Source organism: Schistocerca serialis, chromosome 9, assembly GCF_023864345.2.
Source record: "Schistocerca serialis cubense isolate TAMUIC-IGC-003099 chromosome 9, iqSchSeri2.2, whole genome shotgun sequence".
In the NCBI taxonomy this organism is placed as follows: domain Eukaryota; kingdom Metazoa; phylum Arthropoda; class Insecta; order Orthoptera; family Acrididae; genus Schistocerca; species Schistocerca serialis.
In genome coordinates, this window is record NC_064646.1 from 40,592,006 (window position 1) to 40,860,610 (window position 268,605).

The 268,605-nt window shown below is 42.9% G+C and overlaps 1 protein-coding gene across 1 annotated transcript; it reads left to right on the plus strand.

Moving 5' to 3' along the window:
* Positions 1-24,996: 24,996 nt before the first annotated feature.
* On the plus strand, positions 24,997-238,878 carry LOC126418811 (T-related protein-like). Its single transcript, XM_050085752.1, has 8 exons — positions 24,997-25,166; positions 206,189-206,284; positions 210,953-211,121; positions 216,822-216,959; positions 219,909-220,041; positions 222,975-223,133; positions 230,798-231,075; positions 238,672-238,878. Exons 1-8 carry the CDS (start codon positions 24,997-24,999, stop codon positions 238,876-238,878), a joined length of 1,350 nt encoding a protein of 449 aa, XP_049941709.1.
* Positions 238,879-268,605: the final 29,727 nt, after the last annotated feature.

A 268,605-nucleotide genomic window follows, 5' to 3' on the forward strand; every position in this document is an offset into this window, starting at 1 on the left:
TAAGACAACAAGTGTCTGGCGCTGTTGTTAGATCGATTACTGCTGCTACAATGGAAGGTTATCAACATTTAAGTGAGTTTGAACGTGCTGTTATAGTAGACGCACGAGCGACGGGATACAGCATCTCCGCGGTAACAGTCAAGTGGGGATTTTTCCGTACGACCATTTTACTAGTGTACCGCGAATGTCAAGAATCGGGTAAAACACCAAATCACCAACTTCGCTGCGGCCGGAAAAAGAGTTTGTAAGAACGGGACCAACGACGACTGAAGAGAATGGTTCAGAATGACAGAAGTGCAACCCTTCCACAGATGACGCAGATTTCAGTGCTGGCCCATCAACAAGTGTCAGCGTGCAAACCATTCAAGGAAACATCATCGTTATGGCCTTCGGAGCCGAAGGCCCACTCGTGTACCCTCGATGACTGCACGACGCAAAGCTTTACGCCTCGCCTGGGCGCGTCAACACCGACATTGGACTGTTGGTGACTTGAAACATGTTGCCTGGTCTGACGAGTCTCGAGTTTCAAATTGTATCGAGCGGACGGACGTGTACGGGTATGGAGACAACCTCGTGAATCGACGGACCCTGCATGTCAGCAGGGGACTGTTCAAGATGGTGGAGGCTCTGTAATGGTGTGGGGCGTGTGCAGTTGGAGTGATATGGGACCCATGATACGTCCAGATACGACTCTGATGGGTGACACTGAAACATCCCCTTAGAAAAATTAAGAAGGACAATGGTGGTAAACCTCTTTCGTTATTTGATTTTCAAACAGCTGAGCAAAACTGAACGTACTCAGACATTTCTCTCTACTTATTCTGATCAGCAGTAAACTGAGACACAATTTTTTTTTAGTGCAACGCAATCTGACTCTCAATAATCCCTACAAAAAATGGCCCTGACTAACAATAACCTATACCTTTCATGAATCACTTACCTCACAAAAATCTTCTTTACTCAAACTACTGCAATACAGCGTGCACCAATACTGCCAGCTAAATAAAAGATTCTGACTACTGAAGGCACTAGGTACTGATAGGCATAGTTAGCAAATGAAAGATTTTGATAAAGAACAAACCATGTATTTACCTTAATAGTGTTCAAAAACCATAATATATATATATCAGTTCATGACATCCGGTCTTACAAATTTCGTCCAGATCGGCCGCTCACAAAACTCTGCCATCTGTCTCCCCACATCCACCATTGCTGGCGGCTCACCTCCAACCGCGCAACGGTATGCGCTGTTCACATCCACCTGCCGAACACTACAATAGCGAATATTCCAACAATGCCAACCAGCCACAGATTGCACACAGCACAGTCAGTGATTTTCATACAGAGCACTAGGTGGCGGTGGCGTTACCAATATAAGAACCTGAACAGCCTACTTACAACACGTACGTAAGCATTCTTCTGATCACCTGCTCCATTCATGTCCATTGTGCATTCCGAGGAACTTGGACATTTCCTGCAGGGCAATGCGACAACCCACACGCCCAGAATTGCTACAGACTGGCTGCAGGTACACTCTTCTGAGGTTAAACACTTCCACTGGCCACTAAACTCACCAGAAATGAACAATATTGAGCATATCTGCCAAGCCTTGCAACGTGCTGTTAAGAAGAGATGTCCACCCCCTTGAACTGTTACGGATTTATGGACAGCGCTGCGCACCCATGGTGCGAGTTGCTTCCAGCACTACTTCAGAAGTTACTCGAGCCCATGCCACCTCGTGTTTTTGGCACTTCTGCGTGCTCGCGGTCGCCCTACACGATATTAGGCAGGTGTAGCAGTTTCTTTGGCTCTTCAGTGTATATTTTCGATGAATTTCAGAGTTCTTTCGACTGGAATGTATTTTAAGTAAGTTTAAGCAGTTATAGTGCCATCCCTGCTTAGCCATTTTGCACTTCCTGTCGATCTCATTTTTGAGACATTTGTATTCCTTTTTGCCTGCTCATTTTCTGCATTTTTGTATTTTCTCCGTTTATTAATTAAATTCAGTATCTCTTCTGTTACCCAAGGATTTCTACTTGCCCTCGTCTTTTTACCTACTTGATCCTCTGCTGCCTTCACTATTTCATCCCTCAAAGCTACCCATTCTTTTTCTACCGTATTCCTTTCCCCCATTCTTGTTAATTGTTCCCTTATGTTCTCCCTGAAACGCCGTACAACCTCTGATTTTTTCAGTTTATCCAGGTCCCATCTCCTTAAATTCCCACCTTTTTGCAATTTCTTGAGTTTTAATCCACAGTTCATAAGCAATAGATTGTGGTTAGACGAATGGAAAAACTGGTAGAAGCCGACCTCGGGGAAGACCAGTTTGGATTCCGTAGAAATGTTGGAACACGTGAGGCAATACTGGCCCTGCGACTTATCTTAGGAGAAAGATTAAGGAAAGGCAAACCTACGTTTCTAGCATTTGTAGACATAGAGAAAGCTTTTGACAATGTTGACTGGAATACTCTCTTTCAAATTCTGAAGGCGGCGTGGGTAAAATACAGGGAGCGAAAGGCTATTTACAATTTGTACAGAAACCAGATGGCAGTTATAAGAGTCAAGGGACATGAAAGGGAAGAAGTGGGTGGGAAGGGAGTAAGACAGGGTTGTAGCCTCTCCCCGATGCTATTCAATCTGAATATTGAGCAAGCGGTAAAGGAAACAAAAGAAAAGTTCGGAGTAGGCATTAAAATCGATGAGAAGAAATAGAAACTTTGAGGTTCGCCGATGACGTTGTAATTTTGTCAGAGACAGCAAAGGACCTGAAGAGCAGTTCAACGGAATAGACAGTGTCTTGAAAGGAGGATATAAGATGAACATCAACAAAAGCAAAACGAGGAAATGAGACACTTAAAGTAGTAAATGAATTTTCCTATTTGGGGAGCAGAATAACTGATGATGGTCGAAGTAGAGAGGATATAAAATGTAGACTGGCGATGACAAGGAAAGCGTTTCTGAACAAGAGAAATTTGTTAACATCGAGTATAGATTTAAGTGTCAGGAAGTCGTTTCTGAAAGAAGGTATTTGTGTGGAGTGTAGCCATGTATGGAAGTGAAACATGGACGATTAATAGTTTAGACAAGAAGAGAATAGAAGCTTTCGAAATGTGGTGCTATAGAAGAATGCTGAAGATTAGATGGGTAGATTACATAACTAAGGAGGAGGTTTTGAATTGAATAGAATTGGGGAGAAGAGGAGTTTGTGGCACAACTTGAGTAGAAGAAGGGCTCAGTTGGTAGGACATGTTCTGAAGCATCAAGGGATCACGAATTTAGTATTGGAGGGCAGTGTGGAGGATAAAAATCGTAGAGGGAGACGAAGAGATGAATACACTAAGCAGATTCGGAAGGATGTAGGTTGCAGTAGGTACTGGGAGATGAAAAAGCTTGCACAGGACAGAGTAGCATGAAGAGCTGCATCAAACCAGTCTCTGGACTGAAGACCACAACAACAACATCTTTATCAGCTGCTAGAGCCTAAGCGTCGACAAGCCGTAGACTGCATCACTTTCTTCAACAAGTATTTGCATGTGACGTAATTTCTAATGCGGCTTGTAAGTTGTGAAAGGAAATGCGTCAGTAGTGAAAGAGAACGCCTGTGCACCTCCTTCAGCAGCGCCGGACGATTTCGCGACGGACGCATCAGCCGTTAGTGCGACCGGCGACTGTCCGCTCCGCTAGGCGGTCACCCGCTGGCTGCCCGCAGTGGAGCCGTCAGTCAGGGAGCGCAGGCGGTGCTAGCCCCGCGCCGTCCCCGGCTGTCACGGCAAACACTCTCTCCGGCCGCCCGCCGGCCGGACACAGCGCCGCAGCGGCCGACCCGTCACACCACTGACTCACTGTGCGGTCCGAGGCGCCGCCAGCTCCGCTGACACCCTGCCTGCGCCATGCGGATAAGATGCCTGTCATCTCGACTGCTAGTGATACGAGGCCGTTGGGATCCAGCACGGCGTTCCGTATTACCCTCCTGAACCCACCGATTCCATATTCTGCTAACAGTCATTGGATCTCGACCAACGGGAGCACCAATGTCGCGATACGATAAACCGCAATCGCGATAGGCTATATTCCGACCTTTATCAAAGTCGGAAACGTGATGGTACGCATTTCTCCTCCTTACACGAGGCATCACAACCAACGTTTCACCAGGCAACGCCGGTCAACTGCTGTTTGTGTTTGAGAAATCGGTTGGAAACTTTCCTCATGTCAGCACGTTGTAGGTTTCGCCACCGGCACCAACCTTGTGTGAATGCTCTGAAAAGCTAATAATTTGCATATCACAGCATCTTCTTCCTGTCGGTTAAATTTCGCGTTTGTACCACGTCATCTTCGTGGTGTAGCAATTTTAATGGCCAGTAGTGTAGATAGCCCTAAGAGCAGGAAGCAGTGAACCGTCACGAGACTGAGCGAGGATGTGTAAAGGGTCGGGTACCCAACGGAACATTTCCGGTCCACATACGTATCCTCTTGCCTGTTACTTAAAAATATATAGTGATTGCAGCAAAACTGAAACTGTCAATACTAAGTTCAGGTTTTATTCGAAAATTGTTGATCTGTAACGTGTAACAGAGAAATCTTAAGGTAAAAATAAAGCAAACATGCAGATTTATCATTTAGCGCTAGGAAACGCAATTACGTCAATCAAAACTAATCATACATCGCTTCAATTTTCGCCCAGTTCATATAAAACATATTTTGTTATTAATAAGCAGTTTTCTCCTTTATCAATAACAATGGGAATTTCTAGCCTTTCTGATTATGATGACGAACGTTCTAGTGGCTACAGAATAACAATATAATAATACATATTATATATAATGTTTTTGCATGTAAACTGTAGTTAGATCGAAATTAATTGCTGTAGTCACATAAAAGTGCAGGACTTATGCTAGCCGGCCGCGGTGGTCTAGCGGTTCTAGGCGCTCAGCCCGGAACTGCGGGACTGCTACGGTCGCAGGTTCGAATCCTGCCTCGGGCATGGATGTGTGTGTTGTCCTTAGGTTAGTTAAGGTTTAAGTAGTTCTAAGTTCTAGGGGACTGATGACCTCAGCAGTTAAGTCCCATAGTGCTCAGAGCCATTTGAACCATTTTTGAACTTATGCTAACCACTAATTTTTATTCCTTATGAAATTAATTTGTATTCTGTAAGGATATACAATACACAGTGGAATAACACTAAATGATGTACGGTTCGAATTATGTGAAAAAAACTGAAGAAACAAAGGGAGTCATTGGCACCCAGTTTGTTTCTTATACGTTGATTTATGTTTCTTTCCCTACAAATGGTACCAGTACTAACGTAAAGCTACCATTTACTACGTATTTATGTAGTTTTGGTAGAGTGCAATTCTAGCAGTCTCTCTCCAGAACGCCGGCCGTGGTGGCTGAGCGGTTCTAGGCGCTACAGTCTGGAACCGCGCGACCGTTACGGTCGCAGGTTCGAATCCTGCCTCGGGCATGGATGTGTGTGATGTCCTTAGGTTAGATAGGTTTAAGTAGTTCTAAGTTCTAGGGGACTGATGACCTCAGTAGTTAAGTCCCATAGTGCTCAGAGCCATTTGAACCATTTTTTGTACCGAGATCTGCGACGGTTTGTGTTTATTCTTCCTCATTGATTTACAGCCCATATTAGCTTTTCTACCTGTCAAGTTTTGATCAAAAGTGAGACAACACACCATGAAAAATCCCATATATGCCTCATTTATACCTAGTAGACTTCATGCTCTTTTTCCAAACTCAGCTCTGTCCTGAAACATATTGACGGCGATGCTAAAAAGCTTTCGAATTGAAGGTGTTTCCTGTGCCTATACGACGTGCATACGAGTGTGTGTGTCAACGGATGGGACACACGTTGAAAGTTACTACTAATACGAGTATAATTTCTTAACACCTTTATGTATTTTATTTCGAGGTAATAGCAGTCCTACTGCGTGGCTGGAATCCGCGCGGGCGTGTTTATTCGTTGTGAGGGAACCACTGCTGTTGTTAGGCTGTAAGGTGACGAGACTGATTGCAGTGGAAGTTCTTATCATGTCACAGTTAGACTGATGGTAGCGCTCCAACTGACGAGAAAGCCAACCGTGACAATAATTTTTGCTTTTTAACAACTTTTCTACTTAACTTACGAAACAGTTCTCATATTTTTGCAGCGTAAGCACTAATAAATTACCTGGAGAGATAAATGATCGTGAAATGAATGTAAATAGAAGCGAATGTCGGTGATTCAACGAGATAATCTACAATGTATTAATGAAGAAATACTTTTGAAATTGCGTATAAGTGGAGCTTACCCCGCTGAAAGCAAGACAGTGTAAACTCGGTATTGAATGCATTACAAGCATAGATGGAGTGGTTATAATTAAACTTTCGCTCCTTGTGCCAGTGTAGACAGAAAACTATTTACCACACGGGTACCCGCCGTTATAGGGATGATGTTTAGACTGCGGGATTTGCGTTGTTAGTAGTGTTAGTCTCGTGAATTGCCGTTAGGCGCCGGAGCTGGTACGGCGCACCAGGGCTGAAACAGAAGCATCGGTGTACGTTCAAATTGCAGGCAGTCAACATGAGCCCGGACAATGCGATCGGGGCTTGGCTCGTGAAGCTGTTTTGTCCAAACAACAGCAATACTGCTGCCGCTCTTCGCGAATATCGACGCATTAAAGGAATACGCAGAGGTCCTATTTCCGCACCGGGATTGAAGAACATGATTTGGAAGTTCGAATTAACTGTCGATTTTGGAATTGCTCCCGGGAGTGGCCGACGGCTAACTGCTCCACAAACTATCGAAGAAGTTAGTGTTTCCATTGCTGAGAATGCTGGACGCAGTGTGCGACCTTCAAGCAATGCACGAGCTGCGTCACCACAGCTGGACATTCCGTGGTTCCCCGTTGTTTCGAGCAGCAATAGAGCAGCCTCCAGTGCGGTTCCAGGCTGCCGTGCACGCAGATGGTCGTTACACTGAGCAACCTTTGCAACCTGGAACGTAAACATAGTCCACAGCTGAGAAATTTTACCCTGTCACCTGGGAAATTAAAATGTGCATCTTTCAATGGTTTGTTAGTTATTTCTGTTCCACATCTCCTTACAAATTTTTTCTACAGATTTTTTTGTCCTACGATCACTCGTTTGTCGTAGCGGAACTTCATATACAACCGTCCTGTGTTTCTGTTGCTGTCTACTCTTATTAAGATAGGCATTCCTTGATATATACAAATTTTTCGTGGAGACTAATAATTGCTAGATTCTTACAGTTAACTTGACTTTCCAATAAGGGAATATTTCTCATAGATGTAATTACTTTTCTGATAGTGTTAAAGATTTTGCCGTTTGTGGCCACATGTAACAACAATTGAGTAATTCGTTTCTTCGCCGGCCGGTGTGGCCGAGTGGTTCTAGGCGCTACAGTCTGGAACCGCGCGACCGCTACGATCGCAGGTTTGAATCCTGCCTCGGGCATGGATGTGTGTGGTGTCCTTAGATTAGTTAGGTTTAAGTAGTTCTAAGTTCTAGGGGACTGATGACCTTAGAAGTTAAGTCACCTAGTGCTCAGAGCCATCTGAACCAATTCGTTTCTTCTCTGTCGGGGAAACTTTTACTGTTTTCGACGCTTTATTATTACGTCTTCACTTACAGTTGTGGTGGTTATTTGCAATCTTAAGCAGGTCGCAGTGGCTGAGCGGTTCTAGGCGCTTCAGTCCGGAACCGTGCTGCTGCTACGGTCGCAGGTTCGAATCCTGCCTCGGGCATGGCTGTGTGTGATGTCCTTAGGTTACTTAGGTTTAAGCTTAGGGGACTGATGACCTCAGCTGTTAAGTCCCATAGTGGTTAGAGCCATTTGAACCATTTTGCAAAATTAAAAAATTAGGGTAGTGCGTTCCACGACAGTGTCCTATTTCCCACATGCATCAGCTGGGCTGGCTGGAAGTGTATCACGTTAGTGTTGAGGCCACGTCTTCTCCAGTGATCTGCGCATTTGGTGTTCTTGCAAGGAAACGACTTCCTTAAACTGTCGTGTAATGTTGTGTTTCACACCTCTTACGGTTCTTAGGAAATTTAAAAGACACAAACTTGGTGCTATATCTTTGTTGCTGCTGCTCTTTATTGCACTACATAGGCTCGGTTTTGTAAAAACCACGTTGCAAATAAACATAAACGACACTGTACGTCCTCGTACAACACGGTGTACAAAAGTGTAGCTTACTGTCCGCTCGGGGCGATGCTATCGCAGTATATAACAAAAATGAACAGGAGTGGGGATGCAGCGTGTGTTCGACGGTGGTGCCACAGAAGTTGAGAGGTGTCGCGAATCGCCTTGAGGTTTGTTCGCAAAACGCCAAGAACGCCCGTTCCGGAACTGCTGAATAAACACTCTACTCACCGCAGTGTATATTCCACGTAATGACCACGACGCCGAAATTGGTGATACTCTTGATAGTAATGACGCGCGCAGTGAATATTCCGTCCCGCGTACCGTGTTGAAAGGAATATGACAGCCTAAGGACGAGGGAGGGGAAAGGTGGGAGGGGGGAGGGGGGCATACTGTACAATAGACAGCGTGTGGATTTCCCCACGCAGTCTGTACATGCGAAACTCGGCGCCACACGTAGGTTAGTGAACGGCATCGCGAGCGGACGGCTGTGGTACGTTGAACCGCACCGGCGTCAGAACGTTGCCGGCCGTTGGAGTCGTCCATTAACACCCGCCCTTCTCGGCCAGAAAGCCAGCGCTGAACTGGAGCGCTGGAACGCTACCTGGAAGCTATGCTAACACGCGGCGCATCGCTGACCCAGGGGTTGCCCACGTGCCTGCGTGCTAGCGCTGCCTGCCGTAATGGTAGAATACCCTCCAACTGCCACACACATACACACACACACACACACACACACACACACACACACACACACACACACACACGGCCTAACACGAATTCCGGCGGCAGCCCGTACTTATGCAACGATGCCTGTAGCGTCATCTCAGCGACATTTCCGTCATTGACCATTACATGGGATTATTCATGAGTGGCAGGCAATTACACGCGTCGTGCCGCCCTAAGATCATTGCGCAAAAACTGAAGCACACCGACACCCGGGTTTGCTACAGACACAGATCTTCTGTGGGACGGATAACAGGTGCCTCACACTGTGCCACTGAAATGGTGTGGCAACTCGAAAGTACTCTAAAGTTGCAGTAGGCGTGACCATAAAATTCTTCTGAAAAAACGTCTGTATTCCACGCAGATTCACCGTGAAACTCTTTCGGAATAAGGACCAAATGCCAATCTCGCGTACGGCTGTAGTGAAACGATGCCAACAACTTTGTCGATGATGATGATGATGTTGTTCGGTTTGTGGGGCGCCCGGACAAATTCCCAACCTTTGCTCAGTCCAATCTCGCCACTTGTATGAATGATGATGAAAAGGTGAGGACAACACAAACACCCAGTCATCTCGAGGCAGGTGAAAATACCTGACCCCTCCGGGAATTGAACCTGGGACACCGTGCTCGGGAAACGAGAACACGACCGTGAGACCACCAGCTGTGGACAACTTTGTCGTGGGAGCACAGACGTGGCTGATGCATCGACATCGATCTCAGACGATAACATCCAGGAAGTCGACGAACTGAATCCCAGTAATTGTCCATTTTCCAATCGCGAGGTTTTCGAATGGATCCAAGGAGCGGATTTCTATGCTCGAGGAACTGATCGATCGGTACAACGTTGCGAGTGTTGTTTCCGGAGACTTGGTGACCATGTTTAAAAATAGCGTCGTGTATCTGTGTCACTTTGATCTGGACGATAGTAACTTGGCCTGGGAAAATAATGCGTTCCTTACACTGAGGTGACAAAAGTCGTGGGATACCTCCCAATATCCTGTCGTACCACCTCTTTCCTGGCATAGTGCAGCAACTCGACGTGGCATCAACCCAAAGTCGTTTCCGCTCAAAAGTCGTTGGCACTCCCCTGCATAAATGTTGTTATATGGTTCATATGACTCTGAGCACTATGGGACTTAATATCTGAGGTCATAAGTCCCCTAGAACTTAGAACTACGTAAACCTAACTTACCTAAGGACATCACACACATCCATGCCCGAGGCAGGATTCGAACCTGCGACCGTAGCGGTCGCACGGTTCCAGACTGAAGCGCCTAGAACCGCTCGTCCACACCGGCCGGCCATAAATGTTTTGTCATACTGCCTCCAATAGCCGTCCATGATTGCCAATGTGTTACCAGTGCAGGGTTTTGTGTACGGACTGACCTCTCGATTATGTCCGATAAATGTTAGATCGGATTCATGTCGGAGTAGTTGGGTAACCAAATCATTGGCTCGAATTGTTCGGAATTGAAACCACATATTGAAACCAATTGTAAACAATACTCGCCCAGTGACATGTAGTATTGTTGTTTCGGAACATGAACTTCATGAATAGTTGCAAATGGTCTCCAAGTAGCCGGGCAAAACCGTTCCCCGTCAGCGATTCGTTTAGTTGGACAAGAGGACGCAGTCCATTCCACCTAAACACAGCTCACATCATTATGGGGCAATCATCAACATGCACAGAGCTTTCTTGGCAACCTGAGTCCATGGCTGTGTGGGCTCAGCGCGACATTCGAGCCCTACCATCGGATTTTAAACTGAAATCGAGGCTCATCTGACCAGGCGACGGTTTTGCAGTTATCGGGTGTCCAACCGATATGGTCACGAGTCCAGGAGATGCGCTGCAGGCGATGTCGTGCTGTTAGCAAAGGCACTTGTTTAAACTCAGAAGAGTGTCCCTGCAGCCACTCTGCAACAATTCTGGACGTGTGGAGTGTCGCATTGTCCTGCTGGAATTTCCCAAGTCCCTCGGAATGCACAATGGACACGAACGGATGCAGATGATCAGACAAGGTGCTTGCGTACGTGTCACCCGTCAGGGTTGTATCTAGACGTATCACTCCAAATGCAGATCGTTACAGAGCTTCCACCAACTTGATCAGTCCCCAGCTTCCATACCCGTACACGTCCATCCACTCGATACAATTTGAAACGAGACTCGTCTTACCAGACAACGTGTTTCCAGTCATCAACAGTCCAATATCGGTGTTGACGGGCCCAGGCGAGACGTAAAGCTTTGTGTAGTGCAGTCATCAAGGGTACACGAGTTGGCTTTCGGTTCCAAAAGCCTATATAATGTTTCGTTGAATGGTCCGCACGCTGACACTTGTTGATGGCCCAGCATTGAAATCTGCAGCAATTTGCGGGAGGGTTGCACTTCTGCCACGTTGAGCGATTCTCTTCAGTCGTCGTTGGTCCCGTTCTTGCAAGATCTTTTTCCGGCCACTGTGATGTCGTTGATTTGATTTTTTACCGGATTCCTGCTATTCACGGTACATTCGTTTAATAGTCGTATGATACAATCCCCACTTCAACGCTACCTCGGAGACGCTGTGTCCCATCGCTCGTGCGCCGACTACAACACCACGTTCAGACTTACATATATCTTGATAACCTGCCACTGTAGCAGCAGTAACCGATCTAAGACACTTGCTAACTTATATAGGTGTTGCCGACCGCAGCGCCGTATTCTACGTGTTTACATATCTCTGTATTTGGCGCTTCAGCGTATTTACACCAAAGAGACAAAGTGTTAATGTTAATGCAAAATACTCACCTTTTTGTGAACTGTCACTCGTCGAAAACCAATGTTCGTTGTTAGCTTTTCGTTATGTATAACCGTTTAGGAAATACTAGTTGGTTACCTGGAGCCCATTTGCTTCATACCTAATGCTGTTAGGCCTATGTTTCACCAGTCTTCTTCTTATTATTTTTCTTCTTAGCGTCAATCTAGTCTAGTACGGGCTCTGCTGTATTCAGAATTTGGCAAACTTGTTTAACTTTGCTACCGGATGCCGACTGAAGCAAAGAAGCGTGTGCGCCAGCATTCTCCGAATCCTGTGACTTGCCTGCTGTGTCTGGTTTTATTTTATTTGTTTGTCTATCGTACTGTCTGACGCGGAAAGTGGGGACCAGCTCTGCGTTTGCATAAACGAGCGTGGGAAACCGCGTAAAAACCGCACACCGGCTCCGGACCGGCCACGGTCGTTAACGGGGGTAGGACGTGAAACGGGCCGACTTGGAGCAGGAGAGGTACCACAGGACATTTTAATTTGCACTGTCTATACTTTTACAAATAAATTCATAAAACTTTGTCAGCATGAACAGGAAGGATTCAGGATTCACACTCATAGAAGAGTAAGTTCAAAAACATAACAAAACAATTTTTTTTACATGTGAAATTTCGTCATTTTCTCACTTGGTAATGGCTGCATTTGTTGCTGTAGGTACACTTTTCTTCATGAGTAAGAGAGATTCTTCGATGAATTTTGCACAGCATACAAATCATACTTACAGGTGTATGAAACTCTAGAATTTCCCAAATCTGTTAAAAACTGTGGTAAAAATTGAGATAATTAACTATAAAATTCGAGTTTTCTCTGAACACGAAGTTTAAAACGTAACAGTCCATTCATTTCTGCATAGATTAAATAAATTCTAGAATTTCATACACCTGTAGGTATGGCTTGTAAGCTGTGCAAAATTCATCGAAGAATCTCTGTTACTTATGAAGAAAAGTGTACCTATAGCAACAAATGCAGCCAACAGTAAGTGGAAAAAATCATGAAATTTCACATTTAAAGAATATTATTTTTTCGTGTTTTTGAACTTCCACTGCTATGAGTGTGAATCCTGAATCCTTCCTGGTCCTGCTGACAAAGTTTTATGAATTTATTTGTAAAAGTACACACAGTGCAAATTAAAATGTCCTGTGGTGCCTCTCCTTCTCGAAGTCGGCCTGTTTGACGTCCTACCCCCCTTAATCCTCTGCGTGGGTTCGAGCCTGGTCTCACGCACATTTCTGCCCCGCATTCCAGCTCTTTGTGCTTTACGGTAAACGGCAACTGGGTGTCTTACCCGAGTAGTATATTTCTTTTCAGATAATAAGTCGTAATAAGGGTGTGTAAGCTACCGGCAGTTATCTCCTGATACTGCGCTGATTACAAGTTTTGGTTGAAATTATTCCAGAGGTGTGCCTACAGGTCACACGTGCACGAATAACGCCGCTAGTGGAATATTACACGCACAGTATTTATTCCTAGTTAAGTAGCAGTCATATGTGTACCACGTTTCCCTGAAATTTTTTTGAACATGTTTAAGAGTTGGGCTTCCTTACCACCACATTTCCACACACATCCCCACAAATAACTGTTTAGGTTTATTTAACTTAACTGCACGGCAGCTATGCCCCAGTACTGCGTCATATTAACCATGTTTGGCTGAAATTTCTCTAGGTGTTCAAAAGCTGGAAAACTCACACACACATTCGTTTTTATATAGGGTGTCGCATGAGGTAATGTCTGTGTACAAGGATGTGACAGGAACGGTCATTTTATGCAAAAATCTTCACATGGACATAATTATGCTCTTTTCCGAGTGGTACAATTAATGTACACTGTTATTGATTTTGTCTATTATTGAATGCAGCTTTCTATGTAATTTACCTGTATGTGAAATACTGAATATCCTTTTTTCTAAAAAGAAACCTCCTCGTGTAACATGTACTTGAGATATCGCATGAAAATTGCTGATCAAAACAGACTCCTGATTGGCCCTGTGTGGCGCATATGAACTGTAATCTTAGTGGAGTGCTGAATTTGAAAATGAATCTCATTAAATCCCAAAAGAAACTAATTGTGTAGTCAGTGAAGAATTGTAATGTGACTTGAAATATCCGAAAAATAAAATACTGCTCAACATGGTAGGAAAGAACTGTTTAAGATAACCTGCACTGTTCACTGTATATTAATCTGCTTACTTAGCACAACATCTGGAAGTTCTGACTACGTACAGGTTACTCACAACAAGGCAAAGTGAGATCTGCCCTGAAATAAGAGTAACTTACATCATACTGAGCAGATTGTTTTGTTTCTGGTGTACCGATGTTCTCGAAACCGAGTTGAATCGCCAAATGCAGCAGCTAAAGAAAAATAAACTACTCTAAATTTTTCCCTGCTTGTCAGAAGCAATCTGTGGTTGCGTGTGGCATAAGAACCAAGGCACTCACCACAAAATATTTTTAAATTTTACTGAGAACGGCAGAGGTCGGTTTTACTTTAAAGAAAATCGTTCTTGAAAAATGAAAGTCTGATTATTGATAGAAAATGCTGTACAACATAAGAAGACTCTAACATTTACGAAACTCCCCCGTTACAGAAATTACTGACTTTTCAACCTGAGTAACTTGAGATATAATGAAAACAAATGGATCAAATTAACACAGATGATGAATATTATACGTTTTCTAACAGAAAAAGATTTCCTTCAATTAACAGTCCTGGCAAACAAACATTTCATTCTTCAGATATTCCCCCAAAAAACTTCACATTCAGTACGATCAGTAAAATAGCACTACAAACAAGTTGTCATCTCCATAGTAAAGTATTCCAGATAGTTTCCGCCAGATTCCCAAATATCAGATCTCCGTCTCTAAAACTCGACTGCTAGCTACTACGCCTCTAACAAGAGTGCCCCAGCACTGCACAAATGACTGGTAAGCAAGCGCACCACAGATTATGTGAAACACAGAGTCACGGATCTTATCCACTACTCGTGCAGCGCGCTCATGCATCTTTGTCCCAGTGCAAGTAAAGGTTAATTATATACAGTGGCAGAAACATATAAAAACCGTAGAAGAGTTACACAGGTACAACACTACAACATGCGTTTTACATGTATCAATGGGAAAAAATCTTACATTGACACATTCATCTTCAAGTATTATCGTACACCTTACAATTACAGCTGTTGTACAGCTCACAAAAAACGTTCGAGTATCCCAGAGTCAACTTCAGCGGTGCATTTGTGCAGTCTTGCGAGAGCGTGTTGTGGTGTGAGAGCCTCCCTGGTGGTCTCTCCACCAACACGCGGCGACTTCCTGCACGTACCAGTGTACGCCGCACACGTGTAAGGCGAACATTTCGTACGGAAAACTTGTACCCATTTCACATACATCGTGTCCACAATCTTCACATTGGCGACAATGCCACACGATTTGAATTCTGTCACCTGTTAAATGACAATCTCATTTGCTTCCACGTATGTTGAATGTGTTCCATTCGGAGGAGAAAATATGTCCACATCAAGGATCGTCCGCAGCTCGTGGTCGTGCGGTAGCGTTCTCGCTTCCGGCGCCCGGGTTCCCGGGTTCGATTCCCGGCGGGGTCAGGTGTTTTCTCTGCCTCGTGATGACTGGGTGTTGTGTGATGTCCTTAGGTTAGTTAGGTTTAAGTAGTTCTAAGTTCTAGGGGACTGATGACCATAGATGTTAAGTCCCATAGTGCTCAGAGCGATATCAAGGATATTGCTCCAAATGATCGAGCGTGTCATATCCTTGAATGTGAAACATTTTTCGTGGTTCATGCTGTGTGTAAAATGATCAGGAACTACTACCAATCGTAATAGAACAAGTTAAGTGCGCGATAAATGCAACACAAAACGGAAAATCCGTAGGCACACATACGATGCCAGGCGATATACTACAGTGTTTCCTCCGACACAGAATGAAAGAAATATTGAGACTACACAACAAAACACTTCACAGTGGCAAAAGAACAAGACACTGATGATGATCCGAACATCACTGAAACAAGGAATCCAGAAAAGTGAGCACAGAACAATTACTCTCGTGTGACAAGCGTCCGCCCCGATAGCGGCGTGGTCAGCGCGACGGATTGCTGTCCTAATGGGCCCGGGTTCGATTCCCGGTTGGGTCGGAGATTTTCTCCGCTCAGTGATTGGGTGTTGTGTTGTCTTCATCGTCATTTCATCCCCATCCGGCGCGCAGGTCGCCCAATGTGGCTTCGAATGCAATAAGACCTGCACCAAGGCGGCCGGACCTGCCCCGTCAGGGGGCTCCCGGCCAATGACGCGAAAGTGTGGTTCAGGAATGCTGCAGTGCGGGAGATGTCATCAGGAGACTGGAGGGTGAGGTCGTGGACTTAGACGTGGGTGTGAATGGAGTCCCGGTAGGCATCCCATTTCCATATGACAAGTAGCCAAAATTATTTTAAAAATAATGAATGAAAGATGGAAAACATAAGGGAGGACGGAAAAGTTGGATAGACAGGGTGAAAAATAAGGAGGTGCCGAGAAGAGTCGTAGAGCAGAAGCACTTAATGGATGTAAGAAAAGTAGGAAAAGTAAAGGGATAGGACGTATATGAAGAAAGTAAGAAGGGTTTATAGAAGCCGTTTCAGAAGGATATGAGAAAGGAAAGAGAAGGCGATGGAGGACCAGATGTCAGACGCTCGACAATGTGCTTCATGGCAGCACACAAGAGTAGAGCGGGCCATCAGAAAAGGAGACGTAAAGGACCTGCTTAGGTAACAGGAAAAATGGAGATGATGATGATGAATTAAGCGTGTATCCCTTTTACGCTACAGTCTGTATAATATTCAATTGCGGGTTTCATTGACAGTAATCAGCTGCGTCATTAATTGCACCGTAAGTTGCCCGCTGCACGACCACTCCAGTTTTCTTTTCTTTTTTTTTTACTACCCTTTCCGACCGACCACCGATAGAGGCTTTCGCATCGCCGAATGTTTTCTTCCGCAGAAGACGCAGCACTTGGGAAGTTCACTGACACGTTCCCACACGAGGGAAGCGAAAATGGGATTCGTTAGAGCCGGTAACCTAGTTAGCGGGACCCAGAAGCGGCGGTTTTCCCCGTCTCGTTAAACGCAGAACAAACACCAACCGGAGGTACAATAACGTTGCGGGATTCCAGCGGTTGTTTATCACGGTCCCTAGTTATCGCCTGTAATGGCGAGACATACACGCACGAGCGAGTCTTCATTTGTTATTGTTACGATTTTGCAAAGCTGCGTAGTGTACTTATACTATATACGCCTGCATGCCACTCGAAGAGGCATAAAATTAAGTTTTTAGGAAGGGATATGATGGTTTAACATGCCTTCGACTATGAGGTCGATATAAATGAAGGACTGAAATTAGTCAACCGCATCACGTGAGACACGATGCACTCACGGAGTAACGCGCCAGCTAGGCCAGGTCTCGGCTGTCACCGTACGGCGCGACCTCCGTGGTCAAGTGCTCCCATTCTGTCACCGCTCAAAAAAACACTTTGAATGATAGTTCAGAAAAATGTTCAAATGTGTGTGAGATCTTATGGGACTTAACTGCTAAGTCCATCAGTCGCTTACACACTACTTAACCTAAAGTATCCTAAGGACAAAAAGACACACACCCATGTCCGACGGATGACTCGAACCTCCGCCGGGACCAGCCGCACAGTCCATCACTGCAGCGCCTTAGACCGCTCGGCTAATTCCACGCGGCTCTGAATGATAGTGTTTATCCTTCAATTCACCAGAGTTATTTACGACCGTCGACCAGAAACAAAGCCCTGAAATATTTTAAAGGTAGAAACAACGATAGCAAAAATGTGTTGTACACACAAAGAAGATGACAGGTACCTTACGTCCTTTTTCTTGGTATTAGCTTCCATTATTTTGAAAGAGTTATCTTATTGAGGAACTATTGTACATCAGTTTCGTTTCCATTGCCATGCGAACATCACATTATAGATGGTTCAAATGGCTTTGAGCACTATGGGACTTAACATCTGAGGTCATCAGTCCCCTAGACTTAGAACTACTTAAACCTAACTAACCTAAGGACATCACACACATCCATGCCCGAGGCAGGATTCGAACCTGCGACCGTAGCAGCAGCGCTGTTCCGGACTGAAGCGCCTAGAACCGCTCGGCCACAGCGGCTGGCTCACATTATATGTCTCAGGTGAATGGCGAGATAAATGTGTCCTGTTCGGCGCTATTGTCTGATGGTATTGCGTACAAGAAAGGACGGGAGGTAACGGTATGTTACATGTGTAAACTCAGGCACGCTTTCATAGAGTTGATAGTAGTTCTATTTACCTGTGTATCAGATTTACAAGAAAATCTATACGTGCCATTCTATAGAGGTCAATCAAAAAGTTTCCGTCCGAAGGCCGTAACTTGGCGCACCATTCCACCACAGTGGACAGACAAACTGCCCCACACGTGTTCTTCATTCTCCGTTGGACGTGTACCGGTCTTCATCCTTCGGCAACCGAGAAAAGAATGACAGCACGTCGCTCCTGTTTGGAACAACTTGGTAATAACATCGCCGTAGTTCATATTTCCGCGTTTACCTCACACTCGTCGGAACAACACGAACGCCAGACTAACACTCTGGCCCGCATGTCAGTGCTTATATATTCGCTTCAGTGTCACTCTACTTTGCTTATACGCTGCAAAAACGCCCTTTAAAAGATACGTTTTGATCGTCTGTTATATTACAGATTAAGAACAAAAACGTATTCCTTATATAAAGCCATTTGCATACTTACAGCCGGCCGCGGTGGCTAAGCGGTTCTAGGCGCTTCAGTCCGGAACCGCGCGACTGCTACGCTCGCAGGTTCGAAACCTGCCGCTGGCATGGAAGAGTGTGATGTCCTTAGGTTAGTTAGGTTTAAGTAGTTCTAAGTTCTAGGGGACTGATGACCACAGATGTTAGGTCCCATAGTGTTCAGAACCATTTGAACCCATAGTGCTCAGAGCCATTTGAACCATTTTGAACATACTTACAGGGTTACTCTCACTAGAATCTAGGACAATCCGCAGCTGTTTTGTAATCACATGGGACGCTACGTTGCTTCGCACAGCCGAGATTACGGTTGTTAAAAGAGGAGACGCAATATTTTCGCATCCAATATATTTTTATTAAAAAAAATCCGGAGAGGTGCTCTGTACGCTGATGTAGGCCTATTGTTCTCTGTATGCCTTTCAGTTTTCGCTCATTCATCTTCCGAAACGACAGAGGTAGTTGTGAATAAACACTGTGCAGTTCTGACGTTTACATAACGACGTGAGTAACTTGAAGAATTCACCTCCCACAACAAACAACACGCTACGGTGCCGACTTCGTCACCAGACGTACACTTTGCTTGTTCAAGCAGTACATTTCGTCAGATTTTTTATTTTTTATTTTTGGTCATCCGTATTCTGACTGGTTTCATACAAACCGCCAAGAATTCCTCTCCTGTGCCAACCTTTTCGTCTCACAATATCCTTGGAACCTTAGCCCTCAATTATTTGCTGGATGTATCCCAGTCTCCGTCTTCCTCTACAGTTTTTAACCATCTACAGCTCCCTCTAGAATTCCCTGATGCCTTGACAGATGTCCTGTCATCCTGTCCCTTTTTCTTGTCAGTGCTTTCCGTGTATGCCTGCCCTCTTCCATTCACTCATTCCCTACCTTTTATCAAATGGTTCAAATGATTCTGAGCACTATGGGACTTAACAGCTATGGTCATCAGTCCCACAGAACTTAGAACTACTTAAACCTAACTAACCTAAGGACAGCACACAACACCCAGTCATCACGAGGCAGAGAAAATCCCTAACCCCGCCGGGAATCGATCCCGGGACTACCTTTTATCACTCAACCTAATTTTCGACATACGCCTGTAGCACTACATCTCAAATGCTCCCCTTCTCTTGTGTTCCGGTTTTCCAACAGTCCTTGTCTCACTGCCGTATAATGCTGAGCTCAAAAAGTAAATTCTCAGAAACTTCTTCCTCAAACGAAGACCTATGTTTCAGACTAGTAGATTTCTCCTCGCCAGGAATGCCCTTTTTGCCAGTGTAGGTCTGCTTTTTATGTCTTCCTTGCTCCAACCGTCATTGGTTATTTTGCTTCCTAGGTAACAGAATTCCTTAACTTCATCTACTTCGTGGACATTAATCCTGATTTAAGTTTCTCGCTGTTCTCATTTCTGCTACTTCTCATTACTTTCATCTTTCCTCGATTTACTCTCAATCCATATTTTGTACTCATTACACTGTTCATTCCATTCAGCAGATCATGTAATTTTTCTTTACTTTCACTGAAGATAACAATGTCACCATCGACTCTAATAATTGATATCCTTTCACCTTGAATTTTAATTCCAATCCTGAACCTTTCTTGTGTTTCCGTAATTGCTTAGATTGAACAGCAGGGGCGAAAGACTACATCCCTGTCTTACACCCTTCTTAAATCGAGTACTTCATTCTTGGTTTCCCACTATTATTATTGCCTCTTGCTTTCTGTACATATTGCATGTCTTCCCCCATAGCTTACCCCTGTTTTTATCAGGATTCCGAACAATTTGCACCGTTTCACAATGTCGAACGCTATTTGCAGGTCGACAGATCCAACGAACGTGTCTTGATTTTTCTTCGATCTTGCTTCCATTATCAACCACCACGTCAGAACTGTATCTTTTGTGCCTTTACTTTTCCTACAGCAAAGTGATTGTCATGTAATACATCTTCAATTTTCTTTTCCACCCGTCTCCATATTATTCTTGGCAGGATTTTGAATGCACGAGCTGTTAAGCTGATTAAGCGATTATTCTCGCATTTGTTAGCTGTTGCAATCTCCGGAATTGTGTGGATGACGTTGATGGTATATCGGCATACATCCAGGTACATTCTGCACACGAACGTGAATTATCGTTTTGTTGCCACTTACCCCAATGACTTTAGAAATTCCGATGGAAAGTTATCTGTCCGTTCTGCCTTATTCGATTTTAAGTCATCCAGAGCTCTTTTACATTCTGATTCTATTTCTAGTCCTGTTTCTTCTTATATCACGTCATCCGACGGGTCTTGCCACTCATAGAGGGCTTCAATCTGCTCTTTGCATCCATCCGCTCTCTCCTTTGCATTTAATAGTGGAATTCCCTTTGTTCTCTTACTGTTACCGAACTTGCTTTTAATTTCGCGAAGGTTGTTTTGACTTTTCTACATGCTGAGTCAGTCCTCGCGACAACTATTTCATTTTCGATTTCTTCACGTTTTTCATTCAGCCACTTAGCCTTAGCTTCCCTGCACTTCCTGTTCATTTCATTCCTAAGTGATCTTTATTTCGGTTTTCTTGAATTACCTTCAATATATCCGTACTCTCTTCTTTCCTCAATCATCTGAAGTATTTCTTATGTTAGCCACGGTTTCCCCACGGCTGCTTTCCTTGTACCTACGTTTTTCTCGCCAACTATTGAGAGATATCAAATGGTTCAAATGACTCTGAGCACTCTGGGACTTAACATCTGTGGTCAGCATTCCTCTAGAACTTAGAACTACTTAAACCTAACTAACCTAAGGACATCACACACATTCATGCCCGAGGCAGGATTCGAACCTGCAACAGTACGAGGGGGTGCAGATCTCTTCTGAACAGCGCCTTGTAAGGCATGCCAGATATGCTCAATAACGTTCGTGTGTGGGGAGTTTGGTGGCGATCGAAAGTGTTTAAACTCAGAAGAGTGTTCCTAGAGCCACTTTTTAGCATCCTGGAAGTGTGGGGTGTCGCATTGTCCCTCTGGAATTGCCCAAGTCCGTCGGAATGTACAATGGACTTGAATGGATGCAGGTGATCAGACAGGGTGCTTACCTACGTGTCACCTGTCAGAGTCCTATCTACACGTATGAGGGGTCCCGCAACACTCCAGCTGCACACTCCGCACGGCATTACAGAGTCTTCACCAATCTGAACAGTCCCCTGCTGACATGCAGGATCCACGAATCCGTAAGGTTCTCTCCATACACTTGCACGTTGTTTCATTCGAGCAATTTGAAACGAGACTCGTCCGACCAGGCAACAAGTTTCCAGTCATCAATAGTCCAGTGTCGGTGTTGACAGACCCAGGCGTGACGTAAAGCTTTGTGTCATGCAGTCATCAAAGGCAGACAAGAAGGCCTTCGTCTCCGAAAGCCCAAATCCATGATGTTTCGTTGAATAGCTGGCAAGCTGCCACTTATTGACGGCCCAGCATTGAAATCTGTAGTAATTTGCGGAACGGTTGCAATTTTGTTACGTTGAACGATTCTCTTCAGTCGCCGGCCTAGTGACGTCGGAGATTTGATGTCTTATCGGATTCCTGATATTTACGGTACACTCGCGAAATGGTCGTACGTGTAAATCCCCACTTCATCGCTACCTCGGAGACGCTGTGTTCCATTGCTCGTGCACCAACTATAACACCACTTTCAAACTCCCATAAATCTTGATAACCTGCCATTGTAGCATCAGTGATCGATCTAACAGCTGCGCGAGACACTTGTTTTCTTACATAGGCGTTGCTGACCGCAGCGCCGTACTCTGGCTATTTACATATCTCTGTATACGCATGCCAGTACCAGTTTCTTTGGCGCTTCATGTATGTTACTAGAAAATTTCAAGCTCACCTCTTCATTTCTACATCTCCATCTACATACATAGCAATCCACCATACGGTGCGTGGCGGAGGGTACCTCGTACCACAACTAGCATCTTATCTCCCTGCTCCACTCCCAAACATAACGAGGGAAAAATGACTGTCTAGATGCCTGTGTACGAGCCCTAATGTCTCTTATCTTTGTGCTCTTTCCGCGGAATGTAAGCTGGCGGCAGTAAAATTGTACTGCATTCAGCCTCAAATGTTAGTTCTCTAAATTTCCTCAGTAGCGATTCACGAAAAGAATGCCTCCTTTCCTCGAGAGACTCCCACCCGAGTTCCTGAAGCATTTCCGTAACACTCGCGTGATGATAAAACCTACCAGTAACAAATCTAACAGCCCGCCTCTGAATTCCTTCTACGTCCTGCCTCAATCCGACCTGATGGGGATCCCAAACGCTCGAACAGTACCCAAGAATAGGTCGTATTAGTGTTTTATAAGCGGTCTCCTTTACAGATGAACCACACCTTCCCAAAATTCTACCAATGAACCGAAGACGACTATCCGCCTTCCCCACAACTGCCATTACATGCTTGTCGCACTTCATGTCGCTCTGTGCAATGTTACGCCCAAATACACTCCTGGAAATGGAAAAAAGAACACATTGACACCGGTGTGTCAGACCCACCATACTTGCTCCGGACACTGCGAGAGGGCTGTACAAGCAATGATCACACGCACGGCACAGCGGACACACCAGGAACCGCGGTGTTGGCCGTCGAATGGCGCTAGCTGCGCAGCATTTGTGCACCGCCGCCGTCAGTGTCAGCCAGTTTGCCGTGGCATACGGAGCTCCATCGCAGTCTTTAACACTGGTAGCATGCCGCGACAGCGTGGACGTGAACCGTATGTGCAGTTGACGGACTTTGAGCGAGGGCGTATAGTGGGCATGCGGGAGGCCGGGTGGACGTACCGCCGAATTGCTCAACACGTGGGGCGTGAGGTCTCCACAGTACATCGATGTTGTCGCCAGTGGTCGGCGGAAGGTGCACGTGCCCGTCGACCTGGGACCGGACCGCAGCGACGCACGGATGCACGCCAAGACCGTAGGATCCTACGCAGTGCCGTAGGGGACCGCACCGCCACTTCCCAGCCAATTAGGGACACTGTTGCTCCTGGGGTATCGGCGAGGACCATTCGCAACCGTCTCCATGAAGCTGGGCTACGGGCCCGCACACCGTTAGGCCGTCTTCCGCTCACGCCCCAACATCGTGCAGCCCGCCTCCAGTGGTGTCGCGACAGGCGTGAATGGAGGGACGAATGGAGACGTGTCGTCTTCAGCGATGAGAGTCGCTTCTGCCTTGGTGCCAATGATGGTCGTATGCGTGTTTGGCGCCGTGCAGGTGAGCGCCACAATCAGGACTGCATACGACCGAGGCACACAGGGCCAACACCCGGCATCATAGTGTGGGGAGCGATCTCCTACATTGGCCGTACACCACTGGTGATCGTCGAGGGGACACTGAATAGTGCACGGTACATCCAAACCGTCATCGAACCCATCGTTCTACCATTCCTAGACCGGCAAGGGAACTTGCTGTTCCAACAGGACAATGCACGTCCGCATGTATCCCGTGCCACCCAACGTGCTCTAGAAGGTGTAAGTCAACTACCCTGGCCAGCAAGATCTCCGGATCTGTCCCCCATTGAGCATGTTTGGGACTGGATGAAGCGTCGTCTCACGCGGTCTGCACGTCCAGCACGAACGCTGGTCCAACTGAGGCGCCAGGTGGAAATGGCATGGCAAGCCGTTCCACAGGACTACATCCAGCATCTCTACGATCGTCTCCATGGGAGAATAGCAGCCTGCATTGCTGCGAAAGGTGGATATACACTGTACTAGTGCCGACATTGTGCATGCTCTGTTGCCTGTGTCTATGTGCCTGTGGTTCTGTCAGTGTGATCATGTGATGTATCTGACCCCAGGAATGTGTCAATAAAGTTTCCCCTTCCTGGGACAATGAATTCACGGAGTTCTTATTTCAATTTCCAGGAGTGTATTTAATCGACGCAACTGTGTCAAACGTTACACTACTAATGGAGTATTCAAACATTACAGGATTCTTTTTCCTATTCATCTGCATTAATTTACATTTATCTATATTTAGAGTTAGCTGCCATTCTTTACACCAATCACAAATCCTGTCCAAGTCATCTTGTATCCTCCTACAGTCACTCAACGACGACACCTTCCCGTACACCACAGCATCATCAGCAACCAGCCGCACATTGCTATCCACCCTATCCAAAAGATCATTTATGTAGATAGAAATCAACGGCGGACCTACCACACTTCCCTGGGGCACTCCAGATGATACCCTCACCTCCCATGAACACTCACCGCCGAGGACAACGTACTGGGTTCTATTACTTAAGAAGTACTTCCGTATCTGTCTTCTTTGGCGATTTTTACATTATTTCCCGTACTATATCCCACTGCTTTGCCGACTTTTATATTATAACGCATACTGTAGTCGTGACAGTTGCTGGCTTCCCTCTAGCGTCATCCCGAGGGGTCCCCCGCTGACGCCTCCCCGTGCACAGTGCTCGGTTCGCCGGTGACCAGGCCGGCGTGCCTGTGGTTGGTTTCAGGTGCGAGCTGAGCAGCGTCCGTTCCCTCAGCAACATGGCGCAGTCGCACATCCTGTCCGCCGTGGAGCCCGAGCTGGCCGGCAGGGGCGTGGCCGGCAAGGGCGACCCCTCGGAGCGGGACCTAAGCATCACGCTGGACGACCGCGAGCTCTGGACCAAGTTCCAGTGCCTCACCAACGAGATGATCGTCACCAAGAACGGCAGGTAGGCGGCGCCAGCGGCCACGTAACTCTCACTGTCAAACTTCTAAATATATTACTTCATTAAACTGAAGTAACTGAGAAGGTGAAACTGGACCTTCTAAAACTGCTGAGTGAAACTGAACTTACTATCACTTTGCTTGTCTTTATCATTTCAACACTGCCCTTCCAACAACGCTACCACAACAAAGGTAAAATTTAATTATGATTGTAGTGTTGCTCACGCTGCTAAATATTGCATTTTCGGGCAACAATAAAGTTACGTTATGTGGCAGGCGTCGTTAGAGCACAGTTAATAAAGCCATTTCATGAAATAGTGGATGAACGAGGCACTCATCTTTTCGTGTTTCCCATGCTGGTCTCGTTGTGAACTCATGGCTCAATCGTCGAAAATCTAGGTAGTGATGATTCCAAGCTCGGATGCAAAGAGGCCTAGGTGTTATTCTGCGATATTCAAAAGTTTTATAGATATGTTTCATAAACCATTCTTGAACATGAAACTTTTTCAAGTTAAGACAATGCTGATGTAAAAAAGTAATCAGCACTCCGAATTTAAGTTACACTTCTTTTTTATTACTTTTGTTGCAATATCACATAACTCACAAAACATCAAATCACAATATAAAACATACTTGAAAATATCTTCCTCACTGTTAAAGTTCACATTTCATAAACTGACTACACTTTGCGTCTTTTCAACATGACGACCAAGACTTGATTCTAATGACCGCTTACGCGCCCAAAAATCAGAGTTACAAGTACGTCAAAGACCATAGTGACAAAAGAAAGAATTCACATAAGAATAATATCATTGCAATATAAACATATCGATGTATCAAAGTACCTCGACATTAATGAAATCAAATCTGAATGTTGTCACAGAAATATGTTAACTGTTCTACGGAAACACAGTAGAATATTGCTGGTATCGAGAGGTTGAGGTGAGGTGCCGTAATGGTTACGTAATTCAAGTACCATTGTAACCTACAGAATTTTCCCTGTCAAATACAGCTCAAACTTATTCTGTTCATTACTGGCCTACAATATACAAGGACAACGCAATCTGACTGCTCAAATAATTAACACAAAAGAATGGCCCCGAGTTAGCAGGAATCCTAACAATAACCTACACTTCTTCATACCAATCTTACCTCAAAGAGAATCTTCATAACTCGAACTACAGCAACTGCAGCAACTACAGCCAGCTAAATAAAAATATTCCAACTGCTGTAGGCTCTAACTACTAATAGGCATGTGGTTAGCAAAGGAAAGATTTTGTTCCAGAGCAAGCAATGTATTTAGTAGACTTAACCTTAATCACTTGACATCCAGTTCGAAAACTTATGTAATCGTCAATAGTTCCGTTACCCACATTTTACAATCCATGTTCAACCGATATTAAATCTCCACGACGGACACACTTCCAGACCGTCCGCTCGCGCTAACACTGCTTCTAACCTCCATCACTGCCAACTATTAACTTCTAACCTCCATCAATGCTGACTATTAACTTCCAACTGCCAGTCCTACCAGCCACAGAGTCTCTGATTGTCTGCGTTCTATAGTTTTGATTTGGGCGCGTATGACCTCACTGGTTTTTTGCGCCCTAAAACAAAAACAAACAGAGGGTCTAACAGACGGTGCACAGCGCTGTCAGAGATATTAATGCAGTCCAAAGCGCTGCCAACATACAATTATATAAACAGGGTAGTTCCAACTGGTGTCTGACTATCTCAGTGGTGTTTAAAAAATGAACAGTCGAGATCGCAACATTATTTATTTATTAACCGGTTTCGGCTTACCATCTTCAGTATTTTTTGGCCCTGAAAGGGTAGGAGCAGCAAAGTTACATACTGTACTATTACATATGGTCTTAAAATAAGATACACAAAAGCTGTAGTAAAAATTACAGACAGTATTATGGCATGTGGCGTCAGTGGACGAAAAATCCGAGGAGCCACCGGCACAACCCATAGGGGTAAACTCTATAACCTTTCTCTATTTTTAACGCCACATACAATAATACTGTCTGTAACTTTTACTACAGTTTTTCTCTATCTTATTAGAAGGTCATATGTAACAGAACAGTTTCTAACTTTGCTGTTCCTACACTTGCAGGGCCAAAAAACAAAAATCTGAAGATGCCTTGTAGATAAGCCGAAACCGGTTAATAAAGAAATATTATTCCGATCTCGACTATTCATTTTTTAAATGTAGGACAAGGTCGCTGCCCTCCGTGGACTATGTTGCCAAATTTACGATCTCACTGGTGACCCGTGTGGATGCGGTCCACCATCGCCAGCTGTCGATCTTAGGTCGAACACGTGTTTCGGATTTCATTGTGGCGCGGTTTTGTCTATCTCCTCTCACAAGTTACTGAAACTAGGCCAAAACTCATAATATATTAGCGCATTGTGCTTCAGTGGCTGAATAAAAACACTTGGAACCGTTGTTTATCAGGAAGTCTTTGAATCGACAATTCTTCCTAGCCAATGATTGCGCCAAATGTTTTCTGTCAATTACGTGACAGTAAGAGAAATTTTCTTTTTACCTAAGCTTTTACAAAGTTTATATATATATATATATATATATATATATATATATATATATATATGTATATGTATATATGTATATATATATATGTATATACACATATATGTGTGTGTGTGTGTGTATACTGAAATGATGACACGCCTTCAGAATGCCTGACCAAAAGGTGAAATATATCTCGTTTAGAAGGTAAAGGTTTGTAATTTCTGCCCGGCGGTCCTGACTTACATCTTTAGCCGTTTTCACAAACTAGTTAAGAAAAATGTCTGTTTGATTTCACAGGAAGTACGTGTAGGATATTGTCTCCTATCTGTAAAATTACGATTATGGTACTAACACTGGAAAAGGACTTATAGTTCGTCGGGAAAAAATAAAAACTTTGAGCTTCACCGATGAAATTGTAATTGCCTCTCAGAGACAAAAAAGGACTTAGAACAGCACTTAAGCGGATTGGATGGCGTCTTGAAAGCAGGATATAAAATGAATATCAACCAAATTAAAACAAGTGTAATCGATGTAGTCGAATTAAATGAGGCATTGTATAGGAATTCGATAAGAAAATCGGGCACCAAAAGTAGTGGACGGGTTTTGCTATTTAGGCAGCAGAGTAATTGATGATGGCCGAAGTAGAGACGACATAAAAAATAAGATCGCAAACCCAAGAATGCATTTCTAAAATAGGGGAACCTGTTAACATCAACACATATAACTCAAGTCTCCGCCGCGCCGCTGCTTTCTGTCTGTACGTGGACGGTAAACTCAGGAACTGCTGTAAGCACTTTGACACAGTTTTCACTAACAGACAGGTCTGATTCACAGGACGGTTTGTACACGTAACTGACTACCTTAGCGCCCGCTGATTCCCTCGCGTAGACTATATGGTCTGCACCGATTTTTTTTTCTTCCGTCAAATTTTTACGTTGTTCACAAATTGCGACATATTCCAGAGTTTTCACACTAAAGAAGGCGATAGAAGCACCATCTTTTCCGAATGTACTTCTGACCAAAAAGCGATGGTTGTAGCTGGAGTCAGAGGTCTTTGTCAGTCCCGCCTTTTGATTTCTTGTGGCGGCATTTCCACAGAAACGTTAGTTTAATGAATGAGATTTTCACTCAGCAGCGGAGTGTGAAAATCTCATTCTGGAAACATTCCCCAGACTGTGGCTAAGCCATGTCTCCGCAATATCCTTTCTTTCAGGAGTGCTGGTTCTGCATGGTTCGCAGGAGAGCTTCTGTAAAGTTTGGAAAGTAGGAGACGAGGTACTGGCAGAAGTAGAGCTGTGAGGACGGGGTGTGAGTCGTGCTTGGGTAGCTCAGTTGGTAGAGCACTTGCCCGCGAAAGGCAAAGGTCCGGAGTTCGAGTCTCGGTCCGGCACACAGTTTTAATCTGCCAGGAAGTTTCATACTAGTTTGATATTTTTATGAAAATTTTCCATCACCTATTTCACTCAACTAGGGGTTGAATTCCCAAAAACAATGAAACTTCTGTTTTTTTACCATTATTATTTTTAACCGAGAAGTAAAATATCGATTCTCACATTGGTAGCTTTAAAAATGCTTAAGTCGTACTTTAATAATGGTTTATTTTCGAAAAAGCTTCCACTTACTGTTCTACTTCCTTAAGGGTTGACTTTCCAAAAATGCTGAAGCACTTTTTTTCTGACTGGGAAACCAAATACCAATTTTCGTAATCCTAGCTTCAAAATTGCCTTAGTAGCGACGTATTTTCATAAAACATTTCATTTCTTAGTTCATCCCCATAAGGTTTAAATTTTGAAAAATGATGAAACACGTGTTTCTTAATTTATAACCGGGAAGCCAAATAACAATTTTCGTGTTCTAGCTTCAAATTGCCTTAATAGCGACATATTTTTAAAAAACCCTTCATCCCCTATTTCACCTTCTTAGCGGTGGATTTTCGAAAAATCCCTTCGTAATCGACGCCTACAGTATGAAATTCACACCCTCTCCACATTTCATGTTTCTATCCTTAGCGGTTTGGGCTGCGCGATGATGAGCTATTCAGTCAGTCAGTCAATCAGGACATTTTATTTTTTACCCCTGCGTCAGACAAGAAGTCCCCCCATACGTACTTAGTCCTCCCTTGCGAAACCAGGGTAGTTTGCTACTGAGCTATCAAGTCTTTTGTTAAGGTATTTCTCTGAAGTTTGGCATTGCATGGAAATCATGCGTGGCTGATAAGCAGCTCATATAAAAAGGGAGTACCAGCTTTTGAAATATGATGCTATAGAATAATTCTGAAGATTACATGGGTAGATTGGGAAATTAATAAGGACGCACTGAATTGAATTGAGGAGAAAAGAAATTTGTGGCATAACATGAATAAAAGAGGAGATTCTCTGCAGGTCCATCTTTTCACGTATGGTTGCGGAGCTTCAGCTTTTGAGTACAGATGTCAAATTAAACACCTTTCAGCCATCTAAATGTCCAAATTGTTATTTTATTTGGCTACACGTTTCGGTGATATATTACGCTGAAAAGGAGAGATTGGTTGATAGGGCGCTTTCTGAGACATGAAAGAATTGTCAGTTTATTAATTGAAGGAAGTGTGGAGAGGTAAAATTTATAGATGGAGAACAAAGTTTGCACACGGTAAGCACGTCCAAATGGGTACAGGTTGCAGTAGTAATTCGGAGATGAAGAGGCTTGCCACGGGATAGAGTAGCGTGGAGAGCTGCATCGAACCAGCCTTCAAATGAAGACCAGAACAACAACATGGTGCCAACTAAATACTCACCTCTGAAACGGTTAAGTTGCGAGTAGAAATTCGCTAACTACTGTAAAAAGTATGCTGTTTGGCTTTACAGTATTTAGACACACGTAAACGTCTCTATAGGACGCACTGAAACATCGATATACTTATCGTAGGACATTCAGTGCGTGAATATTCTATTATTGGGTGGATTGTGCCAGTGAGATCACAGAACACAGTCTAGTGAATAATAAGTAGACAGAAGTCATGAATTGTCCACATGAAATAAATGTACACAAATAGGATGCATACTAAGCAGTTGTTAGTTAAAGGAAGAATTGCAGCATTCTCGGAGTATTTAAACTGTAAAATTTATCTTAGCTGAACGTATAATTCTGTTAAGATTGCAACTATTTTTATCCTCATTTGTTCATTTCCCACCTTAGAGGTCAAACTTCTGATTTTTTTAAAGTTGAAACAAATTTTTTTATAAAAAATCAAACACATTTAACTTGGATCGCTTAAAGAGCTTCTTACGACACCAGTTACCGTGTAAACCATGCTCGCCAGTTTTTTTTTTTTTTTTTTTTTGCTCTGTGAGCAGGTTCTTATTGTTTCCAGTTACTACTTCAGGTTGTTTTATTTACCTCGATTAAGAAAGCGTTATTTTCTAAATCAGCCTCATGCAAACACAATTATTACAATTATTAATTAAGAAGATCGCCCACCATATGACTCTTCTTACACACTTGCATTGACTTTCCCTCCACGTGTCCCCGTTTAGTGGTTTTTAAAATTTGTCAGACTTCTCAGTACACAGTAAAAATTCTTTTTCTGCCGTCAGTTATCTCAAATGATAGCTTCCCTTCTGCCATTCGTCAGTACCCCTATGATTATCGCTGTTTTCTTTTATTCTCCTCCAATTCTCCAAAAGCTTCTTGTTCTCCTTCCTCATTGCCCGTATTTCCGCATCGCACAGTAGAAGTTTCAAGACAAAGTAATTCATCTGCCTTTCCTTTAATTCCATTTCCATATCGCTGCAGAAAATCTTCCTCTTCTTAAGAACTCTAAATTTTTCGCTGCAATTGTGTAAGCCGTACCTTCAATTGCTTTTCGTTCTACTTTCAACTTCTTTGAAATCTTACACAGGATCTAATTTCTCCCCAATTTAGCATTATTTTTAATCTTTCCCCTCCTGCTATTATCATTATTTTTGTTTTGTGTACTTTTTTCATATCTTAAAATCTCTTCAAATAATTTCGAACTCTCATAAATTTCTTGAAGCACTTGCCCATACCCAGCTAAAAGAAAGATACTATTTGCAGCTTTCAGATATCCTTTCCCGTTTCACACCCGTTTGTCCATCATCAGATAGATAATACTCAGTCATATATTCCAAGTAGATGTTCGGGAGTGTACATGCTAAAGAACAACCTTGAAGTACACGCATCCTCATTTCTATCCAGCTGGTGTCATTTCATTTCACTCTTATCGAAGACTTTTAACTGAACGCAGTATACCCTCGATTCTTCAAACAAGCGAGCTCCCATGTATGAAACAGCTTCAATCTTACGATTACGAACGAGTTGATGTGCTAAATGTTTGGCGTTAAACATGCAAGCGAGGAGAGGTTCAGAATAGGTTTGAAATTATGTCTAGAGTTTGTTGGAAGTCGCTAAGTGCTCTCATTATGAGGAACTGGATGACTTATAGTGTGGGTAATTTGCGCTCCATTTGAAGCAGAAGTTGCGTCGTGACCCAGATAGCTGGGATCGTGTCGTGATCAGGAGGCTGAGCACGGAGTGTGTGCGAGTGGTCCGGTATACGCTCAGTGATATCTGCAGTGACATTTGTTTATCGTGTTGAGTGTACACATATATGTGTGTGTTCAGAGCTGCGGCCGGCAGGCGGGCGTAACCGCGTGTGCCTCCAAGAAGTGCTGATGCCTTGTCGGCGAGATGAGACTCCTATAACCTGAGCCGAACGGTCCGCCATGTTTCCCCCAAAGTATAGGATATTCATACTTGTTTACATACGAGTCACGATGCGAGTGGAGATTTATAATTAAATGTATTGAAGAACTTGTCATGAATATAGTTGGTTGCTCAGCTGTGCACTGGACTAACTATTGCAAAAATGGTTTTCACGTGTTTAGATTTCCTACTAACCCTGAATGAAGAACGAGATGGACCGTAGACCTCGGGAGAGACAACTGGGAACCGCCCGACGCTCAGTAGTGTACTGTAAATACACATTAAAAAAAGTAGTTATAAACATGAAACCAATTGCATGTAATTGCGTTTCTTCCCAGTTCAAAACTGTACTTACGCAGTTCGTCTCAAAATATTTCGATTCCTGAGGTATTTTCGTAATTTGAGAAGTGGAGAAGAATATTTTTCGTATATTTATACGAGGATAAGTCAATTATTATCCGCTAAGTAGTTATAAAATTTTATTGTAATCAAATAGCAAACTTACTAGAACATCATTTTTCGACATAGTCTCCTTGCGTTTCAATGCACTTGGTCCATCGTTGTACAAGCTTCCTGATGCCCTCATTAAAGAAGGTTCTCGGCTGAGCTGCGAGCCAGGAATGCACCGCTTCTTTCACTGCTTCGTCCGAAGCAAATCGACGGCCCCTTAATGCTTGCCTGAGTGGTCCGAACAAGTGATAGTCTGAAGGGGCAAGATCAGGACTATATGGAGGATGATCCAGTACTTCCAATTTGCGTTTCAGCAGTGTGGGCAGCAGTATGCGGACGGGCATTGTCGTGCAACAACACAATAGCTTTTGACAGCAGTCCTCGGCGTTTGCTTCAAATTGCAGTATCTCACTGTAACGTACACTGTTTATGGTTGTACCCCTTTCCCCATAATGTTCCAGTACTGGACCTTGGACGTCCCAAACAACCGTAAGCATCAGTTTTCCTGCAGACAGTTGGGTCTTGAATTTTCCTTGCATGGCAAATTTGGATGTTTCCATTCCATAGTCTGCCGTTTACTCTCTGGCTCGTAATGATGGAGCCATGTTCATCACCAGTAATGATCCGGTCTAAGAAGTTGTCCCCTTCGTTACCATAGAGATGCAAATGTTTTTTTGCAGATGTCCAAGCGCGTTTGCTTATGCAACTGTGTGAGTTGTTTTGGGACCCATTTTGCACAATCTTTATGAAACCCAAGACTGTTGTGAATGATTTCGTAAGCAGAACCGTGACTAATTTGCAGACGAGGTGTCACTTCGTCAATAGTTAATCGTCTGTCCAAGAGAGTCATTTCACGTGAACGCTCAATTTCTTCATTTGTTGCGGTAAACGGTCGTCCGACTCCCTCATCGTGCATAACACTTGTGCTACCATCTCGGAATTTTTCAACCCATTCGTAGACACTCCGTTGTGGCAAAATACTGTTCCCGTACTGTACCGAAAGTCTTCGATGAATTTCGGCCCCTGATACGCCATCCGACCACAAAAGAACAAATCACTGGACGTTGCTCTTCTTTGGTGCAAATAGACAGCGGAGAAACCGCGATTAAAAGCACGGCAGCGATAACGAAACTAACCTAGCAGCTTGAAAATTGCAAAGATACGACAACAAATAAAGAAAGCATGCGTCATCAACGTAAAACGACAGTACTACCAAAATAAACAAAAATGTAACTAAACTGCGGATAATAATTGACTTACCCTCGTACGTCTTATCGTAGACCTACATACACAAACTGACTAATACTTAACCTCGTTTCCTATATAGGCATGGCATAACGAGTGATAATTCAGACATTTTTATAGCGGTCCGGTCATTTCGAGGCAACCTGCACAAGTAACGTAACCTTCAAAGAATTAAGTTTTTACCACAACTCAACAAGCTTCAAAACATATCATGACGTATATAAAATGAACATTCATTAAATGATGTATGAAACTACTAATAAAAATTCGCTTCACTTTAAGCTGAAACTATACTTTCCCTCACTTCTGTACAATAAATATGCGGCATTTCTTAAAGTACACCCTTTTGAATAAAAAAATAAACATCTCTTTTACAAGTGGCTATAATACAGGCAAAACCGACAAATAGCCACAGGTTGTCATAGCACCCGTATTTGCAGACACTGGTATCGATCATACAATGTAAACTTTCACGGCTGGTACTAACATCGCTTAAAACTTCCGGGCTGTTAGACCGTGGTCGATGTATAAAACTTCCTCCTAACGTTTCCTCTCCGGCTGCGGGAGACATCTTTAGAAGTAAAATGGCGGCCTGCAACTAGAACACAGGCGGCTTTGAGAGCAGCGCAGTCTGCCATATGACATCGGCTGCGATATTATCGCTGGTATTGCCAACATTCTCGATTGAAAGCAATCGATCGTCATTCTTACGTTACAATGTTGACATCCAAATTTTGCCTCATTTGACACCTTCCTCTTTTCTGTTAAAACTATTATGTTGTTTCTAGATCTCAATAGCCTCTCTATACACACGCGCGTGGTAATGCGATGTTTTAGACATGACACTCGTCTCAGTGAGTTTTGTCTCGCCATCACCCTCTTCGTAAAGATGTTCCGCTACGGCAGATTTATCCGTACGTCCTAGGAGGCAATTCTACACCTACATTTCCATGTATACTCTGCAAATCACATTTAAGTGCCTAGCAAAGGGTTCATCGAGCCACCTTCACAATTCTCTATTATTTCAATCTCGTATAGCGCGCGGAAAGAATGAATACCTATATCTATGCGTACGAGCTCTGATTTCTCTTATTTTATCGTGGTAATCGTTCCTCCCTATGTAGATTGGCGTCAACAAAATATTTTTGCATTCGGAGGAGAAAGTTGTGGATTGAAATTTCTCGAAAAGATTCCGCCGCAACGAAAAACTCCTTTGTTTTAATTATGCCCACCCCAAATTCTGTGTCATATCAGTGACACTCTTTCCCCTTTTTCGCGATAATACAAAACGTGCTGCCCTCCTTTGAACTTTTTCGATGTACTCCGTCACTCCTATCTGATAAGGATCCCACACTACACAACAGTATTCTAAAAGAGGACGGACAAGCGTCGTGTAGGCAGTCTCCTTAGCAGATCTGTTACAGTTTCTAAGTGTCCTGCCAATAAAACGCAGCCTTTCGTTAGCCTTCCCCACAACATTTTCTATGTGGTCTTTCCAATTTAAGTTGTTCGTAATTGTAATTCCTAGGTATTTAGTTGAATTTACGGCCTTTAACTTTGATTGATTTATCGTGTAATCGAAGTTTAACGGATTCCTTTTAGCACTCACGTGGATGACCTCACACTTTTCGTTATTTAGGGTCAACTGCCAATTTTGCACCATACATATATGTTTTCAAAATTTTTATGTTCAACAATGGTTCCTATTTCTTAACTCATCGCATTTAACATTTACAAACTATCAAGCAAGTTTAGAACCTACGTTTCTATAGCTGTCTAGTATTATATTTCAGTTTTTGTGTGCGGGCCGGAGTGGCCAAGTGGTTCTAGGCGCTTCAGTCTGGAACCGTGCGACCGCTACGGTCGCAGGTTCGAATCCTGCCTCGGGCATGGGTGTTTGTGATGTCCTTACGTTAGTTAGGTTTAAGTAGTTCTAAGTTCTAGGGGACTGATGACCTCAGAAGTTAAGTCCCATAGTGCTGAGAGCCATGTGAACCATTTGGACCAATTTTTGTGTTATATGGAAACGGTGCTCTAAATATGTGTATAAACGTTAGTTACTTTCGGATTCACTTAACACGTGCAATATCAAATATTGTATAATAAATACTGCAAAAAGTTGCGTGAATAGGTTAACCACCCACAAGGCAAACATTGCCGAATCGTTAGAGACGGAGAAAACGCGACAGACGGGTCAGCCTGTTGTGCAGGAGCTCTAAGCGAAACGTGACGTCACTCCGCAGTTCAGTTAGCCACGGGCGCGTGTCATGCTGGTAGCAGCACGGGGGCGAGAAGGCGTCGCCTGCCCAACGCGACGCACTACGGCGCGGGTTCTGCCTCAGCCCTCTCCAAGACAGCCCACTGCGCGCTCGGGTGGAGACTGCCGACTGTGGTCCAGGATGTCGGTTGTCGGTTGTCGTCAATACTAGACTCTGGTCGTCCACATGGATGAACCAAGACTGCAGCAGATGCACACTAGTTGACCAGGGGCACGTCTCGTCTGGCCTGCGTAGAGGTGACAGCTTGCAGGTCATCTGCGATGACGTATGGTGTAGGTGGATTTGCCGCACGTCAGTCATCTTATTCGCGGTATCCCAGCAGGCAACAACGGTAGACGAGGCCCGGGTTGGCTGCACCACTGTGCCGAAATCCGCCAGCAGGTAACAGGCAGGCCATCGTCAATCAGCTTGGCGTGGTTCGACTGAAACTCAATAGACTGTCATTGTCTATGGTTCTAGCGACACGGACAGAATGGCAGCACAACATGAATGTGCCTTATAGCTCCGAAAGCCGTGTTTTTTAAATGCCGGGGCCTATGCATGGTGCTCTGGATGTACCATGAGGACATTTGACCCCTCAGCGTTCCTTGTCGTGCTGTGGTTATTCAGTAACTATTTTGGGTCGCCGAGCTCAGATGTTTCTGCCTGGGTTGGACTTCGGAGCAGCGCCCTGGCAGTGTTACTTCAGACTCTCTTGTTCTGTAGCACTGCAACATTTGCGTTTCGGCCTTCCTCTCTCTGAGGCTGTGTGTCAGTACCTCATGCCCTGACATCTGTGGTATATGCCTTGTTGATATTCCGGTTGGCACATCGGCCCTAAACTAGCTTCTTCCGTTCCGAGCTCGCATGGTAGAAGCATTTTTAAAATATAGGAACATGTGCAATAAAATTATTATGCTGCGCAAGAGCTACTTTTTCATGCTTGTCAGTGTTTGTGACGTCATATCTCCTGACGTGCCACAGTACAGTGATAAAATTCTGCATCTAGATACAGTTGTACAGGGTAAATGAAAAAAGGTACACTTGGAGGTCGGCATGCTTTTCGTTATTCCAATTCAAGACAAAAGTGTCTGTGGCAAAACCTAGTCCCACCAGTATGTTTAATAGAAATGCGATTTAAAAAAACGTTGCGTGCAGCATGGTCAAGAAGATGCAGCACCAACTCTGCACTGCACCAGAGGTGGCCCACGAGCCCAGTGAGACGAGGCAATGCCGTGTAGAACAGGTATGCAGACTCACCGATGTTCGAGTCTCATCTACGCCTAAGTATTTTTTTTTTCAGTTAAAGCAGCAAATTGTATCCAACTGACACCGAAATGATGCGGAATCTTGTGTGTTTCTTCCTGTTAGCTTTGATTTGATCCATTATAAATGGTTCTGAGAGCCTGGGACTGTGAAAACAATAGATTTGTTTACAAATAACTCATCTGCTACCAGTCACGATTTTCTTTATTTTATTTTTCGCACGCCGCGTTTCGGGAAATGATTCCCATCTCCAAGTGCGTTTTTTGTGTTTGTTAAGCCTTTTTCTATGTGGTGATGTTGATATACTGCAGTAAAATCAACGAAATGAAGCAGAATCTCACACATCGACGTCACCACATAGAAATGGCACAACAACCATAAAAAACTCACTTGAAAATGGGAATCATTTCCCGAAACGAGTCGTGCGAAAAATAAAATTAAGAAAATCGTGACTGGTAGTAGATGAGTTATATACAAACAAACCTACTGTTAGCTTTATTTAAACATTAAGACATTGCATGAACTTCTTACAGACGTAAACTAAACGACCACTTTGATTCGTTCATGACACAAATGGAGCCAATAGAAAATAATATTGGATACAGTAACATCGTCTGTATCCAGTGAGGTGCAAAAAACACAATGGGTAAGCTACACTAGATCGCACGTAATGCTACGCACAGTAATCCCATTTTGTACGTTTGACATCCAGGCTTATCTTCACGGAGCCGGTACGAACAAGTACGAGGAACGTTCACTTTGGAGAAGATGTTCAAAGCGACCACCCTTGCATTTGCAAACACTTCGCCTCTCGCTGGATCACACTTTGCTGGTCGCTACGCAGCTCAACTGCATCCACCATTGCCGAAGCGGCATGCACGCGAGCTATTGGGTGGTGTACATCCACGGGCGAAATACTGTAAACTTGTTCCTTTAAGTGTCCTCACAAATAAAAATCTACTACGTTAATTTTCGAGGAACCAGGACACCAGTGCATTGGACCTTTACGACCAATCCATTTCCCTTGGAAACGCTACATTTAAATAGTTACGCACGTCCATTCCAAAGAGCTGAAACCATAGCTGTCCCGAACGCCAACTGGAACATTTTCTGATGCGTCAGGAAAAGTATTGCAGACGAACGTACGATACAGGTGTGTGCTCAACTTGTCGACAACAGGTAAGGGCCCAGAACTTCTCCCACGATTCCAGACTGAGGGTTTAAGCTAAAGCGTGCCTGAAAGCCACGTTGATGGGTGACAAGTGGATTGTAAGAAGAATGGCTGTTGTGGAGGGTGAAAATACCTTCACGAGTGAAGCTAGGTTCGTCAGTCCATATCACATTATTTATAAAGTGTTCTTTATCTTCCACTTGGTGCTAAAGCCATTCACAGAATTGTACTCGTCGAATACAGTCTTCAGGCTACTGGTGTCGGGTGAACGTGTAATGACATGGACGCAGCAGGTCTTCACCGTGTAACGGTTCAACTACCAGTCTTCGAGATATCTGGAACTGTCGTGCAATATCACGGGTACTTCGCCGAGGTGGTCGGTGAACGATTTTAAGAGTCGCATCGTCTGCTTGTGGAGTGCGTCAAGTCCTTGGACGACGTCTGTCCATCGTGGACGAAGATTACCTGTTTCCCGAAGCTGTTGCTCCAGGTGACTATAACACATTCTTATCGTGATGGCACCTTTGGTCGTACCGTGCAGCATACATACCGAGCTGTAGTAGCAGGAGCAGTGGCAGCTTGGTTACCGGATGCACCGAGCACGAAAAGCATATCGACATGTTCATCGTTTGTTTACTGCACCGAGAAGCCTCCTAACATGAACTTGACGACAAGTAATTGTTGTGTATTGCGCTATTAGTAGATGCATGCGTGCAGTTTAGTGGATCCCACTGTCATGTGATAGGCTATTGTCACGTGACAAAATGATGTCCTGCTTGTAAACGAACGAGGAGTAGGGAACGGGCATGTGAGAAGTGAAAAAGGTATCCGATTAAGATTAGAAGCATAGCTGCACGGTTTTGACGTCCTAGTAGTCCACTCAGTTATGACTGCTGGCACGGTAGTGCAGGCTGGTAGAACGGTCCTCTGTACATTCCGATGCGCTGTGCGATGTGACAGCCTCGTTTTCATACATGTGTTTTCAAAACGCAGGGGATTTGATTTTGCTAGGTAAACTTGAAGCGTCCCCTTATAAAACTTAATGAATTACTATGCAGATAAACCTCTTACATTATTTGATTTTCAAACAGCTGAGCAGAACTGAACGTACTCAGACATTTCGCTCTTTGCCTATTCTGATCAACACTAAACTGACACACAATATTTTTAGCGCAACGCAATCTGACTTTCAATAATCCCTACAAATAATGGCCCCGACTAACATTAACCTATACCTTTCACAAATCACTTACCTCACAAAAATCTTCGTTACTCGAACTACTGCAACACAGCGAGCGCCACTACTGCCAGCTAAATAAAGGATTCAAACTACTGAAGGCACTAACTACTGATAGGCATAGTTAGCAAATGAAAGATTTTGATAGAGAACAAACAATGTATTTACCTTAATAGTGTTCAAAAGTCATTATATGTATATCAGTTCATGACATCTAGTCTTACAAATTTACTGTCTCTGATGGACACACGTCCAGATCATCCGCTCTCAAAACTCCGCCATTCCACTCCCCACAACCACCACTGCTGGCGGCTCACCTCCAACTGCGCAACGCTACGCGCTGTTAACAGTCAACTGCTCAACACTACAATAGCGAATATTACTCCAACAATGCAAACCAACCACAGCCTTCACACAGCACAGTCAGTGATTTTCATGTAGAGCGCTACACGGCGTTACCAACATAAAAACCTAAACAGCCTTCTTATAAACTGTTCCCTTGAGTCTGGATGAGGAATTACATGCCGACCTTCCAAGTGCGGTATTTTCTCTTCGCCATGTATATGCGGATACCGCCGGCAAAATTTGTTGCGAACAGAGAAGAAGTAAGGAATTAAAACGTGATACCTTATGGAGCAGTTTTGACACACGGAACAACGAAGATGTAATGAGAGATACGCCTTTTCTTCCTTTTATCATTTTCTGCTAGTATCAGCGAGAAAGAAGTTTCGTAAAGGTTTGTAATTGTGTGTGAACTATGTTGGAAGTCGCTAATTGCTCTCATTCCGAAATACTGGGCGAAGAAAGTCAGGGCAGTTTGCTTGTGGCGAGTTTCACCGTCTGAAGACTTTGTGTGATACTTTGCGTGACTCTGTTAAACCTTTCACATTCGATTACAGCCCTTAATGAGTGGACTATGATAGCATTTTATTATTATTATTATTTCTCACGTATGGGCCCAATAGGAAAACGCGAGGTACATTCAGTATACGTCGCATTCAAAGGTTGGCCTTCAGTTCTGTGCAAACTTGTTTCATCCTTTCAGAATGAAGTCTCTTTCTTTCATCAGACCACGGTGTTCCAGTCAGTTTTCTAATTTACCTCTGACCAACTTTCCAATCAAATATCTTTTGTCTGAATCTCTTTTCGTCTGTAACGTCTGCCTCAGTTATACCGGCTGCTTTAAGATCCTCCTTAAACGCAGCGATCCATTTAACTGGCTCAGTGTTAGCCTTACTTCTGTTTTCGTACAGTTCTACTATTTGTTTTGTCAATCTAGTGGGTGCCATTCTTTTAACGTGCACATAAAATTTAAGTCTCCGTTTCCTCTTGTCACTATGCATGTCTGTGTATTCTTCTATTTGCTTATTACTTCTCAGAGTATAAGATCCCTTATCAGTAATTTTGGATCCTAATATTTTCCTAATAATCTTTCTTCCATTCTTTCGAATCTTTCGAATACCCATCTTTCTATTTAAAATGAAAGTTTCTGCTCCGTTAAGATAATCAGATTTCAAAAAATGGTTAAAATGGCTGTAAGCTCTATGGGACTTAACATCTGAGGTCTTAAAGGTAACTAACCTAAGGACATCACACAGATACATGCCCGAGGCAGGATTCTAATATTTTCCTAATAATCTTTCTTCCATTCTTTCCAATCTTTCGAATACCCATCTTTCTATTTAAAATGAAAGTTTCTGCTCCGTTAAGATAATCAGATTTCAAAAAATGGTTAAAATGGCTGTAAGCTCTATGGGACTTAACATCTGAGGTCTTAAAGGTAACCAACCTAAGGACATCACACAGATATATGCCCGAGGCAGGATTCGAACCTGCGACCGTAGCAGCCGCGTGGTTCCGGACTGAAACGCCTAGAACCGATCGATCACAGAGGCCGGCCATTCAGGTTTGGTTACACTGCTGTAATGCCTATGTTTACTGAATGTAGAACGTAATTTTGTATTATAAATATTTTGTGTTTCTCTGAATGCAGTTGCCATCTTTTGACAGCGAACTTAATTTGCAGTTTTTTCCAGACCGTTTTCTTGTATGATATACCCCAAGTACTTAAACTGAGAAATCCTTTTTATTTTTCCGCATTTCGTGTTCAAAAACTTTGGTGCTTGGTTGTTGCGTGTGACACATTCCGCTTTTTCGAATGATATTTGCAGACCTACTTTTTCCGCAACTTCTTTAAGAATTTCAATTTGACTTTCAGCTGTGGTAATATCCCTAGTTAAAACTGCCAGGTCATCTACAAAGACCAGGCAATCCACTGTAATATTGCTTCTACCCAACTTGGTTGATTGATCCACATTTTTGACTCGACTTTGCTCTCGCCATTCTGTAAATACCTTTTCCAAAACATAACTAAACAGTAATGGGGATAGTCCATCTCCCTGTCTAACACCAGTCTTTGTATCAAATGATTCAGAAATTTCTCCCATGAAATTAGAGGTAGTGTCGGTTAACGTTTCCTTAATCAGTGTTAGAGTTTTATTATCTAGTCCGTGTTGTTTTAAAATTTGGAAAAGAGATTCAACTGAGTCGCAGGGCTTTTTAAAAGCCACAAAAGTACGTACAGTATTGATGCCTAAGGATTAGTCTTAAATTAAAAATTTGTTACGGACAGGATGTGTTTAGTCTAAAGACTGACTGGTATTCACCAATTTTTAAAATTCGGTCAGTACTTATATGTAATGCTGAAAATCAAAATTTTGCGGCCCCAGGAAGCCGTTTGATAGATGACCTGCAGCTGGGACGATGTGTCGTGAGCCGGAATGGCCGTCCAGTAGCATCCACTAGAGATTACGCAGCCTCTGCCCTCTCGCTCTGGCTCGCTACACGCGGCGGACACTGAGAGGTTCGTTGTGGGACGTCAGAGCCTGCAGTACGCCGTGCCGCCATCAGTATGCACGCTCGCCTTGACGCTCGATAAACACGGCGGCCGTGTTTGCGGACAGCTGTCCAGGCGGTGACCGACTCGGCGCCGCAGGCAGCCAGCACCGAGTGCCGCGCCACATCACTCTCCACTCCCCGCTCTGCGGTGCCGACTTCACGTCGGGCGCGCAGTTACTACACTACTGGCCATTAAAATTGCTACACCACGAAGATGACGTACTACAGACGCGAAATTTAACCGACAGGGAGAAGATGCTGTGACATGCAAATGATTAGCTTTTCAGAGCATTTACACAAGGTTGGAGCCGGTGGCGACACCTACAACGTGCTGACATGAGGAAAGTTTCCAACCGATTTCTCATACACAAACAGCAGTTGACTGGCGTTGCCTGGTGAAACGTTGTTGTGATGCCTCGTGTAAGGAGGAGAAATGCGTACCATCACGTTTCCGACTTTGATAAAAGTCGGATTGTAGCCTATCGCGATTGTGGTTTATCGTATCGCGACATTGCTGCTCGCGTCGGTCGAGATCCAATGACTGTTAGCAGAATATGAAATCGGTGGGTTGGTTGGTTGGTTTGTGGGATTAAAGGGAGCAGACTGCTACGGTTATCGGTCCCGAATCGGTGGGCTCAGGAGGGTAATACGGAATGCCGTGTTGGATCCCAACGGCCTCGCATCACTAGCAGTCGAGATGACAGGCGTCTTATCCGCATGGCTGTAACGGATCGTGCAGCCACGTCTCGATCCCTGAGTCAACATATGGAGACGTTTGCGAGACAACAACCATCAGCACGAACAGTTCTACGACATTTGCAGCAGCATGGACTATCAGCTCGGAGACCGTGGCTGCGATTACTCTTGACGCTGCATCACAGACAGGAGCGCCTACGATGGTGTACTCGGCGACGAACCTGGGTGCACGAATGGCAAAACGTCATTTTTTCGGATGAATCCAGCTTCTGTTTACTGCACCATGATGGTCGCATCCGTGTTTGGCGAGATCGCGGTGAACGCACATTGGAAGCGTGTATTCGTCATCGCCATACTGGCGTATCACCCGGCGTGATGGTATGGTGTGCTATTGGTTACACGTCTCGGTCACCTCTTGTTCGCATTGACGGCACTTTGAACAGCTGACGTTACATTTCAGATGTGTTACGACCCGTGGCTCTCCCCTTCATTCGATCATTGCGAAACCCTACATTTCAGCAGGATAATGCACGACCGCATGTTGCAGGTCCTGTACGGGCCTTTCTGGATACACAAAATGTTCGACTGCTGCCCTGGCCGGCACATTCTCCAGATCTCTCACCAATTGAAAACGTCAGGTCAATGGTGGCCGAGCAACTGGCTCGTCGCAATACGCCAGTCACTGCTCTTGATGAACTGTGGTATCGTGCTGAAGCTGCATGGGCAACTGTACCTGTACAAGCCATCCAAGCTCTCTTTGACTCAATGCCCAGGCGTGTCGAGGTCGTTATGACAGCCAGAGGTGGTTGTTCTGGGTACTGATTTCTTAGGATCTATGCACCCAAATTGCGTGAAAATGTAATCACATGTCAGTTCTAGTATAATATATTTGTCCAATGAATACCGGTTTATCATGTGCATTTCTTCTTGGTGTAGCAATTTTAATGGCCAGTAGTGTACCTGGCAGGCATTGGGATCAGGGCCATCCGTCACTGCAGCTTACAGCTTAGGAATACTTTTGTTACTAACACGACGCAATTTCTAAACTAAGTACAGTTTCAAAATAAAATAATACTATTTTACATCAAAACGCGGACGTTACTCTACTTTTTAACATAATTTGTAACCGTATTACGTCTTTTGTCGTATCGCAAGACCAGGTTCCGAAATCTGTCTTCAATCAAATCTGTCTTATCCTGACGTTTAGACATGTTCGTCTTTTTCGTAGCGCTGACCGGCAAGGTGCTTCTTTATGTGCAACAAGAAATGCTACGTCTGCGCTGCCGGACGATGGTCGGATTCTTGCCAGCCATACGACGGGACGGGGTCTCGACTACAACGGGCCACAATGTAAACACATACGATGAAGAGCCAAAGAACCCGGTACACCTGCCTAATATCGAGCAGGGCCCACGTGAGCACGAAGAAGTGCCGCAACACGACGTGGCATGGACTCGAATAACGTCTGAAGTAGTGCTGGAATGAACTGTCACCAAGAATCATGCAGGGCTGTCCATGAATCCGTAACAGTATGAGGGGATGGACATCTCTTCCGAACAGCATGTTGCAAGGCGTCCCAGATACGCTCAATAACGTTCGTGAGTGGGGAGATTGGAGGCCAGTGGAAGTGTCTGAACTCAGAAGAGTGTTCCTGGAACCACTCTGTAGCAATTCTGGACGTGTGGGGTCTCGCATTGTCCTGCTGGAATTGCCCAAGTCCGTCGTAATGCACAGTGGGCATGAATGGATGCAGGTGATCAGATAGGATACCATGGACCTTGCCGTTGGTGGGGAGGCTTGCGTGCCTCAGCGATACAGATAGCCGTACCGTAGGTGCAACCACAACGGAGGGGTATCTGTTGAGAGGCCAGACAAACGTGTGGTTCCTGAAGAGGGGCAACAGCCTTTTCAGTAGTTGCAGGGGCAACAGTCTGGATGATTGACTGATCTGGCCTTGTAACACTAACCAAAAGGGCCTTGCTGTGCTGGTACTGCGAACGGCTGAAAGCAAGGGGAAACTACAGCTGTAATTTTTCCCGAAGGCATGCAGCTTTACTGTATGGTGAAATGATGATGGCGTCCTCTTGGGTAAAATATTCCGGAGGTAAAATAGTCCCCCATTCGGATCTCCGGGCGGGGACTACTCAGGAGGACGTCGTTATCAGGAGAAAGAAAACTGGCGTTCTACGGATCGGAGCGTGGAATGTCAGATCCCTTAATCGGGCAGGTAGGTTAGAAAATTTAAAAAGGGAAATGGATAGGTTAAAGTTAAATATAGTGGGAATTAGTGAAGTTAGGTGGCAGGGGGAACAAGACTTTTGGTCAGGTGAATACAGGGTTATAAATACGAAATCAAAATGGGGGAATGCAGGAGTAGGTTTAATAATGAATAAAAAAATAGGAGTGCGGGTAAGCTACTACAAACAGCATAGTGAACGCATTATTGTGGCCAAGACAGACACGAAGCCCACGCCTACCACAGTAGTACAAGTTTATATGCCAACTAGCTCTGCAGATGACAAAGAAATTGAAGAAATGTGTGATGAAATAAGAGAAATTATTCAGGTAGTGAAGGAAGACGAAAATTTAATAGTCATGGGTGACTGGAATTCGGTAGTAGGAAAAGGAAGAGAAGGAAACGTAGTAGGTGAATATGGACTGGGGGGGAAGAAATGAAAGAGGAAGCCGTCTGGTAGAATTTTGCACAGAGCACAACTTAATGATAGCTAACACTTGGTTCAAGAATCATAAAAGAAGGTTGTATACATGGAAGAAGCCTGGAGATACTGACAGGTTTCAGATAGATTATATAATGGTAAGACAGTGATTTAGGAACCAGGTTTTAAATTGTAAGACGTTTCCAGGGGCAGATGTGGACTCTGACCACAATCTATTGGTTATGAACTGTAGATTAAAACTGAAGAAACTGCAAAAAGGTGGGAATTTAAGGAGATGAGACCTGGATAAACTGAAAAAACCAGAGGTTGTACAGAGTTTCAAGGAGAGCATAAGGGAACAATTGACAGGTATGTGGGAAAGAAATACAGTAGAAGAAGAATGGGTAGCTTTGAGGGATGAAGTAGTGAAGGCAGCAGAGGCTCAAGTAGGTAAAAAGACAAGGGCTAGTAGAAATCCTTGGGTAACAGAAGAAATATTGAACTTAATTGATCAAAGGAGAAAATATAAAAATGCAATAAATGAAGCAGGCAAAAAGGAATACAAACGTCTCAAAAATGAGATCGACAGGAAGTGCAAAATGGCTAAGCAGGGATGGCTAGAGGACAAATGTAAGGATGTAGAGGCTTGTCTCACCAGGGGTAAGATAGATACTGCCTACAGGAAAATTAAAGAGACCTTTAGAGAAAAGAGAACCACTTGTATGAATATCAAGAGCGCAGATGGAAACCCAGTTCTAAGCAAAGAAGGGAAAGCAGAAAGGTGGAAGGAGTATATAGAGGGTCTATACAAGGGCGATGTACTTGAGGACAATATTATGGAAAATGAAGAGGATGTAGATGAAGATGAAATGGGAGATATGATACTGCGTGAAGAGTTTGACAGAGCACTGAGAGACCTGAGTCGAAACAAGGCCCCGGGAGTAGACAACATTCCATTAGAACTACTGACAGCCTTGGGAGAGCCAGTCCTGACAAAACTCTACCATCTGGTGAGCAAGATATATGAGACAGGCGAAATACCCTCAGACTTCAAGAAGAATATAATAATTCCAATCCCAAACAAAGCAGGTGTTGACAGATGTGAAAATTACCGAACAATCAGTTTAATAAGTCACGGCTGCAAAATACTAACACGAATTCTTTACAGACGAATGGAAAAACTAGTAGAAGCCGACCTCGGGGAAGATCAGTTTGGATTCCGTAGAAATATAGGAACACGTGAGGCAATATTGACCCTACGACTTATCTTAGAAGCTAGATTAAGGAAAGGCAAACGTACGTTTCTAGCATTAGTAGACTTAGAGAAAGCTTTTGACAATGTTGACTGGAATACTCTCTTTCAAATTCTAAAGGTGGCAGGGGTAAAATACAGGGATCGAAAAGCTATTTACAACTTGTACAGAAACCAGATGGCAGTAATAAGAGTCGAGGGACATGAAAGGGAAGCAGTGGTTGGGAAGGGAGTGAGACAGGGTTGTAGCCTGTCCCCGATGTTATTCAATCTGTATATTGAGCAAGCAGTGAAGAAAACAAAAGAAAAATTCGGAGTAGGTATTAAAATCCATAGAGAAGAAATAAAAACATTGAGGTTCGCCGATGACATTGTAATTCTGTCAGAGACAGCAAAGGACTTGGAAGAGCAGTTGAACGGAATGGACAGTGTCTTGAAAGGAGGATATAAGATGAACATCAACAAAAGTAAAACGAGGATAATGGAATGTAGTCGAATAAAGTCGGGTGATGCTGAGGGAATTAGATTAGGAAATGAGACACTTAAAGTAGTAAAGGAGTTTTGCTATTTGGGGAGCAAAATAACATGATGGTCGAAGTAGAGAGGATATAAAATGTAGACTGGCAATGGAAAGGAAAGCGTTTCTGAAGAATAGAAATTTGTTAACATCGAGTATAGATTTAAGTGTCAGGAAGTCGTTTCTGAAAGTATTTGTATGGAGTGTAGCCATGTATGGAAGTGAAACATGGACGATAAATAGTTTGGACAAGAAGAGAATAGAAGCTTTTGAAATGTGGTGCTACAGAAGAATGCTGAAGATTAGATGGGTAGATCACATAACTAATGAGGAGGTATTGAATAGGACTGGGGAGAAGAGAAATTTGTGGCACAACTTGACTAGTAGAAGGGATCGGTTGGTAGGACATGTTCTGAGGCACCAAGGGATCACCAATTTAGTATTGGAGGGCACCGTGGAGGGTAAAAATCGTAGAGGGAGACCAAGAGATGAATACACTAAGCAGATTCAGAAGGATTTAGGTTGCAGTAGTTACTGGGAGATGAAGCTGCATCAAACCAGTCTCAGGACTGAAGACCACAACAACAACGTACGTGTTACTTGTCAGAGTCGTATGTAGACCTGTCAGAGGTCCCATATCACTCCTACTGCACGCGGCCCAGGCGATTACAGTGCCCCCACCAGTTTCAATAGTCCCCTGCTGACATACAGGGTCCTCGGATTCGTGAGGTTGTCTCCATACCTGTCCACTTCCATCCGATCGATACAGTTTGAAACGATACTCGTCGCACCAGGCAACACTTCAACAGTGTAATGTCGGCCCAGGCGATGTGTAAAGCTTTGTGTCGTGCAGTCGTCAAGGGTACAGTAGTTGTCCTTCGGCTCCGAAAGCCCATATCGATGACGTTTCCTTGAATGGTTCGCACGCTGACACTTGTTAAAGGCCCAGCATTGAAATCTGCAGCAATTTTCGGAAGGGTTGCACTTCTGCACCCTGAGCGATTCTCTTCAGTCGTCGTTGGTTACTTTCTTGCAGGATCTTTTTCCGGCCGCAGCGATGTCGGAGATTTTATATTTTTCCGGATTCCTGATATTCACGGTACATTCGTTTAATAGTGGTACGGGGAAATCCCCACTTCATCGCTACCTCGGAGATGCTGTGACCCATCGCTCGTGCGCCGACTACAACACCACGTTCAGACTCACTTAAACCTTGATAAGCAGCCACTGTGGCAGCAGTAGCCAATCTATCAACTGCGTTAGACACTTGTCTTAGATAGGCGCTGCCGACCGAAGGGCCGTATTCTGCCTGTTTACATACCGGGTGATCAAAAAGTTAGTATAAATTTGAAAACTGAATAAATGACGGAATAATGTAGACAGAGAGGTACAAATTGACACACATGCTTGGAATGACATGGGGTTTTGTTAGAACCAAAAAAATACGAAAGTTCAAAAAATGTCCGATAGATGGCGCTTCATCTGATCAGAATAGCAATAATTAGCATAACAAAGTAAGACAAAGCAAAGATGATGTTCTTTACAGGAAATGCTCAATATATCCACAATCATTCCTCAACAATAGCTGTACTCGAGGAATAATGTTGTGAACAGCACTGTAAAGCATGTCCAGAGTTATGGTGAGGCAATGGCGTCGGATGTTGTCTTTCAGCATCCATAGAGATGTCGGTCGATCACGATATACTTGCGACTTCAGGTACCTCCACAGCCAATAATCGCACGGACTGAGGTCTGGGGACCTGGGAGGCCAAGCATGACGAAAGTGGATGGATGGATGGATATGGTGTTATGGGCGCTCAACAGTGTAGTCTTTAGCGCCCGACGAAAGTGGCGGCTGAGCACACGATGATCACCAAACGATGAGCGCAGGAGATCTTTCACGCGTCTAGCAATATGAGGTGGAGCGACACCCTGCAGTTTAGTTCTAATAAAACCCCATGTCATTCCAAGCATGCGTGTCAATTTTTACCTCTCTATCTACATTATTCCGTGGTTTATTAATTTCAAATTTATACTGACTTTTTGATCACCCGGTGTATCTATACTTGAATACGCGTGCCTATACCACTTTCTTTGGCGCTTCAGTATAATTGTCAAACGCACAGTAAAACATACTGCCTGCCAGACGCAAGACTCGAACGCTGAGTTCCACCTGCTAAAGTCGTGCACGTGGGCCGAGAGTGTGAAAACTTGACGTGCGATAGGATGACCAGCTGCGACAGACCGATAAGATGCACCCATGAGCGTGCGGCGAGGTACGTCACGTGGTGACGTCACACTTCAACATTTGTCACCCACTTGTGCGGTATTTCTCGACACTTGCGACCCCATGTGTCTCGTATTAAATTACTTGTCTCAACGTCGTCTACGTCACTCCAGAGGTTTTCAAACGTTAATAAGAACAGGCTGTGTAACGCTTGCAGCTGTAATGATATGTCAAAAATAAGTAAACAGAGATTGCCCGCCGAGCGCGACCGTGAGCGCTTGCTTGTGTTTACCTTCTCGCGGCGCGAGTTGTATTTGTTCCAAGTTCAGTCCGATTATGGCACACACATGGCGCCACGATACGATCAAAATTACTTTCCAATCAGATCACGCGCGTCCTCGAGCCTATGAAATAGAACAGTTCATACGCGACGATCTACGTTTAGATCCGGCGACTGTCGTCGGAATACATTTTTCTATAACGGCGAGCGTGGTCTATGTTAAAATGACCAGTGCAGAGGTCTGCGCGACAGTGGTTTCTAAATACTCGAACTCTCTCCGATTCAAACATTCTGACGGGCATATCAGTGCAGTGACGGTGGATCATGCTGGCATGGGCCTAAGGACTGTAAGAGTTTTTGAGCTCCCCTTCGAGGTCCCAGAGGAAGTTGTCAAGGACGCCTTCCCACCATATGGCAATGTTATCAGCCACGTTGCAGAAAAGTGGCAAACTTTCTCGACGTATAAGGTCTACAATGGTGTGCGCCAAATTAAACTTGAGCTCAAGAAACATGTGCCGTCCTATTTGAACATCGGTGGCTGTCGTGCAATCATCATGTACGACGGTCAACCGCGTACCTGTTCCGGATGTGGGCAGGAAGGCCATGTTCGATCGAGCTGCTTACAGCGTAGAGTTACGCAGATACCAGTGGGAGACTCCGTTTCCCCGACGGGGACGACAATCCTGCCCCTCACGTACGCTCAGACGACGATGCGCACCATAGTTGAGAACGAAACGGGCGATCAGACACATCCATCGACGCCAGAAGTACCACGGGAGGAAGAGGAAGGACCCTCGGTGCCAACCCATACGTCGCCCACTCCACAGCAACAACAGCAGCAACAGTCCCACGGACTCCAGACGCAACATAACGTTCAGAACGTGATGGACGTGGACGTGAACATTGTCCCGACCGCAGCTTTCCTAGCGGAAGGTGATACGACGCTGGATTGCCTCCCACATTCGGATACGGATGTCCACGTTCGAAAGCAACGTTCGCCCCGACGACGCAAGCGTTGTCGGCGGACCCCTTCTGACGATTGCCTCCTGCACACGGCCGGTCAAGAAGGTGACATCTCATCAGACGGCATGGATGCTGCGCCTGCTGAGGATCTAAGTGGTGTAGACGGTTCACTTGCCCATACTACGAGTGCCCAGTTACTTCTGGCACCACAGATGCAGCAGGTCGCGTCGATGGATGGCGCTCCGTCTACCTCTACCAAAGACGACGTACGTGAGAGGGATTTAGGTGCCGATCAGCTACACAGCATCGTGTTGCACCCACTGTGGTCGGACGATGTTGAGGAACTTCCTGGAGAGGGCACGGGTGACAGCGGAGGGGGCGGCATTGGGGATGCCACTACTAGCGTGAACGACTCATAATTTGTAACGGGTTTGGTGGGTCCGGCATCTCTTGCGGTTAGCTTTTATTGCCACGGCGTCTACCCTAGGTGAAGAGGCTAGGCAGCACACCTTTCGCCTTGCCACAATCAATATCAACGCGATAAGGGCCCACACAAACTGACAATGCTACAACGCATGCTTGATGCGGCGGACATCGACGTGGCCCTCTTACAGGAAGTATGTGTCGCTAGTTTCCATGACTTCTACGGATATACCGCCCACATCTCCCACGCCTCTTCTACCGATTGTGGTGTGGCTGTTCTGTTACGGGACGGTTTGGTGGCTACGGACGTACTGTACTTACCGAGTGCAAGAGCCATGGCAGTAACTGTCAACGGTGTACGACTCATCAATGTATATGCCCCTTCAGGATCAGGGAGACGGAGAGATCGGGCCCGCTTTTTTTCGGAAGATATTACGCGTCTATTTATGGGCCACATAGACGATATGGTGATCGGAGGAGATTTTAACTGTACCTTATCTCCATCTGATCAGCAGCCACATCACGTCCCGTGTGCGGTATTGGAAATGCTAGTGCGTGACCTCCACCTGATTGACACGTGGCGCCACATCCATGGCCCAGCTCCTGGTTACACCCATTATACAAGCCATTCATCAAGTCGGTTGGACAGGATTTACGTCACAAGCACCCTTTCGACGGCGACGAGAGGAGCAGAGCTCTGGCCCACTGCATTCACCGACCACACAGCCCATATTTGCACCATTGCCCTCCAACCTGCACATGTGTGGCACAGTAGGCCCCCTGGAAACTGAACGTTGCCCATCTGGACGAGCCGGCATGTAAAGGTGCTGTCGAACGCGTCCTTACGGCGTCGTGGTCGGTACCGATCGACCCTCAGTTGGTGGATTGAATGTGCGAAGCCTGCTCTTAGACGCACCTTCATGGCTTACGGCCGGGAAGCAGCGGCATGGAGGAGGAGCACGGAAAACTTTTATTACACCGTCCTACGGGAATGTCTTGCTATGGAGCCCTCACCTGACAGGCAGATCATAGTCAATCGCGCGAAAGCGCAGCTCGTCTCCTTAGCACGCCATCATTTACAAGGCGCTGTTATACGGTCGCGTGCTCCAGACATGATACAATCAGAAAGGCCATCTATGCACCACGTGCTCATAGAACGCAGGAGGCGCCGCAGGGCACTGGTAACCGACATGATAACCGACGACGGTCGACATGTGCTAGAACAAACAGATATAGCAGGAGCCTTCTATGGGCATTACGCTCAACTTTATTCAGCAGTGCTCCCTGATATGGCGACGGTAGACACCGTTTCAGCACATGTCCACGGTACAGTTCCACCAGACATGGTACCGACTTTACTGGGAGAAGTGACAGAAGAGGAAGTGCTCGACGCCATTGGTAAAGGTGCTCCCCATAAATCACCAGGAATCGATGGGTTACCATTAGAGTTCTATCGAGCCTTTACACAACTGTTGCTACCGTGTTTGATTGAAATTTGCCAGGAATTGATGTCCCCGGATATAACATTGCCTGCACCATTCTTGGAAGGTCTGATTGTCCCCATCCATAAGCCGAAGGGACGGAATCATGTCCGCGACTATCGTCCCTTAACGTTATTGAACAGCGACTTCAAGATCTTTTCGAGGCTGCTATCGGAACGTATTCGCGGCACACTATTGCACGTCTTGTCCGGCGATCAGACGTCCTTGGGGGGACCCAACAACATCAGAACTGCGTTATGTCGTTACCGAGATCTCATCTCCCTTGCACGGGTGAGACGTTTGCCGGCAGCCCTCGCGTCTATCGACTTTAGCCAGGCTTTTGACCGTGTGGGCCACACTTTCCTCACGGCAGTTCTACGGCGCATGGAATACCCCGACCCCTTTATCACAGTGTTGACACGCCTACTACATGGTGCAACTTCTCGAGTTCTTGTCAATGGAAGACTGACGGCACCCGTGCCGATCCGCCGATCAGTGCGACAGGGATGTCCATTATCAACATTGTTATTTGCATTGGCCTTAGAACCCTTGTTGTGTGGTCTCCGAGACAGGCTCACTGGGATACAGTTCGGCGGCTCCATCTATCGCTGCACCGCATATGCGGATGATTTGATGATCGTCATACGAGGCGCTGACGATATGGCCGCGGCTTTGGACTGGATTGCAACCTACGGTACAGCTTCTGGTAGCCAAATCAACGTTGACAAGTCCGTCGCCTTGAGCATCGGGATTGGGCTACCGCAGGAACACATTGCCCCCTTACGCTTCAGTGATACTGTACGCTGCTTGGGCTTAGATTTCATGAACGACATGCGACGCGCGACGACGCTCAATTATCGACGCCTTCTTAACCAAATTAGGGCCGGAATTGCAAATCAGCGCTTGCGATCCCTCAACATCGTTCAGCGGGCGTATTATGCCAATGTATACCTTGCGTCACGCATACCGCATGTCGCCCAAACGCTACCCATTCCGAAGCCCTTGGCTCGTAGCATTATGGCAGCGCTGGGATACTTCGTCACCACTGGTATGTTACTGAAGATCAGATACGTATCTCTTACCGTCCCCAAGGAAAAAGGTGGTCTCGGCCTAGTTAACGTCCATGATACGGCCATTGCCCTCTATGTTAGCTCACATTTAAGTCTGCTGCGCCGTTGTCCTACGAGCCTCACGAGTCTGCTTCTGACGGCGCTACGTCCTGCTTCACTAAGAGCGCCGGTGCCACTACAGGACATCCCAGCGCCCCTCTTTTACATAGGACATTTCTATTTAGAACAAAGTTATTGCAGTGTCGCGCTCACGACACCACAAATGGCCACAACTCGACGCCTATATCATGACATGCTGCAACGCCGCCCCCTAAATGTGGTCGAACTAAAATATCCTGACGTACGGTGGCGCGTGGTGTGGAAGACTGTACACGATGCCATGCTTGATTGCGATGTTGTTTCTCAGTGGTACGTCGTCGTGAATGGGAAGCTCGTGACGCAAGAACGTCTCTACAATATCCACATGACAGGATCTCCCAATTGTGTGGGTTGTAATACAGTAGATTCTGACGAGCACCGCCTCAGCTGTGGAGAGGCGGAACCGGTTTGGCACCTAGTGCGGCAGATGCTGGCTTATCTCTTGCGAGTTAGGCCGGAGCATATATCTGCACGCACGTTATTGTTTCCGGATGAGACTTTTTACCCCAAGACTCGAACCAACTCTGTCACCTGGATACGTGGACATGCCGTCCATTACCTCTGTCGTGACGGACACAAGGATTTCCTTGACTTCTGGCTCTATTTGCAAGAAAGACATCATGCTATTTCCGGGCATACCAGATATCGACAGTGCTTCGCAAACTACCTATGGAGTGCCTTTCACAGCCCGCTGTGTAGCTGGAATGTTCCAAGCAGTGGCAGATGAGGTCAGAACGAACTGCAAACGACCATGTATTGAACAATCTTATCAGTGGGCGCAGTCGCTGGGAAGCCTCACTACGACGTGGTAGCCTTCTTTTCATGCTATTTATGTCTCATATCTTCGATGGCGTCTTCATTCTGTTTTAGTTTTCCAGGCTTGGTTAACTGTGACTGTTCGCACATTGAAAAACAAAAAAAAAAAAAACAAAAAACGTGGGCAAGAGACCTGCTTTCAAATCCAAATAAATACACAAGAACAAAATAAGAACAAAATGAACAACAAATAAAATTTAATAAAGTATTATACCCTTTCCTTTCTTCTTTTATTTTATTTTTTTTATACAAAGTTCAGAGGCATATTTAATTTTTGTTCGTTGGCGGAACCTGAAGTGGCGGCGAACGGCCGTCCTAGTTAGCTTCAGGATGAAAGTGGCGGTGGCACTAGTTTTGTTTTTGTTTTTAGGCTAGATAGGTTTTTGGGGGTAGTTTGGGTGATAGGGGCCAACGCCTGAAGTGGAAGAGAAAAAAAAAAAAAAAAAAAAGCCGTGCGGTCTAACGCTCAACTTTGCGGGCAGGAAGGCGTGCCGGTCCCCGGCACGAATCCGCCCGGCGGATTTGTGTAGAGGTCCGGTGAGCCGGCCAGTCTGTGGATGGTATTTACGTGGATTTTCCATCTGCCTCGGCGAATGCGGGCTGATTCCCCTTATTCCGCCTCAGCTACACTATGTCAGCGATTGCTGCGGAAACGCTCTCTCCAGGTACGCGTACACCATAATTACTCTAGCACGGGAACTTTGGGGTTACACTGGCGTGAGACGTTCCCGAGGGGTCCACTGGGGGACGAACCGCACAACAACCCTGGGTTCGGTGTGGGCCGGCGGTGGGGTGAGTGGACTGCTGTAGCCTACTGTGGGGTTGTGAACCACTGCGGGCTACGGCGGGGACGAAGCCTCTCCGTCGTTTCTAGGTCTCCGGTTCAATACAATACAATACAAAACTGAGATTAGCCCACTCGTTAAGAACACGATAACTTAATCGTACGCTGTGTATAATGCATATGTGAAGTTATATCAACAGATACCAGTTACTTTTTGACGAACGACAACAATATTAAATTGTGTTATTATAAATTATACCTTAAATGCTAATCAATAACCTTATAATCTACAAAATTATAATTATATATTAATACCTTCAGCTGCTGACGGGCGTTGGTGTATATCAACGGCGACAGGTGAAAATGTGTGTCCCGAATGGGACTCGAATCCCGGACCTCCTGCTTACATGGCAGATGATCTATCCATCTGAGCCACCGAGGGTACAGAGCATAGTGCGACTGCAGGGACTATCTCGCGCACGCCTCCCGCGAGACCCACATTCTCACCTTATATGTCCACACACTACATTCGTAGTTGATATACATCAACGCCCGTCAGCAGCAGAAGGTATTAATGTATAATTCTAATTTCGTTATAGACAGCTGCAGGTCATCAATGGTGTCTGTTCTTTCGGACATCTCCGAAAGAAGAGTCACCATATCCATGTAAGTATATAATCTACACGTCGGGCAGTAGTCGTTTAAATTATGAACATTGACTAACGTGATACAAAGGCAATACATTCACATAAAATTCCTATTATGTTACTACACTCGCTCACTATAATCATGGACAGAATATCAATTTTACCATTAAGTAAACGTTGATACATTTTGTACACCGACAAACACCGGTATGAAAATATCAGAACTATGTTTTCAATCGAACCATAAGAGCATATACTACACAAAAATAAAGTCAATCCAAGATTCAATTGTAGTATGAAACTGAATGACATGCAGGTACCATTCAAACTATCGCTTGATCGAGGGATCACTACGTCCACATCTACATGGCTACTCTGCAAATCACACTTAAGGGCCTGCCAACAGGGTTCATCCAACCATCTTCACAATAATTCTCTATTGTTCCACTCTCGAATAGCTCTGATTTCCCTTATTCTATTTTGATAGTTTCTCTCTACATAGGTCGGCGGCAACAAAATATTTTCGCATTCGGAGGAGAAACTTGATGATTGAAATTTCGTGAAAAGATTCCGTCGCAACGATGAACGCCTTTCTTTTACTGCTGTCCACTCCAAATCCTGTATCATGTCCGTCACACTCTCTCCCCTATCTCTCGCTGTACTCCGTTAATCCCATCTGTTAAGGATCCCACGCCGCCCAGCAGTACTCCAAAAGTTGACGGAGAAATTGTTTAGATCTTCTGATGACTTACCTAGACGATAAACGGCAGCATCATCTGCAAACAATCTAAGAGGCCTGCTCAGATTATTTCCTAAATCTTTTATACAGGTAAGTAACAGCAGAGGGCCGATGACACTACCTTGGGGAACGCCAGAAATTACTTGTGTTTTACTTGATAACTTTCCGTCTGTTACTACGAGCTGTGACCCGTCCGACAGGGAATGAAATCGAAATGACATAAATCTCAGGCACCATTGACATAAAGGTCGAGCATTATTTTTTCTGAAGTATAAACAACAACTAAGCAACTTTCACGTTCAACAGCAGTAATATTTGCTTATTTTCGACATAGCCTCATAGCTGCAATTGTTATATACATAACATTTTTTGTGATGTCTACGGTCGTGCTTACTGACACACTGTTCACTAATGTTTTCTCTACACGTTTATGATTTACAATAGTATTGGAGACAGTTGGTGGGACGTTTGCCTTTATAGGATGTAATACTGTTATATTACGCTTTAGGTATTCCATTACTTGTACGAGGCGTGTTTTTTTTAAGTAAGTACCGTTTTGAAATTAAAAAAAAGACGTGCTAAGATATCTCAATAATTTTATTTTTATATGAAAGCCTGTACCTTAATGTACTTTTCTACATAATTAATTTCAGTCAATATTGAGGCACTTGTCATAACGTTGTACCAGTTTTTGAATACCCTCCTCATGGAAGTCTGCCGGCTGACTTGTTAATCACTGCATCACCACTGTTTTGACTTCGTCATCGTCTTGAAGACGCTGACCGCCTAGGTGTTTCTTGAAGTGCAGGAACAGATGGTAGTCACTGGGCGCAAGATCGGGGCTGTACGGAGGACGATCTAGAGTTTCCCATCGAAAAGATGTGATGAGATCTTCGGTCTAATTCGCCACATGCGGACGGGCTTTGTCTTGCAGCAAAGCGATGCCCTTGCTCAACTTCCATGGACTGTTGCTTTGACTCTGGTGTGACGTAGGCCACCCTTGTTTCATCGCCTGTAACAATTTTGCTTAAGAAATCATCACCGTCGTTGTGGTACCGCTCAAGCAAAGTCAATGCACTGTCTAAACGTTTGGTTTTGTGCACATCTGTCAACATTTTCGGTACCCAACGTGCGCACAATTTTCGGTAATTTAAGTGCTCGGTCACAATGCCATACAAAACAATACGAGAAACATTAGGAACAGGAGTAAATCGTAACGCGTCTGTTTTTTCTCACCTTATTCTCCACTTCCTGCACCAAACTTTCATTAACGACCGAAGGACGCCCACTCCGTTTTCATAACGCACATTTGTACGGCCATTTTTAAATGCTCTCAACCACTTTCTTACCATTCCATCACTCATAATGTTTTCTCCGTAAACTGCACAGATCTCACGATGAATATCGATCGCTTGTAGGCCTTTAGCACTAAGAAATCTTATAACAGCCCGTACGTCACAGTCGGCGGGACTCACCATTATCGGAGGCATCTTAAACACTCAGTACACAATGTAAACAAGGAAGAATCAGACTGTAATGGCGTCAGCGCGTAGATTAAGGTACAGGCTTTCGTGTAAAAATAAAATTATTGAGATATCTTAGCACGTTTTTTTATTTCAAAACGGTACTTACTTAAAAAACACGCCTCGTATGTCCTACTCTTTAAGTGGTAATTTCATCTTGTTTTCAGGAATACCCTGTCTCTTGACACTGTCGATACCACTGATACACTGTAAGACGATGTTTCTCTAAGCTATACGGATACTGTTTTCATATCTCTGATTACTCGTTGTGTATTCAGTATATTTGCACATAACCTGTGTCGAATATGACAGGACGTAGTTTGCATTGTATGCTTTGAAGTTCTATAAAAGCAAGTGTTCATTGACGTTCTCTGTTTATATGAGATCAGTCCTCACAATAATTTCTTTCATACACGGTTGTGAGTTATTGTGAGGCCAGTTTTATGCTATTTAGAGTCACAGTGCATTGCGTTTGGTTGTGTAACTTCGAGGACTTTCAAGTTGGTTGATTGATTAGTGTTGTTTAACGTCCCGTCGACAACGAGGTCATTAGAGACGGAATGCAAGCTCGGGTTAGGGAAAGATGGGGAAGGAAATCGGCCGTGCCCTTTCAAAGGAACCATCCCGGCATTCGCCTGAAACGATTTAGGGAAATCACGGAAAACCTAAATCAGGATGGCTGGAGACGGGATTGAACCGTCGTCCTCCCGAATGCGAGTCCAGTGTGCTAACCACTGCGCCACCTCGCTCGGTGGACTTTCAAGTCATCTAAAGGGAAATTGGAAATTTGTCGAAGTTCCTGTGGGACCAAACTGCTGAAGTGATCGGTCCCTAGGCTTACACGCTACTTAAACTAACTGAAACTAACGTACGCTAAGGACAACACACACACCCATGCCCGAGGGAGGTTCGAACCTCCGAAGGGGCGACCCGCGCGAACTGTGGCAAGGCGGCCAAGACCGTGCGGCTACCCCGCGCGGCTAAAGGGAAGTGAATTGTTTATCCATCTGATAAACTGGCTTTGTAAGTACTGTCACGTAATTACTTGACCTTTTTGTTACCCTATTTCCCTTATTTGCGTGTACACTGCATATTTCATTTTCGTTGATAGTCTTCCTACGACCGAAACAGGTAAAGAGCAAAGAATAATTCGAACAGCTGGTGGCAGAAATGCAGTTCCTCTGGTTCCTGATAGCTGTAGCAATTCGCTTCACTAAAATATTACTATAACCTGAATTATGAGGTTTGCTTAGCAAGTCGCTCATTAGATGAATTAGATTCGCTGCGTGGGGCAAGTAACAAAAAAGTACTTACAATCAGTGTACCAAATACCAAGCACCAAGTACCTTAACGAGACCTGCAGAACACGTATCTTAAGGCAACGTAATTGCAGGCTGCGGGTCCCCGTCATACTGAGCGCTCAGTCAGCGCTCATGTAGAGTTCCGTAGCCCTACTCGTGTTTCTCTACACTCTACAGCGAAGCACACTTTTGTTGGGAAAAAGTTTGTACTTCATCAGCCGGCCGCTTTGGCCGAGAGGTTCTAGGAGCTTCAGTCCGGAACCGCGCTGCTGCTACGGTCGCAGGTTCGAATCCTGCCTCGGGCATGGATGTGTGTGATGTACTTAGGTTAGTTAGGTTTAAGTAGTTCTAAGTCTAGGGGACTGATGACTTCAGATGTTTAGTCCCATACTGCTTAGAGCCATTTGAGCCTTTTTTTTTTTATCCAGAGCTGTTTCTGGATACCGATGTAGTAGACGTGAGGTGGGGCCACTAACCCCCGCAGTGCCCTCACGGCTTTTCCATTGTTGGCACCCGCCGCTCGCAGCTGACTGACGCTTTGTTCAACAATTGCGCTCCTGCAGTAGTGGGGCGCTAACTGCGGCTGCACACGCGTCTCGCGACACCAGCCGCTGGTGCAGCGACTCGCCTCCCTGCCTGTCAAACAAGACCACACCCGCTTACAGTACACACGACCACCTAAAACGGTTATACGCTTAGAGGCTTGTCTCAGCACCTACGCGCTTTTCTCTGTTCAACAAGTAATACACTACTGGGCATTAAAATTGCTACACCACGAAGATGACGTGCTACAGACGTGAAATTTATGATTAACTTTTCAGAGCATTCACACAAGGTTGGCGCCGGTGGCGACACCTACAACGTGATGACATGAGGAAAGTTTCCAACCGATTTCTCATACACAAGCAGCAGTTGACCGGCGTTGCCTGGTGAAACGTTGTTGTGATGCCTCGTGTAAGGAGGAGAAATGCGTACCATCGCGTTTCCGACTTTGATAAAGGTCGGATTGTATGTAGCCTATCGCGATTGCGGTTTATCGTATCGCGACATTGCTGCTCACGTTGGTCGAAATCCAATAACTGTTAGCAGAATATGGAATCGGTGGGTTCAGGAAGGTTATACGGAACGCCGTGCTGGATCCCAACGGCCTCGTATCCCTAGCATTCGAGATGACAGGCATCTTATCCGCATGGCTGTAACGGATCGTGCAGCCACGTCTCGATCCCTGAGTCAACAGATGGGGACGTTTGCAAGACAACAACCATCTGCACGAACAGTTCAACGACGTTTGCAGCAGCATGGCCTATCAGCTCGGAGACCGTGGCTGCGGTTACCCTTGACGCTGCATCACAGACAGGAGCGCCTGCAATGGTGTACTCAACGACGAACCTGGGTGCACGGATGGCAAAACGTCATTTTTTCGGATGAATCCAGCTTCTGTTTACAGCACCATGATGGTCGCGTCCGTGTTTGGCGAGATCGCTGTGAACGCACATTGGAAGCGTGTATTCGTCATCGCCATACTGGCCTATCACCCGGTGTTACGGTACGGGGTGCCATTGGTTACACGTCTCGGTTACCTCTTGTTCGCACTGACGGCTCTTTGAACAGTGGACGTTACATTTCAGATGTGTTACGACCTCTACCCTTCGTTCGATCCCTGCGAAACCCTACATTTGAGCAGGATAATGCACGACCGCATGTTGCAGCTCCTGTACGGGCCTTTCTGGATACAGAAAATGTTCGACTGCTGCCCTGGCCAGCACATTCTCCAGATCTTTCACCAAGTGAAAACGTCTGGTCAATGGTGGCCGAACAACTGGCTCGTCACAATACGCCAGTCACTGCTGTTGATGAACTGTGGTATCGTGTTGAAGCTGCATCGGCAGCTGTACCTGTACACGCCATCCAAGCTCTGTTTGACTCAATGCCCAGGCGTATCAAGGCCGTTATTACGGCCAGAGGTGGTTGTTCTGGGTACCGATTTCTCAGGATCTATGCACCCAAATTGCATGAAAATGTAATCACATGTCAGTTCTAGTATAATATATTCATCCAATGAATACCCGTTTATCATCTGCATTTCTTCTTGGTGTAGCAATTTTAATGGCCAGTAGTGTAATTTCCGTTGGATTTTCTCCTGGGATAGAGCGATTTTGATGTTGCGATTACACCTTAAATAACATTCTGACCTGATTATGCTGTGTAAGTCCGTGTTGTGTGTGTGTTTGAGAGAGAGAGAGAGAGAGAGAGAGAGAGAGAGAGAGAGAGAGAGAGAGTGAGTGAGTGAGTGAGAGAGAGAGAGAGAGACAGAAGAAGTCAGTTGCCGCTCCCCGAGCCTCTCCGAACTGTCTCCTGATTACTCGTACAGTGCCACAAGAGCAAATCTGTACCTTGCTGTCGCGGACCTCCGTCACGATCTGGTAGAACAGTTGCGTATTTGAGGGTGGAACGCCAACAAACTGCGTTTTGTTTCTCTGTTTGTTTATTAGATGGCGGTTTTGGGCATATTAGGCCGTCGTCAGGTAACAGCTGATTAACATTCACAGAAACGGTCCTAATAAATCAAACATTTGTTTTTAATAAACGAATGTTAACCACAACAAAACACAATCAGTTTTCTTTTGGCCCGTAAGAAAAGCTATATCAACAAATAGACTGGTGTCCAAAAGTTAAGGATGGATGGATGGATGGATGGAGAGGGTTGTATGACTGCACGACGGCAAGGTCTTCAGCAGCGCCCGCTGAGTAGCAGATTGAGACAGGTCTCAAGAAGAGACTCAGAACAATAAGATAAAACACAACTTAAAACACAGGTAAGAAGCGCGGAAAAATATGTCCCTACTCACACCGAAGCGTGTGACAAATCATGCCGCCAGCAGTAAAACATGGACAACACAGGAAGAAAGTAGTACGGGGAGCTAAAACGATGTAGCAGATGGAAGTGGCTGGCTGACCGCAAGGAAAAAAGGGAGGAGCCAGCCACTCCACAATACACTAAAACCTCAAGCCTAAAAGTTTAGGCCAGAGTCCAGAAACATCACAATACTTTAAAACCCCAGACACACACGTCTCATGGTTAGCTAGAACACGAGGCAGAACCCTATCAACTTGTATTTCTGCCCTTGCATCACGGTATAAAATGCAGTCTGTTAAAATGTGCCGGACAGAGATGTGCACACCACAAGCATCACAAAACGGGGGATCCTCCCGCCGTAATAAATAGCTATGTGGGAGAGGACAGTGCCCGGTCCGAAGACGCGTGAGGGTCACTTCTTCCCGCCTGAGCGACCGGCAGGAGGAACGCCACGGCCGAGTGGTTGACTTCACCAACCGCACTTTGTCGGCCGTCACCGCCAGCCATTCGTCCTCCCACAACTCCATGCTCTTCCTGTGGAGTGCAGCAATGACCGACTGCAAGGGGATAGGACACTGGACCATATCCTGGTCTCTGCAGGCCTCCTTGGCAGCCCGATCGGCCTGTTCATTGCCCCATATGCCGACATGACCAGGCACCCAGCAGAAGGACACCTCCTTACCCCGCCGTTGGAGCAAGTGCAGTTGGTCATATATCAGCTGGACCATCTCCTCAGTTGGGTACAGATTCAGCAGTGGTTGTAAGACGCTAAGAGAATCGGAGCAGAGGAGAAATCGATTGCCCCGAACACGATCCATCCGCTCCAGTGCCAAGTAACGTAGCTCGTTGAAACCAGAAAGTAACTGAGAGAAATACGCGATGAGACCAACACAAGTGGCGGTATTACTCAAAGGCAATTATTACAACTACATCAGCACGCTCCATGATGGTCTCCTGGACATTACAAAAGGTGGGACGTCGTTCTTAATAGGGTGTGTGACCACCACGGACTGTAATGCACGGTCTGCAACTGTTGGCCAGTGGTCAGCGCACTGTTCATCGGGGCTCAATTCGATGCGTGACTCATCAGTGAAGACAATTCTACACCAGTCATTGAGATTCTGAGGCGAAAAAGTGTCTGCAGACGCTCCGGGCAGCGGAGGGATAGCAAGGTGGCTGTCGCCCGTCGTACGACCCGACACCCAGGAGTGGTGGTCTGGGGTGCCACCTCTTTTCATGGCAGGACCCCTTTGGTGGTCATCCTTAGCACCCTTACACCACAGCGGTACGTCGACGATATTCTACTTTTCCCTTTTGTACCATTTCCTGGCAATCCATCCTGGGCTTACATTTCACCAAGGTAACGCCCGCACGCGATGAGTGTCTCCCCTGCTTGTCTTCGTGGTTTCCAAACCCTTCCTTGGCCAGCAAAGTCGCCAGATCTTTCACCAACTGAGAATGTTCGGAGCATTATGGCCAGGGCCATCCGACCAGAGCGGGATGCTGACGATCTAAAGCGCCAGTCGACAGGATTTGGCACGCTATCTCTTAAAAGTACACCCAACAACCGTATCAAACAATGTCAAGCCGAATGACTGCTTGCATAAAGACCAATTTTGTGAAGGTCTTTGTCTTGCATAAATCACGCAGTTTTTCTGAAGTTGTAATCATTTCTTTGTCAGTACATGTACGTCACATCTTCCGATTTCCGTCCCATTCAGATGATTCCTTCTTGGCGCGTCTCCCCCTCCCCCACCCCCACTCCCTCAGTCCATAGAGTGTAGTAGAAGAACATGGATTGGGGAAACGAAGTGAAAGGAGGAAGCCAACTGGTAGAATTTTGCACAGAAAAAAATTTAATCATATATTAAAAATGAAGAAATTCCTCCAGCTGTATTTAAGGTGTCGATTTTATTTTGACTAGTTTCAACGTTGTAACAAAGTCATCTTCGGGCCCTATAAAATATACAACACATACAACAATCAATGTGACATCAGTAATCTTTGAGTTATTATGTAAACAAATGTATTATAGACATATTACATAATGGACGACTTCAATAAAATTAATTACATTTTGGCCGTTTTCATTAAATGCAATCATTCTGGAAACAAACAATTTATGTTGTGTCAATAAGTAGAAATGAAATTATATATACATTATCGTTTTTATTACAGATCAATGTCAAGCAATAAATGAAAGTATATATATATATATATATATATATAACTTCGATGACAAGCCGTTACGCTTATGGATAATAAACAGTGCTAACGAGAATATGCATTGCTAATCAGACATATATAGGGTAAGGTCCATTGTTAAAGAACAGTAAAGGGAGGGAAAGGTAGGAATAGAGTTATGTTCGCATAACACTGCGTTGTCGTCATACTAAAGTGACAGTGAAGCAAGTTACTGAAACAACGTCAATCATAACGTCGCAAAATGAATAATAAGAAACCTGAAAACGAGTATGGAACCTAGTTAATGAAAGGTAGTCTTTTTAATATAAATTTATACCAGCTGACGTCCCACTGTCCTCCATTTCAACTATGGATGTACGAAAACTTAATCATGGCTAATGCTTTATTTTAGAATGCTGAAAGGGGTCTGTATACGTGAGAAAGACCTGGAGATACGGGTAGGTTTCCGATCGATTGCACTGCCTGAAAAAAAAAATAATAATAATAATAAGTACTGAGAAAGATATGAAACGAAATGAAACTTGCTGGATTGAGACAGGATGCCATGTTATTCGAGTGATTACAAAATCCAGTCACATTTTCATTTAAGTTGGCAGCATGAGCCCACCTGCCAGTGTGACGTCCCACTCTTGCTCGGAATTTTATATGCCCAGCATGTCAATAGAGGAGAATGTTTAAATTCCGTGTACGTATGAAAAGATCTACATTGGAACGCGTTTTAAGGGCTGGGTAGACAGACAGACAGTCAAGAAAGTGAGACTAGTAGGATTCCATTTTTACCGATTTAGGTGACGAAATCCTAACAACGAAAACAGCTACCACTGTTACTGAAGATGAGGGCCGCCCCTACTCTTTATTGGAAATGTTCTACTTGCAGTCGATACATCAGCATATTACTCGTAGCTATGCTTTCGATCCAAATCACGTTTACAGGAATGCAAATAAAATCAATATGTCTATACATGTGGTAATTCAGATCCAAGTATAAACGCCACCGCCTCTTATAAGTGCGAGCATTTCCACTGATAGCTAGCTTAAGAAACACTTCGGCTGATGAACGTTTTATGGCTGTGTCGAGTCTAATGGAGAATTGGAAACATTGTAGAATACGTTTGGCAGCTCTGTCGCCGTTTATTTCCTGGGGTGGTGCAGAACTATCCTACTAAATTTACTCGCTAATAACAGTATTTTCTTATTTCGATAAACATCCCGAATGATTGTCACATAAGCGGTGACATAAAGCTAGAAAATTCTTGTTTTTGAGTCCAGAAAGCTCTATGCAACAGAAACTGCAGATCATTTTGCCATTTTCATTGCGAAATTTGCGGCTTATTCAAGTCTGGGGTAATAATAGAGGGCTAGTTGACTGGGTTGTCTGCTGGCGTAGTTCAAAAATGGTTCAAATGGCTCTGAGCACTATGGGACTTAACTTCTGTGGTCATCAGTCCCCTAGAACTTAGAACTACTTAAACCTAACTAACCTAAGGGCATCACACACAGCCATGCCCGAGGCAGGATTCGAGCCTGCGACCGTCGCGGTCGCGCGGTTCCAGATTGCAGCGGCTAGAACCGCTCGGCCACTCCGGCCGGCGCTAGCGTAGTGAAAGGTGTTTGCTACTGGAAGGGAGGTCTGGTTTGTTTTCGGTTCTAATCTCGATGGAGGCAGATAGACTATCAGTAAAGCAATTTTAAAAAAATGGCTCTGAGCACTATGGGACTCAACTGCTGAGGTCATTAGTCCCCTAGAACTTAGAACTAGTTAAACCTAACTAACCTAAGGACATCACAAACATCCATCCCCGAGGCAGGATTCGAACCTGCGACCGTAGCGGTCTTGCGGTTCCAGACTGCAGCGCCTTTAACCGCACGGCCACTTCGGCCGGCAAAGCAATTTTAAGAAATTCTCGCACTCCCAATACCTTTTATTGCTACCTTTATTCTGCACCGGCGCCCTGTGGATGTAAATATGAGGATCTTGTAGAATTTCATACTTGTTACTGATTACTTTTTCCGCTTCTGCCAATAATTTAATTGACTTACGTGTGGCACTGAATGATTTTTCACTGCATTTCGTTATGAATCTTCACGCATTGCTAAATTTGCACTCTTTGATGGTAGGTCAGCAACAGTAATTCAGTATGACTGGTCTGAACGTTGACACAGACCGTTTTGCAGCCGAATACGCATAATATTTTGCTAATTCGTAGCGATCTGGGATACTTAGTCTTACTAAAACAGTTATGTTATCTCGATAAGCTGAAATTCAATTTTATTAGGACAGTTCATACTAATCAGCGTTTCTTCTTTAATTTATATTTACGTGTTGTGTTTAACACACTAATGAGCATTAATATAGTCATACACATGATTGGAAACAGTCTGAGAAAACTCGGATAGTTTGTCAATTTCGCCCCTGCGCATAGTACGTTGGTAGCACTTCGTCGCCTTGCCTGTTATCCTGTGTATCAGACGTTAAAGCTGTGCGGATCAGCATAACGAAAAGGCGAGGGGTCTCGCTCGTTTTGTCCACGACTGCACGTATTGTGTCGCTCCTCTACGTCCGATCCTCGAGACAGCAAGAGGCAGCGGAACGGGGATAGCGCCTCTGAAGATATCCAACGCAGCTCTGGGCGAAACGTCGGCAGCGAAAGAGTTTCATGGGCCACGACCGTACGAGCCGGAAGATTCACCGGCAGCTGAGACGGCCGGTCATGAAGGCTTCCCCCGCTGACCCGCAGACTCGGCAGCCGCCGGACAGGTGTTTCGGTGTCCGGCGCCCGCCGACAGTCCGCTTCCAGCGCCTCCGGACGTTTCGTTTCCGCGCACTGCGCCACTCCAGCGAGGCAGCAAATTTGTTCGGCCGCCGCGGCGCCGCGCCGGGTTCTGAATGGGCAGATGGACAAGGCCGCACCGCGGCGCTTTTTTTGGCGTCGTGCTGTGCTGAGCTGTGCTGTGCTGTGCTGAGCCGGGCCGGGCCGTCCTTCAGCTCTTCTGCAAGCAGTGACGCAGCCGCGGGTGCGTAATGAAGGCGCAGCGCCGACACACTCCAGTCCCACTCCAGGCACACGTTCCAGCCCGGTGCGCCACGCGTCCATCCGTTCGCACCTCGTGGCGGCTACTCCAGCTAGGCTAGCTTAATCAACGCCGCCCACTCTCGCGAACGCTTCTACGGTTAAAGCACTTCCTGTCTTCCCAGTACGCAGCAGTAAAAACGTGTTGGTTGCCAATACGCTAGCCGAGTTGCCTACCTGCAGAGCTCACTATTCCCGAAACTGAGGTTGCTGCATTTCTCATATTAGTAAAGCTTTTCACAATGTTGACTGGAATACTCTCTTCCAAATTCTGAAGGCGGCAGGGCTAAAATACAGGGAGCGAAAGGCTATTTACAATTTGTACAAAAACCAGATGGCAGTTATAAGAGTCGAGGAGTATGAAAGAGAAGGAGCTGTTGGAATAGGATTTTGAAAGGATTGTCGCCTATCTCCGATGTTATTCGATCTGTATATTGAGCAAGCAGTAAAGGAAACAACAGAAAAATTCGGAGTAGATATTAAAATCCATGGAGAAGAAATAAAAACTTTGAGGTTCGCCGATGACATTGTAATTCTGTCAGAGACAGCAAAGGACTCGGAAGAGCAGTTGAACGGAATGGACAGTGTCTTGAAAGGAGGGTATTAGATGAACATCAACAAAAGCAAAACGAGGATAATGGAATGTAGTCGGAATAATTCGTGCGGTGCTGAGGGAATTAGAATAGGAAATAAGACACTTGAAGCAGTAAAGGAGTTTTGCGATTTTGGGGAGCAAAATAACTGACGATGGTCGAAGTAGAGATGATATAAAACGTAGACTGGCAATGGCAAGGAAATCGTTTCTGAAGAAGAGAAATTTATTAACATCGAGTATTGATTTAAGTGTTAGGAAGTCGTTTCTGAAAGTATTTGTATGGAGTGTAGCCATGCATGTAAGTGAAACATGGACGATAAATAGTTTAGACAAGAAGAGAATAGAAGCTTTCGAAATGTGGTGCTGCAGAAGAATGCTGAAGATTAGATGGGTAGATGACATAACTAATGAGGAGGTATTGAATACAATTGCGGAGAAGAGGAGTTTGTGGCACAACTTCACTAGAAGAAGGGATCGGTTGGTAGGACATGTTCTGAGGCATCAAGGGATCACCAATTTGGTACTGGAGGGCAGCGTGGAGGGTAAAAATCGTAGAGGGAGACCAAGAGATGAGTACACTAAGCAGATTCAGAAGGATGTAGGTTGCAGTAGGCACTGGGAGATGAAGAAGCTTGCACAGGATAGAGTAGCATGGAGAGCTGCATCAAACCAGTCTCAGGACTGAAGATCAGAACAACAAACAACAGTGCATTTTTACGTATATTCTTGGAAGAATAACCTCATATTTAAGGTTTAAAAGGAAACAAACCGCCTTCGTACCAATAGTAGTTGCTTGCTAGCTGAAATGCGCCTACTTCACATTTATCTTTTGGATGTGAAAAAAATTTCAACTAAATCATCTCATCAGTATACCGTCCAACTTATTGAAAATATGTTGTCATAAACTACATTTGTTCTTTTGCTTTCCGGTGCAAAGGCGAATAAATGGTTCAAATGGCTCTGAGCACTATGGGACTTAACATCGGTGGTCATCTACATCTACATCTACATCTATACTCCGCGAGCCACCTTACGGTGTGTGGCGGAGGGTACTTATTGTACCACTATCTGATCCCCCCTTCCCTGTTCCATTCACGAATTGTGCGTGGGAAGAACGACTGCTTGTAAGTCTCCGTATTTGCTCTAATTTCTCGGATCTTTTCGTTGTGATCATTACGCGAGATATATGTGGGCGGTAGTAATATGTTGCCCATCTCTTCCCGGAATGTGCTCTCTCGTAATTTCGATAATAAACCTCTCCGTATTGCGTAACGCCTTTCTTGAAGTGTCCGCCACTGGAGCTTGTTCAGCATCTCCGTAACGCTCTCGCGCTGACTAAATGTCCCCATGACGAATCGCGCTGCTTTTCGCTGGATCATGTCTATCTCTTCTATTAATCCAACCTGGTAAGGGTCCCATACTGATGAGCAATACTCAAGAATCGGACGAACAAGCGTTTTGTAAGCTACTTCTTTCGTCGATGAGTCACATTTTCTTAGAATTCTTCCTATGAATCTCAACCTGGCGCCTGCTTTTCCCACTATTTGTTTTATGTGATCATTCCACTTCAAATCGCTCCGGATAGTAACTCCTAAGTATTTTACGGTCGTTACCGCTTCCAATGATTTACCACCTATGGCATAATCGTACTGGAATGGATTTCTGCCCCTATGTATGCGCATTATATTACATTTATCTACGTTTAGGGAAAGCTGCCAGCTGTCGCACCATGCATTAATCCTCTGCAGGTCCTCCTGGAGTACGTACGAGTCTTCTGATGTTGCTACTTTCTTGTAGACAACCGTGTCATCTGCAAATAGCCTCACGGAGCTACCGATGTTGTCAACTAAGTCATTTATGTATATTGTAAACAATAAAGGTCCTATCACGCTTCCCTGCGGTACTCCCGAAATTACCTCTACATCTGCAGATTTTGAACCGTTAAGAATGACATGTTGTGTTCTTTCTTCTAGGAAATCCTGAATCCAATCACAAACCTGGTCCGATATTCCGTAAGCTCGTATTTTTTTCACTAAACGTAAGTGCGGAACCGTATCAAATGCCTTCCTGAAGTCCAGGAATACGGCATCAATCTGCTCGCCAGTGTCTACGGCACTGTGAATTTCTTGGGCAAATAGGGCGAGCTGAGTTTAACATGATCTCTGTTTGCGGAATCCATGTTGGTTATGATGAAGGAGATTTGTATTATCTAAGAACGTCCCCTAGAACTTAGAACTACTTAAACCTAAGTAACCTAAGGACATCACACACAGCCATGCCCGAGGCAGGATTCGAACCTGCGACCGTAGTGGTCGCACGGTTCCAGACTGAAGCGCCTAGAACCGCTTGGCCACCAGCGTCCGGCAAAGGCGAATAAGTTTTGTCGTTGTCCAACACCTGGACACCCTAGGTACTATGAGAAAGAAAATGCCATTAAACTCACTCCCACAACACTGGAATGGTTGCCCTTACGAACGTTCAGCATGCTGGAGTAGCTTGGGTCAGCAACTACTGTTAATCGGTACAACGACAAACCAGTCCAAGTTGGAAAATTTTACTTTTTATTCATTAGATGACTAGTTTGTGCTTGTAAACGTTCATTGCACGTTTTTGACCTCTTCGGAAATGCCATTTTCGACTTTGTTATGATGATTTCAAAATGGGTCTCGGTTGAAACTACTCATCGAATGAATAAAAAACAAAAATTTGCTAACTGGCGTGGTTTTTCCTTCTACTGATGGTTACCCTTGTTTTTTATTTATAATCACAAGTGTACATTGGAACCTCTTGAAGCGGAATCATAAGTTAATTGAAATGAGTGGAATTCGTGGTATCAATAGTGACTAGCCTCTCTCTTTTCCGTTAAATTTTTCCACTTCCGTGGTGAAATTTGGAAGCTTTTTATCACGGACGTACCGATAAAATTAAGTGAATGCTGTTGGGAAGTTCACGCTTTCATATTGGTTCCTCATTGTATCAATAAAACTAACCGTTTTTTCTTCCCCTGCTATCAGATTCTGTGTTTGCTGGTTTGTTTATTGAACTACGTGATTTTTTATTTTTAAAACAGTTCGGAATTAGTGAAGTTCGGTGGCAAGAGGAACAAGACTTTTGGTCAGGCGAATACAGGATTATAAATACAAAATCAAATAGGGGTAATGCAGGAGTAGCTTTAATAATGAATAGGAAAAGTAAGCTACTACAAACAGCATAGTGAACGCATTGTTGTGGCCAAGATAGACACGAAGCCCACGCCTACTACAGTAGTGCAAGTTTATATGCCAACTAGCTCTGCAGATGATGAAGAAATTGAGGAAATGTATGATGAGATAAAAGAAATTATTCAGGTAGTGAAGGTAGACGAAAATTTAATAGTCATGGATGACTGGAATTCGACAGTGGGAAAAGGAAGAGAAAGAAACATAGAAGGTGAATACGGATTGGGGCTAAGAAATGAAAGAGGAAGCCGCCTGGTAGAATTTTGCACAGAGCATAACTTAATCATATCTAACACTTGGTTCAAGAATCATGAAAGGATGTTGTATACATGGAAGAACCCTGGAGATTCTAAAAGGTTTCAGATAGGTTATATAATGGTAAGACAGAGATTTAGGCACCAGATTTTAAATTGTAAGACATTTCCAGTGGCAGATGTGGACTCTGACCACAATCTATTGGCTATGAACTGTAGATTAAAACTGAAGAAACTGCAAAAAGGTGGGAATTTAAAGAGATGGGACCTGGATAAACTGAAAGAACCAAAGGTTGTACAGAGTTTCAGGGAGAGCATAATGGAACAATTGACAGGAATGGGGCAAAGAAATACAGTAGAAGAAGAATGGGTAGCTCTGAGGGATGAAGTAGTGAAGGCAGCAGAGGATCAAGTAGGTAAAAAGACGAGGGCTAGTAGAAATCCTTGGGTAACAGAAGAGATACTGAATTTACTTGATGAAAGGAGAAAATACAAAAATGCAGTAAGTGAAGCAGGCAAAAAGGAATACAAACGTCTCAATAATGAGATCGACAGGAAGTGCAAAATGACTAAACAGGGATGGCTAGAGGACAAATGTAAGGATGTAGAGGCTTATCTTAAGAGGGGTAAGATAGATACTGCCTACAGGAAAATTAAAGAGACCTTTGCAGAAAAGAGAACCACTTGTATGAATATCAAGAGCTCAGATGGAAACCCAGTTCTAAGCAAAGAAGGGAAAGCAGAAAGATGGAAGGAGTATATAGAGGGTCTATACAGGGGCGATGTTCTTGAGGACAACATTATGGAAATGGAAGAGGAGGTAGATGAAGATGAAATGGAAGATATGATACTGCGTGAAGAGTCTGACAGAGCACTGAAAGACCTGAGTCGAAACAAGGCCCGGGGAGTAGACAACATTCCATTAGAACTACTGTCAGCCTTGGGAGAGCCAGGCCTAACAAAACTCTACCAAGTGGTGAGTAAGATGTATGAGACAGGCGAAATTCCCTCAGACTTCAAGAAGAATGTAGTAATTCCAATCCCAAAGAAAGCAGTTGTTGACAGCTGTGAAAATTACACAACTATCAGTTTAATAAGTCACAGCTGCAAAATACTAACGCGAATTCTTTACAGACGAATGGAAAAACTGGTAGAAGCTGGCGTCGGGGAAGATCAGTTTGGATTCCGTAGAAATGTTGCAACACGTGAGGCGATACTGACCCTACGACTTATCTTAGAAGAAAGATTAAGAAAAGGCAAACCTACGTTTCTAGCATTTGTAGGCTTAGAGAAAGCTTTTGACAATGTTGACTGGAATATTCTCTTTCAAATTCTGAAGGTGGCAGGGGTAAGATACAGGGAGCGAAAGGCTGTTTACAATTTGTACAGAAACCAGATGGCAGTTATAAGAGTCGAGGGGCATGAAAGGGAAGCAGTGGTTGGGAAGGGAGTGAGACAGGGTTGTAGCCTCTCCCCGATGCTATTCAATCTGTATATTGAGCAAGCAGTAATGGAAACAAAAGAAAAATTCGGAGTAGGTATTAAAATCGATGGAGAAGAAATAAAAACTTTGAGGTTTGCCGATGACATTGTAATTCTGTCAGAGACAGCAAAGGACTTGGAAGAACAGTTGAACGGAGTGGACAGTATCTTGAAAGGAGGGTATAAGATGAACATGAAGAATAGCAAAACGTGGATAATGGAATGTAGTCTAATTAAGTCGGGTGATGCTGAGGGAATTAGATTAGAAAATGACACACTTAAAGTAGTAAAGGAGTTTTGCTATTTGGGGAGCAAAATAACTGATGATGGTCGAAGTAGAGATGATATAAAACTTAGACTGGCAATGGCAAGGAAAGCGTTTCTGAAGAAGAGAAATTTGTTAACATCCAGTATAGATTTAAGTGTCAGGAAGTCGTTTCTGAAAGTATTTGTATGGAGTGTAGCCATGTATGGAAGTGAAGCATGGACGATAAATAGTTTGGACAAGAAGAGAATAGAAGCTTTCGAAATGTGGTGCTACAGAAGAATGCTGAAGATTAGATGGGTAGATGACATAACTAATTAGGAGGTATTGAATAGAATTGGGGAGAAGAGGAGCTTGTGGCACAACTTGACTAGAAGAAGGGACCGGTTGGTAGGACATGTTCTGAGGCATCAAGGGATCACCAATTTGGTACTGGAGGGCAGCATGGAGGGTAAAAATCGTAGAGGGAGAACAAGAGATGAATATACTAAGCAGACTCAGAAGGATGTAGGCTGCAGTAGGTACTGGGAGATGAAGAAACTTGCACAGGATAGAGTAGCATGGAGAGCTGCATCAAACCAGTCTCAGGACTGAAGACCACATCAACAACAACAACAACAACAACAAAAACTGTTCGATTGGACAACCATTTTATGTAGTTTCTGTCTACAAGCGGGTACATTTTTTTGAATCACTTGTTCCTCTGCCTTTGCTGCAGTGTACAACTCACTAGCTAAGATTAGTTTACTGAAGTACCCGTCAATTTGATATACTTTGTTTTTAATTTGAATTTTAGAACATTCGAGAGTATTGTAGAACTAGAGTGAAGTGCGTGGCAGTATAGCTGGGCATTCTAGAGACACTCGGATCTTCGCTGTTCTTTTAATTTCACGGCAGATCCGATGTTGAAAAAAAAAAAAACTCTCATAGATCAACAGCTAGCACCACACGACCACTGTAGTGCACAAATAGAGAACCAAGGATAGCACCAAAGGAAAAAATCATTGACTGGCAGTGGGTGAACTTCACCCACAAACAGTTTACCTTTAGAACTGGTTTTGGGGTTATGAAGCCGTCATCACGTGACAACTGAGTAGCGGGCACAAGAGGGAGTACTGCAGAAGGTCTGGTTTCCTGTGCGCTTGCAACTCTTGCCAGTGCTGGACTGAACCCTTATGAAAGTCCACACAGCGGTAGTTTTGGTACCCACGATGGTAGCAAAATAGACTTGCTCGTGACTGCTGGTGGCTGGCTTACTGAAAGGGTTCGGAGTCGGACAGTTCTCGGTCACAGGAACACACAACGTAACACTACACATTAAAACAAATAGTACAAAATTACAGCCTAGAAAATATTAGAGGGAGTACAGATTACAGAGCACACAGACTCACACTTATTTTACAGTATGCACAGCAACAATCAGTACCAAAGACATGAGATGCAGAATAGAGAACTACACGCTGGACAGACGAATTAGCGAGACTAAAACAAGACATGAGGAGGAAACGAAAACTCTAGCAACAAGAGTGGATTCACAGACACAGACTCGGCTTGCTGCATATACACAAGCCAAAGACACTTTCAAACAAACACTAGTACAAACTAGGAAGCAAGATCGGGAACATTTCATGGCCACACACACACACACACACACACATGACTGAACTTTTGGGTGAAACCATACAAGGTACTGACAGACGAAATTAAGACCCCACATGTATTAGTTAGACCAAGGCACGATGACGCCACATTACAAGAGGTTTGAGGAATTCAGAAGATTTCTTGGTAAATAAACTACTTCCCGAAGATGTCATGAACACACACACCACAACACACAACACTGAGAGATGAAGTCCATGCGCCATACAACACAGCTACTGCGACCTGTCCTTTTGCTGATAAAGACGTCACAGTGGCGGTAAGATAGCAAAAGACTAAAAAAGCACCATGACTAGATGGTGTCCGATCAGAGGTAGTCAAAACATTACCGCCACAGATCACCCCATATTTAACAGAAGTACTAAATGACGCTCTAAGGCTGGGAAGGGTGCCTACAACCTGAGAAACCGCAAATGCAGCGGCCATACAAAAATTCACAGACAGGTATCCTTCCGACTCCATATCTTACAGACTAGTATGTCAAAAACACAAAGGCCGAGGTTCAAGAGAAGCTTCTATATAGCCAACTGCACGCCCTTAGAGCTCTCCATGACCTTAGTCCTCGCCAATTTGGCGTCAGACAACGAAAATCCATCGACGACTGAATTAATCAAGCACTCGAAACTGTTACAAATACACACAACAAATATGCAGTAGCAGTAATGACAGACATCGCAGATGCCTTCGACACCCTGTGGTGGCCACACTGTTTCCGAGATTACAGCAACTCGACGTACCCAGTTCCCTGTGTAATAGCCTGCTGGACTACTGCAGGGACAGAGTGGGCACCCGCGAAGTAATCAGGAGAATTACCAAGGGATGGCCACAGGGATCGATCTGTGTACCCATCTTCAGGGTCATCACTGTTGAAGCCTTCCTAGTACTCTCGGAAGGGGTCGATAAGAGTGATGGAGTTGTCGCTTACGCAGACGAAGTGCTGGTAATAGAACAGTAGAGTCCAGCTAGAAAGAAGGCACGTGGCAAAAAATGGTTCAAATGGCTCTGAGCACTATGGGACTTAACATCTGAGGTCATCAGTCCCCTAGAACTTAGAACTACTTAAACGTAACTAACCTAAGGACATCACACACATCCATGCCCGAGGCAGGATTCGAACCTGCGACCGTAGCGGTCGCGTGGTTCCAGACTGAAGCGCCTACAACCGCTCGGCCATACCGGCCGGCGGCACGTTAGATTAGATTAGTTTTTCGTTCCATAGATCCGTGTTGAGGAGATTCTCGTGGATGTGGAACATGTCACTTTTTTTTAAAAAAAAAAAAAGCTGAAATAACAGTACTAATAGTATGAATATATAAATACATCATTTGTTTCTATTAAAAAATTCGTCACTGGAGTAGAAGGAGTTGGCCACTAGTAACACTTTCAGGCTCCTTTTAAACTGATCTTTATTTGTAGCTAAATTTTTTATGTTTGCTGGCAAATTATTGAAGATGAGTGTTCCTGAGTAGTGGACCCCTTTTTGAACTAAAGTAAGTGCTTTTAAGTCCTTGTGCAGATCATTTTTGTTCCTGGTATTGTATGTATGAACTGAGCTGTTTGTTGGAAAAAGAGATATATTATTTCGGACAAATTTCATTAAGGAGTAAATACACTGAGAGGCAGCAGTTAGTATTCCCAGTTCTTTGAAGAGGTTTCTACAAGACGTCCGTGAATTTACTCCACAAATAATACGTATTACACGCTTCTGGACTCTGAAAACTTTTGTTTGACTTGAAGAGTTACCCCAAAATATTATACCATATGACATTATGGAATGAAAGTAGGCAAAATATGCAAGCTTTTTCACTTTTATGTCGCCTATGTCTGCTAACACTCGAATTGCAAATACAGACTTGTTAAGGCGTTTCTGCAGTTCTGTGGTGTGCTCCTCCCAACTGAATTTATTATCGAGTTGTAATCCCAGGAATTTAAGACTGTCAATCTGTTCTATCCGCTCTTCACACTACAGACAATCACACAGTGGTGCACATTAAACAAACTCCAAATAGAAGGCGACAAAAAACATATGTTCTACTGAAGGCCCTACTGCGACGAAATGCTTCAATAAACGTCGGAAACACCAACGTAAGGAGGATGGATGTGACACGCTATCTAGGAATACGCACAGGCGGAAAGCTAAGATTGTAGGAATACATCAGAATAACTACAGACAAGGCAGAAAAAAAATACTACACAAACTGGCAAGACTAACTCAAGATAATACAGACTACGCTTGTCAGTAATCAGAACACACCATGGTGCACTCTTCGAATCGATACTCAGTTTTGCAGCAAGTAAATGGGCTCATCGGCTAACCGTCGCCACTAACAGAATGGCGGTAAGGCGGCGGCAGAGAAGAATCCTTCTTAGACTATCGGGAGCTTTCGGCACCACTTCGGTCGAAGCACTATGCGTGTTGCTCGGAATCTACGCAACTGATATCATTATCACATATCGAGTTGCACAGTACTGGGAAGAGATGGCTAGACTAGACCGCGTTAGCTAGATAACAGGTGTGCCCTTAAACAACAAGGGCCAGCTAAAACTCGGGCGAGTGGAAATCTGGCAGAATAAGTGGGGCACAACTGATAAGGGACGGAGAGTCCACACATTCTTTGCTGACGTATCGGAACCGTCAAGAATAAAACATGCCGATCGTAGCCGCGGCACGGTTCGGTTCTTAACAGGACACTGACCTTATCCCACTCACCTGAACCGCGTGAGTCTGAGGCAGACACCTGTGTGTGTATGCGGGGAGATAGGATCCCCCGAACACACAGTCCTATTCTGCGGGATTTACAGACGCATCAGGGACACAATACAAGCACTTCACGTTTACACAGAGCGTTAACTGTACGATGCGCTACGGAAAGACACAGAATGGACACAACCGATTACACTAACAGACAAGATTTCGAAAGCGACACCACGAAGAATACTTACATACAGCAACGTACAGAAGACAAGACAATATACAGCAGGACAACGGGCTCCGTAGGGTGGATAACGACACGGAAGACGACAAGGAGAGCAATGCAACAGACGGTGCCGAAGGCAGCACACTTGATAACTAGACCGCTACTCGACTTAGACATTAATTTCAGCTGTAGGTATATTTAGTAGTAATATGTAATTCTAATCACGGACACTTGGTAGCGGACATTAGGCTAAGGTAGCTAGTAAGTGCCGGCGTACTGTCGCAAATTGCTTACGGCAACTGGCACTATGAACGTCTAAATAAGTATATAGACACAGCATATACGATAAAGGAATATAATATTAGGACCACCCTGCTTACTAATATGGAAGATGTGTGGGAGTTAATTGCTCGAAGCACATAGCAAGGTATTTACCCCCAGACATCTGAGTGGCGGGACTAACATCTCTGACGCTTTCCTATCGTTTTCCTCTTGAATTCAACAAAATTTTTGTGTTTCCATTTCCAGTTCATGTACTATATTTTGATTAAGTACAACGCTGCTAAACAAACAAACCAAGAAACAAGAAAAGGCAAAAATGAACAATAAGGCCGCCTCCACGTAGCGGAACATGGGCAACGGATTGATCGGATGTGGGGGCCGTGTGGAAGTGCTATTCAGATCCATTCGGGTCCCGTAGCTCGATCATAGGGGCCAACAAGGAACGACACACTGTAAGCGATCGGGTGGTGCTTCGGTAGAAATAAGCAGCGAGTGGCAAAAAAAGTCTCTCGGTGAATCCACAGTTAGCGTTAGACACTGCCCACAGGAAGCTACAGCGTGATGACGGAATTTCACTCGCCTTCCAGTCACGTTTTCTCTTCGCATGCACTCACGAAACAAACAAATTCACTTACTGTGACCAGTAATTCCAAAGCTAGCAACATACACGAAAACAGTGTTCTCGCAAATGTTTTCAATGTCGTGCGGAGAATGTATCATGTTTCTGTGAACTAGTGAAGAAATCGATGCAATTGACATATTTCGGTAACAGTCATAGAGGTATGTGACAAGAGAGTGACTGTGTGGTTCAGTACCATAGTATTACTGCATACGTCGCGGGTCAGATTTCTGACCGACTTTTTCTGGGATATCCACTCATACCGAAACTATCCTACAGCATTTATTTTTTGTTCTGTTTTGTTACTTAGTGTACGAGGTGTCGCGGATGTGTCGTCTTACTCATGATAAATGCTTATATTCGTTATCTGGTGAAAACTATGCGGACAGCCATATGCAACGCGGAACTGACCGCCAGATGTCAGGAGAAGTGGACCAGCCAGTGTAGAGGGAGGGGGGCCATGCAGTGACGTCAGCAGCAGCAGCATAATGGGTGGGTCGGGAGAGCCCGGCGCAGTGAGCTCAAAGAAGATAATCTGGAGGCAGCGCTGCGTGTTACGAAGTCGCGACCCCAGACATCTTTGGCCGCCATGTTGCTGAACGTATATCTGTTTCTCTCTATCCAACTTGACAGCTGTTCCGCAAGTAGACGAGTAAAATTTTATTTTGCCATTATTATGGGCACAAAACATCGCATGTTATCAGAATTTTGTACTTTTGACATTCCTGACTGCTCAGTCTGGCAATTATTTTTAACAGGAAGCATTAAATACCTACAGAAAATAAAGAACCTTAACCTACTGTTTAAAAATATCCTCTTCAAATTATCATCTGAAAAACTGTAAAGCAAAATTTCATTGAAGACACAGCAATTCTGTAATTTGATTGTAACTATTATTACACGTTTCGTTAAAAGTCTGACGACCTTCATTCGAAATAAAATGCACAATGTAGAGAGTGTGTGGGGCTAGTACAGACAGTTTTTATATTTCACGATTTATCTCGTAACAATTTGAGACAGATTTTTTAAGCTTTAATGTATTTCGATTAACCAATTTACATACTAAAAGAATTATTAAAGTGATTCTATGTTTCTTGAATAGTTTTATCTCCAAATGCAAAAATCTAAACAAATGCAATCTGTCTACATTTACCCCATTGTAAAGTGTTGTCATTAACTGAAATGGCAGTTTTCCCAAAACAAAAAGATTATTTAATTAAAATTATTTTGTGTCTATTTTCACCATCCCCATTCTCCCCCACCTAAACAAAAGTTTCGTAATGATAAAACTTCTGATGCTTTGATCTAGTTTTTGTGGAAAAAACTTAATAAATCGCTCACAAATGAATGATTATCAAACAATAGAAAGTACAAAACGCCGGCCGCGGTGGTTGAGCGGTTCTAGGCGCTTCAGTCTGGAACCGCGCGACTGCTACGGTCGCAGGTTCGAATCCCGCCTCGGGCATGGATATGTGTGATGTCCTTAGGTTAGTTAGGTTTAAGTAGTTCTAAGTTCTAGGGGACTGATGACCTCAGATGTTAAGTCCCATAGTGGTCAGAGCCATTTGAACCATTTGAACCAAAGCACAAAACAACAGGACGTATACGTACGGAGTTGCCAACCTAACAAAAATTGACCGTCACGACTTCCAAGGGTCCAAAGCACAGCAGTGGCAGTCGTGTGTCCTGTTTTTACTGAGATCACTGGCCCAGCGATTTCAGACATGGACTAGTCACTAGGCGTCACCTGAGTAACAGATCCACCAGTGACGTCACATGTCTTCTAAAGCTGCCCACGCCGATTGTTGGAGACGGGACTGCGAAGTGAAAACCGGAAGGAATACCAGAGCTAAACCAAGTCCTTCCAGACATCATATGTTGAGGGGCAGGATCAGTTGAGCATTGCGCTGGGGTCGTTGTAAAAACAATGCCGTGAAACCAGCAGAAGGAATCATTCGCGAATTCCAAAGTGCTACCAGCAATCCACCTAACGCAATTGTGGTGCGTAACACGTGGAAGAGAATGGCATAAAATGGTCGAGCATTCTGCAGCAAGTGCTAAGCGATACTAGGTGTGATGTAGAGAGCGACGTGCTGGCCAAGTGGATGTCTGGAAACGAGTGATTCTGTACCCGACGACAGTCCGTCGTAAGCCTTTGGATTCCGCGAATGCCTGGAAACGTTACCTACCATCGTGTGTATTGTGGCAGAGGTGGTGGTACGGTGTGGAGGGTGCTTTTCATAGTTACGGTGTGGTCCCTTTATTGAGCTCAATATAACGCTAAAGGAGGAGGTATGTTTGACAGCATTGTGCACTGCGTGCTGTAGTGGGAACGGTTCGATGATATTTCTGTATGAGCACAACTCCGCAGCCTGCCATAGAGCGGATTGTGTGAGGCGACGGTCTGCGGACAGTAACATCCCTAAAACGGACTGGCGTGCCCAGAGTCCCGACATGAACGCAAAGGAATACCTTTAGGACTAGTTACGACGTCCACTTCGTTCCAAACCCCAACGATTTCATCGTCTAAACCGTTGTCTACTGTTCAGGGGCTTCAGTGTCCAGGGCAGCTACATTCCATTCAGATGGTCCAAGAATGAGGTCTGGACTTGCTACGAAATGACTGAAATATTTTTTTTTTTTAGTACTCAACATTTTTATTACATATTTGGCTGCCACAATCCCAAAATCTTGAAATAGTTACATTAACAGCAAACAAGTGCATTGCAATGCCAGCGTAGTCCAAAACTTGACCACGTCACAGAGTAATTCTGTCCGCCACACTTGGCACCAACATACTACCAAAGACAGAAATGTGTCAGAGATAAATTTGAAAGATGGTAGGTTGATATTCAAAGCATCTGAGATATGGTGCTATAGACGAATGTTGAAAATTAGGTGGACTGATAAGGTAGGGAATGAAGAGGTTCAGCGGAGATTCAGAGAGGAAAGGAATATCTGATAGACACTGGCAAGGAGAAGGGTTAGAATGATAGGACGTCTGTTAAGACATGACGGATTGAGTTCCATGATACTAAAGAGAGCTGCAGAGGGCAAAAACTGTAGAGACAGACATTGGAATAAATCCACCAAATAACTGAGGACGTAGATTACAAGTGCTACTCGGAGATTGGCACAAGAGAGAAATTCGTGGTCGGCCACATCAAACCACTCAGAAGAGTGATGACTCAAAAAAAATTAATGATTGGTATTAACATGTAAACTGTGATAATTGTTTTTTGGTACATTAAAAAGTAGAAACTCACCTGTTATTGCGGAGTATGATTGTATTAATATTTACTGTTACCATTCTGAACAATGCTATTTTACGTGAACGCAAGTATCCTCGGATGACTAACCTTTTCGGGGTAGTCGTATTTATGTCTTCTGGCTGTATACAAACTGCTCAAATAAACTTCAAATAGGACAAAGCAGAGCAAATAACTGAAAATAATATGGATACAATGAGCTCCTCTGCAGAAACTGAGATACGCGCAGATTTATATAAAACGGTACCGTTAATTTCAGTTGACAAAACGGGTACTGATGACTGCAGTAAAGATTACGAGGCATCAACCTGGCTCGCTGTTGCCTCTTCAGGGAGCGGTTCTGGCGCTGCAGTCCGGAACCGCGGGACTGCTACGGTCGCAGGTTCGAATCCTGCCTCGGGCATGGGTGTGTGTGATGTCCTTGGGTTAGTTAGGTTTAAGTAGTTCTAAGTTCTAGGGGACTTATGACCTAAGATGTTGAGTCCCATAGTGCTCAGAGCCATTTGAACCATTTTTAGAACGGGCCGCCCTGCCTCCACAGACACCCACACACACCTAGAAGTGTCCCCAGCAGCAGAACTCAGCCGCCATAAAGGCGAGGGACGGACACACCCCGTATTAGTGTCCTCTAGCAGGTATGCGGATGCTTTTGATGACATCTGTACTACTACGTAAAGACAAGACGTTGTTTAAAGTTGTTTGCAAAAAGTCGAAACGTTCTTGACCGTTTTGCTTGAAATCTCTACACGGTACTCTAATCAGCATTTGGACAGACACAGGCTGTGTATTTTTGTAATATGTGTGATATATAAACATAAATAATTTGTAAATGGAGCACGTTGTTAACAAAAAACCCGAAAAGTTCATGACCGACTTACTTCGACGTTTTACATATTAAAAAAATACTCAAATGGTGTAGGCTACAAATTTTGTATACAATAATGTACAGGTTTTCTGCTAAAAACGACATCGAGAAAGAAAATAAATAACGGAAATGCCGTGATGCCGTGTGGCTAGGGCCTCCCGTCGGGTAGACCGTTCCCTTGGTGCAAATGTTTCGAGTTGACGCCACTTTGGCGACTAGCGTGTCGATGGGGATGAAATGATGATAAGGACTACACAACACCCAGTCCCTGAGCTGATAAAATCTCCGACCCAGCCTGGAATCGAACCCGAGCCGTTAGGCATGACATTCCCTCGCGCTGAACACTGAGCTACGAGGAGCGAAGGAGAAAGAAAAAGCTGTTCTGTGAAAATGTGCTCTTTCTTATTATGTCTTACAGTCAGACTTAAAGTACACTACTGGCCATTAAAATTGCTACACCACGAACATGACGTGCTAAAAAGACGCGAACTTTAACCGACAGGAAGAAGATGCTGCGATATGGAAATGATTAGCTCTTCAGAGCATTCACACAAGGTTGGCGCCGGCGGCGACACCTACAACGTGTTGACATGAGGAAAGTTTCCAACCGATTTCTCATACTCAAACAGCAGTTGACCGGCATTGCCTGCTGAAACGTTGTTGTGACGCCTCGTGTAAGGAGGAGAAATGCGTACCATCACGTTTCCGACTTTGATAAAGGTCGGATTGTAGCCTATCGCGATTGCGGTGTATCGTATCGCGACATTGCTGCTCGCGTTGATCGAGATCCAATGACTGTTAGCAGAATATGGAATCGGTGGGTTCAGGAGGGTAATACGGAACGCCGTGCTGGATCCCGACGGCCTCGTATCACTAGCAGTCGAGATAACAGGCATCTTATCCGCATGGATGTAACGGCTCGTGCAGCCACGTCTCGATCCCTGAGTCAACAGATGGGGACGTTTGCGAGACAACAACCATCTGCACGACAGTTCGACGACTTTTGCAGCAGCATGGACTATCAGCTCGGAGACCATGGCTGCGGTTACCCTTGACGCTGCATCACAGACAGGAGCACCTGCGATGGTATACTCGACGACGAACCTGGGTGCACGAATGACAAAACGTCATTTTTTCGGATGAATCCGTTCTGTTTATAGCATCATGATTGTCGCATCCGTGTTTGGCGACATCGCGATGAACGCACATTGGAAGCGTGTGTTCGTCATCGCCATACTGGCGTATCACCCGGCGTGATGGTATGGGGTGCCATCGGTTACACGTCTCGGTTATCTCTTGTTCGCATTGACGGCACTTTGAACAGTGGACGTTACATTTCAGATGTGTTACGACCCGTGGATCTACCCTTCATTCGATCCCTGCGAAAGCCTATATTTCAGCAGGGTAATGCACGACCGCATGTTGCAGGTCCTGTACGGGCCTTTTTGGATACAGAAAATGTTCGACTGCTGCCCTGGCCAGCACATTCTCCAGATATCTCACCAATTGAAACATCTGGTCAATGGTGGCCGAGAAACAGTCTCGTCACAATACGCCAGTCAGTACTCTTAATGACCTGTGGTATCGTGTTGAAGCTGTACCTGTACACGCCATCCAAGCTCTGTTTGACTCAATGCCCAGGCGTATCAAGGCCGTTATTACGGCCAGAGGTGGTTTTTCTGGGTACTGATTTCTCAGGATCTATGCACCCAAATCGCGTGAAAATGTAATCACATGTCAGTTGTAGTACAATATATTTGTCCAATGAATACCCGTTTATCATCTGTATTTCTTCTTGGTGTAGCAATTTTAATGGCCAGTAGTATAATCCGCAAACCCCACAAGGTGTGTGGCGGAGGGTACCTTGTACCACAAGTCAGGGGTCGTAACACATCTGAAATGTAACGTCCACTGTTCAAAGTGCCGTCAATGCGAACAACAGGTGACCGAGACGTGTAACCAATGGCACCCCGTGCCATCACGCCGGGTGATACGCCAGTATGACGATGACGAATATACGCTTCCAATGTGCGTTCACCGCGATGTCGCCAAACACGGATGCGACCATCATGATGCTGTACACAGAACCTGGAGTCATCCGAAAAAATGACGGTTTGACATTCGTGTACTCAGGTTCGGCGTTGAGTTCAACATCGCAGGCGCTCCTGTCTGTGATGCAGCGTCAAGGGTAACCGCAGCCATGGTCTCCGAGCTGATAGTCCATGCTGCTGCAAAAGTCGTCGAACTGTTCGTGCAGATGGTTGTTGTCTTGCAAACGTCCCCATCTGTTGGCTCGGGGATCGAGACGTGGCTGCACGAGCCGTTACAGCCATGCGGATAAGATGCCTGTCATCTCGACTGCTAGTGATACGTCGCCGTTGGGATCCAGCTCGGCGTTCCGTATTGCCCTGCTGAACCCACCGCCTCCATATTCTCCTAACAGTCATTGGATCTCGACCAACGCGAACAGCAATGTCGCGATACGATAGATCACAATCGCGATAGGCTACAATCCGACCTTTATCAAAGTCGGAAACGTGATGATACGCATTTCTCCTCCTTACACGAGGCGTCACAACAACGTTTCAGCAGGCAACGCCGGTCAACTGCTGTTTGTGTATGAGAAATAGGTTGGAAACTTTCCTCATGTCAGCATTTGTGTGAATGCTCTAGAAAAGCTAATCATTTGCACATCACACCATCTTCTTCCTGTCGGTTAAATTTCGCGTCTGTAGCACGTCATCTTCGTGGTGTAGCAATTTTAATATATATAGGGAAACATTCCACGTGGAAAAAATATCTAAAAACAAAGATGATGTAACTTACCAAACGAAAGCGTTGGTATGTTGATAGACACACAAATAAACACCAACTTGGGCCCAACTCTTTGCCTTTAGAAGTGTCTGCTTGTGTCTGTATATGTGCGGATGGATATGTGTGTGTGTGCGAGTGTATACCTGTTCTTTTTTCTCCCTAAGGTAAGTCTTTCCGCTCCCGGGACTGGAATGACTCCTTACCCTCTCCCTTAAAACCCACATCCTTTGGTCTTTCCCTCTCCTTCACTCTTTCCAGATGAAGCAACCGTGGGTTGCGAAAGCTTGAATTTTGCGTGTGTGTTTGTGTTTATTTGTGTGTCTATCAACATACCAACGCTTTCGTTTGGTAAGTTACATCATCTTCATATATATATATATATATATATATATATATATATATATATATATATATATATATATATATGAGACTTCATATGTTTTCCCTGTCGAGCTGATTTCTTGAGATTTAACTCGGAGTGTTATCTTACCGTCTGCTCTTTCAACGTAGGCTCTCTCAGTTTCACACAGCCTGTGAAGCAGAAAGCAATGTTGTATATTATTGGCCGTGCTGTTCCCCACGTCGCAAAACTCTGAACCTGCCTTTCACACTCGCCACTACTCGTCAAGGTAAAGTTCCGCGTGGTGACGTCAGCAGAGTCAGGCGGCCCACCGCCCACGTTCGCTTCCGCGCCGCGTGTGAGGACGCCTTCCGCCAGGTGTCGCCACGGTGCAGCGGCTGCTCTCGCGTCCCGTGTACGGTGCCGTGCAGTTCCAGCCGCCCGAGGTCCAGCGCGCGGCTGGAGCCTCCAGGCCTTGGACGAGCGCGCCTCACGCTCTGTTTGACGTCGGCGGCGCTGTTGCCGCTCCGCCGCTAACGGACGGCGACGTGCAGGACGGGGGACGCACCTCGCGTTTGCGAAGCCGAGGCCGCGACGTGCGCCTTTCCGGCGCGTCCTGCACTGCTGGTCTACGTCGCCGCCAGAAAGTGTCCTGTCCGGGACGAGTGGCTCTGCAGTGCACTGCGAAGCGCCCGGCAGAGGTTTCGTCGAATCACCTTTAAGTTACCTCTCACTCTTTCCACTCTCGAACGGCACGCAGGACAAACGGACTCTCAGATCCTTCCGAGCGAGCTCTGATTTCTCTTACTTTACTATGATGATCATTCCTCCCTACGTAAGTGGGCGCCAAGAAAATATTGTCATATATCGAAGACATAATGACCTGCACGTTGTCACGATTTAGACCAGGGATTCCCAAAGTGGTCGATATCGACCCCTTGGAGTCGATATCGGTTTCCTAGGGGTCGACATAAACGAAAACTGATTTTGAGGGTCGACGAGGTCTAAAAATCGACCCCTATTAAATTAACACAAGTTCTTTTTTAAAACTTTCAAGATAGGTAGGTACTGTATTGTTTATGTTGTGTTACGTGTACTAAGAATGATTAATATTTTTGTAGGAAATAGCATTATTGTAGTAATGTGAAGTATCAAGTTCGTACAAGATGAAAAACTCCGCAAGTCTGTGTGGACAAGTTTGTGCAAGATAATGAGTTCGAGCGTACGTCTTTCAGGCGCGTTTTGACTTGCTCTCTATTTGACGCTTATGCCATTTAACACGAACGAATTCATGATCAAGTCCAAAAATGTTCCTGATATTTTACTATTTAACGAGCTTGCACTTAGGTTGAAAGATCATTTGCGTTTTGAAATTCGTTGGAGCTTGAACGATAATAACTCATATAAGTACTCATTTATTTCACGACATTACAAAGTTATTACATAGCTAAATTAAGTGAAGTAAAATGACCATTATGAATAAGGGGGTTGATCTTAAAAGTAGGTAATTTGGCCATGGGGGTCTGAGGTAACAGTTCATTTTGGAAAAGGGGTCACTTGTCCAAAATAGTTTGGCGATCCCTGCTTTAGACTGTTGGGAGCCATCAAGGAAACTCGAAGGAAGGAAATCAGCGACACAATGCAGAGAGCAGGAAAAAGTGGTAACTTTTTGGTTACCAGGAAAAAATGGAAATGAGCGTACGGCATTGTGGGCCGGGAGTCCCCCATTCGGGGAAGTTCGGCCGCCGAGGGCAGGTACTTAGTGCATTCGACGCCACATTGGGCGACTTGCGCTTCGGAGATGGGGATGAAATGATGATGAGGACAACACAACACCCAGTCCCTCAGCGGAGAAAATCTCCTGCTCCAGCCGGGAATCGAACCCGGGCCCCTTGGCGTGGCATTCCGCCACGCTGACCACTCAGCTAACGAGGACGGACTGGTTACCAGGGATAAATCGTAACACAAGATCCCTGCGGATAGCAGACGCTCTGTCCCAGAGGAAAAGTTTTACTTCGGAGAGTTAAATGATAACTCCATTGTCGGCCTAGACGCTGTTGTGATGTGTCACTGTAGAACATGGCCACGAATAGGCACGTCTTAGCAGAGGCAGCAACCTGGATACTTGCACCTGAGAACTGCAACGTCAGTGGGTTTATGCAGGTTAGAGTGCTGCTACAGCAGTCCCCACCCACTTAAAAAATGGTTCAAATGGCTCTTAGCAGTATGGGACTTAACTTCTGAGGTCGTCAGTCCCCTAGAACGTAGAACTACTTAAACCTAACTAACGTAAGGACATCACACACATCCATGCCCGAGGCAGGATTCGAACCTGCGACGGCAGCGGTCACGCGGTTCCGGACTGTAGTACCTAGGACCGCACGGCCACCCCGACCGGCCACCCATTTAAGGGCGGAGGGCGGAGCCAAGAGACGTGAAACACTGTTGTTGCTGGCCGTAATAGGAGTGGCAGTGTCGTTTGGCTTTCAGTTGAACGGTGTTGATACCAAACTTGGAGTTTGCTAGTGTGAAATGCAGAAGCGTCCCTACCTAACGAGTAGGAGTAGGGGAGGAATCTAAATGTGGTTGGCCAGAGGCGCCCTTAAGGTGCAGAGCGACTCGCCATGTTGGTCGAAGCTTGCAAAGTGCCGGTGGATTGGTGTGCCGAGTGTAGGGGCCACGATTCTTTTTTTAAAAAAAAAAAAAAAAAAAAAAAAAAAAAAAAAAAAAAAAATGTGATCAGAGGGAGTTCTCAGCCAGACCGCTTGGGACGCCGACTCCGTGTCGCTCGTGGCCAGCGTCGGTAAGCTCCGACACGCCTGTTCTCCTCACTTGGAGTGCTGCTCTCAAGTTCCTACTTAACGTGGTGCTGCTAGGGTTCGCCACTTCTGTTAGCATTCGTCCCCGTGGCTTCAGACACTCACTTCTGTTGTCCAACCAACTGCCCCTTTGCTTTTTCTGATGTTTACAATTAGCGTTCAGTGCGTTAGTCCGATCGCAAATAACTAGTGTTAATCACATCTCTGAATTCCATGGGTATATTACTGCTAGCATCCTGTCGACTTCAAGAATCGATGCCTCTCGTAGGTGCCCTGTGGCAGTGTTTGGAGCTGATCCAAGTCATCACCCTGTCTTCACTGGAAACTGTCCCTCTGCATTTGCTCACCGCGCGGAAATTGCAGACTGACCTCAAACAAACCCCTGTCTTCCTTCTGTCGTCTGTCAGAACGCGACAATATTTTCACACTCTCAAGAGAATGTCGGTGATTGAAATTTCAGAGAGGTTCTGCCGCAGTGAGAAACGCCTTTGTTTTAAAGACTGCCACCCCAATTCCTGTATTACATCCTTGGCACTCTGTCACTCATTTCTCGATGATACAAGACGAGCTGTCCCTCTTTCAACTCTTTCGAGTCCTTCGTCAGTCCTATCTGATGCTGATCCCAAGCCAGACAACAATGCTTCAGAAGATGGCGGACTACCCTAGTATAACGACTCCCTCAGTTACATTTCGTAAGTGTCCGCCCCTGAATGGTCAGCGTGACGGATTATCAGTTCTCTGGGTCCGGGCTCGATTCCCGACTGGGTCGGGGAATTTTCTCCGCCCAGGTCGTACTGTCCTCATCATCATCCTATCATGCTCATCGACTGCAGGTCGCCGAAGTGGCGTCAAACTGAGAGACCAGCACCCGGCGAACGGTCTGCCCGACGGGGAGCCCTAGCCACACGATTAAATAAATTTCGTAAGTGTTCCCACAATAAATCGCAGCCTTTGGTTTGCTTTCCTTACAATATTACCTACGTAGTCGTTCCAATTTAAGTTACTCGTAACTGTAAGTATTTAGCTGATTTTGCAGCCTTTCGATTTGTGCGATTCATCGTGTAACTCGTATTGACGGGATGCCTTGTAGTATTCATGTGGATGACTTAACACTTTTCGTGATTTAGAGTCAATTGCCAGTTTTTGCGCCATACTGATATCTTCTCCAAATCATTGTAAAGTTGGTGTCAACCATCTGATGGCTTCCTAAGACGGTAGTGAAAGCGTCATCTCCAAACACTCTAAAATTGCCTCCTGAATCGATTATATAGATCAGGAATAACAGAGAGCCCATATCACTTTCTTGAGGAACGCCAGATATTACTTCTGTTTTACGCCATGACTTTCCGTCACTTATGAAGAACTGTGACCTTTCTGACAGGAAATCAGCAATCCAGTCACACAACTGAGGCGATACTCCATAGGCTTGTGACATAAAGTGCCAAAGGCCTTCTGGAAACCTAAAAATATGGAATCAATCTGACATCTTCTGTCGATAGCACTCCTTACCTCGTGAGAACAAAGGGCTAGTTCTGTTTGACAGGAACACTACTTATGAATCCGTATCGGCCATTTGTTTCCTTCGAGATAATGTTCCATCACAGAATATGTTCCAAAAACCTACTGCAAATCGATGTTAATGATATGGGCATATAATTCAGGGGCTTAGTCCTGTTTTCCTTCTTGGGTGTTGGTGTGACATGTGCAACTTTCCAGGCTTTGAGTGCTGATCTTCATACGAGCGAGCGATTGTATGTGGTTGCTAAGCATGGAGCTATCGTATCAGCATACTCTGAGAGGCACATGAATGGTATGCAATCTGGACCGGAAGCCTTTCTTAAATGTTTTAAGCTGCTTTGCTACATCGAGGATATCTAGTTCTAAACTACTCATCTTGGCAGTTGTTCTCGGTCCGAATCCAGCAATATTTACTTCGTTTTCTTTTGTGAATGAATATCTGAAAACGGTGTTTAGTAAGTCTGGGTCCCGCCACCCAGGTGTACGAGCTGTATACTTCCATTGTCCGCTACTGTTTCCATTACCACCTCGAGCGGAACAAACTTACGTAGGGAATTTTTCGTTTACTCGCAGGTACACGTCAGCAATCCTGGAACACAGCGAAATCCCCGCGCCAGAGTACGGTAGCACGCCGTCAACGAGACGAGGAGAAACAGCGTGCCCCATAGACAGAACGAAGTGTCGTGTGGTGATTCATTTCCTGCGTGTGGAGGAAAACGACGCTGCAACGAACCAACCGTAGATGTGCACGGAAACAGTACACCATCACACACTGAGCTGACAAAAGCCACGGGATGTCTCCTAATATCGTGCCGGCACTCCTTTTGCCCGACACAGTGCAGCAGTTCCACGTGGCATGGACTCAACAAGTGGATGCAAGCCCCTGCCTCTGTAACTGTCCACAGTTGCGAAGGTGTTGTCGATGCAGGATGTTGTGCACGAACTGACTTCTCCATTATTTAAAAAAATAAAAATTCATTGCCTGTTTGATAGGGGTTAAATTTCCAAAAATGCTAAGAAGTAGTTCTTTGTTCCTGACCAAGAACCCAAATACCAGTTTTAGTAGTTCTAGCTTCAAAACTGCGCTAATAGCTGCACGTTTTGCGAAAAACCTTTCATCCCATATTTCACCCTCTTACGGGTGGAATTTCGAGAAAACCCTCCTTAAACGACGCCTACAGTATAAGATCAACACTATCTCCAAATTTCCAAGTTTCTGTTCACAGTGGTTTGGGCTGCGTTATGAGTTTCGCACTGTCGCGTGATAAACAAAGTAAGAGCCTACGGAATATCAGACCAGCTGTGTGGCTGGATTGAAGAGTTTTTAGCAAACAGAACACAGCATGTTGTTCTCAATGGAGAGACGTCTACAGACGTTAAAGTAACCTCTGGCGTGCCACAGGGGAGTGGTATGGGACCATTCCTTTTCACAATATATATAAATGACCTAGTAGATAGTGTCGGAAGTTCCATGCTGCTTTTCGCGGATGATACTGTAGTACACATAGAAGTTGCAGCATTAGAAAATTGTAGCGAAATGCAGGAATATCTGCAGCGGATAGGCACTTGGTGCAGGGAGTGGCAACTGACCCTTAACATAAACAAATGTAATGTACTGCGAATACATAGAAAGAAGGATCCTTTATTGTATGATTATATGATAGCGGAGCAAACACTGGTGGCAGTTACTTCCGTAAAATATCTGGGAGTATGCGTGCGGAACGATTTGAAGTGGAATGATCATATAAAATTAATTGTTGGTAAGGCGGGTACCAGGTTGACATTCATTGGGAGAGTCCTAAGAAAATGTAGTCCATCAACAAAGGAGGTAGCTTACAAAACACTCGTTCGACCTATACTTGAGTATTGCTCATCAGTGTGGGATCTGTACCAGGTCGGCTTGACGGAGGAGGTAGAGAAGATCCAAAGAAGAGCGGCGCGTTTCGTCACAGGGTTATTTGGTAAGCGTGACACTGTTACGGAGATATTTAACAAACTCGAGTGGCAGACTCTGCAAGAAAGGCGCTCTCCATCGCGGTGTAGCTTGCTGTCCAGGTTTCGAGATGGTGCGTTTCTGGATGAGGTATTGAATATATTGCTTCCCCTACTTATACCTCCCGAGGAGATCACGAATGTAAAATTAGAGAGATTAGAGCGCGCACGGAGGCTTTCCAGCGGTCGTTCTTCCCGCGAACCATACGCGACTGTAACAGGAAAGGGAGGTAATGACAGTGGCACGTAAAGTGCCCTCCGCCACACACTGTTGGGTGGCTTGCGGAGTATAAATGTAGATGTAGATGTAGATGAGGAGACAGTCATTCTTTCACGACGTTTTCTTTTTTATGTGCAGAATACTCAATAATAACAGTTGAAGTTTTACGACACTTTTGTAATTTATTAGAAAACACCAGTCGCTGCGACTTCTGGCTCACAAAAAACACACAAGCACACAAATTTTTGAACCCGCAGCTGTACCTTTCATACACGTGAGTCCATTGCCAGCGATACGTCGTCCGTCTATATGAGGTAATCAAGATAAGACACATTACGTGTGAGTCACTCACCATACTGTTTCGTGTCTACCCTGATGAGCGCCTGTGTTACAGTCCCATTGATACCGATACCTTGAATACGCGCCTCACACCCACATTATTGCCCCACTCTGCACACTGCTAAGTTCGGTATTACACTATCATATTTCTTTGACAAAGAAATATGATCCAATATTCATCAAATTTCTTTGACAAAGATCTTTGACGTGGCGCTTAAAAGGGGTAATTACATTGTCGTCATATTTTTGTCAAATTTCAAGATGGTGGAAAACAACTTGTCCTTATACGCTGCAGCTGCTAGCACCACAGTGGCACTGTGTAAGAATTTGGAAGAAAAGCCGTGGAGAAAAAGGTAACATTCTTGGACGAATCCACAGGAAACTGGAAATTTGTGGTAAGTTCCTATGGGACCAAACTGCTCAGGTCATTGGCCCCTAGGCTTACACACTGCTTAAACTAGCCTACGCCAAGGACAGCACACACACCCATGCCCGAGGGAGGAGTCGAACCTCCGACGGGGTGATCCGCACGGGCCGTGGCGAGGCGCCCTATACCGCACGGCTACCCCGCGCGGCAAAGCCATAGGTATTAACTCGTGATAATAAAAGCTTTCAGCAAGTTACGACAGCTACATGTGGAGGACATCAAGTTTAATATATATATTACTTACGAATGGATCAGAGTGTATTTCAGTCTTTGCTCAGTAAAGTGCCTTCTCATATTACAAAACAGAATACTCTCTTGAGAAATGCTACAAGCGCAGAAGACGGGCAGACTGTGACACCGCGATTTCTTGATACATGAGAGAGCTACTCTACTTTACAACACAGCACTCGAATTTCACATTGCATATTAACCAAAATAATTCCGGAAACGTGTGAAGCTATTTACAAAGCACTGAAAATGGAGTACGTGAAAGTAAATAAATGTTTCGTACTCTAGATGGGCAATAAGAACTATTTTTATTTTTGAATAATCTAATTAACGGAATTAATGTTTCAACAATTACAAAATTAATTAAAAGTACGAAACAGATGAAGTGCTTTTTAACTTTTGGCATCCAGAGTCCAAAAATAGACAAAGTAGAATGGAGAGCTAAGAAAGAATTTTTTGCTTTATGGTGTGACCACATCCTCTATTCCGGTTTGTTGAAAAGCTGCCTTGATGTTTCCAGATGTAGAGGTGGACAGCTTGAAACGTCCCCTTTGAACAATTATATACACGACTGTGCTTAACCTGACACACAATATTTTGTTAGCGCAACGCAATCTGACTTTCAAAAATCTCTACAAAAGAATGGCCCTGACTAACATTAAACTATACCTTTCACAAATCACTTACCTCACAAAAATCTTCGCTGCTCAAGCTACTGCAATACAGCGAGCGCCACTACTGCCAGCTAAATAAAAGATTCAAACTATGGAAGGCACTAACTACTGATAGGGATAGTTAGCAAATGAAAGATATTAATAGAGAACGAACAATGTATTTACCTTGATATCATCACGTATAAATATAGCAGTTCATGACAAATTACAAATCTCCGCCATCTCTCTCCCCACATCCACCACTGCTGGCGGCTCACCTCCAACTGCGCAACGCTACGCGCTGTTAACATCCAGCTGCCCCTCTACAATGGCAGACAACAATGCAAAACTAACCACATACTGCACACAGCACAGCCAGTGATTTTCATATTGAGCGCTACGTAACGTTGCCAATAAGAAAACATAAACAGCCTACTTACATAGAGAAAACATAAACAGCCTACTTACAAGCTGTAACGTGATTGTGGACATGAAGTGGCCTGCAGCATATTCCACCTGCCCATCAACACACAATTAATAGCATGCAATGTGCCCCTTGCTCACCCCTCACCCCCCCTCCCCCTTACCGTAGTACGCTAGTCGAAGCAAATTCATGAAAAAAAAGACTCAAAGGAACACGCTAACTTTGAAGCCATGTTTAGAAACACACTACAGAGACGTCAAATAGCTGTAGCGACGCCAGCGCTCCAAGCGGTTACACTTCACATTGCAGGGAACAGAAGACGAACGACTTTTATGATCAAATCTACGGCGAGGTCCTTGGTTCAAATGGTTCAAATGGCTCTGAGCGCTATGGAGGTCATCAGTCCCCTAGAACTTAGAACTACTTAAGTCTAACTAACCCAAGGACATCACACATCCACGCCCGAAGCAGGATTCGAACCTGCGACCGTAGCGGTCACGCGGTTCCAGACTGAAGTGCCTAGAACCACTCGGCCACACCGGGCGAGCACTAGATTTGATCATATTTATTTGACGACAGGCGAGATTTGACAAAGTTCGTATTACACCATCAAATTCTCATGTCAACCTTGTGTTAAGGAAAGGGTTACTGCCTACTTCGTTATTAGGCCACATATTAGACTACCTGAAGTAATCTTTTTTTTTTTTTGTGGAATGGTTACATTCTGGTTGCAGACGTTATGTTGGCATTTCTCGTGAGTGTACTGCACTGACTTACGCTCAACGGGAGAAAATATGGTGAAAAAACAATAACTCTGATAAAGACGAAGCAAACGACAGAAAAGTTGATATCGCACCTGCAAACTTGCATCACTGCAGTGCCCTCTCGTCTTCAGAGCGTATCAAGCAATTGAATTTCTGAGAGTAAGCTGCTATTTGAAGCTAGCCACGTTACAGTCACCAGATTGTCACTACGTCTGAACGTGGGCTGCAAACAGCTTAGATACGTGACATTCCAATAATCACTAAAACAATTCAAATAAGGAATTAGAACCTACAAAATTAAGGAGGAATGGTATAAGTTTCCCAACATTTTTGTACTTGTTCTAGAATTGTAAGGACGATTAGCAATCAAGCCTTTGTCTTTCGTAAATCTAACCGGGAGCACAAGAGATCTGCTTCAGAACCAAACCTCATTGATCGACCAACCGTTGAAGTCATTCATGTAGCTGCAGTGTCCTTCAATAACAGGTGAATGCGAACTCGCCAGCAAATATCTCTGCCCCAAAGGAGCTTATCTAATCGAATGTCACAGACATGAGGCGCTAAACAACTGGTAAACTATCCCAGGAAAACCAAACAGGTAGACTTCTGCCTCCATTGGGACCACTGCGTCACTGCAACAGAAGCCAAGAAGTGAATAACACAGTACGCAACACTTCACCAAATTTACAGAAGCGGGAAAAATACGCGTGGTTCCAAAAAATGACATACCAATTTGTCGTCTACTTGTTTATAATTTTTGTGCTTGCTCTTCCCAAAAACTGTTAGAACTGTGATCAACAGCGGACTTTTTTTGCCAATATTATTTTCTTATGATGGCACATACATCTCTACAGCTTTGCATATAGGTGTCACTGGTTTTCTGCACATAACTCTGTAGTGCCCGTTGCCAGCAGGTTTTCAATTACATATATATTAAATGAGTAGGAAACAACTGTAGCACATTACTTATACCGGAAAACCAACGACTGCGCTCCTACTACAATAGTAACGTTTTAAACTGTTACTAGCATTGCACGCTCGAGGCCGAAAACACAAATGAAATGATATTGCCACCAGATTTCGAAACATATGTAAGTTATTTCCTTAAATTTCGTGAATACGGCAAATTCCTGCGATCGTGTCAGTCTCAACCGCAAAATGTTCGCATCGTTGATGGCTGTTTAGTTATAGTTTTCGACTGCGGTTATATTCTATTTAGCAGCCTTCATGCCTATTTGGCTGAATTCTTCGCAGGGCATAAAATCAATCTGTTATACTACGAAAGCAGCAATTTTCCTGGAATTTAATCTTATAAGAAAGTGGAAATTGGATAGTAAGCAGCTCACAAGGGGAAGGCCTCAGACATGGCCAACCGATTCGGCTCAGATTTGGTAGGTCGCTTGCGTACAAAATAAAACGAAGGACTTTAAGATATTTTGGGTCAACATCCCCACAATTTTGAGAAAAGCACCCCTAAGGGTTATGACGAGCAATCGACTCAAAATTGGAGGGATCAATAGATAATTGTCAACAGAGCATTTTTCATCATCAGGTGTGTTTTGTCCGCAAACGCAAACTTTTCCAGAAATCAAGGAAATAAACTTTTACAACTGGCGCTTCTGTACCCACATGGTAAACGCTTTTCGCCGACAGCGCCGATAGCGCTACGGCCAAGGTCACTGGCAGCCAATTGAAGAACCTGGGTTCGTATCTCGAAGAAACCTAGCGGATGTTATTCTTTTCGTTTGTATTTTTCCACATCTCAATTGATAGGAATAGGAGGGTTATTAAAGTAAGTAAATCAATAAGGATCACAGATAGCCAGCCGCGCGACGCTTGTTTACAGCGAGGCACGGGATAGAATGCACACGGGGAGAGTTATGTTGTCCCGGTTGCCTCTTCGTCATATCATAGTCGTGAACCTGGAAGAGTGAAGATGTCCAGCACGAGCCTTACAGAAGTCAATCGGAAAGAGTTGTACCTCGCGGATACATGTACTGGTTTTTCCATCGTTAATGCGCCGAATGAAATACGTTTTGTGAATGAATACAATGTTCTTCCGTAAGTACTATATGTAGTTTGTAGTAATTAGCTCGTCTGTTTATGCCTAGTAACTAGTTATTCTTTGCTGTGTCATATCTTTCAGGTGCATAATCTAAATAATGGAGGATGTACACCTTTGGACTAGCGCTGTAATACATAGCTGGGAGCCTGTCACAGACCATGGCAAGCGGAAAGTTATCGACGCTGTGTTTTGGTTTGTAAAAGTGTTAAAAGACAGATGCATTATCAATGCACTACCGGAAGCAGGCAGTTCTGTTTCTAGGCGTTCCAGACTGATAGGAGCGGCTATCGTCGAGCGATTTTAGAGCTGACGAACGAAATGACTTTTGTTGATACTGAAGTATTATACCATGAAGACGAAGCAAAAGGTGATTCTGTGAAAGATATCCTGACTAGTGAATCTCCACGTCACTGGCAATATGTGCTTCATCTGTTCCCGATGAGTATTGCGAATCGGTTACTGAACGGCTGAACTACGGCGCTATACCCCTTGAAGTAAAAGTAAAGGCGGTGGCGCTAGCCAGGAATCACCCAAATTGGAATTTACAAACACTGCAAAAGAATGGAGCAACAACAGCCCTGAAAAAGATGAAGGACTTGAAATTGTGGAAAAGTGATATCTTTAAAGGAGGGACAAGCTACGACAAATACCAGGCGATAAGTAAGTGGACATACGACCGATTTGTCGAATCTCGTTGTCGTAACGAGAATGTAACAACGAGAATACTTAGGAGGGGGCTGCAGGTGCAGCGCTTCAGTATACGGCCAACAAGGATTTTACGTATGCTGCATCATTATCTTGGTCAGGAAATTTCAAATCGGAGTATAAAATTCGGCAACGGCACGTCACTAAATACGCCTCTCATAAGGAGGTACAAAATATAGAAGATATACAGAAAGTGGCGGCTGTTTTCAGCACGCAAACGGCGTCACTTATGACCGGTTTTAATCGTGATTACGTGATCAACACCGATCAAACAGGATGCGAGTATGGTGAACATTCGACGCACGCTATCGCAGAAAGGAGAAAAACGAACCCTTGTCGCAGATGGTAGTAAAAACAAACTAACACATTCGTACACGGCGCAATATGCCATCACAGCCTCTGGAAAAGTGTTGCCTAAGGTTTTCCTGTGTTTACAAGAAAACGAATGTTACATTTGGTCCTCGGGTTATAGAAGAGGTCAATCGTTTAACCGACTCGTTGAACAATTTTTACATTACCTGCTCCAAATCCGAGAAACTGACGAATGCGATTTACAGAACATTTCTTGAGAATGTTTTAAAACCATACGATTTTTATAACAAATTTTGTCTATATTGGATTCCTGGAGTGGACAAACTAATACTACGATATATGACACAATGTTTATAGATGGCGAGGGTCAGGCGACGTGCACAGTAAAAGTAATACCACCAAACTGCACACCTGTGTGCCAGGCGTATGATGTTTATTTCTATCGCCAGTTTAAAATCTTTATTTCCAAGCTTCAGAATTGCAGTGTGCTTCTGGAAACGCAGCGGGAATTACACAACCGCACGGATGCAATAACTATTCACAGCATAATTCATAATCAACTTTCAGCACCGATTTTTCAGGCAGTGATATCGTATGTGTGGTACGCATCAAAATTAATTCCCGAGAAAGACATATTTTTAAATGTAAACCAAGTTTGTTTTCCACCGACTCTTCGGAAGGAACAATGTAGCTGTCTAAAGATTGCAGTTATTAGATGTTCTTGGTGCCGTAAGTATATTTGTTTCGAATGTTTATATGACAAGTACCATCCGTCTAGTTGTTCGAAGAAAAGTGAGGACACGTAACAGTGACTGGAAGAGCCATTGTAAGATGACCTGGAGTAACAGTTTAGTTGTTTACTATCCCAAGAAGTTTGAGAAAATTATTTGCCTACCTTATTATTATCATTCCTTATTCATTTACTTACGTCCTTTCCCTATCAATTGATATATGGAAAAATACAAACGAAAAGAAGAACATCCGCTAGGTTTCTTCAAGATTCGAACCCGGGTTCTCCGATTCCCAGCGAGTTACCTTGGCCGTTGCGCTATCGGTGCTGTCGGCAAAAAGCGTTTACCATGTGGGTACAGAAGCGGCGGTTGTAAAAGTTTCTTTCGTCGATTTCTGGAAAAGTATGCGTTTCCGGGCCCGTACCTGATGATGAAAAATGCTCTATTTACAATTATCTATCGATTCTGTCAATTTTGAGTCGATTGCTCGTCATAACCTTTAGAGGTGATTTTCTCAAAAATGCGGGGGTGTTGACCCAAAATATCTTAGATTCCTTCGTTTTAGGTTGTACACAAGCGACCTGTCAAATCTGAGCCGAATCGGTTGGCCGTGTCTGAGGCCTTCCCCTTGTCAGACAAGACGAGAACAGAAGCTTCTGAAATGTGCTGTTCCACGAGAATACTGAAAGTTAGCCGGGTAAACAGTGTCGTAACAGGCGAAAACGTGACTAAAACAGGGGTCGGCTGATAGTACACACTCTGAGACATCAAGGTATCACTAATGTAGTAATGGAGGTAAGTGTTGGGGGGGGGGGGGGGGGGAGGATAAAAATGATAGAGGGAGAGGAAGAGGTGAATACAGTAAGCAAGCAGGTTTGGATGGATGTAGGTTGCTGTGGTTATTCAGAGATGAAGAAGCTTGCACAGGACAGAGTAGCATAGAGAGCTACATCAAACAATACCTCGGATTGAAGACCACAATAACATTACAATAATCTTATACAACGTTAACCCACTCACCTTTCTTGGAGACCAAATGCCCTTTCCACGAGGTGTGCTCCAAACCAGCGTCCATGAGACTTTCTTTACCTTTTAATGCCTTCCCCCCGGGTCAGTGTCGGTGTCCGTTTGTTGTATGATATTCGAATGTTTCCCAGTACTAGGAGTGCCACCATTTTCGCTGTCAGCAGCTTTATTCCAGCGGAGAGCGCACAAAGTACTGTAGGGAAGCAGCCTACTCACGCTATAGTAAATTCACATCAGTTTCCATTGTGTGTCAGCCCGTCTGCTGTAACTAGCTCTGACGTCGTAAATGTTGCGCAATACCTTAAAAATCAAGCAAATTACCTAAAACTTTTCTAGCATGTCAGGAATAATACTAAATTAATGTGTGTTAAATATCAGTTCGGTAACTTCAGCCATTTTCGAAATTTGGACGTTTTTCTGAAAAAATCATTGGCGCAACAGAAAAGAGCTAGAGACTTCTAAATTTATATTTAGATTCATCTTTCATAATGATTTAATAAAAACAGTACTTTGGATTTCACATATTAAGATTTTTGTGGTTTTCATATCAAAACTGAAGGAAGCAAGATAGATTAAGTAGGTTAATAAATAAGGCTAGGATGTTTAGATTTAAATAGGTAGGAGGTCCGCTATGATTATGAAGATGTGTAAAGTTTCTTTTGAATACCTATAAAATTATAGCGATAGCGGATCTCAAAAGGGCCAGTTCAGAGCTCATCTACTGCGTACAGTGTAATTTAATTAATTCTCTCGCCCAGAATATTTAACTTAGACACGTCAAAATTTTATTATCAATACTTACCTGCATGCTGAATGCACGTTTAAATTAAGAGCTTCTTCGGCCATCAGCAAAAGAAGCTATAAATTATTATGTAACTTGAAGTGGTGCGTTACTAGCCCAGCGGCTAGTCGGGAGAGCCGAAAAGATCAGGCGTTCCCTTAGCCGTCCGCACCGCGGCTTTATATATAAGAACGCTGCGCGAGGAAGAAAGGCCCCAGTTCTCTCCAGATGCTGAATGACGCGCCATCTGTGTCGGGAGTCGCGTCGCATCAGTGTCACTGCTACAAACAGCCTCGGATGCCGTATAGTGTTAATTCTGGGTTGACTTTAATTATCGGTATTCAGTTTGCGTATTGTCGTATTTTCACGTGCCGTCGCAGGACAGACATTCTACCAAATATTTAGCGTGGCGTTTGATGAAATATTTTCATCAAATTATGGCGAGCATTCTTTTTAACATTTAATTCGGACATTTATAGTTGCATCAGCGCATTAGACTCTGAACTGCTCTGTTAGTTAGGTTGTAGGGATACTTGTGTTTTTTATCAGTGAATTTCAGAATATACTCAACTATTTTGGAAAACCGTTTTTGATTAGAAATCCCGGACAATCTCCTAATTCCTCAGAGCTATAAGCTGCAGCTATAATAACATTCTCAGATAAAGTGGGCACTAGGATCTCTAATTACTGGTTCCATGTTTTATTAAATCACTTTCTGGGTGCCAAAAAGTAAATAGAGAGCCAGTGTTGAGAACGGCGAAAGACAGCATTAACAACATTCTAAAAGCCAGAAACTGATTCAACATGCAAGCATTTATACAGCAATCAGCAGATTTCATTTATTTTCTACAAACTCATCCGCCGCCCCACATATGGTGCATCAGCCGGGAAATCAACTAAGTGAAAGTGATTCTTAACTATTCGGATTCGCGAGTGAAATGCGACACGCAACTGAGTATAGAACAGTGAATGTGTTACGTGTGCATGTGGACGACGCAGTTGGATTAACAACGCATCTGGATTGACGGAGCTGGCACTGAGTCTAGCGGTGCTGCCGGCATCGCGAGAAGCCAGTCTCGCCGCACCGCAGTCGTCCGCTGGAGCAGCCGACACAGCGCCTGCAATTGCGGGCCACGGAAACACACTACAGCCGTCGGAGAGCCGTCTGCAGTTCAACGTGCCACGTCGCATCAGGAATCCTGGTACGCCGAGCCGGCAACGCCATACGTCGTGCAGAAGGAACTAAGTTAAGTGAAAAGCTGTTAAAAGTTTTACTAACCTGCACTAAAAGACTGTCGGCGATGGAACCGCCAAAAGAAACTGAAGTTAAACTTATATCAGAACCCATGTCTGTTGAAGGAACTGTAAATCCAGACAACGGTTCAAGTGTAAATATGCATGAAAGTAGTAATGTTAAGGTGAAACATGAAGTATTGTCTCCTGACTGTAGTGTAAAATGGGGCAATGGTTCAATAATAGAGGCCCCTGTAGTAAAGCGGAAAGTAGAAATTGTAAATTTATTGGATGATAGTTTCTCTGATGTATTAAAAATAAAACAGTCATCAGAGATGGTAGAGTTTAAGAAGGAGAAGTTAGATATGACTAATCAATCAGAAGTTTCATTTAATTTTGATGATTCTGGTATTGGAGCTAGTTTTTTGTCACCTGAGTGTGATAAAAAGCCAGCCAGTGAGCAACCCAAAGATGCTGGGGCTGTTGATCTAAATGTTATATTACAAGCAATAGCTGCCAGTCAAACAAATTTTAATATGCGGTTTGAGGCAATGGACAATAAATTAGAATCCAATAATGCTGAGTTAAAGTCTGAAATAAGTGAACAGGTCAAAAGCAGTAATGCTGAATTAAAGTCTGAAATAACTAAGGTCAAAAGCAGTAATGCTGAAATGTCAGCCAGTAATGCTAGAATGAATGCTGAATTAAAATCTAATATAATTGAGGTAAATAACAGGATTGTGGCCAGTCAAACTAATTTTAATAAACGATTGGAGGTAATGGACGATACCTTCAAGGCTGGTTGCAATAAGTTGAAAGAGGTTCTAGACAGTTTGAATTGTAAAATTGATTACAATCATGAGGATATTAAGAAAAAGGTTGCTCAACAGTTTTCTGAAATGTATAAAACAGTTAAATCCGAAGTTGCTGAGGTTCGCAAAGACTTCCAAATGGAAGATGCGAAGCTGGAGCACAAGTTAACAGAAAAGATCGAGGCGGAATCTGAACTGTGCTCAGATAGATTTAAAGATGTTAATATTAAAGTCAACATATGTCAAGCAGAAGTAGAAGCAATCAAAACTGACACTACTCTTATTGTACAAAGAGTAGATAATGTTGAAATGAAAGTAGAAAATATCAGTACTAACATTGCTAACATTGAAAGTAAAGTAGCTTCAGTAACTTCTGGTAATGGTATTATACAACAAGTTGTAGCTGCAGACGCCGCTTTTATCGGGTGTCGGCAGTTCTTGCGGTTCGATCCAGATAAAAATATCCATCCGCTAGATTTCTGGAACGATTTTGAAGATGTGATTCCACCACCTTGGTCTGAACGAGAGAAAATCTCGTTTATTAGAAGCCATTTAGCAGGTGACGCCATGCGTTGGTCAGCTGATGTTATGTTGAAGTGTAAAACATTAGCGGAGTTTAAAACAGCTTTCATTAATGAGTATTGGTCTAGCAATAAGCAAAATGAAGTGTTGAGAGAATTTTGGAGTGGGAAACGCTTCAATGCAGGCAAGGAATCAATTAAAGAGTTTGCTAGATCATGGATTTCACGTTTGTCACATTTGGCGGAAAAGCTAAAACCAGAAATGATTATACTAGGTCTTGAAGCCAAACTGCCATGGTATTGGCAAACGAGAATTATATCAGCCCGTAGAGACAATCTTGATCGTTTCATTGAATATTTGGAACGTGTAGAACGTGTTGCTGCCAATGAGGAGCAAGCACGTAATAACCGAAATGCCAATAACGATAGTAGTAATTTTAGGAACGAGCAAAATGGCAATGTAAACATCAGAACAGTAGGTGTTCGCCATCCTAAGAGAGGTAGGAATTGGGGAAATAATTATCAGAACCAACAATGGCGTCCAAGGGATAATAATTTTGTTCCAAACAGAAATATGCAAGTAAACAACAGTACGCAAAGTAATGCTATGCCAGCTAACTATAATGAAAATAAAGGAAATAGCAGTAGGCCGAGGCAGGAAAACTAGTTCCCGTCTATGAGGACACTGGCGCTCACCAGGCGGTTACTTTTCCTAAGCCAGTAGTTAAGGGAATTGGTAAGACAGATCAGAATACTCAAACTGAACAGGTGGATGAAGTGTCGGTAGCATCTAAGGATACAACAGAAATATTAGATCACTCACAGTATTTGATAGATACCGTGTTAGAGACGCTTTCTAAGTGGGAAGAGAAAGAGAAGGCGCAGCAGTGTAACGATAGGGACGAGCTACAAAATACTGAATTGACAGGTGAAGAAGCAGAAGAAATTCATGCTTATATTTACGATGAGGATGATGTGCTCTTATCTAAAGTGCCTGTGCAGGATGTTGATAATGTACTAATAGATTTAGGACAGGAGATAAGTGAGAATGTAGAGGGTAGGCTGTTGAGGGTCGATGAACCCAGTAGCTGTGACCAGTTGTCACTTGAGAAGGAAACCGACGATAATGGTAAAAGTGGTTTGGCTGTAACTAGTGTTATGCCCGGTCTGGAGACGCAGAATCGCTCAGACTACAGTAATTTGGGTCATGTTCAGCAAACTAAATGTAATGAAGTCGTGCGGTGTTTCGATTTAAAATTAATAGACCGACTGGAAAAGGCAGCTGAAAATGTAATTCAGGAAACCCCTACACACTGTGACCTAAATGTAATGAAGACAGATGTCGATCACTTTAGTTGGAGACAAATCCAAAAGGAACTACTAGATGAATGTGAGGAACCACCTGTACAACCTAGAATAAGCCACCTTATAATAATAGTGAATATGTTGGGTATCAATGTACGTTGTCTCTTAGACAGTGGAAGTGAGGTGAGTGCAATATCTCAGTCCTTTTTTGATGCATTACCTGGTAAAGACAAGCTTACAGTCATGAGGGTATCAGGACTAAGAATAATTGGTGCTACTGGCAAGGTGTCAAAAACGGTAAAGGAAGAAGCTTTACTACCCTTTAACATTAATGGTAATTTAATTGATCATCCATGTTTAATTGTAAACAATCTCAGTATTGAGGTTTTAATTGGCATAGATTTCTTGTCAAAATATCAGAGTGTTGTTGACTTTGAAAGAAGCCAGTTAAAAATGGTCTTGCCAATAACCGGAGTAATTACAGTCCCTTTTAGTGATAAACATGTAGTAACCGATGATGAAACTTGGGAGCTGCCTATACGAGATCTGAAAAATAGGAGGTATTGAGACGAGGATGTTAATCTTGGTACAAGTAAGCTGAACACAGAAGAAGAAGAAGAAGCAATTATTTTAGACAAAATAGTAGCTAAATTGCAGGAAATCGATAGGATTTCAGCCAATCAGAAGGAAGAACTGAGACAGGTTCTAAAAAGGCATCATAAGGTATTTTCAGATCGACGTGGCGTGGTCAAAGGTTATGAATGAATGCTGTAGGGAGGAGGTTGTTCTGTAACCTCTACACAGTGTGGCAGCTGTGCAGTCCCAGCTGTGTGAGATCTTCTTTCCCTTTCAGGTCTCATTCATTCTTCCTCTTTCCTGTCCTCAAAAATTTCGACCTCTTCTTTCATACATTAAATTTTCCGGTATGGTTATCAATACAGCATTAAGCTAATGAATGCTGTAGGGAGGAGGTTGTTCTGTAACCTCTACACAGTGTGGCAGCTGTGCAGTCCCAGCTGTGTGAGATCTTCTTTCCCATTTCAGATCTCACTCACTCTTCATCTTTTCTATCCACCTAAAATTTCTAACTCTTCTTTACAGCATTAAACCAATGAATGCTGTAGGGAGGAGGTTGTTCTGTAACCTCTACACAGTGTGGCAGCTGTGCAGTCCCAGCTGTGTGAGATCTTCTTTCCCTTTCAGGTCTCACTCATTCTACCTCTTTCCTGTCCTCAAAAATTTCGACCTCTTCTTTCCAGACATGAAAATTTTCTGTCATGGCTATCAAGCCATGAGTTATGTAACCAATCTATCTACCGATTAGTGAAGAGAAATACCTAATGTGACAAACCTAATAGTGACAAACAATAGAGAAGTATGACATAATTAAGATACAAATGTATTTGAGTAACAATTATGTATAGTACCCTGGTAATATAGTAAGTACAAAGTGTTGTTTTATTGGAAATGGTCCACCAACAGTAATTTAAAAAGATATATGAATTCATGTACAAGCAGGATCTGAAGTGGTAGTGAAACCTAGTGTATGCTGTAGAGCTAACTAATTAATAATAAAAGAGATTGCTTAGTGTTATGAAAAATATGCAGATAAGTTGTAAGGATAAACTCACCTGGTGTAGCAAGGAAAGGCAGTGTAATAGAATTGAGCAGTGTTTGTGGTTGAGACGTGAAGGACACGTCCCTGAAGTATTTATAAGGTTGGAGCTGGCCATTATTTTAGTGTAGTGTGTGACAGGATACACCTACACGTATTGAGGTTATGAGTTGGAGGCGTGAATGCGACCATAGGTACCCTTATGTTAAATGAGACAGAGCAGCTCATGGTGTCCTATAGGTTTAAGGAATTTAGCATTACGCTCGTCCATAATTACTTGATGCACTTTAGTGGTAGGTCTGAGAGAGACTACCTGAGGTTTCAGCGTCCGATCGAGTGGAAATGGATTACCACGTGAGCAATCTAATCAGCTGCAATACACTATGAATATGAAATAAATGTGCTATCCTATGCTTTAAATATTAATACAGTGAGTGTTAAATAAGTAATACACTAGCAAAATAAATAAGTAACATAATGACAGACGTGAAACATTATTTTAGCTCAGCATAAATACACTTCAAAGTAAGTAAGTACATAATTGCAGATGTGGAACTGACACAGCAGTAGAGGACCAATAAGTGGATTTTGTAGTCAACTAAACGTAGTGTGTTTTGAACACTCATAACTGTACTATTACCAAAAGTTACTCACATGTACAAAGAAGCTGAGAAAACAACCACTAATCATACTCATACTATCTCTAAGAATAAAGTAATCAAAGATGAGTCAGTTAAGTGCTTAAAACACAAATGTATCAGGAATGTACCGAGCATTGGTTCAGTGTTCCGGACCAGAAATAATAAATTCAGATTAAATATGATTTATGATTGTATGCCTTAGGAGCATAAATTTTCTCTAGTACGTGACTAACGGCGTTTTGAGCCATTTGTTTATCGATTATGACAATTAAGTAACCGTAAGAGTAAAATTGAGAAAGGTTCTGTTAACTTTGTTCCAGCAACATACTGAAGGATAAAATGTATATATCCCCATTTCATTGTGACCCACCCTTAGATATTAAGTGAACAGAGTCTGAGGCACTCTTTTTGTTTGTTCTACAGGACAAACCAGATAATGGCAGCCTGGTAGCTGCGTGAAAGCGTGGAGTGACTTGGACACAACTCACAGTGACCCCTCCCCTTTCCCCCATGTAATTTAGAGAGAACATGAAGGACGCACACCATAGCAACTTCCCCTCCTCTACCCTTGTGAATGGAAGTGTAGGACGCCAGCCAAAGCGGCTACAACCACGTGTGTAAAAATTATTTGTGAACTTTTCTTTCAGGTTTAGAAAAGACTGCTAAGAGATAATCATCTGTTTATGTATCATGTTATTTTCTTTGAATTTGTGTATGTAAAAATGTATTTAATGGATCTAAGATTTTCATAATTTACAATTTGTATGTGTTTGTTTGTCTAAGGCAATATGTATGCCAAATTATTTCATTGACTTGGCTTAAAATTTTGAGTAATGACATTGTTTAAAAGGCAGTGAACATGCCTACAATTTAAATAATTAATGTAGGTAATCAGTTTTCTTTAATGTTTCTACAGGTTTATATTTCAATTTTGATTTTTCATAGGGAGTTAAGCTGTATTCTTGCTTCCCTTTTTGTAATTAAATTTTTTTTTCATTCATTAACATTCATAAACAAAAAAATTTAAGTAGAGGGTGATGTAGGGAAGCAGCCTACTCACGCTATAGTAAATACACATCAGTTTCCATTGTGTGTCAGCCCGTCTGCTGTAACTAGCTCTGACGTCATAAATGTTGCGCAATACCTTAAAAATCAAGCAAATTACCTAAAACTTTTCTAGCATGTCAGGAATAATACTAAATTAATGTGTGTTAAGTATCAGTTCGGTAACTTCAGCCATTTTCGAAATTTGGACGTTTTTCTGAAAAAATCATTGGCGCAACAGAAAAGAGCTAGAGACTTCTAAATTTATATTTAGATTCATCTTTCATAATGATTTAATAAAAACAGTACTTTGGATTTCACATATTAAGATTTTTGTGGAAATTCATGATTTTGTGGTTTTCATATCAAAACTGAAGGAAGCAAGATAGATTAAGTAGGTTAATAAATAAGGCTAGGATGTTTAGATTTAAATAGGTTGGAGGTCCGCTATGATTATGAAGATGTGTAAAGTTTCTTTTGAATACCTATAAAATTATAGCGATAGCGGATCTCAAAAGGGCCAGTTCAGAGCTCATCTACTGCGTACAGTGTAATTTAATTAATTCTCTCGCCCAGAATATTTAACTTAGACACGTCAAAATTTTATTATCAATACTTACCTGCGTGCTGAATGCACGTTTAAATTAAGAGCTTCTTCGGCCATCAGCAAAAGAAGCTATAAATTATTATGTAACTTGAAGTGGTGCGTTACTAGCCCAGCGGCTAGTCGGGAGAGCCGAAAAGATCAGGCGTTCCCTTAGCCGTCCGCACCGCGGCTTTATATATAAGAACGCTGCGCGAGGAAGAAAGGCCCCAGTTCTCTCCAGATGCTGAATGACGCGCCATCTGTGTCGGGAGTCGCGTCGCATCAGTGTCACTGCTACAAACAGCCTCGGATGCCGTATAGTGTTAATTCTGGGTTGACTTTAATTATCGGTATTCAGTTTGCGTATTGTCGTATTTTCACGTGCCGTCGCAGGACAGACATTCTACCAAATATTTAGCGTGGCGTTTGATGAAATATTTTCATCAAATTATGGCGAGCATTCTTTCTAACATTTAATTCGGACATTTATAGTTGCATCAGCGCATTAGACTCTGAACTGCTCTGTTAGTTAGGTTGTAGGGATACTTGTGTTTTTTATCAGTGAATTTCAGAATATACTCAACTATTTTGGAAAACCGTTTTTGATTAGAAATCCCGGACAATCTCCTAATTCCTCAGAGCTATAAGCTGCAGCTATAATAACATTCTCAGATAAAGTGGGCACTAGGATCTCTAATTACTGGTTCCATGTTTTATTAAATCACTTTCTGGGTGCCAAAAAGTAAATAGAGAGCCAGTGTTGAGAACGGCGAAAGACAGCATTAACAACATTCTAAAAGCCAGAAACTGATTCAACATGCAAGCATTTATCCAGCAAACATAATTAATTTTTTTTACAAACTTAACCGCCGCCCCACAGTACCTGAGACCGACAACTTAATGCGCTACACTCGGTCAGATGCCACGAGAATTACAACCGCCAGTGTAAAAGGATGTCTAACCACCGTAACTGTATGTATAAACCCAACATCCGACAAAATATGCCATCCGACATTAGTCACACGCGTAAATAATTTATCTGATGAATTGTGATGGGCAGTCATTAGAAAATTGGAAGTAGCGGGATGGTTGAATATCCGACCCTAAATGTTCATATGTTGTGGCAACGGTCTTTCACTATTCGTTCGGCACTCCGAAAATTCGCCAAAGTATGACCAGACTGTGATACGCACGCTAAGGAGTTGGTTTGGTTGGTTTTTTTTGGGGAAGGAGACCAGACAGCGTGGTCATCGGTCTCATCGGATTAGGGAAGGATGGGGAAGGAAGTTGGCCGTGCCCTTTCAGAGGAACCATCCCGGCATTTGCCTGGAGCGATTTAGGGAAATCACGGAAAACCTAAATTAGGATGGCCGGACGCGGGATTGAACCGTCGTCCTCCCGCTAAGGAGTGATGTGCGGTTTGTACACAGAAAAAAAACAACAGAAATGCGATCCCATTCCAATTAGTGTTTCCCCTTACTGCAGCCATCGGAAACAGAGCTCTTAGTAAAGCTGGTCTGTGTCACATGATTACTGCAGTCCGTTCGTTACTGGGGTACTAGCCGCAAGAACATACTGTGTGACACGGGCTGCCAGTGTTACAGGGGTAGAAGCCAGAACAACGTACTGACAAGGGAACCTCCCCATCGCACCCCCGTCAGATTTAGTTATAAGTTGGCACAGTGGATAGGCCTTGAAAAACTGAACACAGATCAATCGAGAAAACAGGAAGAAGTTGTGTGGAACTATGAAAAAAATAAGCGAAATATACAAACTGAGTAGTCCATGGGCAACATTGGCAACATCAAGGATAATGTGAGCTCAGAAGCGCCGTGGTCATGTGGTTAGCGTGAGCAGCTGCGGAACGAGAGGTCCTTCGTTCAAGTCTTCCCTCGGGTGAGAAGTTTAAATCTTTTTTCCAGACAATTATCAGAGTTCAGGCACTCACATATAATCAACTTCGCTCTCCAAAATTCCAGGACATGTTCAGATTTGCTTGGACATATGCAGGATTTGACGGTCTACACACAGAAAAATTTGAAAACGTTAAAAACATATGTTTTGACAGAGCACAGAGAAAACTGTGCGACTGTGAAACTGTTGCATTCATTTGTTGGAGTTTATGTGACACACTCTTATGTTTTCATCACTTTTTTGGGAGTGATTATCACATTCATAAGAAAACCTAAATCGGGCAAAGTAGAAGAACCTTTTTACCCATTCGCCAAGTGTGCAAGTTAGGTGGGTCGACAACATATTCCTGTCATGTGACGCACATGCCGTCACCAGTGTCGTATAGAATATATCAGACGTGTTTTCCTGCATCAAATGTTTTCGGTTCCCATTGGAGAGGCACGTCCTTTCGTCTACTAATCGCACGGTTTTGCGGTACGGTCGCAAAACACAGACACTAAACTTATTACAGTGGACAGAGACGTCAATGAACGAACGGACAGATCATAACTTTGCAAAAATAACGTAAGTAAACTTTTCACTTGAGGGAAGACTTGAACCAAGGACCTCTCGTTCTGCAGCTGCTAACGCTAACCACGGGACCACGGCGCTCCTGAGCTCACATTATCCTTGATGTTGCCTGTGTTGCCCATGGACTACTCAGTTAGTATACACTCCTGGAAATTGAAATAAGAACACCGTGAATTCATTGTCCCAGGAAGGGGAAACTTTATTGACACATTCCTGGGGTCAGATACATCACATGATCACACTAACAGAACCACAGGCACATAGACACAGGCAACAGAGCATGCACAATGTCGGCACTAGTACAGTGTATATCCACCTTTCGCAGCAATGCAGGCTGCTATTCTCCCATGGAGACGATCGTAGAGATGCTGGATGTAGTCCTGTGGAACGGCTTGCCATGCCATTTCCACCTGGCGCCTCAGTTGGACCAGCGTTCGTGCTGGACGTGCAGACCGCGTGAGACGACGCTTCATCCAGTCCCAAACATGCTCAATGGGGGACAGATCCGGAGATCTTACTGGCCAGGGTAGTTGACTTACACCTTCTAGAGCACGTTGGGTGGCACGGGATACATGCGGACGTGCATTGTCCTGTTGGAACAGCAAGTTCCCTTGCCGGTCTAGGAATGGTAGAACGATGGGTTCGATGACGGTTTGGACGTACCGTGCACTATTCAGTGTCCCCTCGACGATCACCAGTGGTGTACGGCCAGTGTAGGAGATCGCTCCCCACACCATGATGCCGGGTGTTGGCCCTGTGTGCCTCGGTCGTATGCAGTCCTGATTGTGGCGCTCACTTGCACGGCGCCAAACACGCATACGACCATCATTGGCACCAAGGCAGAAGCGACTCTCATAGCTGAAGACGACACGTCTCCATTCGTCCCTCCATTCACGCCTGTCACGACACCACTGGAGGCGGGCTGCACGATGTTGGGGCGTGAGCGGAAGACGGCCTAACGGTGTGCGGGACCGTAGCCCAGCTTCATGGAGACGGTTGCGAATGGTCCTCGCCGATACCCCAGGAGCAACAGTGTCCCTAATTTGCTGGGAAGTGGCGGTGCGGTCCCCTACGGCACTGCGTAGGATCCTACGGTCTTGGCGTGCATCCGTGCGTCGCTGCGGTCCGGTCCCAGGTCGACGGGCACGTGCACCTTCCGCCGACCACTGGTGACAACATCGATGTACTGTGGAGACCTCACGCCCCACGTGTTGAGCAATTCGGCGGTACGTCCACCCGGCCTCCCGCATGCCCACTATACGCCCTCGCTCAAAGTCCGTCAACTGCACATACGGTTCACGTCCACGCTGTCGCGGCATGCTACCAGTGTTAAAGACTGCGATGGAGCTCCGTACGCCACGGCAAACTGGCTGACACTGACGGCGGCGGTGCACAAATGCTGCGCAGCTAGCGCCATTCGACGGCCAACACCGCGGTTCCTGGTGTGTCCGCTGTGCCGTGCGTGTGATCATTGCTTGTACAGCCCTCTCGCAGTGTCCGGAGCAAGTATGGTGGGTCTGACACACCGATGTCAATGTGTTCTTTTTTCCATTTCCAGGAGTGTATTTTGCTTATTTTTTTCATAGTTCCACACAACATCTTCCTGTTTTCTCGATTGATCTGTGTTCAGTTTTTCAATGCCTATCCACTGTGCCAAATTATAACTAAATCTGACGGGGGTGCCATGGGGAGGTTCCCTTGTGAGTGTATCCTGGGCTGCCAGTGTTACAAAGGTAGCAGCCACAACAAAGTAGTGTGTATCTTTGGCTGCCAAGTAGTCGACTCACGAATGAGTCTTGACTGAACTAAAAAAGTAATAAAAAGTATGTTATCGTTTGACAAGGAACCTAGACCCCTTTAGCACTCGTCTGCGGAAGTGACACCTTGGAAATGTAGGGTCTATCATCCCGTAAATGACGAGATTGTTACATACGAAGCATTAACAGAAATAGGATGAGGTTTGAAGTGGAATTCTGCCGTCTCCTTTATGAAGGAACCATCCTATCATTCACCTTAATTTATTCAAGCAACTCGTTGTAGAGCCTAACTACGCAAGTCCACCGAGTGACAACATTGACAATTACAAAGATCGTTGCTCCTGTCCAACACCTGACATCATCACAAATACGAACAATGAACAGTACATCTCTTCTCTCTCGAATGAACATCTTCGTAACCGAAAAACTTCAACACCACCTTTAACTGTCCGAATCCCAGACAGAACGCTGGTGTATCTTGGAGGAAATGTAGTTCACAGTCACCGCATACCAATGCCGCACTCAGAGTGACTTCCCAAAGAATGGTAGTTACGTCAGTAGCACAAAAAGTAAAGCACTCAGAAGGGAAGGGGGAAACATAATTAAACTTCATAGGCTGAGAGGGTAGTCATGATATTTCGATGATTAAAATATTTAGTTAAACCCCCCCCCCCCCCCCCCCCCCCCCCGCCCCTGAGGCAGCCTGGCCCACGGCTCTTGTGACTGGTCCTCGATGTTCAGAATGCTGGCGCTGGGACAGAGCTGACGTTTGAACCGGTGCGACACGTGCTCTATCGGAGATAGATCTGGCTATCGTGTTGGCCGAGGGAGTACCTCAACATCACGCAGATGATTCGTAGAGACAAGTACCACGTATGGATGAGTACTGTCCTATCGAAAAGTGGCACCATTGTACAGTTCCGCACAGTCGCCTGATAAACAAAGTAAGAACCTACGGAATATCAGACCATCTGTGTGGTTGGATTGAAGAGTTTTTAGCAAACAGAACACAGCATGTTCTTCTCAATGGAGAGACCTCTACAGACGTTAAAGTAACCTCTGGGGTGCCACAGGGGAGTGTTATGGGACCATTGCTTTTCACAATATACAGGGTGAGTCACCTAACATTACCGCTGGATATATTTCGTAAACCACATCAAATACTGACGAATCGATTCCACAGACCGAACGTGAGGAGAGGGGCTAGTGTAATTGGTTAATATAAACCATAAAAAAATGCACGGAAGTATGTTTTTTAACACAAAACTACGTTTTTTAAAATGGAACCCCGTTTGTTTTGTTAGCACATCTGAACATATAAACAAATACGTAATCAGTGCCGTTTGTTGCATTATAAAATGTTAATCACATCCGGAGATACTGTAACCTAAAGTTGGCGCTTGAGTACCACTCCTCCGCTGTTCGATCGTGTGCATCGGAGGGCACCGAATTACGTAAGGATCCAAAGGGAACGGTGATGGACCTTAGGTACAGAAGAGACTGGAACAGCACATTACGTCCACATGCTAACACCTTTTTATTGGTCTTTTTCACTGACGCACATGTACATTACCAGAAGGGGTGAGGTACACGTACACACGTGGTTTCCGTTTTCAATTACGGAGTGGAATAGAGTGTGTTCCGACATGTCAGGCCAATAGATGTTCAATGTGGTGGCCATCATTTGCTGCACTCAATTGCAATCTCTGGCGTAATGAATGTCGTACACGTCGCAGTACATATGGTGTAATGTCGCCGCAGGCTGCCACAATACATTGTTTCATATGCTCTGGGGTTGTAGGTACAACACGGTACACATTCTCCGTTAACGTACCCCACAGAAAGAAGTCCAGAGGTGTAAGATCAGGAGAACGGGCTGGCCAATTTATGCGTCCTCCACGTCCTATGAAACGCCCGTCGAACATCCTGTCAAGGGTCAGCCTAATGTTAATTGCGGAATGTGCAGGTGCACCATCATGCTGGTACCACACACGTCGACGCGTTTCCAGTGGGACATTTTCGAGCAACGTTGGCAGATCATTCTGTAGAAACGCGATGTATGATGCAGCTGTTTGGGCCCCTACAATGAAGTGAGGACCAATGAGGTGGTCGCCAGTGATTCCGCACCATACATTTACAGTCCATGGTCGCTGTCGCTCTACCTGTCTGAGCCAGCGAGGATTGTCCACGGACCAGTAATGCATGTTCCGTAGATTCACTGCCCCGTGGTTTGTGAAACCCGCTTCATCGGTAAACAGGTAGAACTGCAACGCATTCTCTGTTAATGCCCATTGACAGAATAGCACTCGATGACTAAAGTCATCACAATGTTATTGCTGATGTAGCGACACATGAAACGGGTGAAAGCGGTGACGATGCAGTATGCGCATGAAACTACTTTGACTCAGTCCGCCGGCTCTCGCAATGTCCCGTGTACTCATGTGTGGGTTCATGGCAACAGCAGCTAACACACCAACTGCACCCGCTTCTCCTGTGGCGGGCCTGTTACGGACCCGTTTCCGTGCTACGACCATACCTGTTGCATACAGTTGGCGGTAGATGTTTTGCAATGTGCGGCACGTTGGATGCTCTCTGTCCGGGTACCGTTCTGCATACACCCTGCAGGCTTCAGCTGCATTTCGTCGACACTCGCCATAGATGAGTATCACCACCGCCTTTTCAGAGTTAGAATACACCATGGTCACAGTTCCTACAACATTACACTATCAGAGACGTCTGGTAACACGGTGTACTACAGTTGGTCTGCGTGCGGAGACGAATGCAGAATAACAATAGCAGCAAGCGCTACATGCGGACATTGGGACAGCTAGAACAAACCACAACAGTACACTACAGCCACACTCGTAAACACGGTCGTCATCGTAAACATGTCCTTGCAGATGCTGCTCGCCGAACTTGGCCCGTGTTTGTTACAACACGCAACTGAACGTCGGAGGTTTCAAGCGTCAACTTTAGGTTACAATATCTCCGGATGTAATTAACATTTTGCAATGCAACAAACGGCACTAATTACGTATTTGCTTATATGTTCAGATGTGCTAACAAAACTAACGTGGTTCCATTTAAGAAAATGTAGGTTTGTGTTCAAAAACATACTTCCGTGTATTTTTGTATGTTTTGTATTAAACAATTACACTAGCCCCTCTCCTCACGTTCGATCTGTGGAATCGGTTCGTCAGTATTTGATGTGGTATACGAAATATATCCAGCGGTAACGTTACATGACTCACCCTGTATATAAATGACCTAGTAGATAGTGTTGGAAGCTCCACGAGGCTTTTCGCGGATGATGCTGTAGTGTACAGATATGTTGCAGCATTAGAAAATTGCAGCGTAATGCAGGAAGATCTGCAGCGGATAGGCACTTGGTGCAGGGAGTGGCAACTGACCCTTAACATAGACAAATATAATGTTGTTGTTGTTGTGGTCTTCAGTCCTGAGACTGGTTTGATGCAGCTCTCCATGCTACTCTATCCTGTGCAAGCTTCTTCATCTCCCAGTACCTACTGCAACCTACATCCTTCTGAATCTGCTTAGTGTATTCATCTCTTGGTCTCCCCCTACGATTTTTACCCTCCACACAGCCCTCCAATACTAAATTGGTGATCCCTTGATGCCTCAGAACATGTCCTACCAACCGATCCCTTCTTCTGGTCAAGTTGTGCAACAGACTCCTCTTCTCCCCAATCCTATTCAATACTTCCTCATTAGTTATGTGATCTACCCATCTAATCTTCAGCATTCTTCTGTAGCACAACATTTCGAAAGCTTCTATTCTCTTCTTGTCCAAACTATTTACCGTCCATGTTTCACATCCATACATGGCTACACTCTATACAAATACTTTCAGAAATGACTTCCTGACACTTAAATCTATATTCGATGTTAACAAATTTCTCTTCTTCAGAAACGCTTTCCTTGCCATTGCCAGTCTACATTTTATATCCTCTCTACTTCGACCATCATCAGTTATTTTGCTCCCCAAATAGCAAAACTCCTTTACTACTTTAAGTGTCTCATTTCCTAATCTATTACCCTCAACATCACCTGACTTAATTCGACTACATTCCATTATCCTCGTTTTGCTTTTGTTGATGTTCATCTTATACCCTCCCTTCAAGACACCATCCATTCCGTTCAACTGCTCTTCCAAGTCCTTTGCTGTCTCTGACAGAATTACAATGTCATCGGCAAACCTCAAAGTTTTTATTTCTTCTCCATGGATTTTAATACCTCCTCTGAACTTTTCTTTTGTTTCCTTTACTGCTTGGTCAATATACAGACTGAATAACATCGGGGAGAGGCTACAACCCTGTCTTACTCCCTTCCCAACCACTGCTTCCCTTTCATGTCCCTCGACTCTTATAACTGCCATCTGGTTTCTGTACAAATTGTAAATAGCCTTTCGCTCCCTGTATTTTACCCCTGCCACCTTTAGAATTTGAAAGAGAGTATTCCAGTCAACTTTGTCAAAAGCTTTCTCTAAGTCTACAAATGCTAGAAACGTAGGTTTGCCTTTCCTTAATCTTTCTTCTAAGATAAGTCGTAAGGTCAGTATTGCCTCACGTGTTCCAGTATTTCTACGGAATCCAAACTGATCTTCCCCGAGGTCGGCTTCTACTAGTTTTTCCATTCGTCTGTAAAGAATTCGTGTTAGTATTTTGCAGCTGTGGCTTATTAAACTGATTGTTCGGTAATTTTCACATCTGCCAACACCTGCTTTCTTTGGGATTGGAATTATTATATTCTTCTTGAAGTCTGAGGGTATTTCGCCTGTTTCATACATCTTGCTCAGCAGATGGTAGAGTTTTGTCAGGACTGGCTCTCCCAAGGCCGTCAGTAGTTCCAATGGAATGTTGTCTACTCCGGGGGCCTTGTTTCGACTCAGGTCTTTCTGTGCTCTGTCAAACTCTTCACGCAGTATCGTATCTCCCATTTCATCTTCATCTACATCCTCTTCCATTTCCATAATATTATCCTCAAGTACATCGCTCTTGTATAGACCCTCTATATACTCCTTCAACCTTTCTGCTTTCCCTTCTTTGCTTAGAACTGGGTTTCCATCTGAGCTCTTGATGTTGATACAAGTGGTTCTCTTACCTCCAAAGGTCTCTTTAATTTTCCTGTAGGCAGTATCTATCTTACCCCTAGTGAAATAAGCCTCTACATCCTTACATTTGTCCTCTAGCCATCCCTGCTTAGCCATTTTGCACTTCCTGTCGATCTCATTTTTGAGACGTTTGTATTCCTTTTTGCCTGCTTCATTTACTGCATTTTTATATTTTCTCCTTTCATCAATTAAATTCAATATTTCTTCTGTTACCCAAGGATTTCTACTAGCCCTCGTCTTTTTGCCTACTTGATCGTCTGCTGCCTTCACTACTTCGTCCCTCAAAGCTACCCATTCTTCTTCTACTGTATTTCTTTCCCCCATTCCTGTCAATTGTTCCCTTATGCTCTCCCTGAAACTCTGTACAACCTCTGGTTCTTTCAGTTTATCCAGGTCCCATCTCCTTAAATTCCCACCTTTTTGCAGTTTCTTCAGTTTTAATCTACAGGTCATAACCAATAGATTGTGGTCAGAGTCCATATTTGCCCCTGGAAATGTCTTACAATTTAAAACCTGGTTCCTAAATCTCTGTCTTACCATTATATAATATATCTATTACCTTTTAGTATCTCCAGGGTTCTTCCATGTATACAACCTTCTATCATGATTCTTAAACCAAGTGTCAGCTATGATTAAGTTGTGCTCTGTGCAAAATTCTACCAGGTGGCTTCCTCTTTCATTTCTTAGTCCCAATCCATATTCACCTACTACGTTTCCTTCTCTCCCTTTTCCTACACTCGAATTGCAGTCACCCATGACTATTAAATTTTCGTCTCCCTGCACTATCTGAATAATTTCTTTTATATAATGGATCATTCTTTCTATATATTCGCAATACAAAATGTAATGTATTGCGAATATATAGAAAGAAGGATCCTTTACTGTATGATTATATGATAGCGGAACAAACGCTGGTAGCAGTTACTTCTGTAAAATATCTGGTAGTATTCGTACGGAACGATTTGAAGTGGAATGATCATATAAAATTAATTGTCGATAAGGTGGGTCCCAGGTTGAGATTCATTGGGAGAGACCTTAGAAAATGTAGTCCATCAACAAAGGAGGTGGCTTACAAAACACTCGTTCGACCTATACTTGAGTATTGCTCATCAGTGTGGGATCCGTACCAGGTCGGGTTGACAGAGGGTATAGAGAAGGTTCAAAGAAGAGCGGCGCGTTTCGTCACAGGGTTATTTGGTAAGCGTGATAGCGTTACGGAGATGTTTAGCAAACTCAAGTGGCAGACTATGCAAGAGAGGCGCTCTGCATCACGGTGTAGCTTGCTGTCCAGGTTTCGAGAGGGTGCGTTTCTGGATGAGGTATCGAATATATTGCTTCCCCCTACTTATACCTCCCGAGGAGATCACGAATGTAAAATTAGAGAGATTCGTGCTCGTACGGAGGCTTTCCGGCAGTCGTTCTTCCCGCGAACCATACGCGACTAGAACAGGAAAGGGAGGTAATGAGAGTGGCACGTAAAGTGCCCTCCGCCACACACCGTTTTGTGGCTTGCGGAGTATAAATGTAGATGCAGATGTAGAAATCCACTCCATTCTGGCGGTTACGGCGCTCACTAATGTAGCAGCATTTCACATTTGCAGTGACTTACCTCGCCCTTACATTAATCCATGATCTTACAATGTTACCTATACAAATTTAGCCCCAAAGTTTCATTAATCAACGTTAATTATTTTCTGCTGCTGCGATCTTTTGTCCGTCAGCGTACATACCCTCTCCTTTCTGATAACAACACGGGAACCAAACAACTCTAATCCACTCTGGTGCACGTTTCATCTGTCACACAGTACTGCAAGTCTTATTAACTTGAATGCCCGCCGATATGGTGTAAGTGTACGAATTTTCATTAACGTCCGACCATCTCTTGTAGCTGCTTCATTTTGTTAGGCAGTTAACCTAAAAAAAAAAAAAGTGGTGAACAGTCGATGTACAGTCGATGTGCTATCGAATTTCGTAAATCACCTGACGTGCAATTACTGCGAATGAGTCTCCTTAATGTTAGATTTGATTAAATTAGATTAATACTAGTTCCATGGATCATGAATTCGATATTTCGTAATGATGTGGAACGAGTCAAATTTTCCAATACATGATATAATTAAGTTAATTTAACAATATAATTAAGTTAATTTAACAATATAATTAAGTTAATATAACAACTTTTTATTTTTTTTAATTTTTTATTTTTTTATTATAATTTTTTCTTTTTTTCTTAATTTATATCTAAAAATTCCTCTATGGAGTAATGGAGTAGAAGGAGTTGTCATTCAGAAATTCTTTTAATTTCTTCTTAATTACTTGTCGGTTATCTGTCAGACTTTTGACACTATTTGGTAAGTGACCAAAGACTTTAGGGGCACTATAATTCACCCCTTTCTGTGCCAAAGTTAGACTTAATCTTGAATAGTGAAGATCATCCTTCCTCCTAGTATTGTAGTTATGCACACTGCTATTACTTTTGAATTGGGTTTGGTTGTTAATAACAAATTTCGTAAGAGAGTATATATACTGAGAAGCTACTGTGAATATCCCTAGATCCTTAAATAAATGTCTGCAGGATGATCTTGGGTGGACTCCAGCTATTATTCTGATTACACGCTTTTGTGCAGTAAATACTTTATTCCTCAGTGATGAATTACCCCAAAATATGATGCCATATGCAAGCAATGAGTGAAAATAGGCGTAGTAAGCTAATTTACTAAGATGTTTATCACCAAAATATGCAATGACCCTTATTGCATAAGTAGCTGAACTCAAACGTTTCAACAGATCATCAATGTGTTTCTTCCAATTTAATCTCTCTTCAATGGACACACCTAAAAATTTTGAATATTCTACCTTAGCTATATGCTTCTGATTACGGTCTATATTTATTAATGGCATCATACCATTTACTGTACAGAACTGTATGTACTGTGTCTTATCAAAATTCAGTGAGAGTCCGTTTACAAGGAACCACTTAGTAATTTTCCGAAAGACAGTATTGACAATTTCATCAGTTAATTCTTGTTTGTCAGGTGTGATTACTATACTTGTATCATCAGCAAAGAGATCTAACTTTGCCTCTTCATGAATATAGAATGGCAAGTCATTAATATATATTAAGAACAACAAAGGCCCCAAAACCGACCCTTGTGGAACCCCATTCTTGATAGTTCCCCAGTTTGAGGAATGTGCTGATCTTTGCATATTATGAGAACTGCTTATTTCAACTTTCTGCACTCTTCCAGTTAGGTACAAATTAAACCATTTGTGCACTGTCCCACTCATGCCACAATACTTGAGCTTGTCTAGCAGAATTTCATGATTTACACAATCAAAAGCCTTTGAGAGATCACAAAAAATCCCAATGGGTGGTGTTCGGTTATTCAGATCATTCAAAATTTGATTGGTGAAAGCATATATGGCATTTTCTGTTGAAAAACCATTCTGGAAACCAAACTGACATTTTGTTAGTATTTCATTTTTACAGATATGTGAAGCTACTCTTGAATACATTACTTTCTCAAAAATTTTGGATAAAGCTGTTAGAAGGGAGATTGGACGGTAATTGTTGACTTCAGATCTATCCCCTTTTTCATGCAAAGGTATAACAATAGCATATTACAGTCTATCAGGGAAAACGCCCTGTTCCAGAGAGCTATTACACAGGTGGCTGAGAATCTCACTTATCTGTTGAGAACAAGCTTTTAGTATTTTGCTGGAAATGCCATCAATTCCATGTGAGTTTTTGCTTTTAAGTAAGTTTATTATTTTCCTAATTTCAGAGGGAGAAGTGGGTGAGATTTCAATTGTATCAAATTGCATAGGTATGACCTCTTCCATTAACAGCCTAGCATCTTCTAATGAACACCTAGATCCTACTATATCCACAACATTCAGAAAATGATTATTAAAAATATTTTCAACTTCTGACTTTTTGTTCGTAAAGTTTTCATTCAATTTGATGGTAATGTGAAGAAAACTTTCACTGAGTCTTCAGAGACTTTATTCGCCCCCTCTTGTAGGACCACACATAACACCAAGTTTGTTAGTATTGATTATCGCCGCACTTAGTGACTGATGCGTAGCGCCGAGTATTAGCACCAATTAGATTCGCCCTCGTCACACCGTGATTCACGCTCCGTGTTCTCTCTAAGATCACCCGCGTGCTGCACGTCGCTTTATGTAATGCACTTTCCACACGCGTAGGGTCGATTGCTGAGTAAACCATACAACTTCACGTAACTTGTCGAACGTGCAGAAACGTCAAGAGTAGAAAACATCACCCGGTCTAAAGAACGTACGAAACTACGGGTCCAGGCAAAATAATTCGCGGCACGCTAGCTGTTGGCTTTCGTCTCAAAATCTTCGGGCGGCGCTTGTTTAACGATTTTTTTTTTCTGGAATTTTGCCAGCACGAGTCGCTGGCGTTGTCAAAGATTCACCCTCCATCAGACAAACGTCGACCAACGATCTTTTGGCGAAAGCCAATAGGTACTACGACAAGTGGCTACGAAAATTATAAGCAGGACTAGATAACGCGCTGCAGATCAACATGGCGGGGAACATTGCGCATGTCTACCTGAGACCATGACTGTCAAAGATAAAAGACCAACGCAGTTATATCGTAAATCAAATAACTTATAGAATGGTTTAAAATCTTATACATAAAGCCTCAGCACCAGGTTATGATTAAAATGTAACAAACTATGCATGGAATTATAGAAGTTCGAACACACTACCGCGCCTTACACTATTAGAATATATCGGCCCTTTCCCAACGAATGCTGCATAACGCACCCATCGTTATTAATGAAAGATGACATAGGACATAAAACAGTGAAACTGTAGTATGTAAACGCCATAATGCAATAATCTCGGTTAACTTGTTCACATATAGTCGAGTAGGTGTTTTTATCAGTTGATGTAGATATACTTCTAATAGCAGACACGCACTGAATAAAGAATATTATCAAGATTAATTTTTTTCTTATTACTAAGAAAAACGCGTGAGGCTGTTTTAGTTTTATTTCTAGACCATGCCCTCTTAGACAGATTATAGATTCAGGTATATCTTCTGAAGAAGGCTCAATTATTTGGGCTGAAACCTAGGTAAAGGTTGGTTTCATTATCGCAATCGAGGCTGATAATTTCTTATATATTAGATTATCTCGATTGCTGAGTGTGCTGCAAAGTTGAAATACAAAAAATAATTTATGTTTGAAATATGCGAAACTGAAAAGTCAATCTAGAACAGGATAATTAACGTCAGTACAGAGTCTGACCGTCTTTAAAGTAATACAGCGAAGCGCACTGTCTTAGTATATCGGTGGCGTATCACCTCCAAAGCAAGCGGTTCTCATTATTCTTGCGCGTCTGTAAAGCAGAGGAGATTAAGCAGCGGCAAGCTTACTGAAGGCAGTGCTGTAGCATGGGAAGTCCACTGCAGAAAAGAGGAAACGCTGAACAAATCCTTACAGAGGAGGCCAAAGCTAACTCAGGACCATAGCAGTCACTGTAGAACGCCTCGCTCCCTCTCGCAAGGTGAGCAGACAATTAAAGAGTACAAAAGGAAAACAATCAGTTCCAGAATTTATGTAAATCACATCCGCTTCAATCCAGGCAACCGTCCGTACTCAGTGAAAAGCCTAAATGTTCTCTCCTCGAATCAGAGAGACTGCTACGCGAGAACAAGTCTCAGAATGGAAACGGAACTGATGACGTCGTGTAGCTGCCACATTCAAATGGTTCGCGCTGTCTGGACATTACACCAATGAGAACAGGTCTATTACATGCTGATTGGTTAACTCCGGTGAGTGCAATGGAGGACATAACAAGGCGTAGAGACACAGTGTGATATTGCACAAAATTCGGAACAAACGTCATCAGAAATATTAATGTACAAGAGAAACCCCAAAAATCGTAAAAGCACATGTAATTACTGTAGCAGGAAAAGACATCAGACGTAAGTTGTGTGTAGTTGTTGCCAGTTATAGAATCCATAACAACTGAAAATTCAAGGACAAAAATTTTTACATGTAAAGAGTGTAACACTACTTGCTAAAACGATAAATTGTTACTAATTACACTTAATGAGTTCGTCACTTGGATACGGAGTGGTACTGAAAGTATTGTTGTTGTTGTTGTGGTCTTCAGTCCTGAGACCGGTTTGATGCAGCTCTCCATGCTACTCTATCCTGTGCAAGCTTCTTCATCTCCCAGCACCTAATGCAACCTACATCCTTCTGAATCTGCTTAGTGTATTCATCTCTTGGTCTCCCTCTACAATTTTTACCCTCCACGCTGCCCTCCAATACTAAATTGGTGATCCCTTGATGCCTCAGAACATGTCCTACCAACCGGTCCCTTCTTCCAGTAAAGTTGTGGCACAAACTCTTCTTCTCCCCAATCCTATTCAATATCTTCTCATTAGTCATGTGATCTACCCATCTAATCTTCAGCATTCTTCCGTAGCACCACATTTCGAAAGCTTCTATTCTCTTCTTGCCCAAACTATTTATTGTCTATGTTTCACTTCCGTACATGACTACAATCCATACAAATACTTTCAGAAACGACTTCCTGGCACTTAAATCTATACTCGATGTTAACAAATTTCTCTTCTTCGGAAACGCTTTCCTTGCCATTGCCAGTCTACATTTTATATCCTCTCCACTTCGAACGTCATCAGTTATTTTGCTCCCTAAATAGCAAAACTCCTTTACTACTTTAAGTGTCTCATTTCCTAATCCAATTCCCTCAGCATCACCCGACTTAATTAGACTACATTACATTATCCTCGTTTTGCTTTTGTTGATGTTCATCTTATATCTTCCTTTCAAGATACTATCCATTCCGTTCAACTGCTCTTCCACGTCCTTTGCTGTCTCTGACAGAATTACAATGTCATCGGCGAACCTCAAACTTTTTGTTTCTTCTCCATGAATTTTAATACCTACTCCGAACTTTTCTTTTGTTTCCTTTACTGGTTGCTCAATATACAGTTAATTTCAGTTAATAATCTGTTTTTCTTGGCAAAAACTTTGTAACGCCAAGATCACACAAATATTTCCTTATTTACAAAAACCAGTTTCGACAGACTTTGCTGCCACCTTCAGTTCTTCAAAAATTGTTCATTTTGAGGTGGATCTTCGCCACCTACTCGACAACTTGCCGTGAGGTGACCCTCAAAATGGATACATTTTATAACGTAAATATTTGAAGAACTGAAGGTGACAGCAAAGTCTGCCGAAACTGGTTGTTTGTTAATAAAGAAATATTTGTGCTATCTTGGCTTTAGAAAGTTTTTATCTAATCCTCCAAGGATTACCATTAATATTTCCGCTATACTTTCGCATGGGTTACCTCTTCCTGCTACCTCCCTAGCTGCGGGGCATTCTTTGAACCTCTGTTGCCATGACTACTTCGTAAGGATTCCAAATTCTGTAACAGTATTCTAGAACTGCGCAGACTAGCTTCTTGCATTTGATGTCTTTTACGTATATAGTTCGTTTCCCCAGAACCCTTCCGACGAAACCGAGTTGTTCCACCCGCCTTACGTAATGCTAATGTAACTAGATCGTGTCACATCCTATCAGTTCTTACTTAGAATTAATCCAAGATGGTCGTCACAAATGTTGTAACCAGACACTATCGAGTTCTTCCTCTTTATTATAGCCATTATCTGGCATTTATGCGGATTCAAAGTGAGCTGCAATTTATTACATTAGATACATGCATACATCATACATACATACACGTTCTGAAGGAGAATGCCTTATCGACGCAACCACTCTCCTCTGTCACTGGCTGATCGCTTCAGTTCCACGTAGTTGTCACGTCCTATCCTCTTGTCGATGCTTTGCAGATACTTCTTCCTAGGCCGCCCCCTTCTTTTCTTTCCCAGCATTTCCCTTCAAGAACATTAAGGGTGAAGGTGTTGTGACTGATGGCATGTCCAATAAATCCTATTTTTCTCTTTCCCATTTCCTTCAATAATCTTCTCTCCTTCTTGATTTCCCTCAATACTTCCAGATTGGTTTTTCGTTCCGTCCAGCTCTTTCTTGTCATATACCGCCATATCGACATTTCAGCAGTTTCGATTCCTTTTCAGTTTACCCACAGTCCAACTTCACGTCCATACTGTCGTGCACTCCATTTTTTTTTTTTTTGTCATCAGTCTACTGACTGGTTTGATGCGGCCCGCCACGAATTCCTTTCCTGTGCTAACCTCTTCATCTCAGAGTAGCACTTGCAACCTACGTCCTCAATTATTTGCTTGACGTATTCCAATCTCTGTCTTCCTCTACAGTTTTTACCCTCTACAGCTCCCTCTAGTACCATGGAAGTCATTCCCTCATGTCTTAGCAGATGTCCTATCATCCTGTCCCTTCTCCTTATCAGTGTTTTCCACATATTCCTTTCCTCTCCGATTCTGCGTAGAACCTCCTCATTCCTTACCTTATCAGTCCACCTAATTTTCAACATTCGTCTATAGCACCACATCTCAAATGCTTCGATTCTTTTCTGTTCCGGTTTTCCCACAGTCCATGTTTCACTACCATACAATGCTGTACTCCAGACATACATTCTCAGAAATTTCTTCCTCAAATTAAGGCCGGTATTTGATATTAGTAGACTTCTCTTGGCCAGAAATGCCTTTTTTACCATAGCGAGTCTGCTTTTGATGTCCTCCTTGCTCCGTCCGTCATTGGTTATTTTACTGCCTAGGTAGCAGAATTCCTTAACTTCATTGACTTCGTGACCATCAATCCTGATGTTAAGTTTCTCGCTGTTCTCATTTCTACTACTTCTCATTACCTTCATCTTTCTCTGATTTACTCTCAAACCATACTGTGTACTCATTAGACTGTTTATTCCGTTCAGCAGATCATTTAATTCTTCTTCACTTTCACTCAGGATAGCAATGTCATCAGCGAATCGTATCATTGATATCCTTTCACCTTGTATTTTAATTCCACTCCTGAACCTTTCTTTTATTTCCATCATTGCTTCCTCGATGTACAGATTGAAGAGTAGGGGCGAAAGGCTGCAGCCTTGTCTTACACGCTTCTTAATACGAGCACTTCGTTCTTGATCGTCCATTCTTATTATTCCCTCTTGGTTGTTGTACATATTGTATATGACCCGTCTCTCCCTATAGCTTACCCCTACTTTTTTCAGAATCTCGAACAGCTTGCACCATTTTATGTTGTCGAACGCTTTTTCCAGGTCAACAAATCCTATGAAAATGTCTTGATTTTTCTTTAGCCTTGCTTCCATTATTAGCCGTAACGTCAGAATTGCCTCTCTCGTCCCTTTACTTTTCCTAAAGCCAAACTGATCGTCACCTAGCGCATTCTCAATTTTCTTTTCCATTCTTCTGTATATTATTCTTGTAAGCAGCTTCGATGCATGAGCTGTTAAGCTGATTGTGCGATAATTCTCGCACTTGTCAGCTCTTGCCGTCTTCAGAATTGTGTGGATGATTCTTTTCCGAAAGTCAGATGGTATATCGCCAGACTCATATATTCTACACACCAACGTGAATAGTCGTTTTGTTGCCACTTCCCCCAATGATTTTAGAAATTCTGATGGAATGTTATCTATCCCTTCTGCCTTATTTGACCGTAAGTCCTCCAAAGCTCTTTTAAATTCCGATTCTAATACTGGATCCCCTATCTCTTCTAAATCGACTCCTGTTTCTTCTTCTATCACATCAGATAAATCTTCACCCTCATAGAGGCTTTCAATTTATTCTTTCCACCTATCTGCTCTCTCCTCTGCATTTAACAGTGGAATTCCCGTTGCACTCTTAATGTTACCACTCCGTACAAGTCATTTTGCAGAAGATTTTCCGATGTGTACAGACCGTCCCAAGAGGAATGCCAGTGTTCAGCTGTACGACAGCAACGATCAGTCGAAGCAGAAATGTCTAGTAACTATGGGCTCTAACATGCATACCGTAAGTCCTATGGGCACTTCGTCATCTTCACTGTTGTGGACAACAACTCTTCTACAGAACAAGTGCTCATAGATCTGAATGTATGCGTTTTGGAGCCCACATTTGCTTGACAATGTTTTCTCGTTTTGGTCCATAGCACCTCTTCCCAAAATACGGAGAGGAAAGAACTTGCAGTAGAAGAGATTTGTTTCACATATCGATGACGAAGTACTCGTAGATCTTACGGTAGGCATTTTAGTTCCCGAGTTTTCTTCGACAGATCGTTCTGTTGTACCCCTGAGTACTGACCATTCCTCCTGACACATCATTTATATTCGTATGTCTCAGGGTTAAAGAGTTTTGCTTAGTCGTAAACATCTCTTTTGCCAATGCAATCCTTCTCTTCACTTCTATTAAACATCTGTTGCCCTCTGTGATTATACTGCTGCGATATGTTTCATTCGATTAATTCTGACGTCACAAATGTTTATATTGGTTTTAACTTCTGCCATATTTTTCCACCCAACCATTACTTTTGTTTCCCGTCTGTTAACTTTTAATTTCCACAGTCTAAGAGTATCTGATAAGACTTGCAACATTCTTTTCATCTCTATTTCGGGGTCTGCAACTATCAACGAATACTGTGATACTGCTCCTGATCGTCCCCGCTGCATCTCAAGAGGCGATCAAAACGTTTCCGTCTGAGTGCGCTGCTGTAAGCGTGTGTGTAACCCAGCGGCACTCCTTACGGAAGTTGGAAGGGGTCAGCGTGACCTTCGCACGGAAAGCGTTTAATCGCTCCTTATATATTGTAAACAGTGGACGACCCGTCACTCTTCCATGGAACAGAGCCGATGTTATTATCGTTTCTGTGGAACATTTGCCCTCCAGTATAGTGTACCGGCTTCCACTAGTCAAATATCCTTCGAACAAACCACAAGGTATCTACAGATCACTCCGTGACGTTTCCTATTCGCACCTTCCTACTTCCTGCAGTTATGGAAGTTTAGCAGAATAATAAGAATAAAGTACTATGCATCTGACAAGGAAATCTGTTACATCCATTCTCTCAAAAGCTGGTACCGAACAGAAATATCGTTTCTCAAATCCGCCATTGTACCATGCAACATCAATATTTCTCTCCGCAAAAATAAGTCTTCTGTAATAGCATTACGAAGAGCTGTAGCGAAAATTTAGAACTTACATCGTTAGATCTTATACCTTCCCGTTGCCAAACTACATTGGTGTCCAAAATTAAAGCAACAAACGAAAATTTTGCAGGATTGCGTTTATTTTACTACAAAACAGTGCAAACAGGTGATAGTAAAGTAGAAACAATGTAAAGAACTCAGAAGCCGAACAACTGCAATATGCGTAGCGTAGAGAAAAAAGTTCTTCGTTTTTTCCACCTTAACGGATCTGCACACACATTTCGACAACTGGTTAATGTGTTCAGCCTGGGGTGTGACCACCTCTGGCACCAATACAGGCCTGACAACGAAGGGGATGACGTCATCAGCCTCATGTTGTGACACTAACGCCTGTTCTTCCTACACAGCTGATCGCAAGTCTTGGAGAGTGGTTGGTGGGTGCTGACATGATGAAACCTATCCGCCTAGCGCATCCCAGACACGCTCCATGGAATCGGAGAGCGAGCGGGCAGTATCTCCCGTTTGCAAGAAAGCACCAGCCACCCGCGCTCTATGAGGATGAGCATTACCGTCCGTCAGTACGAAGGCTGGAGCCACAGCACCTCGCAACAACCACACATGAGGTCCGAGGATCTCGTAGCGATGCCTGACAGCAGGTGTGCTGGCGGTAGTAGAATCGTTCTGCGGTGAGCTACTAACTCCGCTTGCTAAATTTTCTCAACAGTGTGTAATGTTGATGTATTAATTTGTTCTGAAAGCGGTGCTGATATTCAAGACAATAAAAGCGGGTTAAAAGCTGTGAGCTATCTGGGGAAGTTAACCTTGCATTACTGCGCAACTGTTTCACCAGGTATCCAGTCTAGCTTACCGAATTACCAACCAGACTAACATTAATTATAATCTTTTAATAGTCTTCTTACGACAACCGATGATATATATATATATATATATATATATATATATATATATATATATAAAGAGAATTTAAATAAAAAGAAATAAATCAGTCTATATTTGGACATTTATTTTAACATTGATCATTGTTCCGTTAAAATTTCAGCATATCAAACTTGATTCATAACTAAACTGGTGCCTTATTTAGGATTGCGAAAATGTGAGTTTGTAATCTTACGGAACACATCAAATATGGAGCCAAGATTGGGAGACTGCATACAACACTGCATTCATAAAATAACACACGAAGAACGTTGAAACATATGCAAGAGGAAATTAACCACAACCAACCGATTCAATTTTCACCCAAAGAAGTTAGTGCGAAGCGCAATCCTGTCCGTCATGAAATTACCACACACTGGTATACTAAATTCATACTAACTCTCTGTGAAAGCTTCCTGAAAAGAACAGCTGAGGGCTAGTTTGATGATTACACCACATACTTCACGTGCTCAACTTGGTTTACACAAAGAGTGTAACTCCACAATAATTTTGATAATTAAAATAAATAACATCTAAACGCAAATTACGAAAGAAAACCTCGAACTGGTTACTATCGTCTTACTATTAACCTGATGGATCAAACAATTGTATAAGCACGTGGTACTGGTCTCACAAAGTACACCCCACGTGGGTTGAACATAAAGAAAAGTTGCTATATTGAAAAATATTATCAAGACGAGACGTTATAATCTCACGCACATTCGCATTTATGATTGATGATCTTAGTTAGAGTTACAGATCATCCACATGTGGTTCCACTTTACTCCCAAAGTAGTGACAAAGCAACTACTGGAAGATATTCTGAACTTCACACTCGAATTACATTGCGTTGCAATTTAAGATAACATTAGATATTTTAGATCTAAGCCCGAAATAAAGGTGATTAAAATTTCAGTTAGGCTGAACTTCTTCACAGATACAAACCGGAAGTGACCAGAGAGGCAGCTTTCTATACCAACATGACAAGGGACGGACAGGACCATACTAAGAATAGAAACCTCTTTGCTTTTAGAAAGCGTAGCTACCTGTTCCGACGTTTGTATTACTGTTCTCTAGCAGATAGGCTTGTCTGCTACTATCAAGCATGCAACTAGAAATACATTTGCTCATTCATCCTTTCACACAGAAGGGAAGGGGGATGACAGTATCTTATCATATACAGTATATAACAGAAAGTGGATGTTGGTTCCGTATGAGACTGTGTGACATGAATTACATATAAACTGTGTTTTAAAGTGTAGCAGTGTGACAGATCGTTCTTGATTATGTGTAAAAGTAACACGTTCCGTTGCTCAGTCTCTTCCCAGATAGAGTCAGAAACACCACAGTAAATTTAGAAGTGGAATGCATGCCGTAAATGACAACAGATTTAAGAAATTAACATGAAAGGAATCCAACAGAGACCTTTCAAGTGTTCCTCGAACAGAACGTCTACTTCCCTGCATGCATTCCCATTTGAATTCCCAGAGCACCTCTATAACACTTACGTCATGTTCAAACCTACCGGTATCAAATCTAGGAGCGAGCCTCTGAATTGCTTCGATGCTTTCCTTCAATCCCACCTGGTACGTATCCCAAACACCCGAGCAGTACTGAAGAGGTCGCACTAGCGCCTTATATGCGCTATCTTTAACAGATGAATCACATTTTCCAGAAATTCTCCCAATGAAACGAAACCGAGCATCGCCTTCCCTGCCACAGTCCTCACATGTTTGCTCCAATTCACGTCGCTCAGCAACTTTAAGAACAGATATTTACACGACTTGACTGTACCCGCCAGGTTAGCTGAGAGCGCTAATGCGCTGCTTCCTGGCCCCAGATCGAATCCGCCCCAGATCGCGCCGGCCCCAGATCGAATCCGCCCGGTCGGTCGGTGTACTGGCCAGCCTGGATGTGGTTTTTAGGCGGTTTTCCACGTCCCGCTGGGTGAATACCGGGCTGGTCCCCACGTTCCGCCTCAGTTACACGACTCGCAGACATCTGAACACGCTCGCACTATTCCATGAATTACACTCGACGCACGCAGCAGGGGTACACTAATTCCGTCCCGTGGGGGTAGGGAGTGGCGGCAGGAAGGGCACCTGGCCACCCCTTTCCACTAACCTTGCCAAATCCGTTCCTAACAATGCCGACCGTGTGTAAGCGCGGGACATGGCACCAGTGAAAGAAAGAAAGAATGTTTTACACGACTTTACTGTGTCAATCAGGACACTAGTAATAGTGTATCCAAACATTACAGGTTTGATCTTCCTACTTATCCCCATTAACTTACATCTTTCTAGGTGCCATTCAGCACACTAACTAGAAATTTTCTGCAAGCCATTTCGTATCTTCCTACAGTCACTTAATTTCGACACCTTACCGTCCATCACGACAGCATCAGCAAACAACCGCAAATTGCTGCGCACCCTGTCCGCCAAATCATTGATGTACATAGAGAATAAAAGTAGTCCTATCATACTTCTCTGGGGCACTCTTGGAGATACCCTCGTCTCTGATGAACACCCGCCGTCGATGACAATATATTGGGTTTTACTCGATTACTTAAGAAGTCTTCCAGCCACTCACATATCTGAAAACTTGCTCCATATGCTCGTACTTTCCTTAACAGCCTGCATTGAGGCGCCATGCCAGATGCTTTCCGGAAGTCTAGGAATATGGAATCTGGTTGTTGCACTTCATCCATATGAGGAAAGGGCAAACTGAGTATTTTCGCAAGAGCAATGCTTTCTAAAACCATGGTAATTCCTGCACCTAAGATCCTCGGCCTCAATAAAATTTGTTATATTCGAATATGTTCAAGGTTCTGCAGCAAACCGATGTTGGGGATACTGGTCTGCAATTTTACGGGTCCATCCTCTCGCCCTTTTTATACACAGGAGTGACCAGCACTTTTTTCCAGTTGCTTGGGAGTTTGCGCTGGACGAGGTATCCGCGATAGCTAGGTAAGGGGCCAGCGCAGTAGAATACATTTTGTAAAATCTAACTGAAATTCCATCTGGACCTGCTGACTTACTTGTTTTCAATTGTTTCAGTTTTTCCTCTACGCCAGGGATTTTTCTTACTATGTTGTCCATATGACGGTATGTTCGTACGATTCTGCTGCGTGAACGCTTTCTTAAACGCGAAATTTAGAACTTAGGCTTTCGTTTTGCTATCTCTAACTCCCACACCAGACTGGTCGACGAGTGACCCTTTGCATCTACATCTACATTTATACTCCGCAAGCCACCCAACGGTGTGTGGCGGAGGACACTTAAGTGCCACTGCATTACCTCCCTTTCCTGTTCCAGTCGCGTATGGTTCGCGGAAAGAACGACTGCCGGAAAGCCTCCGTGCGCGCTCGAATCTCTCTAATTTTACATTCTTGATCTCCTCGGGAGGTATAAGTAGGGGGAAGCAATATATTCGATACCTCATCCAGAAACGCACCCTCTCGACACCTGCACAGCAAGCTACACCGCGATCCAGAGCTCCTCTCCTGCAGAGTCTGCCACTTGAGTTTGCTAAACATCTCCGTAACGCTATCACGCTTACCAAATAACCCTGTGACGAAACACGCCGATCTTCTTTGGATATTCTCTATCTCCTCCGTCAACCCGATCTGGTACGAATCCCACAGCGATGAGCAATACTCAAGTATAGGTCGAACGAGTGTTTTGTAAGCCACCTCTTTTGTTGATGGACTACATTTTCTAAGGACTCTCCCAATGAATCTCAACCTGGTACCCGCCTTACCAGCAATTAATTTTATATGATCATTCCACTTCAAATCTTTCCGCACGCATACTCCCAGATATTTTACAGAAGTAACTGCTACCTGTCTTTGTTCCGCTATCATATAATCATACAATAAAGGATCCTTCTTTCTATATATTCGCAATACATTACATTTGTCTATGTTAAGGGTCAGTTACCACTCCCTGCACCAAGTGCCTATCCGCTGCAGATCTTCCTGCATTTCGCTGCAATTTTCTAATGCTGCAACTTCTCTGTATACTACAGCATCATCCGCGAAAAGCTGCATGGAACTTCCGACACTATCTACTTGGTCATTTATAGATATTGTGAAAAGCAATGGTCCCATAACACTCCCCTGTGGCACGCCAGATGTTACTTTAACGTCTGTAGACGTCTCTCCATTGAGAACAACATGCTGTGTTCTGCTTGCTAAATACTCTTCAATCCAGCCACACAGCTGGTCTGATATTCCGTAGGCTCTTACTTTGTTTATCAGGCGACAGTGCGGAACCGTGTCGAACGCCTTCCGGAAGTCAAGGAAATTGGCATCTACCTGGAGCCTGTATCTAATATTTTCTGGGTCTCATGAAGAAATAAAGCGAGTTGGGTCTCACACGATCACTGTTTCCACAATCCATGTTGATTCCTACAGAGTAGATTCTGGGTTTCCAGAAATGACATGATGCGCGAGCAAAAAACATGTTCTAAAATTCTACAACAGATCGATGTCAGAGATATAGTTTTGCGCATCTGCTCGACGACCCTTCTTGAAAACTCGAACTACCTGTGCTCTTTTCCAGTCATTTGGAACCTTCCGTTCCTCTAGAGACTTGCGGTACACGGCTGTTAGAAGGGGGGCAAGTTGCAATTTTTAGAGCCGCTAAGCGATTTTTCCTAGGATCAGAATTTTCTCGGGTTCTCGATCAGATATTTTGTTAATGTATGGTAGTGGTATCTGCTGTATACTTCGCGCATAGATCTTGACACAGACGCACAAATCTCTACTAACATTTGCCTGTCGACATTTGTGCGTCATCTTTTGAATCGAGATTGCAACAGCCTTTGTTCCCTCGGGATTTTGTGAATCTCATGATTAAGCCACGGTGGGTTTGGTGTCGGCTGTATCGTACGCTGTGGGTTAGGAGATGATAAATGGATGATAAATTGAGGACAATATCATGGAAATGAAAGAGGATGTAGATGAAAATGAAATGGTAGATACAATACTGCGTGAAGAGTTTGACAGAGCACTGAAAGACCTGAGTCGAAACAAGGCCCCAGGAGTAGACAACATTCCATTAGAACCACTGACGGCATTGAGAGAGCCAGTCATGACAAAACTCTACCATCTGGTGAGCAAGATGTATGAGACAGGCGAAATACCCTCAGACTTCAAGAAGAATATAATAATTCCAATCTCAAAGAAAGCAGGTGTTGGTAGATGTGAAAATTACCGAACTATTAGTTTAATAAGTCACAGCTGCAAAATACTAACGCGAATTCTTTACAGACGAATGGAAAAACTGATAGAAGCCGACCTCGGGGAAGATGAGCTTGGATTCCGTAGAAATGTTGGAACTCGTGAGGCAATACTGACCCTACGCCTTATCTTAGAAGAATGATTAAGGAAAGTCAAACCTACATTTCTAGCATTTGTAGACTTAGAGAAAGCTTTTGACGATGTTGACTGGAATACTCTCTTTCAAATTCTAAAGGTGGCAGGGGTCAAATACAGGGAGCGAAAGGCTATTTACAATTTGTACAAAAACCAGATGGCAGTTATAAGAGTCGAGGGACATGAAAGGGAAGGAGTGGTTGGGAATGGATTGAGACAGGGTTGTAGCCTATCCCCGATGTTATTCAATCTGTATATTGAGCAAGCAGTAAAGGAAATAAAAGAAAAATTCAGAGAAGGTATTAAAATCCATGGAGAAGAAATAAAAACTTTGAGGTTCGCCGATGACATTGTAATACTCTCAGAGGCAGCAAAGGACTTTGAAGAGCAGTTGAACGCAGTGGACAGTGTCTTGAAGGGAGGATATAAGATGAACATCAACAAAAGCAAAACGAGGATAATGGAATGTAGTCGAATTAAGTCGGGTGACGCTGAGAGAATTAGATTAGGAAATAAAGACACTGAAAGTAGTAAAGGAGTTTTGCTATTTGGGGAGCAAAATGACTGATGATCGTCGAAGTAGAGAGGATATAAAATGTAGACTGGCAACGGCAAGGAAAGCGTTTCTAAAGAAGAGGAATTTGTTAACATCGAGTATTGATATAAGTGTCAGAAAGTCGTTTCTGAAAGTATTTGTATGGAGTGTAGCCATGTATGGAAGTGAAACGTGGACGATAAATAGTTTGGACAAGAAGAGAATAGAAGCTTTCGAAATGTGGTATGGTAGTGGTATCTGCTGTATACTTCGCGCATAGATCTTGACACAGACGCACAAATCTCTACTAACATTTGCCTGTCGACATTTGTGCGTCATCTTTTGAATCGAGATTGCAACAGCCTTTGTTCCCTCGGGATTTTGTGAATCTCATGATTAAGCCACGGTGGGTTTGGTGTCGGCTGTATCGTTCGCTGTGGGTTAGGAGATGATAAATGGATGATAAATTGAGGACAATATTATGGAAATGAAAGAGGATGTAGATGAAAATGAAATGGTAGATACAATACTGCGTGAAGAGTTTGACAGAGCACTGAAAGACCTGAGTCGAAACAAGGCCCCAGGAGTAGACAAGACAGAAGAATGCTGAAGATTAGATGGGTAGATCACATAACTAATGACGAGGTATTGAACTGAATTGGGGAGAAGTGGAGTTTGTGGCACAACTTGACAAGAAGAAGGGACCGGTTGTTAGGGCATGTTCTGAGGCATCAAGGGATCACCAATTTAGCATTGGAGGGCAGCGTGGAGGGTAAAGATCGTAGAGGGAGACCAAGAGGTGAATACACTAAGCAGATTCAGAAGGATGTAGGTTGCAGTAAGTACTGGGAGATGAAGAAGCTTGCACAGGATAGAGTAGCATGGTAAAGCTGCATCAAACCAGTGTCAGGAGTGAAGACCACAACAACAACAAATGGGTTACAAATTGGGCTTCGACTGGTCCTAAAAGTTATTTTTGTTAGAAAAATGATGGAAAAAAAGAAATGAAGATAAAGGGCTTCACTTTAAGCTATGAAAACCTTCAAAAGTTGAACGGTGAATCTGTGATAAAATAGACAGTGAAGTGAAAGGAAAGGTACAATTGGGATACAGTCAGATGTTAGTGCTAAAAATGTAGTAAATAGAGGAGTTAAGCAAGAGGCGGCGCGCACTAGACCCCCCGTCAGTGCCTGCAGCCACAGCCACGGCAGGCGTCGAGCAAAGAGCGCCGGCTGAGGCAGGTCTGTGGCGTGGCGGCCCGGCGGAAACCACTCCTCACACACGGAGTAAGGCCGGCGCGCGTCGCCGCACAGCCAGCCGGGCTTCCCAGAAGCACCGCGCACGACATTCGACGCTGCGCCGTCTCGTGGCGAGAGTCGCCGGGCACAATTCTCTGAAAGGTAAAGTGGGCTGTTCGGCGTACGTCTTGGCTAACGTGGGTACAACGTCAAGACAAAATAAGCTTTGCTTCTTTGATTCCAAGGACCAGCTGTCCAAGTCTGGAACAAGGTTACGGTTTAACCACTCGCGTGCGACATGTGCTCACGAGGTTTTAATTAACATCTCGAAGAAATAAAGCTACCTGATTCGAATTTCCGCTGGTTTGCAACTACATGCCTGCAACCCTCCTACTGCCTTAGTACCCCCGGCCACACATGTGGACCTTCGTTCACTATTTTTGTCCTCCACAAATGTGCGTATTTTTCCGCTTGTAAACCAATGGTCCATGAGCGCGGACCTTCTAGTTCTCAGTTTTAAAGCCAGGGCAGAGCACCTTGCAAGAAACGATTCGTGTCCCAGTTCACAGCCGATTAGCCTACTGCCACAAATCGACAAGGTATGTCTTCTTCTCAGGTCTTCAACGAGCAGGTTGTTTAGCAGGATTTCGCCATTCCTTTCTGTCTCCGGCCTCGCTTTTGAGAGTGGTATAGAGTGTGCAGCTGGTATCCTCCACCATCTGGTTGATGCGTTCTGTTCTCGGTCTGCCTCTTGTATTTTTCCCTTCTGCTGTGCCTTGGATAATACTTTTAATGACACCGCCGTGTCTCAGCAGGTAGCCGACCCACGTGTCCCTTCTTTGTTCGGTTTGCTTCAGGAGACAATACGGCTTCTCTTCCTCCACTCTGCGGAGCGCCTCTTCTTTCTGCCCAGGAAATCTTGAGCATAATGCGGCAGCACCACATCTCGAAGTCCGTTGCTTTATGTTTTTCCGCTTCTCCGAGTGTCCATGTTTCACTTCCGTACAGCAGCACACTTCAAACAGACATGTTTGTGAGGTATTCTCTGAGATTTCTGCCTATGCTGCTGGATGTGAAAAGAACCCGTCTCTTGTTAAAAGCAGCTCTTGCCTGATGGATTCTGCTTACAGTATCCTTCCTTGAGCTTCCATCTGATGTAATTTTACTATCTACATAGGCAAAGAATTTGACAGTCTCCAGTAGTTCATTATTACACGAGCATCAGGCAACTGTGTTTCGTCTGCTCAACACTAACTAATAACCGATTTTCTGAAGGTCCTCGCAGGTGAACCTCAGGACACAATCCATATTCACTTATTTCATTTCGGTCTTCGATAATGGAATACTGAAATAACGGTTATTTCCACCCTCTAAAAATTTGCATTAAATATTAACTCCTGAGTGATGAGCAGTCAGAAGCTCTTCGACAGCTGTGAAGAATACTGTGAATTCTCGTTTTTGACTGAAGATTGTTCTGCTGAGATTAATGAAACTGGTTGGTAAACAGTAAGAATGTTAAGATGTCGCGTCATAGGAGAAGACGACGTCGTTGTACAGTGATATCCCGTGACACTGAAGAGTAGAAACTGTGAATAAAAAACCAGGAAGGGCTGTGCTGCAACCAATTTCAGAAGTTATATGTTGCAATGTCGTTCAACTACCAAAATTTATGGAGGCAAGGAATGCCTTAAAAGCGCAGCAAACCTGGCTGCAGTTCCAAGATAAGAGACGTGCATCAAATGTGGAATGTCTTTGTGTGTTGTGAAAAGTAATTGAATAGAAGTTTGTGATAAAACGTACCGCAAAGTTTTATTTACTTGCAGTAGCTATTTATTACTTGCCAGAAATTACTCTATGATTAATGTTTTCTCGCATTTACTAAGTTGTTTTAGAGCATCAACAAAAATCTGTATTGGAAATCATATACTTGCTAAACATACAGAATACGGCGCTGCGGTCGGCAACGCCTATACAAGACAACAAGTGTCTGGTGCAGTTGTTAAATCGGTTACTGCTAGTACAATGGCAGGTTATCAAAATTTAGGCGCGTTTGAACGTGGTGTTATATTCGGCGCACGAGGGATGCGCCACAGCATCTCCGAGGTAGCAATGACGTGGTGATTTTCCAGTAGGACCATTTCACGAGTGTAACGTGAATATCAGAAATCCGTTAAAACATCAAATGTCCAACATCGCTGCGGCCGGAAAAAGAACTTCCAAGAATGGGACCAACAACGACTGAACAGAATCGTTCAACATGACAGAAGTGCAATCCTTCCGCAAATTGCTGCAGATTTCAATGCTGGGTCATCAACAAGTGTCAGTGTGCGAACCATTCAACGAAACGTCATTGATATCGGCTTTTGGAACCGAAGGCCCACTCGTGTACCCTTGATGACTGAACGACACAAAGCTTTACGCCTCGCCGGTGTGCGTCATTGAACCTTTGATGACTGGAAACATCTTGCCAGGTCGGATGAGTCTCGTTTCAAATTGTATTGACTAAATTGTATCGAGCGGATGGACGTGTACAGGTATGGAGTCAACCTCATGAATCCGCGGACCCTGCATGTCAGCAAGGGACTGCTCATGCTGGTGGAGACTCTGTAACCCTGACGGGCGTGTGCAGTTGATTGATATGGGACCCCTGTTACATCCAAATACGAGTCTCACAGGTGACACATACGTAAGCATCCTGTCTGATCACCTGCATTCATTCATGTCGATTGTGCATTCCAAAGGACTTGGGCAATTCCAGCAGCACAATGGAACAACCTACACTTCGAGAACTGCTACAGAGTGGCTCCAGGAACAGTCTTCCGAGTTTAAACACTTTAGCTGGCCTCCAAACTCCCCAGACACGAACATTATTGAGCATATCTGGGATGCATTACAACGCGCCGTTTAGAAGAGATCTCCACCGTCTCGTACTCTTACGGATTTATGGACAGTCCTCCAGGATTGATGGTGTGAATTCCCTCCAGCACTACTTCAGATTTTAATCGAGTCCACACCGCGTCGTGTTGCTGCACTTCTGCGTGCTGACTGGGGCCTACACGATATCATGCAGGTGTACCAGTTTCTTTGGCTCTTCAGTATATATCGATGAATAAAATGTTCTTTGTGAATAAAGGTGAAAGACGATCAAAGCGAACACTAATACTTTTCGTCATAAGTGAGACATGAGGTCCACATGCGCTGGGGTGACAAAAGTCATGGCATGGGATACCTCCTAATATAGCGTCGGACCTCCTCTTGCCGCCGGCCAGGGTGGCCGAGCGGTTCTGGGCGCTACAGTCTGGAACCGCGTGACCGCTACGGTCGCAGGTTCGAATCCTGCCTCTGGCATGGGTGTCTGTGATGTCCTTAGGTTAGTTAGGTTTAAGTAGTTCTAAGCTCTAGGGGACTGATGACCTCAGAAGTTAGGTCCCATAGTGGTCAGAGCCATTTGAGCCTCCTCTTGCCCCGCGTAGAGCAGTCGTTGGAAGCCCCTGCAGAAATATTGGTCCATGGTGCCTCTGTAGGCCTAGTGTTGCCAGTGCATCATTTTGTCCACGAACTGATCTCTCGATTATGTCCCATAAATTGGATGGGGTTGACGTCGAGCGATCTGGGTGACCAAGTCATTCACTCGAACTGTCGGGAGTGGTCTTCAAACTAGTCGCGAGTAACTGTCGCCCGGTGACATGGCGCATTGTCATCGACAAAAATTCCTTCGTTGTTTGCCCATATGAAGTCAATGAATGGCTATAAATGGTCTCCAAGTAGCCGAACATTACTATTTCCAGTCAATGATCGGTTCAGTTGGACAAGAAAACCCAATTCGTTGCATGTAAACAGAGCCCACACCATCATGGAGCGACTACCAGCTTGCACAGTGCCTTCTTGACAGCTTGGGCCCTTGGCTTCTTGGGGTCTACGCCACACTCGAACCCTACCACCAGCTCTTTCCAAATGAAATCTGGACCAGGCTGCGGTTTTCCAGTCCTCTAGGGTCCATCCGATACGGTGACGAGCCCAGGAGAGACGCTGCAGGTGATGTCGTGCTGCTAGCAAACGCACTCGCGTCGGATGTCTGCTGCCATAGACCACTAACGCCATATTTCGCAGCACTGTCCTAACGGATACGTTCGTCGTACGTCAGCTATTGATATCCGCGGATATTTCACGCAGTGTTACTTGTCTGTTAGGACTGACAACTCTCTGAAAACGCCGCTGCTCTCGGTCGTTAAGTGAAGGCCGTCAGCCGCTACGTTGTCCATGATGAGAGGTAATGCCTGAAATTTGGTATTTTCGGCACACTCGTGACACTGTGGATTTCGGAAGACTGAATTTCCCTAACGATTTGCGAAGTGGAATGTTCCACGCATCTAGCTCCAACTACCAGTCCACGTTCGAAGCCTGTTAATTCGCGTGGTGCACGCACAATCACGTAGGAAACCTTTTCACATGAACCTTGTGTACGTGACACTGCCGCCATCTGTATACGTTCATGCCGCTGTCCCATGATTTTTGTCACCTCAGCGTATGTGGACGTCCATTTACGCCTTAGTGAAACATTAAAAAAAATCATTTGCGTTTAGTGTCATGCTTCTTTATTAGTTTCCTGGAAAATAAGGAAATAAAATTTTTGCGATTTTTTTATTTTTTATTTTTTATTTTTTTTTATTTTTTATTTATTTATTTATTTTTTGTCAGGAGTGAAGAGGCTATACACTCAGATCAGTGCGCCGCACTAAGGTAGCACGCCGCTAGAGGAACCGAAACGAGACGGTGTAGATCGTTAGCAAAGTAAAGCATCGTGCTGTAATTCATTTTCTGCAAAGAGAAACAGCGCTGCAGCAAATCGTGTAGAGCTGCTGGAACTGTAAGGCAATAACGCAGCGTCGCATTGCAAAGTGTTTAGGTGACAGGGAAGCTTGCGGTGTAGTCAGTCGAATCTCGATGACGGAGAACGAAGTGGCAGGCCTTGTGTCCTGTGTCGTAACAGAAGTGCATGACCTAATGCTTCAATACAAGTGTTCCACGATCGAGACGTTAGGAGGAAAAGTAAAAAATCAGTTACGGATCAGTTTTCAACATGTGGCACACTATTTTAAATCTGACAAAGTTCTGCGCCCGCTGAGTTCCACTAAGCGAGGCAGCTGTGTCGAGTCAACCAATATTACTTTTGTGTCTGGGTGTATCATCGGACAACGTAATGCTGACTGCTTTTTGGGACTGTCACGGTGCACTGCTGACAGATTATGCCCGTAAGAGACCGTCCGTCACACGAGCGGACTAGCAGAAACTGCTGACGAAATTACGAGAGGCTGTCAAGACGAAGCGTCGCGGTAAGCCATCCAGGGTGACTGTGCTCCACGATAACGCCCCAGGCCATTCTGCAGCCGCACTTGCTGCTTCTCCCCTTCCCCAATCTGACGTGTCACACAGTAACTTTCTCCTTCCTGAACAGTCTATATGTACGTTTCTATAAGCAACGTCTGTGTCAGATCATCCACCGGTGAAAAAATGTGTCGCATTAAAGGGCCAGCATGTAGAGAAGAGCTAACACCAGCACCTAGTTTAATACTCGTAGCATGATTTTTTCGACGTGGTAGTTAAAAGTTTATCAATACGCTTCGCACAGCGGCGTCATTAGAGGTACCAATTCGCTTGCCGAGGAACCGAGAAATCCTACCAAACACAGACAATACTCATAGTTCGCTATGAAACTTAATTTTCAAACGGGCAAACTCCTTAGCACCCGCAGCACCCTCCACATTCCTAAGCCATACATTATCAGAACGATACGATATTGCAGTGTGAGTTGTTAAGAAGAATGATGCACTGTTCCTTCGGACATGCACGCATCCCCGAAGGAGCACTGCATTGTCTTCTCTTAACAACGCAGACACTGCAATATCGTATTTATCCGCAGATACTAGACAGCGACTTTAACTCCACTACTGGCCATTAAAATTGCTACTCCACGAAGATGACGTGCTACAAACGCGAAATTTAACCGACAGGGAGAAGATGCTGTGATGTGCAAAAGATTAGCTCTTCAGAGCATTCACACAAGGTTGGCGCCGATGGCGACATCTACGACGTGCTGACATGATGAAAGTTTCCAACCGATTTCTTATACACAAACAGCAGTTGACCGGCGTTGCCTGGTGAAACGTTGTTGTGATGCTTCGTGTAAGGAGGAGAAATGCGTACCATCACGCTTCCGACTTTGATAAAGGTCGGATTGTAGCCTATCGCGATTGCGGTTTCTCGTATCGCGACATTGCTGCTCGTGTTGGTCGAGGACCAATGACTGTTAGCAGAATATAGAATCGTCGGGTTCAGAAGGGTAATACGGAAAGGCGTGCTGGAAGCCAACGGCCTCGTATCGCAGTCGAGATGACAGGCATCTTATCCACATGGCTGTAACAGATCGTGCAGCCACGTCTCGATCCCTTAGTCAACAGATGGGGACGTTTGCAAGACGATAACCATCTGCACGAACAGTTCTATGACGTTTGCAGCAGCATGGACTACCGGCTCGGAGACCGTGGCTGCAGTTAACCTTGACGCTGCATCACAGACAGGAGCGCCTGCGATGGTATACTCAACGACGAACCTGGGTACACGAATGGCAAAACGTCGTTTTTTCGGATAAATCCAGGTTCTGTTTACAGCATCATGATGGTCGCATCCGTGTTTGGCGACATCGCGGTGAACGCACATTGGAAGCGTGTATTCGTCATCGCCATACTGGCATATCACCTGGCGTGATAGTATAGGGTGCCATTGATTACACGTCTCGGTCACCTCTTGTTCGCATTTACGGCACTTTGTATAGTGGACGTTACATTTCAGATGTGTTACGACCCGTGGCTCTATCCTTCATTCGATGCCTGCGAAACCCTACATTTCAGAAGGATAATGGACGACCGCATGTTGCAGGTCCTGTACGGGCCTTTCTGGGTATAGAACGACTGCTGCCCTGGCCAGCACATTCTCTAGAACTCACACCAATTGAAAACGTCTGGTCAATGGTGGCCAAGCAACTGGCTCGTCACAATACGCCAGTCACTACTCTTGATGAACTGTGGTATCGTGTTGAAACTGCTTGGGCAGCTGTACCTGTACACGCCATCCGAGCTCTGTTTGACTCAATGCCCAGGCGTATCGAGGCCGTTATTACGGCCAGAGGTGGTTGTTCTGGGTACTGATTTCTAAGGATCTATGCACCCAAATTGCGTGAAAATGTAATCACATGTCAGTTCTAGTAAAATATATTTGTCCAATGAATACCCGTTTACCATCTGCATTTCTTCTTGATGTAGCAATTTTAATGGCCAGTAGTGTTAAATGTCCTCCCCTGTACGGGAATTACGAAGTCCGTGTACGAGTACAGGTTGCGACGCGGGAACGACGACACATGGAAGTTTGTGTCTGGCCGTGAGTCGTGCACGGATAGCGGAAGCGGTTTAGGCGACTGCTCGCGTAAAGAGCGAAATCCGGGTTCGAGACCCGATGCGCCACAAATTTTCATTTTCGTCATTCCCTTGTATTGCTGATAGTTGTTAGTATTCGCAACTGCGAATACATTTCATGTACTCTCAGAACACCTTCAGCTATGGGTCACTTCTTTACCAACAGTACCCTCAGTTACCACTGTAATCACCTACTCTGACGTGCTCTCTACTGCAGTAGTGTAGTATTTCGAAACTACTACACAAGTATGTTGGTCCAAGTCAAGAACACTTATTTAGTATAACTCGCAAAATACCTTGTCATGAATTCTGGTAACAAGAATTCAATACAGAAAATATCTTAGTGCATGATAAGTTAACGCTTCCAGTAGTAAATATCCTGCAGTGGCTAAGTCAATATCTCTGATGCAGCACTATGCCTGTCGTGGTTCCAATAACAAGGCTGTTTATTAATATGATATATACCAGTAAGGTGTCTCCAAATAGTCTACCGAAATTGCTGGTAACATCGTAACTGCAGTACTTGGGCCGCAGTCCGTAACACCACGTAGATTGCTACATTGGATCCGCGAAATTCACTATCACACTTGGAGATAACGAGTTCGTCGCCCGTTCGCTCTCCTGACTGGATGATATCATAGTAGTGTCTGGCGGGCGTCCGTGCTCGATGTCGCAAAGTACTCCATCCTCTGTTAAGTGTCCCCTGTGAACAGCCGCTAGGGCTTCCGCTACTCACCGCCTCACCTGTAGGGCATGCAACACAGAACACTAAGGTGCTGCGAGGGATGTCTGTCTGGCAGGGGTGGCCACCACATACATGTTGGTGGAGGTGTTATCGTAGATGTGTAAATCCTCGAGCACACTGCTGGTGTGTTAGTCTCCAAGCAAGCGACCAAAATATAGCGATAGATATGCAGATTTCTAATCTGTTTCGTTTAATATCGTCGCTGACAGAAGCGACGGTCTTCTGTCGGTCTTCCCGGACTTTCCAGTACGCCAGCAGTCTGCAGATAGCCACATACATTATACGAAGGTTCGTTAATAGTGGCAACTATTTATTTACAGTTCGTACAAAATAGATACGTGTTTCAAAATTTTACTGACCTAAAAGTAGCCACCAGAATTGTGTATAGCCCGTTGCCAGCGATGTGGAAGTCGTAGGATACTCTTAGCAGTGCCAGTTGTCTTGACAGTTCGAGCAGTGCGGTCTATTGCCCGACGAATTTGTAGCAGTTCTGAAGCGAATGCCGTGAAGTGTTTCCTCCAGTTTAGAAATCGTCTTGAACTCACGAGGGCTTACGACAGGGGAGTGCAGTAGGTGGTATAGCACTTAGCAGCCCCATCAGTGAAACAAATCAGTAACAGCTTGCACTGTATGTGCTTGAGCATTGTGCTGCAAAATGATGGCCAGGTCCTGCAGAAAGTGTCATCACTTCTGCCTCTATACTGTTCATTTTTGGAACACAACCTACGACACAAGCTTAGAGACAGAAGTGATGATAAATTTCTGCAGGGCCTGACCATCATTTTGCAGGACAATGCTCAAGCACGTACAGTGCAAGGTGTTACTGATTTGTTTGACTTATGGGCTGCTAAGTGCTATACCGCCTACTGCACACCGGTGACTTAAGCCCTCATGAGTTCTACTCGATTTCTAAACTGAAGGAAACACTTCACGGAATTCGCTTCAGAACTACTACAAATTCGTCGGGCAATAGACCGCACCACTAGAAACGTCAACACAACTGGCACTGCTAAGAGTATCCTACGACTTCCACACCGCGGGCAACACCCTATAAACAATGCTGGTGACTACTCTGAAGGTCAGTAAAACTCCGAAACACGTATCTATTTTGTACGAGCCGTAAATAAATAGTTGCCACTATTAAAGTTCCAACCCTCGTACACGGAAGCGCCAAAGAAACTGCTGTAGGTATGCTCCTATTTAAATACAGAGGTATGTAAACAGGCAGAAAACGGCGCTGCGGTCGGCAACGCCTATACAAGACAACAAGGGTCTGGCGCAGTTCTTAGATCGGTTACTACTGCTGCAAAGGCAAGTTATCAAAATTTGAATGAGTTTGAACGTGGAGTTGTAGTCGGCGCACGAGAGGTGGGACACAGCATCTCGGAGATAGCGACGAAGTGGAGATTTTCCCGTTCGGCCATTTCACGACTGAACTGTGAATATCAGGAATCCGGTAAAACATCAGGTCTCCGACATCACTGCGGCCGGAAAAAGATCCTGCAAGAACAGGCACAACGGCAACTGAAGAGAATCGTTCAACGTGACAGAAGTGCAACCCGTTCGCAAATTGCTGCAGATTTCAATGCTGGACCATCAACAGTGTCAGCGTGCTAACAACTCAAGACACATCATCGATATGGGCTTTCGGAGCGGAAGGCTCACTGATGTACCCTTGATGACTGCACGACGCAAAGCTTGAAGCCGCGCCTGGGCCCATCAACACCGACATTGGACTGTTGATGACTGGAAATATGCTGCCTGGTCGGACGAGTCTCGTTTAAAATTGTATCGAGCGGATGGACGTGTACGGCTATGGAGACAACGTCATGAATCCACGGACTCTGCATGTCAGCAGGGAACTGTTCAGGCTGGTGGAGGCTCTGTAATGGTGCGGGGCGTGTGCAGCTGGAGTGTTGTAGGACCCCAGATGCGTCTAGATACGTCTATGAAAAGTGACACCTACGTAAGCATCCTGTCTGATCACCTGCATCCATTCGTGTCCATTGTGCATTCCGACGGACTTGGGCAATTCCAGCAGGACAATGCGACACCTCACACGTCCAGAATTGCTACAGAGTGGCTCCAGAAACAGTCTTCCGAGTTTAAACACTTCCGCTGGCCACCAGACTCCGCAGACATGAACATTATTGAGTATATCTTCGATGCCTTGCAACGTGCTGTTCAGAACAGATCTCCACTCCGTCATACTCTTACGGATTTATGGACAGCCCTGCAGGGGTCATGGCATTAATCCCCTCCAGCGCTACTTCAGACATTATTGGAGTCCTCGCCACGTCGTGTTGCAGCACTTCTGCGTGATCGCGGGAGCGCTACACGATATTTGGCAGGTGTACCAGTTTCTGTGGCTCTTCTGTGTTTGTTGTGAGGAACAGCCGGCAATCTGAAAACCAGATCCTGTTTGTTGCCTCGCATGACAAGCGCAGAAAACGAATAATGAAAAACATCCACTAGCGTATGGTACGCGCGTTTACTGCGAGCGAAAGTAAACACTGGTTTAAAGAAGCCGACTCCTGTTCCTCTCTGTGCAGCGTGTAAGGTGCCTGTTTGGCTCTTCCACGCGGCGCGTTAACATTGCCAGGCGGTGTGGCTGTTTTACATCCAACATTCAACAGTATACACACATCCGTATCATTAGAACCTTATTGACACGAACTTCAAGAAAACATATGCTTTCACAGTTCGTACCAAACCCTTTTAACACCTTCTTTGTCCCCTCTAGTTAAGAAATAATTCACGGAATAGTGCGTGACATTACAATAAGGTTGCATGTAACTGAATGTTCAGCCAGGGTCTGGATATGCAGAAATGGCTCCCATAGTAGGTTATACTTTTGATTTGGACAATAGATACCTCGGAAGACATTTGATTTTGCTGGAGTTATGATACGGCGCTGATACAACGAAGAGTTTGCAAATCTTTGTACGTTGCTCAAACAATATTTGCAACTCCCGCCCTAATATCGTTGCTTACGAAAAATGAAAATTTGTATTGATAACAAAATTAAATACCCAGGGGAGCTGCATGAAATTCTCTAGCAGTTTCCTTCCCTTCTTTTAGTACTGCATTTCCATTCGATACTACATTCCTAGAATTCTCTAACTAAGCTGCTGAGCTCTATCTCAAACAATCATTTTGAAATTTTTTATCGTATTTTTCAACCTATGATCACATAAATGATGTCATAACAGGTTTCAGTTCTTTAGTAAGTCATCATCAGATAGTCTGTTTAAAAAGATACGAAATTTGTTACATGAACAAATCAATTACCATAACAAATGTTATGTCAGTTAATTTCCTCCTCTATTGCGACGTCTCTTCTCCCTGTTGTTTTGCCTTTTTCACATTTTGGGATTCTTTTTTTTTTTGCCTCGTACTAGAATAATTGTAAATTATCAGTGTCTCTTGTTACTGACCTGTTCAGAGCACACTTGCCGACACTGGTGACCGCTTTTCCACGGATCACATCTGTAGCGTCACGTCGTTTAACACGCTTCTAATGAACATCTGAAGGACGGATCACCTTGAAGAGTGTCACATGCCCCCGCTTCATCAGACGCTTTGGAGAGGTTTGGAGTTTAATCCAGGGCGTTAGCCGCGAAGACTGGTCGTCAGGGACTCTGCGCCTCCTCCGTTCCTCCGTAAAGGCAAAGGGAAAGCCGCCGAGAGGGCGGTCACCCACCAAACCACTAGCCACGCCCAAGGTTGCTTAACTCGGGTGATCTGACGGAAAGCCGAGAACCCAGTGCGACGAGCCCGTTGAAGACCAGCAGCAGTAGCTACGTAATTTTACTAGTTTTCAATTTGAGAAGGCAACATCTAGCAATCAGTTTTATACTGGGAATGTATTTTAAAGGTACCAACTTAATGCTTTTACTTAGTGAACTGTAGCCTTCAGTTCTAATAATCACATACGCCTCACATGGCATGTTCAATTGTAATGGTTCAAATGGCTCTGAGCACTATGGGACTCAACTGCTGAGGTTATTAGTCCCCTAGAACTTACAACTAGTTAAACCTAACTAACCTAAGGACATCACAAACATCCATGCCCGAGGCAGGATTCGAACCTGCGACCGTAGCGGTCTTGCGGTTCCAGACTGCAGCGCCTTTAACCGCACGGCCACTTCGGCCGGCTGTTCAATTGTAGTTTGACACATACTTATAACGTATTCAAATGCGAAAGTTAGTTTGATTTTGTAATTTAGCTTCTTAGTATTTTAAAGTGGTTCAAATGGCTCTGAGCACTATGGGATTTAACTTCTGGGGTCATCAGTCCCCTAGAACTTAGAACTACTTAAACCTAACTAACCTAAGGACATCACACACATCCATGCCCGAGGCAGGATTCGAACCTGCGACCGGAGAGGTCGCGCGGTTCCAGACTGTAGCGCCTAGAACCGCTCGGCCATCCCGGCCGGCTTTGGTATTTTACTATCCGTCTTTTTCTTTCTTTTTAAACACATGATCTGAGTAGGCTTGGTGGGAAATGAAAAGTCGTTATATACCATTTGTGCGAAGCGAGACTGTAATAAACCTGGAACATGGTACTGTCTTTCTTACAATCCGCAACTGGCGTTACGCAATGCTCTTACCGTGTGACAACATGAGAAAGGACAGAGCCACGGGCAGGAGTAAGGGGGGGGGGGGGGTTAAGCGGGGAAGGGAGATTCATGGGTGGCTAGTTCAGTGGGTAAGAGCACTCGCTTGTGAGTGGCAAATGTTCAAGCCCCAGTCCAGCACAATGTCTTGATCTGCCGGGAGGTTTCAAATCAGTGCACGCTGCCCTGAAGGGGGAAAATCTTTATAGACAAACCTGAGCAGCGTATGGGTGCCCACAGTGGGTGTTCAAGACGTGGAGCTCTCCCGATGCAGTGAACGTGGCGTGATGTGTCAGCCCTGGTTTACAGGCCTACGAGACTGCAGTCTTTGTTTACGATCTGACGAGCACATTCGCTCAACTCTAGCGAAACGGCCTTGTGCCGTGTGATGGAAGCAGCGTACACGATTTTCATGCGCAGAAAGGCAAATGTGAACTGTCGACAGATTTACAGGTTGTATCGAGCCAAGCAAGCACTCAAAAGACATCCGACGCACCTTTATCTGACAGTCCGCAGTCGTCGTCTCGTCCACCTTACTTAAACTTCAAAATAACTTGGACTACCATTCGATGAAAATTTGAGCTGAAATGCTCACCTGCTAACCATCGAAAAGAAAGCCCACATTAGAGCAAAACTACTAACCGGTCGATCATCGCGATTATATCTTGCGACCGCCATGAGTTCATCGTCCGCATCCTTACCTATGCCAATGTATCGTGGACTTCCGCCCGTCTGAAGTTGTATCGCTCCCTAGAACGACATGATCCCTGCATCGTCTCCCCTATGCGGTTACCTTCTCCCTCTCGAATCTTGTACCACCTCGTAGATTTCTCGCAGCACATCGGAGACGTAAAACACCTTCGCATCCCCCGACACCTCCCACGGGAGTCCTACCACACTGTACTCTCTCCCATCCTTGGCAATCCCGTCATGTTGCCGCTGCCTTTATCGCCACGTCCCACCTTCTCTTCACCTCCAAACTCTTCACGTTCTCTCTCAACACAATTTCAATTTCCATACTCTTCCAGACCATGAACGTACGCATCCTATCTGTCCATAGTTCCAAGCCATAAAATACCCTAAAATTGAAACAAATGAACCCTCGGTCACTATTATTTTTAGTCTTATTGACCAGGTTTCAACACTTCTAAGAGTGCCTTCATCAGAATCAAAGTAATTAAAATGGCCTGTAACGTAATTACAAATTTTTAGGAAAAGACATTTTTACATAAAAAGTGTAAGTACTGACTAACAATAAAAGACAGAGGCAGTACTTACATGTCACATATAAAATAATTAACAGGCCAATAGGGCTTTAGGCACAAAATATGTAAAAAGGAATAATTGAAGGCGAGCCACTATGGGCTGCTTGTACCTGTACAATCACAGGTTGCGAGTCTGTAATAGGGCTACAAGAAGCTGCATGTTCCTTCTGCGATATTGCGGAAAGACTTGGCAGGAATGTAGCCCCTATACATGACTGCTCATCGCAACGGTCACGAGAATGTACAGTGGCAAGACGACCGGGCTCTGGGGCCCTATTCTGTATCGTTCATACCGATCGGTACAGTAGGTTAGCGTCGGTAGTGACATTATTTTCGGTTCTTTTTCCCAAGTACCCATTCAGTAAGCTTCTGAGACCTCTTATCGATCGGTACTCCTACCGATTTTTCGACAACTGTCCCGAGAGGTCTCGGATTTCGCCATGGCCCTCTCGTTCGGTTCGGTGTGTTTATTTACACCTAGAATTTGTTATTTTAAACATATTGAGCGGTTTCAGCTTCAGATTTAGTGATTGTGTTACTGAAGAGTCACCAGGATACGTCTGGGTGGAAAGTGAGTTCATAATAGACTATTTTCCTTTGTTAGAAATATGGTCTGTATTGTTGGTACTGTGAGTGATTATAACATCAAAAAACAGTTTTGATCAATATTCTTACAAAATACCTGTTATTTTTACCTGATTAAGGGTTTAAAAAATCATTAAATTTCAAAGGTCGGATCTCCTTGCGTATATCACACGAGCGTTAGCTAAAATTACTAGTGACCTCGAGTGCTTTCTTCCGCGAATGGTTTACTTATTAACTATCAAAACGGGTTTAAAACCTTTAAGTAACAAAGCAAAGGAATTTTGGAAGCCTGACAGAGGAAACCTTCCAAAATTTCATCCATTTATGGCTTACGCCCGCATCATTCGGCAACGAAGTCAGCTTGCCTCTCTCTCGAGTGGAATTATGTGGAGTAAAGCCCTGCAGATACTGATGTGTCGAAGGTCGTAGGTTCGGATGCCGCTGCGTACGAGAGAATTTTTTTCCTCTTCGTGTTTCTAACATATTCTGAGACTTCGTCAATCGTCAAAGTTGAGCATTTTTCGGAAATATTCGTTGTTATTTACACGTAAGAAAACAATGATTCAAATGGCTCTAAGCACTATGGGACATAACATCTGATATCATCAGTCCCCTAGACTTAGAACTACTTAAACCTAACTAACCTAAGGACATCGCACACATCCATGCCCGAGGCAGGATTCGAACCTGCGACCGTAGCAGCTGCGTGCTTCCGGACTGAAGCGCCTAGAACCGCTCGGCCACCGCGGCCACACGTAAGAGCGCGCTTTCTCAGTAACGAGTATCTTCGATTTCGTGACTTCCATATGTTTAAGGACTGAAAGAGGAAATTGCTGTACTTGAAACAACTGACAGCGACATTTATATTTTTCTTGTCACAAATAATTCAACATTTTTTCCGAATACGTAGCGATTACCGAGAGTGTGGCCAGACAGGAATTACTGCGTCTTTTTACTCTAGCTTGTCACAAGTATTTATCTGTTGTCGAATCCTTAACAACAGTAGACAGAAACGAAAGATTTCCGCCACAATATTTTTAGACTGTACCACCACATTGAAACATTTTGATTCATCAGATTCATGTTATAAACTATAACAAACTTTTATAGTTGCACTCGACACACGCTCTCGAAAAGGCGTTTTCTTAAATTTTGTTTTTATGAACCAAATCGTTGGTGTATCGTAAACGGAAGTAGGCTGCTTCATCATTTGGATCTCTAGGAGCGAGCTACAACCACGTTCTATGCATCATCTTATTCTTTGACTCTCTCTTAAACAATTTCTCGGGTTCGAGAAAGTGCGTTCCGTCTATGCAACTAATTGAAGGCAGTTTGTTTATTTCCATACACATTTCGCTTTTTTTTTTTTATTTGTGAAGCATCTTCACGAATAAAAGAAGCGAAACGCGTATGGCAACAAACAAACAGCCTTCAATTAGATGCATAGATGAAACGTCCCTCCATGGATTTTGAAGCAACTAAGAAACGACGGAAAACAGAAAAAACGAATTTTTTTGGTGATTCTATAGATGTACGAGGGCAACGAGTTGTTCACGTGATGTTCATTGGACTGTTGCCTGTAAACACGCGCCACGTCAGTGCTCTTGGAAGCGAGCTGGGGCGGTGACGTGGCTCTGTTGTTGTTCCCGCGTAGTGATTTGCGAAGATGGAAAAAAAAATCGAGATTCGAGCAGTGATTAAGTACTTCGTAAAGAAAAGTATGAAAGCAAAGGACATTCATGCCGATTTCTATAATACACTGGGGGACTCTGCTCCTTCATATTCAACTGTTGCCAAGTGGACAAATGAATTTAAATTTGGTCGGGAGAGCTTAGATGATGATCCGCGCAGTGGTCGGGCAAGATGTGTCACTACTCCAGAAACCATTGCAAAAGTGCGCAAAATGTTCATGGAGGATCGCCGATTGAAAGCGCATAAAACTGCTCACGCTTTTCAGGTGTCATATGAAGGCGTATATAACATTATAACTGCAGAATTAGAAATGAAAAAATTATCTACAAGATGGGTTCCGCGACTTTTACGCGCGCCCGCACACATATGCTGTCGCCATCCTTTTCACCTGACTTCCATCTCTTCCCAAAACTGAAAATTTTTCTTGGTGGACTAAGTAAGATGCACTTCAAACGAAGAATTGATAGCTGGAGTTGATAACTATTTTGCAGGCCTGAGGGAAACCCATTTTCGAGATGGGATCAAGGCACTGGAACATCGTTGGACCAAATTCATTAATCTACAAGGAATCTACATTGAAAAATAAAAAAAGTTTAAATGAAGTAAGCACTTTTTTTCTATTCCGTTCCGAGAACTTTTCAAATTACCCTCGTATTTGTACAATGTGGTACTATGCTCCATTCCTAACTCATATTCCGAAACGTAAAGTCCAAAATAGGACGTCGATGTGAATGAGAATAAAATGACACAATGTGACATTTATGACAGTTTCCAGAACACAGTCAATATTCCATCGTTATCATGCATTCATGGAAGCACATGGGCAGCGAAATTTGAACAGCATTACGTACTCTAACCACACTTTTCGGTACTGTGAAGAATACCGTGCCTGTATCGGCTGTTAGCCGGTCCGAGTTCGTGCTGCTGTGGTGCTGCTGTGCGCATGCGCGAATGTGAGGCAGATTGCTTTTGATTGGTTGGCGCGAGGAGAACTGACAACAGCGTTTCGGTTCGCTAGGACCTTTCGGCATCGCTTCCGAAACGCTTACAGAATAATGTTGGGACTCTCCTTCGAAAACAAGACCGTTTGGTGCGCTCGCGTACCGAACCGATCGGCAAAATGGCGGAAAGATACAGAATAGTACCACTGGACAACCACATGCCACTACCGACAGGCAACACCATCGTGTTCAGTTATTGGCTGTGGGGCATCGTACTGCATCTGCAGCAGCGCTTTGAGCAGCAGTTGGCACCACGCTGACTCAGTGAACTGGTTTTTTTTTTTTTTTTTGTCATCAGTCTGGTTTGATGCGGCCCGCCACGAATTCCTTTCCTGTGCTAACCTCTTCATCTCAGAGAAGCACTTGCAACCTACATCCTCAATTATTTGCTTGACGTATTCCAATCTCTGTCTTCCTCTACAGTTTTTGCCCTCTACAGCTCCCTCTAGTACCATGGAAGTCATTCCCTCATGTCTTAGCAGATGTCCTATCATCCTGTCCCTTCTCCTTATCAGTGTTTTCCACATATTCCTTTCCTCTCCGATTCTGCGTAGAACCTCCTCATTCCTTACCTTATCAGTCCACCTGATTTTCAACATTTGTCTATAGCACCACATCTCAAATGCTTCGATTCTCTTCTGTTCCGGTTTTCCCACAGTCCATGTTTCACTACCATACAATACTGTACTCCAGACGTACATCCTCAGAAATTTCTTCCTCAAATTAAGGCCGGTAATTGATATTAGTAGACTTCTCTTGGCCAGAAATGCCTTTTTTGCCATAGCGAGTCTGCTTTTGATGTCCTCCTTGCTCCGTCCGTCATTGGTTATTTTACTGCCTAGGTAGCAGAATTCCTTAACTTCATTGAGTTCGTGACCATCAATCCTGATGTTAAGTTTCTCGCTGTTCTCATTTCTACTACTTCTCATTACCTTCGTCTTTCTCCGATTTACTCTCAAACCATACTGTGTACTCATTAGACTGTTCATTCCGTTCAGCAGATCATTTAATTCTTCTTCACTTTCACTCAGGATAGCAATGTCATCAGCGAATCGTATCATTGATACCCTTTCACCTTGTATTTTAATTCCACTCCTGAACCTTTCTTTTATTCCCATCATTGCTTCCTCGATGTACAGATTGAAGAGTAGGGGCGAAAGGCTACAGCCTTGTCTTACACCCTTCTTAATACGAGCATTTCGTTCTTGATCGTCCATTCTTATTATTCCCTCTTGGTTGTTGTACATATTGTATATGACCCGTCTCTCCCTATAGCTTACCCCTACTTTTTTCAGAATCTCGAACAGCTTGGACCATTTTATATTGTCGAACGCTTTTTCCAGGTCGACAAATCCTATGAAAGTGTCTTGATTTTTCTTTAGCCTTGCTTCCATTATTAGCCGTAACGTCAGAATTGCCTCTCTCGTCCCTTTACGTTTCCTAAAGCCAAACTGATCGTCACCTAGCGCATTCTCAATTTTCTTTTCCATTCTTCTGTATATTATTCTTGTAAGCAGCTTCGATGCATGAGCTGTTAAGCTGATTGTGCGATAATTCTCGCACTTGTCAGCTCTTGCCGTCTTCGGAATTGTGTGGATGATGCTTTTCCGAAAGTCAGATGGTATGTCGCCGGACTCATATATTCTACACACCAGCGTGAACAGTCGATTTGTTGCGACTTCCCCCAACGATTTTAGAAATTCTGATGGAATGTTATCTATCCCTTCTGCCTTATTTGACCGTAAGTCCTCCAAAGCTCTTTTAAATTCCGCTTCTAATACTGGATCCCCTATCTCTTTTAAATCGACTCCTGTTTCTTCTTCTATCACATCAGACGAATCTTCACCCTCATAGAGGCTTTCAATGTATTCTTTCCACCTATCTGCTCCCTCCTCTGCATTTAACAGTGGAATTCCCGTTGCACTCTTAATGTTACCACCGTTGCTTTTAATGTCACCAAAGGTTGTTTTGACTTTCCTGTATGCTGAGTCTGTCCTTCCGACAGTAATATCTTTTTCGATGTTACGGATCGGTTACTTCAAGGACAATCCTGTCGTGTGCATTCCGCCGACCCTAAACCTCCGCCATTTGCGACTTCAGTGGTCACTGGAGGGCAGGATGGAGGTCTGTTGGGTTTTCAGGTGAAAGCTGGTTTTGCCTCACTGCCAGTGATGTCAGAGTGTTGGGAAGGAGACCTGTCTACATGCTATACACACTAAATATACACCTGCTGTTATGGTCTGGGCTGCTATTTCGTATGACGGCAGGAACACTCTTGGTTGTTACCCCACGCATCCTGGCAGCAAATGTGCCCTCACTCTTGTAATTCGACCTGTTGTGCTGCCATTCCTGAACAGCATTCCAGTGGGTATTTTCCAACAGGATAACGCTCACCCACATACCGCTGTTGTAACCCAACATGCTCTACAGGGTGTCGACATGTTGCCTTGGCCTTATCCGATCACAAGACCTGTCTCCAGTCGAGCACCATTGGGAAGTCGCCAGACGACAACTCCCACGTCATCCACAAACGGCATTAACTGTCCCTGTGTTGAACACCCAGGTGCAAGAGGCATAGAAAGCCATCCCACAAACCGACATCCGGCACCTTTACAACACAATTCATGCACGTCTGCATGCTTACATTCAACATTCTGGCCGTTACACCAGTTATTTGTGTACCAGCATTTAACATTTGCAGTTGATTATCTCGCGCTTACGTTAGCCTGTGATCTTGCAATATTAAACTGTTAAATATGTTACCTAGACAAATGTAGTCCCGAAATTTCATTACGCTACATTAATCTTTTTTTTGTGTGCGAATTTTTCCGTCGGTATATTAAATGTTCTGGTTTTATTGTTTTGATTATAACAAATCATATTTTAGAAACCTGAATTGCAGAACAGTATTCTGTAAAAAATGATTTCTCAGTGTTAAGTTTTGTCACAAGTTACCAAAAATGAAAACGTAATTCTTATGGCTCTGCGGAGAGGGACTCACACCTAGTAAGTACGTGGCAGGTGACCACGGCGCTCCGAGCTGAGTCCTGGCACTGCTTCCACTTACTTATGCCAGGCTCCTCACTTTTGTCTTTCCTATCTGGCCATCCTCGGCCAGCTCTTGTTCTTCTCCGACCCTGACGCTATTAGGTTTCGAGGGCTAGGGGTCTTCCATTTTCCAACCTATACTTCTCATGCAGCGTCTGACCCGGAGAGGGCCGCTGCGAAAGGCGTCTGTATCCCATGTTAGGGGCGGCCTCCAGAACTGCGGAAGGCAACGGAATACCACCGCAGATTGTCTTCCCTGCATAATGCAGTCTCCATTTTATGCACAAAAATGGCTTCATGTTAAATCAGTATCAGGAGGTAAAATAGTCCCCCATTCGGATCTACAGGGGGGACAACTTGAAAGGAGGCAAAAAATCAAAACGAGAATTAGTACCTGGAATGTTAGAGCTCTGCTTCAAGCAAGAAAACTAGAAGACCTTAAAAGAGAATCATATGGACCTCGTAGGAGTTTCTGAGATAAGATGGAATGGTTGTGGAGAGCTACAGTCAGATGAATATGTATTGTACTACTCAGTTGGAGAAGTAAAAGGAATGAATGGAGTAGGAATGATTAAGACAAAGCAATTGGCTAAATGTGTGGAATATCTGGACTATGCAAATGAGCAGGTTATTGGTGTAAAGCTGAAAAGAGCACAAAAAGATTTACTGATTGTCCAGGTGTATATGCCAACTTCAGCACGTGATGACCAAACTGTAGAGGAAACGCACAATGTGATAGAGAGAATAATGGACCAAAATAAAAAATGCTACAAAATAGTAGTGGGAAACTGGAAAGCCATTGTGGGAAAAGGGAAAGAGAAACACAGTAGGCAGTCATGGTCTTGGAAAGAGAAATGATAGAGGTGAATGGCTAATTGACTTCTGCAGGGAAAGGCAGCTGATAGCGGCAAACACATGGTCCAAGAACCACAAGAGGAGGCTCTACACTTGGAAATCACCAGCGGATAAATACAGAAACTAAAACGATTTTATGCTGGTAGAAGAAAGATACAGGAATGGAATCAAGAAGGTGCACACATTACCAGGTGCAGATATTGATAGGGACCACAACTCACTTATGGCAGAAATAGAAATAAGAATGAAAAAACTGAAGTAGGCGACCATGGTGATGAAGTAGGATCTAGAGAAGATAAGATCCAACAAAGAACAGAAGTGCTGTCTCGGGAGTTTCTCAACACATTACGAGACAAATGCCAATGAGTACTGGAATATGCTGAAAGAAGGAATCATTAAAGCAGGACAGCAAAATATAGGATATGTAAAAGAGAAAAGGGCAAATAAACCATGGGTCACACAAGAAATGATTTCCAAGATGGAGGAGAGAAGAAAATTTAAAAACAGGAACACTGAAGGTGCAAGAAAGATGTACCGAAGGTTAAATAATGAACTGCGAAGAGAGACAGAGCAGGCTAGGAAAAATGGCTAAAAGAGGAATGCGATGCAACTGAAGACCTGGACAGGAAGGGAAGATACGACTTACAGAGTAAAGACTATGACATGGGATCAAAACAGAGCAGGAAGTGCTACTGTGGAAATTTTGAGTAAGGACGAAGAGGTACTGTACAAAAGTCGTGAAGATGTCCTCCAGAGATGGGAAAAATGTCTAAAAGAGCTATATGACACAGATGTTGAATCACTCACCAGTGTAAGTGATGACGAGAAAGGACCAACCATCATAATGGAAGAAGTAAAGTCTGCCATAGCGGCAATGAAAAATGACAAAGCAGTAGGTACACATACGATACCGGCAGAAATATTAAAATGGTTGAACCAAGGTCGAATAAGAGAAACATTGAGGTTATGTAATAAAATACACTCCTGGAAATGGAAAAAAGAACACATTGACACCGGTGTGTCAGACCCACCATACTTGCTCCGGACACTGCGAGAGGGCTGTACAAGCAATGATCACACGCACGGCACAGCGGACACACCAGGAACCGCGGTGTTGGCGTCGAATGGCGCTAGCTGCGCAGCATTTGTGCACCGCCGCCGTCAGTGTCAGCCAGTTTGCCGTGGCATACGGAGCTCCATCGCAGTCTTTAACACTGGTAGCATGCCGCGACAGCGTGGACGTGAACCGTATGTGCAGTTGACGGACTTTGAGCGAGGGCGTATAGTGGGCATGCGGGAGGCCGGGTGGACGTACCGCCGAATTGCTCAACACGTGGGGCGTGAGGTCTCCACAGTACATCGATGTTGTCGCCAGTGGTCGGCGGAAGGTGCACGTGCCCGTCGACCTGGGACCGGACCGCAGCGACGCACGGATGCACGCCAAGACCGTACGATCCTACGCAGAGCCGTAGGGGACCGCACCGCCACTTCCCAGCAAATTAGGGACACTGTTGCTCCTGGGGTATCGGCGAGGACCATTCGCAACCGTCTCCATGAAGCTGGGCTACGGTCCCGCACACCGTTAGGCCGTCTTCCGCTCACGCGCCAACATCGTGCAGCCCGCCTCCAGTGGTGTCGCGACAGGCGTGAATGGAGGGACGAATGGAGACGTGTCGTCTTCAGAGATGAGAGTCGCTTCTGCCTTGGTGCCAATGATGGTCGTATGCGTGTTTGGCGCCGTGCAGGTGAGCGCCACAATCAGGACTGCATACGACCGAGGCACACAGGGCCAACACCCAGCATCATGGTGTGGGGAGCGATCTCCTACACTGGCCGTACACCACTGGTGATCGTCGAGGGGACACTGAATAGTGCACGGTACATCCAAACCGTCATCGAACCCATCGTTCTACCATTCCTAGACCGGCAAGGGAACTTGCTGTTCCAACAGGACAATGCCCGTCCGCATGTATCTCGTGCCACCCAACGTGCTCTAGAAGGTGTAAGTCAACTACCCTGGCCAGCAAGATCTCCGGATCTGTCCCCCATTGAGCATGTTTGGGACTGGATGAAGCGTCGTCTCACGCGGTCTGCACGTCCAACACGAACGCTGGTCCAACTGAGGCGCCAGGTGGAAATGGCAAGGCAAGCCGTTCCACAGGACTACATCCAGCATCTCTACGATCGTCTCCATGGGAGAATAGCAGCCTGCATTGCTGCGAAAGGTGGATACACACTGTACTAGTGCCGACATTGTGCATGCTCTGTTGCCTGTGTCTATGTGCCTGTGGTTCTGTCAGTGTGATCATGTGATGTATCTGACCCCAGGAATGTGTCAATAAAGTTTCCCCTTCCTGGGACAATGAATTCACGGTGTTCTTATTTCAATTTCCAGGAGTGTATATGACAGTGGTGAATGGCCTGAGGACTTTCTGAAAACAGTAATGACTGCATCACCGACAAAACAAGGAACCAAGAAATGCAGCGAGCACAGGAAAATCAGCCTCATTTCACATGCAGCCAAAGTGATGTTAATGATAATTAATAAGAGATGTGAAAAAGTAATGGAGGAGAATCTTGGTGAAGAGCAGTTTGGCTTCAAACGGAATACGGGGACCAGAGGTGCAATAGGGCTCTTACGAATCTTGGGAGAAAGGTTTATTTAAAAAGGAAGAGAACTCTATATGAGCTTCATCGATCTGGAAAAGGCGTTTGACAATGTGGCTTGGGACAAGCTGACGTTTATAATGAGGGAAAAAGAGTGGACTTATAAGCTCATTATATCTTAATCAAAAAGCCTCAGTTAAAGTGAGAGGAGAAAGTGCAAACTGGATCGGACTAGGAAACGCAGTAAGACAAGGATGCCATCTATCACCTACTCTTTTCAACCTCTACTTGGAAAATATGATTGACCAATGCTCATTAAATGACAAAGGAGTAGAAATTGGAGGAAGAAGAGTAGGGTGTTTGAAGTTTGCTGATGACATGGTCCTTCTAGCCACAGGGGAAAAAGAATTACAAGATTTAGTGGACACCATTGAAGCTAACGGAAAAAATTATAGAATGAAAATTAACACAAAGAAAACAAAAGTATTGGCACTAGGAGGAAAGAGAGAAATAAAAATTATGCTGAATGGAGAAATATTAGAACAGGTGCAAAATTTTAAGTATCTTGGAAGCAGGATTGACACCGACTGGAAGGGAAGCACAGAAATTAAAACAAGGATAGCAATGGAAAAAAGAGGCATTTCGTAAGAAAAGGAGAATTTTCTGCAGCAATCTGGACAGAGAACTGAGGGAAAGACTCACAACATGGTTTGTATGGCGCTGAAACATGGACTTGAGGAAGAAAGACAGAGAAAGGACGGAGGCTTTTGAGATGGAGGAAGGAAAGAATAAGTTGGATGGACAGAGTAAAAAATGAAGAGGTACTGAGAAGAGTGGGAGAGAAAAGACAGTTACTAGATGTAATAAAAAGAAGAAAAAGAAATTGGATTGGGCATATATTAAGAAAGAATGAAAGACTGATAAAAACAGCTTTAGAAGGTTACGTAGAAGGGAAATGGAAGCGAGGAAGGAAGAGATTTCAGATATTGGATGACGTGATGGACGGTGCAACATACAGCAGCCTTAACAAGGATCGCAGAAAATGGAGAAGCAAAGGACCTGTTAATGTAGCAGACAACTGATGATGATGATGATGATGATGATGGGGAGGGGTTGGGGGGGGGAGGGAGGTGGGAGAGCGTTATGGTTGAAGAGGTGCGTTGCGGTGCATAAGACTTCAGAACTGAAGCAGTGCTGCGCTCTGCACGTTTCCTCCGCCTCAGAGATGTGGTCCGGCCGACTACCTGATCAGCAAGGCGGCGGCCCGCGCAGCACTGTTCAAATATTTGGTGTTACTCAGAGACTGCGCTTCAGTTTGCCGTCGGAGCAACTTTCCCAAACACGACACGGCTACACCGGCGTCAGGCAAATTTCTTAAACACACAAACGTCCGCCACGTTCTTCCTCAATGAATGGCGACTGGCGACACGTCTTGCAAACTAAGATGTAGCGCGGCCAGAACAAACGTTGTGTAACAGCGCTGCGTCTCGTCCCCAGGAGGAAAAACACAGTCGCCTCTTTTTCGGCAAGTTTTACCTCTGCCTGCCGCGTGACGTTCGCTTCACACTGTGCCTTAAAACGATCAGGGTCACTCTCGAGCCGTATGATCATCTAGTGCGATGAACACGCAGCGCACATAGACATCTTTATCCAGGATAACAATAAAACTAAATGACAGACAATTCAAAAGTTTCAAGTACACTACTGGCCATTAAAATTGCTACACCAAGAAGAAATGTAGATGGTAAACGGGTATTCATTGGACAAATATATTATACTAGAACTAACATGTGATTACATTTTCACGCAATTTGGGTGCATAGATCCTGAGAAATCAGTGCCCAGAACAACCACCTCTGGACGTAATAACGGCCTTGATACGCCTGGGCATTGAGTCAAACATAGCTTGGATGGCGTGTACAGGTACAGCTGCCCATGCAGCTTCAACACGTTACCACAGTTCATCAAGAGTAGTGACTGGCGTATTGTGACGAGCCAGTTGCTCGGCCACCATCGACCAGACGTTTTCAGTTGGTGAGAGATCTGGGGAATGTGCAGATCAGGGCAGCAGTCGAACATTCTCTGTATCCAGAAAGGCCCGTACAGGACCTGCAACATGCGGTCGCGCATTATCCTACTGAAATGTACGGTTTCGCAGGGATCGAATGAAGGGTAGAGCAACGGGTCGTAACACATCTGCTCAAAGTGCCGTCAATGCGAACTATAGGTGACCGAGGCGTGTAACCAATGGCACCCCGTACCATCACGCCGGCTCATACGCCAGTATGGCGATGACGAATACACGCTTCCAATGTGCGTTCACCGCGATGTCGCCAAACACGGATGCGACCATCATGATGCTGTAAACAGAACCTGCATTCATCTGAAAAAATGACGTTTTGTCATTCGTGCACCCAGGTTCGTCGTTGAGTACACCATCGCACACGCTCCTGTCTGTGATGCAGCGTCAAGGGTAACCGCAGCCATGGTCTCCGAGATGATAGTCCATGCTGCTGCAAACTTCGTCGAACTGTTCGTGCAGATGGTTGTTGTCTTGTAAACGTCCCCATCCGTTGACTCAGGGATCGAGACGTGGCTGCACGATCCGTTACAGCCATGCGGATAAGATGCCTGCCATCCCGACTGCTAGTCGTAAGAGGCCGTTGGGATCCAGCACGGCATTCCGTATTACCCTCCTGAACCCATCGATTCCATATTCTGCTAACAGGCATTGGATCTCTACCGACGCGAGCAGCAATGTCGCGATACGACAAACGGCAATCGCGATAGGCTGCAATCCGACCTTTATCAAAGTCGGGAACGTGATGGTACGCATTTCTCCTCCTTACACGGGGTATCACAATAGCGTTTCACCAGGCAACGCCGGTCAACTGCTGTTTGTGTATGAGAAATCGGTTGGAAACTTTCCTCATGTCAGCACGTTGTAGGTGTCGCCACCGGCGCCAACCTTGTGTGAATGCTCTCAAAAGGTAATCATTTCCATGTCACAGCATCTTCTTACTGCCGGTTAAATATCGAGTCTGTAGCACGTCATCTTCGTGATGCAGCAATTTTAATGGCCAGTAGTGTAGTTTTACCAACCACTTTCTACATTTAGCAGCAAAAATAGCATTAAATGATTCAGTTGAAGAAGCAAGAGAATGTATTGAAACTGTCGTCCCACAAAACTTTAAGCAACTAAAGGTACCACCAACATCCTTAACTGAAATTAATACAGTTATAAAAATTCTAAGAAACACAAGCTCATGTTGTGCTGATGGAATTTAAAACAGAATGACGAAAATTATGTATGCAGTGCATCACTCGCGCTGAGAATTTTTCCAGCCAGATTAAAGTATGCAATTGTTAAATCATTTCATAAGAAAGGTCACGAGACCAAAAATTATCTTCAGTGCCCTTATTGACATTTCTTTCCAAAACATTCGAAGAAGTAATGTACTCAAGAGTAGTCGTACACTTAAGTGAAAAAATTTATTTAGCATATCACAGCTTGGATTTCAGATGGGTTGCTCGACCGAGAATGCTATTTATGCATTCACTCATCAATTAATACAAGCCTGAAATAATAAAATATTGCCATTTTGTATTTGTTTTTATCTTTCCAATTGCACAGATCATGTTACTCTCAGATTAGAAAACAAAAGTTTTATGGAACTGATGGCTTTGTGCACTGCTGTTTTGAATCACGTTTATGAAAGAGCATGCATTTGGTTGTGCTGAATAATTCAAGCAACATCGGAAGGGTAGAAACTTTTAGTGACTAGGGAGAAATCATGAGAGAGTCCCACAATGTTCAGCTGACGGTCCACTCTCATTTCTTATGTGAGAGACCTTCTACTTAACATTCAACAAGCAGAATTCGTAGTTCTTGCAGGAGAGACTAGTGTCGTAATAAATCCTATTAGAAAGAAAGCAACAGAAGACATGGTAAATAGTATTTTCTGAGGAATTATAACATGGTTCTCAGAAAACAGACTCTCCCTAAATTTTGAAAAAATAAACCACATTCACTTCTGTTTAACATACAGAGTCAAGCCAACAATTGATGTAGCACTGAGCAGGAGTCAGTAAATATGGTAGAATTCTCCAAATTTTTGGCTGTACATATTGATGAAAATTTGAACTGTAAGAGGCACCTTACTGAGCTGGTCAAACAATTAAGTTCATCTCTTTTACTCTTCGTATAACAGCTATTCTTGCAAACAAAGGAATTCAAAAATGGCTCTGAGCACTATAGGACTTAACTTCTGAGGTCATCAGTCCCCTAGAACTTAGAACTACTTAAACCTAACTAACCTATGGACATCATACACAGCCATGCCCGAGGCAGGATTCGAACCTGCGACCTAGCTGCCGCGTGGCTCCAGACTGAAGCGCCTAGATCCGCTCTACCATAGCGGCCGGCCGGTGCGTGACTCTTGCACAAAAAAACGAAATCATTGTACTGCCGCATCCTCTGTACTCTCCAGACCTGGTCCCTGCGGACATTTTTTTTTTTTTTTTCAAAAGTTGAAAACCCCGTTCAAAGGACGAAGATTTGCAATGATAAAGGAGTTAAAAGAAAATTCGCAGACGGCGCTTCGCACGATCCAGCGAGAGGCGTACCAAGACTGCTTCCGGCAGAGCAAACAGCGTTGGGAGCGGTGTATCAATTGCGGAGGAGAGTATTTCGGAGGAGGCCATGCACAATAAGTAAAAGGTAAGCGTAGAAAAAATTTGTAGACAAAATAACGGAATTTAGTAAATAGTCCTCGTACAGCCTATGCGATGCTCCTGACTACGCTGAAGTTACGAGTGGAAACCCCATAAAAATCCATCCAGTAGTTTTGGAGATTAACGTCTTCAGAGATAAACAGGCAGAGATGACTGTTTTACCGGGTGATCAAAAAGTCTGTATAAATTTCAAAATTTAATAAACCACGAAATAATGTAGATAGAGAGGTAAAAATTGACACACATGCTTGGAATGACATGGGGTTTTATTAGAAATGTCCGCCAGATGGCGCTGGACATCAAAATGTCAGTGACTGCGCATCACAATCGTGTATAAAAGGAGCTGTTTTCAGACAGAGAATCAGATGCGCCAGCAGTCGCAGCATGTTGACGTTACCTGAAAAGGCGCTTTTAGTGAAGCTGTATTATCAGAATGGGGAATGTGCTAGCGATCCCATCGCCATAGGAAGGGGATTCGAACGGGTAAACGTTCGTTGACAAATGCAGCTGTGACGAGAATGATTTCGAAGTTCGAAGCCACGGGTTGTTTAGACGATAGACCCCGTAGTTGCCGACCGAGCACGAGGCGTAATGCTGCTGAGACAGTTCACGAATAAATGAAGACTGTATCGGGTCGTCTATGCACGGGAAAGTCAGCGTTCGTGCAGTCGCACGTCGCACCGGCATTCCATACACTACTGTTTGGTTGGCATTTAGGCGTACCATCCGATGCTATCCGTACAAAATCCATCGGAATCATGAACTATTACCTGGCAATTTAGTGAGGCGGAGGGCATTTGCGGTGTGGGCGTTTCAAAAGATGGCAGAAGATGACGATTGGTTGAGTAACGTGTTGTGGACCGACGAAGCTCATTTCACGCTCCGAGGGTCTGTCAACGCCCACGACTGCAGAATTTGGGCTACCGAAAATCCTAGAACTGTCGTGGAAACTCCATTGCACGACGAGAAAGTCACGGTATTGGTTGGATTTACCACATCTACCGTTATCGGGCCTTTTTTCTTTGAGGAAGTGCGTGATTCTGGTTTTTTAACCGCTACCGTGACGGGTGAGAGGTACGCCGATATGTTACAGAATCGCATCATCGCCAGCCTGGCTGATAAACACCTGCTGGAACGTACGATGTTTATGGAGGATGGCGCTCCATCCCATATTGCTAGACGCGTAAAAGATCTCTTGCGCGCGTCGTTTGGTGATGATCGTGTGCTCAGCCGCCACTTTCGTCATGCTTGGCCTCCCAGGTCCCCAGACCTCAGTCCGTGTGAAACGTTGTTGTGAAGCCCCGTGTAAGGAGGAGGAATGCGTACCATCACGTTTCCGACTTTGATAAAGGTCGGATTGTAGCCTATCGCGATTGCGGTTTATGGTATCGCGACATTGCTGCTCGCGTTGGTCGAGATGTAATGACTGTCAGCAGAATATGGAATCGGTGGGTTCAGGAGGGTAATTTATTTATTTATTGTTCCGTGGGACCAAATTAAGGAGAAGTCTCCATGGTCATGGAACAAGTCAATACATGAAATTATAACACGATATTAGAAACAGATGAAATGAAATATAAAAAACATATTCAGGTGACAAGTAAGTTTAAATAAAGAAAATCAACAATGTAACACTGGAATTTGCTTAATTTTTTAGATCTTCCAGGAGCTCCTCGACAGAATAGGAGTGAGCCATGAGGAAACTCTTCAGTTTAGACTTAAAAGAGTTTGGGCTACTGCTAAGATTTTTGAGTTCTTGTGGTAGCTTATTGAAAATGGATGCAGCAGAATACTGCACTCCTTTCTACACAAGAGTCAAGGAAGTGCATTCCACATGCAGATTGGATTTCTGCCTAGTATTAATTGAGTGAAAGCTGCTAACTCTTGGGAATAGGCTAATATTGCAAACAACAAACGACATTAAAGAAAATGTATACTGTGAGGGCAATGTCAGAATTCCCAGACTATTGAATAGGGGTCGACAAGACGTTCTCGATCTTACACCACATATAGCTCGAACAGCCCGTTTTTGAGCCAAAAATACCCTTTTTGAATCAGAAGACTTACCACAAAAAATAATACCATACGACATAAGCGTATGAAAATATGCGAAGTAGACTACTTTTCGTGTTGAAGTGTCACTTATTTCAGATACTGTTCTACTGGTAAATAAAGCAGCATTTAGTTTCTGAACAAGATCCTGAAAATGGGCTTTCCACAACAGCTTACTATCTATCCGAACGCCTAGGAACTTGAACTGTTCCGTCTCGCTTATAATATGCCCATTCTGTCCGATCAAAATATCGGTTCTTGTTGAATTGTGAGTCAGAAACTGTAAAAACTGAGTTTTACTGTGATTTAACATCAAATTATTTTCCACAAGCCACGAACTTTTTTCATGAACTACATTATTTGATGCTGTTTCAATATTACACACAAGATCCTTCACTACCAAGCTGGTGTCATCAGCAAACATAAATATTTTTGAATCACCTGTAATACTAGAAGACATATCATTTATATAAATAAGAAACAGCAGTGGCCCCAGCACCGACCCTTGGGGAACGCCCCACTTAACAGTGCCCCATTGGGACTGAACATCACTACCACTCTCAATATTGCGGAGAATACGAAACGCCGTGCTGGATCCCAACGGCCTCGTATCACTAGCAGTCGAGATGACAGGCATCTTATCTGCATGGCTGTAACGGATCGTGCAGCCACGTCCCGATCCTTGAGTCAACAGATGGGGACGTTTGCAAGACAACAACCATCTGCACGAACAGTTCGACGACGTCTGCAGCAGCATGGACTATCAACTCCGAGATCGTGGCTGCGGTTACCCTTGACGTTGCATCACAGACAGGAGCGTCTGCGATGGTGTACTCAACGACGAACCTAGGTACACGAATGGCAAAACGTCATTTTTTCGGATGAATCCAGGTTCTGTTTAAAGCATCATGATGGTCGGATTGTATTCATCATCGCCATACTGGCGTATCACCCGGCGTGATGGTATGGGATGCCATAGCTCCATGACTGTTCCCTAACGTCCATATCAAATGCCTTCACATAATCAACGAAGGCGTTGAGCATCCACAACCCCGTTGGATTTATTTACAGGAGGAAAATCCAGTAAATAAGTTCCATTTGTAAGAGGGTCGTGCAATAAGTAATGAAACACATTTTTTTCTGAAAGAGAGTTGGCTTTATTCAGGTACCCAATGCACCGTATTATTCCCCACCCTTCTGGCTACAAACTCGTTTCTCAACGTAATCTGCGTTCTGTACCACGGCCCTATGCCGCGTTGCTAGATGGTACCAGGCTACTGGGCGGCCTCGGAACCAACGTGTTGCTGCGTCAATAACCTCCCCACCATCCACGTACTGCTTCTCGCGGAGTGTATCCTTTATTGAACCAAACAGAGGGAAGTCGGAAGGTGCGAGATCCGGGATGTAGGGTGGATGAGGAAGAACAGTCCAGTGGAATTTCGTGAGCTCCTCTTGGGAGTTGTGTGAAGCCTTGCGTTGTCATCGAGAAGGTGAAGTTCGTTTGCATCACCTCTGTTGAGAGTGTCCGCTCGTTCCAACAATGAAGGAGTCACAGCTGTGAGTGACCGGCCGGCGCGCAGGATATCGGAAATGCTTGAGCGACCTTGCTACGACGATGATACGCCTCGCCCAGCGACTCAGTGTGCTTTTGTTCACTGCCAGCTCTCCGTAGGCACTGTGCAAGCGCCTATGAATATCTGCGTTGCTCTGTTTCTCCGCCAAAAGAAACTCAAACACAGCTCTATACTGGAACCTACCTCCGTTACGGATGACATTTTGAAAGTTTATGTACGGGGTGTTCAAAAAGTCTCTCCGCAGTGCCGTATGATTGTTAGCCGCGCGTGCCGTACGATTGTTCGCCTGCCTGGGTTACTTCCCTTCAAGTGGACTCTCCCAACATTCCACTGTTTCGTTTATCTCAGCCAGCGTCAGTAGTATCGTTGGTGTGTGTCGTTACGTGTTGACGTGAACGGTTTAGTTCCTTTGTTCGTTTGTTTCATTTTTCTCAGTGTTAAAATGCTAACCATTGAAGAATGTGTGTTTTTAGTCGAACAAGTGTTCAAAGCTGGCAGTAAATACACAGTTTCAGTTCGTCAAACACTTAATTCACTTTTCCCGGAGACAACACCCTCACAGCGCGATACTGTTCGAGATTTGACTAACAAATTTCGAAGTACGGGTTCAGCGACAGATGCACCGAAAAGTGGTCGTCCTAGCGTATTGTCTGAGAATGAACTACTCGATTTTTCCGACAAAATGTCCACGAGTCCGAACAACTCAGTAAGAAAACTTGCCCAGGAAATCGATGTCAGTGTTAGAACGGCCCACACAGATGTAAAAAAAAAAAGAACTGTTCCCATACAAAGTGACAGTCGTGCAAGAACTGAAAAATATTGATCATGGCAAGAAACCGCATTATTGTCAATGGTTCAAAAATTTCGTTCAGCAAAATGGAAGGGATATTCTTAATGAAACGTTTTCCACTCATTAGGCGTGGTTTCATTTATCCGGGTACATGAAGTCGCAAAATTCTTATATGTGTAGTACTGCAAATGCATTGTGTATTCATGAGGAACCACTTCATTCTGTGAAAATAGGAGTTTGGGTTGCAATTTCTAGACATCGGATTGTGGGTCCCATAGTTTTCAACGAAACAATAAACGCACAACGATACTGCAGTGACTTTCATTTCGGTACATTCACTGCGGCATACGGCACGCGCGGCTAAAAATCTCACGGCACTGCGGAGAGACTTTTTGAACACCCCGTGTAACACTAGCACGTATCGGAACTTCATGAAACTACAGGGGCTGAAGCGGGAATATTCCACAATGTCCCCACAACAATTTCTGCATTTTTTCAACCGAAATTGGCAGAGAAAATAAATATATTGCACTACTTATTGAAGGCCCCTAGTACTGTTTCCTCGACGGCGCTACGGTTGCAGTTCTGTTGATGAGCGTTAGTTGTTTCGAATCAGGTAGAAGGATACACCCTCATCAGTTCAAAAATGGCTCTGAGCACTATGGGACTCAACTGCTGTGGTCATCAGTCCCCTAGAACTTAGAACTACTTAAACCTAACTAACCTAAGGACATCACACACATCCATGCCCGAGGCAGGATTCGAACCTGCGACCGTAGCAGTCGCACGGTTCCGGACTGCGCGCCTAGAACCGCGAGATCACCGCGGCCGGCCCATCATCAGTTCTCTGCGTGTTGTCCACACTATGTAGTGCTTGTTTCGAACGACGAAGTTGATGGAAAATCTCGCCGCCTGAGAGATTAGATCTGTAATTCGTTTTGTGAATGCGAAGAACTCTAATCCAATGAACATACACTCCTGGAAATGGAAAAAAGAACACATTGACACCGGTGTGTCAGACCCACCATACTTGCTCCGGACACTGCGAGAGGGCTGTACAAGCAATGATCACACGCACGGCACAGCGGACACACCAGGAACAGCGGTGTTGGCCGTCGAATGGCGCTAGCTGCGCAGCATTTGTGCACCGCCGCCGTCAGTGTCAGCCAGTTTGCCGTGGCATACGGAGCTCCATCGCAGTCTTTAACACTGGTAGCATGCCGCGACAGCGTGGACGTGAACCGTATGTGCAGTTGACGGACTTTGAGCGAGGGCGTATAGTGGGCATGCGGGAGGCCGGGTGGACGTACCGCCGAATTGCTCAACACGTGGGGCGTGAGGTCTCCACAGTACATCGATGTTGTCGCCAGTGGTCGGCGGAAGGTGCACGTGCCCGTCGACCTGGGACCGGACCGCAGCGACGCACGGATGCACGCCAAGACTGTAGGATCCTACGCAGTGCCGTAGGGGACCGCACCGCCACTTCCCAGCAAATTAGGGACACTGTTGCTCCTGGGGTATCGGCGAGTACCATTCGCAACCGTCTCCATGAAGCTGGGCTACGGTCCCGCACACCGTTAGGCCGTCTTCCGCTCACGCCCCAACATCGTGCAGCCCGCCTCCAGTGGTGTCGCGACAGGCGTGAATGGAGGGACGAATGGAGACGTGTCGTCTTCAGCGATGACAGTCGCTTCCGCCTTGGTGCCAATGATGGTCGTATGCGTGTTTGGCGCCGTGCCGGTGAGCGCCACAATCAGGACTGCATACGACCGAGGCACACAGGGCCAACACCCGGCATCATGGTGTGGGGAGCGATCTCCTACACTGGCCGTACACCACTGGTGATCGTCGAGGGGACACTGAATAGTGCACGGTACATCCAAACCGTCATCGAACCCATCGTTCTACCATTCCTAGACCGGCAAGGGAACGTGCTGTTCCAACAGGACAATGCACGTCCGCATGTATCCCGTGCCACCCAACGTGCTCTAGAAGGTGTAAGTCAACTACCCTGGCCAGCAAGATCTCCGGATCTGTCCCCCATTGAGCATGTTTGGGACTGGATGAAGCGTCGTCTCACGCGGTCTGCACGTCCAGCACGAACGCTGGTCCAACTGAGGCGCCAGGTGGAAATGGCATGGCAAGCCGTTCCACAGGACTACATCCAGCATCTCTACGATCGTCTCCATGGGAGAATAGCAGCCTGCATTGCTGCAAAAGGTGGATATACACTGTACTAGTGCCGACATTGTGCATGCTCTGTTGCCTGTGTCTATGTGCCTGTGGTTCTGTCAGTGTGATCATGTGATGTATCTGACCCCAGGAATGTGTCAATAAAGTTTCCCCTTCCTGGGACAATGAATTCACGGTGTTCTTATTTCAATTTCCAGGAGTGTAGATTGCCAGATTTGTCAAGTTTACGATAAAAATGCTAGTGGTTCGACAGTTCAATGTCTAGTAGCAGTAGTTGTAGTAGTACTAGTTCTGAGTGAATTATAAACTAATTATGTGTTTTCTAGCCGGCCGGGGTGGCCGAGAGGTTCTAGGCGCTACAGTCTGGAACCGCGCTGCTGCTACGGTCGCAGGTTCGAATCCTGCCTCGGCCATGGATGTGTGTGATGTCCTTAGGTTAGTTAGTTTTAAGTAGTTCTAAGTTCTAGGGGACTGATGACCTCAGAAGTTAAGTCCCATAGTGCTCAGAGCCATTTGAACCATTTGAACCTTAACCCATGTCGCGTGGTGTCTCAGACCGCTCGAAAACACGTTTTGCTGTCGGTTGCGTTACCGACATCTTTGTTTGTTGTTGACACGTATTACTGACAGATGTTGGGGCCTCCTAGACCACGTCTCGTGATCTACGTACCTGTTTTCTTCATCACAGTAGCGTATAGCACAAAATGTGTTCGCGGGAACTTGTCGGTTGTAACTTTCCCCAGTTTGATGAAATTACTAGCCGGTGGATGGAGGAGTGTGCCAGTGGCGTGCATCGAGACATAGAAGGAAAAACGACGATTTTACGAGAGCCAGTGATCACAGTTCTGCTATGGAACAAGAGCACCATTCAGAGGAAGAACTCCAGGAGACTGAGACGGGGATCCGTCTGTTTCTCCAACTTAAAGTGTTCGTTAAAATTAAACGTGTTGTGAGTGGTGATAAGGAAAATGTTGATCCCAGCAATGAATGTCAATTTTGGAGACTTACTTTTTATACCTACCGACTGGAATTTATATGTGCAAGTTCAAAGCCTAGAATTTAGTTTTATATCAAAATTTACTTGCTACATACATAGTATAATTTTTAAGAATGTAAAATTTAGCTTTCTAAATGTTCATTTTTGTGTATTATTTAAATGACCACACAAAAGTATGTTTTTCGTGTGATAAACAGTAAACTGCTGCGGACTTTATTTAGTGCAATAAAATAAAGAAGGGGCATTTAAACAACACTTAAATAACTTTGTAATAAATGATACACAACATAAATTAACGGAATGGACAGTGTGTTGAAAGAAGGATATAAGATGAACATCAACAAAAGCAAAACGAGGGTAATGGAAAGTTGTCGAATGAAGTCGGGTGATGCTGAGAGAATTAGATTAGGAAATGAGGTACTTAAAGTAGTAAAGGAGTTTTGCTATTTGGGGACCAAAACAAATAATGATGGTCGAAGTAGCGAGGATATAAAATGTAGACTGGCAATGGCAAGGAAAGCGTTTCTGAAGAAGAGAAATTTGTTAACATCGAGTATTGATTTAAGTGTCAGGAAGTCGTTTCTGAAAGTATTTGTATGGAGTGTAGCCATGTATGGAAGTGAAACATGGACGATAAATAGTTTGGACAAGAAGACAATAGAAGCTTTCGAAATGTGGTGCTACAAAATAATGCTGAAGATTAGATGGGTAGATCACATAACTAATGAGGAGGTATTCAATAGAATTGGCGAGAAGAGGAGTTTGTGGCACAACTTGACTAGAAGAAGGGATCGGTTGGTAGGACATGTTCTGAGGCATCAAGGTATCACCAATTTAGTATTGGAGGGTAGCGTGGAGGGTAAAAATCGTAGGGGGAGACCAAAAGATGAATACACTAAGCAGATTCAGAAGGATGTAGGCTGCAGAAAGTACTGGGAGATGAAGAAGCTTGCACAGGATAGAGTAGCATGGAGAGCTGCATCAAACCAGTCTCAGGACTGAAGACCACAACAACAACAACAATATAAATTAAAAATTTCAAATGATTTGCGCCTTAAGTCTCGATTTAAACATAGGCCACCCAGAGATCACACCTCGAAGTGTACGTTACAGAAGAGTCACTTCGTGAGTTAAAGGTAAATCGGACGGTAGCGTTAGAAGCTGTATGAAACCAGTTTGCTACGAGAAACTAGTGCCCCACTAGAGACTTTCCTTCCCTGGTCCCGGGGACCCGCATCCCAGTGCCCACATGCAATGTGCAGATGCTTGCCAAGAAGACGCGCGTAGCTGGTTCGGGAAGGCGGGGCCCGCTCTGCCGCTTCCAGACACGGACAGACAGCCAGCGCCTCCGTGGGCCGGGCGTGGTCGCCCGCCCGCTCGCTTTATCCTCTATTTTCGTCGCTTTTTTTCCCACGCGGGTCTGGTCTAACGAGGCCGCTGTGAGGCGAGAAGCGTCCTAACTGACCGCTAACCGCGACGTGGTAACCCCTCAAATTGTCAGAGTCCACCGCGGTCAGATGTGAACCAATCACCGCGTTAGAGGCCGCCTCTTAAAAGGCGCCGGCGATCGCACGGCGTTTGTCTGAGGCGAGGTGCCGGCCACACGGCCGATCGTCACCTGGGAGGTACGCAAACACAGCGACACGCCACGCAGAGGTGGACATCGCGAGCGTTTTGTAACAGCTATTAAATTACAGTAAAATATTTCTAAGGTGACAGGAGGAAAGAACTTTTTTGAATGGTTAATAACATCTACTCTTTAACTTTACTCTTGGTGTATCAATCATCTTCACCACAAACTTTTTGTCCAGAGGCAAAATAAAAAATGAAAAAAGCAAATGTAAGTAAGCTAGCAGGCAGACATTAACCACTATGATTGCCTTTCATGTAACTTTGTTCGTTACGATTTAAAAAAAACACTGTATATGTGTTTATTGGGCAATCCATTTCCTCTCCACAAAATGTCTTCGAAAACGTTATCACAGAGCACCATTCACGCGTGCACGGCGTTATTAACGACTTGACACAAAACTGGCTTTCTCTCTCCTGTACCAGGACACAGTGCAGGTAACCCGGCAACGTAACTCGTGCACTTGTTAGAAGGACGACGAAAACTCACACCGGCCATTTCGTGAACCTCCCTCAGTTGAAAACAAAAGAAAAATAACGATGATGCAGTTTTTAGTCAATGATTGCCTCCTCTGTACACAACATATCGTTTAAAACTAGTGCAGGCACTGTAATACATTTACGCGTATTGTAAACAACAAAACATTATTGCAGTGACTGTTCTGCTGACCTACGTTCTCCGTAGATGATTAGCATTTCTACCTTCTGTTCCTCGCTGTACATTGTACCCACGCAAACCTTCAACTGAGGATGAGTGATAAGTGTCCATTTTCCTTGAGTACTGGAAAACAGAAGTATGGGATCACTTTTCTGAAACCCCTTAATTGCCTTCGATTGCGAAGAAGTAGTCTGAAATTTGGCCCAAAAGTACCCACAGCCTCTTTCTAAAATGGCGCAAAAGCGTGGCGCCCTGTGAATTCGACCCCATTCTGCGCAACGCTCCAGAGTGCAAGGTGACGACACATCCGAAAAAAAAGGCCAGAGCTCTGTAGTTAATGTGACGTGTAAAGTGGGTTAATGACGTCACACTGGCACCAAATTGCACCACAATTCTGCCCAACGCCACCGTGGACGTGTTACACGATGGGGAGGTCATCAGACATCCACATTTCTGCCCATCTTTTGACATCTCCGCAATGGGGGTCACAACCGCGACACCCACCATCGAAATCAAGTGGTTTTCTTACAGGCGGCCGAGAGAAACATTTCAGACACATGGCCGTTCAGAACTGACACGAGAAGTCCTCAATGTGTGGCGTAAAAGGCGTCAATGAAACCACCCCTTTTGTTGGGGTGTTGATTCTTACAGATTTCGTGGTCGAAAACGACACTTTGCAGTGTCATGAGCAAGAGGACGACGTTCTTGGCAACGTTTGGCGTTGCTGAAACACCTGGGTGTTTCAACCCCTCTCTAAGGACATTTTGAACCCGCATTTCTATTGAACGTATTGCACCACTTTTGAATGCAGCGCGACCACAACTTCTGAACTCATGTACAGATTGGAACCAACAGGGACCGTTCAAAATCATTCGACGCAGTTTGAACGCCATCCAAAGAAGCTTATACTTATGGTTTTTGAGCGCGACAGTTTCAGGCCCTCCTGTGTCGTAATTACTGATGGACAAATGTGTGGATAAAATGGTAAAGACTGCCTCTAAGACCCCCAGTTGGGCAGGACCGTCGGTGGGACCCGCCGACATTTACTGACAATTTCAAAAATGTGCCTATACAGAGAACGCCTGTGAAGTAGGCCTGAGCACCTGCAGGTAGGCAACTGGCGTCGCAGGTGTGTCAAGCGGTTGCCTATCCGAAGGTGGCTAGGGCTACTTTGCAGGATTTCTCTGTATAGGCATATTATTAAAATCGTCAATAAATGTCGGTGGATGCCACTGTGGGTATTGGTAAACTGGGGTGCGGGTGGGGGGGGGGTGGGGTGGGTGGGGGGGGGTCCTTCAAAAGAGTCCTCGCCGTTTTATTCACCCTTATGTCAATGCTGAACTCTGTGTGATGTATGGATGGGAAAAACTGGTGTGGAAAAAAGAGAGAAGCAAAAAAAGCAGATAAGGTCGAAAACCGTTTCTTTCAGCGTTTTGGCGATAACTGCCATCCTTACCATGACTACGCCACAGGGGGCGCTCAAAAGGCATAAGCACACTCAGCTGCTTCAGATCATGATCAGATTTCGTCGAATGATTCTGAACGGTCCCTATTGGATGTAACCTATGCACAAGAGCAAAAGTTATGGTTGCGCTGCACTCCAAAGGGGTGCGATCATTTTCAACAGAGATGCAGCCCCAAACGTCCTTAGTGGGGGCTTAAACATCCGCTTGTGCCAGCAGCGTCAAACATTGTCAAGAACGTACTCTCGTTGCTCATCGCATTCCGAGGATTTTCGACCGCAAAACACTCCAAGAGAAGGAGTGCTTTCATTGATTGCCACCTCCTGAGGCCCTTTCGTGTCGTCTTTGAACAGCGGTGTGTCTGAATTCTTCTACTCGGCCACCCACAAGAAAACCGTGTCATTCCAACGATAGGTGTCCGGTTATGGCCTCCACGGCAGAGGTGTCGACAGAATGGGAGGAATGCTGGTTAGAGGGGATGTGACGACGTTCCCATTTTGTGACACGTCCACGGTGGTGTTGGACAGAACTGTGGTACAGTTTGGTGCCAATGTGACATCATCAGCCCACTTTGCACGTCACACGAACTTCTGAGCTGTGGCCATTTTTTGTTTTTTCCCACACGTGTCGACACCCCTCGCGTCGGCGAGTCCGAGAGCTGAGTTCCATAGCGCCACGCTTTTGGACCGTTACAGAGGGAGGTTGTACGCACCTTTGAGACAAATTTTAAGCTTCTGCGTCAAAATGGAAGACAATTACGGGGTTTCGAAAAACTGGTCCTTTAATTCTGTCCTGCAGCGTACTTCCGTGTGTGTACTTTCAGCGCCAGCAAGTGGATGAAATACATTACTCCAGGTAACTCTACTGTGTGCCAGTACAGGACACCAGAGTCCTACTTCCTTAATAACGTCATATTCCCGTGAACAGTACAGGCCTTGAAAGGCTTAAGCGGATTGTCTATAAAGAGTGAAGTATGCTATTTAAAAAAGACGTAGTGTTGTTCGTATCTTCGTAACGAACAAAGTTGCAAGCTAGGCTGTCATGTTGTTTATTGCTGTCCAGGTAGCTAAGCATCTACTTGATGGTAAATGTGTATGGCAAGAATGGCTAGGAAATCCCGAAGGGTAGGTTAATCCACTTAATTAGAAAGGTTCTTCCTGTCTTTCGCGCCCGCAGTCACCTTTCCTTCGCCAAGTACGAAGTGTGTCTTGAAGTGTAGCTGTTAAGGGTGGGTTACTGTAATGGGTGTGCGGTTAGTGTAGTGTTGTGTTCGTATTGGAGACGATGAGAGAAGAGAAAGGGTGAAACCCTCTGCCGGCACACAGCCTGCTCCTCTCGAAGAGCACCGAGGGGGCCCATCGAGATTAACGTCCCCTTCCAATGGACGGATCACCATCAACGGTGTTTGTGCACGCCGCCACTTCGTAATGCAATGGGGAGAGGTTTGGAACTGAGTGCAGGACGTCGGTGCAAAGACTAGTTATCTGGGATATCACGCCACCACACCTCCTGTCCACTCTATCGCAAAGGCAGAGGGAATATTGTCAACAGCACGCGCGTACGTGGACAGTTACTTATCCAAGTAGTGGTCACACCAGACGCTTCGATGAGCTGACGGGGACCAGTGTATCCGCCTCGGCACATCTACATCTACATCTACATTTATACTCCGCAAGCCACCCAACGGTGTGTGGCGGAGGGCACTTTACGTGCCACTCTCATTACCTCCCTTTCCTGTTCCAGTCGCTTATGGTTCGCGGGAAGAACGACTGCCGGAAAGCCTCCGTGCGCGCTCGAATCTCTCTAATTTTACATTCGTGATCTCCTCGGGAGGTATAAGTAGGGGGAATCAATATATTCGATACCTCATCCAGAAACACACCCTCTCGAAACCTGGACAGCAAGCTACACCGCGATGCAGAGCGCCTCTCTTGCAGAGTCTGCCACTTGAGTTTGCTAAACATCTCCGTAACGCTATCACGCTTACCAAATAACCCTGTGACGAAACGCGCCGCTCTTCTTTGAATCTTCCCTATCTCCTCTGTCAACCCGACCTGGTACGGATCCCACACTGACGAGCAATACTCAAGTATAGGTCGAACGAGTATTTTGTAAGCCACCTCCTTTGTTGACGGACTAAATTTTCTAAGGACTCTCCCAATGAATATCAACCTGGTACCCGCCTTACCAACAATTAATTTTATATGATGATTCCACTTCAAATCGTTCCTCGGGCATACTCCCAGATATTTTACAAAAGTAACTGCTACCAGTGTTGGTTCCGCTATCGTATAATCGTGCAATTAAGGATCCTTCTTTCTATGTATTCGCAATACATTACTTTTGTCTATGTTAAGGATCAGTTGGCACTCCCTGCACCAAGTGCCTATTGTGGTCGAGCGACACCCACGCCTCCCTCTTCCCAGATTATCGTTGCTGCACGGAATGATTGTTAAGGCACCGACGGCTTCAGATTTCGTCTTCTCGAAGTTTTGCTTTTGCAGTACATTCCGCAATCTTTTCGTTATGAGTCATCTCTTTCGGTTTCCCGATGTAGTTTTGCTCATTGCTCTCGACTTCTCTTAACCCCGAGCCGCCACTAGCCGAAAATTCCGCACTGCAATCTGTCAATCTGCAGAACTCGATGAGGGCATTGCGGTTGCTCCTGAGCTGATGAAACGGCCGAATTTGTAGTTGTTTTCAGATCTCTCCCACAACAACAGCCTCCCAGAAGCTTGGATTACAGGAGTACGCCACTACTCCCACGGACGTTACCATTTGCTTGATTTTTTTTTTAATTTTACTTTGTGACCTCGCTGTCACATGTCACTATGTGATGTGTATCTTTTTATTTGCTGATTTCTGATTATATTCGAGGTCGGCGCAAGGCTGCCTAGCTGTGGAGGAAGCTTTCAGTTTGGCTGGGTGGAAAGCGGACGGGCAGAGTGACTGCAGAGCGGTGGCGGCGTCACCGCGAGAAGCTCTGGTGGGAGGGGAGGAGGGTGAAGCGTCTGTAGTAAGGCCCCGGCCGTCCATTTCGGCCAAAGACGCGATTTTCTCGTCTGAAAGCAGTAGCCGACTAGCCCCCAGAGAACTACCACACTGCTATACTGAACTCAGTTGAGTACGATATGGCGCCGCTAGCCCACCGCGGGAAAACTCGTTGCCTTTCCCCCCAGACTCTGGTTATCCAGACACGTGGATCTGGTCCGAGACCTCGCTCTGGCGCCATGTACCTGGCTAGGAGGAGTCAATACTAACCTTCCCCATAATAAAATGCATTCAGTCAGCCAAGAATGGCAAATCTGTGCAGTGTTCCCCTACATTCTGGAGAAGAAAGCGAAATTCTCGCTGACCACTTTGGTGAAACCTGGAGATCCCCCCCACAAGACTGAATTTTTCGAGAGGTAGGGAGCTAGGAAGAGAGGAGGAATCCGTTTCGCGACCTGCTGTGCAGGGGGCGCCTGAAACCCTGTCACAACATCTCATCGCCAACAGCCATTCTCGGCCGCCATCTCAGCCATTTTGCATTCTTTGCTGACTTGTGCGTTGGTGCGCATGTTCACTGACTTCTAAGTAAATTTTGCATTTCACTGTTAGCGCTGTCCGTTCTCTGAGCAACTCACAATTCGCAAGATTTCCGACGCAACTTAGGTCGCTCGAATACTTGTCTTATTTCGCGAGTCTTGCGCTCGATTACTTTGCATTTGCGAGCGGTGCGGATTAAGAAAGTTTTCTGCTCTCCCCAAGCAGTCTTCCAGTTAGGTTCGACATGTGCTCCAATGTGTTGTTGGTTCATTCAGATGCAATTAAGCTTCTAGTGAGCCACTGTGTCCCAACGATATTCAGACAAACGATCATTCCCACCATTCTAATTGAGTAGTAGTGATTTCCTTTGGTTCATGTACAACTTTGTCCACAATAAACCAGCATACTTCAGTGCATTCTTGCTTTTCATTTATGAACGCTGTTGTTCTACAACCTATCCCAACCAGTCGACTCGTAAATAATAAATATAGTTAGTTACTTGCGGGTCTAATTTGTTCTCTCGCTGCGACAGTATTTGCGTTGCAATACAGGTGCACACGCTTCGGAGAGTTTGATTAATGTATGACGAGCACCCCACTCGCTCCTGCAGCACTCCGGAGTTGAAGTTGTCAGGTAAGCAGCCGCAAGTTCCGTGCACCAGCACGATTTCGACATCACGTCTCATTGGTACGATAACTATTGCACACCGTAAAAGTTAGACAAAAAGTTATTTAGGGTGGTGAAGGTAAATCCGACAACCTGCACACGTAAGGATGATAAGCCAACTGTGGGTAGCATATACACTCCTGGAAATTGAAATAAGAACACCGTGAATTCATTGTCCCAGGAACGGGAAACTTTGACACATTCCTGGGGACAGATACATCACATGATCACACTGACAGAACCACATAGACACAGGCAACAGAGCATGCACAATGTCGGCACTAGTACAGTGTATATCCACCTTTCGCAGCAATGCAGGCTGCTATTCTCCCATGGAGACGATCGTAGAGATGCTGGATGTAGTCCTGTGGACGGCTTGTCATGCCATTTCCACCTGGCGCCTCAGTTGGACCAGCGTTCGTGCTGGACGTGCAGACCGCGTGAGACGACGCTTCATCCAGTCCCAAACATGCTCCATGGGGGACAGATCCGGAGATCTTGCTGGCCAGGGTAGTTGACTTACACCTTCTAGAGCACGTTGGGTGGCACGGGATACATGCGGACGTGCATTGTCCTGTTGGAACAGCAAGTTCCCTTGCCGGTCTAGGAATGGTAGAACGATGGGTTCGATGACGGTTTGGATGTACCGTGCACTATTCAGTGTCCCCTCGACGATTACCAGTGGTGTACGGCCAGTGTAGGAGATCGCTCCCCACACCATGATGCCGGGTGTTGGCCCTGTGTGCCTCGGTCGTATGCAGTCCTGATTGTGGCGCTCACCTGCACGGCGCCAAACACGCATACGACCATCATTGGCACCAAGACAGAAGCGACTCTCATCGCTGAAGACGACACGTCTCCATTCGTCCCTCCATTCACGCCTGTCGCGACACCACTGGAGGCGGGCTGCACGATGTTGGGGCGTGAGCGGAAGACGGCCTAACGGTGTGCGGGACCGTAGCCCAGCTTCATGGAGACGGTTGCGAATGGTCCTCGCCGATACCCCAGGAGCAACAGTGTCCCTAATTTGCTGGGAAGTGGCGGTGCGGTCCCCTACGGCACTGCGTAGGATCCTACGGTCTTGACGTGCATCCGTGCGTCGCTGCGGTCCGGTCCCAGGTCGACGGGCACGTGCACCTTCCGCCGACCACTGGCGACAACATCGATGTACTGTGGAGACCTCACGCCCCACGTGTTGAGCAATTCGGCGGTACGTCCACCCGGCCTCCCGCATGCCCACTATACGCCCTCGCTCAAAGTCCGTCAACTGCACATACGGTTCACGTCCACGCTGTCGCGGCATGCTACCAGTGTTAAAGACTGCGATGGAGCTCCGTATGCCACGGCAAACTGGCTGACACTGACGGCGGCGGTGCACAAATGCGGCGCAGCTAGCGCCATTCGACGGCCAACACCGCGGTTCCTGGTGTGTCCGCTGTGCCGTGCGTGTGATCATTGCTTGTACAGCCCTCTCGCAGTGTCAGGAGCAAGTATGGTGGGTCTGACACACCGGTGTCAATGTGTTCTTTTTTCCATTTCCAGGAGTGTAATATCCTTGCCAACATAATCCGAAGGCGAGATAGCAGAATCAATTATGACTGATGCTCAGATTGGTTCCCGGAAAGGTAGACCGTGCACAAACTGATACACTGCGGTACAGCTAATAGAACGTAATTCCCCAATTTACAATGCTTCTATTGATTACGGAACAGCACTGGATACAGTAAACGGAGTAAATATATTCTCAGATTCTATGAAAAAAAAGTAGATACATGTGTCACATATGGAAGTTTGGTTTAGTCTCGGGAGCGTGCTCGGATAGGTTAAGTGGCAAAGCGACCAGTAATGATAAGCGAGAAATTCCTGTTCGTATCACAGTCCTGCACAAATTTTAGTATGTCGCTTTACACAGTACGTCTATACCTATTACAATCAAGTTGAATTTCTGGCGGCTGGTCCCGGCGGAGGCTCGAGTCCTCCCTCGGGGATGGGTGTGTGCGTTTGTCCTTAGGATAATTTAGGTTAACTAGTGTGTAAGCTTAGGGACTGATGACCTTAACAGTTAAGTCCCATTAGATTTCACACACATTTGAACATTTTTTTCCTTTCTGGAATAAAGTTTGATCTGACAGTGCACCCCACCAAAATCAGTCACAAGGAGTCACATCGGACGGATATGGAGGCCAATCCATACCTGCGCCAGTATATTTGCAACAGTCTAGCGCAATGGCTCCGTCTCCGAAGTAGCCTATTCATCACGAATGAGAAACACATGTCGGGTGCGCTGTCGTTTGGCCTCATCTTGGATGAACCACTCGCTGCCTGATCATTCCTCCAATACTAGCTGTGTGGTGACAAGTTGCTCCAAAACTGCAAAGTAACGTTCACCAGTCAACGTTTCTAGCATGAAAAAAGGGTCAATACTGTGCTGGCGTACGCCTTTGCCGGCACACCGGTCGACACTAGGAAACAATGTGTAGCAGGCGCTGAACTAGGCGCCGCCTATGACAAGAGAAGACCGAGACACGCCCCCAGGGTACGCGCAGATACCCCCCCCCCCCCGCCCCCCACCGCCCCCCCCTCCTGGGTAGGCCGCCGCCGACCGAGCTGTCTCAATCTCTCTGTCTCAGTACCTCAGTACGTCGCATCGGGACTCAGTTCGCATTGCATTTCAATATGTCGCACTGTGATATAGTCTTCCACAGTGATGGTCGTCACCTAGCACCTCAGCTAGCTGTGAGCGAACGTTACTCATTGTATATAGTTGTCATACGGACACAGAACTTCACATTGGACATAATTGAATTTAAGTACTCAATTGTTTCCTGCAATAAAGTGTATCTTAACCACTTGTGCATTCTGTGTTGTAGTGAGAGGAAACCGGCCACCCACCTATTATACCATTCTCTTCTCATCCAGACAGGAACCACAAATCATTACAGGAGCACACAGCCACAACAAATCACCCCTCTGCTGCATCCACAGTCCAAACGGTAACTTTCGGAGAATACAATCAGTTCGCTTCACACAAATTAGGATTTTCGGAACCCTAAAATGGCCGTTTTGTTTATTTTTGCGATCCCATTCAATGGGAATGTGCCACATCGCTGAACCAGAAGCAGTCAACACCAAATCCTCCATTATGAGTCACTGTGAGCAGCTGGTTGGCAAAGTCAACCATATGTCTCAGAGCACGGCTTTGAACTTTGAAAGGAAACGTTTTTAGGCTCTCTCTCGCTATTTTCTGTACGCCGGAACGCTTCAAACCAATCTCTGCTGCAATGCTTCGGATGGGTCTTGTTGGACTGTGCTGAAAAGCCGGCCGGTCTGGCCAAGCGGTTCTAGGCGCTACAGTCTGGAACCGCGCGACCACTACGGTCGCAGGTTCGAATCCTGGCTCGGGCATGGATATGTGTCATGTCCTTAGGTTAGTTAGGTTTAAGTAGTTCTAAGTTCTAGGGGACTGATGACCTCAAAAGTTACGTCCCATAGTGCTCAGAGCCATTTGAGCCTCCTCTTGCTCGGCGTAGAGCAGTCGTTTGTAAATGCGAACAACTCTACTCCAATGAACATAGATTGCCAGATTTGTGAAGTTTACGATAAAAATGCTAGTGGTTCGACAGTTCAATGTCTAGTAGCAGTAGTTGTAGTACTACTAGTTCTGAGTGAATTATAAACTAATTGTTTGTTTTGTAGCCGGCTGGGGTGGCCGAGCGGTTCTAGGCGCTACAGTCTGGAACCGCGCGACCGCTACGCTCGCAGGTTCGAAGCCTGCCTCGGCCATGGATGTGTGTGATGTCCTTAGGTTAGTTCGGTTTAAGTAGTTCTAAGTTCTAGGGAACTGATGACCTCAGAAGTTAAGTCCCATAGTGCTCAGAGCCATTTGAACCATTTTTTGTGCTGAAAAATTCCAGAAACCGTGACGACATTTTCAGGAGTAGCTATAGTTCGCCTGGGACCAACATTCCGAGCTAGATCATCAGTTACGCTGCCTAGCCGTTGGAATTTGGCAAAGGACAGGCGAACGGTTTTCGCACCGGGTCCTTTTGGAAGATCAAATCGTGTTTTTAAAAGTACGCGTTGTTGCCGTAGGACTGTGTTCTAACCTGTGGTCTTAAAGTAGCAGAAAAAACACATTGATCAACAGAACACATGATTCCAACCTCTTCCTGTGGTGCGCTAACCTGCTTTCACGTTTTTGATGCTGATAGCTCTGAGTTGCAGCTCACTTTTTACAGGCACTACGTATTGTTCATTACAGCGCCATCAGTTAGCAGCTTTTTGAATTATGAAGTTCTGTATAACTTTTGTATGAAATTCGTACAGATTTCACAATAAACACACCATTTGTTGCACTCGTCTATCGATCTTAGTTTTCGACATATTTAATTTTGAAATCAGGGGCGTCTTCGGAGGACCCCTCGTACGTTGACACACAAGTTTAAGAATCGCTATGCCCCTAAAGACATTTCTGTAAGACGTTCCTTCATCACCTTAACAAATTATTCCGAATTTAATCTTCTACTGGATAAATATTTTGATTTTATCCACGCAGCCACAGGAGATTACGGCACTGGATGGTGGCACAACGCTAGCAGTTCTAGTGGCGCGGCGCGGCAAGACCAGAGCAGCGCTGGCGAAACAAAGCGGTGCTGGCCAGTGCGCGAGATGGCGGTGGCGGCGCTGAGCGAATCAAACAGCAGAGAAGCGACCAGGGCGTTCGGGTGACTCCGTCTGCGGTCGGCAGCATTCGGGTGCCGCTATTACATGCAGCAGTACTGTTGCGAGCGCTTGTTTCCTTTGTTGTACTCTCGAGAAAATGGCATCAGCGGAAGCCCCGGCAGCAACTCTTTCGACTCTGTGTCCTTTACGGTGCCAACGAAACAACTACTATCACATCTGATTCATTTTGGACAAGTTATGTGTTGAGGAGGCAGCAGAATTACAGGCTATTACATACGGAATGCATTTCATTAATCTCTTATTTCTTTCCTTGTCATAAAGTGAGACGCAATAATAAAGTTGATGAAAGACTGATGAGACACAAATGAAAATCGTGTTTGAAGGTCTGAGGAGAAGTTTTCAAAACAGTCTCATTTGGACAGCTTCATTTGAAGGTCCGTTAAAGTTTCGTCCTGTCTGATAAATGCCTGGCATAGATCGCTGTATGTCGCTCATCGATACACAGGGATCCTGTAGGTCAATGACAGGTTTGTGGAGAAAATGTACATTTCACAATATCGTCAGCAAATTCTGGTGAAGTTTCCGTTGGCTTCCAAAATAAGCTCCACTTAGCACTCATTATTCCAAAAGCACATTCTATTAATCACCGTAGTCTGCAAAATGTTTATTGAAATATTCATTCCATACATTGAAAAACCAGTAACTCTAAATTTGATAAAATGCCTCAAGTATGAATATGCCTTACCTCCAATGAGTACAAAACGCAACACAACTGATGTCTTCGTTAGTGGAGACTCTGGCAGTATAGCTCCCCTTGGTGCATCAAGTGAAATACAGTAGGAGAATGTCTTTGCTTCCCATATTCCCCAATATCGATTATAATGGATTTCCCCTGAGGAACTGCAACTGCGTGCAGTACAATTGAATAAAATTTTTTATAAGTATAAAACATTGTACCAAAATTTGCTGCGCATTTTAGACGAACGTGTTTTCTATCAACATTACCGATTGCAGCAAGAAAATTCTGTATGTCATATAAATCATTTACAGTATTTACAAAAAGACACAAGCATGTGGAGTGGCTGGAGGCAATCCCACAATGCTTTGGTTGTCAACTCCACAGTACTTAAAACGATTGTGAATCCTATTGTGAACGTCACAGCCATGTTTCGAAAACTTTCTTCTGGTTTATAGGAATCTGTACAAATCTCGTTTCAACAGCTATCGATGGCCCTTAAACATGGGGTTATTTCATCAGAAAAATCTGTTGTTGCTTGAATACCGGTTAGCTATTGAAAACAATTAAGTGTATTCGAAAAAAGTGATTCTTTAGTTCTGTTACGCAGCGTGTCCTAGAATCCTTTCGCTAAATGTTAATATATTACACCAATTTTACAGTTCAAAAATAATAAATAACCCACCGAAGATAGCCCAAAAAGGCCTGAAATATGTCTGGGTGAAACAAAACAGGAAAAAGGTGTCTTACATAAGGCAGAATACGTCGTTCCATATTGGATGTTAGGTTTGTAAATTCTACATCTACATCTACATTTATACTCCGCAAGCCACCCAAAGGTGTGTGGCGGAGGGCATTTTACGTGCCACTGTCATTACATCCCTTTCCTGTTCCAGTCGCGTATTGTTCGCGGGAAGAACGACTGTCTGAAAGCCTCCGTGCGCGCTCTAATCTCTCTAATTTTACATACGTGATCTCCACGGGAGGTATAAGTAGGGGGAAGCAATATATTCGATACCTCATCCAGAAACGCACCCTCTCGAAACCTGGCGAGCAATCTACACCGCGATGCAGAGCGCCTCTCTTGCAGAGTCTGCCACCTGAGTTTATTAAACATCTCCGTAACGCTATCACGGTTACCAAATAACCCTGTAACGAAACGCGCCGCTCTTCTTTGGATCTTCTCTATCTCCTCCGTCAAACCGATCTGGTACGGATCCCACACTGATGAGCAATACTCAAGTATAGGTCGAACGAGAGTTTTGTAAGCCACCTCCTTTGTTGATGGACTACATTTTCTAAGCACTCTCCCAATGAATCTCAACCTGGTACCCGCCTTACCAACAATTAATTTTATATGATCATACCACTTCAAATCGTTCCGCACGCATACTCCCAGATATTTTACAGAAGTAACTGCTACCAGTGTTTGTTCCGCTATCATATAATCATACAATAAAGGATCCTTCTTTCTATGTATTCGCAATACATTACATTTGTCTATGTTAAGGGACAGTTGCCACTGCTTGCACCAAGTGCCTATCCGCTGCAGGTCTTCCTGCATTTCGCTACAATTTTCTAATGCTGCAACTTCTCTGTATACTACAGCATCATCCGCGAAAAGGCGCATGGAACTTCCGACACTATCTACTAGGTCATTTATATATATTGTGGCCGGCCGGAGTGGCCAAGCGGTTCTAGTCGCTACAGTCTGGCACCGCGCGACCGCTACTGTCGCAGGTTCGAATCCTGCCTCGGGCATGGATGTGTGTGATGTCCTTAGGTTAGTTAGGTTTAAGTAGTTCTAAGTTCTAGGGGACTGATGACCTCAGCAGTTAAGTCCCATAGTGCTCAGAGCCATATATATTGTGAAAAGCAATGGTCCCATAACACTCCCCTGTGGCACGCCAGAGGTTACTTTAACGTCTGTAGACGTCTCTCCATTGATAACAACATGCTGTGTTCTGTTTGCTAAAAACTCTTCAATCCAGCCACACAGCTGGTCTGATATTCCGTAGGCTCTTACTTTGTTTATCAGGCGACAGTGCGGAACTGTATCGAACGCCTTCAGGAAGTCAAGAAAAATAGCATCTACCTGGGAGCCTGTATCTAATATTTTCTGGGTCTCATGAACAAATAAAGCGAGTTGGGTCTCACACGATCGCTGTTTCCGGAATCCATGTTGATTCCTACGTAGTAGATTCTGGGTTTCCAGAAACGACATGATACTTGAGCAAAAAACATGTTCTAAAATTCTACAACAGATCGACGTCAGAGATATAGGTCTCGACGACCCTTCTTGAAGACTGGGACTACCTGTGCTCTTTTCCAATCATTTGGAACCGTCCGTTCCTCTAGAGACTTGCGGTACACGGCTGTTAGAAGGGGGGCAAGTTCTTTCGCGTACTCTGTGTGGAATCGAATTGGTATCCCGTCAGGTCCAGTGGACTTTCCTCTATTGAGTGATTCCAGTTGCTTTTCTATTCCTTGAACACTTATTTCGATGTCAGCCATTTTTTCGTTTGTGCGAGGATTTAGAGAAGGAATTGCAGTGCGGTCTTCCTCTGTGAAACAGCTTTGGAAAAAGGTGTTTAGTATTTCAGCTTTACGCGTGTCATCCTCTGTTTCATTGCCATCATCATCCCGTAGTGTCTGGATATGCTGTTTCGAGCCACTTACTGATTTAACGTAAGACCAGAACTTCCTAGGATTTTCTGTCAAGTCGGTACATAGAATTTTACTTTCGAATTCACTGAACGCTTCACGCATAGCATTCATCACAAGACGCAGTGACTGTTAAAGAACACTTCCTCGACTTTCTGAATATCACTTCAACAGCAGGAGGAAGTTTGACTGAAATGTTTTTGACGAATCTAGATCAACTAGGAGTCGATATTCATGATTGCTGAGACCAGAGTTACGATAATGGCGCAAATATGAAAGTTTATCTAAGTGGAGCTCAGGTCAGAATCCTAAAGCGCGCTCCAAGAGCATTTCATAAGGCACGTGGAAGGCACAGTCTTACTCTTACGTTATCAGATGCGGCAAAACCTACAGCAAAGCACTCACGTTTTTTTTTTTTTTTTTGTGTAATTCATAGAATATACGTTGTTTTCAGTGCATCCACTCGGAGACGGAAAATCTTATTAACATGGTACCAACATTAATATTGAAGAAGTTTCCAGATACTTGATGGGAAAGTAGGCTGGAGAGTGGCAAAGCTATAAGGTACCAGCCAAGGGAAATCGGAGATGACCTTCTTGAGTTGAGCAACAGCACTGTTGAGTCGAAAACCGAGAGCGCGGCACACGCGCTTGCTGTGAACGAATTAGAAAGCTTCGATTTGTTGTTGGCATCGTCATGTGGTATGACCTTCTCTTTGCCATTAACGCAGCAAACATGGACGTGAAAGTGGCAACTAAATCCCTCGAAAGTCTAGTTCAGTTGATTGAAAATATCCATGAAGGTTTTATTAATGCACAGATAACAGCAAAAGAGACAGCTAGTTACTTAGTAACATGTTCCATGGATCATTTTCCACGACAGATTGTAATGATGTGGAACGAGGCATTATACATTCACATCGCAAATTAATTTCTACATATGTTACATTCTGAACATTTCTATTTTTTTTATGCAAAAAGAAAAAAAATAGGTGTGAGTTAGTAATATCCACCCACCACCTTTTAGACATTACTACAATAGAAATTCTAGGAGTTGTCAAGGAGAAATTTTCTCAGTTTGTTATCAAATTTTACTTCGCTGTCAGACATTTTACGAGTATATCACTGGGTAAGTGATCAAAACTTTTGTTGCAGCACTGTGCACCCATTCTTGTGCTGAAGATAACCTTAATGTAGAGTAATGAATATCATTTTTCCTTCAGGTACTGTAATTATATACCTCATTGTTCCTCTTGAACTGTAGTGGGTTATTTACAACGAACTTCATGAGGGAATAAATATACTGTGAAGCAGTAGTCAGAATTCCCAATAGATTTCTACAAGATGTTAAAAATTAATTAGTCCAGGACATTATCCTACATGGTATTGTTGAATGACAATATGCAAAATATGCAACTTACTGATTTGCACTCCCCAATATTTGCAATGATTCTAAGTACAAATGTGGCTGAACTAAGTTGTTTTAGGAGTTCCAAATGTGTTTTTTCCCATTTAAATTGTCGTCAATATGGACCCCTAACAATTTTGAAGTTTCCACCCTAGTTATTATAGCGGAAACTTCAAAATTCTTAGGGGTCCAACTGATGAGCTGCAAGTTTACAAATTGAACCAAAATTTGGAGAAAGGAGAATTGGCAAGAAGGCGAAGCAATTTGATTATGAAGGTGACAATATGGTTTGCAGAGCGCAGCCTTCAGAGGAGAAATACAAAACCGATTTTTTCTACCCTCTCGTTGACACAGTGTTAAAAAGTTTGAAAGAAAGGTTCGGCCAATTAGGTAATTATTCCGAAAAGTACGGATTTTTGTTTTCTCCAGAAAGTTTAAAATACGTACAGGACGAAGGACTGAAAATACTATGTAAAAACCTTGAGAAAGATATAAGTGTAAACATGATTGGTGAATGATCGAAAGATATTGTTACATCAGACCTTCTGACAGAAATTAAAGTGTTCAGAGAAATGGTTTCCAAGGGTGTGAAAACACCTATGTTAGTATTGAAATGCCTGAATGACATAAGAAACCTCATGACGGCGACTGTCGCCTCCGCTGAAAGGAGTTATTCACGTTTAAAGCTCGTCAACACTTACCGTATTTCAGAGGCAGCATCTCGCAAGAACGGATGTGTTCTCTTGCTCTCAGCGGAACAAGACATGGTTTCAAAATTGAATTTTGAAGATATTATTGATGAATTTGCTCGTCAAAAAGCAAGGAAAAGATATTCCTGTAAAGTGTGTCGAGCGGAAAACCCTCAGCATTTATAACTAGGGCCCGGATTTTAATTGCCTAAAAATAGTGAAATATGCAAGCATTTATGACCTAAAACTTACATAAATATGACCTTAAAAATAAAATATGACTTAATAGAAGTTTACATAAAGCATTCTTGTTTGTTTATTTAATTTTTTATTCACCATAAAGTAACACAAAATTCACTTCTCAAAATATTGTAAGTTTAGTTCTTTCTTTCTGTAGGGTTTGTGGCTGATTTGCACCTATTTTTTGAATGTCTGAATGTTTTATTTTCTAAACACAAAGTACAGAGAAAAGGTCATCTATCGAAACAGTAAAACAATGTTTTCATTTCTACATAGTATTTAAAGCGTTTCACATTATTTAATACCGTATGTCAATCTTCAGTATCTGCAAAGTTGCACTGGATCACAAGGTGCATTTTCAGGTTTTCCATGATCAAAAATCTACGGTTGTCGCTGAGGATAGTTTTGCACCTGGAAAAGCTCCTCTCCACTTCACAAGACGCCACTGGAGCGTTTTTGGAAGGAGCCAGGTCACTGGAGTTCAGCTTTGTTTCAGTATCTTCAAATGTTGCAGCATTCCCTGAAAGATTGTCACTAATTTTGCACAGTGTAGAATATCCAGGATTCCATTCGAGAACACTTTGCAATTTGGTTTTCACTTTGTCAGCCACATGACCACGAGCTCGACCCAACTCACTCTACACATGATGCATAATACTCAAGGCCTCACATAGCTGAGTGCCAACAGCTTCCAGTCGTTTGATGGCTTTTGATATCACTGAAAAATTGCCGTTTATGTGTGATAAGTTTCGAGACAATGTATCTGTAAAAACTTCTTTCACAATATTGATAGCACTTGATTCATCGCTATCAAGCCCACAGAAGATTGTCTTTATTTGGGTGTAGTTGGAGCATTAAGCCAAGAACCCCATCGTTTAAGAACAGGTGTATGTGGGAGGGGCGTTCAAGGTGCTTGTTCCTTGAATTTTTGGACCTGTAGCGGAGCCTTCATATAGATTTTCTTGTCACAGAAAATTAATTTGTCCACGTCAGGGTAATTTGATCGCACCTCTTCGGCAACTCTGTGCAACACATGTGCAAGGCAAGTGGCGTAAACCATACTGGAGTAGAGAATCTAAAGCCCTTTGGCTGCTTTAGCCATATATGAAGCACCATCTATTACAAGCACAAAACGTTGTCTCTTTTCACACCATCTGGCCACAGTAGCTTCAGAGAGTTGTCAAACAATATAGCAATCGTCGAATTGTTTGCTCTATCAAGAGCTTCACACGTTAGTAGGAACATATCTCCAGGGCCATAAACTTTTAGAACAACAACAACAACATTTGCAATATATCGCCCGCTAATATCCGTAGTTTCATCTATCGACATCTAGATCTTTTTATCAGCAATAGTAAATCGCATTTTGTTGAGCACATCATTGTAGCATATGGATAAATAGTTCTTTCTCAGTGTAGATTCATCTGGAACTGGATGTGTTGTGTGCTTCTCCAAGAACCGTCTGAAGCGTGGATTCTTGAGCTTTTCCAATGCGATGTTGTAGGACACCATCAACTCACACAAATCCTTGCAGAATGATTGCACGGTTGACGATTGACCTGTCTGTTCAAATAACAGCGTTTGCCTGCTGTTATTTTCAGCACTTCGTTTCACACAGCTGCTGTGTTTAGCGGTATTACAGTGTTGTTGCACATTAAAGCGCTTTTATGCACTACCTTTAACTTCACACAGCTTACAAAACAATATTTTCCCATCAGTACTAAAGAACTTCTCTCCAAAGTCTCGAACATATCCTGGCAACTTCACGCTGTCGGAGCACTTTGCTTTAGGCATGTTGAACCCAAGGCAGAGGCTGTATTCAAACTAGTTACTGGGAACACCTGTGCGACTGCGATGATTATTACGGCAGCAGCCGCCTTTGTTGGCTCTGAGAGAGCATTGTCGACTTTGGGCAACAATGTTTTATCTTCGCGGAACGACTGTTGTGCTACACCGATTTTCTGCTACAGTACTGAGAAATAAACCGATGTACTAATTTATCTGTTTATCTTTAATAATAGCACGTTAAATAGTGTCTCGTGAGCAACATATTCATTTTCTTATTCGTGTGTCCTGTAAGATACAAGAAAAACGGTATATGCATTTTTGACAAAAGTTGACAGAAATATGACCTATTATATTAAAAGTTAGCCGCAATATGACAAATTTGTTGAAATATGACTTTGTATGCACAATCAAAATACATTTTTCGACACTAAAATGCCTAGATTTGTGTATTCTTTTAAGATTCACCCTATAGTTCAGAAAAAAATATGACTTGTCATTAAAATACGGGCCTTATTTATAACCTAGAACTCATTTAATTTTTTGTAAATAAAGAGCACAGTCAAGTGATGAAACCGTTTAAGTGTATATCCTGCACAACACTTGTGAACCTTATTTGATTTTGAATTTCATTAAATCGGAAGGATTCTCATAGCTAAGCTAGTTTTTATTATTAACATTTTAGTAATGGCCGCTATCGACAGGGGATCTCAGGTTGATTCCGTATTTCTGGATTTCCGGAAAGCTTTTAACACCGTTCCTCACAAGCGACTTCTAATCAAGCTGCGGGCCTATGGGGTATCGTCTCAGTTGTGTGACTGGATTCGTGATTTCCTGTCAGGTAGGTCGCAGTTCGTAGTAATAGACGGCAAATCATCGAGTAAAACTGAAGTCATATTAGGTGTTCTCCAGGGAAGCGTCCTGGGACCTCTGCCGTTCCTGATCTATATAAATGACCTGGGTGACAATCTGAGCAGTTCTCTTTGGTTGTTCGCAGATGATGCTGTTTATTTACTGTCTAGTAAGGTCATCCGAAGACCAGTATCAGTTGCAAAGCGATTTAGAAATGATTGCTATATGGTGTGGCAGGTGGCAGTTGAAGCTAAATAACGAAAAGTGTGAGGTGATCCACACGAGTTCCAAAAGAAATCGTTGGAATTCGATTACTCGATAAATAGTACAATTCTCAAGGCTGTCAATTCAACTAAGTATCTGGGTGTTAATATCACGAACAACTTTAGTTGGAAAGACCACATCGATAATATTGTGGGGAAGGCGAGCCAAAGGTTGCGTTTCATTGGCAGGACACGTAGAAGATGCAACAAGTCCACTAAAGAGACAGCTTACACTACACACGTTCGTCCTCTCGAAACCTGGCGAGCAAGCTACACCGCGATGCAGAGCGCCTCTCTTGCAGAGTCTGCCACTTGAGTGTATTAAACATCTCCGTAACGCTATCACGGTTACCAAATAACCCTGTGACGAAACGCGCCGCTCTTCTTTGGATCTTCTCTATCTCCTCCGTCAGACCGATCTGGTACGGATCCCACACTGATGAGCAATACTCAAGTATAGGTCGAACGAGTGTTTTGTAAGCCACCTCCTTTGTTGATGGACTACATTTTCTAAGCACTCTCCCAATGAATCTCAACCTGGTACCCGCCTTACCAACAATTAATTTTATATGATCATTCCACTTCAAATCGTTCTGCACGCATACTCCCAGATATTTTACAGAGGTAACTGCTACCAGTGTTTGTTCCGCTATCATATAATCATACAATAAAGGATCCTTCTTTCTATGTATTCGCAATACATTACATTTGTCTATGTTAAGGGTCAGTTGCCACTCCCTGCACCAAGTGCCTATCTGCTGCAGATCTTCCTGCATTTCGCTACAATTTTCTAATGCTGCAACTTCTCTGTATACTACAGCATCATCCGCGAAAAGCCGCATGGAACTTCCGACTTAAACATTAGTGTCATGCAATATTTTGTGTAATGTAATATCTTGTAAAGACATCTTTTATTAACCTGACACGTTCCACATCATTACGAAGTGTCGTATTCATGATCTATGGAACAAGTATTAATCTAATCTAAACAGGCGTCAAGTTATCCACATTTCGCAGCAATGCAGGCTGCTATTCTCCCATGGAGACGATCGTAGAGATGCTGGATGTAGTCCTGTGGAACGGCTTGCCATGCCATTTCCACCTGGCGCCTCAGTTGGACCAGCGTTCGTGCTGGACGTGCAGACCGTGTGAGACGACGCTTCATCCAGTCCCAAACATGCTCAATGGGGGACAGATCCGGAGATCTTGCTGGCCAAGGTAGTTGACTTACACCTTCTAGAGCACGTTGGGTGGCACGGGATACATGCGGACGTGCATTGTCCTGTTGGAACAGCACGTTCCCTTGCCGGTCTAGGAATGGTAGAACGATGGGTTCGATGATGGTTTGGATGTACCGTGCACTATTCAGTGTCCCCTCGGCGATCACCAGTGGTGTACGGCCAGTGTAGGAGATCGCTCCCCACACCATGATGCCGGGTGTTGGCCCTGTGTGCCTCGGTCGTATGCAGTCCTGATTGTGGCACTCACCTGCACGGCGCCAAACACGCATACGACCATCATTGGCACCAAGGCAGAAGCGACTCTCATCGCTGAAGACGACACGTCTCCATTCATCCCTCCATTCACGCCTGTCGCGACACCACTGGAGGCGGGCTGCACGATGTTGGGGCGTGAGCGGAAGACGGCCTAACGGTGTGCGGGACCGTAGCCCAGCTTCATGGAGACGGTTGCGAATGGTCCTCGCCGATACCCCAGGAGCAACAGTGTCCCTAATTTGCTGGGAAGTGGCGGTGCGGTCCCCTACGGAACTGCGTAGGATCCTACGGTCTTGGCGTGCATCCGTGCGTCGCTGCGGTCCGGTCCCAGGTCGACGGGCACGTGCACCTTCCGCCGACCACTGGCGACAACATCGATGTACTGTGGAGACCTCACACCCCACGTGTTGAGCAATTCGGCGGTACGTCCACCAGGCCTCCCGCATGCCCACTATACGCCCTCGCTCAAAGTCCGTCAACTGCACATACGGTTCATGTCCACACTGTCGTGGCATGCTACCAGTGTTAAAGACTGCGATGGAGCTCCGTATGCCACGGCAAACTGGCTGACACTGACGGCGGCGGTGCACAAATGCTGCGCAGCTAGCGCCATTCGACGGCCAACACCGCGGTTCCTGGTGTGTCCGTTGTGCCGTGCATGTGATCATTGCTTGTACAGCCCTCTCGCAGTGTCCGGAGCAAGTATGGTGGGTCTGACACACCGGTGTCAATGTGTTCTTTTTTCCATTTCCAGGAGTGTATTTACGAAATTTCAGTCACCAACTTTCTCTTCCGAATGCGAAAATATTTTGTTGAGCCCAACCTACATAGGCAGGAATGATCATCAAAATAAAATAAGTGAAATGAGAGCTCGAACAGAAAGGTTTAGATGTTCGTTTTTTCCGCGCGGTGTTCGGGAGCGGAATGGTAGAGAGATAGTATGGTTGTGGTTCGATGAACCCTCTGCTAAGCACTTAAATGTGAATTGCAGAGTAGTCATGTAGATGTAGATGTAGATGTAGATGTAGTTGCCATGCCTGTTAAGATTCCTTCTCCGTTACTTATTTTCCGTTATCACACCAGTAGGTCTGCCGTAGTAACAGTCTTCTGAAGTTTTGGTAGTGCGTCAATGACGAAACTTGGAATTCTTTTGAACGCTACAAAGGTGTACATCCTGTGTCGGAGGAGAGGTGGGGAGAGGGGGAGTGCGGGAAAGCCCCGCGCCAGCTACGTTAGCCGACCCTGAACATCCGAGTATGCTCCGCTTACGTGTTTTGTTACGGCGTCACGTGCCTGCAACGCCACCTGCCGGCATCCAGCGTCGCGGTGAGCAGGGGTCACACTGTTTTGGCTTCTCAGTGTACGCTATTAACCCATTACCGCCGGAATTAACTTTTTCGTGATTTTTTTTTAATTGCGTTATTATGTTTGTAAAAGGTATAAATTAGACAACAGATTTGTTTCGACGAAAGTCATTACCGCCATTAGCGAGATATTTGATGTTGCCATATGGCAACGCTAGGCGCTTTCACTACCTAAATTTATATGGGTTACAACTTCAACTAAAATAAGTAGGTTATAGAAATTTCTTATTACATATACAAGTTTTGTGCCAATTTATTATTCAGTCTTCACCATTCAAATGATACTTTATAACACAGTACAATTAATAATCAAAAATCAAACCCTGAACTCAGCATTATTTTACATGAAATGGAATAAAACAGTCAATACACAATCCCACATTACACTTTGAACACATTGTTCTCACAATAGATTTACAGTGCTTGTGTTCACATCTTTCTTCTTCTTTCCTTCTGTGTGCTGGACGAGGTGGTCAGTCTTATCAAACCTAATTGAATCTGATATGCGGCTGTCGGAACATGCTCTTGATGCAGATGGTCTTCCGGCTCCTTTTGGTAAAGCTTGGTGTCTTTTCAAGTACACTCTTGCTACTTCTTTCTTGAAATAAAGCTGAGAAATAGTTTGGTTTCTTGCTTTATTATACAAAATCCAACTGTTTTGTATGGCGACATCTAACATCCATGTAAAGAGACACCAGTACCATTTCTCGCTTCTTATTGCAATGCAATAGCATGCTAGATTCTGATCCATCTGATCAGTACCTCCCACATATATATATTATATTTGGCTACCACTTTTGGTCTGAGAAATCATTATATTTCGCTTTTTTAGTTCCGAGAATCTCTTGACTTGGGCAACTTCTTGTGCACCACATGAAGAAGAGCCCTTTGTGACAACTTAGTTGTCCAGCCACCGCACATAAAATAATCCATCGTTCTTCTCTCTTCGGATCTGGGGGCTCAACAAACACATCACCTTCAATATCGTCATTATAAAGAATCTCCAGCGCCTCAGCAAGCGAGAAACCTCCTCTAAAACAAAAATGAGAAAATTCGTCCTTTTACTGAGTACAAGCGCCTAGCGTTGCCATATGGCAACACCGACGTTCAGACGGGCTAAATGAACGTAATTTATTTCACAGCAAGCAGTAACCTCCAAAGAATATATATTTGAGTATTTAAAGCACAACCATACTAAAAAACCAAATTATATGTCGTAAGTTACCGTGTAAAACATGCTTACTCGAACTTATACTCCATTTTTCTTCGTAATTCAGCAAACAATGACTTCCAACACAGCTTACGCCGCAGAATTTAAATGTATTGTTATAACCTGTTGCATTGTAGTGATGTTTACAGTCTTGCGTAACGGTATACAGTCCTGCCAACACTCTCTCTTCGTTGATGTCGTGGAATCAACGATTTAAAAAAAAGTGTTACAAACGTTGCCATATGGCAACACACGGCGCTAATGGGTTAAGGCGAGGCTGGCCGATGATCCCTCAGTGCAGAAGCACGCCACTCTCGAACTCTTAAAGGAATCGGCGAAACGCCACGACTAATGACGATATTGGGCAAGGGGCACTACTTCAGCAGTGTGTGTATAATTTGAGAATTTTGGTCTGATGGGAGGCGCGCTAGGCTAGTCCGCACAGTTGCAATGACCACTGTGTCCGGATGGCGCAGTGGTCGGAGCATCTTCCTAGTAAGCAGGAGACATGGGTTCGAATCCCGCTTTTCAAGTCTCCCCATTTATATAAATCAGTGTCCACTAGCAGCTGAATGTCATTAATTCCTTTTGTCTTGACACTTATTTGTGTTTGTAGTGAACAGCCAATCTCAGCACCGGACGCCGGTCGCCTGCAAATCTCTAACGGGATCCCCTCCCTGTAGACAGCTACACCGCCTGCGAACGCCATACAACCTGTGGAACAGTATATACAGTTCTGTACAGTAAATGGCACAACTCCAGTGGTAAATATAGACTTTGAACAGAAGTATGTAGCTAAGGTAGAATTTTCGAAAATTTTAGGTGTGTCCATTGATGAGAGGTTAAATTGGAAGCAACACATTGATGGTCTGCTGAAACGTCTCAGTTCAGCTACGTATGCTATTAGGGTTATTGCAAATTTTGGTGATAAGAATCTCAGCAAATTAGCTTACTATACCTGCTTTCATTCACTGCTTTCGTATGGCATCATATTCTGGGGTAATTCATCGTTGAGTAGAAAAGTATCCATTGCTCAAAAACGTGAAATCAGAATAATTGCTGGAGCCCATCCACGGTCATCCTGCAGACATCTATTTAAGGATCTAGGGATCATCACAGTAACCTCACAGTATATACAGGGTGAGTCACCTAACGTTACCTCTGGATATATTTCGTAAACCACATCAAATACTGATGAACCGATTCCATGGACCGAACGTGAGGAGAGCGGCTACTGTAATTGTTTAATACAAACCATACAAAAATGCACGGAAGTATGTTTTTTAACACAAACCTACGTTTTTTTTTAATGGAACCACGTTAGTTTTGTTAGCACATCTGAACATATAAACAAGTACGTAATCAGTGCCGTTTGTTGCATTGTAAAATGTTAATTACATCCGGAGATATTGTAACCTAAAATTGACGCTTGAAACCTCCGAAGTTCAGTTGCATGTTGTAACAAACACGGGCCACGGTCGGCGAGCAGCATCTGCAGGGACATGTTTACGATGACGACCGTGTTTACGAGTGTGGCTGTAGTGCACTGTTGTGGTTTGGTCTAGCTGTCGCAGTGTCCGCATGTAGCGCTTGCTGCTATTGTTATTCTGCATTCGTCTCCGCACGCAGACCAACTGTAGTACACCGTGTTACCAGACGTCTGTGATAGTGTAGTGTTGTAAGAACTGTGACCATGGTGTATTCTAACTCTGAAAAGGCGGAGATGATACTCATCTATGGCGAGTGTCGACGAAATGCAGCTGAAGCCTGCAGGTTGTATGCAGAACGGTACCCGGACAGAGAGCATCCAACGTGCCGCACATTGCAAAACATCTACCGCCAACTGTATGCAACAGGTATGGTCGTAGCACGCAAACGGGTCCGTAACAGGCCCGTCACAGGAGAAGCGGGTGCAGTTGGTGTGTTAGCTGCTGTTGCCATGAACCCACACATGAGTACACGGGACATTGCGAGAGCCGGTGGACTGAGTCAAAGTAGTGTCATGCGCATACTGCATCGTCACCGCTTTCACCCGTTTCATGTGTCGCTACATCAGCTATTACATGGTGATGACTTTAATCATCGAGTGCAATTCTGTCAATGGGCATTAACAGAGAATGCGTTGCAGTTCTACCTGTTTACCGATGAATCGGATTTCACAAACCTCGGGGCAGTGAATCTACGGAACATGCATTACTGATCCGTGGACAATCCTCGCTGGCTCAGACAGGTAGAGCGACAGCGACCGTGGACTGTAAATGTATGGTGCGGAATCATTGGCGACCACCTCAATGGTCCTCACTTCATTGCAGGGGCCCAAACAGCTGCAACATACATCGCGTTTCTACAGAATGATCTGCCAACGTTGCTCGAAGATGTCCCACTGGAAACGCGTCGACGTATGTGCTATCAGCATGATGGTGCACCTGCACATTCCGTAATTAACACTAGGCTGACCCTTGACAGGATGTTCGACGGGCGTTTCATAGGACGTGGAAGACGCATAAATTGGACAGCCCGTTCTCCTGATCTTACACCTCTGGACTTCTTTCTGTGTGGTACGTTAACGGAGAATTTGTACCGTGATGTGCCTACAACCCCAGAGGATATGAAACAACGTATTGTGGCAGCCTGCGGCGACATTACACCATATCTACTGCGGCGTGTACGACATTCATTACGCCAGAGATTGAAATTGTGTGCAGCAAATGATGGCCACCACATTGAACATCTATTGGCCTGACATTTCGGGACACACCTATTCCACTCCGTAATTGAAAACGGAAACCACGTGTGTACGTGTACCTCGGTAATGTACATGTGCGTCCTACGTAATTCGGTGCTCTCCGATACACACGATCGAGCAGGAGTGGTACTCAAGCGTCAACTTTAGGTTACAATATCTCCGAATGTAATTAACATTTTACAATGCAACAAACGGCACTGATTACGTATTTGTTTATATATTCAGATGTGCTAACAAAACTAACGGGGTTTCATTTAAAAAAATGTAGGTTTGTGTTAAAAAACATACTTCCGTGCATTTTTTTATGGTTTGTATTAACCAATTACACTAGCCCCTCTCCTCACGTTCGGTCTGTGGAATCGATTTGTCAGTATTTGATGTGGTTTACGAAATATATCCAGCGGTAATGTTAGGTGACTCACCCTGTATATTCACTTATGAAATTTTTTGTTAATAATCCAACCCAGTTCAAAAGTAATAGCAGTGTGTATAGCTATAACACCAGGAGAAAGGTTGATCTTCACTATACAGGGTTAAATCTGACTTTGGCACAGAAAGGGGTAAATTATGCTGCCACAAAAGTCTTTGGTCACCTACCAAACAGCATCAAAAGCCTGACAGATAGCCAACTAACATTTAAAAATAAATTAAAAGAATTTCTAGATGACAACTCCTTCGACTCATTGGCTGAATTTTTAGTTATAAATTAAGGGCAAAAAAAAAAAAAATTAAACATTAGTGTCATGCAATGTTTTGTGTAATGTAATATCTTGTACAGACATCTTTTATTAAACAGACACGTTCCACATCATTACGAAGTGTCGTATTGATGATCTATGGAACAAGTATTAATCTAATCTAAACAGGCGTCAAGTTATCCGCCAGCTGTTCTTCTGTCCCTACACGCATACACAAAATGTGGTAACTAGCGCCCCTTTGCCTTTACCCTCAGGTTTGGAAGCCGCTTCCTTTGCTTGTGATGTTTTCCAATCGAGAATGACTTTTGAAGTGAAATAAATCAGAAATTGTTTATTCTCCGACTGTGGTTTTTTTTTTTTCCTTTTTTCTCTCGACATTGAAGTGGCAAAACAGCCATTCGACAAATATTGCCTCACTATGTCTTCTCAGCTCATATTTATTCTTAAGTGCTACCATTTGATGACCGTGCCAGTCTAATTTTCTTTTTTTCTACACACTGTTCTACAGCCTTAGACCAGCGTTGTCTGTAAGAGCATGTATACATCGTTTGTGAAGGCTCTCGTCTTACGCCTGTGGTCACGTTTTGACTTTAGGAATTACGCCCTCATCATCTTCAAAGTGCATCCTGTGTACACAATCTTCAAGTGTCCCAAACAGATGGAAGCCCGAGGTGCCAGGTCTGGGCTGTTGGGTGGATGAGGCAGTGATGCCCAACCCAATTTAGCAAAGTGTTCCAGGATTCTGAGACTTATGTGTGGGTGTGCATTGTCATGAGCCACGTTTCTTCTGGATTCTTGTCACACTGAACACCTCAGAAATGGATCCTGAGTGTGTCACAATCGTTATATATGACTCTCAATTAATGGTTGTAGATCGGTAATAACACACTTTTGCAGTCGAATTAACATTTATTTAGACACTGAACAAGGCGAATACAATATGGCTGCACGAACACAGCGTGCAGAGTGTCCTAGCCAGAAGTAGAGTCAAAGGTCATCAGGTCCAAAGACATGGCGCTTCACGCCAGAGGCACCACAACTCTTTTAGCACACATTCACGAGAATGACACAATCACTATCCCAAAAAACTGTCATCATGAGCTGCCTCCAATTTTTTCGTTTCTGGTGATTGCCTTTTCGTTTCCAGCTCTGAGTGATGCACCCAGGTTTCGTCACCTGTAACAAAATGACAGAGAAGTTTCTCCATTGTCCTCAAACTGCTCCAACATCCAGATGAAATGGTGTTCTTTAAATCTTGTGGTCTGTAGTGAGCATTCTTTGAACCCATTTTGAATACATATTTCAATCCCCAGAAGTCTCAATTGTTGCACACACACACACACACACACACACACACACACACACCTTACACCCAATTGTTGAATTGTGATTTATGAGTCTATTGTTGAATTATGATGCACCAATCTGCATGAATAATGGCATCTGCGTAATTCACCATATTGAGAGCAATGGCAGGTGTAATACACTGGTACAGGGCAGCAGGAGCTGAACCACTATGAACTACGTCACTCGCTACCACTTTGAATACCAGACACAAAAACTTTTAGCTCACACAGTTAAATGAAAACTTTTTATTCAACTCAGTATTTGTTTATAGTGCAAATGATGAATACACAAATATTCTCATCTCCTTCACATTTACTTAGTACTCTGACATGGGCATTTGCAGAGAGGTTGGGGGGGGGGGGGGGGGGGACCAGCTTGCGAAAATTAACATATAAATGAGTTGATCAGTTTTGAAATGTGTCATGCTACAAGACATGTAAAGCTAAAGCTACAGTTGGCTGAATGAGAGGTTTAGTGAAATCACTTCTAGATGTGAGTGAGGATTGTGTAATGACTGGAAAACTTTGTACTCCAGACTCCAGAAGGAGCAGTGGGGGCCAAACAAGTGCCTCCTCTTGCCCTCCTCCCCCATTTTGTGGATGTCTATGAACTCTAACTACTTTTCTAACTGCTTACAGTTCAATAACACCCAACTATAACTGGCTTGCATTCGATTACCATACATTTTAGCACCTGTTGCAGTTCAGTAATTCACCTCGACAATGTTCTTCTTAATACAGATTTCATACCACTTAACAAGCACTTGTTTAATATATACATGACATGTAAAGCTCCGGAAGGATGTAAAGGATTTAGGAGTAAACTCACCGAATAGCAGAGGCATTGAGTCATCAGTAGGCATACAAACAAGACTGAAAACTTCACTGGCTTTTGGACAAATCTGTTTTCAGCCTAGAGTTCACACAAAGATGGTACAATGCTGCTTTACAGTGTGTGTGTATGTGTGTGTGTGTGTGTGTGTGTGTGTGTGTGTGTGTGTGTGTGTGTGTGTGTGTGTGCGTGTGTGTGAGATAGACATGTTCAGTCCCACAGTAGGGAGATCATGTTGATATTTTGTCTGTACAGTTTATGAGAATCATTTCAATCACCGTATACTGAATCGCCTAACGATTCAGGGAGAGCCATCCCATAGCCAAAATCTCTGTACTACAGATACTATAAAGGAGAAACATTCACTTCCATCTAAGTGCATTTATATTTCCGTGGTTTATATAGTAAGTGATATTTGCAGTGCACTGGAATCAAGCATTATAATTAGCTTTTTTAAAAAATTACATTTGAGTCATGATTTGAGTAAGCTAGCAACAAAATAACCATCACCAGTGAACAGAAATTTTTGGATTTTTTCCAGGAGGATGTTCCCTGTGGTGAAGGTAACTGCTTCTGGTCTAGATCCTGCAGCCATGTACACGGTACTGCTAGAATTTGTGCAGATAGATCCCCACAGGTAAGAAATAACAGACATTCATCAGGATATTCACATTGTTTCCACATTTTACCTTCTCAGTACAGTTGCTGTACATTGATCATTAGAACCTGACTGTCATCTCATCTTTGGCTCAGACATTCTGCATGTTATATTGCATGTAGATTTATGCAATTAATAATTTGACAGTGTCAAGTAATCATCAGAAAAGACTAGAATAAATTACACAAACTAATTAAAGATTTATATTTATGGCTAATAAAAAATTATCAATGATAAAAAATCAATGGAAGCATTTTATAAAGTATTATTTAACTATAAGGTAATCTGTGACCTTGATACAGTCATCTTGCTATTCTCAAAGTCCATTGTTTGTTGATTTTGATTCCTGAGGGTCATTTGATATGTGAATTGACAAGTGACCATATCCATATTTACTGATGCCTAAAGAATGCTAAAATATTGCTCCCGCTATGTGATTAGGCGTTTTAATGTAATGCACAAAACGTATCACAAACCCAAGTCTCTGAAATTCCCTTATTGCTGCAGCTGTGGGTGCTGATAATATACACTGATTTACCATAATTATCAATCTGATGTTTTATTAAGACACATGATAATGCGGTTCAGAACATAGGAAACACTTGGCTTCAGTGGCACCAACATTTACACTATAGTGGTAATGGCACCAAAATACTTGTCATCAATCCACACCCCCTGGTCCTCATTCTGGTGCTTATTGTAGTCAGTTGATCCTAAATTCCTGATGATCCCCTGCAGAAGAATGCTCATTTCACGGCTTGCGCAGCAAATCCTGTCACCATTTGGAAACAGACAGTGCTATATACTCTGATAAAACGTGATTTTGATAGAGTCAAAACAGTGATACACATAAAATTGACACCTTCCTTCCTCAAGGTCACAGAAGCGGTGACTCAGGAATGGAAGGACTCATGGGAAGAGTGAAGACTGGATGAAAGCTTGTTGCCATCTCCATTAAACTTGGTTGATTTTTAATCACAGTGAATCAATAAGTGTCTGCACTTATCAGCTTTAAGCTGCCAATAAGACTTAGAATGTTTGCATCCGTTGGATGACATTGTTCTCTTCAGTTGCACCAGGTTTCAGCATTGTCACACTGAGTCACTCTCCATTTTCACCCATGAATAACAGTATTCTACAATCCATTTTTTGTGGTCTGAACATGTGCCATATGCTGAACTCTGTAGACGACTTTCAGCTCAGAACAGGGATAATTGTTCACTATATGAAGTGTTTACCAGTGGATTGAACAGTTCCAAAGTCACCAAAGAAGTGTGAAGGACATTCACCCACATCCATTGCTGATGCCAACATTGCACAAGCCCAAGACCTGAGTCTGAAAAACCGAGAAGTGATTACTGATAAAATGGCAAACTAAGTGTACACTAATCATCATTCTACATATGACATCATCCATAACAGGCTCAATTTTTTAAAGTCTGTGCATGACTCCCAGAACAACTCAATGAAGAGCACAAGCACAGCTGTGTGAGGGTCCATCAGCAACTACTGGACCACTGAAATGTTTTGGAAATGAATCATCAGTGAAAATTAAACATTAGTTCATCACTTTGAACCAGGGGCCAGAGGCCAAAGTATGTAATGGAAATGTATCACATTGTGACTTTATCATGTTTACTGGTGCTTCTGTGCTCCAATGTACTTAAGACCGTGTGTAACACTGCCTTCTCTTTGGCTGGTTGAATGTACAGTATGTTAACACTGGATTGACAGTTAGTTACAACAGGCCCTATTGGTCAGTTCCAATTTGAATTCTTGCCTTGCTCAGTTACTTCTTTCCGAAGTGCAAGTGCTTCACTGAAAGAGCAAGGTTTCTGCTATCTTTAGCTATGTAATTATTTCCAACAGTGGCTTTGCTTTAGGTACTGTATGTTCTTCCATAAACTCACACAGTTATAATTCATAGCTACATTACAGTAACTCTTAATCTGGGCTTTCCTAAATCAACCAGTCTCTTTCATGTATTTACTACTTCTTTGACATTCTTGGAGTGGTCTTCTTGCATATTCTATGGCAGACCCTCAAAATCACTTTCAGCTGGTGGCAGCATGGAGTAGTGTGCTCAATCACCTAGTGGAGACGCCCACTCACTGCTTGCCTGCACCCACAGACTGTGCCTTAATGAGTTTGAAAAAAACAACAAGGTTTGTTGTCACACAACCTTCTTTTTCTTTTAGCATGACAATTTGCATCCATATAGTGCCATCCACACTGTTCAAACTGTTCAGAATATGCACGTATAGGTGTTGTATGATGCACAGTCATTATCTGAGGTCCTCAGATTTCCATTTATTTGATCCACTCAGACATGGTTTGAGAGGCCATTGATGTATCTTCAGTGAATAGTTGAAGAAAGTGATGCATACTTGGCTTGCTGCTCCACTGAAAAACTTTTTGTGAGGATATCAGAAAGCTTGTGCAGTTATGGAGCAAGTGCATTGAAAAGCACAGTGCTACGGTGAAAAAACATGTCACTGGAAATGTGCTACTGTTCTTGTAATAGAAATATGTTGTGCAGATACAATTTGGTTTATCTTTATCTAAGTTTGATTAGATGAGCAGTAATAGAAGCAGACTGTGGTCCATCAAGTTATCCACTTACTTTTACACATGTGTTCTGTAGTCATTGCATTACACTAAATATGAACAACATATAACATCACAAATATGTTCATCACTGCAGGTCTACCTCATCAGAAACTTGTAATTAGTTCATATGCTACTATCTGATGCTGGCTACACATAGTAACTCTGGTGGAACAATTCTGTGTCATTTCTTACAACATTTGATTATAACTTATATACGCTTGCACACAGATCATTTACAAATGTATGACAGACCATGTACTTCTGCTCAAAAAGTATGTCGCGGTGTGGAAAATATCATGAAGAATAAATAATTCCCCATTTAGCATTTTCTGTGACTATGCCAGTACCATTAATTTGCAGATCATAACATTTTGATGTACTAAATATACTTTTGTGACATTTAATAGAATTATTTCTCCATAGCAGAAAATAGTATCTTAATTTAAGAGATTGCAACACAGGTACTGAATAAATAGACAACTGGAAACAAGTCACAGTTCTGAGTTTCCATTACAGAAAGAGGCATGTTATCCTTCTTCTCATTTATCATATGGTGACGATGTACTGTAATTTGCTAGGAGGGCATATTACAACAAACATTCATCCAAATTTGCCTATACAAATGGATTTTCTGTTAAGTCATGTGCTCTGTGAATTTCACATTGTTGTCATTCAAATCAACCAAATGTGATCAAAAGTATCCGGACACTACCAAAAACATACATTTTTCATATTAGGTGCATTGTGGTGCCACCTACTGCCACGTATTCTGTATCAGTGACCTCAGTAGTCATTAGACATTGTGAGAGAGCAGAATGGGGCACTCTGTGGAACTTACAGACGTCGAACATGGTCAGGTGATTGGATGACACTTGTGTCATACATCTGTACGTGAGATTTCCACACTCCTAAACATTCCTAGGTCCACTGTTTCTGATATGATAGTGAAGTGGAAACGTGAAGGGACACCTACAGCACAAAATCATACAGGCCGACCTCATCTGTTGACTAACAGAGACTGCCGACAGTTGAAGAGGGTCGTAGCGTGTAATAGGCAGACAATCGCACAGGAATTCCAAACTGCATCAGGATCCACTGCAAGTAATATGACAGTTAGGTGGGAGGTGATAAAACAGGTCGAGCAGCTGCTCATAAGCCACACATCACGCCGGTAAATGCCAAATGGCGCCTCACTTGGTGTAAGGAGTGTAAACATTGGGCATTTGAACATTAGAAAAACATTGTGTGGAGTGTGGCAATCTGATGGGGGAGTGTGGGTATGGCAAATGCCCAATGAACATCATCTGCCAGCGTGTGTAGTGCCAACAGTAAAATTTGGAGGCGGTGGTGTTATGGTGTGGTCGTGGTTTTCATGGAGAGGGTTTGCACCCCTTGTTTTTTTGCATGGCACTATCACAGCACAGGCCTAGATTGATGTTTTAAGCACCTTCTTGTTTCCCACTGTTGAAGAGCAATTTGGGACTGGCAATCACATCTTTCAACATAATAGAACACCTGTTCATAATGCATGGCTTGTGGCAGAGTGGTTACATGACAATAACATCCCTGTAATGGACTGGCCTGCACAGAGTCCTGACCTGAATCCTATAGAACACCTTTGGGATGTTTTGGAACACCAGCTCCGTGCCAGGCCTCACTGACTGACATCAATAGCTCTCCTCAGTGCAGTACTCCATGAAGAATGGGCTACCATTCCCCAAGAAACCTTCCAGCTCCTGACTGAACGTATGCCTGCGAGAGTGGAAGCTGTCACCAAGTCTAAGGGTGAGCCAACACCATACTGAATTCCAGCATTACCAATGGAGGGCATCAGGAACTTGAAAGTCATTTTCAGCCAGGTGTCCGGATACTTTTGATCACATAGTGTGTGTCAGGTACACTGTTAAAATCTAATTTCTGCAGATGCAAACTTTTAATATAAAAATTTGCTTACACATCACTGCAAGACTGATAACTACAGAAGGAAATTAAACCAGTGTTCATGAGTAAGTACTCACAGAGTCTCAACTGTTTCAGATGGAAGTATGTGAATGGTGAATGGGTACCAGGGGGGAAGGCAGAGGTGCCACCTCCAAATCCCATATACATTCACCCAGAATCACCCAACTTTGGTGCTCACTGGATGAAAGAGCCCATTTCATTTGCAAAGGTTAAGCTCACAAACAAGACAGATGGAAATGGACAGGTAAGGGATGGTTTGTGTGAAGTCATCTAGTAACACTGATGAGTTGCATGAGTAATTTTTTTTTTTCTTTTTTGATGGTAGAAATGTAATGAACTAATTCAAATATTCATAAATGACATTTCATTTCTTGCTGCTCTGCTCATTTCTTCGTGTAATTGGTTATCTTTCCCAATCATTATAGTGGCATATTTGTATTACAGTGATATATTTATTTGTATTACTGTTATTAACAATAAAATAAATATATCACTGTATTTGCATTTCTACTTCTGACATGATGTTAACCATTTATGTGGTTTTCTTATCGTTACTAGTATTCTTACTTAAAATGTTAGGATCTTACACATACTAGATATACAGGGTGAGTCACCTAACGTTACTGCTGGATATATTTCGTAAACCACATCAAATACTGACGAACCGATTCCACAGACCAAACGTGAGGAGAGGGGCTAGTGTAATTGTTTAATACAAACCATACAAAAATGCACGGAAGTATGTTTTTTAACACAAACCTACGTTTTTTTAAATGGAACCATGTTAGTTTTGTTAGCACATCTGAACATATAAACAAATACATAATCAGTGCCGTTTGTTGCATTGTAAAATGTTAATTACATCCAGAGATATTGTAACCTAAAGTTGACGCTTGAAACCTCCGACATTCAGTTGTGTGTTGTAACAAACACAGGCCACGGTTGGCGAGCAGCATCTGCAGGGACATGTTTACGATGATGTTTGGTCTAGCTGTCGCAGTGTCCGCATGTAGCGCTTGCTGCTATTGTTATTCTGCATTCGTCTCCGCATGCAGACCAACTGTAGTACACTGTGTTACCAGACGTCTGTGATAGTGTAGTGTTGTAGGACCTGTGACCATGGTGTATTCGAACTCTGAAAAGGCGGAGATGATACTCATCTATGGCGAGTGTCGACGAATTGCAGCTGAAGCCTGCAGTGTGTATGCAGAACGGTACCCGGACAGAGAGCATCCAACGTGCCGCACATTGCAAAACATCTACCGCCAACAGTATGCAACAGGTATGGTCGTAGCACGCAAACGGGTCCGTAACAGGCCCGTCACAGGAGAAGCGAGTGCAGTTGGTGTGTTAGCTGCTGTTGCCATGAACCCACACATGAGTACACGGGACATTGCGAGAGCCGGTGGACTGAGTCAAAGTAGTGTCATGCGCATACTGCATCGTCACCACTTTCACCCGTTTCATGTGTCGCTACATCAGCAATTACATGGTGATGACTTTAATCATCGAGTGCAATTCTGTCAGTGGGCATTAACAGAGAATGCGTTGCAGTTCTACCTGTTTACCGATGAAGCGGGTTTCACAAACCATGGGGCAGTGAATCTACGGAACATGCATTACTGGTCCGTGGACAATCCTCGCTGGCTCAGACAGGTAGAGCGACAGCGACCGTCGACCGTAAATGTATGGTGCGGAATCATTGGTGGCCACCTCATTGGTCGTCACTTCATTGCAGGGGCCCAAACAGCTGCAACATATATCGCGTTACTACAGAATGATCTGCCAACGTTGCTCGAAAATGTCCCACTGGAAATGCGTCAATGTATGTGGTATCAGCATGATGGTGCACCTGCACATTCCGCAATTAACACTAGGCTGACCCTTGACAGGATGTTCGATGGGCATTTCATAGGACGTGGAGGACGCATGAATTGGCCAGCCCATTCTCCTGCTCTTACACCTCTGGACTTCTTTCTGTGGGGTACGTTAAAGGAGAATGTGTACCGTGATGTGCCTACAACCCCAGAGGATATGAGACAACGTATTGTGGCAGCCTGCGGCGACATTACACCAGATGTACTGCAGCGTGTACGACATTCATTACACCAGAGATTGCAATTGTGTGCAGCAAATGATGGCCACCACATTGAACATCTATTGGCCTGACATGTCGGGACACACTCTATTCCACTCCGTAATTGAAAACGGAAACCACATGTGTACGTGTACCTCACCCCTCATGGTAATGTACATCTGCCACAGTGAAAAAGACCAATAAAAAGGTGTTAGCATGTGGACGTAATGTGCTGTTCCAGTCTCTTCTGTACCTAAGGTCCATCACCATTCCCTTTGGATCCCTACGTAATTCGGTGCTCTCCGATACACATAATCGAACAGCGGAGGAGTGGTACTCAAGCGTCAACTTTAGGTTACAATATCTCCGGATGTAATTAACATTTTACAATGCAACAAACGGCACTGATTACATATTTGTTTATATGTTCAGATATGCTAACAAAACTAATGGGGTTCCATTTAAAAAAACATAGGTTTGTGTTAAAAAACATACTTCCGTGCATTTTTTATGGTCTGTATTAACCAATTACACTAGCCCCTCTCCTCACATTCGGTCTGTGGTATCGATTCGTCAGTATTTGATGTGGTTTACGAAAATATATCCAGCGGTAATGTTAGGTGACTCACCCTGTACAGCGATTATGTAACCTTACTGTATTTGGAAATTGCAACTGGAGTTTATTATTGTTTAGCTTAACTGTCTCATCATGAATATGTCCATCTTCATCCTTACTGTAGATACTAAAGTTTCCTAAAATTACCCACTCTTTCCATTCTTACTAAATGTTGTGAGCTACCATATTAAAAAAAAATCTATGTACCACTACCAAGATTGTATGACACTGTCTCGAAATCCATTTAAAACTATTTAGTGATTTCTCTTAATCATTTTTGACATTGAAATTTTGGATATTTTTGTGATCTGCCATAAACTCTTTTCTCTATCACATACTGGCAGTGGTGATAAGGATGAACTTATCACCTAATCATGTAAGAAACTACATTACAGTGATGTGGAAGGTAATCCATGTGTGGTAAGATGAATGAGTGAAAAATATAGAGTTACAGAATGTTGCAAAGCAGTAGTCCCATATGAACAATGTTCTGTTCACATGTTTTACACTGTTAAATAATCTGTTCAGTATGTGGCAAGCATATTAGATGGAAAGGGGGAAGGGCAACTGGACTGAACCACCCTCGACCTGTCAAAGGTAGTTAACTGAGTTCATCATGGATTCTTGGTGCAGAAATCACATGATGTTGAAACTGAGCAAAGAGAGGTGCTTCTGGTAGAGACAGTTCTGCAATGTAGATCCCAGAGCACAAGGATAGGTAAATAAATCTCAGAGAAAATTGAAATATTCAGGAATACCAGAGGAAATGCCGATTATTGTTTACAATACACATAACTGACAAAGGTACTGGTGACCATTCTGATATCACTGTAGACAGTTTCCAAACAACATCACAGTTTACAGCAGAATAAGATGATTGTGCAGGTAACAGACTATTGGTTGGTTTCTGCTACAGGAAATACGGGGAAGTACGAGTATAGTTTATGGAGGGGAAAACTCACTGAGTCACCTAATTTCAAGTATTTATATGTAAAATTTGATTGCAATATATACGAGATCTCCATGTGATAATTTGTAGATGAGTAACATACATTGGTCAGCCAGAACATTATGACCACTAACTTGCTACAGATATAAATCCAGCCAGATGGCAGCAGTGTCACCTGGTGAGGAACAGCTGCTAGTCAGACACATGTGTGGTGCATACAGTATTCAGTACCAGTATCAGTGAGCATGATGTCAGCATGTAAAATGAGGAGGACACACAGTCTATCTGAGCCTGACCGAGGGCAGACTATGATGGACTGGAGGCTCAGCATGAGCATTTCAGAAGCTGCATGACTTGTCAGACTTCTAAGGAGTGCTGTGGTGAGTGTCTTCAACATGTGGCAAGACCAAGCTGGAACAACATCCAGATGTTGTGGGGTTGGGCGACCATCCCTCATTACAGATGTCTGGCGTTGTAGGCTGGGCATACTGGTAAAACAGGATAGTTGGTGTAATGTGGCAGAACTAACATCAGACTTTGATTCTGGGTAGATATGTATGTGTGTGAAAACAGTGCAACGAACACTCCTAATGACGGGGCTCTACATCCAAGACCCGATGCATGTGCCAATGTTAACACCACAACATCAGAAACAATGACTGAAATGGGCATGTGACCACTGACACAGGATGTTATCGCAGTGACAGAGTGTTGGACAGTCTGATAAATCCTGATAACTTCTTCAGCATGCCAATGAGAGGGCGTGAATCTGTCGTCTTCCAGGGGAAAACCTGCTGGACACCTGTACTGCGGGATGGAGACAGGCTGATGGCCTCTCCATTATGCTCTTCAGAACATTCGTGTCAGCATCCATGGATGTAGTGGAGCTCATGCAAGGCACCATGATGGCTAAGGAGTATCATACACTGGCTACAGGTCATATATACCCCCTCATGACAATCATGTTTCCCCATGGCAGTGGCATTCTTCAACAAGATAATGCACCATGTCACAAGGCCAGTAGTGTGATGGAGTGGTTCGAGGAGCACAGTGGAGAGTTCCAATTGACATGCTGACCCCCAAGCTCACCATGTCTGACCCTGATCGAATACAACTAGAATGTTACTGAATATTGCATAAGTGCTCATTTGCGCCGCCCCCCCCCCCCCCCCAACCCTGCCCACCCCTATCTCAGAATTTATGGGAATTAGTTGACTTGTGTGTGCAGATGTGGCGCCAGCTCCCTCCAGTGACCTATCAAGGCCTCATTGCTTCCACGCCAAGACGCGTTGCCACTGTTATCCATGCCAAAGGTGGGCATACCAGCTATTCGGTAGGTGGTAATAATGTTCTGCCTGATCAGTGTATACATTATGTCTATAGGTTTCAATTCAAGGCCTGATATTAAAAATAATTTTTAATGGGGCAGATTCTTGTTCATAGGCAGAGGGGGAAGCAAGCAGAAGATATTACCAAGAGAGGTCTTAAACCCAGGCTCAAACCAACATACAGTGCACAACTGCATAGGAGTATTAGCCATGTGCTTAGAAATGTAAATTGCCACATTTATCTCCAGTACAAATTCATGTAGTAGTAGTAGTAGTAGTAGTAGTAGTAGAAGTAGTAATATAATTTTCAATGCTACCTCCACCCATTGTTGCAACAGATGAAGGGATGTTCCCAGTTACGTGTCTCAAGCATGACTTGATTCCATCACGCTCAGTTGGACATAGGTCTGGTTATAATGCTAGGCAGGGTGGCTGATGAACATCTACTAAGGGAAATGTGTGTTATCTTGGAGGAAGCTACAGAAAGGGTGTGAGATGGATAGATGTATCCAGCACTGTACCAAAGCTACAAGTGTTCGTCAAATGCAGGCTATGTATTTTCATACAATGGTGCCCGGAGTTGGTCACATACATCAGTGCTCGATACATACTGGTAGTTACCAGTCTTCTGGCCAACTCTGCACTTGTATTACTGTCATCAATGCTTGTGCATGTGTGGTATTTCTACTTTACAGCTACTTTTTTTTTTCAGGCATTTTGTGTGTTTCACAAGTCTTCAGCACCAAAAAAAGTTTAAATATGACAATTCAGTATTTTACAATGCTGTCAGAAACATGTAGCTTTTCACTTGACTGTATCATGCTAGCTAAATAATGTTTTATTAACTAAATAGTTGTTATGGGAATAAAGCTTATGATTTTTAAGTTCACTAAACTACTATCATTATACATAATAAACACTGTAAATAAAAATATACTGCTACACTTAATTGTTTTGTTGCATTTACTTTGTAGCAGATAATGTTGAACTCTCTCCACAAATATGAGCCTAGAGTTCACCTAGTAAAGGTCGGATCAGAGCAACGCAGGGTTCTTACATACCCTTTCCCAGAGACACAATTCATTGCTGTTACTGCTTACCAAAATGAAGAGGTGAGTGTGAAGGAATTAGTATATTTTTGGCATAACTACTTCATTTATTTTTGTTTTGTATAGAGACCATTTTTCTGTATTTGAAGTATTTCTGCAGAGAGTATGATAGCATTTTATGTGCCTAAATAGTTTCAAATATTGTGTAACCTTTTTGTGACATGTATTTGAAACAGGCCAGGAGTTCTATCAAGTATTTCCTACAGATCCCTTTTTCCCTACTATCTACATCTACATATATACTCCACTAGCCACCAAGTGGTGCACAATTCGCACCAAAGTCATATTTCACCCCCTCTGGTCCACTCGCGGATTGCGCAAGGGAAAAATGACTGTCTGAATGCCTCACTACAAGCTCTAATTTCCCTTACCTTTGAATGGTGATCATTGTGTGATTTGATAGTTGGTGGTAGTAATATAAGCTCTACATCCTCAGTGAAGATCGGATTTCAGAATTTAATGAGCAGCCCCTTCCATTTAGTGTGCCATCTACCTGCAAGTGTGTTCCACTTCAAACTTTCTATGAGATTTCTAATGCTCTTGCAATGGCTAAATGTACCAGTCACAAATCTTGCCGCTCTTTTCTTTGGACCTTCTCAATCTCTTGAATCAGACCCAAATGGTAAGGTTCCAATACAGACGAACAGTACTATAAGACTGGACGAACTAACGTATTGTAAGGTATTTGCTTTGTTGAAGGACTGCATCGCTTCAGGATTCTACCAATAAACCACAATCTAGAGTTTGCCTTACCCGTTACTTGCATAATCTGATTATTCCATTTAAGTTCATTTCGAATAGTCACACCCAGATACTTGACGGATGTTACCGCTTCCAAAGACAGGGCATTTATTTTGTACTCATACATTAATGGGGATTTTCATCTTGTTATACACAGTAGGACTTACTAATATTGAGAGATAACTGCCAGTCATCACACCATGCATTTATTTTCTGCAAGTCCTCATTGATTTGTTCACAACTTTGGAGTGATACTACTTTCCTGTAGATGACAGCATCATCAGCAAACAGTCTAATGCCACTGTCAATACCATCAACCAGAACGTTTATGTAAATCATAAAAAGCAGCAGACCTATTACACTGCCCTGGGGCACACCTGAAGTTACACTTGTTTCTATCCTTCGTGTCTAAGGAAATGCAAAGTATGACACTGTAATATTTGTGTGTAAGGAGTGTTAATATATACTGCTATATTTTTTGTTATCACCAAAGTATGAACCATATTTTTAAGAAAACTAAAGAAGTTTTATCTGTAAAAGTTAAAAAACTTGCCTGAGAAGTCACAGCTTGCCTTTGCTTTATGCATATCAACTCTGTAAGATCAACACTCATCTACATGATTCTAATTGAATAGGGTGTCATTTTGTTGTTATACATAAATACTTGAAACAATATATTGAAAAACTGTTAGATTGAGCATGCAAAAATTTTACCCTATCCTCTTTTCTTCTCCTCTCTTCTACACAGACTTCACAGAAAAAGAAAAAAAATGTAGCATTAAATATTGTATTGATACCATGTCATCAGTATTTTCCAGAGTTCACTGGAATGATGTAACATGAACCATGAGCAAAATGGCATCACATCACAGTTAGGTACACTAGTGGTAAGGTGCAGAGTGATCACATCGGCTGAATGCTGATAGGAGTTTGGATAAAGACATGGCCGGCTTTTCCATGATCTTGTGTGACAACTGCTGCTCCATCTCCATCAGATGGAATACTAAATCAGTAAAAAAGAATTAATTGTTGTGCAGACTGACAACAGTTTCAGCAGCAATGTTTCCCACTCACAACAATTTATTTCATTTCTCTCTTCATGTTTTCTGCATAAGTAGGACAGAGTTTTGCACTATCAGTGCCACATCATTGAAGTAGGCTTAAATTTCATGTACAAGTTTTCAACTACAGACTACATAATTTAAACAACTTTTATGTGTAGTGAACTTCATACTATTCGCTACCTTTTTATTTTATTTCTCATCATAGTAATACGTGATGTTATCAGGAAATGGAGGAAGTGATCTCAAGTATTTTCAAAAAAATTTTCATACTAAATATTTTAATTGTCTAGATTGCACCCAATATACAACATTAAATTTGGTAACTTGTTTTGGTTGTTCACACAACCACCCCCAATAATAGAAAATATCAATCATGGTACAGATATGTCACTATATACTGTAAGTTTGCACCACTTCACCTGCATATCTTAGTAGATTCTTGTATAAGACACAACTTCAATAAAGTGCTGGCTATACCGACAAGATACAAAAGAGTAATTCTACAGTGTGATTATTAAAATTGGGCTTGAGTATAAATTTTTTATAATTCATTGTTACAAAATGTAATGTGTAAAAATAGTAAGATAAAATGTGCAAGTATGGTAAAAAGATCAAACTTGTTTGTGACCTGTTAAAATCCTTATGGAAGCAGGATCAATTTCAATAAACATTTTTTAGAATCACTCTTTTTTATTTTGTTAATATAGCCAGCCTCTATTGAAGTTTTCTCTTATATGAGAATGTACAAAGATATACAGACAATTCAGTCTAACCTTACTGTATGTGTTGACACAATTTCTTAACCATGATTGCGATTTTCGTTTCTGCTCATTCTTCCAGCTGTGAGGATATTTATGTGAACAACCAAATCTAGATATCAAATTTAATTTTGTGTATTGTTTGTGATATAGACAGTTAAAAAATTTTGTAAAAGCTTTTTAAAAAATTTATGAAAATATGGCACCATACTCTATTATCAGAGACATTGCATAAAATCTTTGGCTTTCAATGTTTTTGAGAGTCTTAGTTCCGTGTTATTCTTTCTTGTTATTAACTGATAACTTGATTTACCACACTCTCATTAAAATCAAGAGTGATAGACATATTTCTGTACATTGTACTGTATTTTTTTAAATTATTATTTCAGGTAACATCATTAAAAATAAAGTATAATCCCTTTGCTAAAGCATTTCTGGATGCAAAGGAACGACCTGATAACATTTATCAAAGAGAATTCATGCAAGGATATCCTCAAACTCAGCAGACGCAGTACCCTCAATGTAAGTTTTCTTTAATTTATAATGACTTAATTTTGCATGTGTGAACTCTATTGCTGACATTAATGTTGACAAATAGAAAAAAAAATTAAATATATTTTCAAAAGATAGCTTCCATTTTCTCACAAAGTACAATGAATGAAAGAAATTGTTCATTTCAACTTTCCACATTTTCAATTGAGTTTAGTATATCCATTATTCTACAACACATCAAAACTAATTTGGAACAATCTATTTACACAGGCATCTGATTCTTTTCAGAATCTTGAAACAAATAGCTTTTAGATTTAATAAGGATAACAATAGAGAATGCCTACACAATTTCACCATTTCACAAACATCAATCAGCAGACAAGATGTCACAAAGTTATAAAATGAAATATTAGGTATCAGTGCAAAATCATGCAGTAAGGCAGCAAGTACCCTGATGAAAACAAATAAAAACTGATTCTTATTTGGTGAATGCAAAAACAATGGGGAGGAGGGGCAGGGGGATGAGGAGGCAGGATAGTGGGAGAAGCGCACAGGCAAACACACTGTCCTGCCATCTTTGCAGTCAGCCAACAGCTCTCAAGGTGTATTTTCTGAAAAATTAAAATTGTCAGCAGTAACATCCATTTAGAAAAAATGGAGATGAGTAAATAGTGCCCAATTAAGGGCCCTTCTCATAAATGCAAATCTTTCTCAAATATTTAATAACAGAAACAACCTTAAATATAAGTGAATCATGAACCCCACGATTTAGTTAGTTTTGTGTTCCATGGATCATTTTGCATGATAAACTTAAATTATGTGAAATGATTCATTTTACATTCACACCATAAATTACTCCTGCGCTGTAGTTCTCAGAAATAAAGAACAAAAAAGTATAGGTTTGGTAGTAAGAAAGTCCATCTCATTTTATTTTTGACAACTAATGCTGAAGTGTAATCCTTATAACCACAGGGGCAAAAATTTGAATTAGTAAACTCTTAAGTTCAAGTGTAAAGTACTATTATAAGGTATTCTTTCTTACTCTTATTCCTTCATTATCCCAAATAATCAATAGTTGACTATGCATTGAATAGATATGTACCCAGTGCAACAGGTCACAATGGAAGGGCCTCCATGGTATCAAGTCACTGTAAAGAAACTTCTAAACAAACAGAGGTTACTGAATAATAGATGTAAAACAAAGCATAGGGTTATAGATAGATGCTGAATGAAATGCATTTAGCTGTCAAGTGAGCAATGTTTGAAGCCTTCAATGACTACCATACCAGAATACTGTCAAATGACCTTTCACAAAACCCAAAGAGATTCTGGCCATATGTCAAGACTGTTAGTGGTACCATAGTTATCACTGTTATGAAACTGAAACTGAAGATAGCAAAGCAAAAGCAGGAATGATTAACTCTGTTCAGGTTCCTTTACAAAGGAAAACTCAGAAGCACTGCCCCAATTTAATTCTTGTACCACCGAGAAGATGAGTGAAATAGATATGATTGTTGGCAGCATTGAGAAACAGCTGAAATTATTAAAGCATCAGGGCCTGGAGGGATCCCTATCAGATTCAGTACTGAATTTGTGGCCATGTTATCCTCTCTTTTAACCATAATCTATCATAAATCCCTCAAACAAAAGATCTTATCCAGTAGGTGGAAGAAAGCATAGATCTCACCCATCTACAAGAAGGGTAGCAGAAGTGACCTACAAAACTACCATCCATATCCCTGACATCAGTTTGTTGTAGAATCTTATGATATATTTTGAGTGTAAATGTGATGAGATATTTTGAACAGAATGACCTCCTCTATGCCAACGAGCATGGATTCCTAAAACATTAATCATGTGAAACACAACTCGCACTTTTCTCACATTACATACCGAAAGCCTTGCAGCAAAGCAGTCAGGTAGATGCAGTATTTCTCAGTTTCCAAAAAGCATTTGGCTCTGTAACATATCTATGTTTATTATCAAAAGTATAATTGTATGGGGTATCACGTGAAATTTGTGACTGGATAAAGGATTTTTTGGTATGGAGGACGCAGCAAGATATCTTGGATGGAATATCACTGACAGATGTAGGAGCAACTGTGGATGTGCCCCAGGGAAGTGTGTTGGAAACCTTGCTGCTCTTATACATTAATGACCTTATAGACAATATTAATTGTGACCTTGGATTTTTGCAGATTATTCATTTATCTATGATGAAGTACTGACTTGAAACAAGCTGTACAGGTATTCTGTCAGATCTTAATAAGATTTAAAAGTGGTGCAAATATTGCAACTTGCTTTAAATATTCAGAAGTGTAAAATTGTGTGCTTCACAAAACAAAAAAAAGTGCAGTATCTTATGACTATAACATCAATGAGTTGCAATTGGAATCACTCAACTCATACACATACCTGGGTGTAACATTTTGTAGAGATATTAAATGTAATGTAATCAGTCTACAAAGGAGATTGTTTGCAAATCACTTGTGTGGCTCATACTAGAATATTGCCCAAGTGTTTGGAACCAATACCAAATAGGATTAACAAAGGATATTGAACATATACAGAGAAGGGCAACACAAATGATCATGGGTATGTTTAATCCATGGGAAATTGTTGAGACTCTTGAAGACAGAAGTAAACTATCCCGAGAAAGCCTACTGAGAAAGTCTCAAGAAGCTACTTTAATAAATGATGACTCTAGGAACATACTACAACCCCCCTACATGCTGCTCCCATAGGAACCATAAGGACAAAATGCAATTAATTACAGCATCCAAGGAGGCTTTTAACTGATCACCCACCCTACACTCCATACGTGAATAAAATGGGAAGAAACCCTAATAACTGGTACAATGGGATGTACCATCTGCCATGTACTTCACAGTGGTTTGCAGAGTATAAATGTAGAAGTGGATGTACACTTGAAATTTAAACAGTTTCCGCTTTTGGTATTGCAGACAGTTCCTGGTTGTTGCCGCAGCCAGTTTATTCTCCACTATCATCCCCATGTGACAGGCATCACGCGACATTGCGGAACCCGCGAACTTCTCCGTATCCAACAGTACAGCAACATCGCACCAACAAGCCCCTGTCATCCACACCTCCTCCCCCACATGGTGAGTATGCCTGTGAAGTAAACTGCCAAGTGAAATCTCAACATATTACAAATCCTAAAACCTTATTATGGAAAATATTTTGATTTGGACCAAAAAACAAACGTTACAATGAAACAATGGAAAATCCAGGAGGATGGACTAATGACTTATTGTGAAAAGGATAGTTGCTACTCACCATACAATGGAGATGCTGAGTTGCAGATAGGCACAACAAAAAGAGTGTTGAGCAAGTACGCTTTGGGCCAAAAAGGCCTTCATCACAATTACACAACATGCACATACACATAAATTCATGCAAATGCAACTCACGCACACATGATCACGGCCTCAGCAGCCAATGACTGTGATAAGATGTGTGAGTTTTGTTTGCATGTATGTGTTTGGGCATGTTGTCTAATTTCAATGAAGGCCTTTTTGGCCAAAAGCTTACTTATTTTGGCAGTCTTTTCGTTGTGGTGATCTGCAACTCAGTATCTCTACTATATGGTTTGTAGCAACTATTTCTTTCATAACATATTATTATGAAACACACATAAGTGAGATGTGATGTGGGGAAATGTTATATCAAAAATACAATGATATTTATGCCACAGTGACTGACACAGGGAAAATATGTGAACATATAAATACAAGCTCAGCTACAAGATACAAAAAATTAAAATCACAAAGACATTTACAACATAATATATGGTTAAAAGTGAAAAGGAAGACAAATCAGTGACAAAATCTTAATCATGGTGGTAAAGGTCATAGCAGAGCTGCCAAGAATCACATTCTTTACTTGGCTCAGACTAGAACAAAGCAAAGAACTTGTATGAAATGTATTCTAACGTAATAATGATCCACCAGAGCTGCCTCTTTATATTTTATTTGCCACTATCGGTTCTGAGTGGTAGCTTGTTCTCTAGCAGTACATAATAAGGTCTTAAACATTATATTTCAAATATGACCTCCTATTGTTTTGCCACATTTGTGCATTGTTGTTACAATACTGAAAATGTGTAAATGTGATTCTGGGCATAATTCCTGACAGACTTAAATATAGATAGAATTCTGACTCATATAGTGAGCAGAATTATTTAACTTTCTCTCAATGTAACTTTCATAAAGACTTTTCCACAGAGAAAACAATAATACAAGATCTCACAAATGAAATGCTAGCAGAACTAAATAAGAAAAAAGTTATCATGGTGGTGGCATGCCTTTGCGTGTGAATCACAAAATTATACTTGGCAAACTAAAATGTTGATGCACTTATAGCGTCCCTCTTGTTTGAATGGAGTCTTACCTTTGACAGAGAAAGCAAAGGGTGTCATTAGCAGACTGTGTCACTGGCTTGGAACTAACTTCAGAATGGGCGAATATAGCATGTGAAGTGCCACAAGGTTAAGTACTTGGCCCACTCATTTCCAGCATGCATAAATGATATCTCAGTGACTTTAAAAGGTGTTTCAAAAACTGTTTGCTGATGACACAATCTTATAATCAAGGGTCTAAACTCATCTTTAACAGACACAGCCCAGGTAACAGCTGAACAGGCTTCCAACTGTTTCACAGCTAACGACTTAACTGTTAAAATCACAAAGACTCACATTATCAAATTTCAAACCAGCAATAGTGACCAGTAGTACCACAGATAGGCATTAATAGTCACACAGTGAGTGAAATACAGACTAAAAGTCCTTGGGGTTCACCAGGATAACAAGTTAAAATTGAGTCAACACACAGATAAACTAATCAAGAAGCTCAGTTCAGTATTTTATATCCTTGGAAGCATCTCTTATTGTGCTGACCTACAGGCAAGAGCATTGCACTACTGTATGCTTTGTGCCCCCATGTTGTCTTCTGGAATTGTCTTCTGAGTCAGTACTGAAAAAAAATTATGTATTCAGCAGAAGCAAGAAGTAAGAATGTTATGAAAAACAGGCATCAGTATCTCTTGCAGAGGACTTTTTAAGAATCTTAGAATTCTTACACTCATTTCCCAAGACATATATCCCATAATAGTTTTTGTTTCTGACAACAAAAATCAGTTTCAGCTGTACTGTGGTTTATGCAGTCACAACATATGACACAGACATAATTCTGATGTAGACTTTGCCTCCTCCTTCCCGAATGTTCAGAATGAAGATGTGCACTCTGGCAGAAAGATACTCCACAGCTCTCATCTAACACAAAGCAAGAAATTGGGAACAACTCAGCAGAAAATTAAAAATGTGCCTCATTAGACACTGCTTCTAAAAATTATTTGAGTGCGTGGAATGAAAGATTCTTTAGCTAATGGGCAAGTAGCAGTATCTGTTAAAAAGCTGTATGACAGTTATTAATGTACTGTAAACAGAACTCGGCATTTGGAGATGTAAAAAACAGGAGAAGTGCAAGTAGGACTCTTACTCTGAGGATTCAGTTCAAATTTTATTGTTATTATTATTATCATTATTGTTATTATTATTATTATTATTAGTAGTAGTAGTAGTAGTAGTAGTAGTAGTAGTAGTATTGTTAATTCCTCCACAAGGTGAGCATTAAAGCACAATCAATTCTCATGGTATTTTTTCTGTCTCTTTCTTTTTTATTCCCAAAAATATTTCATATATTCACTGTGTTCCTTCTTCCTCTCTTCTGTTCACTTCTTTCCCGTTTTCTTCTTTTTGGGTGTTTGCTGAAACTTCCGTTTTCTGATTTTATGTATGTATTTCTCCCTGTCTGTCATTTCTTGTTGAAGATGTTCAGTTTCATGAGGTCTTCCACAATTTCCTTTATCCAGTTGGTTTTCACTGTATTAGTTGTCACTATACTAAAAATCTTCTTGCTCAATCTGTTTTCATTCGTCATATGTATATATCTGAAGAACTTTGTCCTTTTTTCCTTATGTTGTTTGTAATTGTCTGTCTGTTTGTAAAGTTCTTTTATCAGTCTCTGTATACAGATCTCCTCTCTCTAAGCTTGCCCATAGATAATTTTCAGTATTTTCCTCTCTTTTTTTCCGTCTCGTTCATTTTCGTTCTTCCCTTGACTACTGTTGTTTTTGAGGTATACAAGGCCTCTGGTAAGGCTACTCTACTATAGTGACTTAATTTGGTATTGATGGAAACACTTCTTTTGTTGTAATGGTTCCATGTAAGTCTGTATGATGTTTGTAATTTGGTGAGCCTTTCTTCATTGGATGTTGAGTGCAGCCCTGTTTCCTGTGTAATCTCTCCCAGGCATATGAAACTTTCTACTTGTGTTATCTTTCCATACTTCATTACCTGTGGGTGTCTGTCTGTAGGATTTTGTCTTCATGCACAGCATTTTTTCACGTGAGATTTGTAATCCTGTTTTGGCTGAGATTTCGTGTTGTCTCTAGAGCATCTTTGGCTTCTTTTCTGTTATTTGTTATGACAGCTGTATCATTAGCTAAAGTCAGGCATTTTATGTTGATGGTTCTATCCTTCTGTCTCCCCACCTTTACCCCATTGACTCCTTTATCCCATGTCCCAATTATTTTCTCCATAACAGAGTTAAACAGAATGGGGGACAGGCCATCTCCCTGTCTCACTCCTGTCTTGATTTCGAATGGCTCTGAGATCTCTCCCATAAACTTCACTTTGAATGTTGTTCTTGTTAATGTTTCCTGGATTAGTTTTCTTGGTCTTGTTGTCGACCTTCAGTTCTTCCAGTGGGTCAAAGAGTGTTTCTCTATCCGTGGAGTCATAGGCCTCCTTGGAGTTGACAAATGTTATTGTGGCATTCCTGGACTTTCTTGTTGACAAACTTAATTATGCGTGTAGATAATAATAATGATTTCATGTGCCTCACTGGCCTGGTGCAGGTACTTCTACTGGACGCCACTTCAGCAGCTTGTGTGTCCCTAGCCTACCCCAGTCATCCAACAGGAGAAATGGCACCAAAAGTTTAACATTAAGTCCAAACCACTCATTGTTTCTAGTGACTTTTCACCTCACTGAGATGGGAAGGCTAGTTTAAAATAAAGACAGGAAAAACTGTAGTCACACTGAGGCTCAATCCTATGCAGTTTCCAGGTACATGCCTTACTGATAGACCATGATCCCCAAGATGTATATAAAGATATTTCAATTCTAGGTTTCCACAATTCATTTTGTGAGTATCAAGATATGTGAGATGTATGGCCATACCTTTTGATGTCATTTACTTAGAAGCTTAACTTTTTTTTACACATCTAAGGGACTGTAGACTGCAGTATGTGATATAAATTTGAACTTGATGCCTGTACCTGTTCCTCAGGAAAAGGGACTGACAGACAGACAGACAGACAGGTGAACAACAAATGGCAAACATATTTTTATGTGATATAATTACAAATTCCAATTTTTCAGATTTTTTCCTTTACTGGTACTGTGAAACCTTGCTTCTTGTCAAATTTCATGATTCTAAGTTAACAGGAAGTACCCTGTAAGTTTTGATGAATGAGTTTTCAAGTATCAATATATGCAACACAAATAGCTGTATCTTTTGACTGTATTGACTTAGAAGCTTCAATTTTTCACTCTGCCAAGGGACAGTAGAACTTAGTGTGTGACATACATCAACCAGCTTCAGAGAAAAAGGGATGCTGACAGACATAGGTGGACAAGAAAGTGGTCTTATAGTGGCCCCTTTTTAACTGATTGAGTTATGGAACCCTAAACAATAAATTTCTTTGAAAAATACCATTGTAATAATTTATACACTGAAGTGACAAAACTTGTAGGATAGCTCCTAACATCGTGTCACACCTACTTTTTCTCAGCACAGTGCAGCAGTTTAATTGACATGAATTCAACAGCTCATTGGAAGCTCCCTGCAGAAATATTGAACCATGTTGCCTCTATAGCCATCCACAACTACAAAAGTGTTGCTGGTGCACGATTTTTTGCACAAACTGACTTCTCGATTATGCCGCATATGTGTTCGGTGGGATCCATGTTGGGTGATCTGGGTGGCCAATTCATTTGTTCTAATTGTTCAGAATATTCTTCAAACAAGTACATGTACATTAAGCTAGTAATAACAGATAAACAACAGCTGTATAGTATACAAGAAGATGCAATTTTCTTTCTAATACATTTGATTAAATTCAGATGGCACATCCATGAATGTCACTAAGCAGTTTTAATACAGTATACAGATCAAATTGCTATGGTTTGCTTGTCTTTTATCAATGTATAGCTTGCCTCATTCAATAATCCTGTAGATTCTCTTTGATGGAATGTGTGGAAGGCAATAATGAATGAATCATGGAATGAATGGACCCAACTGTAGGATGCAGGTAATAGTGGAACCATCTGAAGCAGATGTTTAAATATGTTGTATAAATTTATCTATTGGAGGTTACCCTCGTATCTACAAAATTTACTGTTTTGGGGAATTATGAGTGACTTTTCAAATGATTAGTCTCTAAAATGTAATATAAAGGGAAAGATAGAAACAATCACAATGCTTGAGAGGGGAATCTATGGGTAAACAGTGCTTGTGAGAGAAGTAAACCATTGTACTTATTTTTTCTTTTTGTTGTTTTTCAGAACATTTCTTCTTTCCTCACTCTGATATAAAAAAGACCCTCTCTTCTTCTTCTTTGATAAAGATGATATGACGCTCTCCCACATTTTATAAAGTCATCCTTTTCATCTTCATCTTTGTTCTTGGGAAGGTCATGACAGTGATTGGGCAACATTGAACCATTTATGTTGCAGTGTCTGATATGTTATTCTGTTGCTTACTATCTTAAATTCTATCCCAATATATGTGATACTCTTCTTCAGTACACCAGTTTCTAGCTGCCATTCACATCCACTGCACATATCTATTGAGTAGATAATCAACTTAATCCCTGCAGAGATGTGTCATGTAGATTACGACTGTTAATTTCAAAAGCGACATTAATTGCTGATCTTTGTCTGTTTAGTTGCACTTTACACAGTCCAAGTTAAAAATTTACATCCATGCTATCTTTTTTTACATTATAATAGTTGCATTTATTCCAAGACTTCTTGTTGGGTTTGCTAATGGTGAATTTTTTACAATGTGGGCATTTTAACCCCAATCTTTGGTCCTATACCTAAAATACCTGCAACTCTTCTGTATGTGATACCATTTGGCCAGACTATCACAGTTATATACTGCACTCCCAAGCATTCATCTTTCACTCTCAGCAGTTCATCCTCAAGAGCCATATGACTTTTGCCTTCAGTTGGTTGTGAGCTGAACTTGCTGGCAGAGGCGCCATGAGATGGTACAAGCATTTCCCAGAATTATCTTGCCCTGATCCCAATGGCAGGAATTAGATACCTTGGGAACATTCAAATCTCTGACTCTAATGTAATCATATGCACATAATGATTTTTTGATATTCAGCCTTAATTGTGCTATCCTCAGTAACATATTTAATTAGTAGTGCAGTTACCCTCGAATCTAGTGAGGCATTATACACCACACACTTCACCCTATTGTCTGCTTCAAAAGCAGAAATGAAGTAACAAATCAAAATTGGAGCGGTGACAAACACTTATTTAATCATATACTAGTGCTTGTTTCAATGTTAATACTCAGCTTGTTACTACATAGATAAACATAGTGGTCATTGAAATAATAATTCATGTGTTTCCATAAGGACCTTACACCCTTTGACTTGAGATCATGTCACATGCACAAGAGTAGGATATAATCCTTAAAAACAGATACTAAATTCAGTTTCAATTCATTATTCCCTAATGATGCTTAAAGACATTTACCTACATGTATTCTCTTCCTTCTCATTTATTACTGTTCATTTCACATAACTGTATATGCTTCTATCGTGTTGACAATATAAATCTTTCACAAATAAAGTAAAATTTCCTTTGCCAATTATAATCATTGACCTATTTTGGAATGGTCACTATTCCATGTACCTGAATAGTACCATACCTAAGAACATATCCCACAATATTTTCGTTTGTAGATTTTGATTCTTTTAGTGTATTTGATTCTTTGGGTACACACATTAGTGTGATTACCATCAGATAAACTAAAACAGTTTGAGATAAGCATAGTAAACATTTAAAAATGCTGAGATACAACAAAACATTGTTTGCCTTACGCCAGACTTGTTAGAACCCATTGCCATTCATAAAAGACTACCTACTTCACTTAAAATGTTGAGTTGTGTCTTAGTAAAAAACATCTCATAAAATCACCATATATGAAAGAGAAATAAGTAACAAACATGAAGATAGAATGAAAAAATTACATTCAAGGAGGATGGAAACAAATTTTGGTTACACAGAATTAATTGTTGCAGATAAATTTATAACCAAAATGGCAGTGTAACACAGACTGAACTAGAGCAATGATGATGTGATAAGCTAGGGAGACAGGATACAAGGGAGTAGAAGCAACATAAGTAGTACATTGGAAAGGAAGTCAACTATAAATTGTTGCAGCTGCTCAGAAATTTTCCCAGACAACCAAACACAGCAGTTATTTTTTGCTAAGATTTAGGTTTATAGTAGCAGTAGAGATTTATTTAAAAATTAAAATGACTTTAAGAAAACTCATTTTATCATCCATGCATACATTCACTAGTATCCAGAAGTTCTGCTAAAATAATCAAATTTATGTGCTGATAAGTAAATGTAGGATGACTGACTGTTTCATGACAAACGATTATTCTTCTGTGGCAGTCACCTACTCTGAGCCACAGTCGACAACTGCAAGCATGTTCAGTCCACCGACAAGTTTTGCGTGGTCAATCACATCACCACAGCCGATGAGCTCACCTTCAGCAAACATCGGAAGCAGTGGGGCGTGGTCGGTGCCTGGAAGCTCAACACCACCACCCACTCATTCCCTGGGGACACCACCACCACCTCCCCCACCGTCAGCGGGATATGCTACTTGGCACCATCTAGGAACAATGGACCTGGCAGGCCAAGGGTCACCTTATCACCAGCACTATCAGGTGAGAGTAAAATCAAACATACATTTATCATTAAATTATTTAGCGAAATTTGACTAAGAATAAGATGCAATCCCTTGAAGCTTACTGTTAATGTTGGGAATATTTTTGGCTATTTAAATAAAATTTCTTTAAATACATGTAGGTAAACATCTTTAAGCATTGTTACAGAATAAAGAATTGAAACCGAATTTAGTATAACTCAGTATTTAGCAGAGGTGGTGCAATATACAATCTAATCGCACAGAAATATATCATTTATAATAACATTTTGTCCAATAATAAGTACACGTATTGTTATTTTGAAGTATTTGTTAACTGAGACACTGTTATTTACTCCTAAAATGGTTGTAAAATAAGTATGGTAGAAAAGAAAAAAAATGAATAGGGTTTCTCAGTTTTACAGTAGTTTCCTTTTGACATCATAAACATATTCCATAAATGTTTCTGTTTTCTAACAATTAAAAAAATTTAATAAAAATGTAGAACTGACAGAGCTAAACAAGAAAAATTATCCTATTAATATATTTTGTGACTTTGCCAAAGGTTTTGATGATATGGAACACAAAATTATACTTACAAGGGGAAGGCTTCAGACATGGCCAAGAAATTTGACTCATGTTTGGGGTGTTGCTTGTGCCCTACATAAATGAAGGACTGTAAGACATTTTTACTCAAAACCCTCCTCCCACTTTCAGGAAAATAACCCATAATGTTCATGATAGGCTGTCAACTGAAAATGAACAAGATCAACAAAACAGTGAAAATTGAATACTTTTCATCACCACACAAACTCATATTTTCCAAGAAATCCAGAAAAGAACCTTTTATGGCTTCTAGTCATGTACCCATAAGTTTAATGCCCTTCGACAAAAGTGATGCTGGCTGAGCAACCAAGGCAACTCGCTGGGAACTGGAGGAACTATGTTCCCACAAGCAATCTCCAGTCTTTTTTCATCTATATTTTTCTCTGTATCAGAATTGGTGGGAATAGGAGTTTTAATAATGTAAATAAATCGGCAAGGAATAATAACAAAGTAGATAAACAAAACTTCTCAAACACCTTGGATTAGTAAAGAATAAAAATTTTAGTTCTGCTCATTTTACAGTCACTCTTTTACTCACTCTGGTATATATCCTCACATTCCATTGAGCAGCTAGAAGAACAGTACTTACCACATAATCATTTGAATCAAATATATTCATAGCACTGACAACAGTTGACGAATATGATCTTTGAGCAATTCAGTGTTGCTTCCCCCGATTCAGTGGAAAACAGATTTGGTTTTAAAATATTTTATGAAATTAATTTTGATGCATACGACACATTTTTTTATGCACGCAAACTGAAAATCGTTCATGATGATGGATTGTTACTATGTTTGTACAGCTGTTCGATTTCCACTGGATTTACAGAAATTAATTGCAATTATAAAGCCTTGTTTAAAGGACTCTAAAGATATGTGTCAGAGTGACTAAAACAGCGGTTGTAGAATAACAAGGACTGAAATATAAATTCTTCACTAATCTACATTGTTTGAGAAATTGATTGACTTACCTTATTATTATTCCTTATTGATTTCGTTAGTTTATTAACTCTTCTGTTCCATCGATTCTGATTGGGAAAAACAAATATGAAAATAAAACTGCAGACTGCACGTATGAATGAAATACAGGTCCTTTGCTCTCCAGCGAGTTGCCTCAGTAGCTCAGCAAAAACCACTTTTGTCGAAGAGCCTTAACCTTTCAGGAACCGAAGCTGAAGCCATAAAAGATACTTTTCTCAACCTCTCAGAAAAATATGCATTTGTGGCCCCCATATATGATTATGAACAATGCTCAGTTTTAACTTGTCTTTGATGTCATCAGTTTTGAGTTCACTGCACATCATGAACTTCATTTTAGGTGATACAAAACTGACATGCTCAAACATGAGCTGAATCGGTTGAGCATGTCTGAGGCCTTCCCATTTTTAGCCAACTAAAGTGGCATTAACTGCATCCCTCTTGCATGGAAGGAGTCGTAACTCCAAAAGAGAAATAATTATTAAACTGTGTCACAAGCATGAAACTGACATTAGAAAGGGAGGATATTATGTGTGGGACATCACAGGTTTGGTCCTATGCTTATTTTTATTCCTAACCCACACACATTATCTTCCAGTCACATGAAATATTGGTTAAAGAAATTTTATGTTCACTGATGACGGAAGTATACTAGTCAAACATCCAAATTCAGTTTACCAGACACAGCTCAGATGAAAGCTGAACAGCCCTCAGACTTGTTCACAGCAAACAGTTTAAGTTTTAATCGCACAACTTCTCACGTTACGCAATTTCAGACAAGCAAAAATGACCTACTATTCCCAGTGATACACAGTAATGCCATCCGGAAAAACAAAACATCATATTTAAAATTCCATGGGGTCTAGTTTAATAAGTTAAAATGGAGTCAACAAATAAATAAACTAGTCAACGAGCACAATTCAGCACCTTTGCCGTTGTAATTAGAAGCATATCTCATTGCCTTGAACTACAGGCAAAAGTATTGACTCAGCTCACCAGTGTCCACTGCCTTATGCATAGTGCACGTAAATAAAGAGTTGAGCAGTAAGAGTATTGTGTAGAATAGATAATTACACATTGTGCAGAGGTCTCTTTAAGAAAGGTTTCAGAAATTACAGCAACCAGTTGCCTTTTGATTTGTTCTTCAATTTTTATTTTTTAATGACCATTTTCGAATTGCCTTGTGATTCATCAAATGGCACATAGTTATTGTACGTTTGCAGCATTATGGGGTTTTTTTTCTCTGCCTCGTGATGACTGGGTGTTGTGTGCTGTCCTTAGGTTAGTTAGGTTTAAGTAGTTCTAAGTTCTAGGGGACTGATGACCATAGATGTTAAGTCCCATAGTGCTCAGAGCCATTATGGGGGTTTTGCGGATACTAATAATTCTGCAATGCTGCAAACATACAATAAATATATGCCATCTGATGATGAATCGCTAGGCGATTCAGAACCAGTTGTGGTAAATTAAAGTTGAAGAATAAAACAACAGGCAACTGGTTGCAGTAACTTCTGGACACATTTATTCATAACGGTCACAGCGTTCCACATTCATAAAGGATAAATGTTTTTTTCTTTTCTGTTTCTTTAAGAATTTCGGAATCCTTGCTCACTTCTCAAAACATTTACTCCTCTTTCACCTGAGCTATGGTTTACGGGATTACAACATGAGACACAAAAATAATTTTAATGTAGAGTTTGTTGCTTTGTCTGCTGTTTAGAGTGGACTTTTGTGCTCTGGTGTGAAGATATTCAACAAGCTCCAATCTAAAATCAACAAACCAGTTCGAAAGAGAAATAAAAACTTAACTTGTAGAAAGAGCAGGTAGTGAGGTTATCTGAAGACTGTATCTAGATTAAATGATTAAAACAATGTGTTATCTACATGACAACAGCCAAGTTTGTTGTAAAGCTGGATGACAAGTGGTAGCATGCTGTAAACAGGTTTTATAGTTACATACATAAGTAACAGTATTCTTTGAAAAAAATTCAATATAATCAAGTAAATATTAATATGCAATACTGCCTGTTTTAATTATTTATTCTGTTCAATATTATGCATTTTTTAAAATGTAATTTACAATGTTAAAAAACGTGTTTGGTGTACAACATATAAGAACAGTACCCAGTTTGACAGTTTCTCTACCGATGTCATGATCTCACAAACTTTGGCTTTATAGCCATGTATTATGTAATACTAAAATATTTTGTAGTTTAATTATTTACTGCATTAATATTTTACATTGCATAAAGTGTGATTTACATAATGAGATTTTGATGGGGCGTGAGTCATGCTTGGGTAGCTCAGATGGCAGAGCACTTGCCTGCGAAAGGCAAAGGTCCCAAGTTCGGGTCTCGGTCCAGCACACAGTTTTAATCTGCCAGGAAGTTTCATATCAGCGCACACTCCACTGCAGGGTGAAAATCTAATTCTGAAAACATCCCCCAGGCTGTGGCTAAGCCATGTTACCGCAATATCCTTTCTTCCAGGAGCGCTAGTTCTGCAAGGTTCGCAGGAGAGCTTCTGTGAAGTTTGGAAGGTTGGAGACAAGATATTGGCAGAAGTAAAGCTGTGAGGACGGGGCGTGAGATGTGCTCGGGTAGCTCAGATGGTATAGCACTTGCCCACGAAAGACAAAGGTACTGAGTTCGAGTCTCGGTCTGGCACACAGTTTTAATCTGCCCGGAAGTGTGATTTGCATTGTTAAAAAGCAAGTTTGGTGCACAACATCCTGCACAAGTGGTTTCTATCTTTGCTTACAATGTTTGGTTATCTAAGAACTAGTACCTCCTGTGGACACAAGTCAGCTGTTTCCTTAAGATGGCCCAATAACCTGAAAACTAGTTAGGAATAAACAAAAATCAGTGGAACAAAAACAGTTTACTTGTTATGCAACCTTAAGTATGGAATTGTTCTACCAAGAAGTGACAGACAAATCCATAAATAAGAAATATTAAGCTATTAATAGGAGATAACCAATAGCTATTTAATATGACTGAGGAGCCACCAACATTTTCCAAGTAGCATCTTTACTTCTAATTTAGGTGCTATAAGCACGAGTACATTAAGTGGTTCATTAATACAGTATACAATTTAGTTTCTATGATTTACTTCTTTTTTTTGTTGATTTATGTGTTGATTCATTCTACACCTGTGAAGGTTTTCCTTCTTGATGGGATCTACAGAACATGATGAATGAGTAACTGAGTGAGTGCAGGTGAACCACAATGAACAGTGATTCAGAGTGTTCAGTGAAGTTAATTTCTTCTTAAAAAAAGTGTAGTTATATCACTCAAGGTCAAGGGGCTTTTTTATCTGTTTTATGTGGAAGCTTCTACTTTCTGACTAATGAAGTACCTAAATTACAACATATTTTTTAAAAAAAATTTCATTTAGTGAGTTTCCACAAACATACTGGAGACGTTTCAGTCATTTCATAGTAACCTCAACTGAACAATCAGTGTGTGCTTCAGTTGAGTACACCTGCATTTAAATTAATTTCTGTGTGCAATAATGGCCGAGGTAAAGAAATAACAAGAATAAAAAGGACGAAAAATTTTTTGTTTTGGTACACTAACTAGCATTTTCAAATGTACAATTCTGATGTGTATGAAACGTAAATATTGCAATCAACCAGTTTTGACATATGACAGTGAGGCATGAACTTTTAATGGAAAAAATTCGGTATCTTATAGTAGCTCAGCAGCTACTGAAGGAACACATGTTTTTTGAGACAGGAGACTAGCAAACTGACCAGGCAGTGGACTGCAGTGTAACTGTGACTAACAAAAATAAAATTTACTTGGGTGGGACACGAACAAACGCTGGATGGAGCAACGAAGTTCTTTGCTGGATCCAAAGAGTTAGGAAGAGGCTGAGGTGATGATTTAATGGAAAATGAACATGAGATGATGATTTAATGGAAAATGGGTGTCTAGTGATGTTAGGAAAAATGGAGGAGCATGTACGCACATAACTGAGGACCATAAAGCTTGTAAAAGTCAGTTGGAGGCACCTGTCTAGCAATGGATTTAAAAGAGCTGCTGCTGATGCTGAGGTGGTCATGCTCATGCAAAGTGCTGATGTGCACTGACTGACAAAAGCAGTGATACACCTACAAGACACAGTCAGATGTCCATGAAATTTTGTAAACCTGCACTCCATTGGTGGGTATGTAAATGGTTAAAGATGTAATTCTCTGTGATGGGCAGAACTTCCATCAGAGTGCATTAATGTTGTTAGCAGGCCCGGTAGCATATATAACAGGTGTGAACAGCATTAGATGTTGAGTGCTCATTGTGAGGGACACAGAGATGCTGCGTACTTGTATGAGACAGCATTATCAGCACCTGAAAGAGTTTGAGAAGGGCCTCGCTGTGGGGCTCCATTTGGCTGGCTGGCCAGATCATGCAGTATCCTGATTTGTGGGGCATTCGGGTGTGACAGTGACCCGATGTCGGACTGCACGGAGATGTGAGAGCAGGCACACTTTTTGTCAAGGTTCCTATGGAATAATCTGAACACCACAAGGACGGATTGCGATATTATGCACTGAGCTCATTGTAACCCATTCACATCTGCACCTACTGTCCAACACTGTGTAATGGACTCCCTGCAACACTCTGTGTCATCTAGCATCACTGGTTCAAGACTTGTAGCAGCCAGACTACGGAATTAGCATCCTGTGTGTGTAGACTCCCATTAACACCACAACACAAACGGTTGTGTTCGGAGTGGTACCATAACCAGACTGCTACTGAATGGCATTGGAATATATTCAGTGATGAGTCACGGTTCTGCACTACCCTGTATGACTGTTGTTGGGAACTATGCCGACTACCTGGGAAGAGGTTACATCCTTTCACTGTTTTTGACAGTCGTATTGGTTTTACTTCTGGCATCATGTTTGTGGGAAACCATCTGGTACAACTTCAGGGGACAGCTGATAGTGAATGAGATAACTCTGATGGCACCACATTACCTCAGGGATATCACACATCCTCACGCACTGTATCTCATACGACACTGTCGTGGTACCATTTTCCAAAAGGACATGGCTCCTCCGTGCATGGCATGTCTCTATGAACTGTCTGTGTGATTTTGAAGTACTCCTATGAACAGCAACATTCCTAGATGTGTTCCTGATGGAACATGTATGTGAGCAGCTCAGACATCATCTCTCTCCCAGTATCCAGGATATCAAGGGCCACTTACAGCACAGCTTGCCTCAGAAGAATGACGTGTCTGACGAACACAGTGAGATCCGTAACTCACTTAGTGATTTTCAGGAACAGTATATCACCAAAACAATCTCTTCTTTCTTCACACAGTGGCATCAACAAAAACAGAAACACCATGCTGTATCATACAGAACTAATCTAACAATTAAAGTTGATGCACGTAATACAAAGGAGTGCGAAACTAAAAACTTTTCATAAACAGTGGCCAATCAAAAGAACATTCCCAGTGCATAGTTTCGTAACTACCTAACAAATTAAAACTGTCTCCAGAGCGGGACTGGGAATCAGATCATTGGCTCTCTTGAGTAACCTTGCTGTCACAAATTCAGCACAGCTCTGCTGTGCACTGCACTGGACTAAAATATCTTGAAGAAAGGAGTCATCCTTTGATAGCTCAGTGGGTCAGAGCAGTACCAACAAAAGGAAAAGGTCCAGGCTTAAGTCCCAGTATGGCGTATAGTACTCACCCGTCAGAATGTTTCACAAAGGCACTACCTACTTCAGAATTAAAAATTTACTCTGGGTGAGACCCCTGAGATGTGCCTAACCAATCTCTCTTCCAAGAATACTATTACAGCTTGGTATGTATGGGAATGTTTGTAGAGCTTGGAGGTTAGAAGAGAGTTACCCCACACATACACACCCTTTCTTGGCTGCTTTTTCTGTTTCCTCAAACATTACTTCATTAGTATGTTACATCACAAGCCTACTTTTGCTCAGTCTCAAATGAGATTTCAAAACTTCAGTCCCAAACAAAATAAAAAAGGCAGAATAAAAATTGAAATGTCTTCCAGGGAACAGAGTTCCTGCCGCTCATAGCAGACGAGCCCACGACGGCCCCAGCTCCCGAGTACCATCAGCCGTCACCTCAGCCGCAGCAGCGATCCTCTCCGGTCTCCCTGTATCGGCACGAGAAGACCGAACCGTACAGCGATGAAGGCACGGGCTCGCCAGCATCACGCAACGAGTGCTGGAGTCCACTGCCTCATGCTACACTGTGATTTTTGTGTTACTCTAGGTAACAGTCATGTTTAAGTCTTTCCGAATGAACGGTACATGGAAAAACAGAAATTTGTGAAGTGTCGGTTGTGAAAACATTTTTCTTCTTTTTTTAACAAGCAAGTTTGCGCCTCTACATTTCAATAAATGAATAGAATACAGAGGAACTGAACTGTACAGCCAATGTCTGTAAAAGTGTATATAATAATGGAATCCTATTTGATTCAACTCAGAAACTTCCAAAGCTAGGTATCTCATTTCTTGTATGTAAATAAACAGTTTATGGATTGTATTGCAAACAAACCCCCATTTGCTCTAATGAGTTTTGTTTTATATCACCAAGGTATAATTTGACACTATGTTTACTGATAAAGGAGAAAAATTTGTAAACATACCTTTTCAGACAATATGTAGATTTAGTATCACAGTAAGTCCTTATTGTACATTAATGATGTTAATAATAGAGTATTGCAAAGGTTATCACATGTTTATCCAAAGCGTAAAATGAACTTTCTGTCATGCTGTTCCTGCTACTGAAATCAGTGTACTATTGGTCTAATTTTCTACGTGCTTAGTACAAAGTATCTACAAAAGGTAAAGAGACAAACTCCATCCCATGTAAAACTTCTTTTCCAGTGGGCCAAAGGTACTGCTTGTAATGGACCACCTGCTAGACGATCACTCACTTCAAAACAAATACACAAACTGACGTTATAACTTGATATTCAACCAGCAAGGGCCACTATAGCAATTCACACAACACTGTTGTGTCTCTGAGGCTGGCAGCAGTTGTACACAAAACACTAACATCTAAAACTAGAGTATCACACGCTCGTGAGCAGTAGTGCTCCATATTAGAAATTATAAAAGTTTAAATGTAAATCAAGCTAGACAAAAAGGAATTAAGAAAGAAGAATATACTGTGACATACTTTTTATGGAAGATGCAGCTTTGACTTTCTTCGGTGGCTGGCTGTTCCTTGGCTGACCATACACAGAAAGCATTCACTGTAGGGTTAATTAAGTAAAGTATTCCAACTGATGGTTCAGCTGTTACTTTGAATTGTATATACTGGTACCTCTACTGAAGAACAGAAGCTCCCAGGGTGCCATATCGGTCAATAGATTCTTGGAATGTTTTGCAAAGAAGTCACAACATAAATTTGAATACAAATTTAATATAAATATTACCAAAACATGCAATATACTGAATTTTACTGCCTTGTATATAAAATAATGCCATTTTGGAAACAAGCGAAAGTGTGCTAAATGACGACCACTGCCTCCATTATTGATAAGAATAAATTATTGCAAATAATATTTTTAAATAGCATGAATTCAACTTCAGTTCAAACTGGTCACACCAAATAAACTGTAAAATGACAAGTAAAACAGTTCGAATTTCACTCTTTGATAGTTACAACAGTTTTGTGTGTTTGTGAGTCTTCTCTCATTCATTTTGCATTGCCCTATTATTTAATACTTGTGAAAAGGCTCATTTGTAATTATGGGGCTCATGTGAAGACTGCAAATACAGCAGTTGGAAAAAAAATTGTTCAGTCACATAAATATTTATATGTTGCTACTGTAAATGAACTGTAAGTGAATATAAAATCAAATTTTTGGCTATAGTAATAAAATATTTTATCACATACATTATTATGCTTACTATTCCTAAGAAAATTTCAATTTGTAACCATCCCTTTTAAAAGCACTATGCTCCCAAAATTTTTAGTGTGTTATTTCCCAGTTTTCCTGCACCAGGATACAGAGGCATAAAACTGAAATATCTCAGCCCTTACTCAAAAAGCTGGGGATTTGCACATGTCTTGTTCTGTAAACTGCACAAGCCCAGTCTCCTTCTTCATGTTTAAACTGCTTGATTTTAACACATTTTCTTGATTACCGACAGTTGTCTCATCTTTCATGGCAGTTTATTTATTTATTCATACATTTTTAAGAAGAAGAAGAAAAAAAACTTTTACAATAGAGATTGAGAGGTTAGAAAGATATGTTTAAATACTGACATGTTGTATAGCACTATATATCCTTTACTAAAATATACATTATCAAAGAACAAATGGATATATGAGGTGTTATCAAAAAGTAATGGGAATTTTTTTAATTTCAGGGTTTATACATCTGCTTTTCAAAACTTTTTTTTATCTTGTTGGTACACATGTTCCTGGTGTACATTTACATTTTCAGCTGTTTTGAGTACTTAGTTTATTGTCGACAGTTGAAAAGTTTATGCATGTCTTTGTGTGCTTGGGGAATCTTTACTTATGAAAAAGAAAGATAAAAGAATTTGCATTAAATTATTCTTGAAAAATGGAATAAATTGCAGCACCACATTCAAAATGTTGACTGCAGCTCTTAGTGAAGCTGCTATGAGTAAGACAAGAGATTATGAGTGTTATAAACTTTTCAGAGAGGATCGAGAAGACGTTGATGACAACCACCCTGGTCGCCCTAGCACATCAATTACTGACGACAATGTTAAAGAAGTAAAAAAAATAGTTCCGGAAAATCACCGAATCATCATCAGGGAGCTTGCTGATGGTGTTGGCGTATCCTTTGCCTTATGCCAAGCAAATTCTTTTAGAAGTTTTGGGCATGAAATGTGTAGCAGCAAAGTTTGTTCTGAAAATTCAACCAAACCTGATGTCACACAGACATCACTCAGTGAAGTCGACAATGATTCAGAACTTCTAAAGAACTTCTAAAGAAGGTTAAAACAGGTGATAAAACATAGGTATATGGCTCTGATGTTGAAACCAAGGCCCAATCACCCCAACTGAAAGTGCCTCAAGAGCCAAGACTGAAAAAAATTTGACAAGTTTGAGCACATTTGAAGGTTTCTTCTTACTGTTTTCTTTGATTACAATGGGATAGAACATTATGAGTTCCTGCCTTATGGTCATACGGTCAATAGGGAATACCACCTTAAAGTTGCCTTTTGCATGGAGCAGTCAGAAGAAAACAATCAGAATTGTGGCTAAGCCACTCTGGAAATTGCATCACGATAATGTTCCCACTCACACATCAATGCTTGTTCATGATTTTTTTGGCAAGAAACAAACTAGTTATGTTGCCTAAGCCACCATATTTGCCAGACACAGTCCCCTGCAATGTCTTTCTATTCCCAAGGCTGGAAGGAAACATGAAAGGAGGTTGTTTTGCCACCACTGATGAGATAAAAACAAAATCACTGAAGGAGCTGAATGCCATAACAAAAAGTGAGGTCCATAACCACTTCCAAATTGGAAAAAGTCCCATCACAAGTGTTTTATATCTGAGGGGAATTACTTTGAAGGGGACAAGTTGATGCTGATGAATAAATAAAGACACCTTATGAAATAAATTCCTGTTAATTTTTATCACACCAGATAGAAAGATGCAATTGTGAAGTGTTTCAGGTTGGCTTGGGCTGCGTGCTGTTTTGTTATTCTTCACCATACCTCTATTCCCAGAAAGTGGTATCTGTCATCCCTTCCTTGAATCCATGTGCCCTGAATCCATGTGCCTTCTTCCTCCAACCTGGCTCAGACTTAGCCTCCTTGCAGGCTGCATATAAAGCTGCTGAAAATTAACTTCTCATTCTCATTCACACCACCACGTAAATAAGAAGTGAGATGCAATTCACCTTCTTATAATATCTTCAAAATTACAACTCAGTACATGATAAAAGAAGACAGCTACCAACTCACATACTGCCTCTCTGAATACATTTACTATCCCTGGCATTTTGCATTCTTAGATTTCATGGAGCTCTTGCCTCTGCACTGCCTGCTCCATGGAACTCCTATCCCCATCTCAGCAGCGAGGTTCGTTCTCACTACTGTCCACTTACGTACAGTCATTGGATCATTACCTCTGGTATCAGCACCTACAATTTGAAACACCTCCTAACAGTGGGGTGCTACCACTTATCGACTACTCTGTCACAAAAATCTTTTCTCTGACATACATATTTAAGGACGTGATATTTCTCATTCAAGGAATGAGATGTATCACTCTATGGTAATGATTTCATTATTATGCATAGTCTTCTTAATATGGAACTGCACATTCTTAATAAGAAACACTTCATATAAATTTGTAAAAGCACACTATACAAGAAGAAAAACATAATGTACTGAAAGCAGGGCAAGTAGTATTATAAATAATGTAACCTGTAGGTGTTGTCTTGTGGGGCAGTGTACCTAAAGTAATTGTAGCACTTATTCACAAGAAATAAGCAGTAAGAATACTGTGTAAAGTAGATACACACATATCTTGCAAAAGTTTTTTTGAGGATTTTGGAATTCTTACTTTCATGTCCCAACACACTCATTCTGTAATGGTTTTTGTTACCAATAATAAAAATTAGTTTCAGCTGAAATGTAATATTCAGAGGCACATAACAAGACAAGCAGATAATTTCCATGCAGGCTTTGTTTCTATGAACAGGACTCATAATGATGTTATTTACTCTGGTGGTAGGTTATTCAACAGGGTTCTATCTGACATAAAGCAGGAAATTGGGAAGCCCTACTGATTTAAAAGAAAACTAAAAACATAGCTTGCTAGCCAGTCTTTCTACAAATGATCTGAATATGTAAATTCATGGGTTGAAAAGTTCTGGTATTGAGCTGCATGTCAGGTAGCAACATACTGCAAACAGAACTATGTATTTACAAACATTAAAAATTATTACTTTGAAACATACCAATACAGCCAAATGAATATGAAACAACTAGTAGCAGATAAACAGCAACTATACAGTAAAACTGAGGTGACAGTAGCTTCTTCAAAGTGACAGTCTCCTTGATTTACATGATTAAATTCAGACAGCATAAGCATGAATGGCTCCGTAAACTTTCCTGGTGTATTAAATGTTCATACTCATGTCAGAAGAGAAACTGCAAAAAGGCGGGAATTTAAGGAGATGGGACTTGGATAAACTGAAAGAACCAGAGGTTGTAGGGAGTTTCAGGGAGAGCATAAGGGAACAATTGACAGGAATTGGGGAAAGAAATACAGTAGAAGAAGAATGGGTAGCTCTGAGGGATGAAGTAGTGAAGGCAGCAGAGGATCAAGTAGGTAAAAAGACGAGGGCTAATAGAAATCCTTGGGTAACAGAAGAAATATTGAATTTAATTGATGAAAGGAGAAAATATAAAAATGCAGTAAATGAAGCAGGCAAAAAGGAATACAAACGTCTCAAAAATGAGATTGACAGGAAGTGCAAAATGGCTAAGCAGGGATGGCTAGAGTACAAATGTAAGGATGTAGAGGCTTGTCTCACTAGGGGTAAGATAGATACTGCATACAGGAAAATTAAAGAGACCTTTGGAGAGAAGAGAACAACTTGTATGAATATCAAGAGCTCAGATGGCAACCCAGTTCTAAGCAAAGAAAGGAAGGCAGAAAGGTGGAAGGAGTATATAGAGGGTTTATACAAGGGTGATGTACTTGAGGACAATATTATGGAAATGGAAGAGGATGTAGATGAAGATGAAATGGGAGATAAGATACTGCGTGAAGAGTTTGACAGAGCACTGAAAGACCTGAGTCGAAACAAGGCCCCGGGAGTAGACAACATTCCATTAGAACTACTGATGGCCTTGGAAGAGCCAGTCATGACAAAACTCTACCATCTGGTGAGCAAGATGTATGAGACAGGCGAAATACCCTCAGACTTCAAGAAGAATATATAGTAATTCCAATCCCAAAGAAAGCAGGTGTTGACATGTGAAAATTACAGAACTATCAGTTTAATAAGTCACAGCTGCAAAATACTAACGCGAATTCTTTACAGACGAATGGAAAAACTGGTAGAAGCCGACCTCGGGGAGGATCAGTTTGGATTCCGTAGAAATGTTGGAACACGTGAGGCAATACTAACCTTACGACTTATCTTAGAAGAAAGATTAAGAAAAGGCAAACCTACGTTTCTAGCATTTGTAGACTTAGAGAAAGCTTTTGACAATGTTAACTGGAATACTCTCTTTCAAATTCTGAAGGTGGCAGGGGTAAAATACAGGGAGCGAAAGGCTATTTACAATTTGTACAGAAACCAGATGGCAGTTATAAGAGTCGAGGGGCATGAAAGGGAAGCAGAGGTTGGGAAAGGAGTGAGACAGGGTTGTAGCCTCTCCCCGACATTATTCAATCTGTATATTGAGCAAGCAGTAAAGGAAACAAAAGAAAAATTCGGAGTAGGTATTAAAATTCATGGAGAATAAGTAAAAACTTTGAGGTTTGCCGATGACATTGTAATTCTGTCAGAGACAGCAAAGGACTTGGAAGAGCAGTTGAACGGAATGGACAGTGTCTTGAAAGGAGGATATAAGATGAACATCAACAAAAGCAAAACGAGGATAATGGAATGTAGTCAAATTAAATCGGGTGATGCTGAGGGGATTAGATTAGGAAATGAGACACTTAAAGTAGTAAAGGAGTTTTGCTATTTAGGGAGTAAAATAACTGATGATGGTCGAAGTAGAGAGGATATAAAATGTAGACTGGCAATGGCAAGGAAAGCGTTTCTGAAGAAGAGAAATTTGTTAACATCGAGTATAGATTTAAGTGTCAGGAAGTCGTTTCTGAAAGTATTTGTATGGAGTGTAGCCATGTATGGAAGTGAAACATGGACGATAACCAGTTTGGACAAGAAGAGAATAGAAGCTTTCGAAATGTGGTGCTACAGAAGAATGCTGAAGATAAGGTGGGTAGATCACGTAACTAATGAGGAGGTATTGAATAGGATTGGGGAGAAGAGAAGTTTGTGGCACAACTTGACTAGAAGAAGGGATCGGTTGGTAGGACATGTTTTGAGGCATCAAGGGATCACAAATTTAGCATTGGAGGGCAGCGTGGAGGGTAAAAATCGTAGAGGGAGACCAAGAGATGAATACACTAAGCAGATTCAGAAGGATGTAGGTTGCAGTAGGTACTGGGAGATGAAGAAGCTTGCACAGGATAGAGTAGCATGGAGAGCTGCATCAAACCAGTCTCAGGACTGAAGACCACAACAACAACAACTCATGTCAGGTGTCCAACCAGAACATATCGTCATCTAGAGACAATATTTCAGCAGTCCACCTGTTCGCCATCTTCAGGTGAATAACCCGTCACACTACCTCACCAGCGACATATTGCGATGGGTTACTCACCTGGAGATTATGATATGTTCCGGCTGGAGACCCAACGTATCAGCATGAGTAGTGATAGTTCTTCTTCTTTCTTTGTTTGGGTTATTTAAGGACCACACACTAATTTCAATGCTTCCTTCTTTGTTGTTCTTTCTTTTTCCTCCAGTATTCTTTCATCTTTTCACTATGTATCCTTTTTCTCTCCTCAGACCATTTTGACCCTCTCTTCTTCTTCTTCTGCCTTGGAATCCTTCCATTTTTAACATTTTCCTCTTGAAACTCTCTTTCTGTTGCATCTTTTTCACTTATGTTGTGTCTTTCCATATCTTTCCTAACTTCTTGTATCCAGGCTATTGTTGACTTCTTGTCCGAAAGATATTTAAAAATCTGTTTTGTTAACCTGTTGCTGTTCATTCTGTATAAGTGTCCAAAAAATAGCTGTCGCCTCTTTCGTAGTGTTTCATTTATGTTTTTCATGTTGCGATAAACTTCTTCATTGCTTCTTAATTTCCATACCTCTGTATTTTTTGGTGGTTAAAGTATTTTTCGAATGATTTTTCTTTCTAGGACTTCAAGTTTGTGTAATTTGTAGTTCAGTACTAAATATTCACTTGCATACAGACATTCTGGTTTTACTACTGTGTTGTAGTGCTGTATCTTCAAATTTTCAGGCAGGCACCTTTTGTTGTAGACATTCCTAGTTATTCCATAAGCTCTCCCCATTTTATGTACTCTTTCTTCTATAGCAAGTTTTTCTAAGCCATTTTTTTGGATAATTTCTCCCAAATATTTAAATTTATTTACCCTCTTTATCTGACCAATATCTGTTGCTAGGGATTCCAGAGCATTTTTTATATTTGTCATAAATTTTGTTTTTTTCTACAGATATTCTTAAACCTACTTTGTTGGCTATTTCTTCTGAAAGATTTATTTGTATTCCAGCATTTGTTAGGTTTTGAGAAAGAATAGCAAAATCATACCTTTGTTTTTAGTTCCCAGTCTGATTGGTGATAGCTTCTCTTCTTTTAGTTTTTGTTTCCATTCTCTTACTATTTTCTCCAGCGCGCAGTTAAAGAGGAGTGGAGACAGGCCATCACCTTGCCTTACACCTGCTATTATGTTGGATGCCTTCGATATTTCACTGTGAAACTTTACGTTTGATTGGTGTCAGTGAGTGTTTCACGAATAAGGTTTGCTAATTTAGATTTGATGCCAAATTCTCTGATCACTTTATCTTGTGTTTCTCTATCAACTGAGTCAAATGCCTTTTTAAAATCTATAAAAGTTATAACTATATCTTTGGAGTTTGTAAGTCTGTAACAAATTATGGACTTTAGGTTGAAAATCTGTTCTGAGCAAGATCTGCCCTTTCTAAATCCACTCTGATACTCTCCCAATTGGCTGTCAAGTGTTGCTTCTACCTTGTTTAGTAGTATTGTTGAAAATATTTTATAATCCACTGGCAACAAAGATATACCTCTGTAGTTATTTACGTTTTGCTTATCACCTTTCTTGTGCAAGGGATGGATGAGAGCCACTTTCCAGTCTTCTGGTATCTTTTCAGTTTCCCATATTTCTACAAACATGAGCTGACAGTTGGTTATAACTTTTGGTTGAGACCATTTAATAAGTTCAGCTGTAATTGAGTCTTCTCCACTGGCTTTGTTGTTTTTCAGGGTACTTATTGCTTTTTTAATTTCTTCATCTGTAGGTGGTGGATCTGCTTCTGTATTTTCATGGAGATCTGGGAATTCTAGTGTACAGTTTGATTATTCACAGTTCAATAATTTTTCAAAGTACTTTCTTAGAATTTCACAATTCTGGCTGTTGCTTAAGCCTACTGTACCATTTTCATCTTTGAAGCAAATACTTGGAGCTTGGTAGCCCTTTAGATGACTTTTAAACATCTGATAGATATTCTGGGAGTTATTTTTTACAAAGTTGTTTTGTATGTCAAGAGGTTGTGATTTTCCAAAAGATCTTTTAGCACTCTTTATTATTCTTGTTGTTTCTTTCCTTTGCATTCTAAATGCATCAAGGTGTTCAGGCTTCCCAGAACATTTCCATTTCTTTGACTGATTTGTTCTTTCTGTAACTGCTTCTTCACAGATTTCATTCCACCAGACTTTCTTCTTCATTTTTGTTGTTCCAAATACGTTTTTTTTAACGTCCTGTTGATTTCTTTCGATATTTCTTCCCATTTCCCTGATTTAGTTCCTTTAATTTCTTCCTGAAAATTTTTTATTGCCTCTTTGATATTGTTGAGCCTGTCTGTATTATATTTAATTAATTTTTGCTGTCTCTTTTGGCTTTTATTGGGGAGAAGTTTCAGTTTAATCTTAGTCAGGTAATGATAAGAATCAAATTCCCTGTTTCTTGCTACTTTTACATTCATGATTTCTTTAAAATTGCATTCAGAAATAGCCACATGATCTAACTGGAACTCCCCTAGCATTGGATGTAGAGAGATCCATGTTTTTGCCTTTTTTGGTAATTTTTTTAAGAAGGTTGACATTACCTTCAACTGAAATGTCCTAGAAAGACTGATATGTCTTGTGCCATTTTTGTTTGTTCTTTTATGAGCTGCATAATATCCTACTATTTTTTATAAATGATTTTTCCCTCCCTATTTGTGCATTAAAATCCCCCATTAGTATAACAACATTTGATTTTGGAATTTTTGATATTTCTCCATCTAGAAATTCCCAGAATGCTTCTACTTTACTTGGATTTTTCTATTGTCATCATTGATTGGAGCATGACAATTAACAAAGGTATACTGTTTATTTTTGCATTTAACTCTGAGAAGAGATAGTCTTTCTGAACTGGATCTGAATTCTGTATTGTTATCTACTAAATTTTTATGAACATAGAAAGCAGAACCAAGTATTGGCATGCCTTTCATGATTTTTATTGCTTGTTTACCCTTAAAAATGGTATGGTTTTTGGTTTCTGTACCATTTTCATCCAAAAATCTTGTTTCTTAAACTGCTAAAATTTGTATTTCAAGCTTATCTCAGAGAATTTCAAGTTCTTTTTGTTTACCAGTTTTTAGTAATGAGTTTATGTTCAAGGTGCCTACAAAGAATAGTGATAGTTATTATTAATACAATATACAGATTACATTGTAATGATGATTTTGGCTTATTTTAATGTATACCTCAAGTTGTTCCACATCACTGAGGGTTCTCATTCTTGACTGGAACTATGAATGAATGAATACAGCCGTATATATATTTAACTGTTTAGAGTAAGACCTAAACAATATATGAGTTTATGAAATTCCATACAGAGGCCTAATGGTATTCTTGTGCCACATAAAGCTTTTTATGTACTCAAGATAATTACCCCACAGTGCAGTGAAGATATGAATACTAGGAACTAAACAACAAATTTGTCATGTGTTAACTGGACTGAAAAGATAAATAACAAGCTTGTATATTTTGAGCTGAAAGAAAATTCATCTGAGAAAACTATTAAATTATGAGAGAGAATTGCTTGCTAGCACATCCATCGAGTAGACAAAATTACAGATTGCCAATGAATATGAATGAAAGTGAAAGAGATACACTTTTTGGGTTTTGGAGCTATTGCCTGCTTTGTCAGGGAGGAGAGTGGGATGGATTGGGAAAGAGTGAGAGTGGTACAGTGAAAACACAGAGCCAGCTTTGGGTAGGAGAATCAAAACAGCAAGCAAGGTTTAACAGCAGCAGGCACTGAGACCCACTGAGTCATGCTGTAGAGAGCATCTTCAACAACTGGGTACCGGGTGTCACCTCAACGGACAGTTCTTATTTACCACTTCATGTGCTCAGCCAGTTTAGTGGTGGTAATACCTTCATAAAACTTTGTGCAATGGGACAAGTCAGTAGACAGATAATATGTGTTGTTTTGCAACTTGTTCTGGCTTTGGTATTTTAGGATTTACCAGTAATGTAGCTGGCATAGATGGCAGTAGATGGGTGCATGGTGCAGATTTTGTAGTGGGGACAACAGCATGGGTAGGAACCTTGAGTTAGAGTTTATGATTGGGAAATGTCATAAAATTTTAGCAGGATGTTACACAGATTAGAAGGGTGGTGGAAGACAACAGTGGGTGGTGCATGGAGGATATCAAAGAAAGAGGAGCTCATTTCAGGGCTTCACTTGAGAAACTCAGAGCCTTAGCAGAGTAAAGTATTGAGGTAATCACAATATGGGTGCTTCTAGTTGATGAGGGTCCTTCACAGTTTTTTGGAAGTAGGAAATGAATTAATCAGAAGGTGACAGGAGGATATTGCTAAGGAGATTTGTTTGTGACACCTGCCCACGTGTGTGTGTGTGTGTGTGTGTGTGTGTGTGTGTGTGTGTGTGTGTTGCACCTCATTCACCTCATCTCCGTGCTCATCACACCAGGTTCTCCTACCTTCTATATGCTTCCCAAACTACATAAACTCCAGCAACCATGGCAACCTATTCTGGGTGGTTACTGCAACCCCAAAGAGAGAATCTCCGTCCTTGCTGACTGATGGCGTTAGCCTATTAACCTTAGCCCGCCTTCTTTATAAAAGACTAATCATTTCCTCCACAAGCTCTCCACAGGCTATAGCTCGGTGCCCTCCCCATTACAGTCAGTGCCACCTGCCTCTATACAAACATACCAATGTCCATGAACTTCTGATTATTGAACACTGCCTTTCACAATGCCCAACTGACTCCAAACCTACAACATCCTTCCTCGTCAGTATGACCATCTATATCCTTACCCACAATTACTCTTCCTTTGAAGGCATCACTGACAAACAAGCCCATGGTACAGCAATGGGCACTTGCGCGGGCACCATAATATGCCAACCTATTCATGGGGCATCAAAAGGAACCTTCCTAGCCACCCAGAATTGGAAACCTCTCGACTGGTTCAGATTCACTGTTGACATCTTCATGATCTGGACTGAGAGTGAGGACACCTTATTCACATTCTTCCAGAAGCTCAACACCTTCCACCCATTCACTTCACCTGATCCTTCTCAGTCCAACATGCCACCTTCAGGAAGGGCTTCATCAGTAAATCTACTTTGACAGCTACAATCCATTCCAATTGAAGTGTAGCCATCAACTGTTGTCACATCTGTAGTGATGAGCAGTCCTCCTCCAAATGTGCAAAGGGTCTCACTGGGGTCTCTACAGATCAAATTTAGCCTCACCACATTGTTCACAAACAGATCTCCTTTCTCTTGTCTTCCCAGTCACCTACCACCCCGCAAGTACCCAATGACCGACCAAAAGGAGAGTGCCCTACCACATGACTCAGTACCACACAGTACTGGAATGACAGAGTCTAGTTCTTCACCAAGATTTGACTATTTTTCATCATGCTCCTCACCCATCCCACAATGGTATTCCATCCCCATCAAACCTACACAATATCCATGTCTGTCCCCCACATCACGGGTGCTCCCAACCCACACCCCGTGGCTCATATCACTCCAATAGACGGAGATGCAAAAACTATCCCACTCATTATACCACAACCACCTACTAGGTTCTTGTCACAAATGACTCCCACACCATCAAAGACAGCTGGACCACCCAGTTGCTGAGCATGCTGACCAACATGACATGCTTGAGTTTAGTAACTGCTTCACAGCCTGTGCCGAGTGGGTTCTTCCCACCAACACCAGCTTTTCCAATCTGGGTAAACTGCAGATGGGAACCCTCCCTGCAATGTACCCTTCATTCCCATAATCCTCCCCACCCCCCTCCACCCCTTCAGTCACAATGGTTGCTAGTCCCCGTGACCACCTGGTTCCACCCCTTCTCTGCTCCCACTCCAGCCCTACCCGTGGCTTCCCCTTCTCTACTTCTCCCACCACCCTTGTCTCTCCCCAGCACAGCCTCATGACATGGCACTTAGCAGTCCACTATACAGTCCCTACCATGAACATCCACACTCATATGGTAAGCACTACAGCATCTTCCCCTGCTCCTACCTCGCCATTCCTCCCCCTCCCTTGTGTCTAATTTTCATTGCTCCCAGCCTTCCTTCATCCTTCTTCCTGGGCCCATTTTCTTCCTTTCGCAGACCTCTTTCTTTCCTGAAATCCTTCCTTTTGTGTTGCTTCTCTAAAAAATATTCTTTCACCTATTATGTGAATTCTCATTACAGTGATTTTCATATCTTTTTCAATTTTGTTGAACCATGTGAATTTCGATTCTCAGGTGTTTACTATGTTGAAGATCTGTTGGGTTAGTTTGATGTTATCCATTCAGTATGAGTGTCCATAAAACTGTAGTCTCCTTTTCCTCATTACATGAGTTAGCTCTTCCATTTTCAAATAGAGCTCTCTGATCTTAATTCTATACTTCTGGGTCCCAGTATTTTCCTTAGAATGCTTCTTTCAGCTTTTCCCAGTTTTTCCAAGATCCCAAATATTGTCACTTCAAATGTTTCTGATAGCTACGGTGTTTCAGGCCTTACCACTGTCTGATAGTGTCTTATTTTTATGTTCCATCTTTTTTGTTCTATATGTTTTTTGACATTTGTAATTTTCTTTCCATTTTATGTTTCTGTTTTCTATGGCTATCTTTTTCTCTGGTGTTTGTTTAAAACAGTGTGTTAGGTATTGTGTTGTTATGACTTTTAAGATTTGGAAGGACATCATTGAGATTTGTCACGATGTGTGTTTTTTTCCAAATAATATTTTTAGTTGTATTTTTGTCTGTCTGATTCTGCAGTTCTGTGATTTATTCTTTGGCTTTATCCAGTCAGTCAGTAATTAATGCCCGGTCATCTGCAAAAGCTAGACAATTTATGGTGATTCTGTTTGGTTTATTCCTAGTTGAACACCTTTAGTTTTGATGGATTTTCTCCATTCTGTTGCTACCTTCTCTGATTCACAGTTGTAAAGTAGGATTGATAAATCATTTCCCTGTCTCACGTCCGATTTTATTTCAAAATGTTCTGACAGTTCACCATAAATTTTACTTTCAATGTTTTTTTTTTTTTTTTTTTTTTTTTTGTTAAAGTTCATTTCATTATTGCTGTTGTGTTATTGTCAAGTCAGAATTCATTTATAATGTTATTTAGTGCAGTTCTATCAATTGAGCTATACACCTTTTTAAAATCTGTAAAAGTTATCATGTATTTCAAGTTTCTGATTTACCTCATTGCTATCATGTTCTTTAGATTTCGTGTTTGCTCTACACAAGACCTTGCCTTCCTAAATCTTGCTCGATAATCTCCTAGTTGTAGTCGACTATTCCTTAAGCCCTCATTAAAGTGGCATGGACAAAATCTTACATGTCACTGGCAAGAGGTAGATCCCTCTTTAATTGTTAGGATCAGTTTGCTTTCCATTTTTATGTAGTTGATGTATTAGTGCCAACGTCCATTGTGTTGATAAGTAGTCCAAATTTCATTAATGATTTCTGTTAGATACAGAATAAGTTTGTCAGCAGTGTGTTCCCACAATACAGCAAATATATAGTCTTTTCCCGGTGCTTTGTTATTTTTAAGTTGTTTTATGATTTCTCAAATTTCCTCTACTGTTGGTGGCTTTTAGTCTGGTTGTGTTTGGATTACATTATAAAAATGAAATTCTTCTTTTGGTGGATCAGAGTTGTGTAGTCCTTTGAAGTAGTCCGCAAATATTCTACAGTTCTCTGTGTTATTATACACTGTCTTCTGTGTTTTTGGATCTATAAACTGTAAACTTGGTCGCGTGTACTTCTTTAAATTATTTGTGAATGTTTTATGAGAGTTCCTTGAGTTATTCTGCTTACTATTTGACTCATTTGATGTTACTTGGTCTCTTATGTGTTATACTCTGATCTTTTAGAGAGCCTTTGATGCACATTTCCTTACTTCTATAAATGTTTTCCTGTTTTTATCATTTTTATTTGCGTTCCAGATATTCCGAGCTCATTGTATGTCTGTAAGTAACTCACACAGTTATCATTCTACCATGCATATTTTCATTTCTTTCTTTTAAGAGAAATAATTTCTTCTGCAATCTGAGTAATGTCTTTCTGAAATTGTTCCCAACATTTTGGTATTCTTTTTCCAACTGCATTTTGTAATCATTTTCTCTAGATAACTTCTGTATGTCAAACATTTTGGACTGGTATTGGTTCTTGTTGCTAAATATTGGTCTAATCTTTAATTTAATGACAGACCTAAACTGGCTCTCTTGACAACTTTTACATTGAGTAGCTCCATTGCAGTGTGTGTACTTACAGAAGTGTGACCGAGTTATTTTTCATCACAAATTAGGTTTGGTGATACTGATGTTGTTTGTTTTCTAGGAAGTTTTTTTGAAGAATGTAGATTTTAGTACTATGTTATGCTGCCTGTGCAGGCTCAAGAGTCTTTCTCCATTTTTGTTGATACTTTTATGTGCAGGGGATTTTCCTACTATTTATCTCTGCTGGTGTTCTTTGCCAATTCATGCATTACTGTCTCCAAGTATTAATACTGTGTTTCGTATGGACTGTGATCTAGAATGTTTAACACATTTTGCCAAAATTGATATTATTATTCAACAAATGCAAACATGTTTGATGTTATATAAAGTTTTCAATTGTTTGGAAAATCCAGGAACCAGAGAAAACAGATGTCAACTGTTAGCAAACAATTTTTCATCCTTTTTATTTAGGGGAATAATCATTGTCTTTTTCAGAGATTCTAGATAATAGCCATGAACAAAGATCCAATTTACGGGATGACCACAATTAATGCCTTTAGCTTCAAAACGCTGCAGAAAGAAAACCACTGCTCAGAATGACATCAAATTTGAACAGCATATTAAGTATATTATTGATGCAAGGAGGGGGTGGTTGGGGGGACTCTGAACATTTTACCAATAAATGGCGCTGTAGGCATCTTAAGGTAAATGGGGTCGGCTAGAAATGGGAGATGAATCAGAGTACAGTGGCTATGGTTTGAGTTTCACATTACACCACAACATGCAGGGCTGCGAAGTTCGGCTGTCAACAGTTATGGAACTGTTAGTTAGGTAAGCCCATCCGCCATCGCAAAGTCATACATCAGACGGGAAAATTGGCCTGAGGCCATAAACACATAAAAAGTAAAATGACATTAGTTTTCAATTGTCCTGGAACCAAAAACCGCATACAAAGCAAAATGACATTGGTTTCTTAGTGTCATGAGACTTGCAAAAGACATGTTCAATATGCTGTCCACTACTTTCTGCCAGAAGCTGAACTCAAGAAACAGCATATTCCACAACAGATCTGAGTGTCTTGGTGTTTACATTCAGAATGAATTGGGCAATGCATGCCTTCAATTCCTTATTTTTGTAATTGGAGCAATGAACACAACATCCAAAAGCCACATGGATTAACATCAGGTGACACGGATGGCTACAATGCAGGGAAATGACAGCTAATAATTCTAGCATTTCTGAAATTCCTCTGCAGCAGCTCGCTCACTGGCTACGCAATGTACGGAGGAGTGCCATCTTGCACAAAAATAATCCTACCTACACACCCACACAGTTGAAGCATTGGAACATCGGTATGCAAGACTCTCGCAGCATTTACCAGTGGTGTTACAGGTAACAGCACCTGCAGTGCCCATCTCCTTGGAAAAATACTGCGCTATGAAAAACGGTGCAGTCAGCCCGCACCACACAATCGCCTATGCAGAATGAACTGGTAGCCGTTGATAAGCATGCAAATTTTCTGTTGCCAGTATTCTACAATTCTTTCTATTTCCATGTCCTTAGAGATGGAAATGGGCCCAATCTGTCCACAGAAATGTTCCATAGCCATTCATTTTCCACTACTATGTGAGCAAGAAATTTCAGAGTGAACATTTGTTTTGCTTGCAGGTCAGTTGCGTGCAACTTCTGAACATGCCTGATTTTGTATAACAGCCATGCATGCTATTTCATGGGATTTTATGCACTGTGCTCATAGGCACGTCTAATTTTCAGGCTATTCCCTGAGCACTGCATGTTTGTGTGCCACTGCCACTGCTCAACCCGTCCTGCAATGGTGTGGTCACATCTTTAACAGACGTCAGATCAATTGCTTTCATCACTCTACCACTTTACACTTCAAATGAACCTATCTCTGGCATTCCAGCCTGAGATGCTGGAGTTGGTGGTCGTGTATGCTTGTGTGTGTGTGTGTGTGTGTGTGTGTGTGTGTGTGTGTGTGTGTGTGTGCGCGCGCGCGTGTGTCCTCTTTACTGACAAATGCTGTGGCTGAAAGCTATATGAGAGTGTCTTATTGTGCCTGTCTGCAACTTAACTTGTCTTCCTTACAGTAAGTGGGAATCTATCATTTCCTACTTTGTTGAACCTGTCTCTCTGAATTTTGTAATAATTTTCTCCAGATCTTTAGTAGATATCAGACCAGTGCCTCTTTTGAGTGTCCGGAATTTGTTCAGAGCTACTGGCACACAGTAACCATTCTTGTAAAAGAGCTTTACCAGCAGCACGGGATCATACATGCAGAGAGTCATGTTAGGTGTGTCTGATGCAAACTGAGGAATAGCCATGTGCCACACATCTGTTGGCGTGCATATTCTGATGCTTACCATGCCACGTACTGGTACAATTTTCATTAAACTTTTTTTGTTCAATGGCGTTTTCCCCCGTGTCAATAACATGGTGTTCAAATTTGACCTCATTCTGAGCAGTGGTTCGCTTTCTACAGCATTTTGAAACTGGAAATTTAATTATGGACACAATGTACTAAAACGCAAAGAGAGTTTAATATTAAATACCACACATTTTTTTATCACAAAATTTTATGGGCAGTTAATGTCTTTAGACTTGGAACACGTCAGTTTTGCCATTTATTTAATTGTTTTCTTCTGCTTCTTTCCATGTACAAGTTATCAATATACTTGTAAAATGTAACAGAATCTGAGTAGCACATGCAAGAGAGAGATTGATCTATAGTAGTACGGATATTGTTTATAGTTTTTTCACTGTGTCTACTTCTGTATATTTCTATGTTAACGACATTCCTTGCAGCATTGCATCCATGATGAGAGTTTTCAATGTCATCACCATATTTGACCTAAATTTGGCTACTCTAATTTTTGACCTGTATTGTCATTTGAGGCAAACATAGGCTGTTTTATATGCTCTCTCTCATAATATAGCTTAGCTACCAACCTTAGTGTCTGCAAATGAGGCGTCAACCACTTTCGTGCCATCACCTTAACTGCGTTTTAATACATCATTAATCAGTGATTAGGAAGCAGTAAAAATTTCAGCGAGTGCTGATAAATTTGGTGGAGGTATACTCAACATTTCTGGGAGTATGTGTAACACTATTCTAGCTTTGCACCTTCAGTTTTTCCATAAAGTTATTAATATTCTCATCATTTAGTAGCCTAAAATATTGAAGTGGTTCATGGTCTTACTCTGCATCTTCAGTTTTTTGGTTTTACCAGATAACTTTGTGGTCTGGCACATATTCACATTATAAAGACTGCTAGATACTACCTACTGAACTAAGTCCTCCTTCAGACAGAGAGAAAACAAGACACACACTTGCGTAAGTCTCACACACACACACACACATGACCACTATCTTCTCTGGTTGCTAAGGCCCAACTGCAACTGAGGTGAGCAGTCGGTCACCTTCGCTGTGATGGCTAAGTAGGGGTAAAGAAGAGAAGTGTGGCATGTAGGAGGGGTGGATCACAAGATATGGGCAGGGGGAGGTGCTGGTGCTGCCTGTGGGAATGTGCAGGGACAGGATAGTGGGCTGCTAGGGACAGCATCGGAGGCTGTGAGGCCTCGCTTGTAGAGGGGGAGGGGGGGGGGGGGGGGGGGGAGCACAGGGTATTTAGATATGTGCTAGCTCTTGGAGCCAGTAGCTCCTTCTCAGGCAGTAATTTTTTTGTTAATACTGGATGGGTGTCTTTGTTCTATACATTGCAGGTGCTGATCAATCACGACAGACATACGTTCAATGGATGACTTGAAGTCAGCAACGTTGGCACAGCCAGAGTTGTTGGGTTTGTGGATTCTAGGAAAAAGGTGAGTGTTTATGATTTGGGATGGTAGGAAGTTCTATGGATTCAGATGTTAATTCTTGTGAGGGTACTGAGATTTTAAGGAGGGACTGTAAGTCAGTTGGTACCATAGGGATTGGATCTTGATCAGGGTGTATACACGGACAAGAAAAAAAGATTCCCGGACTTTTCCTGGTTAAAAATACGGTTTCTCCCAGGTGAAAACACATTTTTTTCATGTTTAATGACAGTAGATTTTCCCTCAGAATTGTAAAACTTATCAATCCCTTGAATGGTTATGTTTTTATTAACAGGCTTAGAATTTCCCAGCACTTTAGAAAACGAAACTCAGGGGAAAAAAAAATGTTTTGGGAAGATCTTTGATGGGCAGCAACACGTATGCTGCATATTTTCATATTACGAAAGCATAAATTCGTATTCCACCTAACACCGCATGTCACTTTCCGAACCATTGGAATCAAGATTGCAATGCGCTTTCGTAAGCCAGTCATAGCTCATGTCACATGATCTCGCCAGCCGATATTCAGACCATTGGACACGTGATGTACTCAGCCAATAGCAACATCACTGTTAAGTAGCGCAAATACATAAATTAGGAAAAGTTCATGTTTTAAATGAATATACGTAGTGTTGCTACTAGAAAAGCAAAGCTTTCACACACTGCAAGAGAAGCTAAGCTTTCGTATATAATGTTGATCTTTTTTGCGCGTGTTACATTTTAGGATATATCACACAAATGTGCCAGCAAAACTTTTAGCCGAGTCCAGTAACTTGCCATCGAAGTTTCCCACAAAGAAGTTAGTTACCAGAGAGGAGAGAGGGCATACCGTAGTACTACGTCAATTTGCTCATAATAACAACATAGATGTCTGATCTTCTGGGCTTGAACTTCCTCCAAATGGCACATTACCAAAGAGTTGATTTTTAAATGAGAGTCCAACACACTGTGATTTAAATTCATTGTACATTCTCACACACAGTCCAACTTGTGTAAAAGGAAATTGACTTTTAAAGTAACACTTTTCATACAGGTTCGTTCCAACAGCTGTCAGAGAGTGCCAGATAACAGGCGCCACCGCGCTTGCGCACCTACAATGATGCAGGAAGCCCATATGTTAATACGTGTAAAACATTAAAAGAACTTACATTATGTCATAAAAGAAACAAGACATCAGAGGATACTCCAAATGCATCAGAATTTCGTGAACCATACTACAATGTGCACATTTAAATTGCATACTTTAAGTGCACATTTGTATGTCCAGATTCCCAACAACGTAGGCCTTGACTAGACATTAAGCTTTTCAGTGTGGTTTTCGGGATGTAAATTTTCTTGGAGTATGAGTACTGTATTGTCTCATGTTTGGTTCCTTATTATGGCGCAATGGCATACATGGTTGAAGCCCGTCCCCGATGTTATTCAATCTGTATATTGAACAAGCAGTAAAAGAAACAAAAGAAAAATTCAGAGTAAGAATTAAAATCTATGGAGAAGAAATAAAAACTCTTGAGGTTCGCTGATGATGTAATTCTGTCAGACAGCAAAGGACCTGGAAGAGCAGGTGAACGGAATGGACAGTGTCTTGAAAGGAGGATGTAAGATGAACATCAACAAAAGTAAAACAAGGATAAGGGAATGTAGTTGAATTAAATCAGGTGATGCTCAGGGAATTAGATTAGAAAATGAGACACTTAAAGTAGTAAATTTGTTTTGCTATTTGGGGAGCAAAATAACTGATGATCGTCGAAGTAGAGAGGATATAAAATGTAGACTGGCAATGGCAAGGAAAGCGTTTCTGAAGAAGAGAAATTTGTTAACATCGAGTATACATTTAAGTGTCAGGAAGTAGTTTCTGAAAGTATTTGTATGGAGTGTAGCCATGTATGGAAGTGAAATGTGGACATTAAATAGTTTAGACAAGAAGAGAATAGGAGCTTTCAAAATGTGGTGCAACAGAAGAATGCTGAATATTAGATGGGTAGACCACAAAACTGTATTCAATAGAATTGGGGAGAAGAGAAATTTGTGGCACAAGTTGACTAGAAGAAGGGATTGGTTGGTAGGACATCAAGGGATCACCAATTTAGTATTGGAGGGCAGCGGGGAGGGTAAAAATCGTAAAGGGAGACAAAGAGATGAATACAATAAGCAGATTCAGAAGGATGTAGGTTGCAGTAGGTACTGGGAGATGAAGAAGCTTGCACATGATAGAGTAGCATGGAGAGCTGCATCAAACCAATCTCTGGACTGAAGACCACAACAACAATGTCATACATCCTAGAAGATGAAAACGTGTGCTTGAAATGCAGTGAGCATCTGAAACTAGCCAATAGCGTTGAATTAAACACTTTGTTTCAAATATATTGACTGCCTCAGAGGAAAAGATTAATAAAAGCCAGATTACTTTAGCAAACGGACAAAAATAACTTCACTGTTCTGCAAGGCGATTAATGCTCGACTGTCAGAAAAGTGGAAATAAAATAAAATCTGAAACATATTTTAGCCTTCCGTAATTATATGAATGTATTTTAATCCACTCAATAGCTCCCAGCCACAGTAATCTGCTTTGTTTTCATTTGACGAGAGAGCAGTAAACGAAGAGGAAACAGCAAAATCACTAAATATAAACATGAGTCACGTGGAGACTACACACTTCCCCACTATAATTCAGACTGCTCTGTGCATCAGCTCCAGATCTAAGATATTTCCGCACCTGGGAAATACTAGATAGTGGCGGCCCCCACCCTCCTCCATCAAGCGTTTGAGATAGGATGTCAAAAATAAATTTGAAAAAATTGAATTTTCAAAAATATGTTCATTTGTAGCACACATCTTTCTGAAGAGTCTGATACATAAAACATATGTGCTCGAGGAAATGTAAGGCATGTTATTTGGTCTTAAGTGTGCCAAAGTGCAGTGCCACACCTCTTCGCACAGCATTCTTCTATCGCACGTCACTCAATTTCGCTCTGTGGAATTGAAACTCGTATATTTTTTAATGGATGCCATCAAACTATATTCAGGACAGTGGAAATTAACATGTTCTGTGGTGCCTCTCCTGCTATTAATACTTGATGGGATTATTTGTAATCGGGAGAACAAGAGCTCAGAAAATTTGCACTCTTTATTGACTATTAGGCAATAACTATCTCTTTTGCTTGACAAAACTAAATATAGGATACATAAAACCAGTAAAGACAAGAGACAAGCAAGACAGTACACTTTTCTTCAATCCTTAGCTCCTAGCAGTTTTTTTCCTCTCTAAACTTGCTATAGCTTTACATGGCGTGCTTTCCTTTCTGCAAAAGAATATATTACTTCAACAAAGCTCGTCAAACATTTTGCTACATGAAAAATCAAAATGTCGTCATCTAATACTGCAAAAGCTGTTAATACATATAGTACCCAAGACTAATATGGTTTCTCGAACTGATTACATCTATTTTGTCACTGTCTGCTAGATAAAACAAAATAGGCGTTCTAATATTGCAGTAATTGTAACACACATCACATAACAGGCTGTTTTGGCACAAATGGTCATTTTTATAACACGACATAATATAATTCATGAAGTACCAATATCAAATGCCTATTAGGCCCACTACAAGCAAAAAGCTGTATGTTAGTTTCACATTTCATTCATACGCTCCAGTTTCTCAAGCATAAGATCAAAACGTAGTAGTATGAAATTTTTATATAAATTTGGAATCATCATATTCTTCCATAATTTGTGTGATGCACCTGTTTCTTCTCCTTCCTCATTCTAACAAACAATTTTGTCATCACTAATTGTGGAACTATTCCTGTCACTGTCAAAACTTTTTTGCAGGTTAACTTCACTAACCCTTCCAGAATCACCAGTTTAGTTATAGCACAATTATTCTACGGTCAGGCGTTTTTATATATTCGTACAATGCGTCTTCCGCGCTACTTCCAGAATACAACTTAAGCAACTGCTAACTGGGGACTGTGCAACTGGCCCTTACTAATGTAGCGATCTGACCAAAAATTTGTCAACATTTCATTTTCTTGGTTACATCGAGGAGATAATACGTAATCTTTCTTACCTGTTAGACGTTCATTTCCACTCTGGTAGTTTGAATCTACAGATTTCACTAGTAATTATAACAACACTGGTCATTCGCAAATCCAATCAACCACATACTCAGTCAGTGATTGGCATTCACCTGTTTGGCTTTACTCCGCTCGGCTCGTATAGCCCCATCCCCTTCTGCCTGCAGGAAAGTTTATATCTAGATACGACGAGGATTCCCCTGAGATAGACATCACGTACACTATGCACACATTCAAAAATCAACTTATGATTCAATCAAAAATCGGCTTAGAATGTGTTCAAAAACCAACAGGGATGCGTTTCAAAATCATATGAATAATTGATAGCGATAGACCAACGTGCGCTGGACGCTTCGTGAAACAAGGTTTTTTTTCTTCAAGAATATTAATTGTGCTGTGACTGCTTACACAGCCAACCACCACATTTCTGTAGTCCCAAGTGGGAGAAGGTACTACTCACCCGGGACTCAACTGCGCATGTGCATGAGCCCACTCGTAACAGCTAAAACGAATCTAAATGTAAACAGTTGTGATGTCACGCTCATTGGAAGCAATTTGTTGTTATGAAGCATTGCATAGTCTCCCTAATGGTCCAGTGAAACTGTCAGAAAAAAAGCCTGTACCTTGCAAAAGGTGGGGTAGAAGATTTTATTTTTTTTAACTCGTTCATATTGTTGGAAAGGTTACAAAACCAAGTTTTGCCAACAAAATTTCTCTTGGGAAAACTTTCTGCAGTCAAAAAGCTTAGAAAATTTCGGACTTTTTCAGTTTTTTCAAAATATCTCAGTTTCATTTGCTCCTATCACTTTAACGTCTATTTTCTTTTTTAAAGAGCACAAAATTCTCTACAAATTTGATTCTTACAATTTTTTTCTATTCCCAGTATCTAAGGCACTGCAGCGTGTCAAAAAATGCCAATTTTTCAAATTTCGAGCAAAGTGGTAAATTACCTAATTTTTGAACTCTGTTATTTCAGTTTATATTTGTGTAGTATAAACATATTACTCATCATGTTATTCATTGTAATTTACCATCTCACTCTGCTGCAGGGGCAGGACAAACAGCATCATATTCAGTAACTACGAACACATTCACGTCGGATTGCGTGAAGTTTATTTATGTTACAATATGTAATATGATTGCATGCAGGTGCCGTACATTTTCTACAGTTGATTGACGTTAATGATCAGTTATAAGAAAAAGTATGTAGGAATTGTTCTTTAGCGGACAAAAGCGTATTTATTCTTTGGCGGGCGGAAGGCGATTATCTCTGGTGATTGTTCACAGCGCGCTGACAGCTATTAGCACACAACAATAAGGGTCCTACAGTTTGGAGTTGCTTCCATTCAGTATATGTTGTGGTGCTGAAAATGAGTATGTCTGACATGAATTTGTGTTTCATTTGCAAAAAAAAAACTGTGGTGAGTGGTGGACGCAATGTGAAAAAGAAGCCGGCCGGTGTGGCCGTGCGGTTCTAGGTGTTTCAGTCTGGAACCGCGTGACCGCTATGGTCGCAGGTTCGACTCCTGCCTCGGTCATGGATGTGTGTGATGTCCTTAGGTTAGTTAGGTTTAAGTAGTTCTAAGTTCTAGGGGACTGATGACCATAGATATTAAGTCCCATAGTGCTCAGAGCCATTTGAACCATTTGTGAAAAAGAAAGGACTGAGCACACTTATCAATTGTAGTGCTAAACGCAGGGAGTCTGCCCACGCCCGTTTTTTGAAAACGCTCAGTGAAGTGATGTTGCATGAAGCATGCTACAAGAAGTACATTAATGAGAGAACGATAGCAGCTAGCCTCCGACATCCTCAGGAACCAACAGGCGTGCTACGTCGGTCGCAGGAAAAAGGTCAGTTCAATTTCAAGGAGAAATGCTTCTTATTTGCAAAAGGGAATTCTGATGACTTTTTAACCAATCAGTTAAGATTGCCATATGCCAAACGAAATTTTGTTTACAAAGTAATGAAATTGGAAGTCAATCGACAGTATTAGAACAGGCTAAACGATGTGGTGATGAATTTGGTCAACAAGTGATAGAGCGGATTCAAAATGTAAATGATTTGGTTGCTGCAGATGGGTGATACCACAGATTTTGCTACAAAAAGTTCTTTCACCGTGTTTCAGCTACTGGACAGAATCGCGGTTACCGACCTGCAACACAAGTAGATGAAGGCATGGAGGCTATATTTGCCTACCTGGAAACCAATACGGAAGAATGTCAGTTTTCTATGGACGATCTGTTACAGCAAATACTCGCATCACCTCGTCCTGATATTCGAACTGTCAAGGCTCGCCTTTTCCAGAAATATGGTGAAGATGTGGTGATAGCTGAAACAGCTTCAAAGCCTGGCACAAGAAGATGCTGACGTTATGATTATAACATCTGCCATTTCAAGAACCAAAGATTTTGGAAGTGTTGTCATTGTAGGAGATGATGTTGACCTGCTTTTGCTCATGACCAGTTTGGGGCAAGGCATTGAAAACTTATTTTTCTTAAAGCCAGGAAGAGGAAATGCAGAAGACAAGTGTTTTTTCAGTGCATCTTACAAGTTTGACAATGAATATATTCTGTTCACTCACGCCTCAGCGGATGTGATGCAACATCCGCTTTTTTTGGTCAAGGAAAAATTAAGAGCTGCAATATTGTTGCGAAAAATGAACACCTAACCTCAGCGCTTTGCACGTGCAATAAACCACATGCTACCCGTGAAGAAATAATAACAGCAGGAGAACAGGTTACTATCGCATTGTATAGTGGAGGTGTCAGCAGTTCCCACACACTAGACCATTTGCGGTACCAGCTATTCGCCAAGTCTGCCACAAAAAGCAAACTGAATCTTGCATGGTTGCCACCTACACAAGATGCTGCACAACATCATACGTTGCGGAGTTACCAACAAGTCCAAAAGTTGGATAGGAAACTGGAAACCTCCTGAGAAATGGGGCTGGAATCACAGTGACCACGGTCCAATACCCGTCATAATGAGCCAAGACGCAGCACCTGAAGCACTTCTTCACATTGTTTCATGCTCATGCAAGCTGAACTGTGGCGGAGTGTGCTCCTGCAGAAAAGCGGGTTTGAAATGTTCTTCAATTTGCAAGAAATGTATTGAGGTCAACTGTGAAAATGTGCCAAAATTTTTATATGAAGACAGTGAAGAAGATGTTATGGAGGATGTTGAGGAAACCGCTGACGAAATCAACGAACTTGCTGAGGCTGACTTGCTGTTTAAAGAAGAGGTCAATCTGCGATCAACTCTATGTACAGACCCTGAATCCGTAACTCAAGGTATTTCTGGTGACACTGAGGAACCTGGCCCATCAAAATGTTGGAAGTGATGCTCATACCTGTCTCAAGTGCGGTATTACAAGTATTACACGCGCAGAACTGTCAACATTTTTTAGTAACTGACAATGCATTTTAATTGTAATAAAGCTACTTATTTTTAATGTCAACTATGTGGCCTTTATACAAAAGAATAATTACCTACCTAATTAGGTTGCCTATTGCACTAATAATAGTTCAGTTTCCTGAGACAATTTATTTCGTGTGTGTGTGTGTGTGTGTGTGTGTGTGTGTGTGTGTGTGTGTGTGTGTGTCTGTCTCTTACTGATGTATTTTTATATTTACAGTTTTACAAATACCAGGGCTGAGGTGGCCCATAGTGAACTTCAGGTAGTGATGTAAGAATCACAATAGTTGGGTGCCCAGCAATCCTCATGTTGCATACAGAGAAATTGAATACCTGAAAGTGAGGTGGTAAATTCCAACATATAGCATGATGTAAAAAGTATTTATACTACACAAACAGAAACTGAAAAAAATAGTGTTCGAAAATAGGGTATCTTGCCACTATGCTCAAAATTTGAAAAATTGGTATTTTTTGACGCGCTATGGCGCCTTAGATACTGGGAGTAGAAAAAAATAGTAATAATCAAATTTGTACAGAATTTTGCGCTCTTTAAAAAAGAAAATAGATGTTAAAGCGATAGGAGCAAATGAAACTGAGATATTTTGAAAAAAACTGAAAAAAGTCCGAAAATTTCGGAGTTTTTTGACTGCAGAAAGTTTTCCCAAGAGAAATTTTGTTGGCAAAACTTGGTTTTGTAACCTTTCCAATAATATGAACAAGTTAAAAAAATAAAATCTTCTACCCCACCTTTTGCAAGGTATATCTGCAATTTGACTGGACTATAATGCCTTTCACACATTTTGCTGTTGGGAGACCCTTGTATGAGCACTGTGTTTTGTTGTTGTATATGGCGCATTTCCTTTGCAATTTAAGTTTTATTTTTGTATTTTTTTCCTAGTTTATGGTTTACTGCTGCAGTATTATTCTGCAGTAGTGGGATTCAGTAATATCCTTTGTTAGAGTATTGTTTCTTACCAGTCAAAATTACAAAAAATTAAAACAATGAATTATTCCCGGAATTCTAAAAAATTCCCGGATGGAAAAATTCCCAGGTCTCCCAGCTGTCCCAGGTTGTATACTCCCTGCTGATGCACACACTGTATACAGAAGTGTCAGAGAGTGGGCGTAGACCCTCACATAGTTACTCCTGTTGGTCAAGTACCACAGCATCTGCCGGGTGGATAAAGATGGAGTCATCAGGTTTTAGGGAGCAAAGTGCCTTTAATTCTGAAGGGGACAGGTTAGTAGGGTACTGAAGCAATGCTCAATGATAGGAATTATTAGAAAGCTGGCAAGGAGAGATTTTGAGGTAGTGGTGTCGGATTAAGTTTGGATCCCGGTGGGAAGTGATTAAGTCACGGTTCAGTGTCAGGTGCACTGTTGAAAATATTCTAAGAATATGTTGCAAAGGTCCATAACCAAAGCAGCATAATTACCTACATTTTTATGACAAAGTGAAACCTTTGGATAATACTGGTAATTCGAGAGGCTTAGAACACAGTAGTGTTGTGGCTGTTCTTGTGTCTTGGAGCTGACACCACTCTGGGAGGCAGTGGTGAAGGCTGAGAGATGTTAAAGTTGGCTGAGATCTGTCTGTAGGAGAGGACTGGTTGTTGATGGAGTGGCTGATTTGTGAGCTAGAGTGAGACAGGGATGTGAACACCACTGTTTAGGTCATTTTGGAGAAGGTAGGATAGCTTTTTGAGAGGAGGTCTGGCCTGTTGTTGCAGTTTCTAGTTGTTTCGGTATGTGATACCAACTAAGGAAACACAAGTCACAGATGAATTTAGGACTTTACAAAAGATGGGATGTCTAGTGGAGTGAAAATTGGGGGATGAGATGATAGACAACAGATTAGCAGTGTAAGTGCAAGAAACTGCTTTATTTGAAACTGTGAAAGGGGTTGGTGAACAGCGAGATTATATCCAAAATCATGGACATTCAAAGCTAGGCTTTGGATTGATATTCCCACAGACAAGCAGATTATAAGTAACAGAATATGGGACCTGTTTACAGTGCAAAACCATGTTTTCAAAAGGACCAAATATTTAGAGTATCAGAGATGATAGGAGTGGTGAAAAACATATGGGGGCTGGATAGTGAGAAAATAGAGGAAAAAAAGGAAGACAAACAAGGAAAAAGATTGGAAGAAAAAAAAAAGAAAAAAGGAAAGAAAAGAAAGACAAATCTGAATGAAAATCACGAGAATATACAAGAGCTAAGAAGAGGCATTAAGTGTGTGAGAAGAGGCAAGTTCCTCATGCAAAAAGTGGAAGACATGACAGAAAAAAATTAAAACAGAAAATCTTGATAGGGAAAGTTTGTGAAAAACATGTGGAAATGGACAAAAGCCCCCAGACAGAGCCAATGTAGAGGGAAAATGTAATCTACTACAATTGTGAAACCAAATAATGCAGAATGGCAGTAACAATGGATCAGAGCGATTTGGCTAAAAAAAAAAGGCACAACACTGTGAAAGAATTGTATAGAAACAAGGTGATGAGGAAAGAATAGTGTCGTCTGTTTCCTAAATGAATCTATAAAAGATGATCAGGAGATGGTCCTGCAGTGTAAACTGTAAATGCAGTTTAGTATCTGCAGTAACTCAGGCCAACAGTGACTATGTAGCAACTGGGGAACAAGAACAATGTGAATTGAACAAACTCGCCGTGCAAATTGAACTAGAGGAAGTGGTGCAACCGTACCCAAGGAGATATGTGCACAACAATAACACAGCATGTGGCTGCTGTGGGTTGCTAACGAATGTGCACATGACAACTCTCGGCATGAGCGCTATGCGAGGTCTGCAGCGGACTAACTCTGCAAGAGCACTGCCCACTGCTTCCTGCCACTCACAAATAAACACTGACATCAGTGAGTCTGCCCATATGACACAATACGTGCGTCCTCTGTGGAAGGGTCCTAAATTTCTCAGCTGTTCTACCCACGCCAGTTCATCTGTCTCCATCAGGACGTCCACTGGCGGAGATACTAAACAAACTGTTATACGAAAGTTCATAAACAACACTGGACCAACCAAAGTGTGCATAAATCAGTACTAGAAAAGATAAGGGCAAGATGTTGCTTAATCGTAGGTGTTACA

What these genes read in the sequence shown, in the direction of transcription:
- LOC126418811 (XM_050085752.1), top strand. Translation starts at nt 24,997, where the DNA reads ATGGCGCAGTCGCACATCCTGTCCGCCGTGGAGCCCGAGCTGGCCGGC. An exon ending in GTGCAGATAGATCCCCACAG is followed by an intron (nt 206,285 to 210,952) that starts GTAAGAAATAAC and finishes CAACTGTTTCAG; the next exon opens with ATGGAAGTATGTGAATGGTG. An exon ending in CACACCTCCTCCCCCACATG is followed by an intron (nt 223,134 to 230,797) that starts GTGAGTATGCCT and finishes CTTCTGTGGCAG; the next exon opens with TCACCTACTCTGAGCCACAG.